General features: G+C 37.9%; 4 protein-coding genes and 1 pseudogene across 5 annotated transcripts in view; 1 reads left to right on the plus strand and 4 right to left on the minus strand.

Annotated features, from left to right (window-relative positions):
- Nucleotides 1–21,830: 21,830 nt before the first annotated feature.
- On the minus strand, nucleotides 21,831–36,382 carry DNASE2B (deoxyribonuclease 2 beta). The gene is made up of 6 exons (XM_035020145.1): nucleotides 35,804–36,382; nucleotides 32,561–32,738; nucleotides 29,167–29,251; nucleotides 26,705–26,866; nucleotides 25,181–25,378; nucleotides 21,831–22,295 (listed from the first exon to the last, which is right to left on the minus strand). The coding sequence occupies exons 1-6, from the start codon at nucleotides 35,914–35,916 to the stop codon at nucleotides 21,955–21,957; spliced, it is 1,077 nt and encodes a 358-aa protein (XP_034876036.1). The 5' UTR covers nucleotides 35,917–36,382; the 3' UTR covers nucleotides 21,831–21,954.
- Nucleotides 36,383–36,619: 237 nt separating this feature from the next.
- LOC118019225 (uricase) lies at nucleotides 36,620–67,765 on the plus strand. Its single transcript, XM_035018159.1, has 8 exons — nucleotides 36,620–36,733; nucleotides 46,656–46,874; nucleotides 50,045–50,161; nucleotides 50,261–50,339; nucleotides 60,400–60,586; nucleotides 62,366–62,489; nucleotides 64,514–64,597; nucleotides 66,855–67,765. The coding sequence occupies exons 1-8, from the start codon at nucleotides 36,704–36,706 to the stop codon at nucleotides 66,927–66,929; spliced, it is 915 nt and encodes a 304-aa protein (XP_034874050.1). The 5' UTR covers nucleotides 36,620–36,703; the 3' UTR covers nucleotides 66,930–67,765.
- A 15,223-nt stretch (nucleotides 67,766–82,988) lies between these two features.
- SAMD13 (sterile alpha motif domain containing 13) lies at nucleotides 82,989–122,444 on the minus strand. Its single transcript, XM_035018160.1, has 4 exons — nucleotides 122,369–122,444; nucleotides 117,508–117,592; nucleotides 99,370–99,481; nucleotides 82,989–83,420 (listed from the first exon to the last, which is right to left on the minus strand). The coding sequence occupies exons 2-4, from the start codon at nucleotides 117,558–117,560 to the stop codon at nucleotides 83,277–83,279; spliced, it is 309 nt and encodes a 102-aa protein (XP_034874051.1). The 5' UTR covers nucleotides 117,561–117,592; nucleotides 122,369–122,444; the 3' UTR covers nucleotides 82,989–83,276.
- A 24,864-nt stretch (nucleotides 122,445–147,308) lies between these two features.
- LOC118020191 lies at nucleotides 147,309–147,888 on the minus strand (annotated as a pseudogene).
- A 22,493-nt stretch (nucleotides 147,889–170,381) lies between these two features.
- Nucleotides 170,382–288,358, minus strand: part of PRKACB (protein kinase cAMP-activated catalytic subunit beta) — a 120,010-nt gene continuing 2,033 nt past the window's right edge. Inside the window, exons 1-10 of one of the 2 annotated variants that reach the window (XM_035018161.1) lie at nucleotides 237,245–237,590; nucleotides 207,323–207,384; nucleotides 204,838–204,966; nucleotides 198,341–198,439; nucleotides 197,244–197,326; nucleotides 193,486–193,612; nucleotides 192,477–192,572; nucleotides 189,359–189,481; nucleotides 178,790–178,954; nucleotides 170,382–173,674 (exon numbers count right to left, since the gene is read on the minus strand). In XM_035018161.1, coding sequence (XP_034874052.1) covers nucleotides 173,549–173,674; nucleotides 178,790–178,954; nucleotides 189,359–189,481; nucleotides 192,477–192,572; nucleotides 193,486–193,612; nucleotides 197,244–197,326; nucleotides 198,341–198,439; nucleotides 204,838–204,966; nucleotides 207,323–207,384; nucleotides 237,245–237,428 — 1,194 coding nt within the window. In that variant the 5' untranslated portion in view covers nucleotides 237,429–237,590 and the 3' untranslated portion in view covers nucleotides 170,382–173,548. Of the gene's footprint in view, nucleotides 173,675–178,789; nucleotides 178,955–189,358; nucleotides 189,482–192,476; nucleotides 192,573–193,485; nucleotides 193,613–197,243; nucleotides 197,327–198,340; nucleotides 198,440–204,837; nucleotides 204,967–207,322; nucleotides 207,385–237,244; nucleotides 237,591–288,358 lie in introns of those variants that run through there. The other variant, XM_035018162.1, reaches the window with a different exon arrangement.

The following is a 288,358-nucleotide window of genomic DNA, read 5'->3' on the forward strand; positions in this document are numbered from 1 at the left end:
AACATTTATTTCATCTTATCTAATTGGAGTTGCTGATTTCCTCTGATTAGCCAAGCTTGTTTGTTTGACACAAACCTAGTATTCAAAGCTTTGAGGAATTTTTGTGAATTTTAGGAGGGATTACCACCTGTGTCCCCTTAATTCTGTTTCCTTGGATACCAGAAAAAAATTCAAGCTTTTTGCCTAAACTGTGTATAGGGCCAGTCTTAGCTAAAGTATGGAATTTTCCTAGGTGCTCTTTGCCTTGTTCTAGGCCCTTCTCCTTTGCAGGCTCTCTGCGCCCCTGTGATGTCCCTAGGCAGTTTGTGCTTCCCCTCAGGCTCATTGATAGGTCCCTTTCCTCCCCAGAGCGATCTGAACCTCTCCTAGCTGCCGTTCCTCTTCAATCCTCCCTCTAGAATCTTACAGGATAGATTTTTGAAAAAACAAACCCTTGTGGATCTCCTTAAGCCACAGCAAATCACAGCATTCCACTTTGGGGGTGGCTGCTCTATAGATTTATAATCACAGCATATTTTTAAAACTAGAAAGAACCTCACAGCTTTTCTATTTTTTTCTTAATTAGCATGATCTTTGCTTAAAAGAAACCTTATTTAGAAATTTAGTACATGAAAGAAGTAAAAGTAGAGCTGTGCTAGACAGAAGGGCAATGGGTCCCCAGTCTCCTCCCGCTTCTCCTTCTCACCCTCCATGTCCCCAGAGCAGCCCAGAGCATAAATACCTCCTCCACTCTCCCATAAAGACCTCTGAAAACGGCCTGATTTGCTAGAAGGGACTTGTCCAAGAGCTTCATTTTGTACTTCTTCCTGCCTCTCAGAGGTCTGATCTCTGTGCTGATGATATTGAGGCTGATACTTACTTGCCCCCAACTTATGTGGGGGGTGAGGAGCCAGCTCCCTGGCAGTCCCAGGGTTAACAACACCTCACCAGCATGTCATGAGGCTCGGTTTGATGGACAAGAGCCTGCATTCAAGTGCTAAGTTTTTGCTCATTACAACATTGCACTCTTAAAAATATTGAGCAAAAAATAGAGACTTGTGAAAATGTCCTCCTTTCCAGTGACTCTGGGGGGGAAAGCACGTCCCTGGGAGTTTACAGAGACACGAAACATTCCTCATTCTCACTTTACCTTTTGACCAGCGGAATCCAGCTGCATCCCCTTTCGTATCAATTATCTCTGTCCTCGGAGGAATCTGAGCTCATTTTCATTACTTTAATGGAAGTGGAGGGAGGACAGGCTCGAAGCTGGTAGTGGTGATCCGTGTTCGGAAAGGTCTGTGTTAGAGAAGAACAAATTGCTTTTACTTACGTGGCCCACATGACAATTTAGGACGGATAGAAGATAATCAGGAAGGCTTGATGTTGGCAACTTCATTTAGTTTAGGCTCTGATTTACAAATAAAACCCTATGTTTAACGGTGAGGGAAGGGGAGGGGAGCAACGAAGGCTCCTTTGTTTTTCCTTGCTGGTAATTCGATTTTGCCCGCTTATTAGACCACACCCTTCCGGGGAGGCTACGGGGTAGAGGAGAAACACAGGAGCTTTCAAGTCCTTTATTCATTTCTTTTTTTTTTGTCATCACTTTATGTTCTCTCTTCCTTCCTTTACTCCTTTTCTTGACGATATTTTTAGGCTCCTAAAATGTGCTTGGTGTTGTTCGCTGCTGGGGACACAACACTAAATTGTACAATATTGTGCTCATGGCCTGGGGGAGATTCGAATTCCATCTTTGTACTCCTGAGCGATCTTTTTTAAAAATTTTATTTTATTATGTTATGTTAGTCACCATACATTACATCATTAGTTTTTGATAGTGTTCCATGATTCATTGTTTGCAAATAATCCTGAGCAAATCACTTAAACTCTTTGAGCTTCTGTTTCATCTTTTGTAAAATGTGAGTAACTCCTTAGGAGTAGCAACAATTAAATGGGAATGAAGTGGGATAATCTATACAAGTTACCTCCACAGAGTGCCTGGTACAGAGTAGGAGCTTAAAGGATGGGAGCCTATTACAGATTTCCCTCGTTATAATCATAACCTGATATTTAGGTTCAACTTGCCACATTCTATGAGGCATTCTCTCAGGGTTTTGGCTTCATTCTGCCTTTGAGAGTGTCATGAATGTTCCCCTCCAGCAAGTCATAGACCAGCAATTGCTCCGTCCCAGAGCTCCTGAGTTCTCAAAACCCGTTCCAGACTCCAGCTTCTGTCCTTCAACCTCTTTAAGTTTACATTCTCAGTGAATGGGCTTTTCAGTCTCTTTGGTGTCTCTGGATCTCATCTTAGTTTCCCAAACTGTCAGCCGAACCCCTCCACCCTCTCCCTTCTCTCCACACCAGCTTCGTTTCCTTTCATGTCCCTCCAGCACACCACAGCCAGACATTCACTGCCACAGTCTCACCAAGACAATACTCTCTTGTCCATTCCCTTGGCCTTGGCAATCTAGAACTCTGGAGCAGCCCCATTACTTAGAGTTACTTCTCATGCCTTTGGTTTACGTGTTGCTGCTGGAGAAAAAGCACTCCACTGTGTCGATGCTCATGTCCTTCAGTTTATGTTTGCAGTCTCACTGTCCCCTCAATATTGCCCAGGGAGTCTTTTACAAATCTTTAGTAGAAGATTTAGTAGGTTTGATTTTCCCTTTCTCTTATGGCAACTCCTCTGGCAGTAAAAACCTTTACCTGTCTTTTTTTTTTTTTTTAAAGATTTTATTTATTTATTTGAGCGAGAGAGAATGAGAGACAGAGAGCATGAGAGGGAAGAGGGCAGAGGGAGAAGCAGACCCCCCGCCGAGCAGGGAGCCCGATGCGGGACTCGATCCCGGGACTCCAGGATCATGACCTGAGCCGAAGGCAGCCGCTTAACCAACTGAGCCACCCAGGCGCCCTACCTGTCTTCTTAAACTCTCATCTCAGTGTGGTCCTCCAGAAATCACCACCTCCTGACCACCATTCAGAAGTCATCTGCACATCCTTTTCTGCTGTTCAGCTGTCCCAGAAGAAGATATATTCTACTCTTTTAAAGACTCAGCCTGTAGGACGCCTGGGTGGCTCAGTCGGTTAAGCATCTGTCTTCGGCTCAGATCATGATCCCAGGATCTTGGGATCAAGTCCTGCATCAGGCTCCTTGCTCAGGGGGAGCCTGCTTCTCCCTCTCCCTCTGACTCTCCCCCTGCTTGTGCTCCTCTTTCTCTGACAAATAAATAAAATCTTAAAAAAAAAATCATTAAAACTCAGCCTGTGTTCTTGATCCTTTCCCTTCCCAACTTCTCTTGAATCTGCCTGAACCACTCATTCTTATCTGTCTCTCCCGCTTCACGGGCTCTTCCTCATTACCCTATTCAAGTCAGCTGGTCTTAGGGAAGTTTCTCCTGCCCCACTCTCTCCTGTGGGCACCATCCTTTCTCTCTTCTACTTCCCTGCCAAATTTCTCCATAGTGTTGTTTGTCCTCATTACCTTTACTTTCTCATTTATCACTAAATCGGGCTTTTGTCTCCACCATTATACTCTTTTGGGGTCACCAGGAACCTCCTAAATAACAAAGCCAATGGTTTCTTCAAGTTCTTAGACTTGCTGGTTTCCCTTTGGCTTTTTACACCGTTGACTTCTTTCTTCTTGACATTTTCTCCTCCATCGGTCAATCTGTTAATTTCTCTTAGTTCCCCCCCGCCCAAAAAAACCCTGAGGATTCTGTCTCAGTTTCCACTAATGCTTCCTCTTCTGCCCATTCTTTAACGATTGGTGATGTTCTCCAAGTTTCCATGCTTAGCCCTCTTCTCTTCATTCTCTATATTTTCTCTTTGGATGACCTCACCCACACCCGTGACTTCAACTCTGACATATAGGCTGTTGATTTTTAAGTCTATAACTTCATTTCCCAATCCCTCTCTTGAACCCTACTCCGTCTGGTCATAGCTGACTGGATAGGTTGCAGGCCCTTCAAATTCAGTAGGGTGCACCCACCCCTCCATAATCTGACCACCAAATCCCTGCCTACTTTTCAGCTTTCACAATTTCCATGGTGAAAGAAATTAAAACTTTGTGGATTTCTCTTTCTTTCCCCCTCTCCTCTATTACAAGTAACTAGTGACAAGCAAAAATCACTAGTTAATATTATAAGCAATTTCCTGCCCTGGGCCTTTTCAGAAATTCAGATGGCACCCAAACTGCTTAAATTATCAAGGTGAGAAAAGTCTTACTCTCCAGGCTCACCCTGAATTAAAGACATAAAACAAAGAAATAGCCAAAGCAGAGAGAAACCTGGCACCTGGCCAGAATTTGCCTTTCATGTTGTCTTATATAACAGGAAAGAAACTGTCTAGTGCTGTTTCCAATGTTCTTGAAATAACAGTTTTACAGGTGAAGTCCTAAGCTATTTACTAAAGATAGTAAATAAAAACAAAAAACGTTTTGTTTTTGTGGTTTTGTTTAAAATTGAAAAAAAACAAAACAAAACAAAACAAAAACCCAACCTGGGTTCTCGGCCAGCAGGGGGAGCACTACTACTTTGCTCTGGGAAGATTTTCACCAAGGCAACAACTGTCTTTAATAGAGACCACATCCTAGCAACAAGGAGGAAGAAAACAACAACAACAACAACAATGATATGATCAATACATTTGCTCCCTCGTGGTTGAAATTGTTAAAAATAGCTTTTTTTCGCCTTTGTAATTCAATAGTGTTTGCTTAAGGAGATGTCATCTGCTGTGTTTTCATCCTGTCTTGCCTTTTGGTCACATTCCAATTAGAGAGAGAGGTGTTTGTTTAATCCAGGGGCCAGGGTTTAAAATGGGTCACGGAGGCTAGTGTTACAGCACCTGGTCAGTATTTAGGCAGTGTCTATGTGACACAGAAACAAAGACACTGATTTGCTCATTTTATTGAAACTGGTCAATGCAGTGAGAGAAATCAGTCAAAACCAGGTTTCTGTCTAAAACGACCTTTTGTTTGAGTAAATGGATTCAAGGAGATGGCAATGAGGACATGGTGTCCTTCCCACACTCAGCTGGAGTGAAGCCTATCAGACTGGGTGGCAGCCCCGTGAGAAGGAAGAGTCAGGAGACCAAGTCTCATCTGGATTCTGCTCGTGACCACGGACAAAATAGTTCACCTAACTGTGTACCATGATTTCTGCTTTTAATAACATCACACACTTTTGTGAAGAGGAAATGATATGGTAGATTTGAAAACACCTCAAAAGATCAGGAAATAGCTATATAATAATCTACACAGAAGATCTAGTTTGACACGTGTCTGTATGTATATAGGCTTAGATGCATGAATAGTGCCTGTGTACCCCATGTGGGTGTAAGTACATGCACATATATGTATATACGTGTGTGTATACATATGTATATGTATAGCTAAATAGATCTCGTTATAGCTCTGTGAGCCATATATAAAATCTATATCTGTCTCTCTGTACAAATGCAATCTATACACACAGGAGGTAAACAGATAAGGACAATTCTTTCTGAAAGTATTACACTGTTTATAATAATTATTCCACCCACTCACTGAGAATAATAATAGCTTACAGGCAGAAATAATAAAGAATCCAGGACTCTTGATAATCGTTTACTTCCTAAAATTTTTTTTAAGATTTTTAAAAAATTTATTTATTTGTCTGAGAAAGAGAGAGAGAGAGCACAAGCAGGGGAAGTGGCAGGCAGAGGGAGAAGCAGGCTCCCTCTCCCAATGCAGGACAGATCATGACCTGTGCTGAAGGCAGCCACTTAACCAACTGAGCCACCCAGGCGTCCCATACTTCCTAAAATTCTTTACTGGTGAGGAGAAGTTTGTATCTCCTATTTCCCATGCACGTTTTGTAAGGAAAGAATTAGAGGTGATGCTTTAACTAAAGCTTATAATACACGCCCATCCTTATCTAATAATATACCTGATTAAACACATTGCCAGTTCACTTTTCCTTCATCTTATCTGTACCCTGAATAGAAGCATGGCATCAAAATTTTTTGTAAGCATTTTGAGAGAAATAGATGAAAAATATACATGATTCTGAATAAAGAGAAATCTAGTTCATTATGATAAAAAGTGTGCATTTTATTCACTTAGTTTCTAAAATGGCTGGGTTTTTTTTTTTCAGTAAATCTTTCTTTTTCCAAATGACAACAAATAATTTAACATATAACATTAAGATTGTTATTTTTCTAAGTAGTGATTTTTAGGGAAACAAAGGGATGGCTTTCCTTTTTTTCCCTTAAAATCCAATTAGCCAACATACAGTACATCATTAGGATAGCTTTCATTTTTACCAATATATTCTTCCATCATAGAATGCAATTTGATCTCTTTGATCTATGGCTGGTTAACTCAGAGGTTAACCTAACCTGTGAGGTTTAGATTTACTCACTACTATGGCCACAGACCCATCTCTAATCCTAAATATTCATTCATCCTACCAATTATTATTGCTGTCCAGATATGAGACCAAAGAAATGTCATCTGAAGAAAGCAAAACCATTTGTATCAATAAGAGGACATCAACTCAAATTCCTTACCCTACCTCTAAGTATTTTCAGTATCATCTTGGGACAGCTCATTCATAATTAAATTTTATATTTATATAGTACTTAGGAAAGATTGTAGGTTGAAGAATTTTAGGTATTGTAGTTGAACCCTGTAGGAAACCTGATATCATACCAGACACAAAGCTGAAGTGCAGTGAAATATATCCAGGGCAGGGAATTAAATATGCAGTATTTGAATCCAACTCTTTTATCACCTTTCAGCACTTAGACATGTCACTTAACATTGTCCAGCCTCCATTTTTTTTTTAAGATTTTATTTTTATTTATTTGACAGAGAGAGAGCACAAGCAGGGGGAGCGGGGAGAAGCAGGCTCCCCACTGAGCAAGGAGCCCAATGTGGGGCTCGATCCCAGGACCCTGGGATCATGACCTGAGCCGAAGACAGTTGCTTAACCAACTGAGCCACCCAGGCGCCCCTCCAGCTTCCATTTCTTTATGGAATTGGGGAGAGAAATACCTATCTCCCAGTTTATTGTAGGGATTAAATAAGATAATATACGTAAACTACTTAGCATAGGGCTTGGCACAAAACAAGTACTCAGTAACTACTAGCTGCCTTTATCCTTTTTGTCATTATTATGAATCCTACTGAAGAGGTATTATAAGAATGAAATGAATATGGAATAAGGACCATATTCTTTCTTGAACTGAAAATACTTTGTATAGCATTAAGCATTACGTTTATGGAATATGTTACTACCTTACTAGGAGGAAATGATGCTAAGAAAAGTTAAATGATTTATTTTTTCATTAATTTAAAATTTGCTTGGCATGTTATTGTGTATTATGCACAAAACACTGAGATAGGTATCAAAAAAGTCTTATAAGGGACTTCCTTTTCTGGGTCAGATGTAGTAGACCATGGCAAACCAACACTCCTCCTTATACAATTAGAATAACCTATTATAAATGACAAAAATTGTACTTTAAAGGCATCAGGTTGCTATGAAATCACTGAGGATTACATGCACTAAAATTCCAGAGAGAGCAAGAATCCTTTCTGTAGTGAGATGACACCATCTGATAATTTTTTCCCTAGGGTGTTTGCTGTTTAGAGGGTTGGGTGAGGGGATTGCTTACACAGAGAATCTCTACTGGGGCAAGGAAAAACCAGTTAAGTTCTTAGCAGTTATAAAAGGATGATGTGACAATAGGGATGATGTGACAAATAAGAAGGAGGAGACTCAAATGCATGACTGATTTCCCCCTTAACATATTTGCTGAATTCCGGTACTACACAGGAGGCTACAGAGCTAGGGTAAAAGCTTCTAAAAGACAAACTTCACTCCAAATGCTTAGAAATCAAAGACCCTCTGGGGAGAACCTTGTTTCAAAATGCTTCTTGTCTCTCCTTAAGACATTTACCAGATATTGAAGTTGTGGGGGACAGGTAGGTAGGCTGAAGAGGTGGGCTGGAATTTCTGAAGGGCAGGGCTGGATCTCCTGCAATCTGTCAGGGCCAAGAAGACCCTTAGGCTCAGAAATATAAGCCCAGGAGAGCCATGCCCTAGGAACAAGGGGCAGGTCAGAGGTAGAGAAAATCTTAGTTAAATTGCAATTCAGACCCAACACATCTCAATTTCTCATGTAACTGAAGGAACCAGCCCTTACCCTCTCTAACAGAGAAAAATGGGGAACCTTCCCTGGTAGAAGGTAACACTCGGACTCTCTGTGATATTTTTATGTTTAATGTTTGGCAGATAATATAAAATTAATAGACATGTGATGAGCCAATAAAACATGGCTAATAGCCAAGGGACAAGGCAGATAATAGAACTAGGCCCACTGATGATCTAGATATTGAAAGGACTATAAAATAATTCAGAGCATAAAGTGGAAGACAACAAAGGAACCAACAATTCCAATACAGAATAATAAATTCCTTATGATTGGGCTATAATTTGCAAGGGAGTGTCCTCAGTCAAGAGAAATTATCCTGTTTCTCTCTTATCCTAATGGAGGGTGGTGGTTAAGAGTAGGGGAAGAATGGTCTTTGGCTTGCACAACAGAACCAGACCTCATGTCCTGGGTAGTGAGTGAGAATAAAACCAGATTACCAAATGAAAAATTCCAAAAAGAAGCCAGGCAGTACAACACAGAAGTTTCGGGATCAAGACCTGAAGTGTGAAGATGAGGACTGAGGCCCTATCCTGACCCAATGTGTAAGTAAAGTAGCACACAGTAGGCAGGCTGAGGGGATAGATAAGAGAGATATTGAGGAAGAAGAATCAAGAAGTGGTGTTTATTTGGATGAGTGGAGGATGGAAAGGGAAGAATCTATTATGTCTCTAAAGTTGGGTGACTGGATGAGTGGTTCCCAAACAGGAAAAAACAGAGGAGGAGCAGGTCTGATGAGCAGAAAGGAATCTTGAATACGGGACCTTTTAAGTGCCATTCCAATAGAGATGTTTACCGTGCTGTTTTAGACACTCAGATGCATGTAAACACATACATAAGTGAGAACTTTGTCAGAAACATAGATGTGGGTGTCATCAAAGCGATAGTGGATAAGACTGCCCAGGGAGAATGTTTCAAGGGAAAAGAGATCCAGAGATAGAACCCTGAGAAATATTGACATTGAGGGGAAAAGGAAACTTGAAAGGAGACCCTGGTAGGACAGAGGTAGGTAGAAAATAAAGCAGAGCAGTATCACAGGGATCTGGAGGAAAGCGCGGCTTAAGAAGGGGGCACGGTGAAATGTGCAAATGAAAGGCACAAAAGAGATGATTAAGACTTTATTCTTTATTATTTACTTATTTATTTGAGACAGAGAGAGCGAACACAAGTGGGGAGGAGAGTCAGAGGGAGAGGGAGAAGCAGACTCCTTGCTGAGCAGACAGCCCAATGCGGGGCTTGATCCCATCCTGGGATCACGACCTGAGCGGAAGGCAGACGCTTAACCAACTGAGACACCCAGGTGCCCCAAGATTAAAAGTTTAAATAGAGAGCACTGGACTTTAGCAAGAGAAGATTCCCCTTGGACAAGTGGCCATGAGATTCAGACCATTCTTAAAAGTTTGATTATGAAGGAAAGGAAAAGGTCAATTCTGGGAGGGGGTGGGGTGCTGTAGGTGTAGGTGCTGTAGGCAGGTTTTTTGTTTGTTTTGTTTTCAAGACAGGAGAAACTTGACCATGCTTATATGCTGAAGAGAAAGAGAGCACGTGGCTGAAAATGTGGGAGGAGATAGATAATGGTATCAGGTCCTGGAAGAGGAAGGAAGTTATGGAATTTGATTTAAAAATAGGTATATATATATGGGTGTGTGTGTATATATATATTTATATATCAGTAAGACTGTGTAAGATAAAAATCAATTCTCTCTGGATGGGACTTTTCATATAATAACATAGAATATACCTAATATTTTAAGTGGAGGTACTATTAATAGCCACATAGTATAACCCAAACTTAAATGATGACTTCAACATTTTATCTTGAAAAGGGATTTTTCCAAAATGCTTTACTTTGCCTTCTTAAACAAAATGTTCTGAACCTAATTTGACCTTTGCTTAATGATTCACTTTGAACATCAGTCATTGTCCAATGTTATAATACCGCCAGGCCCTCAGGAACATTTGAGGTCCTCGGGGCTGTTAGCCCAATACTAAATGGCTCCAGACAGCTGTGAATTTAGAGCTGTTCTGTCTTCCCACCCTGTCATTTGTCACTTCTCTGCAGTTGTCAGTGTGTCCTGACTCCCTGCTTTTCGTGTGTTGCCTTCTCTTTGTAGCCGAGATCAGCTCCAGCCATCCCCAAAGTGCAGACACAGACCTGGGCCAACTTGTTCAGCCTCTCAGGTGCCTTCATGCAGAGCCCTGGCCCGAAGGAACTGGGCCTTCCTGCCTCGGGGTCCCCACCCGTTCTTCAGGTGGGAGCTGAGGAAGCTGCCAATCTGACTTCTTGGGTATAGAGACACAATGGGCAAGCCCTACAGCTTGGTGGAGCCTCCCTGTGGTCGCCAGGCACTCTTCTTTCTCCTGGAGGTGTATAGACCTGAGTCCTCAGGAGGCTCTCATTAAACCCTCATCTGCATATGGTCCTGAGCTATTGGGCACTGCTGTAAATGAGTCATGAAACCTGACTAGTGTCTTACTTCTGTTTTTGTTTTCCTGTCAATGGGGCCAAATTATTTTGTCCCTGGTAAAAGTGGCTAGGTTTTTACAGCTTCCTTTCCTGCTCTCTAGGAACTAACCCCAGACAGATTAGCCCACAGTCAGAAGCTTTGTCTAACACCCCTGGTGGGAGGTATACGTCTTTCTTTGGCGTACCTGCACACACGTGCACACAGAGGCAGAGGTGGGGGATAACTGGGTCTGTACACTGACATCCATATTAACTGCAGGATGGTTTCCCTCTACTTTCTCTGGCTCCTTCCTTGTTCCCGAGGTCTCCCATAGACAAGAAGGAACTGGCACTGAGGAGTCCAGAATTATGAAGGAAACCACAATGTCACTCCAAAATATGCCATTTTGGCAGAGGATTATTTCGAGCTAAAGGCACTTGAAAAACAGCCAGCTCAAGAAGGGTGCTCTGACCTTCCCTTTTCTTCCTAAAAGCAGGAGATGAAACTCCCATGTGAAAGATGTCTTCTCTGTACCTGGAGGAAAAAAACATTCTTATCACCAGAATTGGGTAGTTGAAGCTGAGATAATTCTGTACAAACAGACCCTGTTAAAATGACTCTTTTCTTTCCTTTAGCTCCCCGGTATTTTTAGTAACTTTTCCACAGTTGTCTCTAATGACCAACCTAGTATAAAAGCATTTAGGTTTTGCCACCATTTTGGGTCTTCATTTCCTTACAAAGGCTCCCATGTCACATAAAACTTACATTAAATAAAACGTGTATGATTTTCTCCTGTTAATTAGTTTTATGTCACTTTAATTCTTAGACCCAGCTGGAGACTCTAGGAAGGTAGAGGTAAAGTTTTCCCTGTCTTCCAATTACCTCTGGAAAATGATAGCTTTGCCTCGGGAGGAAGGGGTCAGATTTTTCTGTTGTCCTCTCCTTTAAAATGTCTAGTAAACCTCTAGATGCAGAGGCTTGTATAACTGTCCATCAGGCACACACATACAGGTAGGGTCACATTTTCAGAGGCCCGTGTGATGTAGTCAAGGCTGTTGTCAGCAAGCCCAGTGGGTTTCTTAGCAGTTGGTTGCCATTAAATTATCAATGGCAAGTGTTGCCATCCAACATTTATATGGCGAGACCCTGCCTATTAAGTGTGCAATGATCATTGAGTCGCCAATAAGGAGATCCTGGAGGCTGTACAAGTGAAAATAGTTTTCTGTTTCTCTCTCCCTAAAGCAATTTTTTCCCTTGGGTGTTATGTAATGAGCTCTGTAGGAGCAGCTGGTTATGGTGGTAAAATCTACCTCCAAGTAGGAAAGTAAAAAATTTAAATCGATAAGAACCAGTTACATTTGATTAAAAAAATACCATTTTTTGTGTAAACAAATATGTGTATATATAGACACATAGAAAAATCATTTGAAAAAATGTACTTAGGAGTATTAACAGTAGTTTTGTATGGGTGATGATGGAAGTACTTTGAAAAGTATTCACTGGCTCTGTAAGGTATAATTTACATATACTCATTCAAGATACATACAATATACAGTTACTTTAAGCATACAACTTGAATTTTGACAATGTATACACATTTGTAATCGCCATCACAATCAAGACAAAACATGTGCATCTCCCCCCTGGAAGTTTCTTCATGCCTCTTCTAATCAGTGCCACCTCCCCCAGCCTCCAGCCCCAGGCAATCTCTGATCTGCTCTTTTGCAGTACTTTGTACTTTCTTCCTTTTGTTTATCTGTGTATTGTAATATTCTTCAATGAACATGTATCTTTTTTTAATAAGAAAAAAAGTTTTAAAACTAAAAAAAATTTAAAACTACGATAAAAATTAGGAAAGCAATGCAAAAAAATGTATCTATAAGATGAAGTAATTTCAAAATTAATTGATGTATTTCTCCCTGGGTGAATTTCCATTTCCTGCTTTGCTCTCTGACTCTAAAGGACCTCCCCCCATTCCCCCCACCTTCCCATACTCTCCCAAATCAGCAGCTCACCACCCCTTTATGAATCCATAGCCTCTAGGGGTTATGACAATCTTCTCATCCAAAATGGAAAATGGTGAGACAGCCCCCTTTTTTCAGAAGGTTGTACATATGTGACATTGAGAGCAATTTATTGTTTAGGATAATTCTTTAAATTACTCCTTTTCCTTCACTTCTGTTTGAAATATCTCCCAGTCGTAGAGTGATAATTAAACACAGTAGAAACTTCACACAGTCCAAACATATTAAAAAAGATTGCCTTCCTTGGATGTCTCTCCTGCCAAACCATTGGAAACATTCTGAGACTACAGGAAATGAAGAAAAACGGTGGTGAATGAACTAGACAGGATCTTGGGATTAGGTATGGTGCAGACCTAGGAAGCTGGTGGCTTCCCTGTCTACAAATGTGATGAAGGAGATCCTAGACTAGATATCGGGTACACAGAGTGCTTCCATGGAAGCCAAAACAGATGATCAAATATTGACTGAACACCTGCCTGCCTAATATCCAGATACAAAGTCTTCCTTTGTACGAAAGTACCATGTACACTTCAGATGATGTAGTCTAGAAACCCTGATGAGAACATACAGTTTTATTTAGCTAACATGGCCCTAAGGGAGTAGGGACGGATGCAATGTACATTGCTTGCTTACCTTGCATAAGAACGTCACATATGCTACCTTTCTTAATTTTCTCCAACTCACAGATGAGGAAATCGAGGCTTTGAGGGGTTAAGTAAATCACCTGAGGCTGCATGGAAAGTGGCAGAACTGGAATTTAAATCACCAAAGTCCTTGCTGTTTGCTCTGCAAATAATGGTGGCAGCACCCTTTAGTTGGCTTGTTAATGTTGCACTGAAAACAGTTGTGAAGAATTTTCCTGGGTGTTTGGAAGGTTGATGGCTTTACTTCCTCTTCTCCGAGAGCATTTCTTTCTTCCATTCATTTCTTCCTGATTCCTTAAGTGTGAGATAAAGTAAAAAAAAAAAAAAAAAAAAAAAAAGACTGGCTTTTATTTGTCTTTTTGTTACTGAGAAAACACTATCACCATGGAGAAAGGGAACAATTAAAATAAAGGGCATTCTGTGTTCCTTTATTTATGCGAACCTGTGAGACTGATTTCTTCATGGAATCGAGTAGTTGGTCGAATGCACTGCAGATGGAGCCTTTGCTTTTCCCTTGACCTCTCAATTAGTAAGACTGATTAATATCGTTAATATTTGTTGTTGTTCTGACAGTTTAAAATGGAAAATGGGGAAATTCTGTATGTGCTAGGTACTAAGTGTTTTACCTAGATTATCTTATTCCTCTCATTAACGTTCTTGTTCTCAGTTTGGAAAGTGGCTTAGAGAGGTTAAATAATTTGTTCAAGGTCACACTGCTGGGAATTGCTCAAGATCGGCAGAACCGGGTTTCAAACCCAGGCTGTGTGATTCCAGAGCTGTTACACTGTGCCATGCTCCTTTCCAAATTCAACTGGGCTCTCAAGGGGTAGCATACTGAATTCATTTAAATACTACTACTATAGTTAACATTTCCTTCAAAGAGCTTTGGAAAACATTGGGGGAAAAAAAAACAAAAATCAAGCAATATTAGAAATAAATGAGTCAAGTGCAAAGAGAAGAAAGAGAGGCCAGTTGACAAGGAAGAGGCATGAAATGGGGTTAGGGCCAGCAGAGATCTTGATCTCTAACCATCACTGCTTGAGGCAAGGAGTTGTGGTGATGCTTCAAAGGGGATTCAGCTGAGAGTGATGAGGCATTTTAATTGTTTGGCTGGTGTGTGGCTTCTGAAAGTCTTTTGTAAAGAGAAGAGTCACAAAGGGCGGGAAGAATGATATTAAGGGATGGGCTTTTAAAGTGATTATTTGGAAAGAAATACATTCGTTTGAATGTCTAAGTGCTGGCAAGATGGATAAGGAATCATTTTAATCCCTTTATGGTGCTGTCTCAGATGGGTCTGGTCACATAAGGTTATAACTGGTCTGGATGGAGCATGATTCTAATAAGGTCACAGCATATAGTCTTAGAGGCTGTCTGTTTGTAATAGAGGATATCTTTTCCACTTGACCATGATCAGCGAGCCACCTGCAGGGTACTGGTGAGAAAGGAATCTGCGCGAGAGAGTATGAGCAAATCCATGACCATCCTTACACAAAGGCTTGTATTTACTTTGCCAGTGTTCAGTGATGGGATCCTTTATGGTACATAAGCAAATATTTATTGAGTACGTAGTATATGTTGGGTTCTCATTTGGAAATACCTATAGTTATTATTAATTTAGAAGTGAAATCCTGACAGCTTTTTTTTTTTCTTTTTAAAATATCTCTCACATTCATCTTTTCCTGATTTCACTTGTTACTGTCTTAGGTCAGGACCTCTTACCTCCCATCAGGATTATTGTGAGAGCCACCTAAAATGGAATAGAATAGAAATAAATTGTTTTAGGGTGGAAGGGACATCATTTAGTCTAAATCAGTTTCAAGGTTCAGACCTTACCAGAGACTAACTTCCCTTAAATCACTGTCTTTATATGATGGTTACCTACCTTCTCAAGAATTCTCAGGTTTTTCCCCTTGAGTTCAACTCCTAGCCTGGCTCTAAGGTCCCACTTTGCATTGTGGCCCTACTGTATGTGTCCAGTCTCATTTTTTTGTCAAGTTCCTAAAGTACATCCTCTCCTTTAGTCAAGCCTAACTCCTTGTGGTTCTCTCCTCAGGTCTGCCTCTGAGACTTTGCTCATGCTATTCCTTTCTCCCAGAATATCTTTCTTTCCATTCCAACTGTCTAAATTTCACCTGTCCTTGAAGAGCCCTTGATGTCTACCTCTTCAGTGAAATCTTTTTGACTGTTCCAGTCTTCATTAATTACCCGTCTCTGAACCAATAGTGAAATTATCATGCATCCCACAATTTAGTGATTAATTATAAAATTTCAGGATTGAAAATGACTTTAAGATCATTCAGTTCTACCTCTCAATCTATGTGTGACTCCCCTCTACCACAGCCTTCCCAACAAGCTTTCGCCCTTCACTCAAACACATATCTGGCAGATCTTGCCATCTATACATTCATTCATTCAACTCATATTTCCTGAGCACTCAATATTCCAGGCAGGGAACAAGGGACTGGGGATTTGACAGTGAACAGGATGCAAAAATCTACTTTCCATCATGAAGATAATGTCATATAGTGAGAAATACTAAAATAAAATAAATAAAAGGGTGTTGCATTAGAGAGTGCCTAGAGATGCTAACTTAGGGTGACCAGAAGAGACCTTTTAGAAGAAATTACTTTAATGCTGATAGCCTTACTGATGAGAAGAGGCTAGCCATGTATACTTCTGAGAGAAAAGTTTTTTGGACAGCGGGAACAGCAAGTGCATGCCTTGGGAAGTGGGAGTGAGTTTGGAGAGTTTGAGGAGTAGGAAGAATGGCAGTAGGTGAAGTGTAGTGAGTGGGTGGGAGAAAGGTGAGAGAGTGGCTGGACAGTGAGCCCGGGTTATAGCCTGTAGAGCTCATAGGTCATAGCAAGAGGTTTGGGCAACACAGCTTGTATTTAAATTGAGCGGAATGTGGCTCACTCTATTTCCTATTCCTTTATCCTGGCTCTGCCTCTAGATGTTATATAGAACAAATGTAGACCAATCTCCACAGAATAGTCTTTTATATATTTGAAGATATTTATCCTGTCCCCAGTGAGCCCTTTTAGAGATAGACATTTCCATTTCTTTCCACTGTTCCTTCTACTGTCTCAGGATCCATACTTTTCTGGCTAATTTCTTCTACATGTCCTCCAATCTGTATTCCTCATAACAGTGATTATCTAGGTCACCAACACAGGATAGAGTATGTCTATTTCCTTACTCTTTCTAATATGTCCTATTCATACATCTCAAGATTGTATTAGCTTTTTCTTTTTCTTTTTTCAGCCATTTGCACTGTCTAGTCATGTTGACTTTTTGCCTAAATCCCTGGATCATTTTCTATATCATTCGCTACTAAATTGTACTTCCCCTCAACCCACACCTCTGTGATGGCCATTGTGCAGGGTTTTTTTTATTCAAGGGCAGAGTCTTACATTTATCATTAGTATATTTAGTATTACTTGATTTAACCCATTACACCAGCCTTTCAAATTCCCTTGGGATGAAATTTCATCGTCTGCTGGATCTGCTATTCCTCTTACCTGCTTGTCATATACCAATTCAATAAATGTGTTTTGTGAATACTCACGGAAGTCATCTAAAATGTTTATGGAACAGGGCTAAGGCCAGACTTAAGTATAAGATTTATAAGGGCAGAAACTGTCTGTTTTGTTCATTGTTGTTCCTTTTGCTCACCATAGAGTTGAGTACAGAGTATGTTTGATGGATTAAATTGGAAAAAGTACTTGGGTATGACCCCAAGAGCTTCCTTTCAAACTGACACAAACCCACTCTTTGAGTAATGCATAAATTCACTGGACTGTACTCAACATTCACCCAATGTTGTTGTCTTTTTTTTTTTTTTAAGATTTTATTTATTTATTTGAGACAGAGAGAATGACAGAGAGAGAGCACATGAGAGGGGGGAGGGTCAGAGGGAGAAGCAGGCTCCCTGCCGAGCAGGGAGCCCGATGCGGGACTCGATCCAGGGACTCGATCCAGGGACTCCAGGATCATGACCTGAGCCGAAAGCAGTCGCTTAACCAACTGAGCCACCCAGGCGCCCCCAATGTTGTTGTCTTGACCGTAAGGATATCAAGAGCAACATTTGTTTGTTGCTGCCTAAGGATACTATATCTCTTACAACCTCATGATCCACTGGTCTTATAACTCTTATCAAAAAGGGAAATGAGGTAGTCAGAGATGCCTGACTCATAGAGAGCCTAGTTCATTCTTGCACCTGCAGATTGTCTAGTTGATTGTTTGGTAAGTGCTTAAAAATCTGGCCCTTTTAAGAGCCACGCAGAAACATCCTGGTGATTACATTTAAGAACACACCTACCATTTGATTTTATAAATGAAAGTGACATTTACCTCTCTTCTGTGTTTATTTAGTGATCTCTGGTCTTTCAGTAGTTTTCACTGTCATTTATTGAGCCTGGAAACATGAATTCACGGTGGGGCGCTGCATGCTCTCTGAAGATTGCTTTGCAGAGGCCTTGATTTAGTTTTTTTTTCTGATCATTTTTTCCTACCTTTTTAGTTTAAATACCATTTATCTTTACTGAAAAGATGGAAGTAAAAGAGACAAAAGTTGCTTTGGTTTTTTATGGGTTTTTTTTTTTTGACATGCACAAACTCCTATTAATTCCAATGTAATCCTGATTGAATATAAGTATAAAATATTTTTTGTTAACCTGAGCATTTTTTGCAACAAGTTTCATGTTACAGTTTCACATAATTCTTTTTTTTTTTTAAAGATTTTATTTATTTATTTGAGAGAGAGAGAATGAGAGACAGAGAGCATGAGAGTGGGGAGGGTCAGAGGGAGAAGCAGACTCCCTGCCGAGCAGGGAGCCCGATGCGGGACTCGATCCCGGGACTCCAGGATCATGACCTGAGCCGAAGGCAGTCGCTTAACCAACTGAGCCACCCAGGCGCCCAGTTTCACATAATTCTGTACACAGATTGGTGACATTCTTATATTCTTTGTTCAATGGGCTTTTTCTCACATGCTTTGCAAGTTATAGAAGAGCCTGTGAGAAAGCAGGATGTGTATTTACATTGCTTTCTCCTTTTCTTCCTCATGGAGAAATCATATAGTCAGAATTTCTTTTTGATCTTAAACTCTTGAGCTGTATTCTCTTTAAGAATCTTCTGCTATGGAATCATATTGTTTTCTGTACCTCAATCTCAGACTTTCTAAACTTGAACTACATTCAACTTTTCTTTTTCTGATGATCATCCAGGGACACTTTTTTCCTGGGGCACCATTTCTTTCATTTCACCAATGAACTCCTTGTTTGCAAGTCTTAGGTTCAGAGTTGAAATTCCTCTGGTCATTTCATCAACTCTTTGGGAAATGCAGTAGTGTATTTAGCCACAAGTTAATCAAAAATTATTTTAGCTGAATGAGACACTTCGTAGATGTCCACATATTTGAAGCTATTTCATTACTCTTTTTTATTCTTTCCCACCAAATCCTTCCTATTTATTCCCTTGAAAGTACATTCACCATGCCATGCTACAATCTCTAGCATACTTCCTTTATGACCCATATTCTGTGTTAGTATGTAAAACATCTGAGATTGTGGGTCTGTGAGAATTGTGCATGACCCGTCTCTCAGTTATTTTTTTATTATTTAATTTATTTTTTTTAAAGATTTTATTTGTAAGTGATCTCTACACCCCACGTGGGGCTCAAACTTACAACTCCGAGATGAAGAGTTGCATGTTGACCAAGTGAGCCAGCCAGGGGTCCCCCTCAGTTATTATCTTAATTGAAATGATTTGGCACTACCCTTGTACTGTCATTCTTGCTTCTACATAACTTAAATGAGAATTGTTTGCCTACAAGAAATAGGTACCTACTCAAACCAACTGAAACTAAAAATGGGATACTTAATGAAAGACTATAGTGGTATGTCATAGAATATGTGACTAGGAAAAACAGCTGGGCTTCACAGGAACTCATCTGACAACTGGACATTTGGAATTGATATTTCTCTGTGCTCCTTTGAACTCAGGGTGCATCTGCATCATTCTCCAGCTTCTGCAGCCCACCATTCTCTGCTTCAGCAAGCACAAGGCAGGCGATGGTGATCTTATCTCCAGGGGACACAACCCTCCAGATCAAGTGCTCAAGCACCGAGACTCAGTTGTGGTACCCCTACCTCAAACTATTTTCTGAATGGTATTGCCTTGGAATGCCATATGGCTTATTTTCTTTTGTGTCACAAGCATTTGGAGTTGGAGAGGAAAGGGTCACATGATATAGACTGGGGAAAATAGCTTTTCTAAGAAGCTCACACCTAAGAAGGGTGAGGGCACAGTAGAAATGATTTGGAATTACCGTGTTAGAATTGCCATCTTCAACCATAATTATTGCCATAGGTTTATTTCTGATTTTAATTTCCTTCCTCTGCATTTACATTAAGTAGTTTCCAACCAAATACAATCTTACACTTCTTTGTAAAGTACACTTCCATCTTAGACATGAGTCTTTAATTCCAGTATTTTAAACCATTCATTGATATCTCCCATATCCTTCTCTTCCTCCCAAAAGGAATCAATGAAAACATCCCCTATAACCTCAAAAGTTTCAGTTTCCTTCCAATGATGTTATTATCCTAAAGATACTCCCCAGTGTCCCTATAGGAATCAGCTTGATTGGGTAATGGGTTTGGGTATATGCTTGAGAAAGATAGCAATACTAATTTCTTTGGTCTGCTGTGGCTACTCCTAAGCTCCATCACAGGGAACTACAATACCAAGGTATATTCCTTCCTCTCAAGATCAGTATTTGATATCCTTGAACTCCCAGGGCTGTTCAATTCCTTTCCAGCATTTTTTCCGTCCTGAAGGAGGGTCTAGGCACTGCCCTTCTCCCCTTCACTGGGAAGCACATCCTCAATGTGCATTGCCAGTAGGCCAACATCTTCTTTTTCTTCTCTCTGTCACATTCTTGTACTCTTTATTCTATGGATTCTGATTTTGATTCTACTCTTGTTCAGATTCTTCTGTTGAGCTTGAGATAAAACCATTTTTCTAGAAGGTCTGACTTTACCTTTGGGGGGAAGCTCATACCTACTGTGTGTATTTTTAGCCCAATAAAATTTCTTCTTCAATTGACCTTTGCTTTCTCTTTTTCCTTTTCATTCATTCCTATTTGTGCTATTGGATCAAGTTCTGACTCTCTTCACCTTTAAAGTCAGGATCTTGTACTTTTTAGTTTTTCTTTTAATCCTATTTTATTGGAATTATTTTTGCTCAGATGCTCTCTGTGAAGATCAAACCTCTTCATACATTCAAGCATGTAAGTTAGCTAGCTAGTATTCAATATCCCCTTAGCTTATCTTTGCTTCTGACAGGAAGACAAATTCAACTTTTTCTCTGCTTTTCATTGAACAGGTGCCATTATGTCCCATGAGTTTTGGTTGGCATTAAGACATCATATATATGTTATCCTATTTTGCATCATTTTCTTTTATTGTCTCTTGGAAAAGAAGTAAAGAACATAGCCTTGGAGGTCAGATAGACCTCTATAATATTGGGCAAGTTACTGAAGCTTTGTAAGCTTCAGTTTCCTTGTCAGTAAAATGGGGATATAATAACTCCCACTGCATAGTATTATTATGAAGATCAAATAAGAAAATATGGGTTGACTGTTAACTACATAGTAAATGCTCAGTAAGTGCTGGCTTTAGTTATTGTTGTGATTACTCTTGTTAGATTGTAATTTTCTTGAAATTGGGAACCATATTTCAAATTTTATTAAGCAACTAGTACTTAATGCAGATTTATTTATTATTTAATAATAAATTAATATTAATAAATAAATAATAAATTTATTATTATTTACTGTTTATTTATATCATAGTTATATTTAGTGATTAGAACTCCCAAAATGAAACACACTGGAATGAAGATTGTTAGATTTGATTATGGTTTCTTTATGTTACTCTTCTTTATTTACCCCCAAGTTGGTGGGTTGTTTTACTTCTTTCTCCTAATCTGACTTAAATTTCTTTTTGAAAAATATTACACATTTCTAAACTTTCTTCTGTCTTTTCTAACTTGGTAGGGGGATTCATATTCAAATTCCACCAGTATTTTTAAGTGTCAACTCTGGCAGGCTCTGCGCTAGGTGCTTAAACACATCTAGACATTATTTCCATTTCATAGATGAGAAAACCAAAGCTCAGAGAGTTCAAGTGAATGGCCTAAGATTGTAAGATTAGTATGGAGCAGCTGCAAGAATAACAAATAAGACTTAACCATAAACCAGTGAAAAGAACTCTAAGAAGAATATGACTAAATAGTATGAGATACAGAGAGAGATTTTTTTTTTCCTTAAACAAGGGATCAGGAGAAGAGTCAGGAAAATCTTTGTGAAGGAGATGCAATTCATCTAGGAGATATCCAGTCAATCTATGAACAATTGAGAATATTTTTTCTTCTACTCCGTCCATTCTCACTTTAGTTAGGTATAATAATTTATGTTTATGACATATAAAAGAAAAGTAGATAAATTGCCACTAAGTGGAAGATAAAATGGTAAACATGGTAGAAAAGCATTTTATTTGATGATATGTGGAGTATAACTACATTCATAGGCTTTTAATATATAAAGAATGGATCTGACGGAAGAAGACCCATTGTCAGCTTTGAAAATATGTCCTTTCACCAAGTTTAGTTACAGTGCTCGTAATATAAAACCAGGCCTTGAAATGCGTGGTAAATATGCTGATTCTGGGTACAAATGAATCCTCCACTTCTGAAGGCTTGGTATGGGGTCCGATTTAGGTCTCCAATACAGGTCCAGCGATTTTTGGTCCTCTTTTGGGAAACACACCATTTGGCATGATCCTGGTAAGAACTGAAATAAGACTGTCCAGATATCTTAATTGCTTTGACATTGTAGACATGGTAAGGAAGGGAGCAGTTTGAAGGAAGCTCTTGTCTCTTTCGCTGCCAGGTTTCTGTTAGCAAGTGTGTCTTCAAATGTTGAGCCATCCAGGCTGCAAAGATGTCTAGAGTTTACAGGGAGAAAGATAGCGAGGTTAGTATTTATACTTAGATAAGTCCCTGAAAATATCCTCAGCAATGGAAATCATCATTCACCCCTGATATGTGGATGTCACAAGCACAGTAATAACAACATAATTGAGATAGTGGATGGGAGAACATTTTGTAAGTGCTAAAGTGATATGTAAATAAAAGTTATTATCATTATTACTAAGATGACATTGGTGTTTAAAAATGTCTTCTGTTCCACGCAAGCAAGAGAGCAATATATGTTTTTGTCCTGAAAAGATCTTCGGAAAGAATAAAGCTAGAGAAGTAACCAGGGGCCAGCTTCTAGCGATCTTTGCAAATCATGCCAAAATGTTTGGATTTTCCTGAAATCAATGGGGCTATTTATTTATTTAGAGTGAATAGAGGGGAGGGTGAAAGGGCGAGAGCAAATCTTCAGCAGACTCTGCTCTGAGCACAGAGCCCAGTGCAGGGCTCCATCCCTTGACCCTGAGATCATGACCTAAGCTGAAATCAAGAGTCAGACACAACTGAGCCACCCAGGCGCCCCTCAATGGGGGAGTTGTTAAAGAAGTGTTAATGGAGAATTAATAGAAACTGGTTTATGATCATAAATATCCATCGAGAGGCAATGTGGAGGATGAACTGAGAAAGGTGCATTAGATTGGAGATAGAGAAAACATCAGGTTGTCACAATAACTGTGACAATAAACACAGGTGGGACTGTGGCAGTGGCAGAGAGTTTGGAGAAGAAAAGATAAATGTGAGTGTTACTAAGAACCTGGAACTGATTGAATTTGATGACTTGATAGAGGGATCTGGAGTCCCCAGTTGACTCTGCAGAATACAAGAAAAATAGTGGATTTGTGGGGGATAATGATGAGTTTGGCAGGTTGAATTTGGTGTGGCTGTGCCACCTCCAAGTAGAAATGTCCCACCCACTGTTGAATACATCTGCCAGTCCAGAGGTCTGGGGTGCAGATCTAGTCTTGGGAATCACCTGAAGCCTTGCTGGAATAACCTCGAATGAGTATGTAGAATGAGATAAGGAAGAGTAGAGGACCACATGGCAACTTAGTCACATAAGGAGTAGGCAGAAGAGACTTAAAAGAAGTGGGAAGAAGACCAAGAGACTATATACTCCCCAAAATCAGGGAGGGGGAGTGTTTCAGGAAGGAAAGGGTTTTAACAGTACCAAATTCTGTGGAGGCTATTTCTGTCCTGTTAATTTTTGGATCTCTATCTGGTGCCTAACACAGGGCTTGGCAAGTGGTAGGCATTCAGTAAATTTTATCTAATATAAAAGGAGGGAAGCAAGCAAGCAAGCAAGCAAGGAAGGAAGACAGTGAGGTCAACTAAGAGAGTCATTGGTGACTGGGGAGAGATTGGAGTGTCTACAGGCAGAGGCTCAAGCCTGCAGTGAAGGAACATCGAGCAAGCGAATGTTCTGAAGAGTTTTTTAAAAAGAAATTTGGAAGAAAAGAAACAGACAGAAGGGGATCTAGAACTGAGGGAAGGTTTTTAGGAATGATTGTGTGCTAAGGGGACAGAGCTTATAGAGTGGGTCTGTTGAAATAGAAGAGGGAGAACAGATCAAGTGGATGAATCAAGGTATTCTGAGGCTGGGATGGGTTCCAAGGCACAAGGGGTGCACTTCTTCTGTTGGGATGAGAGAAAACTCGTGAAAAGGAAAGGAAACAGATAAGATTGTTGAGAGTGCGTATGTTCTTTTTTTAGCTATTTTTAAAAATTGAAGTATAGCTGACACACAATGTTACATTAGTTTCAGGTATAAAACATAGTGATTCAATAACTCTGTACATCATGCTGTGCTGACCACAGTGGAGCTACCATCTGACACCATACGATGCTATTATAATACCATTGACTATATTCCCTAGGCTGCTCCTTTCATCCCTGTGACTTATTCATTCCATAACTGGAAGTCTGTACCTCCCACTCCCCTTCATCCATTTTGCCCATCCCTCCACTCACTCCCCTCTGGGAATCATCAGTTTGTTCTATGTATTTATGGATCCATTTCTGCCTTTTTTTGGGGGGGGGGTGTTTGTTCATTTGTTTTGTTTTTTTAATTCAACATATAAGTGAAATCATTGTCTTCCTCTGTCTGACTTATTTCACTTAGCATAATACCCTCTAGGTCCATCCATTTTGTCACAAATGGTAAGATCTCATTCTTTTTAATGGCTGAGTAATATCCCATTGTGTATATATACACCACATCTTCTTTATTCATTCATCTATTGATGAACACTTTGGTTGCTTCCATATCTTAGCTACTGTAAATAATGCTGCAATAAACATTGGGCTGCATATATCTTTCTGAATTAGTATTTTTGTTTTCTTTGTGTAAATACCCCGTAGTGGAATTATAGGATCATGTGATATTTCTATTTTTAATTTTTTGAGGAACCTCCTACTGTTTTGGGTGGGGTTTGTCCTTGAAGTGATTTCTCCTTGGTGATCTCTGTTCTCTCTATGAAGGAAAAAGTGAGGCTGAGAATGAGGTGTCAGGGTAATGTAAAGGACTTGAGAGTAAAGAAGGCTTAAAATAGCTGCTTAGGGAATGGAAAAAAAATAGACAGCTGTGGTCCTGTGCCCAACTGAGGCTGGAGACTGAGTTTTCACTGGCCCCTGGCTGGATGGTTGTGAGATACTTTGGCGGTTGGATTAGCAATTGTGCTATTCAAGCAGAGCAGGCAAATGTCTGAACTGATCCAACTTCCCTTTTCCCTTTCTTTCCTATTTCCTCCCTTCCCTTCTACTTCCCTACCCCTGAATAATCAGAATATTTCCTCTGTACAATCCAAAGTGAGTCCAACAGCAGAGTTACATATGGTTGGATCATGATCTTTCATACCATCAAGGAAAAAATCAGACTTTGCAAAATGGAGGAATTTTTGGCCCCGGGCTGACTGAAGTGCAGTGAGGTGCCGGCTAGGAATCTCTGATGAGCTGGACCCAGTGCACAGCTGCGGCATGTGAACGAGCTCCTGGTGAAAGATGGCTGGGATGGAACAGCTATAAATGTTTGGGTTATAGACCAAGAGCTGAGAATCTGGATCAAGAAACAGAAAGAAAAGTTGAGAATTAGGACACAGATGGAAATGCTTGTTGATATTATAGATCTTGTTGTGAATTAAAAAACAAAGCAAAACAAAAAACGAAAAACAAGAGTATTCCCTTCTTTAAACCAATAGCTTTCAAATTACTCTTGGTTAAAATAGTTGACACCTATTGAGTACTTCCTACTTTCCAGGCATTGTTCTATGGGTTTTACATGGGTGTACTAATTCAATCCTAACAATAATCATATTAGTAAGTTCTTTTATCATTTTCTTCATTCTACAAATGAATTAATGGAGAATTTATATCATATGGACAGGGTTATAAAGCCTGTAGCTGATGGAGTTGATATTCAAATCCAGGCAGTCTGGCATTGGAGGTCATATGTTCCTTTCTCAAATACGTACATATACAAAAGTAGAGAACTCCTGTGCACTGATCATCCAGCTCAACGAATGGTCAACTCATCAGCATGTACACCTAATCTCTACGCTACTTATCTCTATAATCATTATGGGAACTCAATTAGTTAAACTAGGGCTTAACTTGGGTGAGAGCCTCAGTAATCCTTGCCATAAGGTAGAAATTTAATGAAAAACATATTCTAAATCTCCTATACTTAAAGGTAAATCATTCTTTACTACAATTTAGCAGCATCCTCAGTAAAAAGAGATTGGTAAAACAGCGTTCCTACTTCTCCTTCTCCCCCACCATAGTTTTCCAAATCCAAGTATTTTTGGCTGCTTGAGCTTGGGATCTTAAAGGAAGATCACGTGCCTTGGAGCTGTCAAGTTGGTGGTCTGCAGGCAACATGTAATCTGCACAATTATTTTCTTAAATAAGATTGAGACCATACTTTCTTCCCGACTCTCTCCCACCCTCCCATCCCTAGATTCCTAGTTCCTCTTGAAAAATATGGAGATCTGATACCATTAGGTCTGCTTTTCTGCAGAGCCACATGGCAGAGCTGAGGCTTTTGAGGGGAGAGTCAACACCCCAGTTTGTCACTGTCCCCACTGCCCATGCGGCATTGTTTCTCTGTTTCACCCATTTTCATTACCTGCCTGGCCACTGCAGACATTTGAAAATACTACCCCTGATCAATTTCAAAGACTTCATTGGTGGATCAGGAAACAAAGGTCTAGTAAGTGAACCTGTTCAAGGTCTCACCATGGCAACGCCAATATTAGAATCTACTAGAATCTAGGTATCAGAGTGTTAATGAATAGAGAAATAGACGAAGTAATACATTTATTAATACATTTCCAAATGCTTTCTTTAACATTGCTATCTCTTTTTTAACACACTCTAGTGTTACCTATTGCTTCATACTGGTTATACTTAAAAGTTACACAGATGCCAGTTTGTCCATGTCTTCTTCCCGTGGGTGGATAATCATAGCCTTCTTCAGGAGTTGGAGGAAACCGGGGAATAGAATGAATCAGCCAGATTCCCTGGACTCTGTTCCACAGCAGTAAGCCTACCAAAAATACAGTTAATACAGATACATTAGAAAAACAAATCTCCATTCAACAATAGTGTTCAAAGATGCAACATTTAAGCCCATTTATATTTCAGGCCAATGTTTTATTCCATTAAAAATCACAAAGATTATGCTTGTTTTTCAAAGATTTCAAAACCAATTCGGGCACACATCACATTGCCCCATTACAGATAATAAGCCACCAAAAAGAGAGCCAGGGCAGCCACCCTGTGAAGAGTTAAGAGGAATTTCATGTTGTAATCATAAGAAGAATTTGTTTTGGCAGAATGCAAATTTGCTAAATTGGAATTTGACCTTGTTAAACTATATAGTCACCCGGCAAGCTTCAGATAATGAGTCTCTTTACTGCTAAGCAGCTAAGCTATTTTCAAAAGCTGGCTAAAAAAGCTGAAAGAGAAAAAATACCAAGTGGAGAAATGTACCTGTGGTAATTTGTTGTAAGAAACTGATGTTCGCTTATGTGTAGAAGACTAGTCAATTCCACAAGCCCAGAAACAGGCAAAGAGAATTAAAAGAGAAGCCATGCCAAAACAGCCCAGTTAATTGTGTTTAGTGAAGTTCCTAGAGCAAAATAACATGAAAACCGGAAAGGAAGGAAACAGAAAGATTTTCATCATCTTGTGACATGGCAAAATGAATCCTACCCAACAGGCATCTGTGACTATTTCTGTGTTCATAAATAAATTGGGATAGTTTTGGTATGCTGACTAGACTTTCCAGTTTGCATATAACTATGCAAATATAAAGTATTCATGTTTGTCTTATTGTTAGAGTGGAAACCAAATGCCTGCCAGTTATTTCTTTTGCAAAGAACACACTTTAAGAAAGAACACTATTGGTCTCTCAGTGGATATAGAATTATTCCCTGTGTCCAGGGGGAAAATGTCCAAAGTCCTGTTGCCTAAAAGAGCTGGATGACCTTCAGAGGCTCTCTTCTGCCCAGATGAGTGTGCTGTTTGCCTGAAATCCTAACCCCCTGGTACTAATGCCGCAGGATGTCAGGCACCTGTTGACAAAGAGAGCACCCCCTCTGGACATGGGGTCTTCCCTTTCCAGTCTTTTTCCCAAACCCTTTTAGCAACTAACAAGGTGGAGTGAGAATGGTGGTTGAGGGTTGTTGGAAGAGAGGTTGGAGAATGTGGTGTATTATAAAAATTGCTGCACTCTATGCTAATAAGACCATCAGGGAGGCAACTTGGCTAAATCAAAAGCTTTGAATGCTCATGACATTTGACAGCCATTACAAATTATATTCTTAATCAGAGGTTGCAAAGTGGCAGCCTACTGGTCAAATCTAGCCTGTAGATACACATTATTATGCTCACAGAGTAACTTTGAATTTATTGCCAACATTTAAACACTGGGGAAATTTTCCACAAATACTAATTTTCAACATCTCCTGAAAAATTGCATCCCTAAAAGGCAAGCTGAATACTATCTGCCCCTTTTGACAAAGTATGCACCCTCCAGTTCTTCAATGACCTGCTAGTTCAGCCCACCTGACTTGCTGACGTCCATTTGCCTGCTGCTGAAGGCATTTGTGTTTGGGACCTTCTGAAAAATACTTGTTGCCATGGGAAATTATTCATGATGTATTAAGTTGAAAAGCGGTTGAAAATAGTCATTACAATAGTTTTATAAAAATGTTTTAAAATACATACTATAGAAAAAGTAAGTAGAAAGGATTATTGTGATTATCTAGTGGGTCCTAGGATTACAGATTTTTTGTTGGCTGGCATTTTGAATTTTTAAATTATATATATATATAGTTTATAAATAGAAAAATAAAATTTCCTGTAATAAAAATTATAATATATGTAACAAAATTACCATAATATAAAAAAATCTATTTAAAATACTTTTCAAAAATATTTATTTCAAAAGGAACTGTACACTAAGAAGAATGAATTTTATTCTATGTAAATTATACCCCAAGGAATCTGACTGAAATGTGTGCATACACACACACAAACATACACACACACAACACACACATAGATAGATTGGTTGGTATTCCCAGTAGTCGGTACTTGGATTTCTCCTATAAAGCATGTATTTTTAAATGTTAAGAAATAAAAAGGAATTTGTGAAAAGGAGATTTCCAAGTCAAATGATATAATTATAACCTGTGATATAGAAATCATGCATTTTGATAACTCAAACCATTAAAAAGAAAAGCTATCTTTTTAGTGTGGAATATAAGAATATTCAAGATAGAACATTTAAGAGAATGTTGATTTCCAAGAGGAAAGAGAAACTAACAGCTTTTGTCATACCTTTAGTGTGTCCATATTTTCTGCTGTAATAATTCGCAGAGGTAGGGACCCCATCATTGTATAGTAGATAGGCTGTGTTATTATTCTGCAGGAACACATTAGGGTTATAATGGTGTAAATCTTACACTCGTAAATGCTCACCACATTTCTACCAGCCGCCCAGATTGCAGTACAGAGCTTTCATTAATACACATGAGAAGTCATCCATTCTCCTAATGGGCAGCTTCCCCATCAATATGAATTTTGAGCCATGCAAGACAGGGAATAGGAAGTCCATTCTCAACCATGTATGGCTTCGTCTCATGTGACAGGGACCCTATGCATCGTGATGTGCATGCGAGGGCAATATTCCTATTTCTCTTGGATGTTTTGGACCCACGTTTCTCATTTGGCAACCAGTGTGTAATAAAGGAGTACTTAAATATTTGTTCAGGAAATGAAGTAGGAACAACCAGCCAAGGATTACACCTGGGTTTTTTCCACTGATATTAGAGGCACAATGTGGAACTGGCTGTCAGGGTCTTTCTGGGTTCCTCTGCCTACATTGTGCTTCACCGCTTGGTCATAGTTTTGTGTTTAGTCAGGATTCCTCATTCTCTGCTCCCACTACTTCCCTATAGGGGAGGATTTTCCTTCAATCCATTTCTCAGTGTCACTTCACCTTTCTTGCTTGATATTTTCTGCTTAGAAAAAGTGGTGAAGTTGAATGTGTGATATTGGATTTCCTCTGGTAAGGCAAAATATGCGTAAATTTTCTGAACAGTTGGCCAAATCTCTGAGTAAAAATGAAGCTATTATTCTAGTGGTATCTCTTATGTCATGTTTTGGAAACGTGCTTATATTTGTTCTTTGTGGTTCCATTTCATTTGTGTCATGATGCAGCGATTCTTATCGAAGCCAATAATGTTGATATTTAAAAAAATCTGGGGACATAATTAAAAGCAAGAAAGGACAACCCAGCTCCTTTAAAAAAAAAATAAAGGTTCCTCCTTTTCTCTCAGAAAAAAAGTCAATAACTGAGTCGCTTACAGTTGCTTCATTATTTGATGTAATCTAAAAACTTTTTTTTTTAAATGCACCATATAGTCTGTGAAGCATTCCTGGCTACTCTATTTATGAATATCCAGGAAAAGAAGCTGTCTTCTTATCCTCATTTTCCACAATTGACCATAGCTACTGTTGGCGTTCATGTCCTCTGCCGGAGGACTCTGACGGTTAGTGATTCAATGAGCTGGCGTTGAATGTGGTCATGAGGCCATTGTGTGCCTTGGCATGCAATGTGAAGGGGCTCTGGGAAGATTCCGTGAGGAACTTAATTCTTATAACAGACGAAGTGTATTATTCTAACCAGGAGGGTAACAATAAGCTAAGGTTAAGTGGGATGGAGCTCTAGTGAAGAGAGGCTCTCTGATAAAGGGGACAGACCATGGACTTAAGAGTAGGTAGGCCTACACATGTGCCTCTGGACAGCTTTAGTTCTTCAACGCCTAGGCTGGGTATTATTTTGCCTACTGGATGTTGGACAAGACTAGTACAGTCTTGGCCCCTAGTCTAGCAGGGAATATAGACGGAAAAGTACAGGCAACTACAATATAGTTTGATAAGCGTTACTATGAAGGTGTATGGAAGGTTCTTATTGACAAGGGCAAAAGAAGGAAACAATTCCAAATATAACTGAGATATTGGCCGAGGTCATCTTGACAATTGAGATTTAAAACCAGTTGGTCTGATCTTGCATTCTGCTTTCTGTTAGAATTCCAGGTCGGGTTGGGGGAGTTATGTCTCACCATCACGCCTGGCACAGAACTCCAGCTTCCAAAGAACACCCCATCTCCCTTGGGTGTCACCCACTATTGTTGCTCTTCTTCTTTTGGCTCTATGCCAATCAGACAGGGAAATGAACCCCTTTACTGTCATTTTCTTTCCCGAATCCATCACTCAAGGCCTTGTGTAGGAGCAGGTTTTACTGAGGCTACAAAACCTTGAATGGTTTTACATCACTACACCGACTTGCTCCTGGTATCCCTCCGTGTTTCTTACGCTTTCTAATTCCTAGCTCTCATCTACTCTTTTCTATTTTGCAGAGCAGTTTAGCTCTCTTGCCCTCCTAGGCTCTGGGGCTAGTGTTGTGCCTCCAAAGATCAGTATTATACTCTGCCAAAGTAAGAACCATCTGCCCCAACTAAGGTAAATGACAGAAGCTCTACCATGTTGCTCTTTCCTTTCTCTCCCCAGTGGGGAAGGGAACAGTAGAAGCGTTGATTTTCTCACTGATGGGTTATGCTCCCGGCCTCCATCCCCAACCTTGGAAAGAAGGCAGTTTTGACTTTACATAATAATCTATTAATTTAAAACAAGGTTGCTGCTGGGATTCAATAATTTTAAAAAGCACCTAGAACAGTGCTTGGTGCACCTTACAAATAAATTCTTACTTTGTAATTTGGCTCTGAAGGCTGGTCTTAATGGCAGGTGAATAAAGTGAATATTAGCACACGTAGGGACAGCTGTCTGCATGTCTTAAGTAAATACTCACATATACATGTACCATAGTGCTAAGGTCTAACACAGTATTGTGGGGATTAGATTTATTGACTTGTGGAAAGGCCCAGTACACTGTAAGTGCTGAGTCATTTATACACATTGATTTCTCTGTAAGTGAGTGTTAGGAATGCAGCCGTGCGTGCAACCGAATATTATTGTTTGACTTTATTTGTCACCCCTGGTTGGAAAGCAGTATCTTGTCACCGAATAGGAGATGGTGCCTGGAACTTCGGGAGACTGCCCACAGTGAGCCAGCAGCCTACTTACCGGTGTCTTTTTGGCTGGTTAGCTCATTGCCTGATCGAGTCCAGATAGCAGGTTTAGTCTCCATTCAGGCAAGTTAGTTCTGGGCCTTGCACTAGATCCCTAGCTCTCAACCTACTATTTGGAAAATGATAAATTAAAAGGAAGACCAAGTGGAAACCTTTACGTGGGCCACCACCATTCGTCCCCACCATAGCATCAGCAATCCATCCCTCATGGCATATTGACTGCAGGTCTCGATTGCATTATAACAGGAGGGGGTTCCTTTCTATTTCTGTCAGAGGGATAAGATAGCAAGTACTGAGTGAATTGGCAGAGTCTGGCAGCCAGAAGGCTTCCATATGTAATTAGTTCCCACCTTACCCAGCGATACTATTGGATATAGTGCTGAATGTGCCAATAATTTGGCATTGCTGTAGAGTCTGATGACATATGCCTTAAGGTTTAGGTTGATTCAGATTCTGCACTGGCTTACTTCAAGTTGCTAGGATTGGGGGTTTGGTAGGTTAGCCATTAAAATCTTTTGGAAGCTTTAGATTCTGTTTCACGCATTTTATATGATTCAGATGAATGATGAACTACAGCTTACCTTGGAGGCGTGTGCTTCATATAGCTGTTGTAATGTCCTTCCCAGCACACTCTTGGTGGTGTTCATGAGCTGCTTACTCCTTCTCCAGCTTCTGGTTGTAGAGTCTAGGTATAGGGACTCTAACCCAGTCTGTCTGCTTTCCTTGTCTTGCTTTTTAGGTAACTTATAAAAGATAAACCTAACAAAGGAAATAATTACAAATTACTAACGTTTATTGACTGCTCCCCTGGTGTTAAGCACCTAACATATCATTTTACTTGTGTTTCCTAAGCCTAAGGAACTTGCTCCAGCTTTCTGCCTCTATTCTCACCTTTACTTTGCTCCTTCCCAGAGAAGGAATTGCGAATCTGACGGGACACGTCTCCAGAGAGTAACCAGCCCGGCAGGGAGGGTCCCTGTAGGGGAAGCCCATGTATGAATTGTACCCATTGACCGTGGCTCTCTTCTGTTTCCACAGTCCTTATGGCTGCATTAGGGAGAGGCCAAAGCCCAGGGCTGAACTGCAAAGGCCTTGGATGTGTTTTTCTCTTCTGCCCCAAGTGCTTGGCATGCTCATCTCTTTGTAGCTGGCAGGCTGGGTCTGAGATTGGGTCTGGCATGCAGAGTAGATGGCACCTCCCTTGAGCCTCTGGCCTAGGCCACAATCTTCAGCTGTTTATCAGACTGCCCTGCACTGAGGATTCAGGGCCAAGACCAGCCAATCAAGTAAGCACTTTGCCTTCTTTACTCTTATCTCCTGTTTGTATATCTTCTTCAGGTATTTCACAGGGAGGAGCGGTGGTTGGATCATGTAGCCCAGGGCTTCTCAATGTGCTGTGTTCACATTTCAGGCCAGATCATGCTTTGCCACGGGGGGCTGTACTGGGCATCACAGCCTCCCTGACTATTAGACGACAGTAGTACTCCTCAGCTCTGCCAATCAAAAATGTTTCCAGACAATGTTGAAAGTCTCCAGAGGGCAAAGTCACCCGGGTCTAGCCAAATACTCTCTAATAGCAAAAATCCCACAGTGAACTGTCAAATACAATGAAGCAAACATTCTAATGCATTCACTATCGCCACACGCCAGTGTCTCCCACTGCCCGTAAAAGCTTCACATTCCACGCTTGCTTCTATTTACATGAGCTCTTTCCCGCCCTGCGCATGCGTTCTTACTCTCAGCGCAGGGTCCTCACAGGTGGCAGGAAACCTGAGATTATGCTTTGCTGCGGGCCTGATGTTGCTCCGCCCCTTGACTCTCACAGTGAGTTGTAGCAGCTCAAGGCTGCCTCCCTGTCTGCTCAGTTCAGCATTCCCTCTGACGGGTGTTGCCAAGTGAGATGTCCATTCAGTTGTGGCAAAAATACATTTTATGTGTCAATCACACTGTGGTGGCCCACCACTGAAGGGCTGGAGAACTCTCAGTGTCACGACATACCAGATGAGAACTCATGCTTTTAAACATTTTTTTGGGGTAACCATTTCCAGTTATATTCTGAAGACTCCTGAATCTGTAGCCCAGACCTCTCTGCCGAGGTCCAGAGAAGCCTACATGCATACATGTCCCAGAGACCTCCAGCTCCATATTTTTGAAACCAAGTTTATAATATTTTGCTCCAACTCTGCTCTTCTCTGCAGCTAGGGAACACATCCGTATGGTCAGAGAAGCCAGCAATATAGAAGTCTTTCTTAACTTCTCCCTCTCTCCTATGACCCTCAGCCCACTTGCGGGCAAGTTTTCTCAGAGTGTTCCTTCCTCTCTCATTTGACTGCCATTTCTCGAACGAGGGTCCACACATTGCCTTGCCCATAATGTGAGTCCTATTGGTCTCCATGACTCTAGCTAGACTGGTCTCCATTCAGCTGGCCTTCAAAGTACCGCCAATGGGCTTTCTCAGATATGAACCTGACCACATCACATCCCTGCTTGAAGGTCTTTAGTAGCTCCCTTTGAGGGTCGAGTGTGGACTCTGCAGCCCAGCACATGAAGCCTTTCATGACCTGGCCATCGCCTCCCGCTGAGCTTCCCTCTCGCCATCACCAAGGTTCTCCTGAAGCACCAACAACACTGAACTGCTTCCATGCCCTCTTGGTGGCTTTTTGCCTTTTTGCCCCTGTACCTCCTCACTGCTCCCTCTTGGGCCTGAGATGCCCTTGCAGCTCCCTGGTTTTTCTGGGCAGCTCACCTTTGTTCTTAAAACTTAGCTCAAAACTACTTCCTCAGAGAAGTTTTTGGGCTCTATGCTCCCCAGTGGCCCCATCTATGCCCTCACCCCATAACTGAGCTCCTGGAGGGCAAGAACCATGTTTCGTTCATATCTGTATTTTCTTTTTTTTTTTTTTTAAGGTTTTATTTATTTGACTGAGAGATAGAGAGAGCACAAGTAGGCAGAGTGGCAGGCAGAGGGAGAGGGAGAAGCAGACTCCCCGCTGAGCAGGGAGCCTGATGTGGGACTCGATCCCAGGACCCTGGGATCATGACCTGAGCCGAAGGCAGATGCTTAACGACTGAGCCACCCAGGTGCCCCATATCTGTATTTTCAAAACTCAGCACAGGGCCTGGCATGTGCTCAGTAACTGTTTGCTGAGAGACTGAGTGAGCGTATCTGTGTTCTCTAGCCTGAAGTTTATGCAAAGCTTGATCCCGACCATAATGTCAAAACTAAACACCTTAATTGAAGAGTGAAAAGGAGATCAAAGCTTTAGAAGAATCCATGACCATGATGTGATGCTGTGCTTAGTCTCTCTGACACTGTGAAGGAGGCCAGTGACCTAGTACCCACTCCAACAGCTGCCTTGTTCTGCCTAATAAAAAGGTTACCCCAACAGTGCTGTGTTCGATCAAGCCCTCTTTCTCCTTCTCATAAGGGGAAGAGCAAGCTCCCATGTCAGACAAAAAGTAATCTGCCTTCTCTCCTTTGTCAGTCTCTAAAAGGATGTTGGAAGGGTTCTGTTAGGAAAGGCGCAATGCAATGAAAGGAAACTGCCAACCAAGAGAGGCTGTCAGTCCTCCCCCTCCTCTGTGGCCACCAGCAAATCAGGCTCACTAGGGGCTGCTGAGCTCTTTCTCAGGGGGGAAGCTCTCCCACCCAGGAGCCTGCCGCTATTTGGATATTTGGCCCATTTACACACTTCAATTTCCTCTCTTTTTAAAAGGGAGAGGCAGGGTGGAAGATTCCTTTGGACCTTTACAGTGAGCCGTTTTGCCTCAGATACTCTGGCTTTCTAGCTGCATGTACCGATCCGCACATTTCATTTACCTACCAATCCACAGCTTCGCCTTCTTCATTCCTGCACGATATTGTTGTTGCTTCCAGGACCCCAAAGAGGCCAAAGAAGAGCAAAGCAAGGGCTGTTCTCCGAAGTCTTGCTGTCATGTTTTATCTGCCACCTTCACGCCATGCCACAGTGGGAAACCTGCCCCCGAGACTGAGGACTCCGAGTCTCAGGTCTCTCTCAGTCCGTGCTGGCGCTGACGTTTGGATTCCATTTACCTCTGTTACCGCTGTTCGGGCATTTTCAGGACAGGGTGAACCTCATGTCATTGTGTGGTTCTGTCACAACATGCCAGCGTGACTCCGGAGGCTTTGGTGCTGAATTGTTGACTGTTTTGCAAAGTCATCAGAAGTTCTGGAGAGAAAAACGGGATATATAGTTAACTCTTCGGAGTGAACATCATGTAGTAGGAAGTTCAGTAGGCAGGGGAACTCCATGTTGATCAGTAGATGTTGAATTAAATATATTTCATGTTTTTCCCTCACGATGGCCCAGGAGTGAAAGCAAATGCTTGTCGGTGACGCACTGAGCAGAAATGACGAAACCTTATGTCTTAGTAATAGTTAGGATCTATCACTTCTAATACTCTCAGTCTTAAGTGAACATTCCCTAAAGTGTACTTCAAAGGGTTGCCTCAAAGTCAGAACAAATTTAATTGTATTTTACCAAAGATGTTTACACATTGTCTCCACCTCTGGTTTTAGCCACTCAACGTGGTCCTTTCGTTTCCCAAGAACCCTTGGTGTCCAATTGGTTTTAATGCAATCAGGTAAACATATTGACTGCTCACCCTTCAGGTCAGATAAAAAATGTTAGAAAACATCTGTTTTGCCCAAACTATTCTTTTTCACTCTTGAAACTGAATTTGAAGTTGAAGGCCAAGAGAAAATGGCCCATTACCACAATGACTATAAAAAGGTGAGACCATTCTCTTTTTGGAGGAGGGAAGGGAGTAGACAGGCAAATGAAAAGAATTTCTTAAATTGACTCAATTATTAAAGATGCTATCATAAAAAGTAGCACTTTACCCTCTGTCTGGAAATCATTATGGCTCTGATCTGTCCCTCTGAATATGGATCTAGATGAGTCACTTAGGAGCCCAGACCAAACTGGAATCTTGCAACTCTGGCTGAGTTGGAGTTTTTCAGGACTCAAGGTTCATGGGAAAGTGAGGGGTTAGGGATCTATTTCTCTAAAGACAGAGTTTTGTGAAGGATGTTTGGACCACCCACCCACATTTTCCTGTGGTGCTTGCAAAAGGGGCAGAATTCTGGGCTTCAGTGCAGACCTGCTAACTCAGAATTCTTCCACTTCGGCTTGGGAATCTGCATTTTTTTTTTAAAGATTTTATTTATTTATTTGAGAGAGAGAGAGAGAATGAGAGAGAGAGAGCACATGAGAGGGGGGAGGGTCAGAGGGAGAAGCAGACTCCTCGCTGAGCAGGGAGCCCGATGCGGGACTTGATCCCGGGACTCCAGGATCATGACCTGAGCCGAAGGCAGCCGCTTAACCGACTGAGCCACCCAGGCGCCCTGCACTTTTTTTTTTTAACAAGGTTTGTGGTGATGCTAGTACACCCTAAACTTTGAGGCTCGCTGCCCTGAGCCAAGGCTGTGCTGTATCTGATAGGTTTGCAACCTATCAACTTGGTAAATAATAAAAAAAAAAATTCGCATCATTTCTCTGTGGGTATCATTTTGTTTTATGTATGTTTTTATTGCATTAAAAAAAAGGATTTCAGCAACTGTAAACTTTTCATCGAGTTTTAAAAATTTCATAGCATGAAATTTATTTTTCTAAGTTAAAATAAAATAAAATTAATTTTATCTTATGATAGCTTTTGTATAAAGGTAATAGCTGAGTACCTTAGGCTTAAGATTCATTGATGCATTTAGAGAATATAAGCAACTTGTTTTCAGTTATGTAGGCTAAGGAACGTTTGTTGAATAGGATATAAAATAATTCCTGTTTTCTCCTCATTAGATGCTTAGCACAGGGCCTGGCCAAAAGTAAATGATCCACAAATGTTAGCTAAGATTATTTTTACTACAACCTGAGCCCTTCCTGCGGTTGGGCCGGGGGACATCTGTATTAGGATGCTATTTGCTAAATCCACTTTTGTTTCAAGGCCTGGAAAAATGCTGTTAGGTTACTTTCTTTCAGATATAACTTTCAGTTAAGCTTTCTTATCTCCAGTTGTTGCTGACTTGATCATGCTGATTGTCAGTCTGACTTTTCTTATGCAATCACTAGGTATCAAACCCTGTACTGGACATTGAGGGGCTCCAGAGATGTCAACATTACCCTAAAGACTAGATTCCAGTGTGTCCTGGTTTTTGCTAAAAACAGTGAAGTAATGTGAAAGGAAACTGAATTTGGTGGATGGAGAAAATGCAAACTGAATAGAATGGTTTTCACAATATCTACTTTTGAAGCCCAAGTAGTAGAAGGTGACAAAAATACCACAGATCCTTCACAGTACAATTACCTCTAAAAACAGTAGAAAACCCCTTCATTATAATTTAGCCGAGTATAGTGAACAAGGTAGAGTTCTTCACTTGGTCATGGGCTTCTTAGTTCATAGTTGGAAGTTTGCATTCATTCATCCAGTAATTCTGGAAGATCTCAGTCCTGATCTCCTTGAAATTGTGCCTCTTCCACTTTCGCTCTGTCATATCATCCTAGTGCATTTTATGTCTCTTGCATATACTCTGTCTCCTGTGTGTCTGTATTAATCCCGATTCTTTCTTTGGATCTATCTTCCAGTTCTCATATTCTCTCTTAGGCAACATTATTCTGTTACTTAATCTATCTCTTCCAAATAACTAATTATATTTCTTTAGTTGTGTTTAATCTGTTTCTTAATGCACCTAGTAATGCATTTCTAGAGGTTCTATTGTTTTTTTTTTTTCAAAATATTTTTCAAAATTTTCAGATTTACTTGGTCTTTTTTATGGTCTCTTGTTTTTTGCTCAAGAGAAGATACACTCTATCTCAAGAAAGAGATATGCTCAGTTCTTTTTTTATTTCTGTAAAAATATTAAATATGTTATTTTATATTTTGTGTTTGATAATTCCAATATCTGAAGTCTTTGCTGTTTGTTGTTTCTGCAACTCTCTCTCATGATACCTCGCTACCCTGTGTGCTTTTTTTATTTTCAGCTGTGAGTCCATATTCTTTGAAGCCTTATCTGTGAAAATTTCTTGAGATTGAGATAAACTTGGATTTCTCCAGACCCTGGCCTATGCTGGCTTCACTGAAATTTGGTCATCCTTTGAGGACTTCTGGAAGTCAGGCTGCTGGCTTTATTTTTTTTTATTTTCAGTAGCTTTTGAGGTATGATTTACATGCCAGAAAATTTATCTGTTTAGGTTTAATTTAGTGTTCAAACTTTTACAAGACTGTTGATGTCCTGAGTAAAATCTAGAATGTGACAGACTGAAGGAAAAAGTTGATATCCTTATTGTGGGAGGAAGAGGGGGACTGGAATTATTTTGATGAAAATTGATGAGACAAGCAACGTGATACAGGTATTTGTGAAACAAAGAATTATTTATGAAAAATGTTGTTAAAGGAAAACATAAGTAGAATTAATGGAAGAAGGCCAGAAAATGTTATTTTGTCAATTCCTATTCATCATTCATAGCTTTGTGGATGCCAGGCCCTCCTGGAAGCATCCTTGATCTCCCTCAATCTGGCTTAGGTATCCCAGGGTTCACTGTATTTTTTTCAGTGGGAGTAATTATCACAATGTGTTCTAATTACTTGGTTATGTTTCTGAGCCTTCTTCTCAAAAGCAGGGGTCCTCAAGCCAAATCTGGCCCACTGCCTGTTTTTGTAAATAAAGTTTTATTAGAACACAGCAACATCCATTCATTTATGTATTATGTATAACTATTTACACTGTGATGGCAGAGCTGAGTAGTTGCAACAGAGACTATATGGTCTGCAAAGCCTAAAATATGAACTTTTTGATTTTTTACTGAAAAGGTTTGTTCTAGTGTGAAGTGTATAAACTTCTAATGTATAATCTCTATCAGGGCAGAACAATGCCTGCCTGGTTTGCTATTGTATATCTAGCACTTACCCTGGTGCTTATCACCTAGAAGGAGCTAAAGAAATATAGATGAATGAATGGGTTGAATGAAAACGATTTCAGAGGTTTCTATTCTGGGGTTATGTGGAATTTATAATGAATTAAATCTAAACAGATAAATAAAAATGAGTATGCAGGCAAAATCCAATTTTAAAGAACTTATAATGTTATGTCAAAAAGGCAGCTGGGTATAGTGAAAACAATCAGGCAGGCCTGGGTTCCATGCCTGGCTCTGCCTCTCAAAAGTCTTGTGGTTTTTGGGGCACCTGGGTGGCTCAGTTGGTTGAGCATCTGCCTTCGGCTCAGGTTGTGATCCCAGGGTCCTGCATCAGGCTCCTTGCTCAGCGGGGAGCCTGCTTCTCCTTCTGCCCCTCCCCCTGCTTGTACTTTCTCTCCCCCTTTCTCCCCCTCTCTCTCTGTGTCAAATAAATAAAAAATCTTAAAAAAAAAAAAAAAAAGCCTTGTGGTTTTGGCTTTTTTTTTTTTTTTTTTAAGATTTTATGTTTAAGTAATCTCCATACCCAACATGGGGCTCGAACTCACAACCCCTAGATCAAGACTTGCGTGCTCCACCAACTGAGCCAGCCAAGCGCCCCCACAACAGCCATGTGGTTTTGACCAAACTATTTAACCTCAACACTGTCAGCTTCCTTCCCTCGAGGTGAGGCTCATGATCTGTGCTTTCAGAGAGTGCTCTCAGGATTCAGTGAGGGGCTGTGTGCACAGCATCTGGCACATGACGAATGCTTATTAAATGCTGGTTCCTTCCCTCCTTGTTTCCTGTTCTTCTGTGACACTGTTACATCTTTATCTTTGCTGATGGACTAAAAACAGTCTTTTGGTGATACGGGTTTAATGACCACAAATAAACCTACATCACTCATGTTTACAGTCGTCCTTGCCCAGATAAAAGTCAATGTTTGACTCAAATGGAGTGCCTGTTACTGAAGACTCGAAGCTGAATTTTCATCCTGCCCCCAAGGGCAATGAGCTTTTCATTCTCCCCTTACTTCACTATTTAAACATCCTAGCCATACACACAGAATCGATCAGAGCAGAGAATTCCCCTGCAATTTAAACCAATGACTTAAGTTCTAGAAAAAAGTGATGGCTTGGACTGGGGTCTCTCTGGGGGTTGATAAGTTCTGCTTGGTCCAGTGTAAGCAGAATACAGCTTTTCAGTCTTAGCAGGGCTCTGTCACGGCCTGGGTCTCCCTGGTAGCCCTATAGCTTTGGGCAGCTCACTTTACATCCCTGATGTAGTTTCTTTTAAAATAGGGATTTTTCCTCTTCAATTGCAGGGGTTTGGGGAGGAATAGATAAGATAATGTAGATTCCAATGAATGGAATTTAAAAAATGGTATAGAAACTCAAGTTTGCATGGCCGTTTCCCTCCGTCTATATCCTTTCTCTCCCTAAAGAGTGGGCTGGCCGTCCAGGGGGGATCAGGACTCTGCCTGTAGTGGGAAAGAGCCTGTTATTCAGGGGCAAATGGGCGGGGTTCTCCTCCTGCCTTCTGTCACCAAGTAATTTTGTGACCTTGGCAGGACACTGAACCCCTAGTATCTCCCTTGGTCAAACTTGGATTAAAAATACCTACTTCACAGGGTCCTGGTAAAGGATCAGAGGGAATAATACATGCCCAGTTCCTGACACAGATGAAACCCTCACTAAATGGTTACTACTGTTGTTTTTATTCTCAAGACTTACACATTTGGAAAGAGGTATCTTTCAGTGTACGCGTTTCAGTGACATTTTCTTCCCACCGAGTTCTTGGAGGTCTCCATCAATTCTTTGTTGTGGCGTTTCCAGCCCCCAATGCTAGAAAGCTGCTGAGGGCCTTGTTCCAGTCCCCAGCCCTAAGGCTACTGGCGCCATGGAGAGGTTGGCAAGAAAATTAGCATTTCCCCTGACATTTAGTGACTGAATTTTCTCTTCCTTAGTAATAGGCGGAAGTTTGAAAATCACTGAGCACCGGTAAATAGAATCTTCGTTAGCTGACAGGTCACCTTCCTTCTACCATATTTATGCATATGACTTGTTAGACTGTTTTTGAAGCATCTGCTTGAAAAATCCCTTTAGAGTCACACTTTGAACATAACTCAGGGCATAGCCCTCCTTGATAGCAAAAATAAGCCACTCTACAGCCTAAAGCAACATGACATTTTCTACTAGATATCAATATTTTCCCATCTGACATTTAGTAGATCCTAGGCAGCCAAAAAAAAAAAAAAAAAGAAAAGAAATGAAAAGAAATACCAGCTGCTTCTAAGGTTATGATTCACCATTATTGTTCTTATCCTTATGTATTGTTAAGATCTGCCAAAGTGATATTAAGATTGTTCAGATGAGTACTCCTTTTTCTCGTATTAGTTCAGCATCTTTCTCTGAAATCTTTTTGTTCATGAATACCCAAGAAAATAGGCAAAGGAAAAACCTGGGCACAGAATTGGAAGAACTTCTCCAGAACATTCCAAAGACAGAAAGAGAGGCCTGTCTCCATGAACAGTTCTTCCATCATGGTGCACTGCAACTGAGTTGATTTTTATACCTGTGTTGGGTCCTAAATAGCTAGCCTTTTTGTATTTGCCTCTGTTATGGAGGGAAGAGATGAGGCTTACAGAAGCTCTTCTAAGACTGAAGAGAAAATGTGAGTTATTTTTAAATTTAAAAAAGGTTTTTTTTTTAAAATCTTTCTTAATTTTTTTTTTAAGATTTTATTTATTTATTTGAGAGAGAGAGAATGAAAGACAGAGAGCATGAGAGGGAGGAGGGTCAGAGGGAGAAGCAGACTCCCCGCCGAGCAGGGAGCCCGATGCGGGACTCGATCCCGGGACTCCAGGATCGTGACCTGAGCCGAAGGCAGTCGCTTAACCAACTGAGCCACCCAGGCGCCCCCTTTCTTAATATTTTCTACCTCAAATCCAACCACTGGGCCTTCTAGGGTTAACAGACTCCAGGCTAAGGACCCCTAGACCTGTAGTGACGGCCTTCATCATTTTCAGTATGGTCTGCAAATAAGAGAATGCTCACTATCTCATTACAGAAGTGAAAAATAAGATTAATTTACAATCTCAGAGAGTTCTTTCCAACATTACTTGCAGGTAAGTAATGATTTCTATCCTCTTATCTTTCAAGACATGTCTAAGAAATGGGGATTTTCCTTGTGTAGAGCCAGGTAAAAATTTACTCGGTCTGATGTTTCATCCAGAGTATTACTCTAGGAAATTGAGTTTCCTTTTGTAACTTTGTTTCCTGAAGTCACACAAGCCTGAGGAAGCCACACAACCAAAGTATGAAGGCAGAAGTAGGCCTTGTCATAGCAGCAGTCTTTCTGGATTGGCATGTAATCTGGGTATTTATCTTTAACAGTAATTGGAACTCTTTGATATAAAATTTGACATGTAGTTATTATTTATCAATGATAATTATGGCTAACATTTATTGAACACTCACTATTTGCCAGGCCCTTTTCTGAGTGCTTTGTGGTTTTTCCCACAGAATCCTCACAGCAGTCCTGAGAGGTGGGCACTACCATTATTCCCATTCTATAGATGGGAGAAATTCGCCTCCACGTGCAGAGCTAATAGGTGGCAGAACAAAGGTTCACCCCCTATGCTGCCTGATTCCAGAGCCCAGAGCCCATCCTCTCAGCCACCTGCCCACCCTCCACATGACAGCCACCTTCCTATCTTCTTGTGCAGTTATCTTGGACACAGATCTCCGCACCACACTGTGCTTTCTACACCATAGGGTTCTGGCACCTATTTTTGATTTCTCTGCCTGCAGAACTGGGGGAAGTCTTACTGAGGAGAACAGCCTCATTTCTGGTCTGGACCCGTTATCCGTTCTGTCAGGTCCTGCCGAGAGACTCTCGGGCATCCCACACCTCTGTTGTTCCATTCTGCTCCGTCCTCAGATGGTTATGTCCTTTTTGTTCTCACTTATTACCCAGTAAATGTGATTACTCAAGCTTTGCTCTGGTGCCAAGGCCTGGTCGGGGGCTTGCTGAGGAAGGCTGACCTCTCCTGCACGTGTCATGCAGGAACTCCATGATGGCTGCGCTGTGTGGAGTGCTCGGTCTTATTAGCAACGTGAGCACTTTGTGCTGCGTCCCTGACTCTCTCTACACTCAGTTCTGCCCTTCCCAGGCCTTTTTTCTCCAGTCGGCTGTGCCTGTGATCTCTGGGCTGTGGCGATCAGAGAGCTGATGGTGCCTTCCCCACTTTCCCAGGAAGAGGAACTTCCTGCTCAGGGTTTGAGCTGACATGGCGATTCTGTATTGAAATCTTTGGGGTATTTTCATTAACTATTCCATGTCACCACACAAGAAGTGGAGGTGATGGTGCACCATTCATTCAGCCATGCCATATTTGTTAAGCACCTATTTATGTACTAGGCACTGCGCTGAGCACTGGGGTTGCCATGATGACTAAGATAGAATGGTTCCTGCTTCCATAGTCGCCCATTTTTTAACAAATCAGACATATGATGAGGCAATTGCAACATAATTTGATAAAGGCTCTGCTAAGGCAGTAACTCTTTCCAGAGCACATAGAAGAGGTACCTACTCCAGCCCTGAAAAAGTGGCATCTGAGACCTGAAGGGTGACTAGAAGAAGTTCGGCAGGTGAAGGGGTTGGTAGTTGGGCGGAAGGAAGAGAAAAGGTGCCCAAGGAAGAAGGAATAGCATATTCAAAGGCCTACAGGCAGAGAAAGCATGCAGAGCCTGGGCAAGCCCAATGAGCTCAGGAGAGCTGAAGCAGAGTTTAAATAGGCTGTGGCAAGACAGGCAGTTGGAGAGGTGAGTGGGGTTGGGGACCTAAAGGGTGGCTGTCATTGAATCTTTCTGTGTATCATGTAGGAACCACTTGCTTTCGCAGACTGAGCTACTGTAGCTTGGGTATTTAGTGGCAGGGCGTAGGACTGAGGGGTCACATTTGTTGAGTTCTGCTGTGTCTTGCAGCTGATGGACGATCTTGGAGACCTTTGGTTCTGGCCCCTCATCCATGCCATCCAGGGGCCCCAGGCCAGCCAAGTGCCTCCCTCCCCCTGGTGGAATCCCTGTGGCTCAAAAGTCACGTCAGAGTCTTCCTCCAACTGCCGCCGGCAGTGCTCTCTCCTCTAAAAACTGGTGTCTTCACTCAAAGTCCCTCTTGCCATCCCTGCCACTGCTGTGCCCGCAGCCGGGCCTGACGGGGCCACTGTAGTTGGGGTGGCCCTCACGGCTCCGCGAGGTACTAGGAACTGAGCCGGGATGTTCACACTCACCAGCAACTCCTACAAGTAGGGTGGTTATCTCCGTTTGTACAGCCGGGGAAACTGAGGGCTCAGAGCCAACAAATTATTTGTTGCAACCACAGAGCTATAAATGGCAAGACGGAATTTGGACCTGGTCTGATTCCAAAGCCCCTGCAACCACAAGCGGTGACTCTTTCCTTGTCCGTATTATCATTCTTATTAAGATCCTTTAAGTGCGCTCTTTGCGTTGTCTTATTGATCCTGTTCTTGAAGATGAGTCCCTCCAAAACTGGGTCAGAGGCTTTTGAGGGACCTCTCCAAGAGTCGTCCCTTGAATCAGCAGCATGTCCTAGCAGGCTCTGTCCCTGAGATTTAAGCCCGCCTCTCACACTTCACGATTCCTCCCCGGGGACCTGGTGATGCTTTACGTAAGCAGAGTTTGGGGCCGCTGTCAGCAGATTGCCTGTGTGCCATTAGCAGGGGAGGTTCCTTTGTGACCCTCCCCAGACTCCCACTGCATGTTGTTTCTGATTTACTTTTATTTTTGTCACTTTGCTTTCATTACCATTTTAATGTTCAATTTTGACGCTAACTAAAATAGGGTTTTCTGCCCCTCTGCTCCCTCCTGTTTCTTCTCTCAAACACCAGTAAAACCCAGGGACGACTCTTCTGAATCCTAGCAGTGGGGATGGATGCATTCGCTAGCGAGAGCTCCGGCTCCAGATAAGGCTACTAAACAATCAGTCACCAGGCTTTTATTAAGTGTCTCTTTGCTAAAAGCATAGCTGTCCCTGCAGCCAGATGGCCCTGGCTTTGCCCTCCTGAAGGTAATCTGGACCCTGTCACTAATTACTCTTCTTCCCAGCAGCAAGTAGAAGAAGCAATTTTCAAATTGTTTTTATTGATCACACGGCATTTTCTCCGGAATATCAGTCAGTATAAAAAAGAGGATATAATTATTTTCAGTTAACATAGTCAAAACATGTTAATAGAGGAAGGGCAGTCTACATAGTGGTTCAGAGGACAAAATCTGGAGTCAACAGATCTGAGTAGGAATCCTTGGCTCTATCCTTCACTAGCTATGTGGAGTACAGCAGGTCACTTAAACTCTTTGAACCTCAGTTTCTCCCTCTGTAAAATGGGAGTAATACGAGTTTATAGAGCAGTTACTAGGATTAAGTTAGCAGGAATTAAATAAAACAGAGTAAATAGTTCGGTCCAGGAGACACTGTTATTGTTATCATTAGTTATTGTGATCAAGAACGCCCTCTACCTGTCTGTCTTCAGGCTAGCTGGATATATTTTCAACTGTTTCTCGTAATTCTCTTTTCTCCGTTAAAGTTCCCATTTTTCTTCAAAGGTCGGATATAGTCTTGCTTTCATGAATACTCTTAACTCTCACCTTTTATAATTATGTGATTCAATCAAGGCTTGAAGAGCTTGGAGTTGACTTTTTGCTTTCGTTTAGGTTTCTTTAATAAGAGGACTGTGTTTTTGTTGTAGAATGATGAGGTGGAGTTCGTCCGAACTGGCTATGGGAAGGATATGGTAAGAGTTCTTCATATTCAGCGAGATGGAAAATACCACAACATTAAAGAAGTGGCAACTTCAGTGCAACTTACTCTGAGCTCCAAAAAAGATTACGTGCATGGAGATAATTCAGACATCATCCCCACAGACACCATCAAGAACACGGTTCATGTCTTGGCAAAGTTTAAAGGGGTAGGTGTCACTCTTCTTAGACGCTGCCTCTCTTGATGCAGAACTCATTGTACTATATAACTTGAGGGTATTATTTGCTTGCTGCAAGTTCCCTTTATTTTTTTAATCCTATTTTTACATTTAAGCCACTAATTTTTAAAATTTCTATTCTAAAATTCTCAGCCTTACAGAAAAGCTTTTTTTTTTCTTTTTTCTTTTTCTTCATCTTAACCTCACTTCTCTTTTTTGGTTCTCAACTTACTACATCTTTTAGGAAGAGAATCCTACCTGACAAATTTACATGTTCTCTCTTAATTAGGATCATTGGCAAATCAAGGTCCCGGAGAATTTCAGAAGAGGATTTTATACATTTTTGTCATACATTTCTTTGATTCCTCTAGCTAATTTAGAATGGTGTACATTTATAGAAAAAAGTACCATTTCTCTTCCTGGTGTTACTACAGAAGAGAATCTTGAGTATAAGATATATTTTGAAATATATCTGCCCAACTTTTAATGTCTTCCTAATTTTCCCAACTCCATGACCACTTAGTATCTGTATATTGTGGTAAGTGTACTCTTCAAAAGGGTCTTAGAGCTGATAGAATCTGCTATTTTAACACTTCATCTTCTACTTTCTTTAAGTGTGAGTGAAGCTGTGTTGGAGCACTAGCAGATTTCTGGGCAACTCAAGATAATTTCTCTCTCTCTCTCTCTTTTTTTTTTTGCACAGCATGCAGATGTTATTTATTTATTTATTTATTTATTTATTTATTTATTTATTTATATTTTATTATGTTATGTTAATCACCATACATTACATCATTAGTTTTTGATGTAGTGTTCCATGATTCATTGTTTGCATATAACACCCAGTGCTCCATGCAGAATGTGCCCTCCTCAATACCCACCACCAGGCTAACCCATCCCCCACCCCCCTCCCCTCTAGAACCCTCAGTTTGTTTCTTGGAGTCCATAGTCTCTCATGGTTCGTCTCCCCCTCTGATTTCCCCTCTTCATTTTTGCCTTCCTACTATCTTCTTTTTTTTTTTTTAACATATAATGTATTATTTGTTTCAGGGGTACAGGTCTGTGATTCATCAGTCTTGCACAATTCACAGTGCTCACCATAGCACATACCCTCCCATTGTCTATCACCCAGCCACCCCATCCCTCCAACCCCCCACCACTCCAGCAACACTCAGTTTGTTTCCTGAGATTAAGAATTCCTCATATCAGTGAGATCATATGATACATGTCTTTCTCTGATTGATTTATTTCGCTCAGCAAGATAATTTTCCTATTTGCTAAGAAGTCTAAAACTGGAAAACTGGAAAACTTCTGTTCTCATGCTTTTGCATGAATCCACACTCAGAATGCATGAAACGAGCAGATTAATTGAAATATAATTTCTGCAAGGCCTTCCTCCCTGCTGAACCTTTCTCTTGCTAATCAGAGTGGCCCAGCAAGCATAAACATGGCTATGGACACAAACAATGAATCACGGAGCACTACATCAAAAACTAATGATGTACTGCATGGTGACTAACATAACATAATAAAAAAAAAACAAACATGACTATGGACAAAGGCAGTGCTCTCTTGAAAAATTAAATTGAAAATAGGCTTTCTTCCTGAGCTATAGAAGAGGGCCAGGTAACACAGATGCCTGTATTTCCTGCACTGTGTGAGAGATGCAGAAAAGTGATGGAATGGACCTGGATATTAAAAACAGCTAGAATTTATTCATTCTATATAGAATGACCATATAATTTCTTATCCAAACCAAGACACTTTTCTCTTTTGATTTTTTTTTAAATTGAGGTATAATTGGCATAAAACTTTATATTAGTTTCAAGTGTACCACATAATGATTTGATAGTTGTATATATGGTGAAATAAATGTTTATTTCTTGAGATGAGAACTTTTAAGATTTATTCTCTTAGCTACTTTCAAATAGGCAATACAGTATTATTAACTGTATTTGCTGTGCTGTTCATTATATCCCCATGACTTACTTATTTTATAACTGGAAGGTTGTACTTTTTGACTCTCTTCACCCATTTTGCTCACCCCCTCTCCCCTGGCAAACAGGATTCTGTTATCTATATCTATGAGCTTGATTTTTTTCTGTTTGTTTTTGTTTTGTTTAGATTCCACATATAAGTGAGAACATATGGTATTTGTTTTTTCCTGACTTATTTCACTTAGCATAATGCCATCAAGGTTCATCTATGATCTATGTTATCACAAATACAAAGATTTCATTTTTTACAGCTGAATAATATTCTATTATATATATATAAAATATACACCATATATATACCATACAAATATGGTATAAATAATAAATATAAACCATAAATATAAATAAATAAATATATATGTATATACACACCACATTTTCTTTATCCATTTATCCACTGATGGACACTTAAATTGTTTCCATATTTTAGCTATTGGAAATAATGCTGCAATGAGCATACATCTTTTTGAGTTAGTATTTTTGTTTTCTAAACTAGGACACTCCTGAGAGTGAAATAAGATGCTAAAGAGGCATAAAACAGAACTATTCTGGGGAAACCTATACAAATAGTCCACCTTAGGCGCAGACATAAATCGTCTGTAGACTGTGCTAAGACCATAACCCATTGTCTAAAGATTATTACGAAGAATTTGTATGAAAGTAGGGAGCTGCTTTATGGGGTGGAGAGCTGGGGATGGTCCATAGAAGGCCTGTTTGCAAAGCAAAAAAGCAGAAGTGGTCCTACATTAATGTTTTTCCTTGGGAGACTGGGAGGCCCATTGGCCAATGTCATAAAGACACCAGAGCGTTTTGGAGTATACCGTGGTACTGTAGTTGGTGTGGGTGATGACTGAGCTCACCGTAAGGAGAATCTAAATGTTAAGTTTCATTTTGCTCATCCACTGACACATTTCTTCCTGCAAAACAGGTTTCTTTTAAAAACAGGATAGTCTCACCTGGTAATGGTGATCTATTAACTACATTTAGGAGACCTTGTGAAAAATCGAGATAAGGACCAATTCACCTCTCCAGAGTCTTTCAAAATCTATATTTCTCTGATTCTAAAAAACATTTGAACAGGGAAGAGAACTCCATGGGTATTTAAAAATTATTTTTAAATGAGGCAGTTGTTTCTGGTCACTAGCATTTTGTTTCCTTTTACAGATCAAAAGCATAGAAACTTTTGCAATGAACATCTGTGAGCATTTTCTTTCTTCTTTCAACCATGTCATCCGAGCTCAAGTCTATGTGGAAGAAGTCCCTTGGAAGCGTTTTGAAAAGGTTACCTCAGTTATTTGTGCTCTCAGCTTAATTAAAGAAATTGGCTTTATGACATATGCTGAAATTTTACTGGAAACAATTTTTTTTTCTAATTTTCAGAATGGAGTTAAGCATGTCCATGCATTTATTCACACTCCCACTGGAACGCACTTCTGTGAGGTTGAACAGATGAGGGCTGGTGAGAAAATATTTTTCATGTTTTGATTCTGCAATAGCAATTTCAGTATTTTATTCTTCTAAACAATTCTGTTTATTAGCATTGAGGAAAACTGTAGAGAATTTTGAAGGCATTTAAATCTGAGATGGAAATGAGCATTGTGACTCTGGAGTACATTTTAAAACTATCTACTTTTTATCCTAGTGTAAAAATGAAGTAATACATTTTGCAACAAATCTAGGGGTTGAATGAAGTAGATCATTTTTATCACCTGATTCTGAGGTGAGGGAAAAAAAAGGTCCAGACTGACAAAACCCCAAATCTCTGAATTTTCTGGCCAGTACTTTTTGTACCACACCATGCTATAATTATAACAATCTTTATAGGAAAGAGCCAGTAAATAACAATCGAGTTTCCCTGACATTTTATTTTCATAATGAGACCACTGATATTATCATAATTACTATAGAATGAACCGCATTTAAATAGCAATGACAATTATATCATTCTTTCTATTTACAAAGAAATTTAAAACTTAACTGAGGAACATAATTACAATATGGACCTTGTTAGTACTGATGATTGAACTTAGCAAATGTCAAAATTCCCAAAGCTTGTCTCCCACTGCTTGATTGAGATGGTCAGAGCAGAGTTTAATAATTGGCTATGAGTTAGAGTAGAGGACCTCCAAGAACCATGGAGCCAAACGTGGTAGATAGGTCTCTATCTTAATAAAAAATAAACTTTCGGGGCACCTGAGTGGCTCAGTCGTTAGGCGTCTGCCTTCGGCTCAGGTCATGATCCCGGGGTCCTGGGATCGAGCCCCGCATCGGGCTCCCTGCTCCGCGGGAAGCCTGCTTCTCCCTCTCCCACTCCCCCTGCCTGTGTTCCTGCTCTCACTATCTCTCTCTCTGTCAAATAAATAAATAAAATCTTAAAAAAAAAAAAACTTCATGATCATCATAAATTGAGAACATGAACTCTGAACTTTCTCCCTTTTCAATTATTCTTCGCTTTCGTCTCCTCTCCCTTTTCTCTCCTCTCCTCTCCTCTCCTTCCCTTCCTTTCCTTTGCTGTATCTCCTTCTCTTTCTTCTCTAGCTCTCTTCAGTAAGAATTGGAGGTAGCATCTCAGAAATGTCAGAAATATTATAAAGTTAATAAAATATAAGTCCCGTTGGAGTTCTATTGGATAACACCTTCCCTTAGAAAGTTCTATTGTATTAGCTGTGATTTAATAATTTTCGCTATCTGTATTAAATTCCAGGAACAGCCAGAGCCTTCTCAGTGTTTAATTAACAGTTGTGTAATTATTGTCCTATAAAGGAGACTGAATAACTAGTTGTTAAATTAAGTTGAAAAGATAATGATTTTTTAATCCCCCAAATGCTTAGCCATGTGACATATTGACTTGCTGACTGAGCTATGAGTTAGTTGAAATGTAACTTTCTTTCCTTCCTTCCTTCCTTTCTTCCTTCCTTCCTCCCTCCCTCCCTCCATTCCATTCTTCCTTCCTTCCTTCCTTCCTTCCTTCCTTCTTTCCTTTTGTATGTGATTTTGGGAGAGAAAGAGAAAGAAATGTTTCCTGCCTCCCCAAGCCAGTGTTTTCTTACCCAGACCACACTGACTAGCCTCATAAAATTATAAACTCTGAACTGGCATTGTCCAGCAGAAATATAATGCAAGCTACATACGTAATATTAAAATTTTCTAGTAGTCACATTAGAAAAGAAAAAAGAAATTAATTTTAATAATATATTTTATTTAATCCAATATATCCACAGTGCCCCTTATATATGTTATAAATATCAATTACTAATGAAATATTTCACATTCTTTTTAAAAACTTAAGTCTTTGAAATCCTGTGTGTATTTTATATTTACAGGCCATCGCAGTTCACACTTCCCATATTCCAAGTGCTTAAGAGCCACGTGGGGCTAGCAGCTACCATATTGATTAGCACAGCTCTAAACCAAATCATAAGTGATTTTGCAATATTTAGAATATCCCTCTTTTGACTTTCAAGTATGTAAAATAATAGTAGGGGCTAGAATTAGATTTGGGGAGAGCTAACTAAAAAATGAGAACATGACTGAAATATGCTTATGTCATTCATTGAAATACTATTCATTCAACAATTGGATTTTGAGGACTTTTTATGTATCCTAGGGCTGTAAATTCAGAGGTGAAAAAGACATTGCTTGGCTCTAGTGAGTTTATAGTAGATGAATAGCAGGAGATAGACTTATAGAAAGATTTATTGCAATATCAGGGGCTAAAAATCACAATGAAGGAATCAAAGTTATGCGAGGGAGGCAAAGAGGTGCAAAAACCTAACTCTTCCCAGGGTAGTCTGGAAGGCTTGACAGGGGAGGAGGAAATATTCCAATTGACTTTTGAAAAATGATTCAGGATGTGCTGGGCATAGAAGGGGAAAGAAAATCACAGGTGGGAGAAATAGAATGTACGTGGGTAGGACCTATGCAGGAGTGGAAGAGGAAAACTAAAATATCTTGGACATCTGCCTTCTGCTGACCACCATCCTGGGCAAGTAATTTTTGTTTAAAGGGCAAAGCATTTGAGGAATAGTAGCAAGTTTAAAGGGTCTAGTTCTTAGAATGTAAAGAGCTGAGATGAAAATCAAGAGATTGATTTGGGCTGGATTTGGAAGGGCCTCGTGTAGCATGCCAGCAAGACTGGTCAAATTGGAGGCAGTTGTGCATGGTGGTAAAGCCATAGCTGTTGGAATCCAACTACACTGTATTTGAATCTGAGCTCCACTACTTAATAGCTTTGTGACTATGAGAAAGTTACTCATGCTGCCTCATTGGTTTTCATTTGTGAGATGATGATAACAGTGTTCACCTGAATGGCCCAGAGAATTAAAGAAGATAAATATTAATATAAAGCATTTTAGCACAGTACCTGGCACATAGGAAACACTCCTTAAATGAAAGCTACTAGTATTATTATTTAGGATGGCCATAGAGACCCAGGAAAGGTCTTTGTGTGTGTGTGCATGTGTGTACCATTCAGTAATTCTGACCAAGGTTACTGTGCACTGCCTGGAGGAAACAGGCAGTAGTGAGAAATTTGGGACCTTGTTGCAGAGATGGAGAAATGATGGAGTCGGATCTCAGGCAGTGAGAAGTGGAGATGGAGAGGGCATTATGTGAGGCATTTCTGAAGGGTACTGAATGGGTGTGAGGGGTTGGGTAGGGGTGGAAGGTACAGAGAAGGAGAGGTTAAAGTTGCCCTAAAGCTGGGGGCTCGCAGGAACTGACTGAGGAGAACACATATGATTAAAAAGTGTTCAGGGGGAAGCTGGTGAATGAGACGAATAAGGGATCGAGGTAGATTTGGAGACCATCAACAGACTGACGGTGGGTGATGCTGTGGGCAAGAAGGAGCCATTTCAGGAAAACACTTGAAATGAGAGGAGGAAAGTGAGAGGACTGGGGGAAATTCCCCAATTTATGGGTTGGGCAGTCTGAAAAGTCAGACAGAAGAAAGGACAGAGAGAGAGAAGGAAGATTGGAGAGAGTGGTGTCATGGAATTTAAAGAAAAATACATTTCAAGAAATCAGGGACCATATTGGGATAACAGGATACACAACACACAGGTTCATATATAGTGGCTCCATACAAGAAGCTCACTGCTTTTTGTAAAAGTCCAGTTCAGTATGTGTGTGTGTTCGGGTGATGCTCTGCTCCAGGAAGTTATTCAGGAACCCAGGTTGATGCAACCTTACATTTTTTAATCCTTACTTTTTGGGGTCACCTTGAGAGCAGATCCCCTTACCAGACAACCAGGAGAAGAAAAGAGCTTGGAGGAGCAAAAGGAGGAGGCAAAACCCCTCAAGCATAACACCAGGCCTGAGACTAGCGCACAGCACTTCTACTGGAGAGAACCCAATCACACAGCCACACCCAACTGCAATGGAGGCTGGGAAATGTAGTCTGCCCAGGTACCCAGGAGGAAGAGGAAACAGATTTAGTAAACAGCAAGCAGTGTTTGCCATGGGAAAGTTCAGAAGTTTGGATTGAAAGAAGACTGAAGAATGTGCAGTTTGGCAAATGGGTCACTGGTGACTTCCAAAAGAATATTTTAGCAGGGCCTGGAGGTGCAAATGGAGTGGCCAAGTTTAGGGCTCTGCTGATCATAAGAAGAAAACCGTCTGCTCTTTACACCCTTGTTCTTTCCAGGAATTACCGGAAGCTATCATCAGCCTGAATTCTAGTCACCTGGTTGCTGCAGAATGGAAAAACTAGTCACCATAATAAGGCGAAAGCTTTTTCTTTCTGCGGAAAGCCGCAACACTTCAGGCTACTCCAGTCGTTATGGTGGTGTTCCCAGAAGCCCCAGCTTGACTCATCTAGAGTCCAGCGTCCCTCTGAATATCATGCAGGGCTGGCAGGGATCAGGGTAGGGGAAGAGGGATCTGTTGCCTTAAGTGTATGCAGTATGTGTGTGGACGCGTGTATGAGTATGTGTATTTGCCCGTGTTGTGTACATAAAAATGACATTTGTACTCTGTCCCTCTTTGGAAAATAAGGACCTATGATCTTAGGGTAGCAAAGTTTAATTCTTAATTTGCTTATTATCCAAGAGCTAAAACTGCAGGTATTTTGAGGTAAGTCAATGAACAAGCATTATCATAAGAAATGCCCTTGCATAGGCTTAACTGAAGAAAATAATCAGTATCTAGCCCCGCCCCTCCATACCCCAATTCACATGGCAAAGACTGTTGTTACAAACTTGTAAGTAAGGCTTTTGGTGAGGGGCTAGCTAGTTGGGGAGAATTCTGCCCACTCAAACACATGCACTTAATCACACATTCAGCCATGCAACTCCCAATAGGGACTCTTCCCAGCAGGATATGTAACTAATGGACTGGATTCTTTCTTATCAATTGAACACACACTTATAGAAAGCCTACTGAATCTCGAGCACTATTTTAGGCCCTAGAATTGCTGTAAAACTCCCATTACACTATTTTCCTAGTGGATCTTTGAAAGCTACATCATTAAGTGTGCTTTTACCTGTTTCAAAGTCTATTAGTTACAAGGGAGAATCTGGAAGAGAGAGAGAAATTTGTTCACCCAAAGGGATGACAACTGTTATGTTTGTGACTTGCCAAACTCTGAGAGAAGAGCTAGGCTCTGCACGTGTGATGCAAGTCATTGGTTCAGGCATTCTAAGGAACCTGGATCCTACAAACTCTTTCTCTTATGTGTCTCCCTGAACGACAAGCGTAGCCAAGTCTTGAAGTTGCTGAGATGGTTGAGTCACTAATTTGGACTAAATTGCCCCCCAGACCTCTGCAGTATTTGATTTATAACTCACAACTCTTTAAGAATCAAATTCCTCCCAATCTGACAGTAAGTATAAAAATTCAGCTAAAGCATAGCTAAGTAGAGGAATGGTAGATGGAGAAGACATGTCAACTAAGAGATACTGTCTTCTGGAAGTAAAAAAAAAAAATCTATTAACATGGAGACCAGTGAACCCTTGGAGGTGGTCTTAAGGAAGGGGGGTGATGAAACTGAAGTCCTAGAGGAGAGTAATTTCAGAGGCTCAGCAGGCAGAAGAAGTGAGAGGGAGGAAGTAGGAGACTCAGGACAGAGACGGCCCATTGCCAAGAAGGCTGTGTATGTCCTTTTTGATATCACGACAAACACTCTTCAGTTTCTCCAAAAGATGAGTTTTTAGTACACACAAGTTTTTTAAAATCATCTTGATCACAACCTCGTTGTACAAAAGCCCAGTTAACTTCCTTCCACCTGGCTGACGCCATCTTTCCCCATCCAGAGTTGCACGGAGGTACCTTGCACTCTCCCTGCGCGAGTGAAATGGACTCTCAAAGACAAATGATATTTAATCTTCACTTTCTCTAGCACTTCACAAGTTTGAGGTTTTTCTACTAGAATGATTTAATATAGTTTTAAAATATCCTCCTTTTAGCTATTTGTGTCCTTTTTGGAGGTGTTAAACATGGAAGCAATTATCCTCTTCATGACAGGATTTTTTTTTCTTGGCTCAATAAAGCTTTGTGCTTTGTGACACCTGATGCGTAGGTAAGGAATTGGGCTTATTTTCTATTAATTTGCAGTGAGTTTCTTTCCCTTAGAGAGCTAAGGGGTAGGATGTATGCTTCTTTGAGAGATAAACCACAATCTGTTAAGTGTGTAGGAGGACACTAAAAGCTAGCAAAGATTATGTTCTAGCAAAGTAAAATGTGAAAAATCTTCTTTTGCATTACTCTATAACCATGGCAAAAGAAAAAGAAAAAAAAAGCTGATTAAGTGGTTTCATGACAAGTAACCTAGAAAAGGACAGTCCTTTTGGTTGAATTAATTCTGTTAGTATAAATTGGAATTGTTTTTAGCCTGTGTGAGGCAACATATTTTTAGTTGATGGGTCCATGAATTTGAAAGGCTCAGGTTCGTACCAGTGTTCAGAAAACTGGGGCACCGCCAACAGAGAAGATAAAATAAGCTCTTTGATTTCATCCAGAGTGTCTACTGTGTGCCAAGGAAGAAAAATTTTTCACATTAAAAGAGAATAGGGTTTTTTTGTTGTTGTTGTTTCTTCATAGAATGATGAGTGCACCAGAGTAGATGGTTTGTGTTCTGCCAAAACTGTGGCAATGGTTAATTGTCTTTGGGAACATAAAACATTTTATTCTATGTGAAACTGAGGCCAGAACACATTAGAAAATTCAACTTTTTTCTTCCTTTTCAGATTCTAGCAAGAAAATAGATCATTTAAAATTTGCCTAGCAGAACTGACACTCCTCAGAGATCAATAAATCTCATCACAGGGTTGGAGGTAGATAGAGATGGCATGTCAGAAGTAGTTTTCAGAACCCAGTGAGCCTTTGTGAAACATGGGAAACATTCACAGGTAGTTAGAGTTGATAAGAAAAAGTCAATTATTGCAAAACCATGATAACTTTTAGAAAGCATTTTCTGTGGGGCAGCCATTCTAATAAGTACTTTACAGATATTATCTCAGACATCTATCAATTATAGGAAATAGCTATGGTGATCATCTCCATTTTCAAGATGAGAAACTCAAGTTAGAGACGGATTAAATATTTTCTGAGGGGAATAGTGTTCATAAATAGGGGAGGAGAGGCACAGAAAGCACCAAGATTTGAAGTCAGGAAATCTTGAGTCCCAAGGCCTCAACTCAACTACTATGCAACAACATTGCATCCGGGAATCCTTTTATGCCTAAGACCATTGGAGGAGCCAATGTCTTATTGTCTTACTTGGATGTTGGTGATAAAGGCCAGCTGTATAGGAAAAGATAAAATAGGTAAAATTTGCCTTTGGTTCTCATTGACTTTCTCTTTATCCCCACTCAAGGATTCCCACTGCTTGCTCTAACCTCATTCCTTATTGCAAACCTACATTTCATTTCTACAGGATTTTTTTTTTTTTTAGAAGGGATAACTGTTGGAAGTAGGTTATATTAGTTTATGGGCTTAGGAAGTCACTCCTTTATGGGGTCTTTGTATTTCAGTAGGAAATTTTAAGGAATAAAAAGTTTTCCAGACACAGGAGCCATTTCTAAAAGTGATGCTTCAGTTTCTGTTTCAGATCAATGGAGATGGTATTTTTCAGGCTGGGGATTCTGTCTGAGGCTCTTAAAGAACATTGTGGAAGTGAAGGTGGCAGCCTTCTTGTCTCCTGGAAAGGCCTCTTACTGTAAAAAAAATCAGGAGAGTTAAAGGAAGGGGAAAACATCGTGCGGATGGGGAAGGGGATCCACAAAGGAGGAAATAATGAAGTGCTGAGTTCAAATTCCACCCCTGCCAGTTTCTAGCCATGTGACTATGGGCAAATGACTGAAAGTCTCCGGTATAAAAATGCTTAATAGAATTGCGAGGATTAAGTAAAATAAAGACTGAAAAAGGCAGCAACTAAACGCTTGCCGATAGTCCGGATGTTCTCAGCTAATGGTGATGTCCTCCGCCTCCCCTGCCATGCTGTGTATTATAGTTTGGTGGGTGTGATCAGGAAGGGAAATGGTGAAGATTGATGGAAGAGAACTGTCTAGAAAAAAAAGAGACTAAGCTGTGAAATACTTATTCTTTGATGTGCATCAATCTTGTTGCATGCATTCACTCATTCATTCAATAGATACTTATTGATTGCTTCTACAATCCTCTTGGATTTTAAACTTAGACTCACTTGGATCAGCTCTACACAGCATTTAGAAATGCTGATTTTGCATAACTATGTCTTCATACCTCTAAAATCTGTTACATCAAGCCAACTTAAAGCATGCAGTCATTGCTAGTGCCTTTCTCTTGATCCTTCTTCAGATGTAGTTTCCAAAGAGAACTTCAGAATGTTAAACAAATATCATTTCAGTTTTGCCTCATTATCCTGGAACACTCCAACCAGAAGACCTTATATAATCAGCTGATCTACCACTAGCCACTGGCCATTGCTATCTTTGGTAGATGTACACGTGTGGCTGGGAAAATATCAAAATATAGTCATTTTTTACCTACTTTTAAACTCCACAGCTCCTGAGTTAACCACAGCAACTTGAGAAGATGTAAACTATTGGGTTATTAAGAGCTGCCCTGGATTTTAATTGAGGATAGAATTATATTCTTGTCCTTCAACTAAAACCATGTACAACATAGTGATGCCTGATGCCTCTGGCCCTTGAGTTATACACCAAACAAGCCAAGAAAGAGAGATATTAATCAGGCCTAACTTCAAGACTGAAAAGAGATGACCTTAGTCATCCTGTCATGGCACCATGCTACTTGGGGTTTGTACCCAAGTGCGCCCTGAACATCCAGCCTCACCAGCCTGCACAAATAAGTCTATGGTGATGTTAATTCCTGAATTTTTCTGGCCTTGTATTTCTCTCATTACAAAACTGCTGGATCTCTCCAGTCAAACTCTCCCATCTCCTGACAGTCTGGAGGTCTGTTTCACACGTGTTTAGGGAGAAGTTTGCACCCATTGGGTACCACTACTGCTTCACTGGCTCTGCTCAGCATTGGCTGTGCTCATTGTCCCTGCTCTTTAGGAAGAATGATGCTCTCTACAGAACACTGTACTGTCCCAGAATATGTCCCAGTATGTCACCTGGTGCCATATTCTATTCAGGCTTCACCAAACTGCTGGAGCTACAGTGTGTTCCACATAGAAAAAGAGAGAATCTTCCCCTCACTAACTCTGTGCCCCACCTGTCCTGGGCCCCAAGCTAGAACTGCCTGGTACACAAGTAAATAGCTTCTTCAGATTATACCTATCATCCCTCCACCTTCCCCATTCACCTCATGCTGTCAGAGACTGCAGGAGAGCCTTATCATCCCCTCCATTTTTGCCAACTCTGCCCTCTCTCCCCCAGGTCCCCATGAACCAACTTTGTCCCTTCTCCTTCAGCCCAAACCAAAAGCCATTATGAGTATTCATTTAGGCAGATCTATGCCCTATGGGTCAGTGCCTCATCGTCCCAGTCTCTGTTTAGGCTGAGCCAGGTCCACAATGCTACCCATTCATGAAGTTGTTTGGTTTCAGTGAGCTCATGACCACAAGAGAACTGAGGGTCTGATGATCACTGGAGCCATCAGCCAGTGTAGATGATCAAGATGAGGACTAACTCTCCCTTAACCCATAAAGGCAGTCAGAGTAGCAAACAAAAGAACTGTTCTGGAGGAGCTTACTAATCAGCATGATTATTTGTCGAGTAAAGGAGAGCTCAAAAAGTAGAAGGTATTTGGCCTAGAAGTCACCTACACGTGTAGCTGAGAGGAAGGTGTTCATTTCTGTGGGTTTCAACACAACAAGAAGGTTTAGTCTCCGACCTTCAGTTCCTAGGGCTGGAGAAAGGTGGGGAGTCATGGAATCCAGATAGAGAGAAAGGCACACCATCCTCATCACTTGGACTTCAGAGGAGACAGAGAGACAGAAAATATGGGCAGTGAGGTAGTTAGTTGTTCAAACAGTGCACCATGTTTTAATGGCCAGGATCCTTAGAGCTAGGTATCAGTAAGAAGACACTATTTTATTACCTTATTCCTTCTTGCGTTTTTACTTAAAACAGGACCTCCAGTCATTCATTCTGGAATCAAAGACCTCAAGGTCTTGAAAACGACCCAGTCTGGATTTGAAGGATTCATCAAGGACCAATTCACCACCCTCCCTGAGGTGAAGGACCGGTGTTTTGCCACCCAAGTATACTGCAAATGGCGCTATCACCAGTGCAGAGACATGCATTTTGATGCTATCTGGTATGAGCTTGTGTTAAGGCCTGGCACCACCTCTGCCCTCTTCCCAGGGGCCCCAAGGTCATAGACTCTTCTATCTGAAAGGGAAACTTAGAGGCCATCCAAGTCAACCTCCCCACTGTTCGGAGTCCCTTCTGTTGGATAGCAGAAAGACAATGCTCTTGATTTAAATTAGTAAATCTGCACTGAAATCCTAGATGCTATTAGCTAAAATGACCTTGAATGGATCACCTAATTTCCCTGACCCTCTGTTTTTCAATTGATTACATCAGTTCTCAAACATTATTGTGTATCAGAATCACCTGGAGGGCTTGTTAGAATGCAGATTACTGGGCCCACCTCCAGAGGCTCTGATTCTGTAGGTCTGGGGTGAGGCCTGAGAACTTACATTTCTAGTAAGCTCCCAGCTGATGCTGATGCTCCTGGCCCAGGAGCCACACTTTAAGAATCACTGTATCAAGCAAGGCTAATGATATTTGGCTTTACTACCTCATAGTAGATGCAGAGAGGGCTACATGAGGATGACCAGCTCACCCCAGTTTGCCAAGGACTTTTCTGATTTTGATACTTAAAAGTCCCATGTCCCAGGAAACCCCTTGGTCATAGGTAAACTGGGACAGTTGGTCACTGTAGGCTAAACTCAAAATGAGACGATATTCACAGAAGCAGTTTATAAATGATAAATGCCTTAACAACGTAAAGGTGTGATTATTATTATAATATCCTTGACAAGCAGTAATTAGGCCTCTGGACTCTGAGTTTGCTTTTTGACCAGGCATCTCATTCCTCTGCTGACGTTCTAATTGTTAGAAACGTTACTTTCTGATAAGCTGGAATCTGCCCCCTGGTAGCTTCCTCCTACTGGCGTAGTTTTGCTCTACTCCTTTTATTACATGATGGGTTTGAAAATGCTTACAGAGAACCTCACCTCAATCTTCTTTTTCCTTTTTTAAGTGTTCCCCATTGGCCGCAGGCTGATGTATTTCTGTTGGAAAGAGCACAAAATTGGACATGGCAGAATCAGGGTCTTAGTTGGGCCTCCCACTAAGGAGAGGGACTTAGTGTGGATCATTTACATTTTAAGATTGCTCATGTCTAGGATGCCTGGGTGGCTCAGTTGGTTAAGCAACTGCCTTCGGCTCAGGTCATGATCCTGGAGTCCCAGGATCGAGTCCCACATCGGGCTCCCTGCTCAGCAGGGAGTCTGCTTCTCCCTCTGACCTTCCCCCCTCTCATGTGCTCTCTCTCTCTCATTCTCTCTCTCTCTCAAATAAATAAATAAAATCTTAAAAAAAAAAAGATTGCTCATGTCTAAATTGGGAATAATGATAGTACCTGCCTCAGGTATATTGAGAGAATTCAATGAAGTAATCACATAAAATCCTTAACACGGAGCCTGGCACAGAATAAAACCCCTAAAAATATAATAATGCAGAGAAATGGCCAAGCTGAGCAGTAAGAGCACTAGCGTACTTAGAAGTCCTCTTCATGGGTTCTTCAAATGTGAGGAAGATTTACTCTGGAATGCCCAGTGGACCCTAGTTCCAGATGATGAAGATAGCCTAGTGACAATACTTTTGTTGAATAGGGTGTGTGTGTGTGTGTGTAGGGAAATCGGAAGTGAGGTGTTTTCAGGAGGAAGGCATTGCAGGATATTAATCTCTTCTAAAACCAGCAATAAAATTGTTTTCTGGGGGGACAGAAGGTCACCACTTCCCCGCTTTATAGTGTATTCCTAAAAGACCACTCTACGAGTCCTCAGGTCTCTTTTCTGTGTTTTAGGGATACTGTTCGGGACATTGTCCTGGAGAAATTTGCTGGACCCTATGACAAAGGAGAGTACTCACCCTCTGTCCAGAAGACCCTCTATGACATCCAGGTGCACTCTTTGAGCCGGGTTCCTGAGGTATGTTTTGTCACTTGCCATCTTGAAGACTAAGAGAACTTGTTGTGTCTCCCGTCAGCTCTGACAAAGAGTTGAGAGTTAAAATAAGACAGTGGAAGACACATGAAAAATGACATCTGTTGTTGTTCAAAAGCTTGTTATAGCAAGTGAGAAGAGAGCAAAAAATGGAAAAATCTGTCCAACCTGAAAACACAGGCCACTGCTATAGTTCTTTAGGCTTGTTGAAAATTCTGTGGGTCTTTTCAACCTGCCACAATTTAAGCCTCATATCAGGACACTGAAATGCCCTGATTGAGGAATAATTAGGCCAAGGGTCTATGTTTCAGGGTAGCCAGGGAATGAAAGATAGATGCAGACAGATTCCATCCATCCATCCATCCGAGGTTATTGGATGGTTATTATATCTCGGTTAACACATGAAGAATACAAAGACAAATTAGACAGGGTGCCTACCCTCAAAGAGTCCATCATTGAGTAAAAGAAAAAAAATAAGTAAATTAATGATGCAGTAGAGCATAGACTATTATGGAAATATAGGGAAAGGCATCTAACTCAGGTATGGGGCATAGGACCAGCCAGGCTTTCTGAGGGAGAGGTGTTTGGGTTGAGTCTTAAGGGACAAGTAGGGGTTTTCTGGGTTCACCCTCAAGGGTGAGGGAGCGTGGTAGGTATAGAGAGAAGGAGGCATCATAGAACGGTCATTTGCTGTTGAGGATTGCCATATGTGAAGCTCCATGAGTGAAAGTCTTTCCATGTGCCTAGGGATGAGGCAGGAACCAGATCAGGAGGATCTTTGTGGGCTTGTTTATAGTCTGTACTTTAACTTGAAAGCTCTTGGGAGTCACGGAGGGGTTTAAGCAAGGTGTGGCTCTACTGGATTTGCACTCTAGAAAGATCACTCTAAAAAAGGGTGATAAATTAAAAGAACAATAGATTACAGACAAGGAGACCTGTTGGAGGCTTTTGGGAAGCAGAAATCTCCCAAGAAGGGCCTGAACTTAGTTCCATGATGGGCTGGAGAGGAAGTGTACCACCCTTAGACCTGGGCAAGAGGGATACCTGCCATGGCTCAGCACTTTCCAAGGCTTTCTCTGGCTGTACCTCTCTTCACTGGATGAAGAGTCAATGGGGCCAAAGCAACAAAACCTTCAGGGACCCACACATCCCTTTCTAGATCATTCTCTGAATCCTTGCAGCCCAGAATTAACTGCCCAAATAACCCTGAGACTACTTTCAGAAACTGTGCAAACCTCTTCCTCAGATCCATCCTCTGGAGGCAGATTATGCCCTCAGTGTATACGCCCTTAGGCCTGAGAGTAGGTGAAGGGGCAGATGTTTGCAGGAGGTAAGGATGAGACTTGACATGTAAGCAAGGGTGTCCACCCATGTGAGTCTAAAAGAGAAGGTGGGATGGGCCAGGGGCTGGGGTCTGGCTCTTCACATACTACCACATTCTGGCATGGCATTGTAAGCAGTCAGAGAATTCTAAATGACATCCTGGCCTTCCAGGTTGTTATGAAGGTATATTTGTCAAGTTGGAAGGATAGAACATATTTCGCTTAAAAGTTTCTTGCTTGATTCATAACTTTATTTTTTAACTTTTTTATTCATATCTTTAAACATCTGGTATGTGGGCCTCCAATTATATCCTTACCCCAGGGCCTGCAAATGTTTGGGACAGGCCTAGAGAGGAGGAAATGGACTGAGGAAGAATTTAAGAGGTTGACTGGCCAGCACCAGGAGGCCAGTTGGATACCGAAGGTCTCACAGCTTTCTGACCCAAGGAACTCTTACTTTTCTGAGAACAGATTGTGTACTCGGAGGGGAAAAGGGTGGGTCCACCATCTAATAATAGGACTATCAGGAGACAACTGTGTCGAGGAGTAGAGGATCACCAGAGGGTGTCTCAGGGACAGAGGTAGAACTTGAGTAATGGGCTACTGGGCAGGTGGGTTGCAGGGGAGGAGTGATAGAGGGAGAGAGATTCAATTGCCCAATGTGATCCATATTACTTCGGATTCCAGATAGAAGACATGGAAATCAGCCTGCCCAACATGCACTACTTTAACATAGACATGTCCAAAATGGGACTGATCAACAAGGAAGAGGTAAGAGAACTTTAAAAATATTTAAAGCATATCCACCCTCCTGCCCCACACCCTTACTTGTCTTTATAAATTTGAGATGATAGTATCGCCAAGCAAAACTCTTCACAGTTGTTGCTTTTGAAGTATTTATAGTTGCCACTGATTAGAGTCCTCTTAGACTCTGGGCCTTTCGGTACCTGAGGCTGGAGTACGCTAGAAGTGGATGAGGGATTGTGGAGGAGGGTTGGAGGCTGCAGGGAGTAAAAGACAAGGCAAGCACAGAGTGTGCCAGAAGAGACAGCTCTGAGATCTACTTCTCTGAAAAGTGCCACCCAAGGTCACGGCTTCATTATTCTTCCATGATGAGGCAACGACAAGAAGAAAAAGATTCTATTTTCATTTTCCTTCATCGTCTTTAACTTTGGATTAAGTCGTCAATTTAAGTAGCATATAAACAGAAAATGTCAACAGAGAAATGAGAGTGTTCGTGTTTCCAATTGCAATTATAGAAAGTGAGATGAGGAAGTGTACTTTTTGAAAGGAAACCTTGTTTTGGAAAAAAACACTTACCTTGACTTGTTTTAAGCCATGACAGAAGGTTAAACAAAGTGGGAGTGTCTGACTCAATAGCCTGAAATAGTAGGGCCTTGGAGATTAGAACTGTCCTACCCCTCGCGAACCACTTTCAGAATGGTAGCATTTCTCTATTTGATCCATCCTTCCATAGGCTTCTAGAATTTGAAAAACATCATCTTGATAGCTTGTTTTAGTGTGTAGGGGGAGGGACCATCTATCAACGTGGCTCTGCGGCCATAGAATTCTAGGCCTGCTGATCCAGGAGCCTTCTTCTTAGCCACAGTCCTCTGGCCAGTCACCTTGTTTCTGTTGTGCAAATTGTGTTCCTGGGCTGTGTGGGGTTCTGCACCACCACAGCTGCAGGTGGAGGCTGGGGAACAGCACTGGGAAACGAAGGTCATGCTTAGGTGCCTGGGATAGCTGCTAGAGAACTCTGAGTGGCAGAGGAGAGCAACCTTGATCCCAGGTACTGTTCACTCAGCTGAGCAGAGAGGCAACAATGTTTACTGCGGTGGAAGGAAAAGAAAGCATGGTGATACCAGAATACCATTAATTAGAGTATAAAGTCTTTTTTTTTTAAAGTTTTATTTATTTATTTGACAGAGAGAGACACAGCGAGAGAGGGAACACAAACAGGGGGAGTGGGAGAGGGAGAAGCAGGCTTCCCGCTGAGCAGGGAGCCCGATGTGAGGCTTCCTGGGATCATGACCTGAGCTGGAAGGCAGACGCTTAATGACTGAGCCACTCATAAAGCCTTTTAAAGCAATTACCTTCTAAAGAGCAGGAGAGGGACCTGAAAGTAATCCTGGCCATGTCCACCAAAGGTAAAACAAAGGGGCCCCAAACAGAAAAGGGCCAAGTGTCATGACTCGGACAGTGCTTAGCCCAGGAAGATAGCAGAGAAAGGAGGTCTCCTCAGGGCCCCCAAACACCTCTGGCTTGCACCGATCCCAGCTCAAAAACTTGTTGCCGGCTTGTCAGTTGTGTCTCTATACCCAAGAAGTCAGATTGGCAGCTTCCTCAGCTCCCACCTGAAGAACGGGTGGGGACCCCGAGGCAGGAAGGCCCAGTTCCTTCGGGCCAGGGCTCTGCATGAAGGCACCTGAGAGGCTGAACAAGTTGGCCCAGGTCTGTGTCTGCACTTTGGGGATGGCTGGAGCTGATCTTGGCTACAAAGAGAAGGCAACACATGAAAAGCAGGGAGTCAGAACACACTGACAACTGCAGAGAAGTGACAAATGACAGGGTGGGAAGACAGAACCACTCTAAATTCACAGCTGTCTGGAGCCATTTAGTATTGGGCTAACAGCCCCGAGGACCTCACAGGTTCCTGAGGGCCTGGCGGTATTAGAACATTGGACAATGACTGATGTTCAAAGTGAATCATCAAGCAAAAGTCAAATTAGGTTCACCACATTCTATTGAGAAAGCAGGGGGATATATAATGCATTTGAGAAACATTCATATCCCAGTGATTAAAATTTTTCCAAAACTCTTTAATTTTTGGGACCATCAACTCATCTCTCAACTATTGCCAGAAAAATAAGGCATTCCCATACTTGAAATAACTGAATGACTGTAGGGCACATCCATTTTCCTGTTTAGTGAGTTGTTGTTTTTGTTGTTGACTTACTATTGATTCACAGAAAAAAGGAGAGGCCTATTTTAATGCCTCTGAAGTTGCCATGTGGTTTTTCTACAGGTCTTGCTACCATTGGACAATCCATATGGCAAAATTACTGGGACGGTCAAGAGGAAACTGGCTTCGAAGCTGTGACATTGTAGCCACCACCACTGGAAGTCTACTCTCAACTGAGGAATTCCTTCAGCCTCTTGTGATGCTGGAAATCATAGCATGTAGCCATGCAAATGTTCAAACTAGAGTGTTGATTTATAGCGTTAAGTTTCCTCCTGTAGGAAAGACTTCTTCTACTACTAGCTCAGCGAGGTGTTTTGTGATTAGTAATTATAACATGCGTGGCGGATACAGTTTACTTCACAAATGCTAAGCAGTATGAGAATAGTCATAAGTCAATATTGCCTTTTAGTTGTCTTGTGCCTTCCTATCTTAGAGAAGTTTTAGAATCAATGTATTAAGAAAATAATCATGAATTAATGGATATGCTCTATCAATTAATTTGTGCACAAATTTAAGAGTAAGCATTGTTTTCAACCTACTGATGTTAAAACTTTGCTCTGGGCAATTCAGGTAATGACGAAATCATATTCTGAAAGCTATCACCATTGTGACTTCAATTAGACTGAATATTTGAATTTCTAAGAATGCTCTAGTATATGAATCATTGGGAGCTTATTTCTATTCTAAATGTACTTTTGCAATCTTAATGTATTGGTTTTATGACTTTTACAACTCTTAGAGAATATTTAGTAGACACTGAAAAAAATATAACTTGTTTTTCTTTGAATAATGCATCACTTTGGCCAAAAGAGCACATTTAATAAATGCTAAGTCAATACACCAATCAATGAATATCCATAAAGAAAGAAGACGAGAGACTCTCTCTATAAAAATATCAGTGATGGGGCGCCTGGGTGTCTCAGTTGGTTGAGTTGCCAACTATTGGTTTCAGCTTGGGTCATGGTCTCAGGGTCCTGGGATCAAGTCCTGCATCGGGCTCCATGCTTGGGGAGTCTGCTTCAGTATTCTCTCTCTCCCTCTGCCCCTCCCCTTGTTTGCTTGTGCAAGAGGGCTCTCTCTCTCTCTCTCAAATAAATATATACATCTTTAAAAAAATATCAGTGATGATGATTTCTAGATGGTGGGATTAGGAGTGATTTTTTTTTTTTTTGGCCATGTGCTTTTCTGGATCTTCCAAATATGAAGAGTTACTACTTTTATAATCAGAGAAATAAATATAATTGATGATTTAAAGGTGTACACAGATTTGACTGATTATCTTTATATCAGTTGATTAATACTGCTATTGTATATAGATATATACCATAAAGCTTCATAAACTGTAATTTTAGAAGCCCATGATGAAAACCTGTCCACATGAACATTCTAGATAACCTTCCTCCATTTAAAAAATCTCCATTTATTAATTTTCTTAAATCTCCATTTTTTATAAATGGTTACATATGAGTGCTTAGTATTGTTTGATAACTCTGCTTCGTTCTCCCCCCTTTTTAGTACTATTCCTTAAGCTAGCATGCGTAGTGTTTAATTTCACAAACTCACTTCACTCCTGGATCCACCTCTCACTAGCTATATGACAAGTGTCCTCATCTGTAAAATAGAGGTGAGAATAGAATCTCAGAGGTTTTTTGAGGACTAAATGGGTTAATGTCTGTACAGTGCTGTGGTCATATTTATGCCCGACACATAGAAATTTCTATATGTGTTTGCTAAATGAAATAGCTTGCCTTCTTTTCACGTGTTATTAGACCCAAGTAGAAAATCGTCATTGGCCTTTGTGAGTGAGATGGGAGATGGGAGGTCTGAGCGCAGGGAGCCCTAGAAGATGCTGGAGGCCAGGCACAGGCTCGTGCCTGCTGGGAAAGAACATGAGATAAGAAGGAAGAAATAATTTGATAAGGAAAGTTTTGTGCCACATTGAATACTCAGGTTACAAAATGTGCTTACAGCATGTCACTTGCATGGCCAAATAGCTGGTACATTTTATTCCTCTGCTGATTTGATGATCCAGTTTGAAGAGCAATTTAGAGTTTAATGTGATTTTTTTTTCTAAAAACAAACAAACAACGAGAACAAAAACTTAATCAGGCCCTTCTTGCTAGATATTCTCTTGGTCATGTAAGTTTTAGAAACACTGTAGTTGCTCCTGAGAAGAAATCCATATTAGAGCAGAATCCTTAGAAATTGGGGCCCATTTTATACACACGTGCATCTTTGTTTCTCCTGAGCTCTTAAAACATTTATTGTAAGGGACTGCACATGAGCTATTAGATGCTATGTCCCAGTGGTGTGGCAGGAAAGCCTGTCGTCTGTGAAATTTTCAAGGACCAGATTCCTATTTTGGGAAGGATGTTTTCTTGTGGTTAAAATCGTAAACTATGTGCTGAAAACCAGGCTGGGGGTTTCACCTGGTTTTGCCAGTGCCCGCAGAGGAGCGGACCAGCCTGAACTGGAAACATCTGTGAGCTCATTTGTATCAAAACACTTTGTAATTTCGTTAAAGAAGCCTACCTGGACTCTGTGCCAGTTTTTCTGGGAAGCAGACTTGCTCTCCAGCGCTCTCCCCTGCCTTCCCCCCAGGGATCCCCCAACCTGCTCTCAAGTCAGGGGGGGAGTAATGCAGGTGACTCCAGTCCATTTGCTGCCTGGGAGGCAGTTTGCATGGCCTCAAGGGATCAGCTGTCATTTGGGGCTTGTGGTTTTGGCAGCCAGAATTCTAAGACTTGGTCTAAATTTCATCTCCCACTTTTCATAAACAGGCTCAGAAAATATGTTCCATTCTTTCTCCTTTTTAGAGTCCGACTTAAGTTCATACCTCTCTTCACTTTCAGTCACCTGTTTTTTCTCCCTTTGTTCCCGATATAATAGAAATCACTCTTTGGAAACAGTGTTTTTCTTGTTTGTTATTGAAACAGAATTTACCTTTTTCAACCACATGCAAGATTTAACTACAGAAATCTGAACTTCCCTCGAACCTCCTAGCCCTCTGTCCAGAAAGAGCATTTTTTTTTCCCCTTCAGACTTGGGACTGACCAGACTTTGCCTTTTGTACTCTCTTTTGCAAAACCTTTGTAACTTCTGCTTCCTCGCCTGCATTTCAAGAGGAAACCAAGGCTTCTTTCTAAAGACGTGGATTTCAAGCCTTCTGACTCACTGGGTTCTTCCTCCTTCCAAATATTGGAAACTTATTCTCTTTGTATTTCTCATAGTCTTTGTTCTCATTTCTCTCAGAGCTCAGCTGCCTTTCGTTTTTCCATTTGCTCAGACTCTTTCTCAGGAATTCTTGAAGTTTTTGGATTCTATGGATATCCTATTGAGAAAGAATAGCTATGGACCGTCCTCTCAGCAAAACGCTCATTCACACCTCTACAGGTGCCTCAACATCCATCATGGAAGTGGTTTACTCTCAATCCTTAAAGTGTGAAGGATTCCATTGGAAATCTGCCACATAAGGAATACATTCAACCAAACTTGGAAGAGAGGCATACTGATTCCTTTATATGAGAAAGGGAAATAAGTGTGTTCAAAAACTAATGATGTACTGTACCTTAGCTAATTGAATTTAAATTAAAAAATTAAAAAAAAAAAAACAACTTCAATTGGGTTTTGCAGGCATACCCTGGAGAAACTGAAGGTTCAGTTCTATACCACTTTAATAAAACAAATTTTGCCAAATAAATGAATAAATAAACAAACAAGAGAGAAGGACCCCAGGTATATTAGTTTCTTGGGCTGCCATAACAAAGTAACACAAACTTGATGGTACATAACAACAGAAATGTATTCTTTCATTGTTCTGGAGGCCAGAAGCCCAAAGTCATGGTAGTTGGTAGGTTTGTGTCTGCTTTAAAAGTTTAGAGGAGATTTTGTCCTTGGTCTTACAGCTTCTGGTACTTTCTTTGGTGTCTTGGCTTGTCCCCCATGGTCACATTACCTCTTCTGTCTGTCTCCTCTGTGTCATTCTTATAAGGACACTTGTCATTGGATTTAGGGCCCACCCAAATAACCCAAGGTGATCTCTTTATCTCAAGATCCTTAATGGTATCTACAAAGACCTTCTTCCCACATAAGGTCACAATTACAGGTTCCAAATTAAGGCATGAACATAGGATTGGTGGGGGGCACCACTCAACCGACTCCCGTGAGTCAGGGGACAGTGAGCTTCTTGAGAGCAGCTCTTCTAGTGCATATTGGATCTTCAGCTACACATAGGCTACTGTTTCCTTCATACCTGGGGGATAGTCACATCCCTCTTTCAGCTTCATCAGCTGTCACATCGATGTCTATAAAAGGGTGAAGAGCATGGACTTTGGCTCTAAATTGTGCTCAGTTTCAGATTGGGCTTCTCCAATTTCTAGCTGTGTGACCTTGGGCAAGTAACCCTAAACTTTAGTTCTGTAATTTTGAAGTGAGTCTCATAATAGTAACTACCTTACAGAGGAACTGAGGATTAACTGAGATAATGCATGCATGAGTTAAAATGTTTGGGGTTGCAAGTGACAAAATACCTCAGAGTGTCTTCAACTAGAAGGACATCTTGTTTACTTAAGAAGTTTAGAGGTAAGCTGTCTCAGGATTGATCTGGCCACTCAGGGATGGCTTCATGTTCTCAGGCTCGTTTCCATCCTTGGCTCTGCCATGCTCACAGGCATTAATGTTTCCCCTGGGGTCATAAAATGGGTAGTAAACTCCTGTTACAGATAGCGTGTATCACCCAAATCTCCCTTGGCACCAAAGCACTCAGATGCCAGAAGTGTTGGCCTCTGCTTGCTTATCATTGGGTCCCTCTGCAGGAATTGCCCTGGGCTAAAGGAAGCTGCCTCACCCCAGTTTATACCCACCACCTGGGAGCCGCTCACATCCAGTGCTGGTTAGTGTAGGAGATACAAAGTCCCGACCCTCCTGCCTCATTTGGGACAACTCTGCGGGGACACTCCAGCCCCAGAGCTCCTAACTGACTGAGGTCTTTGTTGCAACGGCATCATAATCCAACTTCTCTCTCTGCCCAATCCTGCTTCCTTCGCTGCTCACAGGCATTGTTCCAGGAAGTGATCCTTAATAAAGCTGCATGAAAATCTCGGGGTCTCACTGTACATTTCTTAGGGAAGCCAACCTGTGGATCTAAGAGTGTTTTAGGAAGGAAACTTTAAAATGGGGTTGTGGGAGCTGAACCACCCACTGTCCAGCTGGTGATGAGCTCCTGGAATGTTATAATTATGCGATGGTTAAAACTATCCCCTGAGGTGAATTGGGATGTGATACTGGAGGAAGGGAATATTCTGGCAGTGACAATATCCTGGATGCTTGAGAGATTTGGGATAATAATTATTATAAGGATGATGGAATTTGTTTGGGTATTGCTGAGAACCATTAATACATTAAGAAAGACAATAAAAAGATGAGGATGATTAATAACCAATATAATGCAAAGCATGAAAGCAAGAGGACCTCCTTGGTAGGCTATGAAGAAAATCTACAACCAGATGATAGAAAAAAATTAGGATCAGGCCTAGGACTTAATTATAAGAAGAGCAGAGCTCCAAGGAAGATTGAATTTTCAGTTCTGAGAGGTCCACACACCAAGGTCAGGCTCCTGATTGATGCACCTGAAACCTTGAATCTTCAGATTTCCCTGAATTCTCTGGGCCTGCAGAAGTAGACTACTCTTCCCTGTTAAAATCTAGCACTGCCACCCTTGCCTAAAGACAATGCAAAGCCTTCTGCATGTCCCCTTGGAGTCTATTTTCACCTCCCAATCAGGATACCAGACCTATAAATAGGGTCAAGTTACATCATATACCAGCCAGAGACATGCTTGGACTTATAAGGTAGGAAGGGGCTTACAGGCCAAAAGAGTGGCAAAGATTCAGTCAATGTGTACGAGAGCTGGAGGATTATACATGGGAATGGATCCTGAGGGTTTTGGACAAAACCTATCAGATTTTCATTTTTATTTTTTTAAAAAATATTTATTTGAGAGAGAGAGTGACAGTGAGAGAGAGGAGGGAGAGCACTAGATGGGGGAGGGGCAGAGGGAGAGGGAGAAGCAGAACCCCAGCTGAGCAGGGAGCCCAATGTGGGGCTTGATCCCAGGACCCTAGGATCGCTACCTGAGCCAAAGGCAGATGCTTAACCACTGAGCCACCCAGGTGCTCGCCCCCTCGTCAGATTTTTAAATCAAGAAGAAGAACAGAAGCACTTTCCATTCACATAGGATGGCCCACTGTATACATTTATGGTCTCGCTCTAGGACTACATTAATCTCTTACTTTTTCTATCCGGGACCTGGACCATCTGGACACTCCACAGAACATCACATTGGTTCATCGTACCCATGATATCATGTTAATGGAACTGGAAAAGCAAGAAGTGGTGCTTGTACTTTAGAGAATGGTGGAGAAACCTATCAGGAGCCCACCATGTTAGTGAAGTTTTTGGGAGTCCAGTGGTCTAGGACAGGAGTTGGAAAAATCTATCCTACCATCTGTTTTTGTAAATAAATTTTATTGGAACACAGCCATTTGCTTAGGTATTGTTTATGTATTGAGTAGTTGCAATAGAGACTATTTGGCCTACAAAGCCTAAAATATTTAATCTCTGGCCTAAATAGGGAGTTTCATGACCTCTGCTCTAGGGTGTTCCAGGATATCTCTTCCAAAAGGCACATTACTGCATCTCAAACTTTCTACCACTAAGAAGAATGCACAGTGCCTGGTAGTCTTTCCAAGTTTTGGAGGCATCATATTTCACTGGGATATTCCAATGGGAATACTGGTCCAACCCATTTACTGGATGACAAAGTCTTCTAGCTTTGTGTGGGGCCCAAAGCAGGTCCAGGCTGTGTGCAAACATTCCTGATGCTTCAGCCATATGAATTAGCAGACGCTACGCTATTAGAAATGTACCTGACTGAGGAAGTTATTGTATTGGGGTTTATAGAAAGCCCCAGTAGGAAAATTACAACATTGACTCCTACAGTTCTGGAGCATGCCATCTATAGCCGAGAATTATTCACTATTTGAAAAATAACTCCTGGGGCACCTGGGTGGCTCAGTCATTAAGCGTCTGCCTTCGGCTCAGGTCATGATCCCAGGGTCCTGAGATCAAGCCCCGCATCGGGCTCACTGCTCAGCGGGGAGCCTGCTTCTCCCTCTCTCACTCCCCCTGCTTGTGTTCCCTCTCTCGCTGTGTCTCTCTCTGTCAAAATAAATAAATAAAATCTTAAAAAAAAAAAAAAAACAGAAAAAGAAAAATAACTCCTGGTGTGTTATTGAGTCTTGGTAAAGACAAATGTCTGATTATGGGACATGGAGGGACTTTGTGTCCAGAGCTGTTCATCATGAGCTGGTTTCTACCAAACCCACCAAGTATTAGGGTTTGGTGAGCCCAGCAGCAATCCATTGTAAGATGGAAATGATAGATCTGGAATCAGGCACAAGTAGGGCTAGAGGACACAAGAAAGGTATGTGGGACCCGACCTTCATGTCATCTACTAGTGTTTCTCCAGCACCTCTCACCCTTACGGTCATAAGAGGAGGGGACTCTTATGACAGCATTGAAGGGAAATCCTCTCAATGAATAAAGTTTTAGGAAATGCACCAAAGGGTCATCTAAGAAAGAAAAGTGTGGAAAGAAAGTGGCCCTAGGTAAGAATATATATAAATTCATGGGCAAATGCTTGGTTGGTCAGGCTCCTGGAAAGAAAAAGATTGGCAGATTGGGAAGAAGGAAGAGATCTGTGAATGGAACTATATGTATTAATTATGCTTTTTACTCTCTGTATCTTATGTTTTGACATCTTGGTGGGCCTCACAGACCCAGTGAGAGATTGCCCCTCCCAAGGGGTAGCTAATTCCTAAAGATAGGAAAGTTACTTGGGAGCATTCTCTCATGTCTGATCCAACCACCTCCTTTATCTAACTCACATACCAAACCAATATTTCTTCTGTCCTAAGTCAACCCAGGGCCAGAAATCAGACAGCTAGAGAAGAGACAGCTCCTATGCCCCAAAGCCTGACAGAATTATTCAAACCAGCCAATCCTAAGCTCTTCCCTGGTTTGCCTTTCCATGGAAACCTCAATAAAGGTTCTGTTCTAGGCTTTCCCCTCACACCTGCTTTTGCTTTCTGACCAAAACCAGATGCTTCCCTTGTGGCCCTGCATGGTATGGCATGTCCCCTTTTCTCAGGAAATGTAAGTAATAAATTCTTTCTTCAATGTCATCGGCTTCTCCATTTTATCACTCAGTCGTCTTTATAAATTAAGACCTGGGCAAAAGTCACTGTGGGAGTGGACATTTAAATGTGAGGATCTTTGTATTGCATAATGTCTATCAAAGAGTACCAATCATGGAAGAGGCACTGACCAATTAAGTAGACAGAATGACTTGGCCAGTTCATGTCAGTCAGCCTTTGTCACTGGCAATCTCAATGTTGGCATAATGAGCTCATGAATAGAGAAGCCATGACAGCAGAGAATGAGGCCATAGATGGGCCCCAGTGGGATTCTGCTTTCCATTACTGATCATAACTGTTGCTCACAAGCATCCAACTTTCCAGCAGTAGAGACCAAAATCAAGTGAGAACTTGATATGGCACTGATCCTTGAGAACACTAAGCAGCTACTTGGCAGCAAGTTGAGTACATCGGACCCCTTTCACTCTGAAAGGGGCAGTGCCTTATCTTAACTAGAATTGCTACGTATTTTGAGTGTGGTTTTGCTTTTCCTGCCTACAGGGACTCACTTGGCAGCACTGTCTAAGGGCTTACACAATCCTGCACAAGATTATTCAGATCAAGGGACCATGAGACCTACTTTACAATAAAGGAGATAATGATAGTCTGTAAATGACCATATGATCCACTGGTCCTATCACATACTGTACCATCTGGAAGCTGCTGACCTGATAAAGTTGATGGAATGGCCTTTTGAAGGTACAGCTGGGGTGCCAGCTTGGAGATGATACTATGTGATGATGGAGTACCATCCCCCAGGGTGTGATATATCTCCTAAATACTTTACTCTTATGTGGTGCTATGTCCCCAGAAGGTAGAACACATGGATATGTTAACCAAATGGTAAAAATAAGAGTGGCCCCCTCACCATCATTCCCAGTGACCCAGTTGGGAAATTTGTGCTTTCTCATCGTCTCAACTCGGCTCTGATTGTGTAGAGGCCCTATTCCTAGAGGGAGGATACTTCCACCAGGGGACATGGCGAGAGCTGTTTAAACTTAAAGCTATAGGTTTGTACAATGCACAAACTTGGCAATTCTCAAGAAAAACAGCTGTTCCCAGCCCACTGCACAGTCAAGAGACAATCAATCAGACTGAAACCTTAGAACATTTATGAAGAGGGGAAGAAACTGTAGGACAGGACAGTGTTGTGAGTTTTCACTGAATGGTGGAGAGAGCAGTGACACATATAACTCATATTATTTGATTCTTAGAAAATCATAGAGATTGCTGAAATAAACTTCTAGTCAGACTTGTTTACTTTACATAGGCAATTCAACCAACAGAAGTTAAAAGACTTGTACAGGGTCTTACAGGTAAGTCAGTAGCAGATCTGGGATCAGAACCACAGTCCAGTGTTCTCTTCCTCCTCCAATGTGGATTCATAGCTTCAATGTTTTCCTTTTTAACTCTGTGTGGGTTAGGCTAATGTTAACTCACTCTGCATTCTGCATGCACACCATACAGAAGGCTGATGAATAACCTACAGACATTAGGGTAGCTGGGAGAAGTCACCTTAGCATTAAAAATTCATTATGAAATCTGCCCAAATAGATAATTAAACAGACTGATGTCAACCTAATTGGCTCAAACTAATGAATGCAGATCTACTTAGATTTTTAAATTAAAAAAATTTTTTTTGATGTTTGTTATTGACCCACATATGTCTTCATTAAAATCACAAAGGTATCAGAGGTCTCCCTTTCATTAGTCTCACAAAACCTTTTTGAATGTCATTGAATGTTCATTTTGAATTAGGGATGAGATGTATTTAGAATTCACCAAATGCCTCTAACTTCTCTAGGCCTTTGGGGGCCAATAGAAACTTATATGCATTTTGCTCAGCACATTTCCCTCAGCATAACAATTTTTCATGGAGCTTAAATAATGCAAATTTTTTTCTTTTATGGTCCTTATGAAGATAAAGTATCTAGAACCACCCAAAATCCAAGGACCTAAGAAAGTAATTGTTTTATCTTTTAGCAATATTAGAATGCATCAAACGAACAGTATTTGGGTTGAGCATATATTTGTTTGTTAATTCTGTGACTGGTCTGGGCTTGAAAAATGGAGTGAGACCATTGTAATAAAATCATACTTTAATGCATTTTTCCTGTTATACTAATGACTGTACTATGTACTCTCATTCAATTCTCCATCAATCTTGAGACTGGTATTATGGAAGTCTTCCTATCTTCCCACAGTATCCACCCTCCTGTCTTTGTTTAGCTGAATACGCAGCTGTCTGAAACAAACACTACAGCTCCCAATCTCCCCTGCAGCTAGGTATGGCCAAATGACTAAGTTCTTGCTCAAGAAATACAAGTAGAAGTGCTGTATGCAACTTCTGACAACAGGTACCCTTCTTTCCTTCTTGGCTAGAATACAGCTGTGATAAATGACACTTAAGCTGCCATCTTGGACCACACAGGAAGCTGTGTGTTGAAGATGGTGGAGGAACATACTAGGAAAACAGTGGGACCCAACGACTGTGGAGTGTCTATCCTGACCCTGATCTGCTTACCTTCAGACCTCATCTGTACAGTAGGGATAGCCTACTTGTCTAAGTCGTTGTTATTTAGGTTTTCAACCGAAACTACTCTTAACTGATACACTTGAGCTGTTCTATCCTAATTGAGATGTGCTCTAAGTGTCAAATACACAGTGGCTTTTGAAGACGTATCTTAAAAAAGATTGTAAGGTATATCAATAATTTTGATATTGATTATGTACAGAAATGGTAATATTTTGAATTTATTAGATTAAATAGATTATTTTTCTTTTTACTTTTCTGTTTCTTTTTACTTTTAAAAATGGGACTACTAGAAAATTTTAAATGCCACATGCGGCTCCCGTTATATATTTATTGGACAGCGCCAGGCAAGTGTTGTTCTGCTCTGTCTCTGTCTCTGCACTAGAGAATAGGTGAGGTCCCTGAGGCCAAGAGGAGCCATACAACTACCCGAGTTCCCATGTCTGGTAAATGATGGGGCTGGACTCAAGCTCAGATCTATGCGGAGCAGCCCCAATGCTCCCACCCACTATAGCACAGTGTATCTCAACTGGTGTCATTGGGTTCTGGTGCAGGAGAGAGAACACTGTCCCAAACACTATTTCTTATTTATTTATTTGTATGTATGTATTTATTTATTTGTATTTTAATTCCATTATAGTTGACATATAGTGCCAAACACTAGTTCTTAAAGGCAGGAACAGCTGGTTGCTGGAAGAGTTTTACTGAGTTTGCCTCAAAATATGTTCATAATCTGATGAGCTTTATAATTTTATTTTCAAATTGTGTATTTCCCAGCATGTAAAAATAGAGTGTAGCCCATTGAAAAAGGAAATGAAAGACACAATTTACTGAAAGATTCTGTTATCTTTAATTTAGAAAGAAGACATTTACTTGCAAACGTTGCCATAGATGTCTCTGCCCCATGGATGACAGGACTGGAGAAACTTGTGGAAGATATTTCCTTGGTTGCTTTACTTGACTCTTCTGGAAGCTTAAGGCCTCGAAGCTCTGTGATCTCAGATGCTTAGATGAGAGCACATTCTATCTTGTCCCCTTATTTTGTTGTTTGTAGGTCTCGCTTCCCCAGGCCATGGCCTGCCCTACAGGTAACACGTATGTTCAGTATTATTGACACCTATATTCACCGACCTCTTTTCCACCTCTGTTATGGTAAAGGTGGTAGCTCTGCCCAGTAACCTATTCCGTAGAAGTGGCGCACGTTTTCTATTTGGAGATTGCCTAGCATCCCCAGCATTCCTGATGTCTCCCTAAAGATAATGGTAGACAGGAACACTCTGCTTACCTGAGGTGAAGAGATATCAGCCTAGCCCCCTACTTGTGGGCAGCCAAAGACTCCTCTTGCTTTTACTCACAGGGCCCTCCATTATTCTGTCCCAGGGCTAGGCTGGACACGACTGTTTCCTTGAGGTTCGCAAAGATATAACACAGCCACAGTCACCAAATAACCTGAGATGTGATCATTTTAATCTTTTTCTCTCTTTGTGGAACTGCCACGACTGGCCAGAAATGGTACCCAGGCTACTTAATTACCTATGGAGCTACAGCATGAAACTAACAAGCTGCTCATTAGTGCACCCATTGCTTTCTCTTTCCTTCCTGTGGCTTCTGTTCCTGCTTTAGCAGCAGAATTATCAAGTTTTCTCCTAAGAAGCATATCTGTCCTACAGCAGTCAGCTCTTTGAACATTTAACTTCATCTTCCAAATCATTACAGAAAACACTTAATGGCTCTGTGCCCAGACATGACCCCTGCAGATCCCATTTGCAATGACCGTCAAAGGCAGATGGATCGCCACCAGTAAGTACTCTTTGCATTTGGCTTCCAAATATAGGAGTGGTTGGGCAACTGAGGGTCATTAGACTTTTCCAAATTAAATTCCTTCTATGATCTATTTCTCTAATGCAACGGAGGGACAGTATGTGCCCCGACACAGTGGATGCTAAGTTTAGAGGGACAGAATCATGCTCACATAGGGTATTTGTTGAGGAAAGAACAAGGAGACTGCCACCAACTGGTCTCTGAATATGAAGATCTTTCATATTCATCATGTCCATTAAGTATCAAAAATGATGCTCAAATCTGCTGTACATTCCAATGCACTATGCCACCTTCTCCTTTCAACTACATCTACTGATAAGTTCTAGTTCCTGAATTAACTCACACTAAGGAGGCTCTCTGTGTGGTCCTTGGCCTCCATCAGCGGTCTAAATTTCATATACCTTGTAATGAAAATGTAAAAGGGTGCAGTTGCTGGCTGCAAGGTATTAGGGAATTAAAAGGACTGTAATAAATTGAAGCTTTCAGCCTCACCTAGAAGAATGCAAATGTAGTCCTAAGAACACACACGTACTGTACTGGCTGAAGGAAAACATGTCAGCTTAGATTCCACTGAAAAGAGACAAGTTTGTGACCTCGCCTGCAAATCAATTCATTATAGGTCCTTCGTAGAGTCTGAATCCAAGGCTCAAATGTGGGGTGGGGCGGAGAGGTGGAGTGGCAGTTAATGTTTAAAATCCCTCACGATTCTGATATCCTGTCTGCCCCTCCGGTTGAGAATAATCAACTTCAACATTAAACAATTCTCACATAAAATATATTGGCACCAAGACATGTTCATTCCCACTTATGCTGATGAAGTGCTGGCCCATGTGTGCATTTGCTACTAGCTGCAGACCCAGATCACATTAACAGAAATCTGGTGGGATCGGAAAGGAATCAGACATTTCTGGTTTTAGGGCTGTTTGGAGGCAAAGTTTGCCTACCTGCTGAATTTCAAGTGTTACCAGCCCTCCGGATGGTCTTGTTTTGATAATATTTCCTTTTCCCTGAATTGGGGGTGGGGTGGGGTGGGGAGAAAGCACCCTCAGTTATTGCCAAGACATTATTCTGGGTGTAAGAAAGGCAGAGTATCTTTAATTTGCTAATTTTGCCTGAAAGCTGTCAACAGAGGGCTAAGAGATGATTTTTTTCAGTTTGCTTTTCAATTAAGATTATTTTCCTTTCCTTTCCTTTCCTTCCCCACCCCCCCCCCCGACAAGCATTTATGGAGCAGCCTGGGTCTAAAGCTTAGTTGTGTCAGGTTGGGCTTAGTGAGCAAGGCTTCCGGTAGTTGGGAAAGGTGGCTGGGATAAAATCATCTAGAGACTGAAGGGAGTATAAGCTCAAGTTCAAATCTGGAGAAAAATACAACTAAAGACATACTTTCAGTGACATTTGCTCCAAGTATTCAATGGCCAGCTGATGGTGGTGACAGGACATTGTCCTCTAATATCCCTTCTCCCTTATTTGTAAAATAATGGGACTTTTCTTTAGTTGGGCCCATGGGCTCTAAGGAAAAGAATATTTCAAGCCTCTCTTGTGCTTCAGTATGGCAATGTGACAGAATTCTGGACAGCAAGATATAAGAGGCAGTAGTATATATAATTTCTTGGAAGTGTCCTTAGAGAGAGGAAGTATGTTCTTTTCCCCTTTTTTCCTTCCTGCTGGTTGGAAGTCAAGTGGTGATGGGGAGAGCTGAAGCAGCCATCTTGGGCCATGAAAGGATTCTGGGAATAAACAGCATGCATGATGGAGCAAAAAGGTAGGAGGAATCCCTAACATCACGGAGAGCCATGCCATCCCTGGTCCCCCTGGATGTTTTCCATGAAGACACCCTTCTGTCTTGTTTATATTACCTGGCAGGGCGGGGTTGAAGGCAGGGAGGCAGTTTTAGATTACAGCCAAATCTTTTCCAGACTCATACATAAAGTATCAGGTGGATGTGCTGAAGTGGGGCTGGGACATTCTCATGCTATCCCTTTGAGGCCGAGAGGGGTCACATGTCATCACTATTACACCTGTGGGAAAGTCCTTCAGAGGGGTGAGTTCAGTTCTTCATCCCATTTTCCTTCTGTTGTATCCTGTGTCCCTTCTTTCCTGCCCGAGTCTCCGGCAGGTACACCTCTCACTTTTTATCACTACCACTCCCCACAGTACTTAACTATATTCTGCCTTTTAGTTTTGCATGTTCTGTAGACTGCGAGAACGTGGGGATGGAAAATGTCTCTTTTGTAACCCCTTCTCCCCCTTAGCATGCAAAACAAAGCATTACTTAAATTTCAGACACTCCACTCCATAATTGAATTAATTTGGAATGCATTTTTCAACCCCACTCATTACACCACTTCCTGTGTTTTTTCCACTCTCATCTTCAGATTTTCTGTTCTTTAGAGAAATTATCTTCACAGGAGACTGAATTATAACACTCTCTAAAATAGCAGCTCTTAACTTGAGGAAGGGGAAGATAGAAGAACTTCGGGGAGTCCACCAACTCTGCAAAGTTTTATATGTGGGAATATGAGCTTTTGCCTGGAGGGAAAGTACATAGCTTTCATCAGAATTTCCAGAAAATCATGACCCCCACTAGCCTAAAGAAAAAAAAGAAGAAGAAGAAAAATTCTTTGGCTAACATGACACCTAAAATTGGTTTTTGGATGGGGGCAAGAGAAGGAACAAGGCCTACTTGGACAATGCAGTTTATAAAGAAGATAAACCCACAAATAGATCAAAATGTTTTATGTATTGAAAGTTTGTTGTTGTTGTTGTTGTTGTTGTTTCGGCTTAACTTTCTTTCCCTGGTGTTGAGGAATAACCTTAATCCTTAATCCTAACTGAAGAGGCAACCAAACAGAAAAGATCAAACATACACTGGCAATAAACTGAAGCAATGCTTTATTGCGACCACAAAGCACCAATTCAACAAGGCATTGACACACAGAGATTTGAACAAATGTCTCTTTGAACAGAGATGTAGCAAGCTCGCTTTTTTTCAAGTTCTTAAAAACAAGTACTCAAACCAAGAATCAAACAAAGCATCAGAGCAATTAAAAAAATATTACACCATCATGAAGGAATATATATAAAAATATTCTGTACTAGTAACAAGGCTTTTTGATCTGTAACTCTTGGTAAATTCCTTCAGAAACAAATCAGTATAAATACAAACCATAAAGTGAAAAAATGCTTTCTTCTTTGGAAACAAAGAGCCAATCTGAAAGTAAATCTATGCAGAAAATACCATTACCCCTTGTGAAAGAAGCTGAATATGGATGGAGATCCCCAAGACACAACAGAGTTTCTCTTTTCAGAGGTTCTGCTCCTGTAGGGGCCATGATGCACATTCCTCTCAAACATTCCAGTATATCCCAGTGAAACCTTAATAAGGTCAAGTGGAGGACCCTCTATAAAAGAGGGTGTCGGCAATTCCATCCCAATAACGCAAACTCTAAGGAGCAGAGGGATTCAAGGGAGACAGCAAGCTCTCTCTCTTTTCTCCCCTTCCCCAAGTTTTCTTGTCTTTAATCTCCCTACATCTGTAACCAGAGGATCATGCCATTCAACACTTTTTCAAGGATTTTGGGAAAGCCATCTGAAGAAAACCCCTTTGGTGGGGAGGGGTGTCCAACCATGTCAAAGATAACTCTGTTTGACAAGCTCCACCAGGAAAACCATGCTGTCCACAAGTCATCCTTGCTCCTCCTGGCTGAGTTCAGGTCAGCCGATGGATTGCCTAGTCTATCCCATAGGATAACGTTTCATTTGACTGAAATTCTTTACATATACACATGTATGTATTCTGTTTACAAAGTTTCATCACATGAAACTAAATTATGTCATTATGTATTTTTTGAGGTCTAAGACCCCAATTTGACTATACTATGAAGAGTTGTTCTTTAGATGCTTTGTCTGCAGAGGTTTTACATGATACTCGTAGATTTTCAGAGCAGGCCCCAGTTTTAACTGAAGTCCTGTCAACACGTCATTTCTTGTCATCAATAGCAGGGATTTTCCATCAATTTCCTATAATGGAAGCAGAGGGTAAAACCAACATTAAGTCCAAAAGTGCAAGGATAAAGAAGAACAAAAGAAGTTCAAAGGAAAAAGACATACTGATTGTCCTCAAGCTAAAAACATTACTTCTTTTACTTGGGTCAAATGGAAAAAACGGACTCCTCTATTTTTATGTTCCATCTTCCACTTTTAGTTTTGGATTAAATACAATCCATAGCTGATCTCGTTTTCAAGATCACATCCCTTAAGTCTCATCTTAAAAAACTGACGGCAGGCTTGGCACATACACCTGTAAGGATTGGAGATATTGTTTCTGAAAGAAATAATGACACTTTCCATTTATAAAATGTATTGAAGTTTGTGCAAAATTTCTGTGTACTTAATTCCTAAAACAACTCTATAAATTAGGACAGGCAGGGATTATCAGCTTAATTTTACAGGCAAACCAAGGACCAAGGCAAGAAGTTAACGTGCCTAAGATCAAGAAGTTAGGCAAGGAAAACAGAGGATTTGAACTCATCTGCCTAAAGCCAAAGCCGATGTTCTTTCCATAACACCTGTTTCTCTTGACACTTGGAAGTAAATATGTGTAGTATAGGTGAACCAATGGGGTCATAGAATCCTAGGTTTTCTGGAATCTTGTCAATCACAACAATGGGCAGTGGAAAAATGATTCACTCGCTGTGAACTTCTTTCCTGTCCTTTAAAAGAACCATCCTGCCTCAACCCAAAAATCAACCTCTCATGTTGAGGGCCCTACCATGCTTCCTCTCAGTGGGTCCCCAAGATTCCAAATAAGGTAGTGAGGGGTAGAGCTCTCTCAGAGTCCACTTCCCACCCCCTTCAGATACCCAACCAGAGTGCCCTGGAGACCACAAAGCTTTGGGGATGAAATATAAACAGGCTTTCCACGAAAGGGATATGGATCCCAAATACAGAAAGTAGTTTGGAACTTTTGGAAAGGGATCACTGAGAAAGATGCCAAATACCACCTTATTTCTGTTATTTTTTTATTGTGGGGACAAGGGAGCTGGCTCTTAGGGGGCCTGGGCTCAAGAGATGGACCAGCTGTGCATGTTGGGTGAGCCTCGACATGTCTGTACAGATATATGCCTGCACCCTTCTCCCCCACTGATGGACAGACAAGGGGACTGGGAGTGTAACTGTAACTACATAAAACTGTGATTCTTTAGTACAATGACCCCAACAAGGCCATTCCTCCAAACTCCCTTGTGTTTTGCCCGGCTATGAAGAAAATGTGCTTTGTATGTGTCAGTGTGTGGAGAAGCAGCACTGGTCTAGTGGGCTGAAGAAACACCCACTTCCTGACCGTAGGTAAATTCCTTCCTCCTCTGTCTCCTTGGTTGGTAATGTGGGGATTTGGGGGTGTCTGACAGGATTCCGTCACATATTACTTTTGCAAATGCTTCCTGAGCTATGAGTTGTACGATTACTTGTCAGTATTCCTCAACAGGCCCATGGTCCTCATGTCATTTGCCAACCACCTACCATGAACCAGAACAGAAGGACAAGGAATTCCTTCTAACTGCTCTATGGTGTTTTTGAACTCTGGAAACCTTTATTTTGCTGACAACTAGAAAAAAAAAGGTCTCACATTAATTTGTGAGAGACAACTATTCAAAAACATGGCGCATAAAAAAGCAGTTAGTTGACAGGGCAAGAGTGGAAAATTATTTCAGGACAGAGGATTTGACTTTCCAACCCTAAAATATTTTCTCCTCCTTACGTGGCTAGTGAGCCCAGAGACTGCCCATCAGTAAAACCTGTAAGGATGAAAATTGGCAGAGGAACTTATGACATGCGGAAACCACAGTAGCAGTTCTGAAGGCACTCTGAGGTCACAGGAATCTGAATCATAGGTCCCTTCAAAGCTCACCATCTATCTTAGATGCACTGAGATGAAGATGGACTCACTTGGAACGCTTTAGAAAACAGCAAAGCCCTTCCTGCTCTCCATCTTTCCTTTGTTGTTGTTTGCTCATACTTAACTTCCTACATATTTTAAACGGGCATCAGGAAGAGATGACACTGCTTTCATTTCTACACAACAAGAAAACTTCCTTGACTAACTGAAAGTGAATTTTTTTTTTTTTATCTTCGCTGGCAAAAAAGTCCTTCTACAACTCAGCATTTCTGTCAAAAGCCAAGTATGTCTGTGAAAAATGCTGAAATTTGGATTTTATTTAAGACAAAATGGAAAATCAAGTTTCATGCTCCAATTTGATTTTCCCTTTGTTCAGTAGCCACACTGCAGTTCACCTCACACTAGGGCTGGTAAAAGAAAGCTCCATCTGGAAATCCTCATTTTAAAAGTTGGAAATGAATATAACTCATACATACAACAAAACTTTCCTCTTTGGTCATGACTATAGCAACTCAGATGAATGCCAGTGAAATACAACGTGATGGAAATGTGAGCTTCCAGGTCAAGCAAACTGCAGTCTGAACCCGTCTCCACAGCTTATTGTGTGACCCTGTGTAAAGGACCTGACTTTCCTGAGCCTCAGTTTCCTCACTTGCAAAATGAAAATAACCCCCTGAAGGATTCTAGAGATTAGAAATTATTCATTCACGTAAGGCACCTAGCACAGTGCCTGAGAGATAGGAGGTTCTCAATGACTACTAAGTGGCAAGAACAGGATGTGTTCCAATTCCAAATCCATCTACTGCTTCCTTTCTGGAAGTGTGTCCCTGCCTGAATGCCACCCTTTGCCAGAGGGATGTAGGCGTATTCCTGTTCAAGTTCAGAAGATTTGGTGAGATTAAAAAAGCTCAAAGACTACATCAAAAATTTGTCTCATAAAAATTGCAAACACAGAAAAGTTCCTTGATTAAGGAAGCGAATCATTTGTTACATAACTTCTATAAAAGACTGAGATGCAAATTAAATCCAAATTTTGCCAGTCAGCATGGTGTACTAGAATGAGCATGAGATTGGGAACCGGAAGACAGAGTTTCTGATGCAGACTCCATCAGTAATTTTCCACAAGCAGCCACTCCTCTGTACCCCAGTCTGTTTATTAGCATAAATGAAGGAGTTGGAGGGTGACCAGATCCAGTTAAATAAACATTAAAAAAATCCCATGATTTTGCATGTACATCATGATGAAAGCCAAAACAAAAAGATAGTTCACATCTTGGGATCCTGTTTACATCCCTGTGTTAAGGGATAATCATTTGTCAGTTTCAGTGAAACTTTGTACATGGCTTCTGTTTTCATGTAAGAGTAACCAAGTACTCGTTGAACAATAATATTTATGCAAAAAATCTTTGCCTACTTAATAAGTTCCAGCAAGTACTCATGCATGGAAGTAAGGTTTAGAGATGATAGGTGTAAATTTCCAATGAAGGCAAGACCCTAGATGTAAAAATAAATGAGTGGGATCCTTAGATGTCATAGCTCAGTAGATAAACATGTGTTTTAGAGTAAGACATTATTTTATTGCTTATTAGGTGGGGACTAGGCAAGTTACTTAATCTCTCTAAGCCTCATTTCCTTATCTATATGATGGAGGAAAAGTAGCTACTGTATTTCACTGCTGAAAGAATTATTGAGATAAACACAGGTGAAGTAGAATGCCTGATATCTACCAAGTACTCAATAAATGCTAGCTATTTAAAAAAAAGTATATATAAAAAAATCTTAACCCATTTACTTTTCACTCTTTCTCTCTACAAATGCTAATCTACACCTTGGTAGATCTTTCAACTGAGCCTAATTGTGATATGGTCCATTGGAAATGTATGGGAAGAAAGATGAGGTGGGAAGAGAAAAGAGAAAGAGGTTAGGAAGAGAAAAAGAGTGGCCATCAAGAAAGAGGAAACTGGTTAATAGCAAGGAAGGACAGGGAAAAAGTCAAAGAGAAGTCAATGGGCTTTCTGATGATAGGGCCCTGCAACTAACCCAGAAGGCCATATTTGTGGTGGTAGCCTCCACTGTCCCAAATATTGTGCAGAGGAGAAGAAGGCTCAGTTAGAACCAGAAGATGGGGTGGAAGCCATTATCTGGCCCATTATTTGTTTCCTCTGTGAAACGAGAGGTTTGGACTAAGCTGACTTCTGTCCATTCTAGTTCAACACACTCTCAGATTCCAATTCTGTCTTTGATATGCATCAGACTTACCAGCCTTATAGGAAAGTCTCCCCATGAAAGAACAAAGCACAGACTCCTTACCGAAGACGTGGACGAATTTGACGAAATAGGTTGTCTTTTTCCACTTCAGTCTTCCCTCTCACGTTTTCTAGAACTTTCTTTGTAACAACTCTCTTGCCATTCACTATCTGGCTACAAGTGGAGACCAGTCTGAAGTTTCCCATTCCACTGCTTACAAAGGGTACAAATGTTCCAGAGGAAGGGGGATTTGGTCTGGAGCCCAGGGATACAAATGTGGAAAATCCTGTGTCCAATATGGTGATCACATCAAAGAAGGAGGAGCGAAATCTCCTGGCCTTACCCACATGACCAATGGAAAAATAATCTCCTGAGAAGAAGTCTTTGTCTTCAAAGACATTTTGAAACCCACAGTGTGGCCTCTCAAACCGTGGTGCCTCTTTCAAGCAGTTTTTATCTCTGCAGTCACCTGTATTTTCCATTTTGATGTGGTTCTCTTTGGACTTGTCATAGTTGTTGCGTTTCTCGACATCAGACAAGACCTCATAGGCTTCTGCTACTTGTTTGAATTTCTCCTCAGCTGCCTCCTGTTTTCTGGGTTCTTGTCTGGATGTACCTGAAGAGCTAACTGGTGGTAAGCCTTCTTAATATCAGAGGGGGACATGTTTTGAGGCACCCTTAGTACTTTGTAGTAATTCACCATGTTTCTTTAAAGGACCTCTCCTTACCAAGACAAAGAGTTTGTTTTCAGAAGAACTTCCATGTACTTTTGGAAAGTAAGATCGTGAACTACTCCAGTCTACACCAAGACCCTTTGAATCTTATCATATAGTTGTTGGAACAAACTCTTCTGGAGAGGAAATTCCTCTTTGGTGTCCTCTACAATTCCCACCCCCTACCCTGCCCACCCCCAGCCCCCGACAGCTCAATGTTGGGGGGAGTGACTATGAGCTCAACATTATCAGCCAATGACTCTCAGCTGATGCTATGCTTGCCTTGCATTCCTATTGGTGGAAAATCAGAGGTGGACAATATACATATTAGGAAGACTTCACCTAGTTTAAAAAACCAACACTGAGCAGCTTGTTTACAGAAAAAAACCATCTGTGTGGCTCAAAAAGAAGTCTTTACCTCATTTGTTAAAGTAACAGTCAGAGCAAAATGGGTCTTGCCCTTTAATCTGACACAAAATCCATTTGGGCTCCTTGTGAGGGCTAATGCCTTCAGTGACTTAATGCATATTTCCCTGTTATTTAATATTTGCTGCTGGCATAAAGTGGGTGATAAAGGGGCTCTATTACCAAAAAAATCTTGTACACATTTCTGATGAAGGAAAAAGAATGAAACTTACTTCATCAAATGAGGAAACTGGGTTACAGAGATGTCTGCCTAGATTTAAAAAAAAAAAAAAAAAAACCCACCAGAATAAATACAAGGAACAGAATTAGAAGTGAAGGCTTCCCATGTATGGTCAGATTAGGCTTCTTCACTTCAGCTATCTTTATAAAGTTAGTCTTTCTGAAACTTATCTCGGGACTTAGGAACAAAACTAAGTAGCAGCATCACAACATCAGATGTTTTAAAAAAATGACTTTGAGGCTCAAGTGTAACCAGGGCTGCTGGCTGCTCTTTTTTCCAGGACCCACAGTTACACATTTCTCAGACTTCCTTGCAATTTGGCATGGGCGTGTGACCACGTTCTGGCCAATGTCATATGAAGAGATGATGTGTGCCTCCTCCTGTGTGCACCCGGCCCATAAGACCACCTACGTGTGCTCCTCCCTGCTCTTTATTTGTGCCAACTGGATGTCAATATCTGGATGATCTTGATCTGACTGAAGATGACAGAGCCTCCATCACTTTGGGTTCTTGAATTATAGTGAAGGAGAACACTCCCAAGACCACCATGGACTATTTACATGAATAAGAAATAAACTTCTACTATAATTAAGCCATTATACATCTTTTCATCTACTTGTGACAGCAGTTAGTCTACTCCAGTACACCATTTCCACAACTCCACCTTCAGTAATATCATCAACCAGCAGAGTCCTACCTCTGCAACACTTAAAGTCCAAAATCCTATCCTATCTCTTGCTCCTCATTCTCATTACACCCACTTTCACATTTCAATTTCACTTTCTCCAGGGCCAGACTCCTCATTTGTATCAAGTCTGCATCCCTTGGTTGGCCCTGGGAACCATTCTTTTATATGCCCTCTCAGATTGCCCTCTTAGGCCATTAGTCATCCGCTATGCCCACGCCACAAACACCCCATCCAGGAGCAGAATAGCAATCCACCTTCTCTGATTCCTATGCCTGGTGCAACTATGGAAAACAAACAAGCTGTGAAGATGAAACACTACCCAGGAGCCGTGTGCCAGTCTCAGCTGGGTCAGGAAAATTCCTTAGCAGTTCTATGTATCCTGGTCAGTTCCCTCTCCCATTCCCCTTGATGGCCACTCTTAACCTTCACTGCTCTCCTCTAGTTCCTTATTAAACCTCCCCCCATCCTGTCCACTCCAAGCACAGGAGCTTGCCTCTTGTTTAGCAAAGGAAATAGAGGCTGTCAGGAACTCCCTTAATGTCCCTGGGGACAAGGGCAATCTTAGCTAGGTCTGTACACATGCTCACCTATGCCCCCAAAGCACAGGAAGGATAGAGGAAGAATAGGAAGGATAGAGAAAGATATCCCTGTCTTGTTCGGAATTAATCCCTTCATATTTTTTTTTTTAAAACAAAAGAATGAAAGAGTTGAATATTTTATGGACCAAACTGAATGAACTGAATCATGTATATTATGGCCGACATTACATTTTATTATGGTAAAATATGTATAACATGAAGCAGGCCATTTTAGTTCACTATTTTTAAGTGTACAAGTTAGTGGCATTAATTGTATTCACAACATTGTGAAATCATTGCTACCATCTATTTTTTAAACTCTTCCATCACCCCAAACAGAAATTATTATCTATTATGCAGTAACTCCCTCTGCCCCCAGCCCTTGATAACCTCTAATCTACTTTGTGTCTCTATGAATTGCCTATCTTATATATCTCATATAAATGGATCATACAATATTTAAGTGGTTAACTTCACTTAGTATAGTGTTTTCAAGGTTTATCCACATAGCATGTGTCAGAACTTCATTCCTTTTTATGGCTGAGTAATATTCCATCATATGTATATACTATATTTTGTTTATCCATTCATCTGTTCATAGACACTTGGATTGTTTCCATCTTTTGGTAATTGTGAATAATGCTGCGATGAACATTTGGGTACAAGTATCTATTTGAGTCCCTCTTTTCAATTCTTTGTGGGGAATTGTTGAGCCATATGGTAATTCTATGCTTAACATTTTGAAGAACCACTAAACTTTCCTACAGTGGCTGTACCCTTTTATATTCCCAACCAGCAATGCATGAGGTTTCCAATTTCTCCATGTCCTTGCCCTTCCATACTCTTTGATCTCATCCTTTTCCTTATCCTCAAGGAGTTTGCTTTATTTAACTGTCCTCAATTTCATTCAATTTTAACCTAATTCTTTTGGCTACTTTCCTGCATGTAAATAAGTTTGAGTGTCTCCTCTCTTAGAAAAGAACCCTCATGCCTTCATGACCCTCCAGCTACTGGTTCTCCCTTCACTTGCCTGCCTCCCAACTCACTCCTCAACTTGGAGGAAAGGGTCCTCCACTTCCCAAACAGTCACCCACCTTCTCCCTTCCCCAACTCCACTGAAACTCCACCGTCATTCACAGACCCCACGGGGGCTTCACCTTTTTGAGGTATTTGACCTTGTCGATCATTGCATTTTTCTTAAAACTTGCTCCTTCATTGGTTTCTGTACAACCTCTCATTACTGGTTCTTTCCCCACCTCCCTGAGGGTTCTTTCTCAGTTGCTTTTGCTAGTTGCCTTTCTTCTCCAAACAATTAAAACCTTGGTATTCCCCAGGGTGCTGACCTTGGCCTTTTTCTCACCCCCTTCTAAATGCCTCTCATTGTCATCTCTCCTATGACTGTTGATGACCTCTAGGTCTCTAGGTCTCTAGGTCTCACTCTTCCCCCAAACTGTCTGCTAGATATATACACCTGAATGTACCATAGGCTTTCAAATTTAATGTACCCCAAACTGTGCTCATTATATCCCTTTTACAACTTACCTCCCACAAACATCCTAGTTAATGGCACTAATTTACAACCACCCAATCTGGAAACTTGGCAGTCATCCAAGCCCCTCCCTTTCCCACTTGTGGGCAGTGAACTTGGTCTTGGGTTATGGCGGAGAACAGAGATGGGACAAATCTTCAACCTCCACTGCCAGTGATCCACTAAATTCTTCTGGCCATCTTCCCCAGATTTTCTAATCCATCTTTTCCTTTGCCCAGTAGAATTATTGCAGCAGCGTTCCCACCTTCCATCTCCTTGTCCTCCAATCCACTCTCCACATTGCCACTAGATTGATCTTTCAAAACCACAAATCTCATCCTGGCACTCACTTCCCACTTACTATCCTTCCACAGTTTCCCAGGACCTTTCAGGTGAAGTCTCTCTTCTGCCAGGCAAACCAGACTATCTGTATTCTGGACCCCTGTTTATCTTTCAGTCTTATCCCTTGACGTTCCCTGCTCCACACCTCTTACTCCAAGGCGCTTGGAATTCTCAAGATAAACCATGTTTTCTCATGCCTTTGTACTTGATCTTCACCTGCCAGGAATTCTGTGCTTCCTTCAAATGGTTCCCAAACCTACAGTGGTTTCAGGTGGTTTTGTTAAAGTAAAACAATACTTGTAATAATGAGTATTATTTACTTCAATAGTTTTATATTTATTTTAACAAGTGTTAGAAAAAGCTACAACAACTATTGAAACACTTGAATGAGTGAATAAGCCAAAGAAGCACCATGTATGTATCTGGCTAGGTGATAATGTCTTACAACTGGTCTCATCTCAAATAAATGACTTAAACAACCATTTGGGATTTTTGGCTTATAAAAATCTACTCTGTTTCAATCAAAAACTCAAAAGGTCCTTTCCTTATCAGTTTTGCTTTCAATTCTCTTGGCTATTTTCTTATTGTTAGCATCATCCATCTATTTTTTTTTAAGATTTTATTTATTTATTTGAGAGAGAGAGAGAGAGCACATGAGAGGGGGGAGGGTCAGAGGGAGAAGCAGACTCCCTGCTGAGCAGGGAGCCCAATGCGGGACTCAATCCTGGGACTCCAGGATCATGACCTGAGCCGAAGGCAGTTGCTTAACCAACTGAGCCACCCAGGCACCCTCATCCATCTATTTTTTAACTACTTCCTAAATATTTATAGACTGGAAGGATGCATCAGCAGAGTTTGAGTTTCCACTTCCCCTATTGATTATGTTATAAAATATTTTAAGCATTTCAGAAGCCTTCAACTGTTAAGAAATATCATGTGTCAAAGCACCTTAAATATTTACAGTAGTTGGTACTTTAAAATGCTGATAAAGTAATAAGAGTTACTTCCAATTTGTGGGTTTTTTAAAAAAGATTTTATTTATTTATTTGACAGAGAGAGACACAGTGAGAGAGGGAACACAAGCAGGGGAGTGGGAGGGGAGAAGCAGGCTTCCCACTGAGCAGGGAGCCTGATGAGGGTCCTGGGATCATGACCTGAGCTGAAGGCAGATGCTTAACAACTGAGCCACCCAGGTGCCCCCCAGTTTGTGGGGTTTTAACTGGTCTCATTCTGAGCTGAATTTACCATGAAGCTAATGAAGCTTAACTTTTGCCTCAGTAATTCTGTATTCATATTTTTGAATTTCTTTCCCCAAGAAGGGCTCTTAAAATTGTAAAAGGTTTAGACCTCCCAAAACCTGGATTTGTACTGGGTCTAAGTAGAAATATCCACCACAGGGGTGCCTGGGTGGCTCAGTCGGTTATGATCTCAGGGTCCTGGGACTGAGCCCCATATGGGGCTCCCTGCTCAGTGGGGAGTCTGCTTCTCCTTCTCCCACTGTCCCTCTCCCAGCTCATGTTCGCTCTCTCTCAAATAAATAAATAAAATCTTAAAAAAAAAAAAGAAAATATCTACCAAAATCACTACAGTTGAAATCTCTGGCGATGACTTGGGCCACTAGGCTCAGAGTTGCCCTGATTGGCCTTCCCACTTTACTACTCCTTTTGGAAGTAGTGTTATTGGCAATTTGTAGCAGTGAGAATTTTTACTCACATTTGTTTAGTCAGTAGCTTCAGAAAGTTAGCAAATAGTCATCTGAAAAAAATGTCAATCTTTGCATTTTAAATGAATGGCTTAAACAACCAGTTGGGTATTTCAGAGTAAAATACTGCTCTTATACATGTGGTTTGGGAAAGTGAGGAGATAATAGAGTAAAATTAATTTGTCACCATGAATTGTATACTATGTTGTCATATTACTCCGAGAAAAAAATTACCTCAGTGATACAAATTGTTCCAGAAACAGAATCACTGATGTTACTTACTTGTAAGTTTGAGGAATCCGAACAATATGAATTATATGACACTGACTGAATGGCAGATCGCTGCCTTCCATCTTCGTCATGTACAATCTGAGTACGCGAGTCAGACAGATGAAGACATGGAAGTGAAGTGACTACATTATGAGGGGCAGAGCTATCTGGGACCTGCATTAGGGTCCAGTCTGAGTGGTGATGGTGCTGTCCTGGACCGCCAGCATTCCTTAACTGGCAACTAAAAGCACTGTCAATAGAAATGGCTTTCCACCAGAGAATGGTGCTCATTTAGCCTTCAGAGGCTGACACAGTAAACCTTGTCCTAAATGTTCTGTGAAGAAGGTGGAGATGCTTTGGAATGAAGTTAGTCAAAAGGTTCTCTTAAAAACTAATGCTCTTAGGAAAGTAAAATTCCTGAAGTACCTTTGACTCTTGAAAACCAGGCAACCCATATGTATGGGCAAGTGTCAATTTTTTATCATCTAGTCACCAAAATTCAACTGTGTATATACAACATCTCAGGTAGTTTTGTGCTCTGTGCTGTGCATTGAAAGCATACTTCATGAAGGCCAGGTTTAAGCTAACACTTGACTATTAAAGCAACAGCCTGAGCAATATTCTGTCTGTTTAAATCAACATTCATGTTATAGAAATCTGAGTTCTAGAAAGGCAAACTCTTCAGGATCCTCCAGTGACCAGTGTCAATCAGGAGAAAAGAAACTAGGACTCACCACAGCATGAGAGATCTGCCTGCCAGAAGACACTTGGGAAAACAGCCATCACCCTACAGTGTCCATGGGAAAGAGTACTGACAGAGTCATCATTACTGCCTCCTCTAGGAAGGACTCCCACTGGCTCCTGCTCCTACTGGCCAGTGAACCCTCTGGAGCACTATGTTAATGAGGTCAGTGAACCAAGGAAGAGGGATAGCATTGGTCTTAAAGGCAACTGGCCAGAACAGTAAAACAACTTGAAATACACATACTACTGACACTGGGTCATGGGGGCTGGCGCAAGGGTCCGGGCAGGGGCTTAGTTAGAACCTCCCTTTTGACAATTCTTTTGGCTTACAGTTGTGGCTCGCACAGTAGGCTCAAAAGAGGTTTTCCAGAAGAAAACTTGATAGAGATCATTACACCAGAAGGAAATTTAATAGAAATCATTGTCATGTGGCAGTGTGCCTGCTCAGAGAAAAGGAGGTAATGCAAAGATCACCAGCTTCACCAGATGCTTCATACCAAAGAAACATGGGATGCCGTTCTGGCCCTTTGGACAAACCTCACTCAATGGCCGGATATCTTCCAGGGAGGTATACTAGAAAGCCACCTCTGTGTCTGGTTGCTACAGCAACAGAATATCCAGGATCGTACTGTGAGACCATACCATGAAGGCGGATATTCTCCTCAAAGTCAGCCCAGCTGAGGGTAGACATGTCCAGCATCAACGCCACTGTTTTAGTCAGCTCTAAGTTCTGATCACAGTTCTGGAGGCTGGAAGTCCAAGCTCACAGTGCGAGCATGGTCAGGTTCTTGGTAAAGCCCTCTTCCTGGCTGGCAGGTGGCTATCCTCTCGCTGCATCCTCACACGACAGAGAAAGACAGAGCAAGCTCTCTGGTCTCTTCTCTTCAGGATATTACTCCCATCACGAGGGCTCCACATTCATGACCTCATCTAAATCTGATTATCTCCCAAGGCCCACCACATAATGTCATCATATCGGGAGTTAGGGTTTCAGCATACGAATTTGGGAATTTGGAGGGGCACAAACATTCAGTCCACCACTGTTGGCCATGACACTAAGCTCCCCACATCACTGGCAATGGTACTGTCCTTTCTGGACCTGCCCTTTTCCAAGGTCGTGGGAGGGTAGTTTCCAGCTCTGTGCTGTTTCTGTCCAATGGCAGGGCAAAGCTTTCCCCAAGGAGATTTCAACACGTAGTCCTTATTGTTTCTCCGCTGTCGTGACCTAGAAGATGTGCCTGGAAGGGTCATGTTCCAAAGGGTCAGTTTGGGCTGGGGGTGGCGGTCTTCCCATCTAGGGTGAACTTGAGGTTCACTGACAGGAAGACCCTTGAAGGTGAAACATAAAGCTTTCTGAGGCATGATGACAGAAGAGGCAGGGTAACCTGGTAAAGGATCCTGATTCTCAGTCCTCATGGAAATCACAGCAGCTACTTATCTTACCAGGCTAAGCCTGACTAGTGGTTCCCTCCTTGCCCTCCCTCTACCTCCTTTAAAGAGAAGAGGAAAGATGATGAGAATTACATGGCAGAAGAAGATTTGGATCACTTCCAGGGAATAATTTAAGGCAGACTCTTTCTTCCACCTAACTGCCCTTCCATGAGAATGAAGGAGCTTGAGCTTCTAGACCATGCTTGCAAAACTCCAGTGCCCTGGGAATTCATTTCTCAGGCTCCTGAGTTGGGCTCAGCACAGTAGCAAGATGATGCCCTTTGCCTGCTTGAAGGACTTCTGAATGAATTGCTTTGGGAGAGTCTGTTCCTTTTGCTTCCCACTAATGCCTTGCCAGAGTGATGTCATCCCTGGGAGAAAGGGCCTGCTCCTGGGCCAAGCTCAGAGCTGGCCAGCTCCATTCTCAGGTCCTGCACAGAATCTGGAAGGCCCAAAGGACAACCCCTCCCCCCGAGTCTGGGACATCGGCCTCAGAGGAGTCTGAGTAAAAGTCCAATCTGAAAAACGCTTTTGGGCAGCTGGGAATTGGGCCAAGAGACCTTTTAGCTGAGTCCTTTCTTTGGTTAACCTTTTACAATATTATTTAAATTTAATTTTAGAAGAGAGTTATTCAACTGTAATGACACAAATGGATATTACTCTATTAAAAACTAAAATAAAATATGTTCCAGCTGGTAGGCCTTCACCTTTCAACCTGAGCGATTCCCCCCCCCGATTTTATTATAAAAATTTTCAAACATGAAGTTTTAAGAACATATAGTGAACACCCACATGACCACCACCCTAGACTCTACAATTAACATTTTCTATACTGCTTTATCACATGTTTATCCCTCTACTCCTTCCTCTATCCAATTGTCAATCCATATTTTGATGCATTTCAAAGTAAGTTATATAAATCAGTGTATTCCCCTAAACACTTCAGTTTGCATACTACTAATTGCTTAATGTTTTTTTATAATTCCTTTTCTTTTGAGGTAAAATGTAGAGGCTATGTAGCACACAGACCTGTAACATCTGTATATGCCTGTGCATCTCAGTGCATCTACTGGAAGCAGATACATGTAGCCCAAACCCTCATCAAGACACACAATGTTCCTTCATGCCACTTTCCAGCCATTCTCCACTCCCACCTATCCAGAGGCAACCACTGTTTTACTTCTTGCTACCAATGATGCATTTTCCTGTTCTCAACCTTCATCTAGATGAAATTGCTATGGTCTGAATGTTTGTGTCTCCCCAAAATTCGTATGTTGAAACGTAATCTCCAGGGGGTATTAGAGGTAATTGGTAATGGTGTTAGGAGGTAGGGCCCTTAGGAGGTGATTATACGGATTAGTGCCCTTACAAAAGGAGCCCCAGCTCTCTCATCCCTTCCTCCATGTGAGGACACAGCAAAAATACAGCTGTCTAGGAGGCAGGCCCTCACCAAACACCCAGTCTGCAGCCTTGTTAGTCTTGGAATCCGCAGCCTCTGAAACTGTGAGAAATAAATGTTTGTTGCTCATAAGCCACCCAGTTTATAGTATTTTTGTTATAGCAGCCTGAACAGACCAAGATAGGAACAGTTCAATAAGAACTCCTGTGTAAGGGTTCTCTTACTCAATATGATACTTTGAGATTCATCCAAACTTCTTTACACATTACTAGTTTGTTCCTTTGTATTACTGGGTATATTCCACTGTGTGACTATACCACATTTTCCCAGTGGTGGACACTTAGGCTTCCAGTTTTAGACTATTATGAATAAAGCCACTAAGAATAATTTTGAACAGATCTTTTACGGACATATGTTTCCATTTCCCTTGGGTAAATACTCAGGAATGAAACTGCTGGATCATGGGGTAGATGTATGAGTATTTTACATCCCCACTAACAATACAGGAGAATGTGTTTGTTCTACATCTTCATGAACATTTAAATTTATCAATCTTTCTAATTTTAGCTATTCTGGTGGGTGTGAAGTGATTTAAGCTGCTATTTCAGCAAATTTTCCAAATTAACAACAGCAACAACTATATATGTGTGTATATATATATTGGGGGGGAGGAGAGAGAGAGAGAGATATCAGGTTTGAAGAAAATATTGGAGGAGATTTATATATATATATATATATATATATAAAGTTTCCCTAGCCAAACCCAGCTTAAGAGCATAAGAGCTAAATGGATATGGAAGAAGCAGCCAGACACATTCTTCAATTTATAATTCTATCAATTATATGACAATACTGGAAAAGTAAATGTAATGCTTAGAAAACTGCAGCCTTCACTGATAGGGAGATAGGATCTCTGTTTCCCTACAGAGCTGGTCTGGTGTGGACCACAACATGCCTCCTCAATGTGCTTCCTCATGGTTAAAGCCCCTTGGGCACCATCCTTACAGAGCTGGCCCAGCCTAAAAAATGGAAGTCAGGAATCACCCCAACAATGGAGAGGGACCCCCTACTCCCTCCTTTCAATACCAACCCTGGACCTGAGGGAAGGGAATTAACACTTTGAGGGGCATCAACACTGTGCCAAGACCTACCCTAGGCACTGTACAGACAAAGTTCCTTAATCCTCACACCACCACCCTATTGAGTTGGGCATTGATAGCCTCATGTTGTGGATGTGAAAGCAAGACTCAGAGAGAGACAGTAACTTGCCCAGGGTCACACAGAGTTAGAAGAACCAGGATTTGACTCTAAATCTGTATTCTTTCCACTCTACGTTTCTAAGCACCTGGAACGCAAATTGGAGGGGGCTTCCTAGCTCGGTTGGTGCTGGGCCAGTAGTGGATGGTGCTGCATGTCTCTAGTCAGATCTGCCCCTCACTTCCCTTTCTTCTTGGTTTCTGCTTTCCAGTGTGTCTGTGGTGAGGGTAGGGCTGTCCCATCTTTCAGAAGACGCAGGTGTAACTGAGCGTTAGCCCTCCTTCCTGCAGCTGTCACTGTGTCTCAGGGCATGGGTTCCCCTCTCTCAGGAAGGAGTCATTAGCTCGTCACTTTTCTTCTCTCCTTTCCCACCCTCTTCAGTGCTCTGGTATGATCGGTGTTTGATGTGGAGGACATGCAGAGCCTCACAGATCCCTCCCTGCTCTCCAGTCCTCTTCCTCCTCACTCCCTCTGCCCACTGTGAGGAAGAGGTAACTGTTCATCATGGGTTTCTCTAGACAGACTTACCTGCTCCTGAAAAGCACTAGCTTGCTCCTCGAATCCTGCTGTTCGAAAATAGTTGACAACATCCATCACGGCCCAGTCTGCAGGATCCGGCGGCCTCCCATTCTCCATGGAACTGCAAAACACAAACCCAGACACTTGGCATGGCAGAGCAGGCAAGAGTGTGTGGCCTGGCTCACTACTCAGTCTCCTAGGTGCAGGCCCTGGTAAGCTTGCTAGAACCATGTCCCTCTCTTCCTTCAAAGGCCCAGATCCCAGTTTACCTCTCAGGAACATAATCATTCTTATGTTTCTTGGGTTCAGGACATAATTACTCTTACTGGCTCAGGCACTGTTTTCCTAATAAACCATTAGACCCTTCATATGAAGTGCTTCCTCATGAATTGGTTTTTATTTATTTATTTATTTATTTATTTATTTATTTGTTTATTTATTTATTTTTAAGATTTTATTTATTTATTTGACAGAGAGAGACACAGCGAGAGAGGGAACACAAGCAGGGGGAGTGGGAGAGGGAGAAGCAGGCTCCCCGCAGAGCAGGGAGCCCGATACGGGACTCGATCCCAGGACCCTGGGATCATGACCTGAGCTGAAGGCAGTCGCTTAACCAACTGAGCCACCCAGGCGCCCATGAATTGATTTTTAATCCAGAGATTTTAGGAGTGGTTCCATGATTTCTGGCAACTCACAGGATGATACTCATACTCCTGAATTAAGGCCCTGTACAATATGGCCCCCATGTACCTGTCTTTTGCCATCTCCTACCACCTTGCCCATCCCCATCCCCACACATTCTCTCTACAGCTGTGAAATTGCAGAGCTAAAGCCATTCCCCCAAATGCTGTGCCCTTTCACAGTTCTGGGCGTTTGCACGTGCTCTTCCAGCCACTTACAATGCCCCCTCGTTTGTCTCTACTTGACACAATCCACCATTCCTACCTACTTCATTCTAGTTCCCATGCCATCTCCTCTGTGAGGCATTTTCTGGCCCCAGGGAACTGTTTTAGTTATAAACTCCTCTGCATTCGAGAACTCCATTCAAACTCCCATTGCAGCATTTTCCACACTGGATTATACTCTCTACTTATTGGACAGTCTTTCCCATCAGAATGGGAGATGTGGGTTAGGGATACACATCTGGGCCAGAACCATTTTATTATTCTTAGTGTCAAGCATATACTGAGGAACTCAACCAATATTCACATGACTAGATGATGATCAAGCATCTGAGAAGTTCTATGGGTAATGTGCCTCACTGGATTTAGAAAGGAGGGATAGGAAAATAGAGAAAGAATGGCAAGGACCCGCCATTTCTGTGACTGCCTCATTTCTCTTTCAGCAGTATTTGTCTGGATTTCTCTACACTTCATCCAAAGTGTACATCTAATCACATTGCTCCCCTGCTTAAAATCCATCAGAAGCTTTCCATTGTCTTTAAGATGAGTTCCAAATAGCTTAACTTGGCTTGGGAAATCCTTCAGAACAAAGCTCCTGCCAGCTCTCCTGCTAGGAATACACTAATGAGCAAACAGACATGGTCCTTACTCTTGTGGACCTACAGTCCTGTGGGGATAGACAATGATCAGTAATCATACAACTAAATGCACAGCTGCACATTGTGGTAAGTGCTATGAAGGAGAGGTACACTGTACTACGGCAGTTTAAGGGGCTAAGGGATGCATTCCTGTGGAAGTTTATCTTGGGGTAAGGTCTAGAAAGCAGCCAGAAGTTAACCGTATGAAATCAGGTGAAGATTATTCCAGGCTCTTCGGCAGGAATATATACAGTCAAGGGAGGCATGCAGGTCTTGGAGGCCATGCTGAAGATTCTGGATTTTTGTCTATGAGCAATGAAGCTTGCTAAATGGTCTTATGTAAAGGGGGTGACCTGATCAGATTTGCATTTTGAAAAAGAGAACTGGAGATGAGCCAGAGGGGAAGAAGGGGCACCAGGGAGAGGTGGCCTACTCCAGTCACCCACACAAGAGATCATGGTGATCAAGACTAGAGTGGTGGCTATGGACAAGGGGAGGAAGTGTGTGGATTTAAAGGATTTTTAACCAAGAAAATCAGCATGACTTAGTGGTGGACTAGACATAGAGAATGAAGGAGATGGAAGTATCATGGAACTGGACGGATGCTGGTAACTTCATTCAGATGGCACTGCCAGGTTTAGTTAAATACACTGAATTTTGGGTACCATCTACATCCAAGCAGAGATTTAATGTGGGACTGAGTCTGATACTCAAAGCAGATGAATGGGCTGGAGGTACACATTTGGGAGATAGAATTTTTAGTTAGTAACTGAAATCTTGGGAGAGGGTGAGAAGAAAATTTGGCCTAGAACTAAGCATGGGTGGGAGGTTCAACATGCTAGTGAAAGTTGAAAGGATTCATGTTACTTTTAATGGAAATGAAATTGCCCAGACTCCGAGGATTCCTGAAAACCTTCAAACATCCAAAAGTCAAGGGACTAGCTGTATCTCTGCCTCACCGCCAGCATAACGTTTTGCTTGTAGTAGGAACTTAAAATATTTGATTAAAAAACAAAACTTCTATCCTAACTCAAGACAAGAGAACCTTTAATCAATGGCACACGGGATCAATGATTTATCAACACAACATTTAATTGAAAGGCAATGCTGACTAGCTAATAGTGTTTTCCCTTTGGAGCTTAGAGACTGTGAATCTATAAACACTGCATGCCCATGCACACATGCACTCATATATATGCAGGCTTACTATACACACACACACAACTTCTTACCATTTAACAGGTAATATACAGCGGGGAAAAACTACTTTCACCCTAACATTGCCAAATATTAACTATGTATTTTAAAGTCAAAGTTAAATGAGTTTTTAAAAATTATCCACATGCTGGGATTTTTTCCATCATCCCATTAACATAGGCGATCATGAGCTGACACTGGGCAGTTCCTTTAAGATACCATTTTCCTTCTCTCCCTTGCTTAAGGTGGGTTTGAATAATGTTTAGAAAGGAGTTCATTGTTCTAACAAGTCTTTTAAGTTTCCTAATCAGCTCACTTCTAGCAGTGAGCAGAGAGTCTCATCGGATATACTTTTAAGTGCCCCAGAAAACATCTGAATTCACTCTCCTTGTGGCTGACTTCAATTAACTGCCTTTCCTCATAAAGAATAGCTATCTAATTGTAATAACAAAGTATGTACCTTGTAATTTTAGGATAGGAGGTTTTCCTGATTCTTATTCTGCTGGGATATGACATCATCACTTCCACAATTGTGAACTGTTCTTGAGAATTAGCAATGTGGCAGAGAACAAAGATGTTACAATACTGCTGACAGTGTAGCATGAGGAAGAGGAGCAATGGAAAACCAGGCACGCTCTCATATTTAGGGTAAGGAGACCCATGCAGAAGAAACAAGGAGCATGAAACCAATCAGTGCATTTAGTGATTGATCCACCCTAAGTTTAGGCTTGAGAGCAAAAAAACGCCAAATAATGTAGAAGACAAATCACAGTGTTAGACTACTCACAACCCGAGAGGAGAAACCTGCCTATCTTCATCTCTTAAGCTCTCCGGCACCTAGCGCGGGGCTCAGGTGCACTGTTGATGAACAGCAAAGCTCTGTTATGTCAGTGGACTAAGAACCAGAGAGTATGTAGAGTCTACAATATGCTTTTCATACATTTCCTATTATCAGCCTCCTAACTCCTTGTCAACTGCCTACTGTAACCTGTATTTAGGAAAACTAAGGCTCAGAAAGGTTAAGAAACTCACCCCAAACCACACAGTAGATAAAGCCAGGATTGGATTCCATATATGCTTGCTTCCAAATCTATGCTTTTCCACTCAACTCCTTGATACAACAAATATTTACTTCAAGCCTACCAACTTCTCAGTCCAGGGCTAGATGCAGGGTTACGAGGATAGGAATGCATAGTCCTTGCCCTCAAAGAGCTAGCAATCTGGTGAGGGAAGCAGACATGTAAACAGCTACCTCTAAGTAATACTCGAACTGAGGGCTGCACAAGTGTTACTGAGGATGCACCCGCTGGAGGGCGCAGAAGGTTCTGCCTGATAGGACACCTCAGGATCTTCAACAGCGATTTTGAAAGGCATCTATTGCTTCAAGCACATCCTAAGTTAGGCCTTGAGGGGGGATGCCTTGCAGAGGCAGGGACATGCAGGCACATGTCACTTCAAGGTTGTTTATGATAAAGTATGATGAATAATTTCACTGGGGTTCCAGTGGTTTTGGTAACAGTTTTAAGGAGACAACTGACGATGATCAAGGGCAACATGAAAGTGGGAGCTGGGGGTAGGGGTGGAGTGCCGAGGCCACATGAAATTATGAGTACATTTCAGAGGATGGATTTAAGTGTCACCCTTCCCCACTGGGAAAGCCATACGTCTCCAAAAGGACTACTATTTGTAACCAAACTGAGACACTTTGTTGCCTTTTATTCTTTATTTTTTTTTAATTTTTTTAAAGATTTTATTTATTTATTTGAGAGAGAGAGAATGAGAGAGAGAGCACATGAGAGGGGGGAGGGTCAGAGGGAGAAGCAGACTCCCTGCCGATCAGGGAGCCGGATGCGGGACTCGATCCAGGGACTCCAGGATCATGACCTGAGCCGAAGGCAGTCGCCTAACCAACTGAGCCACCCAGGCGCCCACTTTGTTGCCTTTTAAATGGACCATTCTCTCCAAATCTTTTCTTATAACTTGTGCATGTCAAATTCCAGAAGGAATTTAAATGGCACTGTTCAAAACACCTCCCAGATGGTGGTTCCCATTGTGGCTGCTAATTTTGCACCAATGAAATGAGATGGCAGATATAAAATGATAATCTATTATCATTTGATACTTGTTACTCACTATCATCATAGCAAAAATGTTTCTTAAAATATGCTATATAAAGATGATAAATTCATGAATATTTTTCCAGGTATGGGATCTATATATATATATAGTATTTTAACTTATTACAAAAAATTAGCAAGAAATGAAGGGCAGAATTTATCTATGATCCCGTCACTTAATCAAACCAATGTTTCCATTTAACCCAGTCACCATTTAGTCCCTGTGCATATGGGTTAAGTACATCGTATTATTGATAAAAATTATATCATGCATGGATAATTCACACTGGGAGACAATTATCCCTTAATTAAACAATCACCTCATTTCTAAAGAGAGCTAGAGACATAATAATTGGGACAGAAATGCAATAAATAACAAATTTGGCAGGTACATGCAGATGGAGACCTTATTGTGAGTGTTTTTCATGTTGACATACTGTAATTTTAAGCACTGGCAGCAGAAGTCTCCATTTCCTCTTTACACATTAGTGAAGGCAGGTGGAACATAGTTGAAACCCTTTCTCAGAACCTAGCACGTGTATAGTTTTTAGTACTCATGATATTCTAGATTCTGAGGGTTGATCAGACCAAAAGGAAACTGTGGATAAATATAATCCACATGAGATTTCAAAAACCCCATTATACTCATTAATTGCATTTCTGCTTTAAAGTTCACAGCAAAAGTTATTTTAGACACTAGTTAATATATTATAGTGATATATTTATTACATTACTCTTTTTATTAAGGTAATTCTCAATGTTACTTATGTTTCCACTCAGAAATGCATTCTAATTTTGTAGTGCCTTGATCTTTATAACTTATTTTCAAAATTAAATTAAACTACTCTTTGCCCATCTTAGAACAGCCTTTGGTTAAAAGCAATATAATTCTGATTGTAATAAATTGATATTGATTTTTTTTTTTTTTGCCTATGCCATATCTAACAATGAAGCAATTAAATGAGCTTTAGTTTTATCTCTATTCCTTTCTTCCTCTCCCTTCAACCAAACTAGCAGGATTCTGGCTAAAAGGCAGGCCTAAAAAGAGAAAAGATGATTCAAGGTTTCTTGACAGTACATTTTTCATTTTTTAATACTCTGATAAATAAGAGTTGACTGCATTTAGCTGCAGCATACTCAAGCAATGAAAGCACTGAAAAAGCAAATAATTCTTCAAGCCTTCTGTATATTTCAAATTCTTTAGCTTGGCATTCACAAATTTGATTCAAACATAACTTTCCAGGCTTATTTCCCATTCTAAGTTTGTACTGAAATCCAACTGGGCAACATCCTGGATTTTCCCATATCCACAGCTTGGTTATGCTGTTCAGAGCTCTGTTGGTTAAGCTTCCAAAGATCAAACCCTACTCATTTTTAAAAGGTACTGGTTAAAAGTCCTGTTCCTGATATGCCCAATCTTTTGTTCCAAACATTAATTAATTTTAATCTGCTTACTATAAGCCAGGCACCTGATGAGCCATGGGAACTCATCGTCTAGCGAAGGGGAAAATCTCAACTCAGCTAAATGATGAAAAAGGTTATGGTTATGTGTCTCCCCTGCCTTATTCCAAAAAGTGGTTAAGGAGCAGGAGGAGTTGAGAGATGGAGGAAGGAGAGCAGAGAAGAGTCACTATGGCAAAGTGAGTCAGGCTGTGCTAGGTACTTAGAGAGGCTTCGGAGCTCTGAATCAGAAGAAACACCAGGAGCAGGTCCCAGGGACAGACAGGACATCTTCCTGTATTTCTTTCCTCTGTAATAGATACCTTCCTTCAGGCTGATGGCTCTCCTCTGAAATCATATGGCACTCTGTCTTTGACATATCTCTGCTGATAATGTCTCCCCAGCACTCCAGCCCATCTTTCTGAAAACAAGGGATGTCTCTAACTGCCTCTTTCCCTACCTGTTCTCAACTTTGTAGTACAAAAAAAGACCTCTGAACAAGTGTAAATAAGGACACTCCTCTCAAGAGGATTCAACGAATTAATTTTTTATTCACTATGAGATCCAAGTCATGCCAAAATTCAGGCTAAACACAAACATGCGTGTATTTCATATCCCAATCAAAACTAAAGACAACTGTGCAAACACCATCTGGAGAGCTTTCCCTCCCTGCTCTGAGCCACAGCACAATGGTCACTATTCCAAAGGACTTAGGTGTGGCTTTATTGCTTAGACAAACTCGGTTTTCCTTCTGTAGGGATATCAGTAGCGTGCCAGAAACTACGTAGAAAACAGCAACCATTCAGGGCTGCTAATGTATAAAACATATATAATGCATGTTTACGAATTTTGCTGGATTTGATGAAACTCCTGTTGTTTTCATGTTTTGAATGATATGCTTGGCTGACTCTATGGTCTTATGCATTTTACTCTTTCAAAATGTACACTTCTTTAAGGTAGTCATTTGCAATGGACATAACGGTACAAATCAAAACAATAAACAGACTTAATTCTTAAGTTATCATTTAAGGGAATAATGAAATATTTATCATAAGGCCATATGACAAAAGTGAATTGTGCCCCCACCCCAACCAATTTGTCTGGTGAAATCCTACCCCTTGATGTGATTGCATTTAGAGACAGGGCTTTTAGGAAATAGGACAATTAAGGTTAAATGAGGTCGTAAGGGTGTGATCCTAATCCAATATGATTGGTGGTCTTATAAGAGCCAGCATGCACATACCACAGGAAGTCCGTGTAAAGACCTAGTGAGAATGTGACCATCTACAAGCCAGAAAGACAGCTCTTATGAGGAACCGAATCTGCTGGTACCTTGATCTTGGACTTCCCCGTTTCCAAAATTGTGAGTAATAAATTTCTGTTGTTTAAACCACCCAGTCTATGGTATTTTGTTATGGCTGCCTGAGCCAATACAGTATATATCAGAGCGAACAGATTACTATAAAATATTAAGGAATAAATTTTACCTCCACTAAGAAAAAGAAAACTGTACCAGTTACAAGTATCACCTTTAACTCCTATATATCTTCTGCATTCAAGAAACCATATAGCACCCTAACTTATCCTACCAAACATATCTGCAGAAGAGTTATAACATCAGATTCTGATTAGAAAGGTTATTTTTCAAGTTTGAATTATGGACTCAGTTTACCTCCCCTCCCCTCCTATTCTTTTCTTCTTCTTCTTCCCTCCCTTCCCTCCCTCCCTCCCTCCCTCCCTCCCTCCCTCCCTCCCTTCCTTCCTTCCTTCCTTCCTTCCTTCCTTCCTTCCTTCATCCCTTCCTTCCTTCATCCCTTCCTCCCTCCCTCCCTTCTTTCTTTCCTAACAAACCACTAAGAGGCATTTGGTATTTAGCCACTTAAAATGTTTTGGGAGTTTTATTTCCCTTGCTTTTAGTATAGAGATTTACCATCATGATCACCTGCCTGTTCCAGATTGTTGTTCCCTGAAAAGAACAGCATGGTGGGAACCATCATTCATTGCATTCAGGTAGAGTCAAGCAGTGTGGTTGTGGGTCTGGGAAAGGTGGACAGAACAGATGAGAGGGGCCTGATGGGGAGAGAGTACCTGGGAACTACCTAGCAGCTGGATACAATTCCCTCACTGCTTTCAAATAACATCTGTCTAAGGACTGCTGATTATTTATACAGTACCACAAAAGGACAGGAGTAGGAGTAAATGAGCAAAAGCTGAAACCCAGTGATCAGACACACAATTATTTCTATCAGTTTCCTCTTCTTCCTTCGCTAAGGAGCTAGGCAAGGGTTCCAGGCAAATAACCAAGTACCCTATATCCCATGAAGTTCTTTATTTAACCCTAGATGTGACTGCTTCCCTTAGAGATGGAGACCTGAATGGTGGATTGTTGTACCCATAAGCATTGTTAGATTTTTTTTTAATGAGGTTAAATAATAATAGCCATTGTTATTGCTGTTATATGAAAAGTCTCTTTGATAATTCTATAATAAGGTCAGCATTTTGAAATTCTAACAATGCTAATAATAATTTCTAATTCTACCTTAATATTTTACTTCTACCATTCACCTGCTAACCCTCTAAAATACACATGGGCAAAAACTTAATGCTTAGCTTAATAGTTACTACAGTTAAAAAAAATAGTTACTACAGTTAACAGTCTCTCAAAAGTTAGTTTTACACTATTAAAGCAAGTTAAAAATTTTATAGCACCTGTTACAAAGAAAAGTATCATATTACGTAGTTCCAAAATTTTAAAAAAAAGTCTTTCTTCAAATGAAACCATACACTGAGTGCAAAGGCAGAGGATATGGTGAGCTATGGATGCAAAAAAAAAGACATGACATTAATAAGAAACAGCTTCTTTTGAAAGTCCTGGGGCACCTGGGTGGCTCAGTCAGTTAAGCATCTGCCTTCAGCTCAGGTCATGATCCCGGGGTCCTGGGATCGAGCCATGCATCGGGCTCCCTGCTCAGCGGGGAGTCTGCTTCTCCCTCTGCTCCTCCCCGCATTAGTGCTCTCCCTTTCTCTCTCTCTCAAATAAATAAATAAAATCTTAAAAAAAGAAAGAAAGAACAAAAGTCCTTACTAAACATTGCTACTGTGAATTTTCTATTGCAGTAGAACTTCCCCACTGAGGGGTGAGGGGCATGGTGGTAGTAGAGAAATAAACTGCTTCCTGTTGAAAAGCTGCTAACTTATTATAAGCATCTATTGTGTGGGAGCATTGGTTCCTCCTCTATCCTAGAAGAAAATGAAAGAAGGAAAAAAAAGTCCCACTGTTGAAAAAGGGAGGAAGACTAAGTGAATAGCAAATAAATAAATAAATAAATAAATAAATAAATAAATAAATAAATAAAATATACATATATCTGACATTGAATACTTGTGATTTGTACAGATAGGCACATACATATAAAATACCTAGAATTTTTTTTTAGAATTTAGTAAAAATTCTAACATTGATCTAACATATCCAAACATAGATCAATGATAAGAGTGTCATGTAACAAGGTTTATGATTAATCCAAAATCTGTGCATCTACAATCCACAAAAACAGAATACTATAATCCCACTTGTTCAATAAAAGCTTATTTTATGTGTCCTTTGAATATATGTGTACATTCTTGTGTGTGTATGTATGTGTATATTCTTGAATACATGGGTACATTCTTGTATGACTACGTGTATACCTATGGATACAGAAAGTATTTGTATACAAACTGTCTACAGGGATATAGTCCAAACTATTAAAATGGCTCCCTCTTATTTTATTTAGTTAGTTATTTTTGAACTTAATAAACACCCATGAACCCATGAGGCAAAATAAAAGTTAGGATCTTGACAATAACTACATCTCTTCCCCCTCATTCCCCTGACCTGAGGTAATCATCATCCTGTTTCATATTCATGTAACCTTTCTCCTGGTACAGGTGTGAGAGATCTTCACCTGGTTATATACCTATGCAATATGGTAACCACTAGTCCCAGGAGGCTATCAGGCATTTTATATTTGATTGAGGAACTGAATTATTAATTGTATTCAATTTTTATTAGTTTAAATGTAAAAATTTGAACAGGTATAAAATACATTTCTGTTAAACACACCCCACTGTTTTGGTGTGAGAACATTTCACTTTTACTGCTGCATCACCTAGGCTAATTTGTTGAAGTTTTTCTATGAGATGCATGTGTCCTCTCTAGTATTACACATAAACACATGGCCAATCTAGTTGGTATCAACTGATTGATTCAGTTCAAATTATGTTTTCCTACATACCCATGTAACACGGTAATGGGTTTGAAGTAGACAGCTCAAGTTATAGGAATCTCTTTGTATGTCATAAGTGGTTATTAAGTTGACATTCTTAACTATTTTTTTTAAAGATTTTATTTATTTATTTGAGAGAGAGAGAATGAGAGAGAGAGAACACCTGAGAGGGGATAGGGTCAGAGGACAAAGCAGACTCCCTGCCGAGCAGGAAGTCCGATGTGGGACTCGATCCCGGGATTCCAGGATCATGACCTGAGCTGAAGGCAGTCGCTTAACCAACTGAGCCACCCAGGCACCCAATTCTTAACTATTTTAATAAATATTTTTTTAGTTAAAATAAGTATGGATAAATTTTAAAGTTTAAAAAGGTAGCATACTACTGATGCAGAATTGAGAGGAGTTGCAGAAACTAGCACTAGAACCAGAACAGTAAAGAAAAAAGGAGGCTGGAAAAAAAAAAGAAAAAAGGAGGCTGGCTGAAAGTATATTGGAAATTTCATGATGAATAGCAATTGCAATTTGCTGGAGCAGAGCAAAAGGAAAAAAGCTGTTTGTTGTGTAAAAAAATGGTAAATATAATAAAATGGACAGTATTAAGAAACATTTTCAGTGAACATATAGTAAATTTGGTAACTTTCTTCTCAACAATCAAAAAAGAATTAATGACATTAGCCACTTGAATTCATAATTAGATGTCCAACAAAACGTTTTGAAGTGATTTCAAACAGAATCTGAGCTTATAAATTTGTATAGCTATAAATGGCTTGGATTCTTGCACAAAAAAGAAAACAATTTTTCCATAGACATCTGGTTATATTCAGTTTTCTTAGGATATTATGAGAAAAGACTAAAAAGGTACTTCACAAAAAGTGAAAGATTTTTCAGTTAAGCCACCCAACAACTGCCTGAAGAAGACAAAATCTTTTAACAATATCTAAGATCAACTGGTTCAAAATTTGAAAAGCACAATTACTTTTCTTTAGCTTTAGATGAATAATGCAACATAAAAGACATTGCTCAATTAATACTTGAAGTATGCTTTGTCTCAAAAAACTTCCAAATTTATGAAGACATTGTCAATTTATGGCCCTAAAAAATTGAACTCAGACTTTAAATATTTTTAAATCTTTTACACCTGTCAAAGAAGAATTTTAGCTAGATACGAAAAAATTAAATTCTATTCTGATGGATGGTGTTTCAGCCACATTAGCTAAAATAATCTGGATTTAATTTAATTCTAAAACAACTGACTGTTTCCTTTATTGCTTTACTCCACTGTATGATATTCATGTTCAGTTTTTTAAAGCAGACTCTTGAAATGTCATGGATACCATTGTTAAATCATTCATTATATATTTAAAATGCTATGGATCAATGCCAGATAATGGAATTGTGAAAAAAAAAAATAGAACACAAGGAGTATAATGATGTGTATTCTTTGCCAATGCTTGTTGGATAAGTCCTAAAGAATTTTACAAAGAGCTACTGTATTGTTCCAATTCAAGATTTTATTAAAGCAAATGATTGCTTGCCAAATTTTCAATGAAGATCAAGAAATGGCACAGTATATTATATCTTTTCATTGATATCACACTACATGTGAATGAACTAAATTTATACCTCCAAAAAAAAAAAAAGAAAAGCTAATTTGTGACCCAGCCAAATAGGCATAAAATTTGAAATTGAAACTTGTCAGAGTATGCAATAGAACAATAGTAGTATACAATGAAATTTTACATTTTTCTTACATAAATCAACTTTAAGAAAAATTTGAAAAATGATATATTGACATTGATAACCTTATAGTTGCTTATAAATTTATACACCACCACTTTGAATTCAATGTTAATTATACTGAGTTGGTATAAGTTTTAGTAAATTTATTTAACTTGGGCAGACATTTTGAAACTGATATGCATTTGTTTCAAAGTCAAATCAAATCTTCTAAAAAAGAAGAACCAGTTGTGTCAATGTATTGGCATATAATATAAAAATAATTTTTGGTACTTGATTCATTTATTAGAACTTTTAACTTTGGAATTACTTGGGTATGTGATTCTACCATTTTTTCAACTGTAAATCTTATGAAATCTAATACAGATCAAATATTTCCAGTGAAAATTTTATATCCAAATTGAGATATAAAGCACAAAATACACACTGGATTTAGAAAATTTAGTACAAAACATGTAAAATACCTCTTTAATAAATATGGTTTTTACCTCCCAGAGCTTTAGTTTTCTCACCTGTAAAATGAGAATAATAACAAATACCTCAAAATATGGTTGTGAGGATTGACAAGTCTCACACAAAAGTACTAAACATATGAAGGGACTTCATAAACAGTAGCCTTGCAAAACTAAAGCTCTGATCAGAAGTATGTGGCCAGTGAATAAGAGTTATTATCCTAGACTTCTTTGGAAATGACCCTTTGTGACAGTACTTTCCCTAGTAAAGCAACTATATTTTCCATGCCTGGAAATAAAATGAAAGCAAAACAAGCCCCAGTTTTGGCAGATCTCAGAAACAGCCATAAGAGCCTATGTTTTGTGCCTTTTGAGATTCTATTATAATCTAACTCTGCACTGTCTGTTAGGTTAGCCACTAGTCATTTGTGGCTGTATTAATTAACTGGAACTTCTGTTTATGGTCAAGATGGAGTAACGAGGCCCAGATTTATCCTTCTGCCTAAATAATTAAAAAAGTAGAAAAAAATATATGAAAGAATGGCACTCAAGACATTGGACATTTCCATTCAAGGGATGGAAAACAAGCAAAATAAGCTCTATTCACTTACTGCCTGAAGAAAGAGTTTAGAGTCCTGAAGACTAGAGAGGAGAGAGCTCGCAGCACAAAAACTCTGGAGATCTGCAGAGGCCTCCCTCAAGTCCTCAGCAGAGCACTGATTATCACATACATGTGAGGAAACTGAGTCTGGGGAAAGAACCACCCCAAATATTTAGAAAGCAAAATTCTCAGGGATCATGCAGGGATGGGAAAAGTGCTTGTTTCCAACTGCCAGAGAGGAAAGCCTCATAATTCATGAGAATTGGCTAGAGTATGGAGAGGGGTCTTGCCTCGGTAAGAGGGGAAAAATACCCTTAGACTAAATGCAGCCCTAGTCCTGCCTAACAAAACTTAAAAGCAAGACGTAATAGGATCAAATTGTTTCCAAGTAACCTAATTGCATCCAGCACACAGATCAGGGATACTTATAATTCCTATAAAATATCCAGCACCTGACAAGGTAAAATTCACAATATCTGACACTCAATTAAAAATTACCAGGTATGAAAAGTAGTAAAAAATACAACTCATTCTCACTGAGAAATCAGTCAACTGAAGTGGACTGAGAAATGATAGAATTAGTAGACAGGGACACTGAAACAGTTACAATGACTGTACTTCACATGTTCAGAAGCAAGAGGAAATACTGAATATTTTAAATAGAGATATCAAGGTATAAAAATAAACCCAAGTTGAACTTCTATAGATGAAAACTACATTGTCTGAAATGGAAAACATACTGAGTGGGATTAACAATAGATTATACATTTCAGAAGGAAAGATTAGTGACCTTGAAGGCAAAATAATAGAAACTATCTAAAATGAAACACAGAGAAAAAAGAATGAAAAAAAACCTAGGGCATTAATGAATTCTGGCACAATATCAAGTGATCAAATACAACATAATTGGAGTCACCAAACGAGGAGTGAGGGAAACAAAAAACAAAAACTAAGTCCATTGAGCCAAAAAACAAAACAAAACTCCAAGCACAAGAAAGATAAAGAAAACTATACCAAGTCTCATAATCAAATTGCTTTAAAATCAATGATAAAGAAAAACATCTTAAAAGCAGACAAAAAAGAGACACATTATATATAGAAAACCAAAGATAGGAAAAAGATTAAATGTTTTCCCTTACAGAAACAAAACTAGTTTGCCTAACCTCACCATTTCTATGCAACTTGTTAGTGGAGGTCCTATTCTGTGCAATAAGGCTGGTAAAAGAAGTAAAATATATTCATATTGGGAAGGACAAAGTAAGATTGTCTTTACTCACAAGACACATTTATGGTTTTTTAAAAAAGATTTTATTTATTTATTTATTTATTTGACAGAGAGATAACAGGAGAGCACAAGTAGGGGTAGTGGCAGAAGGAGAGGGATAAGCAGGCTTTCTGCTAAGCAGGGAATTTGATGCAGGGGTCCATCCTAGGAGCCTAAGAAGATTACCTGAGCCAAAGGCAGATGCTTAACCAACTGAGCCACCCAGGCGCCCCCATGATTATCTATGTTAAATATCTAATGAAATCTACCAAAAATCTACTAGAATAAATGAGTTTATCAAATTTGTAGAATATGAGGTAAATATGCAAAAATCAATTGTATTTCTATATACTATCAACAAACAATTGGATATTAAAATTTAAAAAGCAATACAATTTATAATAACATGAAATTATAAAATTATGTCGGGATATATTTGAAAAGATGTGCAGGATCTACAGATGGAAAACTACAAAATATCACTGAGAAAAATTACAGAAGACCTAAGTAAATGGAGAAAAATACTGTGTTAATGGGTTGGAAGACACAATATTGTTAAGAGATCAATTCTCCCTAAGTTGATCTATAATTCAGCACAATGCCATCAAAGCACCAGCAGGTGTTTTTTTGTAGAAATTGACAAACTGATTCTAAAAATCATTTGGAAATGCAAAGAACCTAGGAGAGACAAAACAAGTCTGAAAAAGAACAAAGTTAAATAGATAACCCTACTTGATTTCAAGATTTGCTATACAGCTATAGTTATAAAAACTATGTCATATTCACATAAATACAAACAAAATTATGAATGGAATAAAAAAGTCCAGAAATAGATCCATACATATATAATCAATTATTTTTCAACCAAGTTGCAGGAACATTTCAACAAATGGGGCTGGAACAAATGGATATTCATAGGCAACCCCCCCCCCCAGCCAACAACAGAAACTAATTTAATTCTTATCTCACAGCATACACAAAAATTAACTCAAAAATCACAGTCCCAAATCTAAGAAAATGTAAATCTTTGTGAACTTAAGTTAGGCAAATATTTCTTAGACATGACAATAAAAGCACTATTCGTGGTGCACCTGGGTGGCTTAGTCGGTTAAGCATCTGACTCTTGATTTTGGCTCAGGTCATGATCTCAGGGTCATGAGATCAAGCCCCATGTTGGGTGATTGTGGGCTTGGAGCCGGCTTAAGATTCTCTCTCCTTCTCATTCTGCCCCTCCCCCACCCTGCTGTGCATGCTCTTGTATAAATAAATAAATCTTAAAAAAAAAAACATTATTCATAAAATAAAAAATTAATAAACTAGAGATCATTGAAATTAAAAATTCCTACATTTTGAGAGACACTGTAGAGAGAATGAAAAGAAAAGTCACATACTACTAGAAAATATTTTCAAATCATGTATATAAGGGACTTGTATCCAGAATATATGAAAATTGTCTACAAAATAATATATAAATAACTAGCCCAAGAAAAAGATGGGCAAAAGATTTGGACCATATTTTACTTAAGAAAGATGTATGGATGGCAAATAAGCACATGAAAAGATGCTCAACATCTTCAGTCATCAGGGAAATGAAAATGCAAACTATAGCTAATATAATATCAAATATGAAAAAGACTGATCATACCGAGTTCATGAGGATATAGAACAACTGGAATGTTTACACATTGCTGGTGGGAATGTAAAATGACAACCAGTTGAGAAAACAGTTTGTAAGTTTCTTAAAAGTTAAATATACACCTTCCAGATAGCCCAGCCATTCCATTCCTATATATCCAAGAAAAATGAAAGCATATGTCCACACATAGACCTGTACACAAATGGTAAAAGCAGCTTTATTTGTAATACCTAAAAAATGGAAACAACCCAAATGTCTATCAGCAAGTAGATGGATAAACAGTGAACAAACCGTTGTATATCCACACAATGAAATATTACCCAGTAATAAAAAGTAATGAACTATTGATAGACACTATAACATGGGTGAATCCTAAATTAATTATGCTGGGTAAAATAAACCACACCCCCACACTTCCCTCAAAAGAGTACATTCTTAATAATTCCATTTATATAAAATTGTAGAAAAAGTAAACTACTCTATAGTGACAGATAGCATATCAGTGGTTGCCTGGGGATATGATGGCAGGGAAGGACAGGAGGGAGAGATTATAAAGGGTTATGAGGAAATTTGGGGGGTTATCTTAATTGTGGTAATGGTTCCACGGGTGTGTACAAATATCAAAACTTACAAATTTTATACTTTAAACACATGCAGTTTATTATATGTCAATTATATTTCAACAAAGCTGTTAACTTTTAAAATTGCTTAAAATTAAAAGTTCAATTAATCAGTTTACACTAGTCACATTTCAAATTTTAAACAGCCAGTGGCTACCATTTTGGATAGCGCAAGTGAAGAACATATCCATCACCGTTCAAAGTACTACTTACTGGAAAGCACTGATCTAATTCATACGGGGGCGGGGGGGGGGGGAAGTGCATCTGTTTCTTTTATTTCTCCTACATTCACCTACCATAAACTTCAAGAACGGGATAAGCATGCCAGCATGGCACTGATATATATACATTACAGGAGAATCTTTAAAAGCAGTTTTATTAAGTTTACCTTAATGTAACTTTTCTGTGAAACAAAATATACCCTCTACTCACAAACATGTAGCACACTGTTTCCTCATTTAGATATCATAACTTTTATGGATTATATTTAATTAGTTTTCTCCAAAGCTCAAATTGAGGGCAGTTTTAAACTAAATGACATGGAAAAATGGAAGATAACACTCTCTTGGAACTTACTTTCTCCTGGTAGTCACAGTAGTTATAGCTTCAAAATAACATCTAAATAGGGATATACATATTTTTTATATACTCACAGATATCTTATGAGTTACCCTGAAATATGTAGCATGTTTCAGAATATGCTATATAATGCAACTAAATATTCCTTTTTAAAAGAATCAAGCATATAACTCACAACAAAGTTTCAAATGTGAGAACAGACATGAAAACAGAACACTATGTTATGTACTGAAATGTTTCACATTCAAGGATCAGTTCATAAAATTAGTAGGACAGAGTTGTTCAACTTCATATTCTAACTAAAGCTTTTTTCTTTCCTTTACTACAGGTCTCAGTTTTGATAGAGGTGGTTTTATTTAAAAGGACTGGAATTCTGTTCTGCCCCCACCCTTGTAGCCTATGGACTTGGAAGGCAGAGTCTGTTTGCTCAGTGTTTTGTTTCAATATACAGAATGCGGGGCTGAGATCCTCCACCGTCCCTGTTCCAAAGCCTGACACCCTAACCCTTTATGCACAGTTTGATGCCTGAGTCATCTCTGTCTTAGAAATGGAATAAAGAAAAAGGCAACTGGGGTTGGGGGGATGCAAAATCACCCCTCAACAGTGTATTGTAGTAGATAAGCAAGAAGTATAAAAATAGAAACCAAGTCCCTCTGTTGTTTGCAGAAGCAGAACTCACAAGCCAGTTTCACTTACTTTTTTACACCGACAGAGCCATTTTCCTTGTTTTCCATGTCAACAGATAGCATGGGAAGGCTGCAGGGTTCCTTTACTTCAGCAACTAATCAATAAGGGAGAAAAGCTTGTGTTTAATTCTTAGAAAGTGAGAGAAGAATATATATTCTGAATCGGAAACCCCGTAATGGTCCCTTTTAGAGCTTCACACCAGTTCACGTATGTTTGTTTAAACATCCAGTTCCCTCGGCGATTGGAGAGATGTGATTAAACCTAAAGGACTGGAGGAGATGGATTGGGGTGTTTTCATCTGTACTGGCACTCCCTGCCTTGACAATAAGCATTTGCAAATGAAATTGAATCCTCGTTCAAAACAAGTGCTGTGTGAACTGGCACAGCTTCCTCTGGGTGCCAAGCTCTCACTTAAGACACTGCAACTCATAAATGAGTCAAAGTCGAGAAAAACAATCCCCCTTTTCCTGCCCCTTCAGACCACGGGCTATGATTTCTTTTTCTTTTTTTTAATTGCATTTTTTTTTTTTGTCCACTCACAAACCTTCTATTTTTTCATTGCAATGCAAAAGAGCACTGAAAGCTTTTGTCAGCAAGTATTCCCCTACCTCACATATTCTCAACGAAAGCCTTAAAGCCTCTCTGTGAGATGGCCATGCTGTGGTAAAGCTGGAAGCTCACAAAAATGTCAGATAGCCCTTAGCACAGAAAGGTGGTGCTGGTGTGTGTGTGTGTGTGTGTGTGTGTATGTGTGTAAGAGAGGGGAGGCAGCTCATTAGATTTAGGTAAAAATCACCAAAACATCCAAGGAGATATAGTAGCATCCATCACTTTGTCTTTTTGTTTAGTAGGATGAGAACAGTAAAAAAAATTAAAACCCTCCACAATTAATATGCAATTAGCAAGATGAAAAAGCTATGAACAAAACTGCTTTAAAAAAACTAGTTCTGAAATGTGCTTGTTCTACAGCCGAAGCCATAAATTAAATACATTTCCTCTCAGATTATACTTCGGCACTCTTTCTCTAGGGATTACTCTGACATGACAAGTGCATCATTTAGTATAGTCACAAGATTTTATCACTGTTCGAGAAGTAGATGATTAACAAATAATACTGTTAAGTGTGGGATAATCTTCACTCCTGATACGTACACATACATACACACGTGCACGCACACACACACACACACACACAAACTTCCAGTTGCTAAACCACTTAGATCATTCATAGAGAAATCCAACATTTAATTTACATATAGATATTAACATACATTCACACACCGTTACAGAGTAGACAGAAGATAGTGCTGCAGCTCCATGCCAAAAGAATGATTTCACTTCAGTTGGAAACTGTTACACATTCACCATTTTCTAAGCATCTCAGAAAAAAAACAAAACACAATGATACTCTGTAACACCATCCTACATTGCTTATTATTATTATTATTATTATTTTCTTTTTTGTGGAAGAGTAAAAAGAAAACCTACCTAGAAGCAACTAATACATGTCATTTTTTATAGGCTTATCAAGAACAGCCAAAGAAACCCCAATGTTTTCTTTCACAAAGTAGGCTGGCAAAGGAATTCAATAAGGAGGTACAATTTGACACAGTGAAATAAAACCAGGCTGGCTCTCAGCCAACATGACGTTAGGAATCACACACAAGCTGCACCAACTGCCTTCTGGTTCATGGCTGACTTTTTAAAGCTACAGTGTGCCTGTTCACTTTTGCTAACTACCTTCAGCACAATTAGTGGAAGTGAATGAATCAGGAGTCCAAGAACCGCAGAATTCTCCCTGCACCTGTCTTGTAAAGAAAAACAAGCGGTATCAATAGCCTCTTATTTTCTCCCTCCCCTGCGTTGTTGCTGCATGATAGATCCTTGCTGTTGTTCTGAAGAGGAATGTCATGTTTTGAAAACTATTTTTCTCCCCCATGGGAGAAAAAAACAAGAGAAAATAAAAGAACCCAGCACTATTGGCTATAACCAGTGAATACTCAGAAGCTGCAGTCCTGTGTTACTCTTTCTTCCTAACAGAGACTCATGGACAAAGTTCCCAGGGCTGGTTTTTTGTTTTTTGTTTTTTGTTTTTAAGTAATCTCTTTAAGAATAAGGAAAGCACTGCCCAGCAGAAAATCCTTTTCTTCATTATGCAGGAAGTAACATATTTCAGAGGATGCAAAGTGGATGACCAGATCTTTTGAGAACACCTACATTCTTTTCTTTTGGCATTCAACCTACCAGATGAAGTCAGCCAAAATTCAAAATGAAACAAATCTCATTCTACAAAAACAATTAGTTCTGGGAGTTTTAATCTTAACTGTTTATCCCAGTTGCACACAAAGCATTATTCAACAAATTTACCTAACACTATCTATGAGCACCAGGTTCTATATTAGTTACATATGAAAAAGAAGATACTATGCCAACCCCCAAACATAGTTTCTCCTACCATTCAGGAAATGGGAAGGTGGCATAGAGAGTACTAGGCATGATCTTTTAAGTTACCCTGGTCAATGTCACAGTTCCCTTGCTTGGCTGGGAACCACGGCTGAAGGGAAACATTCCCATTCCACAAATAGGCCATAGATACACAGGAAGCATGCATAGCTGTCATCGAAATAAACAACAATCAATATTTGGACACTTTTAGGGTCAAGATGTCAACTAAACCAAGATAGGGCAGAGAATACAGGTTCCCAAGAAGGATCCTAGAAAAAAAAAAAACCACCTTTGCTATATGACTGCGTAGAGTTCAGGAAGAATTGAGGAGAAAGCGGCAGGTCTCCCTTTTCTTTAGTAATTTTTAAGGGCCCTAGAAGAAGATCAGAAACTATAATCTAAATTTGCAACCTGAATTTCAAAGTCAAAATTTCTTTCCCTTATTCATTCCAAGAATATTAGAAATGTTCAACTTCATGAAAGATCATCATTGATAAAGATTTCAAATGCTCTCTCTACCCAACTTCACCATTGCTCCTTTGAAAAAGCAAACAATAATTTAGGGACAAATTCTAAAAATAATAATAACAACACCAACAATAATTTGGGGACAAATCCTAAGTGTTAATTTATTTTTGAGGACCATTTTTTGAGTCTGGTCAAACAGGTAAGTCTTATCACCATGGATGAAAATGATGAACTCTTCTGGAGATAGAGAGCCCTTTCACCAACAGATTTCATAATGTTTTGGGACTTGATCTGAAATTCCTGAAATGTGCTCCAACTAAATTCAAATGGGTTGGGCTGTGAGTCCTGGGGGGGAAAGGGGGGTTTGGGAAAGGTGTCTCAACAGCACTGTCATGCCATTGCTCAGAACAAAATCAGTTCAGCTCTGAATCTTGGAAGGAGAGGCAAAGAAAATGTAGTTACACCTGACTTTTCCTTAGACACCCCTACAGTAGGAAGGTTTCTGTGAAGTTTCTCCAAGATTTTCTTCCTACGCATAGAGGACATCTTCTCTCTCCCCTGCTGTGATCAAAAGTTTGCTTGTTAGATAATGGTAAGGGTTTCAGAAGGTGATGTAGGAAATCAATCCCATTTTATGGAAGAAAAACAAAAAGGAGTCAAGAAAGCATTCTGAATTCTAACAACAGCAGGTTTCACTTATCTAGTTTCTAACTGTGGAATAAATTGACATTTGTGGGTATAAGTATATATACTAGTACTCACCCACTTCCTCCTCACTCTCTCCAACAAACTGATTTAACCCTCTGCTAATAAAAATAGTGTGTATGCATGTATGTTGTATATGGTATGTGTATGTAGCCTTGTAGCATAAACGAAGTGTGTGTATGTATGTTTATGTGATGAATGTAATGTGCATGCTGTGTGTAATGTGTATGCTCTGTGTTTGTGGCTGGTGTAGAGTGTGTAGTGTGCAGAGTGTGTTTTTATGGGCGCGTGTGTGTAGTGTGTTAAGTGTAGGGTGAGAGAGAGGCAGACAAACAAGATCTTCTGATCCAGGATATTATGGAATGTGTTAGAATAACTTGGAAGATCCTCGTGTTGGGATTCTGAAGCAGAACTTTCAGGCACACTTGGGAATGGGCTCAAGAGGGGAGATGAGTCAGCAAGGGTGGGAAACCGGTGCCTCCGATCGGGCTTCTTTTATTGATCAGCACTCATTCCCCCCACCCCAGCCCCCACCCCGGGACCCAGCGCTGTCCCAAAGGAACCACTCGCCCTGCCTCCCGTCAAGGAATCGGCCCGCAGGAGTGTCCAGCCCACATCGCAGAGTGCAGACCTGGGTCCACGTGGCTGCAGAAGAAATCTCGACAAGTCGCCGGAGGGCAGGGCCAAGCTCACCGCGTCCCTAAGGGCGTCTCGGGGGAGAGGGAGGAGCGGCCTGGAGAGCGAGCGGTGGGACAAGACTGAGGGCAGGAGAGGGGACGCCAGGAAGCCTCTTGGCAGAGCGGCGCCGTCCGAGAGACAAACGACTCGCTGGTGGCACTGGCGACAAGAGGGGAAAGTTTCTGACTAAGACTTTCAAGAAGAAACCGTTCGTCTTTGAGTTTGGGGGCTCCCCGGGGAGCCCGTCTGTGGAAAGGGAGTGTGGGGGTGTGGCGCTCGCTGGGCGCCCAGCCGAGCCGTGCCACCACCCGGTCCCATCCTGCGAGCTCTGCCCCGCGGCCCCGGCGGGCCGCGGCTCTCCGCGGAGCCAGGCACGCTTCTGCCGCCGGTTCCACTCCAGAGTGACAGATTCCACGCTCGCGGGTGCAACAAGCTGCAGGAGCACCGGACACACAGCAGAGACGAGGGAGGGCAGGGCGGTTTTTATTGTGGTTTTCTTCGTTTCCTTTCATCCTGGAGAGGGGAGAGGGTGGCCGCGTTCCCAGTGCCCTCGCAGCACGAGCGTATCACTTACCTCCCCGCACGGCCGGCGCCGGGAGGCTTTCCCCCGCGCAGAGCTCGGCGGCCGCCACGCGCCCAGCCCCGGTGCAGCCGGCCGGGCGGGCGCGCGGCACGCCGGGACTTGTAGTCCTCCGCCGGCGGGCGGGGCGGGGGTCCGAGGGCTGGGGCCACCAGGAAGCGGAGAGGTCAGGAAGGGAGCGCACAGGGCGGGGGCCCTGTGAAAGTCGGGGAAGACGTTTGCAAGAACTTAAAACCTCCAGGGAGCTGGGGGGAGGGGAACATTCCGAGAGAGAGTTTTAAATTGGGGGGTTTCAGGCCAGTACCATTATCGCCCTCACGTCCTGATGAAGTTTTAAGCTGAGTTTGGGCAATAACGACAAAGTAGACCTTTCCCGAGCCAAATTCATATTATTTGGGGCCTTACTCTTCCTTAACTCCGAACGCAAACGTGGCGTTCTCCACTTGGAACACCTTTGCCGTCGTTCACAGAGTAACTCAGTTGAAGCCCGGGGCATGCAAAGGTAGGGTGAATATATAGCACTTTACATTTGTAGAGCACTCTGCAGTTTACAGAACACCTTTTATTTCGTTCATTACGTTGGAACCATAAAACAACACTGAGTTAGGCAGAGAAAAACTTAAGATGCAGGGAGTTTTTTAGTATCTGCTTTATTCATTCCCTTTTCTAACCCTGCTCTCAGCAGCTGGGAAGAGAGTGGGGAGAAGGAGGGCAGATGTGGTGGGTGCCGTGAAAGAAGAGGAACCTGCTGTGAAGGACTCTCTTGAAATAGCTGATGAATAAATCCTTACAAAGTAAGGAGATAAGTAAAACCAAAGAACCTGTGGATTGGAAGAATGGACTGGGAAGGATAGAGACAGAATGCAAGGTTGTGATCAGTCTAGAAGCAATATGGAAAAGTGGTAGATGGATAAGGAAGGAAATGGCAGGTGGGAAAAATGTAGAGACTGAATAGAAGGTTGTGATGAGACTAGAGGCAATATGAAAAAGTTGTATCAAAAAAAAAAAAAGGCAAAAACAACAGGGATTTTAGAAGCCAGATAGAGCTGGGATCCTGGTGTCACTTTGGAGCTAGCTCTATGACCTTGGGTAAGTTACTTAACTTCCCCAAACCTCTTTTTCCTATCTTTAAAATTTCAATAATAATAACTCCTACTTTATGATGTGGTTGTGCAGATTAAAAGAGATGGGAAGCATTTAGTATAGTGGCTGGCATATAATGAGCACTCGATCACCACTATACTAAATATAAATATTATTTATAAATACTAATAAATACTATTATTACCTCCTTTTGTGGAAATATCAAAAGATAAATTGGAGTAGAAGTACTAGTTAGGAGGCTGTGACAGTATTCTAAGTCATAGGTAATGAGAGCTTGAACTACAGTAAAAGAAAGGAAACAGGTATGAGACACTTCCAAGGCAAAATCGACAGAGAGCAGTGCAGTCAACTGGATGTGGCAGTGAGGACTAGGGAACAAAGATGATTGTCATTTCTAGATTGCCTAAGTGGATGATAGGTACAACGGATGGAATAATAGGTTTTAGGGGAAGGTGACTAGTTTGATTTGGGACATGTATAACTTCAGGCTTTCTGACAGAGTGTCAGTTGGAAGTGTGAATTTGGGTATCCTGTGTAGAAACAGAACTTTGAGAGTCAATTCCTTAGGCGAGGGAGTTGAAGATCATGTGGAGTGGAAAAAGGAAGGGCAGGGGCATCTGGGTGGCTTAGTCGGTTGGTTAGGCATCGGACTCTTGCTTTTGGCTCAGGTCATGATCTCAGGGTTGTGAGGTAAGCCCTGCCTGGCACTCCGCCCTCAGCAGGGAGTCTGCTTGAGATTCTCTCTCCCTTTCACTCTGCCCCTCCCCCTGCTCTCTCTTTCTCTCAAATAAATAAATCTTTTTTTTTTTTTTTTTTTAAGGAAGGGCAGCGGAGATGGGCAAGGGGAGGTAAAGAGTCAATGACACCTGGCAGGAACTGCGGAAGTGAAATTGGGAAAGCTGCAGGAGGGCCGTGACTCGGAAGTCAAGGAAGGAAGAAGTGAAGAGGATCTCATTAACAGGTCAAATGCTATAGAGAGGTAGCCAATGACAATAGAAAAGCATCCTGCTGGATTTACAGAACCAGTCTGTTGGGATGGATCTACCTCCGGGAGTTGTTTTGGAAATTTACCAGAGTGATTTTCCTTGTCCCAGGGACTGGGGAGAACTACTGGAATGTAGTTGGTGGAGCCAAAAGATGCTAGATATCTTGCAGTGCCCAGGCTAGGACTGCATAGCAAAGAATTTCCTACATTCTGTGTGACGACTATTCTACTGTCCATTCATGTAGATGAAAAACCTATTTATATTTACTCGAGCCTAGAATCTCTTTTATATATAAACATAAAGTGTTTTTCACACAGTTTTAAGATGTATTGGCTTTTCCTGGAATGCAGTACATTGAATGGCAATACAGTGTTTGGAATTTGAATCACCAATACAGATCATTTTATGGCTGTCCATTTCACGGTGATTCTACAGGTGAATCAAACATCTGATTGCTTCATTGTGTCTTTTAGTTTAGGGATGCCTGAGCAGTTCCATAATGAATCACATATTTACTTTTTCCTTTATATTACAGTTAAGGCATCATTTTGAATTTTTTAAAAAATTATATGTGTAGGTAGTTTACGACTTTCCTTTCACAATGTTAAAGAGCGGATTGCCCCGTATTTGTTATGAAAAGAGGCATTAGGTTTGACAAGGCTGAGAATCATGTATTCAGTCAGTCAACAAATATCTTTTGAGTGCCCATTATGTACTAGGCACCTTTCTAGATACTTGAGCTACATAAATAAATGAAACAGGAGAAGTTTCTGCCCTTATGGAGCTTATACTCTAATGTGAATGGGGGAAGAGGCAGACAATAAATAATAAACATAAACTAAATAAGTAAATTCTATGGCATATTAGAAAGTGTTTTGAAAAAATAAAGTAGGATAAAGGAGATTGGGAAGACAGGAGAGTGTAGGTTGAAAGGTTAAATATAGTGATCAGGATAAATTTTATTGAGAAGGTGACATTCAAGAAAAGTTTTGGAGTTGGTAAGGGAATTGCCGTGTGGATTTCTGAGAGAAGAACATTCTAGAGAGAGAAAACAGTTAGGCATAGGCCACAAGGTGAGTGTGTGGCTGGAGTTTTCAAGAAACAGCCAGGATGTCAGTGTGGCTGGACTGGAGAGAGGAGGACTGAGGGTGACCACTGGGTTGGGACAGGCGATGTAAGGCTTGTAGGGTGTTGTAGGGACTTCGGCTTACACACTGAATGAAATGGGCAGCTGCCAGAGAGTTTAGAGCAGAGGAGTGACATGGTCAGGCATATTTTGGAAGGGTTATCCTGGCTGCTCTATCTAGAAGAGATCATAGAGAGCAATGGCAGAAGCTGAATAGGCAAGGAGCTATTGCGGTAACCCAGGCAAGAAATAATAATGGCTTGAACCAGAGTGGTAACAATGAAAACTGATGTGGGAGAGGAATCACAAATTCCAGAGGACTCAGTGGAAGAATTTCAGGGGTTGGGGAGGGCTGGAACATGGAGACAGATTAGGGGATGTTTGGAGCCTTGCGGGAAGGAGATTTTGGAAGAAGTCTCCTAACATTTCTTTTATTTATTTTTTTATTTCTTGACGTTTTCCTTTATGTGTTTTAATGCTCTATTATTTGATATATGAAGATTCATACTAGCAATAATAACTTCATTGTGAGTTGTATATCCTTTGCCATTATAAAGTGTCTCTGTCCCATTTAATCATTTTTTAAAAACGGTTTATTCTAATAAGGAAATAGGCAATCTTGTAAAAAAATGAGCAAATGGCATGAACATAGATGGGAGGGTTGTAGTCTGAAAGGAGATGGGAGGGTTGTAGTCTGAAAGGAGACAGCAAAGGTCTTCTTGAGAAGGCAGCCCTGTGATTTTAATGAGGCAGGCTTCTATGAATGGAGAGAAAGTGGAGCTGAGGGGAGTTGTAGAAGCCCACTCACTGAGCAGAAGCCAGCTATGTTCTTCAACAACGACCTCTTTACCAGTAATAAACATGATACTTGGATCTCAAAAAGCAAAACAAAACAAAACAAAAAAACCGGTTTATTCTATCCTACTTGAAATTATTTTAATTAGATACGTTTAACTTGATCTGTTATGTCTGTTTATTTTTTGAATGCTTATTGTTTCTTTGTTTTCTCTTCTGCTTTATGCTCTGCTTCCTTTTTTTAATTTTGTTTTGTTTTTGTTTTTATCTTCCTCTGTGTATTAGTTATCTTTTGCTGTGTAACAAACTACCCCCAACCATAGCAGCTTAAAGCAGCACACATGTTTACCTTGTACTTTCGGTGTGTCAGGAATCCTGGCATGGCTTAGCTGAGTCCTCTGCTTCAGGGATTTTTACTGTTCGGTTTTCACAGGTGTTGTACTGGACACCATTCTCAGCTGAGGGCTCCAGTTGGGGAGGATCCACTTTCAAGCTTCCCTACATGGTTGTTGACAGGATTTAGTTCCTCATGGGCCCTAGAGAGCCTCAGTTTCCTGTCACGTGGGCCTCTCCATAGGACAACTCACAACATGGCAGCCGGCTTAATCAAAGCAAGTGTGGGAGAAGAGGCAGAGAAAGGGTGTAAGCAAGACAGAAATCACAGTCTTTAAAAGCTCAACTTCAGAAGTGAAATCCATCAGTTTGCCACATTCTCTTTGTTAGAGACAAGTCATTATGTCTAGCCTACACATAAAGGCATGATACCAGGAGTTGGAGAGCATTGGGAGCCACTTTAGAAGGTCACCGACCGCACTGTAGCAATTTGGAAGTTGTAAAGTGTATTAAATAATATGTTTACATTTATATTTCTCAGTTTACCTTAAAATGAAATGATGGCAAACGATGATGAACTTAATCTACTTTGACTATTTTCTTCTCCCTGCCCTCCCCCTTTATGTTAGTTTGGAGAGCAAATATGATTCTTGTCCCTATTATCATCAAAATATTATCTTTATATTATGTAATTTTTCTTTTAAGCATTATAGCAATTATATTTCATTTTATGACTTAGAATGCTAGTTACTTAAATATAATTTTATGTACAAAGAGATTCAAAGCTCATCACCAAACATTTTCTACCTCATGACTTTCTCATTTGTGAATTCATTATTGTTACTCATCTGTTCATTGTCTTGGTTTTTTTTTCCCTGACAGATTCTTCAGAAGTTCATAAATGTTATGTTCTTGAGCTCTTATGTATTTCAGAATTTCTTTTTCTTACCATTACATATGAAAGGTTAGACCAGGTATAGAAAATTTTTTTCCTTTAATATTCATTAACCACTCTTCCATTTTCTTCTGGTATCTAATATTGTCTGATTTCTTCATTTTTGAGGATGACATTTTTCCTTCAGCCTTTGTGACCATAGGATTTTTTTTTTATGGTCCTTGAAGTTCCAGATAAAAGCTTTTATTAAATTTTCTTGGAATGTGGTGAGCCCTTTCAAAATGTAATTTTAAGATCCTTTTTATTTCAGAAAATTCTTCTATTATGTAAATTTTTTGGTTCCATGTATTCATTCACAGCTTCAAAGATTGCAGTCATTCCTGTCAGTTTTCTCTTATTTGTTTTCTGCCTCTTTCATCTTCCCCCTCATCACTTTCATTCTGTGTCATTTTCCACTAAATTCTACGTGATTTTTTTTTCAATAGCTTGCCCTCCATGTCCCAATTTTCTTCAGTTTAAATTCTACTCCTTGATGCTTTCAGTGTGATTTTCAGGGATTTAATTTTTTCCACTTATTTCCTCTGCTTTTCCAGATTTCTTTTATTTTTACTGTTGCATGGGTCCTGTGCTATTTTTTTTCTTAATCTTTGAAGGAAGTCAGTGAGATCTAGTTGATTTGCTCAAGAATAAAGTGAGCGTCTTGCCTCCCCTTCCCTGTTTACCTGTGTACTGTTTGAATCATCCATCTAAAATGTAAACCAGAGTACTGACTGTTGATGGTTCATAGTCTTTGAACAGTCATTGAGTGATGGATAAGCTGGGACAGGAGGAAAATCTGCTGTAAATAGAAGAGACAGGAAGAAAGAAAGAGGGGGAGGGGGAGAAGGAGAGAGAGAGAGAGATTTACTTATTTCTTTTTTTCCCCTTACTTATTACTAACATTTTTAAACAAAGTATTCAAGTGACTCATAATAATATAAGAAGCAATTTTAAAAACTACTCAATCCCCAAATGAAAATAAAATATCAATACCAGAGGAGAAATAAAAATGAAGATATGAAGCTGGAGCATCCTACAAAGTTGTTAAAATTAAATTATGGCTGAATTTTTAAGCTTCCTGGCAACCAAAGCAAGAAAAAACACATAATTAAAAAAAGAAAAAAACCCCCACGTAATTCAATATATGGTTTTCATTGACTCTAAATGAAAGTGTTTGAATTATTCAGGGGGAAAATTTCTGTAACGTTTGGTTCTGAAAAAAAAAAATAAAAGGGGGCAGGGTTATTAATGAATTTGATTAGTAAATACAATAGTGGCATTCATTAAGCTATTTCTTATAACATTACTTAGTGAAAGGTGGAAACCTGGCATCTACATGTAGTCCAGAGAAGACAAATTCCTGTGGTTCAAATATAGTGGGATCCAAGCCTATTTGGAAGATAATATCTTCTCTTTGGAGGAATAAATAATGTTACTGGGTTGAAATGTACCTTCCAAAAAGATATGTTGAAGTCCTAATCCCCAGTACCTTATTTGGAAATAGAATCATTATGAATATAATTAGTTAGGATGCGGTTGTACTGGAGTAAGAGGTATTCTTGTAAGAAGAAGTGGGACATAGAGAGGAAGGTGCTATGTGAAGACAGAATCATAGAGGGAAGATGAAGGGAAAGACTGGAGTTGTGCTGCCTCAAGCTAAGGGACACCTGGGGCTCCAAGAAGCTGGAAGAGGCAAGGAAGGACCCTTCCGTGGATGTGTCAGAGGGAGGTTGGTTCTGCCAAAACCTTGAATCATACTCTGGCTTCCAGACTATGAGAGCATACATTTCTGTTGTTTTAAGGCACCCAGTTTGTGGTACTTTATTACGGCAGTCTTAGGACACTAATACAGATGGACTGCATTTCATTCAACAGTGTTTTATAAACATTAGTTTTCCCAACCAAGATTTGATATTGGCCACTTTGATATTGGCTATTGACATTTGGTGTTGGACAGTAGAAAGTTTATTAAGGGACTAAAGGAGGTCTTGTGTGCTGATATTGAAGATGAATCCATATGCTTTGAATGATAAACCTGTAAATATTGGTAAAGTAAATGTCCCTGGTGAACATTGTTATACCTAAAATTCACACCTGGAACACTGGTCATTATACCTACATGTATGAAGAGTCAAGTGTACACTTGAAAACAAATCCAGGTTTTTGTTTTTGTGGGGTTTTTTTTTGTATTTTTTTTAACAATGTGGGATCTGTTTTATCACATGAAATAAACATTGCTGAGACGATTTAGTCCAGAAAGTTTACAAAACACATAATACCTGTCCCTTACTGCAAGAATTGGACTGACACAGGATCACAAGCCATAGATCAGTTAGAAAATGCAGGATAATTTTAGTATACTTGATAAGCCAGGATTTGTAACAATGAGTAAATAGTAGATCAAATTGTTGTTGAAACTACCTCTAATTATTGAAAACTCATCACTGGAATACAGGATACCTGCCCTCATGTTCTCCATAGTGGGAAGGATGTATGTATAGACTTCCCAAAAATTGTCTTCCTTCCTTTCTTATTTCTTCCTGTCCAGAGATTTTTATTCCCAGGCAGATGGTACTAAGAAGCAAAAGTTTGTACAGCCTCATCCCCTTATCCAAAGGTCAAATTTTTGGACATTCTCCAAAACACAGCAGCAGTCTAGAGATATGGAAAGGAGGGGGTAGATCTTGAGATTTAGAAATAATCATAAACTCCTGAATTAAAATCATGAAGTTTGCAGTAGAGACATGGCCAATTGGAGGCTGACTCGGTGACAGAAGAAAGACACACTTATCAGCAGTTGTAGGGTGATCGGTTTACCTAGAGTAATGGATGTTATATAGTGAGATGTGTGCCCATAGTGACAGCTGGACACAGAATTAGATATCTAGAAACAGGGAAGGATCTAGTGTTAAGATTCTTATATCCTAAAGTATAAGCAATTTGAAGTAATAAAAATATTAAATAAAAATAGATGAAGCACTTCTCTTACTCTGAAGCACTTAATGTAAGTGATAAAATATATAAATCATTTGTCAAATGCATGGATAGGTTTAAAAGTAAAATGAATGTTTAACATGGTAAAATAAATTATAAGGGAAATAAAAATGTGAGGAAGGAGAAAGAGAATATAAAAATATCCATCACATTTGAAAAAGAACAAAATAGAACTTCTAGAAATGAAAGATGAAAAGATTGAAATTAAAAACCCAGTGGAAGAATTAAGAGTATGGAGGAAACCATAGCTGACAGAGAATTAGGGAGTGAGAAGCATAGATTAGAAAACCTTACACAGGGGCGCCTGGGTGGCTCAGTCGGTTAGGCGACTGCCTTTGGCTCAGGTCATGATCCTGGAGTCCCGGATCGAGTCCCGCATCGGGCTCCTTGCTCAGCGAGGAGTCTGCTTCTCCCTCTGACCCTCCCCCCTCATGCTCTCTCTCTCTCTCAAATAAATAAATAAAATCTTAAAAAAAAAAAAGAAAGAAAACCTTACACAGAATAGGCACAGAAAGACAATTGCTGGAAAATGTGACAGAGAGGTTGAGTCATGGAGAGAATGAGAAGGCTTACTATGCCTCTAATCAGAATTTCAAGAGGAGATAAAATAGGAAAGGACAAAGCAATATTTGAGGACCCAATGAATGAGGCATTTTTAGAACTGATGAAAGATAGTAACCTCAGATTCTAAAACCCAAAGAACCCTCAGTGAGATAAATTTAAACAGACACAGACACATAACCACCTAAACACATTGTTGTAAAACTTCAGAATACCAAAGACAGAAGATATTAAAATTATCCATAAACCAAAAATACAGTTTACTAATAAAGGAATGACATTGAGAAAGGTGAATTCTGAGCAGCAAAAATGGAAGACAAAAGATTGTGGGAAAATATTTTAAATGTGCTGAGAGATAGTAACTGAAATAACTATTTACCCATTAAAACTGCTCGTCGGAATAAGTTAAATTATGCTGTGATAACAAATTAACTCTGAAACCTCTGTGGCTTAACAAAAGTTTATCTCTTGCATTATGCATTAAGGATAGGTCAGAGTGTGCCCTGCTCCACACGGTCACTCAGGGACCCAGGCTGACTGAAGCTCTGCTCTTTCTAGCTTCATCACCAGAGTTACATGAGCGATGAGGTCATTTCAGGAGGGAAAGAGGAACACAGAAGAACACAGATTCCAACTACCTTTTTCTGGAAGGGAAACATGTTACTTCTAGTTACGGTCCTTGGACCAGAATGCGTCAAAAGTCCCACACCATCTACAAGAGAGAGTGAGAAATGAAGAGAATTACACAGATATTTAGTAAATACTTTCTCTACCACAACTATTTTTTTCAAAATGGGGATAAAATAGAGGTAGTTTAGATAAACAAACAAAGAAAATTTAACATCAATAAACTCTTTTTTTTTTTTTAAAGATTTTATTTATTTATTTGACAGATGGAGACATAGTGAGAGAGGAAACACAAGCAAGGGGAGTGGGGAAGGGAGAAGCAGGCTTCCTGCTGAACAGGGAGCCCGATGCAGGGCTCGATCCCAGGACCCTGGGATCATGACCTGAGCCAAAGGCAGACGCTTAACGACTGAGCCACCCAGGTGCCCCAACATCAATACACTCTTAATAAAAGAATTAAGGATGTCTTCAAGAAGAAGGTAAATGAGGAGTGCCTGGATGTCTCAGTCAGTGGAGCATGTGACTACTGATCTTGGGGTTGTAAGTTTGGGCCCCATGTTGGGTGTAGAGATTACTTAAAAATAAAAAAAAAAATTTTAAACATTTTAAAGAACAAGAAGAAGGAAAATGATCCAGAAGGACGTTTGAGTGACAAAATCTAATGTCGAGTAAAGGAAAAGACAAATGGTTGAGTAAACCTGAACAATACAGAAAATACAAATAATAAATAATAAAGTACAATGTGTGGTATTAAAAAATAATACCTTTTAAGGTAGAGTGATGATAGGAGTTACATCCTTACATAATTGGGAAGGTTATAAAAATAATAAGTACAGACTCTGTTAGGTTAAGTATACATATTCTGATTTCAAAGGAACTACTTAACGAACAAAAATAAAGCTTATAATTCCAAAACTAGAGGAGGGAAAATTTTGGAATTAAGAAATTGAATCAATTAAAACAAGGCAAGAAGGGAAAAACAAACAACAGAAAAGTCAGAACAGATAGAAAGTTTAAAAATTGGGGCACCTGGGTGGCTCAGTCGGTTAAGCATCTGCCTTCAGCTCAGGTCATGATCCCAGGGTTCTGGGATCGAGTCCTGTATTGGGTTCCCTGCTCAGCAGGGAGCCTGCCTCTCTCTCTCTGTCTCTCTCTCTGTCTCTCTGTGTCTCATGAATGAATAAATAAAATCTTTAAAAAAAATAAAAATTGATGATAGAGATAAATTAAAATGTATCAATAAAAGTAAATGGACTAAACATCTGGTTGAAAGTGATATTGTGAGATTGGATTAAAAAATCAAAATCTATGTCTGTGCTGGTTAACAGAGACATGCCTAAAATATAAATAAAGAAGAGTTGAAAGTAAAAAGATAGAAAAATATATTTTCAGCAAATATTTTAAAAAAGAGTTGGAATATATATTATATAAAATACATCTTAGGGCAAAAAACTTGATAGACAAAGGAGATCCTTCAGTAATGATAACAAAGTTAATTCACTGGGAGAATAAAATGATTCAATTTTTACATACCTGATAACATAGCTTCAATATCATAAAAGGAAATGTGACATAATTACAAAGAGAAATTGTCAAATTCTCCACTATAGGGAATCATTTAAATGTATCTCTCAATAATTGATAGATAAAATATCCCCCAAAGCATAAAAGATATGATTAGGCAATACAGAAATTGAGTTTATCCTTAGAACACAGAATAGTTTAACCTTTGAAAAATCGATTAATGTAATTCACCAAATTATAAGTTAATGAAGAATAAACACATGCTCATCTCAAGAGTTGCAGACAAATTGTTGTATAAAATTTAATATTCATCTTAAGACAAACAAGCAAACAAACAAGCAAACAAAAACTCTTAGCCAACTAGGAATAGAAATTATGTTCTTTGAGTTGATAAAAAATATTTGCCAAAGACTCACAACAATTTTACTCACTGGTGAAAGGTTAGAAGCATTCCTTTAGAAATCAGTAAGACGACAAGAATGCCTGTTAATGCTATGTCTAGCCAACACAAAATGGAAGTCCTAGCCACAGTTAGAAAAGAAAAGGAATAACAAGTTTTGTTTTTTTTTAATTACCATTACTTAATAGATGATGTAATTAGCCACATAGAAAAATAAAGAACCTATGGAAAATTATTAATTAATAATACAATTTGATAGATATGGGATTAATATCAATTACCATCAAAAAGAGTAAGAAAACACACTTTGAAAAATATATCATTTTCAAGTACAACAAAAATCCAATATACCTGGGAATAACTCTCATCAAATATGCGCAAGATTTTTATGAAAACATCACATAACTTTATTGAAAGACATTAGAGAATGTTTAAATAAACAGAGATATATCATGTTCATGAATAGGGGTATTCATTATTGTAAAGATTTCAACTCGACCACAAATAATGTATAGTCACAGTGAAGTTGTAATAAAAATCTCAACAGGGTGTTTTGAAGAAATTGAGCTGGGTCTAAAATATATGGGAACACAGAGGATAAAGAATATCTAAGGCACTCTCAAAAAGGAACGAGGGTAGTAGAGATTTGTCTTATCAAATGTAGAGATATATTATAGAGGTAATGCATGAAGAAACTGTGATATTGGCAGAAGAAGAAATAAATTGACTAATAGAATATAAGAGAAAGCCCCCAAATGGACATGGTATATGAGGAACTTGATATGATGTAAATGGCACACAGATAAGTGTATTTGGCCTTGGACAATTGGTTATCCAGGTGATGGAAGATATAATGCAATTAGATCTTTGCCTCACATCATACCAAAAACATCAATTTCAGGTGGATTAAGAACATAAATATGAAAGGAAAAACTTCAAAAGTTTTGGAAGCAAATATAGGAGACCTCCCTTATGCCAACAGGATAAGAAAGAATTTTCTAAAGACACGAAAATATAATTTGTAAAGAAAAATATTGAAGAAATTCAAGCACAATCAGAGTAGAAACTTTGGTTCATCAGAACATAAATGGGGAGAAAATATTTGTAGTACATTTAACTGACAAAATACTAATATCCAGATGAATAAAGAATTGCTATAAATTTTAAGAAAAAAGCTAGCAACCAAATGAAAAAGCATGCGTTTCACAGAAGAGGAAACCCATGTGACCAATCAACATATTAAAATATTCAGTCTCAATATTAGCAAAATAGAAATCCAAACTCTGAGATACAATTTTACACCCCCCAGATGGGCAAAATTTTAGAAGTCTGAGCAGGCTGTGTGAATGAGGTGTGGAGCAAGCAGAGCTCTTACTTTGCTGGAGTGAGTGTAAATTAGTGTGATTAATTTGGAAAATAATTTGGCATTATGAAGCAAAATTGAAAATCCATATACCTTATTATTCAGCAATTCCACACCTAGGCTTATAGCTGTGGTACACAGAATAATTCATACCCTCCCATGCCCACATCCTAATCCCCAGAACCTGTGGATGTGTTGGGTACATGGCAAAGGAGCATGAAGGTTGCAGATAGAACTAAGATTGCTAATCAGTTGATATGAAAATAAGGAGAGCATCCTAGATTATGTAGGTGGCACTACCTTGTAACCTGTAGTGTATTCAGTTGTCTCCTCCACCAATAGTCTGTAATGATAATAATAACTGTTACGTAGGGAGCAGTTCTAGGCAGGTGACATCCCTCAGTTCGAATTGCCGGTACAACTCCAAAAGGTACTGATCTTTAGCTGCATTTTAAGGTTGAAGAAACTGAAGTTTCGAGAGTGAGGTAGTAAGCACGGTCATGCCATTATAATGGCAGCATCATACTCACATCTGGTTCCATTAATGTCTTATTTGCTTCCATCTGTCTAGCACCTGTCATTAGTGCTGACACTTTCCTGGTTAGATGGATGTGGATGGATGGATGGCCTGGGTTGCCATAAATCCAGGTTGCAAAGAAAGAAAAACAAAGCCAAACTTGAAATCGGGCTGAGAATACTTGTGCTTGGGTTCGGCTTCTGCCTCTATCTAGCTGCTCAAATAGGAGAGCTCTCCAATGGTAAGTGTGTCCAGAGGCGATTAGTATGGCAAGTGGGCTTCTGGGTGGAGAAAGAACTTGGAAATACAGGCTGTGGATCAGCGGGGAGGCCAGGAAGAGTCTTAACTCAAAGGTGGGGTGACCACAGTTGCAAATTTTCTTTGCAGAAGAACTATGTTGTCGTGCAATCTTTATCTTAGTTCCCCAGATAGGGAGATAGCGCTTTGCTATCTCTGTGTGCAGCTGTGACCAGAGATTGATGCGGACTCGGTCTCAGTGCAAGTGCATACACACCGCCTGCCTTTTTGGTTTGTGTCCAAGGGGGCTGTTTTCTGAAAATAGAAGCTGATACTGCCTCTGACTCAATCCCTTCCACCTCATGTTCTTTCTGGTACATGTGCCCTAAAGTATCAACCCATCTCAGATTCCTTGCTACATGCCAGATTCGCAAAATCTGTGGAATTTGTGAGTAATTACTGAGAGATTTAAACTTTCTTTTATTAATCCCTAGAAGTTGATGTACTGTGAATCAGAGGAAATATATATATATATATTTATATATTATATATATGTGTATATTATATATTATATATGTGTGTGTGTGGTTGCTTCCTTAATGATATACAAGGTTATGGGGGTCTCCTTTACTCTGAGTCCTTTGGATGAGGTAACAATTCATTAAATCCACCCCCTTGGGGTCCATCCCACCTCAGTTGGCAGGGAGAGTTTCTGCTTCTGGATTAACCTTTTTAATTCCTGTGACTTGCTGACTCCTCTTAATCCTTCCGCAAGAGCCCTCTCCACCCCTTCTCCTCTCATGTCTTCCCTTTAAGTGACTGTTTCAACGAGGGCTTCTCGGCAGCCCATGTAACCGGAAGTGGTAACACTGCAAGTTCTCAGCACCTGCAGAGGGTCCCTCTGTCTTCTAGTCAGTGGGTTCCAGTCTCCAACTGGCACCTCTACAGAGAAACCCGGAGGAGGATACTGCTTTGCCCTCCCACACCCACCTGCCCCACCCTCAAACTGTGAGACTTAAATAGTAATGGTCACTTTTCAGCTCTTCTTGTATTTTCTTCGACCGGTTAGGCTCTGAGCATTTCATTTCCTATGACGCAAACTCTCTTAGTCGTATGTAACTAAGTCTGTCTGTTTCTCCCTGCCTTACTATCTCAGTCAATATAGTATTGATTGGGTAAGAGCAGAACTGATTCTATTTTCTGCCTCTAATTCTCTTTTCTCTCCACCAAGAAAATCAAGGATTTGGGGGGCAGGCAAGTATCTGGTCCATTCAGTGACGAACTAACTTTCTTCCCTTTTCCTTTCACATTTAGTATTTTTATTATGAAGGTAATGCATGCCCATTATCAGTAACCCATCTAGGACTGTAAGAATTCCCCAATCTTATCTCTTGCTAATGGTGTAGTATCTTTCCGGTTATTCCTAGGCATTTACAAAAATAAAATAAAATGAAATGAAATAAGGTAAAATAATATAAAATTCACACACAAAACACACTTTACATACACAAATAGAATGCTACCAAAGATATGGTTCTGTAAATTGACTTTTTTCATTTAATAATCACTGTGATCATCTTTTATATTTGTCTATTATTCTGTTAATGTTTATAGAATACTTCTATTAGTTAGAACACTCTGACTGCAAGTTACAGAAACCCAACTCAAACTATCTCAAGCAAAGAAAAGAGAATTTACTGGTACATAAAAGTGAGAGGAAGAAAGGCAGGGCTGGCCTCAAAAAGGGATATGTCCAGAGACCCAACAGCATCGTCAGAATTCCTTCTCTTTCAATTTCTCAGCACTCACGCTCTGTCTTGGCCTCATTCTTTCTTAGAGCAAAACAAAAGTTTTCCCCCATGCAATAGGGACAGGGAGAGTTGCCCCTGCTGACACCTTCAGGCTTATGCCATCCCAGATCTGCCAGCCTAGGGGTTGGGTAACCCTGAGCTCATTTTTCTGCCTCTCCTAACTGCAGCTCCGTCACGTAAGCAAATGTCCTTGGGCTCACTCTCCTGAGGCTCTCCTTGTGGTCCAGCCAGTGCCAAGCCAGGTGTGGAGACTGGAAATCCGAGAAGCAAACTTTCCTATTGCTGCTCTGCAGGTCCCTGGAGGTGCAGAAGGCCCCTCCTGGGAGAGAAACACGACCACATCCTAGAGGCCACCTGCGGGCCGCATCTTGAGTTCATCCCTTCTCACATGTGCCTGGTCTCAGATAGCCGACGTTGGCCCTTCATTTTATTGGGTGCACCTTCGAGGGTAGAGGAAGAGCCGCCCAAACTATGAATCTGTCATTGATTGTCTCTCTAAGTAATGAACAGCCTGGAAACTCTCCCACCCAGTTTTGGGGACTGAGACTGTCCGTCCTCCCAGGAATTCCCAGAGTTACACCTTATTATTTCAAAATTATGTTTCAGAAGCCCTAACACACTGGTGCCCATGGGTGGAGCTTTCTTACAGTAAAGATTCCTGGGCTCTGCCCCCTGAGATGGAATCAGTGGATCTCAGGTAAGGCCCAGGAATCTACTTTTTTAAAGCAACACACCTGATTTTATGATCAAACAGACTTAGGAAAGACAAACACAAATCTTCCTACAAATTCCCTTGTTTAACTGTACCTTTCCAAAGGGCAGAATCGGGGGAGTTGTTAACTCCTTTCCTGGGGTATAATGACTGGTCCTGGCCAGGTGTGCTTAACAGGTGTGTCCTCCCTGCTTTTACCCAAGTCAGTTATTTTTATTCCCAAGAGATGTCTAAGATGGAATGTTTTTCCTAAGTAGGAGAAGATCTAGGTTTTGTTGATCCTGAAGTGTCACACTTTTTTTTTTTCTTTAAGGAAAAAAAGTATGAATACAAAATCGAGTCTTGAGTGTTAGAAGAGGCTTCATAATTAAGCTTCATCACCTTCATGGGAATTCTGCCTCTGAACAGCTTTCTCATTCTGGAGCAAATCAAAAGAACTCTGTTGTTCATATTGTCTACACCTTCTATATATATTAGATGAACTGAATTTGTGGAAAAGAAAAGAAAAAGACCATAAAAATAGATCGTTTTGGCCTAGGTAAGTCTGAAGCTGAGTTTTTAACCATAACATGATGGCCTAAGTTTTGTTTTTTGGTGAGTTTACTTGTTATACTCTATAGTCCCTGAAATTGAAGGTAAAGCAACATGGTTCCTGTATTACCCACATCCCATTACCTTTCTGACCGCATTCCTGCTACTTTCCTCCTTGTTGGCACCTCTTCAACCACACTGGCATTCCCTGAGCTAACCTGGTACACTTTTGCCCTACAGCCTCTGATCTTGGGATTCCTCATCCTAGAATGGTGCTGTCACCTTGTTACAGAGAAACACACGTGGGCTCAGAAGAGTTAAGTGCTTTGATCAAGTGATTAAAACCCACGAAAAGTTTTTTTACTGGTCTCCTTCCTGACTCCCCTTTTTCTCTCATACTTCAGTCAGTCAAGAAACCCTGTTGGCTCTATCTGCAAAATATGTTCCAATTCAACCATTTCTTCCATCTCCGCCCTTATCCCTTGGGTAGGACCACCACCATCTCTTGTCTGCATTACCACCACAGCCTCCCATTTTGTCTCCCTGATTCTCCCCTCACCCCTTATAGGCTATCTCAACATGACAACCAAAGTGATCCTTTAAAATATAAGTTAGATCATGTCACTTCTCTGCTCAAAACTCTGTCATAGCTCTAGTGAGTCAAAGCCAATGCCCTTACAAAGGCCTATAAAGCTCTATCACTTTGCTGTCCAAAGAGGTGACCACTGGTGGCATGTGGCTATAGATCACTTGAGATGTGGTCAGCCTGAATTGAGATGTAAGACACGCGTTAGATTTTGAAGAATTAGTTTGAGAAAAAAAAAAAAAGAATGTGAAGATTAGTGGTTGCCAAAGGCAGGGGCTGGTGAGGGGTGGTGGGTAGGGTATTGGGGGAATAGGTGAAGGGGTCAGAAGGTACAAACCTGTAGTTATATGATATGTAAGTCATGGGGATGTAATGTACAGCGTGGTAACTATAGTTAACAATACTGTACTGTATATTTGAAAGTTGCTAAGAGAGTAGATCTTAAAAGTTCTCATCATAAGAAAAATTATAACTATGTGAGGTGATATAAGTTAACTAAACTTACTGTGCTAATCACTTTGCATTATATACATACATCAAATCATTATGTTGTACATCTTAAACTAATACAGTATTACATGTCAATTATATCTCAATAAAACTGGAAAAATAAAAAATAATGTAAAATATTCAATCATATTTATACTGATTATATATTGAAATTATAATATTTTGAATATATTGGATAAAATATATTGTTAAAATTAATTTCACCCATTTCTTTTTGCTCTTTTAGAGTGGCTAGTAGAAAATTTTAAATTACACATGTGGCTCACATTTCTGGCTTGAATTATATTTCTATTGGTCAGCACTGGTCTACAGTATCTGGTCCTTCCCAAAACCTTTCTGGATCTTGTTTCCTGCTCTCTCCTGTTCTTACTCACTCCAATACAGCTATGCCGACCTCCTTGCTAGTGTTTGAACATAGGAGCATCCCAGGCATTCTCCCGTTTCAGGGCCTTTGCACCTGCTGTTTTCACTCCTTCCTTTCCTTCCAATTACCTGAATGATTTGTTCCTTAACCTCCACTGGACTTTATTCAAGCCTCACCTTCTCAATGAAGCTTTCTCTTTCTTCATCGACCTCTACTCCTGTATTCACTGAGGTCCTTTCCTAACTTATTTTTCTCCACAGTATTTGTTATACTATATATTTTTTGTATTTATTTTTATTGTCTAACTCACCCTCTAGAATCCGTGAGGGTAGGATATATTGTTTAAAGCTATGCTCCCAGTGTTTGGAACTATGCTTGGAACATAGTAGATTCTCAACAGATATTCGTTGAATAAATACTGAATGAAGTTTAATCAACCACTTAATTATACAGGTGAAGTAACTGGGAATAAGTGGGGTTTTCAGGGTTTCACAGTGAGTTAGGGGCAGAGTATATGTACCGTCAGTAAGATCAGATGCTATCGATCAGAAATGCAGGTGCCACTACCTAGAATCCTGGCCCTTTACTTATATTTGTGTTTCTTCACTGGATTTGTGTTTCTTCTTATATTTGTGTTTCTTCACTGTGTGTACTTCACTGGTCCACATTTTCATGTCTCTTCTAAGTCTTATGCTTAAAGAAAGATCTACTCCAGAAATATATTTCACCTCAGTCATCACACCTAGGAGATGACCTCTGACATTCCTTTTTGCTCCAAAGATAAACCTTTGAGATTTTTTTTGTAGACAGGAATTCTAGATCTGCCTGGAAACTAATGACACTTCACCAGGAAAGATTTCTTGGAGGAAGTCATTACATTTGATTATACAATGGAATATTTAATTTATAGCCTAAAGAATTTAAACTAGTTTATGTATTTGACTACCCAAAACATTTTATTGAGCACTAATATATGCCAGGCATTGTTTTAGGTTCTGGAAACAAACACGATTTTCAAGGAGCTAAGAGTCTAGTGTGTATATATGGGGTGGGGGGTGTGGTTAACAAACACACACAGGATGTATGAGTTTCCTATTGCTGCTGTAACAAATGATCACAAGTTTAGTGGCTTAAAATACCACATTTGTTCTCTTAATGGTTCTGGGGATCAGAAATCTAAACTGGATCTTATTTGACTAAAATCAAGGTGCCAGGAAGCTGTGTCCCTTTGGAAGCTCTAGAGGAGGACTCATTTTCTTGCCTTTTTCAGCTTTTAGTGGCTGCCTGTATTCCCTGCTTGTGGCTCCCTGTTCCTTCTTCAGAGCACATCACTCCAGTCTCTCCTTCCACCATCTCTGGCCGTCTCTCTCACTCTGAATCCTCCTGGGTCCCTCTTACATGGATCTTTGTGATGATATCCATCCACCCACATAATCCAGGCTAATCTCCCTATCTCAGGATCCTTAACTAAATCACATCTGCAAAGTCCCTGTTGCTATAGAAAGTAAAATTTGTAGGTTCTGGGGATTAAGACATGGATATCTTGGGGGACCAATATTCAGTCTACCATACAGGACAATGTGACAGGTGCCACAGTGGAGGTAAATGCCAGATGCTATGTAAGCACAAATGACAGGCCAGAGAGGATGTTGGAGGAGGAGTGGGACAGCTTTATGGAGTAAGTGCTTTTTGCGCTGAGGCTTACGTGATGGGAATGGACGGTAGGTATCATGTATAAAGAAATGTGCAAGGGAAATGAGGTATAAATGAAGAGGACTTTTGCATGAATTATCTGTTGCTACATAACAAATTACTCCCAAATTTAGAAGCTTACAACAATAACTGAGATCTCATACAGTTGCTGAGAGTCATGAATCTGGGCGAGTCTTGACTGGATGGTCTTGCCTTATGGTCTCTCACGAAGTTGCTCTCAGGCATTGGCTGGGGCCACAATCATCTGAAGGGGCTGGAAAAGCAGTACCTGAGCTCAGTCATGTGACTGTCAGCAGGAAGTTTCAGTTCCTTACCATGTGAGCCTTTCATAAGGTTACTTATACATGTGGGTTCCCTGAGGGCAAGTAATCTGAAAGAGAGACAGAATTCAAGATAGGAGCCTCAGTCACTTATAACCTCATCTCGCAAGTGACACACCACCTCTGCCATTCTATTGGTCACCCAGAGCAACTCTGGGACAGTGTGGGAGAAGACTTAATAAGAGCATGAATACCAGGAGGTGGGGATCATTGGGGACCATCTTGGAGTGTGACTACCACAATACTCTTGGAATCAGAAGAGTTTCCCATTGCTGGACTGTGGGGCAATCATGAGAGATTGGCAGGAATGAGGTTGGCATAGGAAGGGAGAGCCAGAGCATGGAGGGCTAAATGTTTGGTCAAGGAGTCTGGAGATAATCCTTTTATTAATAGGGAGTTCTTGTAGGGGTTTCATTAGAGAAGTGACATGACCAAACTGCTTTTTAGAATGACCACTGTATGTGTGGTAAGGGTGTAAGAGGGGAAAGCAGAGGGCAACGAGATTAGGGAGAAAAAGTGGCTAAGAGGCCATTGCAGTAGTGCAGCAAAGAGAGGACGAGACTTGGTAAAGGGCACTGGTGGTCAAGGAGTGCCAAGGGTGATGGGTTCAGGGTATTTGCAGGAGGTGGAATGGTTAGGGAGGCAGAGGGTGAGAGACGGAGGCCTCAGAGTGAGTCCTGCTTTGCAGGAGGGATAGGTAACAATCAACGAATCCAGAACGATGGACATGGTTGACATGAGAGTCATTTTCTAGCTGCCATCTTTATAATAGCATCATCTTTAGATCTACCATTTTTGAATGCCTGCTGAATACCGTACTCTGTGCTATGAACCGTGCATTCATTTACTTCATTTTGTCTTCACACTAACCCAGTGAGATCTGTCATGTTGTTATTTCCTTTGTATAGATGAGGAAACTGAAGTAGGTACAACTAGTGTCCTATTCTACAGGGGAGGACACGGGCTTAGTGTAAACAGCAGTGCTCAAAGTTATATAGCAAGTACATGACAGACACACGTCTCAAATCCAGATCTTTTGACTGCAGACCCCGTGCCCTTAATTGGAGAGACATTTTCCAGTAGGGTTGGGGTGAGGTGCAGTGATGATTTATAACCTCACATGTGAGAGACAGCAAATAAATAAAGCCGGAACAAGGTCAGGAATCCACATACGCGGTGGTGTGGAGAAAGGATCAAGTGCCCTCTTCCTGTTAAATATGTAGAGACTTCAGCATATTGGCAATGCTTGCTAGCTTTTCCCTGGGACTCTCTGCCAGTTTTTTGTTATTTCTGAAAAAATGGGCAGAATTGTTTTCATTCACTTAAAAAGACCCAAATTGCTTATTTTCTTGTTATGGGAAAGTCCAGTGTCTTGTGTTCGCCAGATGGCCTTTCAAGCCTAAGACTGATGCAAAGGTAGCTTTACCACAGCACATTTTTCATTAGAAAAGAGAAAGTGGAGTGGGTGGATGAAGGATGTCAGACAGATCATGTCTTTTTCTTAGAGAGGGTTCCCATAACAGCAGATAAATTGGTCTGAAAATAGCTAGCAGCCATTTCTTTATGTAAAACTCAGGTTAAAAAAACAGGTTCCCCTATCTAAGGTTATACTGTGGAATTTAAGAGGGGATAAAGGGAATGGCAGTCATGCCCTGCTTTGTAAATGGCTCCTAGACTCTTGGTGTCCTAGAGAAGATGGACCTCTGGACGTCAGGCTTCCTGCACATCAGAGTGTGAGAGCACAGGGTCCCACTGACAGGCGAGGAAAACTTCACAGCTTCTCTGCAGTTGTCTGGAATTTCCCAGAGAAAGCAAAAGACAAGGCTAAATATAGTCTTTCACCTTGAAATGCCATAAAGGTAATAAAAACAGGGTTATGATAGGTTGGTTTGCAACGCTCCCACTTCATATTTTATGTGAGTTTCCAAGCAACAGAGCTTCACTGAAACCAGAGGAGTAGGCAAGTGAGTGATGAGCCCAGAACATTCAGCCATGGAGGTGCCTAGTCAGCTCTGGACATCAGAGAGCTGCCTGTCCCATCTCCCTAACCTAACCCCCTCCCCACCATTCCACCTCTCCCCTGCTCTACCCTCAGAACCTGCAGAACCCAGCACAAAGTAGCTGTTGAATCAGTACTCTCGTCCTCGCCTCCTTGTTACCTGACCATACACCGTATGTTTCCACCCTGATTTAGCTAGGAACCATCCAATGTTAGAAGGAAAATAGGTTCCATCTTAATTTTCTTCAGTATTTGTTAGGGAGGTATATAAAGCAGCTTATTATTTTGGGGAGTCCTAAGTCATCATCATTCAACTTTTGGGACACAGCTCTCCCTGTGCCTATAGCTCGTAGGTCTTGACAAAATTTCTGGTTCTAGTTTTGGGTTTCAAGACATTTGCATTTGATTAAAATTAATTTAATGAAAGCTCATCAACTGAATTTTCTTAACTAATCTCAACACATAATGCTTACTACTTATAACTTTTATTTTTCTATTGAAAGAAATGTCTATTAAATAAGAGAAAATTGTGAAACTTTTCCAGTCTGGGTTAACAATTAATACAGCGCTTAGGTGCCTATCAGTGTACTTGTTTGTCCTAACATCATAAAAACCACAAGTTCCCACAAATGGGCTAAGGACAGAAAAAAACCATGTAAAGACTGCCTGACAGGGAAGTAATCCACATTTCCAGGAGGCCCACTGTAATAAAGTCAAATGCTGAATAGATGAAGATTTATGACATGTTAGCATGATATTACCACACATTATATGGCTAAGTCAGTCATGGGAAATCAATTCAGGGCCAGAAGGAAGTCAGTCCATGGACACACTTAGCCTGTTTGAAACTGTCTTACCTGCCACAGTCACAGGAATCTTTGAGTGCTGGAAGGTCAGCGTCTCCTGGATGTTAACATTAGGACATTAGCAAATGTTGGCTGAGTAAGATTTTAATAACAAGTGTCTGCACAACTTGTCCAAGTTTTCTCTAATTGTCTTTATAATCCTACTATTATGAATTTTTCCAGTTGAAGAAATCATCTGATGACATTACTGAAATGAACATTGTCTGGCAGGTTTTCAGAGAATGAGATAAAATTCCAAAATTGTATGTCAGGGTAGAATTTGATGTGTTTGGTGTTCTCCTCCCTTCTCAGGGACACATCTAGCCATCTCTAGGGAGAGTTGGCACCAGGAGCCACATGGGACAGGAATACTCAGGCTGGTGCTCTATACTTCTGAGGTCCTGATGGAACCAGACCGACAAGTCCCAGCACCTTACTCTGACCCCATGATAACTCTTAGCTTCTCTCCCCGGTTTGTCATCTTGTTAGTTCTTCCAGTTTAGACACTCTATTCCAACTGATGGGCTTTCTTCTTCTTTCTTCTTCCATATCCTCTGTGTTTCATCCCCTCTTCTTTGGTCCGGTGCCTGTTTCAAGCCCTGGTCTTGGGAACAGTCCTCTCCTGCTCAGTCCAGGATCACTCCTGCCACAGGGCTGCGCCGTATCCAGGAGACCTCAGCCAGCTCCTGAGTTTCTTTCAAGACTTTACTTTCTTAGAGTAATTTTAGGTTCACAGAAAAATTTAGAGAAAGGTACAGAGATTTTCTATATTCTTTCCTGCCCCCTCCCATGCATAGCCTCTCCCAGTATCAACATCCCCATCATTATCAACATCCCCATCAGAGTTCTATATTTGTTACAATCAATGAAATGCATTGACACGTCAAAATCATTCGAAGTCTATAGTTCACACTAGGGCTCACTTTTTTTTGAACATTTGACACACGATATTAAATTACTTTCAGGTGTACAATGTAGTGATTCAACTTCTCTGTATGTTATGCTATGCTCGTCACAAGCGTAGCTACCATCTGTTACCATACGACCCTATTACAATACCATTGTCTATATTCCCTAGGCTGTACCTTTCATCCCCATGATTTATTCATTCCATAACTGGAAGCAAATCTGTATCTCCTGCTCCTCTTCACCCATTTGTCCATCCTTCCACCCTCATCCCCTCTGGTGATCATCCATTAGGGTTCACTCTTGGCATTGTACATTCTGTGGGTTTGAATGAATGCATCATGACATGTATCATCAGAGTGTTTTCATTGCCCTAAAAATCCTCTGTGATCCACCTATTCATCCCTTTCTCCACACTAACCCCTGGAAATGACCATATCCATAGTTTTGCTATTCCTGAATGTCATATATTTGGAATCCTAGTATGTAGCCTTTCAGATTGGCTCCTTTCACTTAAGTAGTAGGTATTTAAGCTTCCTCTGTGTCTTTTTATGGCTTGATAACTCATTTTCTCTTAGCGCTGGATAATACTCCATTGTCTGAGTGGACCTCAGTTTATTTATCCATTCCCTTACAGAAGGACATCTTGGTTGCGTCTAAGTTTTTACAATTCTGAGAATAGATGTCATAAACATTCTCGTGCAGGTTTTTGTGTGGACATAAGTTTTCAATTCTTTTGGGCAAATGTCAAGGAGCACAATTTGCTGGATCATGTGGTAAGAATATGTTTAGCTTTGTAGGAAACTGCCAAACTGTGTTCCAAAGTGACTATACATTTTGCATTCTCACAAGCAGTCTATGACAGTTCCTGTTGCTCCACACCCCACCAACATTTAGTGTTGTCAGTGTTGTGGATTTTGGCCATTCTAGAAAGGTGTGTAGTAGTAACTCATTGTGCTTTTAATGTGCATTCCCCTGATGACAGATGATGTGGAGCAACTTTCCATATGCTTTCTTAAAAAATACAGAGCATTTGTTGTATCTTTAAAATATCACAAGATATTTTATCAAGAGTCATCTTGATAAAATATGAAGAACATCTATCATTTTGTTTCTGTTCCTGAACAACTTAGAAGTTATTCATCAGCCTGAGGAGCTATTCCTTTTTCAGAGACATAGATCCATCCCCAAATTTTCTGATATCCTTGTTTTCAACTGTTGTGGCTTGCTGAATCAAAGCAGCTGGATTTGATATAAGTTCAATGTTGTTTCCTTCCAGAATTAGCTCATCTTTCTGGGCACGAGACACTGAACAAAAGTAATGCCTGGCCTCATCCAAACCCTGCAGATGTATTTTTCACCCGAGAAATTTTGGACTTCAATAAGAGACCTGTTCTCCTGAATAATGACGTTGATGGGGAAGTGAGTATACATAGACCTCATCTTGTAATGAAAGCCCAGTGTAACACCCTTGATCACGTTCTGTACATGACTATAGAAAGTGTGAACAGTAGCCAATTCTTTTCTATTTCCCCACCATTTGTCAACCCAGAGCCCCTTCTTTTTCTTTCCAAGAAGACTGAGTTTTATATTGATGTGCTTGAAGTCCTTTTGCAGGGTTCTTCTGGGGCTCTTCACAATAACTGTGCATCCTGTCAGAGTGATGTCGACATTTTCTGGAATGTCAGTCATCTGATTGCTGAGAGTGGTCTTCATTCTCACAGCTGATGTGGCAAAGAGCTCATATGCTTTTTTGTCATCTCCAGGTCTTCTTTGGTGAGGTGTCTGTTAAGGTGTTTGGCCCATTTTTAACTAGGTTGTTCATTTTCATATTGTCAGGTTTTAAGAGGTCTTTGTGTATTTTGGGTAACAGTGCTTTATCAGATGTGTCTGTTACAAGGTATGCTTCCAGTCTCTGGGTTGTCTTCTCATTTTCTTAACATTGTCTTTCACAGAGCAGAAGTTTTGGGGCACCTGGCTGGCTCAGTCAGTGGATCATGCAACTCTTAATCTTGGGGTAGTGACTTCGAGCCCCACATTGGGTATAGAGATTACTTTAAAAAATAAGGATAAAAAAAGCAAAATAGTCACCCTTCTTGAAAATTTTCACAGAGCAGTAGTTGTTTGTTTGTTTGTTTGTGGGGGGGGGGGGAGGGAGGAGGGGCAGAGGGAGAGGGAGAGAGAGAATCTTAAGCAAGCTACATGCCCAGTGTAGAGCCCAACACGGGGCTTGATGCGGGGCTTGATCTCACAACCCTGAGATCATGACCTGAGCCAAGATTAAGAGTCTGATGCTTACCAACTGAGCCACCCTGGAGCCCTGAGAAGTTTTTAATTTTAACAAAGTACATTTTACCAATTATTTCTTTCATGGATTGTGCCTTTGGTTTGTAGTTAAGTCATTTCCATGTCCAAGGTCATCTAGGACCTCTCCAATTTGATCTTCCAGGAGTTTTATAGTTTTGTGCTTTATATTTAGGTCTGTGATCCATTTTAAGTTAGTTTTTGTGAGGGCGCCTGGGTGGCTCAGTTGGTTAAGCAACTACCTTCGGCTCAGGTCATGATCCTGGAGTTCCAGGGTCGAGTCCTGCATCGGGCTCCCTGCTCAGCAGGGAGTCTGCTTCTCCCTTTGACCCTCACCCTCTCATGCTCTCTCTCTCTCATTTTCTTTCTCAAATAAATAAAATCTTTAAAAAAAAAGTTAATTTTTGTGAAGGTGTAAGGTCTATGTCTAGATTAATTCCTGGGTAGTGAACAAACTGTTATCTGGCGAGATCAATTAAGAATAAGAAAAATAGAAGTTTTTATTTTATCTTCACTATTTCTTCTCTGATGCTCTTCCTTTCTTTATGTAGATCCAAACTTCTGATCTGTATTATTCTCCTCTCTAAAGAACTTCTTTTAACATTTCTTGTAAGGCAGGTCTACTGGTAACATATTCCTTCTTGTTTGAGGGAATTTTTATTTCTCCCTTGGTTTTAAATGTTAATTTTGTAGGGTTCAGAATTCTAGGATGTTTGGTCTACGTGGATGGACTAGGATGATTTCTGAGAAAAAGCCATATATAATTCTTATCTTTGTTCCTCTATAGGTAAGATTGCCCCCCACCCCTTCTGGCTTTTTTCAGGACTTCTTCTTCACTTTTGATTTTCTGTCATTTGAAAATGATATGCATCCATGTAGGTTGTTGGTGTTTGTTTGTTTGTTGCATGTATCCTGCTTGGGGTTTCTGAGTTTCCTGGGTATATGGTTCGGTATCTGACATGAACTTGGGAAATTCTCATTAATTATTGTTTCAAATATTTCTTCTGTTCCTTTCTCAATTTCTTCTCTTTCTGGCATTCTCATTACACGTATATTACATCTTTTGCAGTTATCCTCAAGCTCAGAGATTCTTTCCTCAGCTGTTCCCAGTCTACTAATGAGAGCCCATCAGAGGTATTCTTCATTTCCTTTATAGTGTGTTTTTTTAATCTCTAGCTTCTCTTTTTGGTTCTTTCTTAGGATTTCCATCTCTCTGCTTACATTGCCCATCCATTCTTTCATGCTGTCTGCTTATCCCTTAGAACCAATCCTAGTTGTTTTAAAGTCCCAGTCTGATAATTCCAACGTCCCTGCCACGTCTGGTTTGGCGATTTGCTCTGTCTCTTCCAAAAAAATTTTTTTTTGCTTTTTATTATGCCTTGTAATTTTTTCTTGATAACTGGACATGATGTACCAAGTAAAAGGAACTTCTATAAATAGGTCTTTAGTAATGTGGTGTGAGGTGTGGAGAGAGGGAGAGTTCCACAGTCCTATGATTAGGTCTCCATCTCTTAGTGAGTGGATGCCTCTGGACTTTGAACTTCACAAGTATTTCTCAGGGTTTGTTTCCCCGCACCCCCCCTCCCACTTTAGGTGAGACAGGATGGGCTATTTGGAGTTGGGCATTTCTCTTCTCCCAGTTAGGCTCTTATAATACCTCAGCAGGTTAGCTTCTGGTTAATTCGTTTCCCCTGTGGGCAGGCCTTGTTGAGAATGGAGAGCTCTGGCGTATTTCAAAATGGTTCCTTTTCCCCTCTCCCTGCTGGAAGCCCATGGGGATTTTTCTTGGCTATTTACTGTGAGAACCTGGTCAGGTTCTTGGGGATAAAAGTCACAAAAGTTTGGGGCCATGTCTAAAACTACGTTCTCCTGTAGTTTTTAACTCTCAGACCTGCCCACATTGAGCCTTTTATAATTCATTAATTGCAAGTCCGTTTTTCTTACCCTGGTGCTGGTTCCCATAGTGGTTTCTGCTCAAGAGTCTGCTCAGGTAAGCTGTGACTTCCCGTATTTGCCTGTCTATCCAATATTAGGGGTAGTGGTTTGCCTTGTCCTCCCCTCTCTTATATGTTCAAGAAGCATTGTTTATTTTTCAGTTTGTTCAGCTTTTTACTTGTTGTGGGGACAGAATTGTGATTTCCAAGCTCCTTACATACAAAACTGGAGACTTTGATCCTGGGTTTCTTGCCCTGGCTGGAGGAATTTATGAAATCTCCAGGCTACCTGGGTCCCAGGTGAGAAGAGCATGTGGTATGAGTGGCCTTTCACCTGACCAGCCAGGCTCAGGAAAAACACTTACATGCAGGAGAATGTTCCCTGCTCAGAAAATATGATGGGGCTCTGCCTGAGATGACTTTCTGTCTCTATGAATTTACTACTCCAGGTACCTCAGATAGGTGGAATCATATTTGTTGTTTTGTGACTGGTGTATTTCACTTAGCATAATGTCTTTAAGGTTTATCCATGTTGTATCATGTGTCAGAATTTCCTTTTTAAGGCTGAACACTCTTCCATGTATGCATATACCACATTTTGTTTATCCATTTATCCCTCATTGGACTTTTGGGTTGCTTCCATCTTTTGGCTATTATGAATAATGCTCTATGAACAGGCGAGTACACATATCTGATCGAGTTCTTGCTTTTAGTTATATTGGGTATATACCCAGAATTAGAATTGCTGGATTGCGTGGTAATTCTATTTTCAATATTTGTGAGGAGTTGCCGTGCTGTTTTCCTCAGTGGCTACCCCATTTTACATTCCCTCTAGTGGTACGCAGAGTTCCAATTTTTCCACATCCTAACCAACTCTTGTCATTTCCTTTTCTCCTCCTCCTTCTTCTTCTATAGTTAGCTATCCTGATGAGTATGAAGTGGTATCTCATTGTGGTTTTGATTTTTATTTCCCTGTGATTCATGATGTGCATCTTTTCATGTGCTTGTTGGCCACTTACGTATCTTCTTTGGAGCGATGTCTGTTCAAGTCTTTGCCCATTTTCTAATCATGTTGTTTGCTTTTGAGTTGGGTCAGATCTGATTTTTTTAAATTGTCAAACAAATTTTAAATATTGGTTACCAAGTAACCATTTAAAAAACATGGGAAAAAAAAAAAAACCCAACAACTGTGGAGGTCAAACAAATCCTATCAGCCCATGGCGCTGGCCCCAGTGCTGTCCGCTCACTGCCTCGGCCCTCGATGGGTATGGATGGCTCCACTGGGGATTGTCCAGAAAACAAAATCTGGTAGGAAGGACCAAAGAAAGGGCATTCCCTGTTTAACAAATGCGGTGGTTTCCAAAATCCGGTTTTGTTTCCTTCTGTTTCCGAAGCCTTACCTGCGCTCACCACAGCAATGAAAGCAAATTACATATTTGGCTTTATTTAAGGGAGGGCCTCACCTGCTGAGGAGTCAGAGAAAATTTCCCATCAACCAGATGTGGAGCACTAAAGACCTTTGTTCCATCATACAGAATATTCCATTCTAAAACATCTGTTAACTTGCTATTTGCAGGAGGAGAAAATAGCACATTGATCTGGAAGTATGTATATATATATATATATATATATATATATATATATATATATATATATAGAAAGTATATTAACTAGATAACTCAAGGAGATGGCAATTGACCTCCACGCTGCTGTCTTCCAGTACTGCTGGGAAAGGTACTTCGAGTGGGCTCAGCGGAAGCGACCTGCCGTGGAAGGTCCCGCGATTGATTCTGCCCCTGCTACTGTCTTGTTGTTACCTTCCATTCTGAGCTCTATTTCATCCCCTATAAGATGGGCTTAATAATACCTTACTGGAGGAGCTTTTGGAAGGAGTAAAAGATTTTTTCTTTTGAAAAGTAGAGGTGCTTTTAAAATGTAATGTTCTATGTAGCCCTAACCTTTGAATCTCATTTTTTCCAGTGGTCCTGGGAACAAGCGTGGGAGGGGTGACACTTGCGATGGTGTTAGGTTTGAGCCTGTTACAAGCAAAGCTCCAAGCCACCTGGACTTTGCCTCTTGAAGGCCAACGAGGTTTTTTTTCCCGGCTCTAATTATTATTGTCCTTGATGTTTTCCACTTGGCAACTTGCATGTCTCCTCCTGGCTTCCTCGGAAACCACCGCCATCCTCCTCTGACACATCCCTGGCAAAGGCACTGCTATGGTTAGCCAGGGGGTCCGTGTCCTTTGCAACTCACACAAAGACAAGCTCAGGACTTGCTCCTGAAATTCTCGTCCACACCCGCTCAGGGCACAGAGGCAGCTCCCTGCAAGTGAGCTCCAGGCCAAAGTCTCTGAGACTCAAGCAAAGTAAAGGTGCTCTAAAGGGAGAAAGCATTCTCACAGACCCTGAGAATACATTTGAGGACCTCCAGAAATCCTTGGCTCCTGGTGTAGCAAACAGTATTCTAGGAAACCCAATGATGGAAAATAGGAGAGCACATAACAGACAAAAGCATGGCCTTTCCATACCCCAGGCCCTCTCCTTGCTAGCTGGGTCACCTTGGGCAAGTTTCCCAGCAGCTTGAGTTTTAACATCCTCTTCTGTAATACTAGGGTAGTAATATGATGAAAGAGCTAAATGAGACCATCTTATCAACATGATGAAAGGGCTGAATGAGACCTCAAGCTTAAAGTGCCTGGTGTTTGGGGGGATCATAATAAAAGTTAATTCCTTAACAGTTTGGAGGTGGAGAACCTACCAGTGCCAGGGCCATGAAGCATTTGCCAGGTACCAGCAAGAAGTGCAGCCTGCACATTTTTCATTTTCAAGTCGCTGGGCTCCAGGAGGGATCTAAGCTCTGGGCATCCTCATGCCATCCAGTGAGTTTCCTGTTTTTAATGGGTGGTTTCCTGAGACGTGGGAGGTTGCATTACCTAAAGTCAGTGTCGTATAAGCCCACCCTCTGTCCTTCTTTCCTACTTCCCCTGAGAGACTTAGGAGCCCTTGTACAAATATAGCTCCTGGGCTCCTGGGGTTCTGCCTGATAGCCAAGTTGTCCCAGCATGGGTAGGAAGATTGGGCTCCTCACTGTGCCTTTCTACACAAATGGCCACAGCTATCATTATTCAGGACTGTGCCTGCAGAGAAAATTGTATAACTGTGCAGATTAGGGCCATGACAAATTCATGGTTTTCAAAATCGGTTAACCCTTAATGATCCTTTTGTCAAGGGTCTGCTCCTTTTCCTATTTTCCTCAGCTACTCTGCCAAGCATTAGCCCCTTTCCACAAACCTCCTAACCTACCTCTGCCCCACCTTCTCTGCATATGCACTGGCTTCCAATTTTCTGAGAAAACCAGTTTTCTAGGCATCACCTTTCCCATTCTCACATCTCTGCATCTTCAAAGTTGTCCACTCTGGCACCTTGCCTCCTCAGAATCAATCCACAGGCTCTTGGCAGAGCCACTGGGATGTGGTCTATTTATTTTACTGAGACTCTAGGCCTCATAGGCCAAATAATGATGGAGATGGCAGGGACCATCTTTGCTACCACGTGGGTACAGGCTGCTTGAGAGAAATGAAACAAAGTGGTGGGGGCGGGGAGTGGAGAGAATCCTATAATATTTTGATCTCTCTTTAGAGGCAGTCATGCCTGGTTTTTTTTTTTCAGTTGCATGAGTTAACTCTCTTTTTCTCTTAAGCTGGTTGGCTTCTGTCACTCACAACTAAAGGGGACTGAAAGAAAGTACACTCTTATAGACTATAAATCTCAGCAGGGAGAGACTAAGTCTATGTCTATGTTGTTTATTTCCGACACATAGGGCAGTGCCTGGCACATAGTAAGTTCTCAATAAATATTTATTGACTGACCCTACCTGTGCCTAGTATTGATGGTCCCATTTCTTCACCTCAGCTCCATCTTTGTTCCTTTCTCATTTTCTTTCCTGTGTTTTAAGCCTCTCCCTTCCTCCGATGGTATATATATATATTCAGGTCCCCCTTAATCCTAAAAATAGAACCAAGCACATAACAACAAAATAAAAATCTTCCTTTATTATGGCATTTCTTTCTAGCACCCTGACCTACTTTCCCATCTGAGCTTTTCAAAAGCATAAGCTTAACTCACTGCAACCTGGCTTCCATTCCAACTATTTCAGTGCTGTCATACTCATTCCTGACATCTCTGACATGAATGCACATAGCACTCTCTGTCAGCCACTCTTCCTACAATCCACACAACAGATACCCCTCCTTCCTAGAAGGCAGGATGTCCCTCGGAATCTTCTAGACGCCACTTTCTCAATCTCAGCTCATGGCTCTTCCTTCTGCCTGAAAGCTCTGCTTCAATCCTAGCCTTCTGTTAACAGAATTTGGAATGCTTTTCCCACATTGGAACTATAGCAGCACAACACTCTCCTTGGCCTTGGTAATTTACCCCCGGTGGCAAAATAGATCAGGCCTCTGTCATCCGGTGTGTCCAGGGCCCACACTGATGTCATATTTTGACCTCCAGAGTTATACTAAGTGGAGGATGGCCGTTGTGGCTGTGAGGCTGATGCTCTTAGCTCAATAATTTTCAGAGGCCTGTCTCCTAGGTCCACACTTTAGGTATTGAACTGGAATTTCCTCTGCAACCTCCAGGATTAGGTGAGAGAGAGATTTCATTTTCTGGAGGATAGTGTACTATTACCTAAGGCCATTTCAGGTATGAGACTATGAAAGGAGGTAGCTTGTCACACTGTTTCAGGGGCCCTCTGGGAATTAATCCTGGCTGGTTCTGATGACCTGACAAGTAGTGGAGGATTCTAGGCATCTAAGGAGAAAATTACAACTTCACCCATATAACAAGTGAACGTGCATAAATAACCTGAATTGTTTAATTTATAGAGGCTTAAGAGATAAATGATCTCTGCTCTTCCTGCTAGCTGTAGAAAACAACAGAGTCCTCCAGTGGCTACATCCATTTCATTTATGCACTCAGCAAATATTTGGCAAGCACCTACCGCCTGCAAGTAGTTTATTATCCACCTAGGGACAAAAATCATGCAGTTAAATAGCTTTAATAAAATGTGGCATTAAATTTCAAATGGGTTTTCTTCTGTTAAAAGGCTACAAGGAGCCTTAAGAGTAAGAGCTAAGTCAACAAACACGAAGGACTCATTTAATCTGGTACAACGCCAGTTCATCTCATTCAGTGATGGCTGAACATGGCTCCATATCAGGCGAGAGCAGTGGCCTGGGGTCGATGCTGGGAACTGATATTTCTAACAGCGTTCCAGAGTGAATCTGATGTGCCCCTAGGTTTGGACATCATTGGTACATTTCACCCTTTGCCTCAGAAATGGACTTGCCTCTGTAGTGTTATTCGATGGCATCTTCTTGAAAATGGGTCCTCTCTTGATTATCTAACTATACTGTCTGGTTCTTGCCTTTTCTTTCCTCAGTCTCTTTCCCTGGCTACTAATTTTCTATCAGCCGTGTGTTGGTTTTCTATGGCTGTCAGAACCTCAAACTTAGTGTTTGAAATAACACAGAGTTATTATTTTGCAGTTTTGTAGGTCAGAAGTCCAACACAGGTGTCACTGGGCTAAAATCAAGGTGTCAGCGGGGCTGTGTTTCCTTCTGGAGGCTCTAGTGGGGGAATCTATTTCCTTGCCTTTCCCAGTTTCTAGAAGCTCATGGCCCCCATCCATCTTCAAACCAGCAACATGGGGCTGAGTCCTCCTCATGCTGTATCACTCCGACTTCCTCTTTTGTCATCCCCTTCCACTTTTGAAGACTTTGTGATTAGGTTGGGCCCACTGGGGTAATCCACACTACTCTGAGCAACTTTGATTCCATCTGCTGCCCCCTTTGCCATGTATTCTAACCTCTGAAGAGGTTCCAGGGATTTGGATGTGGATGTCTTTGGGTGGGGGGCGGGGGGCATCACTCTGCTGCTGCCAGCCCCTTGCTGTGGTTGTTCTATAGCCCTTTCTTTGCAAACCAGGCCTTCAGAGCCAAACAGGTGGTGTGAGTGAGTGAAGCTGGACAAGGGTGTAAAGGGGTACTGGCTGATCAACTGGCCAGTTGTTACTATGTGAGAATGGGCACCCATTGTTGCCAGATCTTTCTGCTTTTTCAGAAAAGTCAGAACTTTCGATTTTGTTTCTTTCTTATATTCCCCAGCTTTTAAATATTGGCACTAAATTTTAATATTTAAAAGCATTATGCGAGCCAAACCAAACACTTCTATTGCTATATTTGACCTTGAGCTGTCCATTTATAACCTCTGCTCCATATATTCCCCCTGGAAATGACCTCATTATGCCTGAGGATTCAACTACCCCCTGTACCGTGCATGCTGACTCCCAAACCTCTATGTTTATTTACACTTCTCGGATGTGCTGAGAACAGCCTCGCCAACTACATTTTCAACAGCCACATTGACTCATGCTCCCCCTGCACAAATCTGCTTCTTGAGCCTGAGACCTGAGAGCCCCTCACTCTCTAGCCCAGTGGTCACCAAGTCCTGCAGTCTGTCCCCTCCTTTGCTCTTGCGTCCATGATTGCCTCCTTACTGGATTATTATAACGCTTTTTTTGCTCATCTCTCAGGATCCATTCTTCCTGATTCCAGTCTACACTCTAAAATGCAACTTAGACCACATCATCTTTCACTTCTACTGAATATTCTTCAGTGGATTCCAATAACTTCACAGGGTGAAGTCCAAGGTCCATAATACAGCATTCCATGCCTCTCACGTATCTCTCCAACCTCATTTCTTACCACTTTTCCATTGGTATCTGGTATTTCCCTATTACAGAACATTAATGGCAGTTCCCTGTATCTGGGCTGTGACTTAACACTCACTGGTCCCTCTGACTGGGATGCCCTTCCCCATGGAAACACCTGGAGACCTGCTCCTCCTTACCCTGAAGGTCAGGGCTGACTTAAGCTGTGAAATGTTCCCCAACTCCTTCCCCTGAGCCTTTCTGCAGCCCCTCCTCCCAGCAATCGTTGTGCTCTGCTTATGCATTCTTTGTTGCATCTCTCACGTGGCTTTAATTATTTGTTCACGTATGTGTCTCCTATCTTTGTGTCTTATCATCTTTGTGTCAGGAGTACTTAGCAGAGGGCCCTCACAACAGACACGCCTAATAATATTTCTGAATGAACAAATGAATGAATGAAGGAGCCATGCTACGCAGATGGCAGCTGTCCTATTTATGATCAAAATTACCCCAAGGAGTTGTAATTCTTTGATGAGCTTCTCATTCCTCTCTTCAAATAAGTTTCTATCTTCCGCCAGCTGCAGAAGCTCTCTGAATGATTTAAAATGCAGAATTCAAAATTGGCTGCCAAGAGATGCCACTTCATTTCCTTTCTAAAACAACGTGACTTTCCCCATGACCCAGACAAAAGAGCAACCCTTAGATAATGTTTCATTAAAAAAAGGATTTTTCAGGGAAAAAGAGGTGAACTTGAGTGGATTTTAGCTTTCTCCCTTTCCTTGGTGATCCCTAGGTATTTCTTTCCAGGTGTGAATACTCTTCCCTGTGTAGATGCTACAGGGGAAGGCCACTCCAGGTCCTGCTTTTAATCCCATGGTGACGCCATCTCAGGAAGTGCCAGGATCCTGTGAACCTTACAGGTTCCTGCAACTTAGTCATAGAACAGGGCAAGGACCACAATTTACAAGGCACTTCTCTCAGACAGAGAGCAGATTAGTCATCTTTCTAAAAATGGAACGAACAGGCACAAAGGGGCACTTGTCTTCACAGGGAGCTTGGCCAGCAGAGCCCCCAGCAAAGCCTGTAGACTGACTGGAAGACCTGGGGGGGAAGATCAGCTCAAGGGCAGTCCCACGGTCACTCCCAATCTGCCTGACCGTATGAGGGCAGACCCAGGGGCAAAAAAGAAACCCAGTTCCTGGACCCACATAGTTACCAGTCATCACTTGTTTTTTTTTTTAAGATGGATTTTGTTTATTTATTTGAGAGAGGGAGGGGGGCGCAGGGGGAGGGAGAGGGAGAGAATCTCAAGCAGACCCTGCACTGAGCACAGAGCCCACTGTGGAGCTCTATAGCACGACCTGAGCTGAAACCAAGAGTCAGACGCTCAACCTGCTGAGCCACCCAGGCGCCCCCAAACATCATTTTTTTTTTGATGCCTGAGGTTTTCTCTTCTCCTGTGTCTCTGAGTATATTATCCCCCCCACCCCCCGCCCAGCTTGAGGGAAAGAGAGAGGGGGAAAGGAATTGACATTCCCTGTATATTCACTGTATACCTATTGTGAGCCAGGAAATGTGTTAGATGTTTTAATGTTTGTCTTTTTTTAACTTGTTTCAATTTTATTTGCCTTCTTAAATCTCCATTGTACGAGTGAGGAGACTGAGCATTGGGGAGGCCAAGCGCCTTGCTCATTTCTGAACCACCAGTGAACGGTGGGGCCGAGATATAATTCAGTAGATGTTATTTTAAAGCCCACGCTTGTTCTACTGAGGACGTGGCTGATACAGGAGAAGAGCTGTACAATCTAGTTTTTGTGACTGTGCGCCAGAACGGACAGCTCCTGTGAGCCTATTCAAGCTCTAATCTTGCTGGCTAGCGTGTCCAGAGTATTCTCAGGCCAACATTCGGGCAACAACTCAACACCCATTAGGTGAAGGGCAGGGCCTGCCAGGTTGACCCCAAGGGGCATAAGGACCAGCCCCTGCCTGCCCGGGCTTGGAGACTTCTCTGCTGAGCTCTAACACTGGAGCGCATGAGAGCCCAGGACCTGCGGCAAATAAGCATTCGGCAGTTCTGGACATTTCTGCCATGACACGTGCTCTGCTGATGTTCTCATGGGAGACACGCTCCCCTGGGGGCTTGTGGGGCCAGAGCTGCCCTAGCGTCTCCTTTGCTCACTCAAGAGCATGCGTTAGACTGCAGGTAATTGAGGGCTTGCCGTTACAGGGACTCCTTGAATCAAGGCGGCTGTTTGGTATTTTCATCGTTAGTAGCGGTGTGCCTGGGGCGGCTTCCCGACCGATGGCGGTACGCCCATAGGGCCGGAGCTACCGTGTCTGACCATCACTGCAGAGGGCAGCCACACGTCTAATATGGACAGAACATGCTGTGACCTGAGATGGGGGGGCTCGGTGGGGCTGGAGCAGGTGGGGGTGTCTTGCCTGGAGGAGCAGGTGACATAGATTCAGGCGCTTAACAGATGAATCAAATAGAAAAATGCAGGGCACACCCAAGGTCCAGCATGAGGCAGGACCCCCTTTGCCCAGTGCAGTGAGGACATGCAGTGAACTACAGCCCCCACCCCCTCCTGCAGACACCTTATCTCAGGTAGGGGATCAGGGGGAGGGGAAGCTCTCAGGAGAGACTGAATATTTTCTGAAGGAGTTGCCCGATGTATTCGTCTGGAGTGTGCTTTTATTTTATTTTAATTAATTAATTTTTTTAAAGATTTTATCTATTTGACACAGAGAGACATAGCAAGAGAGGGAACACAAGCAGGGGGAGTGGGAGAGGGAGAAGCAGGCTTCCCGCTGAGCAGGGAGCCCGATGGGGGCTCGATCCCAGGACCCCGGGATCATGACCTGAGCTGAAGGCAGACGCTTACGGACTGAGCCACCAGGCGCCCCTGGAGTGTGCTTTTAGTCAAACAGCATAAAAACCATTTCTTCCCTTGGCCAGAGGGTGTGGGGGGAGGACTGGAATGATAAGGAGCAAAGGAGTTACATATTCTCTGCTTTAAGCGGCATGTGCAGCAAATTTTGTGACTCTACCACATTGATATTGTTATTTGCTGTTTTTTCCATTTTAGATATTATACCACCTTGTGTCACTTTCTCCCTTTTCATCCCAATTTTTGATAGTTAACACTATCTTTAGTTCTTCTGTCGGTACCTTTGTGTGACTTCACATTTTGTACTAAGTCTTTCTTATTTCACCAACTTTCGGTGAGGTCTCTGGGTTCCTATTTTGTATATGGTAAGGACATTTCCATCTACTACTCTTTCTACCTTCTAATTTCTGTAATTTGGATAATTCATGTTTACCTTCTATTCTGTAACCAACTTCAAATCTATTTTACATTATATGCAGGTTGAGTCTAAAAAGTTGGGTATCAAAAATAGATTTGTGCTACTTTGACTATGAAATCCTTTTCTGTGTGGGGTCACCTCTCAGTGTCATGACTCCTGCCCTTTGCAGAGGGCATTAGCCCCTAGCAGCTGCTGTCCCAAGTTGCTATAGACTAATCCTACCAAACACCACCGTTGCTTAGTGACTGACTAAAGCAACACAAATCTAAGGTTTTGGGAGTCAGAAGTCCTCCAGGGGTCTCACTGGGCTAAAATCAAGGTGTCAGCACGGCTGTACTTTTGGGGGTTCTAGGGGTGAACTTATTTCCTTGCCTTTTCCAGCTATTATAGGTCACCTGCATAGGCTTGTGCCATTTCCAAAGCCAGTGATTGGATTTCTCCAATCCTTCTTCCATCATCATGGTTTTCTCTGATCATAGCCTGGAGATGTTCTCTGCTGTGAAGCACTCATGTGATTAGATGGGGCCTAACTGTCAATCCAGGGTAATTTCCCCATCTCAAATTTCATAATCTTCATCACATCTGCAAGATTCCTTTTGCCATAGAAGGGTGACATAGTCACAGGTTCCAAAGAGTGGGGCATGAACATCTTTGTGAGGAGTCCTTATTCTGCCCACCACAAAAGATAAAATGTTCCTGATGTTTAAAAAAAAAAAAAAAAGAATGGATCCTACTTCTTACACTCCATCACTGCTCAAAAGCCACACCGTATTTTAATGTGCTTCATTTTATTAGACTTTGGTTTTCTTGTTTACATTGTTTTAAGTGGAGTCCTTGTTAGTTTTTTGTTAGAAGTATGTTTTCTGTTCACCAAATCCTTATATCTTCCTGCCTTTTACCTTTATCTAATGTATTATTGAGATCCATTTTAGCCTTTTTATTTATTTGTTTGTTTGTTTATTTTATTTTTAAAGATTTTATTTATTTGAGAGAGAGAGAGAGAGAGAGAGATAGTGAGAGAGAGCATGAGCGGGGAGGAGGGGGAGAAGCAGGCTCCCTGTCAGCAGGGAGCAAGACGTGGGGCTCGATCCCAGGACCCTCGGATCATGACCTGAGCTGAAGGCTGACGCTTAACCAACTGAGCCACCCAGGCACCCCACCTTTTTGTTTTTTTTAAAGCCATTTTTTGGGGGGAGTTCACCAAATTCTTATTCTAGTGTGGACCAATCGCTTTCTAGGCCCAATGTGCTTGCATTTCTTGTTCTTGAACTTTTGGTTTGGTCTCACCATTTCTTATATTCCACATCTTTATGTTTGTTGTGTTTTACCCCAGTCTCTAAACAACTTGCCATGAACAATGCACGGAAGATAACCTCTCTCAATTCTTACACAAGAAAAATATTCCCCCGCCCCCAAATCTTTTACATTGTTTTGCCATCTTATGTTCACTTCATGCGATTCCTAATATGCCTGGGCTTTCTAAAAAAAATTTGCCATTTATATTTTTAATGGATTAATGATATTCTTTTTTCTTACTTTTAGTTGGGTTATCTTTTGCTAGGACTCTTTTTATGTACAGTGGATATTAATCTTTTGTAATATAAATTGCAAAATTTTTCTTCAGAATTTATTTTAAAATTTTGTTTGTGGATGCATTTATATTCTGTGTTCTTCTATAAACATTATTGTCTTCAATCAAAGCTTACTCCTTTTTCATTATATTTAGTCTTTGGTATAATATAGTTTTGTTGATATTATGAGTGGGGTTTTAAAAATTACATTTCCAGTTATTATTTATTTAAATCATAAGAAAAAATGACTTTTGTAGGTTGATGCTATGGTTAGCCATCTTACTCTATTCTCTTATTAAGTCCAATAATTTTTCAATTTATTGTCTTAGATTTTAAATGTAGACACATTTTGCCTGCTTAGTGCCAAAATTTAAACCTTTGCTGATTTTTTGGATGTTATCTAACGATATCTCACTATAAAGTAAATATTTTTGATAGGTTTCTTGTATGTTACCACTACCACCATGTTACTAAAGCTTCCTTCTTTTCATAGCTTACTAAAATATTTTTTAAATTTTAAAATCAGCAGTGGATGCTAATGTTGTGAATTCCAAGAACAGAATAATTGATTTCCTAAAGTTGAACCACATTTGAATTGAAAGGATTTTGTAGGATTTATCAGTCATTTACCCCTCACCCATGATGTTGTTTATTAGGATAATTTTTTTTTTAAGATTTTATTTATTTATTTGACAGAGAGAGACACAGCGAGAGAGGGAACACAAGCAGGGGGAGAGGGAGAAGCAGGCTTCCCGCTGAGCAGGGAGCCCGATGTGGGGCTCGATCCCAGGACCCTGGGACCATGACCTGAGCCGAAGGCAGACGCTTAACGACTAAGCCATCCAGGCGCCCCTGGATAATTTCTTAAGAAGTGGCATGGTACAGTGAAATTTTTACACCCCTCACTCTGGTAAACCCAAGAAGTTTTTCCAGAACACAAAATAATTCTTTTCCATACAAAATTGTTGGTTTTTGTTGTGGAAAATGTAGAAGATTTTGGTGAAGGTCAACTTTTCCCTGTCTGACCAGCACATCTTTCTTTGGGGAAAACTACCTCTCCCCAGTCCTCAGAATTCTGGTGAGGCTGTCAATCATGTCTGTCTCCTCACCTAGGCCCAGATGTAGGCTCTGACCCAGGCTGTACCGTGCGTGAGTCCCCTTGTGGAATTTACATAGTACAGGAGAAACTTCTGAAACCTCCGTCCCTTCATCTGGGACCATGGGCACTTTCACAAGTGCAAGCCTGGAGGGGCTGGTGGTTTTATTTTCTGTTCCATGGAGAGTGTCTATTGAGGATGAAGTGAATTCTGAGGACAGGGCCAAGAGGTTGAGAGAGAGGCAGAATTTTGATGATACAGTCTGGTCTTTTAGACTTGATTGTTACAGAAGTCCACCCTCAGACTTCCTGGTTATGTGAGTTCACTGCTTCTCTCTCCTTTTTTTTTGCTAAAAGTGCTTTGCATTGTGTGGTCTGTTACTTGGTAGGGAGAGAGTCTAGGATTACTATCAGTTACCAATGTACAAAAGCAAATTTTGTGACTCTACCACATTGATATTGTTATTTGCTGGTTCCTAGATTCCTAGTCTTCCTCTTTATAGAAAGAATTGGTACCAATCACATTATATTCAGAAGGGTACAAAGCCAGCCCCCATAAAGAACAAGTATGTATGGAGAGAAAGCTAAATGAGGGGAAAAAAATCACTGGCATGCTATCTAGAACAGTGTAGGTGAGACCACCAATGAGAAGAGCCTACACTCGGTTTTAGGTGTTGAGTATCTGTGAAGTGCTCAGCAGATTTTTGTTTGTTTATCATATGGAAGAAAACTTGTGTTTGGTTTGTGATTATTTTCTGAGCCATGGTATAGACAGGAATGAAGTTATCCACAGAGCAGTAAGCAACAAAGAAGGACATTGCTACTTGAATGAAAGAGGCTTTTTTTGGATGCCAGTAACCACATGATTTATTCAGAGAGAACAGGCTGCACTTAACTTAGCTGTGTGCTTCCTGACTTTGACTTAATATAAGGAAAATAGTAAAATTTTAGTAACAGGTTGGTTGTGCTCGTTGAGTATGAGTTTTTAGTGTACTCTGAAGAAATGGGCAGTGAAGACAAAGGTCTTTTTTTCCATACAGCAGTGGTCTGGTTGTTAAAGGGAAGGGTGCTCATGAGCTTGGGAAATGAGGAACGAGATGAAAACATTTCTTCGTGGTAGTGATAATGCTCATGAGGCCATTTCAGTGACATCTGGTGGTTTTCTCAAATGCATTATCAGTGATATACTATCTCATTTTCAATCTTGAAAGAAAGACTTTGGAATTTCTTTAGAAGATAGCACTCTGGTGAAAATGGCTTAATTGCTAAGAGTAAGTCTCATAATATTGGATGATTTTTAAAAAATAGATAAAAATTTCAATGCTCTGTTATTGGGCATATTGATTTTTGATTAATTACTTTATCATTATAAAGAATGCAAGCAATTCAGCAAAGTACAAAGGAGAAATTATGAGATAACCCCAAATCCCATATCAGGAGTAACGTCCCAGACTTCTTCCTATGCACATACAGAGTCAGAAGGCCAGAGAGACGGAGAGGTACATCACTAGATAGCACTCGTTTTATAAAAATTACATCATACTTTTTAACAGAAAGTCTTCAATTTCATTTTACTTATATTATAAAATCCAATTTACCATGAGAAACTGAAATGAAAATAAATGTAATTGAATTTAACACAAGAAAAAGAAGTTGAAAACTGCTGATAAATGGTCCTTCCTTACAAAATAGTTACACAATTATAAAAAATCATTCAGAAGTTAGAGTCATTATCTTATTTAACCACACATACTAATTTTAGATTCTATTAGTTGACTTCCTGCAATAAAGGGTAAGGAATTACCAATCTCACTTCCTTTCTCCACCTTCCAATTTTGCTAGTTATCTGATTCCAATTTTGCCAAAGTTTAAAGCACTTACATTTAGTTCTATAGTTCTAATTACCATAGTTGCTTATAATTAGTATGACATTTAGACAGATTCAGTGTTCACCATGGGCTTTTTCTCACGGCTTCTTTATTACTAAGTTCTTTATTTTGATTCATATATCCAGTTGGATGGCTCATAGGTATCCAGTTTCTTTCTTTTGGTTGTTAACAGGGACCTGTCTCGTGTGTTTATTATGTATTTTTTTTTTTTTGGAAGAACAAATATTTTTATTTTTATTTTATTTATTTATTTTTTATTATGTCCAGTGCTTTTAAATTAAAAGTAACTTGGCTAGGTATAATACTCTTGGCTCGTACTTTCTTTCCTCTAGAACTTTATAGTCATTATTTAATTATCTTTTGGCACCAAGTATTATTGTGAAGACACCTGAGGCCAATCTATGTCTGCCCCCACCTTAAGGTGACTTCATTCTTATGCATAACATTTTAATCTTTGGAGTTCAAAATCCTCACCATGGTCTGGCTTGATGTTGAAAACTCTGTGTCTCTTTCCCCTGAAAAACAGTGTAGTCTTTCAATATATAAATTCAGTTTTTGCTTCATTTTAGCAAAAAGTTTCTATGTGATATATTTGAATATTTTTTCTGTTTCATTCATTAGTTTCAAAATTCAGGATGCCAACAGTGGATCATCTTTGTTCTCAGTATCTATTACCATTTCTGAATTTTCTTTAATCTCTTCACCTTTTGATTCTCTGCTCTGTAATTATCTCATTGTAATAAAAATCTTCTCTGTATGTTAGGTAAGTCTCTGGATTCATCTCCACTGTGTATTTTCCATTGTGTTTCTGGTCTGTGGAGATCTTTATTTTGTCTTGAGTGGAATCTATGCCCTTAAAGATATTTTAAAATATATTCCATCATTTCTATATGTTTGGGGATGGAGGGCAAAAGCAAAAAAGGAGGGCTTGTGTGTCTTTTAAATTCTAGCATGACCAGAATTTTTAAAGCTCTTCTGTGTCTATCTCATTTTTATTCCTAATGATGGTTTTTTTTTTTGGGGGGGGGGTTCCTCTTCAAGCTTTCCAGAAGCTATTTCTTCCTTGTGGGATCATTTTCCTTCACAAGTTTCTTATTGAGTCCCTGTTGGTAAAACACAATTACAATGTATTTTATTTGGAGTGGCCTTAATTTTACCCCTGTTGTTTCTTCTCTTACTGTGATGGCTAGAATCACCTTTGTTCTTTCTTCTTTTACTATGATGGCTAGGGTCCTTCAGCACAATGTAGAATAGGAGTGATGATAATGGGAACATCAATCAGAGTCCAGCTGGGAAAACAGCAACCATTCTAGGTATTTCAACAGAGGAGATTTAATAGAAGAAATTGGTTATACAGGTGATGGGAGAATAGGGAGTCCAACAGCTGCACTTAATATAGCAAGAAAAAGTATCGGTCACATTACTACAGAGTTTATAAAACCAGCCAAAGATAAAGACAAATATTAAAATGGTGAATTCACCCAAAGATGAGCAGCAGCAGGGCAATTTATCACCCTGGCCTGGAGGAAAAAAGGAGGAGTGGGGTTCACAGAGCTCAGGAGCAAGGACTACCCAGTGGAGAACCATAACAGTGACCAGGCTGGGACAATAGAGAAGACTCCAGAGATGGTACAGAACACAGAGGGAGAGAAGAAGGGAAACACTCTGGTTATACCTTTCTGCTCCCTCCTATGTGTTACCATCACTTCTCACTGGTCAGACCTAGCTGGGTGCTAGAGGGCTAAGGTGCCTTGGAACGTATGTGCCACACCTTGCGATGAAACAGCCGTTTGCTTGTGGGGGTGGGGATATAATTTTAAATTAAAATTACTCAGAACTTTGGAGACATTTTCCATTTTTATGTCTCCTTTTATTTTAAACTTTAGACAATTATGTCTCAAGGCTGACTTCCCATGTTTCTTAACTTTTCTCTCATATTTTTCTATCTCTACCATTTGAGTATAAATTCTGAGAGATTTCCTAAACTCTATCTTCCAGATCACTAACCTTCTATTTTAATCATAATCTACTCTAAAATTTGTTTCCTTTGCACAATTGTTTTTTTTTTAAATCATCTTTACAAAGGTATAATGTACTCATTTTAAGTACATAGTTCAATGAGTTCTGGCAAGTGTGGACAATCAAAATGCTTTTAGATGCCACTCATGTTGCTGCTTCTATCAGTAGCTTGTTCCTTTTTACTGGTGAGTAGTATTTAATTGCGTGGTTATAGCCATTTGCTGATCTGTTCATCTGCTGCTGTTTGTTTGAATTGTTCTCATTTTGGGACTGTTACAAAGTTGCTGAACATTTATGTCTTTGTATAAACAAATGTTTTCATTATCTTGGGTAAATACCTAGAAGTAGAATGGGCAATCATATAAGTGAATGGTTAACTATATACAGACTGCCAAATGGTGCCATTTTACATTCCCACTGGCAATGCATGACCGTTCCATCCAGTTGCTCTCCAGCCTCACCAACACTTGGCATTATCAGTGTTATTAATTTTAGTCTTTCTGTGGGTGTGTAGTGATGTCCAATTGTGGTTTTAGTTTGCAACGTGCCAGTGAATAGTGTAGTGATATTGAGTATCTTTCAAGGTATTCAGAGCTGATTTGCTACTCAAGTTCCCCGACAATGTCCTTGAAAATGCACTGCCTGCTAGTCACTCCACTTCAGGAAAATCGGGTTAAGTCTAGCTTCTGTCTGAGTTGTGAAAAGATTGTGTCTACTTCTGCCTTTCAGATAATCATATTTTCCACCTAAAATGACATTAGTAAGTGTGGTAGGCAGAATAATTTCTCCCTTTTCTCCCTCTGCCCCAGATATGTTCATGCCCAAATCCCCAGAACCTGTGAATGTGATAAGTTATATGGCAAAGGGCAATTAAGGTTGCTTATTAGCTGATCTTATAATAGTGTGAATAGCCTGGACATCCAAGTGGCTCAGTATAGTCACAAGGGCCTTTAAAAGTGAAAGAGGGAGGTGGAAGAGGAGGTTAGACGGATGCAACATAAAGACTCAGCCCAATATTGCTGGCTTTGAAGATGGAGGAATGGGGTCACAAGTCAAGGAAAGTGAGCAGCTTCTAGAAGCTAGAAAAGAAACAGATTTTCCCCTAGAGCCTCTAGAAAGAATACAGTCTTGCTGATACATTGATTTTAACCCAATGAGACTCATTTTTTTTTTTTAAACAAAGTGAATTTTTTTTTTTTTAAAGATTTTATTTATTTGACAGAGAGAGAAGCGAGGGAGGGAACACAAGCAGGGGGAGTGGGAGAGGGAGAAGCAGGCTTCCCGCGGAGCAGGGAGCCCAATGTGGGGCTTGATCCCAGCACCCTGGGATCATGACCCGAGCTGAAGGCAGACGCGTAACGACTGAGCCACCCAGGCACCCCCCAATGAGACTCATTTTTGATGCCAGACTTCCAGACCTGTAAGATAATACATTTATGTTGTTTTAAGCCACTAAGTTTATGGCAATTTGTTATAGTAGCAATAGAAAATTAACACATTGAGGTAATAATTTACGGTGACAATTACTACCACTGAATAATCAGAGGACGAACCAACTACGGTTTATTCACCAACACTTTATCCCCATTCCAACTTTCCTTTTGGCCATTTCATTAAAATCACCATTAAGAGATGGCAGAGACTCTAATGATTTGCTCAGTTTTAGGTTGTATTAGCACAGCTTCAAGAAGATAGCTTGATAGCAAGAGTAAGTCTGACCAGGAGTTAGAAGTGGTTTCAGCTACCCATGCTTTCCCCTATGCTCAGTAGCTACTATTTTCTGTTTCCTGCTTATATTCCAGAAAAAAATAGAAGGCAACAGGTGCACTGAGGTTTGTGACCACACTGACAGTTTTTTTGTTTTTGTTTTTTGCTTGTTTTTTGCCTATGGTACGTTATTTCAATTTGGGCCAAATATAAAGCATTTGAAGTGAGATCAGTGCAAGCCCTTCACCAGGGGAATACAGTGTACACACAGGAGTACCCTTGGTGGGTGTACTAGTTTTTTTTTTTTAACCACAGAGCGGGCAGATTAAACAACACGAACTTATTTTCTCAGTTATAGGGGCTAGAAGTCCAGGGTCAAATTGCTAGCAGGGTTGGCTTCTTTTGAATCCTCCCTCCTTGGCTTGTAGATGGCCATCTCCCTCTTATGTCTCCACATGGTCTTTTCTGGGCCTGCATTCTTTATGTCCCAGTCTCTTCTTAAAAATTCACCAGTTATCAGATTAGGGCCCATCCATAGGATTTTACCCTAATTAAAGGTCCTACCTTCAGGGGCACCTGGTGGCTCGGTCGGTTTAGCATCTGCCTTCAGCACAGGTCATGATCCCGGGGTCCTGGGATCGAGCCCGGTGTTGGCGTCAGGCTCCCTGCTCAGCGGAGAGTCTGCTTCTCCCTCTCCCTCTGCGCCTCCCCTGCAACTGCTCATGCTCGCTCTCTCTCAAATAAATAAATATCTAAAAAAAAAAAAAGAAAAATAAAGGCCCTCCCTTCAAATATAGTCATATTCTGAGCTACAGCAGGGAGAGTTAGGATTTCAACATACGAATTCTGAAGAAACACAAGTCAGCCCTCATCAGAGAGCCCTTATCAAAGGCTATGAAATAAGGCATATAGAAAATGTTCAAGAAAACTAAAATGAAAGTATTTAACTTCACATCCAATATTTATGCATAAGAGAAAATTTAAATGGATTTCAAATGATGATTTGGAGTGAAGATATGCCTAGATTTTTGTAATTAGTTGTATAAGGAAATGAGAAAACTGGCATTTTGTGTTAAGCCCTGATAGTGATAAAATAAAGCGAGCACCGGTATAAAAATAGTAAACACGGTGTTATACAGTACATCAATATTTATAAATATTTACAGTAACAATCCTAATGATGAAAAATGGTAAGCTGTTAAAATAATTACCTAAAACATTATTTCTTGAGTTCAAGGACAACTGTAGAAACACACACTAATCAACCTGGCTGGAATCATAAGACGTAATGTGAACTCAACACTTCTGAAAGAAGAAAGTAAAAATTCATAGTTTATTGTTCCAATACAAGGATGAGGAAGTCTCTTGCAGTGTCAATCATTTAAATATGAATATTTTCAATATTCTGTTAAGAGTAATTTGGACTAATAGCTTGAGGAAGAAGTAGAAACACTTTTTAGAAACTATGGAATGAATCTAGTAGTTTCTTAATATACACTGAGTTGGACCTGATTGGTGGACGTTTCTCCCCTATTACTCTGTTCCCACTACCACAGACCAACCCAATACATAAAAACTGGAATCTATAAGCATCTGTAGTACCTGCAGAAAAGAAATCAGGAGATAAGGGCACCAAATAGAACACAAGACTTAATATACTGTTTTATCCTTTGAAGATACTTTAATTTTGCTGTTATGATTAATTAAAAAACACAGTTGTTTTCAGCATTTCCTAGCTACAGTAGTGCATAGGAAATTCCATTCTAAACAAAGAATTAATTAATGAAATAACAACACACCTTAACATTTTACATTGATAAGTTACAGTTTACAAGGTGCTTTCACATACATTATTTCATTTGAGTCTTACAACAAGCAGATAAAACAGTCAGTGGGAAAGAAAAAAAATTTTTTTTTTGTTTTTGTTTTTTTAGGCTTACGATGAGTATTTTCAGGCCAATGGGCAGTCAGTACAAGAACATATCAAAAACAAGACAGCAATACCCACAAGCCACAATATCTTTTTTTGGTAGGTTGACAGTTTGATATCAATTGGATATTTAGCATCAGTGAAGGAGGAAGGAATCAAAACAGACATGAGGTCCTCATGATATTCAAAAAACTGTAAGAACCCTGTAAGAGATAAGGAGAAGAAAGAGAAGAAAGGCCCTAAAATATCGCCTTGCCAAGACTTACTTCAAAGCACATTATCCCTTCAAACTGTCAAATAAAAAGAATCCTGTCATGACATGTGAAAATTAGAAAAGGCCTTAGAAACTGCCTAATGGAACTCATTTTGAAGAGCTAAGGCCAAGGTCATGCTGCCTGTGACAGACCAGCCTGAGACCCATGTCTTTGACTTCGAATCAGGGGGTCCTTCCTCTGCAATGCCATCTCCTTATTATTTACTGAGGAAAAATGTAATTTCTTCTGTTTCAAATAATGTAATCTGAGGTTAAATACTGATTCATTCCACTTATTTCTTATTCAAGTTTTTATCTTGTTCTTGGCTAAATTGTGGCTAAAACTGTGAGTTTTATATAACTTTAAGATATTCTAATTCAGTGTACTTGATTGGCTGGAAATAGACTCCCTTGACATATCTGAAAGCTTGCTCATGTCCTTTAAATGGAGAGTAAAATGGGCATGGCGAAATAGCCCTCAAAACCAATGTACGCCTAGGGGTCATCTACCTAGGCAGAGTTTACAGCAAGTTGTGCAGGGCAATAGTAATTTTATTTAAAACATTTTTTTTTAGAACTTACAGAAATCTTTTTAATTGCTGAAAACTAAAATGTAATAATCAAATTGTCATCCCCATGATTTATTAAAATAATTTTACAATAATATACAATAAAGCTACCATAGAATTTGTAGCATACACATAGAATACAATGATCAGCATGTTCTTGGGCCAAAAACTAATTAAAATATTTTATACAAGTGATGTTTTAAATTTATTAACATGATGATATATTTTTGTCACATAAAACTTGATACAGCGAAGTATTTCATATTTTTGTTGCACATTTTAAATATAGGTGGACCAACTGAAATCAGTATCAGCTTTTAAATGACATAACCATGCAAAAACACTTGACAACCAAAAGATGTACAGATTGATGCAGAGAATATTCCAGACAGGCTTTTTTAAATGTCTTCAAAGGTTTTACAAGGGTACAGAGGAAAAGAAGTAGAGTCAGTGACCTGCACCAATAATGAAGCAAATAGAATGCTTATATACACTAAGATCGGTTTGATTAAAAACAACTTATATGCATGTAAATTGATCATAAAAAATGAACACAGTTTATTTTCGACTCTTTCGGTGTGTTGTTTTAAGATAGGTCACTGACACACGGAGATAAAATCAGATGGCAAAATTTAAAAGCAAGGAAAAAAATATTTAAAAAACGGAGGTAAGCCATGGATTCTCAACAAACATTGAACTAAATGTGCAAAAGTGCTTGAAATTTCCATGTGACAGCAATTTTGTTGGCAAGGAAGTATAAAAAAATTAAACTCAAATACTAAAATTGTATCTGCATGATCATACATTCTGTTTCCTGAAAGAAAAGAGGCTTGAAATTCTGACATGTCTAAAAATATCACACCTCAAAATTAAAATACAACTGTGGCAGTTTTAAAAACTTTGTCCCTTTTCCTCATTGATGAGGCATAGGATGAAAGCCGAAGCTTCAACAGCGCCTCTACCTCAGATTGACATACAGATTATACCGGAATAACCTGGCAATAATTCCTTTTGTTCTTAACTGTGACAAAACAAAGCAAAGCAAAACAAACAAACAAAAACCTCATATAAATAAGAACATCTCTATACCGTTTACAAGTATCAAGCCATTTGTTTGACTCAGCGAAGTATTTGTCCGCATTGTTTTTAGCTCATTTCTTTTCCTTTAAAAAGCTTACCATGAGGACTATTTGAGAAACTAAAAAAATTGTCACTTACTTCATCAGTCACGTTCTGTTAAAATACTGGCTAAAACCCTTATGGAGGAGTGAAGGTTTAGAAATCTTAGAGTTAGCTCTAATACCTACATAAAGGCTGGTACCAAGCGATGATCCATAGCATTAGTTTTTCCTGTGAATGAGACACATTTGTCACACTGCACAGCTGGTCACTTAATTACTCGAGGGGAAGATGATACAAAAGGTAGTGAAGGGAAATAGAGCCTCTGATCTCTAGGAATCCAAATTGCTGGGTCTAGCTACTCTATGTTAGTCTGCCCAAGTGTCTTGCCAGAACAGTGAATTCTAGGAAAGTTATTGTTTTGTTTTGTATAAACTGCCTTGTTGATAAGACATTGTCTTCAAAAATTGTCAAAAGTTTTGGCAAAACAGTCTGAGCTACTCAAAGTAAAAACAGTTATTGAAAGTATATCCTCAAGCCACTGACCAACAAAAATAATGGCAAGAACTACCGAAGGCAACACTCATCCTTCCTGTCAAATATCACAGAGCCATAACACTGCCCATCTGAAACACCAACAAAATAAAATGGAGCACTGTTTGGAGAAAAACTGATGAAAATGAAAAAAGGAAGAAATGGATGTAGGGGAGGAGAAAGACAAACCAAAGGGAAGCAGGAAAGTGTCTAGTTGTGTGTTATGGCACAGATAATGCTTTGCTTAGCGGTGCCTTGTTACATAGGTGGATGCAGAGCGCACACACGATGGCAATAAAGACCTCACTCAGTCGCTGGAATGACGAAACTAGGTAACTGCTTCAACAAGGACGGTCTCAGCTCCACCGTATCTCTCAACAGAGTGCAAAGACTGAGTGTAAGCTCTGATGTTATCTTGTTGCTCAGCTTTAAAATTCACAAAATTCTTTTGCACATTTTTCTGTTATAGAGACGCGGATATCTTCTTCTTCATAGTCATCAAAATTGCTGGTATCTCCAGAGCCTCTGAACTTTGGTATGAATGGTGCTTCAACCTGTAATTGAGAAGGAAACATAAGTGTGATATGATATGATTATAATAAATTTGGTCTTCGTCCTAGTCCCCAGCGCAGAACTCTTTAAACTCTTGGATTCCATAAATGTTATGTTAATGAGGTGACTTTTGGAAAGCCCCTAGCCAACCTAAGGATGGGCGCTGGTTAGACACTCAGAACTTTCAGTCTTACCCCCTGACCTCCAGGAAACAAGAGGGGCTAGAGGCTAAGCTCAGTCGCCAATGGCCAATGATTTAAAGAATCATGCCTACGTAATGAAGGCATAAAACTTCAAAAGGATGGGGTTTAGAGAGCTTCCAGGTTGATGAACAAATGGGAATTTGGGGAGAGTGGTGTGCCTGAAGACACAGCAGGAAGCTCTGAGCCCCTTCCACATACATGTCCTATGCATCTCTTCCATCTGGCTGTTGCTGAGTTACATTCTTTTATAATAAACTGGTAATAGTAAGTAAAGTTTCTGAGTTGTGAGCCGCTCTATCAAAGTAATTGAAACCCAGGAGGGGTTTGTGGGAACCTCTGATCTATAGCTTCTTAGCAAAAGCACAGGTGACTAGACTTGTGATGAATGTCTGAAGTGAAGGTGGGTGGGGGGCACTCTTAGAGGACTGAGCCCTCAACCTATGGAGTCTGATGCTATCTCCAGGTAGACAGTGTGAAGACTTGAGTTAACTGTGTGGTGGTGGTGTGTGGGAGGGGAACACATGTATTGGAATAATAAAGAGGAAAAACGAATGCCTGGGAGTTTCTAAACACTAAGGAAAATAAATTCCCACTATTACTATATGGTAGCATCTATTTAAATTTTTTTGGAGATTTTATTTGACAGAGAGAGACAGGGACAGAGAAGGACCACAAGCAGGGAGAATGGGAGAGGGAGAAGCAGGCTTCCTGCTGAGCAGGGAGCCTAATGTGGGGCTCGATCCCAGGATCCTGGGATCATGACCTGAGCCAAAGGCAGACGCTTAATGACTGAGCCACCCAGGTGCCCTTGGTAGCATCTTTAAATGCCTTTAAGTCCCTAAATAATAACAGAATTACAAAAAGCAGCAAACAATAGGTTTGCTATTAATCTCAACATTTTCATTCAAGGAATGGTATAATACTTAAGAGATTTCTAGGATAATTAACTATTGGCATCAAAATGTTGGCACTTCAGGTTACAGAATTCTAGATTTTCCTTTATCAGTTCCTTCCTTTTTAAAAAAATTATTTGAAAGAGAGAGAGAGAGTGAGAGCAAGCAGGGGGAGAGAGAGAGAATCTCAAGCAGATTCCACGCTGAGCGCAGAGCCCGATGTGGGACTTGATCTCACAACCCTCAGATCACGACCTGAGCCGAAACCAAGAGTCGGCTGTTGTTCACCCAGGTGGCTCATGATTCCCCACTTCTGATACAGAGCTCTTTCTAATATCTAAACCAGTGGTCTCTGAAGTTTTTTGATTTATATGCCTTTTAGTAAAACATTTTTGAGTATATATCACCAACATATGTGGAATTATTTATAAATTATTTACTTACACATCTATGTTAGTATAAGATATATACACAAACAAGACATTTAAAAAGAACAAGGTAAAAAGTATGTAGGACTGGGAAGTCTAATATCATCTTTTAGTTTGCCAGCTGGTTGCCTCATGTGCATGCTCTGGGGACTGCTGTTTAGGATCACACCTGTTGGGATCATCTCTACATGTACAATGATTGCACAGTTTGAGTTGTCCAGGCCTCTTCTTCCGTTTGGTGTCTCTCTGCTAGACGGCTTGGACTATATCATTGCTTGTGAGCACTTGGTCAGAGAATAACAAAGACTATGAAAACTATTCAGATTATCATTTTTGTATTGCTGTGCATAGTTATAATTGAGATGATGTTAAAACAAATGGCTATACTGAAGTACTGAATTATTTCTATTTGTAAATTACCCAGGGATCTCCAAGTCCATTTGATAGTCAAGATTTGCGGTTGACCCATCTGTCCAATACTACAACCTGTTTGCTATAGGGTGCTACTTGGCAGATAAGCTGTTCACTACCTAAGGTAAGTCAAGCCCTCTGGAAAGCACACAAACTAAATGAGCAGTAGTAGTTCAGTTTTATCCCACTTTAAGAATAATTGTAGGGGCGCCTGGGTGGCTCAGTCGGTTAAGTGTCTGCCTTTGGCTCAGGTCATGATCCTGGGGTCCTGGGTTCCAGCCCCGCATCGGGCTCCCTGCTCAGCGGAGAGCCTGCTTCTCCCTCTCCCCTTCACCCTCCTTGTGCTCCTTCTCTCTCGCTCACTCTCTCTCAAATAAATAAAAGCTTTTTTTAAAAAAAAAATTTGTAAAACTATAATACACAATATGGGTAGATTAGTAAATGCTAACAGCAGAAATTTTTCTTTTTAAATATAAATATGAAAAGATTAAAAATATTATCATTTTAAAATACTAATAAAATGGGTAAACCTCAAGCAAATCTAATAAATATATCTAAATATAGCATTAATTAACACAAATATGACAATAAAGATCATATAAACAGTGATAATAATAGGGGGTATGGATGATTTTATAAGAAAATATAAATTTCTGAAATTGACTGAAGAAGAGGCAAAAACTTAGAGACCAATATCCAAAGAAAAATTAATTTGTTAAAATTTCCAAGTTAATTCTTATTTCCTCAAGTTTCCCAAAGAATAAAAAGACATGGAATCAACTCCAGAAAAACAAAAACTGCAGGTAAGTAAAACTTATGACTATAGAAGCAAAGATCCTAAATAAAATTTTAGCAAATTGATTTTGCATATTTTAAATAATATTTTGCAGGTATTATAATAATAATACCTCATGATTAAATGGTGTTCAGGAATGTGAGGATATCTCATTGATATAATTCATCATGCTAATATGTCAAAGAAGATAAAGCACAATAAACTAGGAATCAAGGATATTCTTTTTTTGGTATGTTTTTTGTTGTCTTTTTTTGATATTTTCTTAACCTGATCAAGGATATTTATCCAAGACAAACAGCTAACTTCATATTTGAAGCTAAAACATGAAAGCCATTCCCATTCAAAACAGGAATAAGACAATACAGCTCAACAGTCCTACTCTTTAAAAATATTATTTTAGACATTCTAGCATATACAATAGAGCAAAATGGAAATAAAAGATATAAATATTGAAAAAGTAGAGGCAAATGATATCTCTGCCCACTGTAATTATTTATCAATAAAATGCAAGGGAATCACTGAAAAACCTACGGAAATCAACAACAGAATTTAGTAAGTTGGCCAGTTACAACACAGACATATAAATTATGTTTCCCCCTATATTCTGCTATAATGGGAAAGCAAATGCATTTGCAATAGCAATCAGTGTATAAATTTAAGGAATAACTTTATTTTTTTGAGGAATTTATTATTATTATTTTAAATTAGGTTCCATAAAGGTTCCATTCATAGTGAAGTAGAGATTTTGGTTCTTTAAGAAAGAAATTGGACCTATATGGGGCAGGGCTCTCTAAGACTTTACCGAATGACAGAAAATATTTGAATAAATGTAGAAATAGAACATGTTCATTATGAGGAATTTTCAAGATTTTGATTCTCTTCTAATTAATATACTGTTATCCCAGTTAAGAGCCCCAAATGCAATATAAGTATTTGGAAAGACGAATAAAACAGGGAGTTATTGTTTAATGGGTACAGAGTTCTAATTTTGCAAGACGAAAGAATTCTGGAGAGGGATGGTGGTGATGGCGACAGAACAGTGTGAATGTGCTTAATGCCACTGAACTGTACACTTACAAATGGCCAGGATAGCAAATTTTGTTTTGTGTATTTTCATACAATAGAACTATAAAAAATCTGAGTTATGTATTCTTTTCCATGAATATTTATAGGAATTCCACAGATCAAATATATATTTTGAAAATTAAAAAAACACCATAAAGCTATATAAAACAGTAAAGTGTACACTATAAGAAGAGACAAAAGGAACTCATAAAAATAAAGTTCAGGAACAGACTGAAATATATAAATATATAATAAATTAGCATTAGTAAAGGTGGAATTTCAAATAAGGGGCCAAATAAGGATTATTCATTCAACAAATGCTGAGAGAATAATTAGCTAATTATGAAGCATCAACAAAAAAGAAGTCAGATAAAAAAGCACTGAAAGAAAATACAGATTCACTAAGTCACCCAAATAGAATTGCTCTTGGCTATACAACACATCCAGCTGAGGTAATGATGCTAAGGGCTGTTTCATGATTTAATGGCTAGGGAGTTTCTGAACCTATCTTATGAGATGCAGAGACTACTGCACTCACATTGTTTTGGTCTTTGCTGCATTATTAAATTCTTTTAATCTTTGTTTTTATAATTTTTTCTAAAAGATATAAACTCGGAAAACTGTGCTATTAATATTCAATTACAGCATTTACATTTTTTTCCTAAGGAAATTCACTCATGCTGCAGAGCAATATGGCAAGTCTCTGAAACATTAGGAGTTATGGTTTTATGAAAAAAAAAAAGATAAAAAATATATTCAAGATGTAAACACTTTATAAATACAAATTATCTTTAACTGGGCATTTAAGAAGCAAAGGAGAGAGAAAGGTAATTCAGCACAGCAAAATCTTTACTTAAATGTCTCAATTTGATAGAAAGGTGAAGTGACAAAGACTGAAAAATATCTGATGAATCTAGCTATTAAACGTTATTAAATCTAGCTTGTGCCAATTCCGGGTGGGAGACTATATTTGTTTATATGTTGTCTTTCTAATGTGGCTTCATACCAGTGTTGAAATGCAAACCTTTGGGACACTGTCTACTGTATAATTACCACGATATTGTAAAGAATAAGAGGCATGGGTAGGAAAAATTTGACACTGAAAACATTTCAGGTTGATGGTCAAAATAGACTATGCTTTCTCTTTTATCAGGGAGAAAACTCATTTTTAAGTTGTGGGCTGGAAAGGTCCCTTAAGTCCTGCATAGGAATAATTCAAAGGTAAAAAAAATTAAAATCATGTGTTAAGCTGAAAATATCTCTGTTATATATAATTTAAATACCAACTTGTAAAAGCTTTTAAATTAAAGAAACGGCTCACCTTCCTCTGGTAAATAGCAATCCAATCTGTGGTGGCAAACCACTTGTGAGTTTTTATATCACTCACGCCATTCTTCAGGTTTCCAAACCGCTTTGTCAAATCCACCTGTAGCAGGTTCCTTAGAAGGTCCTTGAGATCTGAACTGAAGTGCGATGGGAATCGGACCTGTACCAACACACCATGTGGTCAAACATACATTAGCATGGCCTCAACTTCCAACAGGGCAGAGACCTCTGAAGAAAATGCTTTAAAGGGTTAACAGATCCCTTTCAGAACTCTTTGCATTCTTACCGTGGTTCTCTCCAAGTGCCACCATCACCTTCTGACTCCTATTGCGCGTCATGACATTGCCTCAGTTGATCTTCATTTAGGTATGCTGCAATATCTGTGTATGTCTCTTTCCCCCAGACCATGACCTTCTGGAGGGAGGGTACTGTGCCACTTTTGTTTGTTATTCCCAGAATTTATTACATCATTTCAAATAATGTTGTTTGTCCAGTTAACAGTTATTGAGACCTACGATGTACTACACTGCTCTCACACTGGATATATAGCAATGAGCTATGACATACTTGGTGAATATGGTATTAATTCTATTCTAAAGATGGAGAAACTAGGATCCACAGACATTGTATAACTTACCCAATCATTAGACTACAAGGTGACAGAGTTGGGACTAAACATCTAGTCATGATTCCTAGGCTCATGAATTTTGTTCTTTATTACACGGTCTTCAAATATATAGCACTCCTTAATTTATATTCTGACTTTCAAAAAGCTCAACATGATGCGCATTCTCATATTGTCAAAGTATAAGTTAAATCATTAGCAGGCAAAGCTAGACTCTGTGGCAAAGCCAGATTCATAACTATAGTCTTCTAACTGCTACTTATGCTATTTTGTACATAAATGCTTCTCAAAGTGTGTTCCTAGGACCCACTTTCATCAGAATCAACTGGGAGAGTGGAGGGATAAAAATGCTGATTCCTGGGGCTTACTTCAAATGATGGGGGCATTGGGTCTGAAATTCTAAGGTTTTTATCTCCAAGTGATTCTTTCATATGTGCATGAAAACTTGAGAAACACTATTTGCAACTCTATTCACTGCTTTGTGCAGAAGTTTTATTTTTTCTGTTAGTGACAGATGAAAAAAATTTTAATGTAAATAAACTAAAATCATCATACTAGAGGAAAACTAATATTTGTGTCCAACAACCAAAGACTAATTGAAGGTCGAATAGCTAATAACTGAACAGGATTTGGGGTCAACTCATATAAATTAGCAACTAAAAGCCTCATTTTTGCAAAGCCTGTATTATCACAGATTATAAGAGGGGTTATGTTCTAAAAAAAAAAAAAAACATGTGAATTGCCACTATCTTTAGTTTTTAATTCTAAAGGTAAAGTTTTATTTATACAATGGCTTATTAGAAGTTCATCACTGTGCTAAACTTCATGCGCACTGGCTCATAAAACCCAAAATTAACATTAAGGTAAACATGATTTGATCTCCATTTTACAGGTGATGCAATTGAAACACAGATTAAGTTATTTGCCTGAGATTATAGAGCTAATAAGTGGTAGCAGAGCTATAATTCCAAACCAGGTACTCTGACTTCAGAGTATACACTCTTAATTATTCTATACTGTTCTCATGATTCAATAACCTGAAAATAGTTATTGTCAGGACACTTCCAAAAGACTGAAATTTTCATCTTAAAAATATTTGCTGCACACTTCCTCATTTATCCTAGTTGGAGTAGAAACTACAGAATATGCTGTACTCAAAAGGCATACTGTCTAAAAATAACATGATTTATTTATACAGTGGTTATATTCCAACTTTGCTTAGATTCCAAAGAAGTAACTTATTTGAAGTAGAGCTATCTTTGTTTGGAATAGAGTCTGCATGAACTGTTCAATGTAATGTGCCAGTTATTTTCCCCTTCATGATGTTCAGAACAGTAGACAATAATGTACCACATATAAATTATCTTTTGAATTCAGGTAATGTGCAATAGAATGCTTAAAGAATATACACACCTAAATAGAGTAGTTCTTTATTTTGGAATGCAGATAAAGTGTTAGTATTGGATTAGTTAAGGTGTGTGTATATCTTTGTAATCTTAAGAAGAGTGATTCTCAAATGAGGAGTTGTGGTTGGGGGGTTGTGATGGTAGATATCAGAGTCATTTGGAAACCTTATCATATGATAGGCATATCCTCTTCACCTCCACATCACACCCTCTCTTCTTCCCCAGAGATTCTGTTAGGTAGCCCACACTCACATAGTAAGCATGTTAATGAGACTATGTCAGATCCTTTAAGTATACTGAAGGAGAAATAATGGGAATCATTATGAAAGTATTTTTTCTGTTTGTTCTGAAATGTAATCAGAAATGTAGTTTCTTTGTTGATTTGACTTTCCAAAGAGCCATGTTGATTCATCAAACTGAAACTAGCAAAAACCAGAAAATGACTTAAACACAATTATGTTTTAGATGCAAGACTTTTCTTTATGGTACATTAACTTGGAAACACCAAAGATTCTATAATGGGAAGAATGACTAATTTTTCCTTCAAAATTATATTAAGAAGAGTATTATTTCTATTACTATTATTAATTATAACTGCTGTAGAAATTGAAATCAGAATCCTAAAATATTGGAGCAAAGGGAGTTTTAGTTTAATTTAGTCCAAACCTTCATTTTAAGATAAGGAACCCAAGCTCCAGTGAGACTACCAACTCAGTTTCATTGTTGGGAAAATAACTTAATCCTCCTGACTTCTACGTCTTTCTGCCAGTCCATTATTGGGCAAACAATGTGAAAGTAGCTGAAAAAGAGCCAGATAGGGAAAAGAAAAAGTCTAGATCCATTAAACCATTAGATCTGAGAGATAAGATCGCTGGAAACTGGCATTAACATGAAAGAGGTATTTGCACAATATACACTTCCTAGAGTGTTTATTTGGTCTTCTCCCCCTAATTATTTCCTGGTTAGGATTATTTAAAACCTTTAGGGACTAAGTTACTGCTGAATTTCCTTATGATATATTCTTGAGAATAAATCTATTTCTACAGGTATGAGGTATAGACATACAGAACAAGCTTTTGACATACATTGTGTTTCAAAATAGTCTGTGATAATTTAAAAAATACAGATGTTTGGAATACACAGAAGACCAACTGAGTCAGTATCTCTGAGAGTGAGTGTCCACTTCTTGAAAGCTTCATGAAGGCAGAGACCATAACTAATCGCTGTATCCAGCACTGTCCTGACATATAATATGAACTCAATGAATATTAAATGAATGCAATAATTCAAATTTGACAAATAATGGATGCTAGGCACATAGTGCTTGGGACATAGTAGTAAACAAAATAAGACAGAGTCCTACCTTCACAGAGTTTACATTCTAGTGAGGAAGAGAAATGATAGGCAGTAATTTAGCAAAATGTTGTCATCCTCACAAACTCTTGCACTGCAAGGTCTTTGATTTTTACTTTGAAGAAAATGGGGAATCATTGCAAGGTTCTGGAAGGAGTAACAGGATCTAATTTAACATTTTTAAAGAACCAGTCTAGTGATTCAGAAGACATCAATAAGTGGTGGTAAGAAGTGGTTGAATTCTGTGTATATTCTAAAGATAGATAGAGCCAAAATGGTTTTCCTGTGCATTATATACAGAGTGAAGACTCCAGGGTGTCTTGGCCTGAGTAACTGAAAGGATGGTGATGCCATCAACTGAGATGGAAAGAGCAGTGGGAAGAACAGATTTGCTAGGGAAAACAAAAGTCTGTTAGTTTTGGATGGATTTAGTTTAAGATATTTATTAGATACCTGAATGGAGATCTCAGGTAGGAAGTTGGCTACAAGGGTCTGCAACCCAAGAGTCAGGTATGGACTGAAAAAGTGAATTTGGAAATCGTCAGTTGGCATTTAAAGTCATGAAACTGGATGAAGACCACCAATGGAGAAAGTGCAGAGAAGAGAAGAGGACCAAGGCAAGGAGGTTGATAAGGAAAGATTAGTAATGCAGGAATAAAACTAAGATTGTGAAGAGTCACTGAAGCCAAGGGTACAGATAATAAATGAACCACTGAATTAGATTCTGTTTCTGGCTTTGCCACAAACTACCTTTCATCTTTGGGCAATTCTGAATCTTGATTTACCTACATATAGGATAACAGAGTTAAACTAAATAAAACTGAACATTCTTAACCATCTCAAAAATTCTACCAGCCTTTCATTTTCATAGAAAGAATACCTGGGTTTCAGTCCCAACTCCAGTCACATACATGCTCTATGCTTTCAGGCAAACTCTTCCATCTTTCTGAGTCTCAGTTACCTCATCTTTAAAATGATGAAAGTATACTTCATCCCCCCAGGTACAAAAAGAAATTAGGTAATTTTTATGAAACTGACACAAGGCACTAATTCAATACATTTTTAATTTTTTTCAACCTTTCTGTTAGAATATTTTAATGATAAGGTGAATTTTGAATCAAAGAAGGAACTTGGAAGACAGCAATATCTATCACTAGATATCTAGACGACTCAAGACAGTCTGTGCTAGAAAAGTCATTTGGAGAATGCAAGAAGTTCCTTCTTATGCTCTACCTGTTAATTTACAGAAAAGCACTTTCTTCTTTTCTAATGGTACTTAAATTTGGTAGAGTGAAGGAGAAAAAGGAAAACTATGACCTTATTTTAGAATATACCTGATATTTTAAACAACTTCATCAAATTACATTATGTAATATGTTAAACCAATTACAAAATTCACTCTGAATTATGCAAACTTGATAGAATATTGGTTCTGCTTATAAAGTCTTATACATTTGGTTTTAGGAAAGATTAATATTTTCTAAAAATTAAGAGGAAGTTACATCCACAAAGCAAATCAGATCATGTTGTTACCATATCCATACTGGGTGATTTAAATTCACTAACCACTTTACCTTTTTTTTTTAGTTTTAGAAATAAAATAAGACCAAAATCAAATTTGTCTACATTCAATTTAATCACAAAATTACAAAGTTGATCTCTGACTGAAGAAGGGAAAATTTTTACTGCTATTCTTCTGCAAGTGACAGGGAGATGGCTTAACTAGTAACAGTACTTTTTATGCGTTGGGATAAAATTTACTGTCTTAAATGACTCAAAAGAGTTTGCACACAGCCAACAAGCAATAATCTGTTAACTTCTGTCCACAAGCATGTTGGAATAAATTTTTAAAAATTACCTTTCTGCATCTGAAACTAATGATGTACCATATGTTGGCTAATTGAATTTAAATTTAAAAAAAAAAGAAAAAAAATTTACCTTTCTAAATTAGGTACAGTTCTAAGAAATCTATATCCCAGTAACAAATTTATCTAGCAAAAATGAGCATATTTATTAGTAAATTTTTCAAAAGGCATAACAACTTTCATACATTAGGCTTTCTATAGATATGGTGCCAACCTCCACACTGCTTCATAGGACCTGAAGCAACTTTAATCAGCCTGGATCCTATATATAAAAAGAACTAGTACATTTAAAAAATACTTATTAAATATTAGTACTACAACTGTGGGCTCTCTGGTCTGTTCTCTTACCTATGCAGAAAGAGTGGTAGTTACAGAGGACCATTACCCACCCGATCCTCATTCCCTCCACTGCAAAACAAGTTGCCATCATTTGCCCAAAAGACCACTAGAGTAAGGACTGTCTCAAAGAAAGTATTAAGAAGAATTTTGAATGACCACAGCAAAGTGTTAAGAAATGGCCTGGGTTTTAGGCATTGGTAAAGCTGCTTTTGAATTTTATGGAAATGACTACCAAGTTCTCTAAGTTTCTTTAACTATAGCCATAGACAAATAGTAAATGGCATTTAAATTTCCCCAAAAGCATTAACAATGGCATCTTAGAAAAAGTGTAGTGGTATTTCTGCATATGTGTATATTATTTAGGAAATAGAATCTGTGCAGAAAAGAGATAATGTAGCAGGTTTGGGACTGTTACCCTTAAGGAAGGCCTGCTTGCAAGTTTAGCCCTGGACAGGTTATCTGGGAAGTGGCATGGTAACAGTTCCTCACACTGATATGAAACTTTCCCTAAATAATATGAGTGGTTCACTGTACCTAGATTGTTTGTACAAACAATATGGCTTATGCTGAATATCTATTTTGCTCTGTGAGTTTGGGATGCAGGTATGCACTAAGTAGAAGGTGTATATGTGATCCCAATAAAACCCTTGGGCTCTGAGTCTCTAATGAGCTTCCCTGGTAGATAACAATTTGTTGCTGAAAGAATTAAGTTCATCCCTTGTAACTCAACTGGGAGAAGACTCTTGAAAACTTTGCCTAGTTTCCTCAAGAGACTGCCCCATGAGCCTTTCCCTTTGCTGATTTTACTTTATATCTTTTTGTTATAAGGTACCTTATAATGAAGGTACTTATTACAATAGAAGATATTAATTTCTTGAGTATTACTATATGCTGAAGTTTGTGAGTCTTCCTAGTGAATCACCTAACCTGGGATTGGTTCTAGGGACCCATGACAAAAAAAGGAATAGCCAGTTAACCGCTAATCAATTACCCTTCATGTGAATGTGAATTTCCCTTGAGGAATAAATGAACTGCCTCTTTGATCATTCTATATATATGTATGTTTACAACTTTATATTTTGTATAGTGTCTCCTTGTACATTTTTGGTGCTCACTAAAAATGGAATGATATTTACTTTATATCTATAATGAAGCTCAGAATTTTTTTAATTATATAAGTCAAGGACTATAAAGTTATGGTTTCCACAACAGCTGTTACTTGACTGCCTTATTTGCAAGTATCATTTTTGAACACAATATCAACTTTTATAATTCCAAGAGTAATGCAACCAGATAGAGTTGCTGTAGAAACCATAACTGATACTTGTCATGGAGTATATGGCACTGAAGTATGAAATTTAGACTATATACAGAAACTCAGCATATATATTGCTAGGATATGGCAAATATAATGCGAAAATTGTAAGACTTTTCTGTCAACTATGCATTTCTAAACCTGAACCTTGATATTGCATGAATAATTTGACATTTAAAATACCACCTCCTCCTTTTTTAAAGGCAAAATATGTGTAGGAGAGAATCTAACAAGCTGATTGATCATCTTTCTGTGCATTTAAAAATACCAACCTCAGTTAAAATATTGTAATAGAGAAAGTACTTAATCTAATTTTCAAATGTATGTATTTCAGTGAATTAATCACTTCATTAAATACATTTTATTTTAACTTTGATGTTACTGACACCTATAATCTTTGTAACATGGTTTCAGAATGGAAAAATGTAATCAATATAAAATGTTGCATAAAATAACACACTTTTAAAAAATCAGAAAAAATAATTCTCATTGAAACATTGGTATTTAAATGATGTATCATTCAAACCATTAAAGATTTTAAATAGAAATACAGGATTTGTAAGACCATAATTTGATTTTTAATGACTCGAGTAATTAAAAAATTTAAATATTAGTCTCCAATTTGACTTTTATTTACTAGCTAGAGAGATAATAATACTTTTGTAAGGTAGACAGAGATACATCCTAGTTTGGATTTGAGTGTTGAAACAGATGGTTTTATTGGGAATGGTGCATATGACTTTATGTTCACATAAAACAGATCTTAGAGATCACTTAATGGCAATATTCTGCTTTCATGAGTTCTACTTTAGCAGCAAAAGGGAAAAGGGATGAAAATAACTTTATATCCAATATGGGAAGAGATAATCTGGCACCCTTAGTTAAAAACAATAGTACACCAAACATCCGCTCCTATTTTTAAATAAGTGAAGAAAAATATCTGTGATAAGATAAAATTTTATGTTGCTAAGGTGTTGTTAAGGTGACTCAGATTTAAACAGTTATGATTTTAGACTATATGCAGATTTAAATATTAAGTTAATATTGTATCCTATTAAAGTTTGATGTGAAATGAAAACATATTCATAAGCAGTTAAAAAATTTTTTAGACAATGTAATGATTGGCCAATGAAGGCCAATTCATACAAATGAAGATACATTCATTTTAAATAAAGCAATTTTTCTAAGTGAAATTTAGTTATGATGGCATCCTTGTCAGACAGTTTTATTCCTTTTGTAAAGTTAAGGATAAATAAAAGCAATGTAGTAAAGATTCAGGAACTTTGTAATGATCTATAATTAAATTATTTGGAACTATTAGTGTAATTTCTGCATTCTTAATTTTGGCTGTCTTTTCCCAAGTAAATCTACTTCTGATAATGCGTAATTTATGAATTAGGCACAGTAAGAGACTAACAACAATGAACCACTGTAACACTATGCTGCTGTAATAAAAGTTACATGGGTCTGTCCCTCTATCAAACGATCTTATTGTATGTCTCTCACCCTCTTGTGATGACGTGACATGATACCAGGCCTACGTGAGGACAGGAAGTGAGGTGAATGACGTTGGTGTGTGACGTAGTGGGAGGCTAATACTGACCTTCTGATGATACCTCAGAAGGACGATCACCTGCTCTGGACCGTAGTTGACTGCAGGCCACTGGAACTGCAGATAAGGGTGGACTACTGTATGCTTCTCTCATTCAGTGATTTTAAAGTATTTTAGTTCTCTCAACATTCTTCATATCATCTTTGGTTCTTATTCTTTCTTGGGATTTTACATAATTACTTTTCAAATTCTTAAAAAATAAATACCTGGCTTGTCTACTAATTTTTCTTGATATTTATCTCAAAAGTTCTTTTACAGGGACTTTAATATTCTCCTGGGTGAAAACAATTAACAAGGGTAAGAAACCTGAGGCCTAGAGATCTACAAATGTAACAAGGACAGCAGTGATACCTTTTTTTTTTTTTACTAAATTTATTTATTTTTATTTATTTTTAATTTCATTATGTTAATCACCATACATTACATCATTAGTTTTTGATGTAGTGTTCCATGATTCATTGTTTGCGTATAACACCCAGTGCTCCATTCAGTACATGCCCTCTTTAATACCCATCACCAGGCTAACCCATCCCCCTACCCCCTTCCCCTCTAGAACCCTCAGTTTGTTCCTCAGAATCCATAGTCTCTCATGGTTCGTCTCCCACACCGATTTATCCCCCTTCATTTCTCCCTTCCTACTATCTTCTTTTTTTTTTTTTTAACATATAATGTATTATTTGTTTCAGAGATACAGGTCTGTGATTCATCAGTCTTACACAATTCACAGCACTCACCATAGCACATACCCTCCCCAATATCTATCACCCAGCCACCCCATCCCTCCCACCCCCACCACTCCAGCAACCTTCAGTTTGTTTCCTGAGATTAAGAATTCCTCATATCAGTGAGATCATATGATACATGTCTTTCTCTGATTGACTTATTTCGCTCAGCATAATACCTTCCAGTTCCATCCATGTCGTTGCAAATGGCAAGAGTTCATTCCTTTTGATGGCTGCATAATATTCCATTGTGTATATATACCACATCTTTTTTATCCGTTCATCTGTTGATGGGCATCTTGGCTCTTTCCATAGTTTCGCTATTGTGGACATTGCTGCTATAAACATCGGGGTGCACGTACCCCTTCGGATCACTACATTTGTATCTTTGGGGTAAATACCCAGTAGTGCAATTGCTGGGTCATAGGGCAGCTCTATTTTCAACTTTTTGAGGAACCTCCATACTGTTTTCCAGAGTGGCCGCACCAGCTTGCATTCCCACCAACAGTGTAGGAGGGCTCCCCTTTCTCCGCATCCCTGCCAACATCTGTCGTTTCCTGACCTGTTAATTTTAGCCATTCTGACTGGTGTGAGGTGGTATCTCATTGAGGTTTTGATTTGGATTTCCCTGACAGCAGTGATACTTAATTACTTAACTATTCTATTCTGCCTTTCTGTATTACCTTAGTGTAAATCTTTCAACAGCTTGCTTAGTTATCTGTAAGAAGTATTTATTTTTTATTTTTGACATTGCTGAAGTATAAGTTCTTTAGTTAGTCCCCTAATTTGTGAATACTGCCATAAAATAAAACTTTCCCCATAAAATGAAGTAAAGGATAACTGAAAATCTTGTGATCCCTGTAGACTACATCTGCACTGTGAGATATGGAACAATACTGTGTTGATATGTGGATTCTAGGTGGCTGGATAGGACTCATTCTATTGGTGTCTTGTTCTTATAGTCCAGCTATGCAGCATCCATGATTTAAATTTGGATCTCGGTAAAAAAGATAAATTACTACATTAGGAACATTCAGGGAACCTTCTGAATAGGTGATATTATAAATTTTAAGTTCACGGATCAGAAGGTCAGCTTTCACACGAGTGTGAATCTGGCTGAGATACAAAGAAATAAGAAACTTCAATGATTTAATATTTATTTTGTTATCTTAAATGAACACTAGATACAAAGGTAGCAACTATGGATATTTTTGTATTTTTCCCAACTTAGGGTAATATTCTCATGACATTAAATGGTGTCAATCTACAAAGCTTACTCATTATAGAAATTATGAATGACAGAGGAATAATAAAATGTATTACTTACCTTTCCAGAAACAATCTTTTCATAAATCTGAATTGGTTGGTCTGCAAAGAATGGGGGGTAGCCCGCTGCCATTTCATAGATTAACACGCCTAATGCCCACCAATCCACTGCCTTATTGTAGCCCTAAGATAAACAGCAGAAAATATCATTTATTACTTAATCTACTCAGAAGAGAATGAAGTCACAGATGATTTCAAAATGATCTACAAGCATATGAAATTTGTTAAAGAGCAGTTGCTGAGCAGCTAGGTATTCAGGATAGAATAAAAAATGAACAAAATATATCAGGTCACATTTTATCAAATAAAAGGAAATGACGTACATGAAAGTACACTACAACCCAAATGTACAATCCTAAGGTTATTTTTAATTGTTTTTTACTCTCATACTAAACTTGCCAAAATTAAGAACTAGCAGTGTTTATAAGAAAATAAAATATTAACATGTTTATATAAAGTTTGTTATCAATTATGATCAATGTCAGTTGGCACAAAAGATGATGGGGAAAAAAACCCAACTCAATCATGGAGAGAAGAATTGAGTTCTTGCCACATCTTTTGTTCTGCCCTCAAATTACCCTCACCACTCCCCATACTCCAAATTTCTTTTTTAATTTTAGCTTTACAAACTATTTAATTTTCAAATTATTAGGTAAAATATACTATAATATAGAGATTTTTTTTCTTTATGTGTTTTTAAAGGGAGACTAGCATAAAAAGAATAGCACTTTGTTTCACTAATAGAAATGGGCATCAACTTTGCTTTAACTCTTTTAATTCAACTCACGATTAATGTCATTCATTACAGTATTTTTACTATAATGAAGGCATGTGATGTTGAGCCAGAACCTTTTATTAAACTTTGATTTCTATTTTTGAGATTGTTGTGTTAATGTTTATAAAAACTATACCAGATTTTAATACCCTAGGTATAGAGAATTAAATCAGTAAGAAAAACTAAATTACAACAGATAAATGGGCAAAGGACATGAACTAATAATTCAGATACACACATACCTAAAACCCACCAAATGTCTATAAAGCATTAAAAAAATCTAATAACCAAAGATGAGACTTAAAATTATAAAATATCACTTACTGCCTATTAGTAATGATTTTAAAAATAAGAATATCTAATGCTAGACAGTGTGACTAAACAGTCACTCTCACACTGCTAGAAAGAGTGTAAAATGTTACAATCTTTTTGAAAAGCACTCTGGCAATATTTATGGAGAAACTTAAAAATGTTCATACCCTTCGTCCCAGTAATTCTACTTCTGGGAATCTGCCCTGGAAAAATAATTTGAAATGCAGAAAAAGCTTTACGCACAAAATGTTTATGTTTATTACAGTTATTTATAATAGCAAAAAAAGAAAAAGAAAAAGGAATGTCCTGAACATTTGGCAATAGAAGAATGGCAAAATACTTTTTGATATATTTGCAAACAAGCCATTAGAATGATGTTTGCATGCTTGTTATCATTCAAGTGTAAAAAGCTGAGTACAAACTATACATTCACTATATCTCAACTATGATAACATGCACGGAAAAATATATTGAAATATTTTTTTTTTTAAAAAGGCTGTCTCTGGATGGTGAGATGATAGGTTTTTTGGTTGTTTCTTTTTATTTCTCTGCCTTTTCCAAATTTTGTGCAATGAACATCTATTACTTTTACAATATATACACATTTTTTAAAGTTTTGGTGCTTATTCTGTCATCACATTGTTAAGTGTTCTCACAGAAAAAAATGTGTTAACAGCAATGATACTTAGATTACAAAAGACTGAAAAGTTATAGATGATTTAAATTATAGATAACGAGAGGAAAGTTGAATGAGGTAATTTATTTTATTCTTATATTTCTATAGGTTAGCCAAATTTCAATTATTCAAGGGGTGGTTTTCCAGTTTGTAAATATCAAGGCATGTGTGCTATCCATTTTTCTTTCCTTGTCACTATTTGTGTTCAGTCATTGTTAATTTCTCCTTTCTAGCTTTCCCCACATAGGGATGGCAGTGGGAAGGAAAACAACTGAAAACATCCTTTTAGATATGATACAAATTTCTCTCACCACATTTTCACTGCTTTGAAAACTTATCTTCAAAAAGACTATATTCAATTGCTATAATATTCCTGTTTTAAACTAAAAAGAAATTTGCATACATTTCTTTCATTTAATTGGTAAAGTTGGAACAGAAGAATTGAGAACTAGTACATATCATTTTTACATTTGCCTTGTGGGATAACACACACAAAGGTTTCCCGCCTTCCTGTTACTGGGAATAATTATGAAAAGGCTATGATTTTGCTTTTAAAACATGGACTTTCTCCTTTTCTTTTTACTACATCTATATGAGATGATGTATGTTAATTAAACATATGGTGGTAATCTATTCCACAATCTATGTAAATCAAACCATCATGCGGTATTGTATGCCTTAAACTTATACAGTGATATATGGCAGTTATTCTCAGTAAAACTGGAAGAAAAAAATATGGATCTGGAGGTTAGATTTATTCACATTATTTTTTTGAAGTATAGTTGACATACAATATTACTTGCAGGTGGACAATAGAGTGATTCAACATTTTATTTTATTTATTTATTTTTCTTAAAGATTTTATTTATTTATTTGACAGAGAGAGACACAGCAAGAGAGGGAACACAAGCAGGGGGGAGTGGGAGAGGGAAAAGCAGGCTCCCCGCCAAACAGGGAGCCCGATGTGGGGCTCGATCCCGGAACCTGAGACGAAGGCAGATGCTTAACGACTGAGCCACCCAGGCGCCCCTGATTCAACATTTTATATGTATTATGAAATGGTCACCACGATAAATCTAGTTATCATGTGCCACAATACAAAGGTATCACAATATTATTGACTATATTTCCTATGTTCTACCATACTATTTCTCTTAGATCCAGAGTTAAAATTGAGAGGTTACTGGATTAGTGGTAGACTGTAAGTAATTATTATTTTAGTAATCAAACAGACATAAATTCGTAATTTAGATTAGGTAAAAGTGTAATATTAGATCAGTAAACTATTTTTGTAAAAGTCCACAGTGATGCATGCCTTATATTTTTACTTCTTACATAATGGCATTATAAATATACCTTGCTGAGGATTATCTCTGGAGCCAAATATTCTGGAGTACCACATAATGTCCAAGTTCTGCCTTTAACTCTTTTGGCAAACCCAAAGTCTGTAACCTATAAAAAACAAACAAACAAACTTGTGAACATTCATTAGTTCACAATAAACGTATTTATCATACCTAAATTGAAAGTTAAAAATCAGGGTTAAATTAAAACCGTGAAAAAAAATTAAGTCAATATAATTGAGATTAATCCATGCCGGCCACTATTAGTGAATGAAGGTTCACTCTGGAGAACTTTCCCTGACTCAAAGAAATAAACATCAAAAAAGGTAACAGTAAATAGTTTTAAGAAAAATGAAGCAGTGCCAGAAGTAGTCCTTGAGTCTAGCATATGCTCTGCCATGAATTATGTCATCAGAAGTGCAAAAGTATCAACAGGAGAACCTACTGATAACTGTAAATAGGTATGCTCTCACTCTACTGATAAAAGCAGCAGAAAGAAAACACCTCCACTCGTTGAGTACTGGTAGCCAGGGCGCTTTGGCAGCTGCACTGTGGTGTTAAGGGGTAATAGGCTCTAGAGACAGAATGGGTTCAAATTCTGACTCTACTGCCTGTGTGACCTGCTTGCCTTAATGTCGTCAGCCTTAAAATGAGGATAACAGCAGGACTTACACGTTATAAGGTTATCAGGGCTAAAAAAGATGATACATGTAAAACACTTGGAATAATGCCTGGCACCAAATGAGAGCTCACAAATTTAGCTATTCTATATATTTCTGTATGTAGGATCCTGTGTTCCGTCCACAACTATAGACCATGGGAGGTATAAACAGGTTCTATTCTTGATGGGATTTTAGGTCTCTGTAATAGTGGCAGAACTATGAGCTCAATTTAAGCTATTAGGAAGAAGTAATTGTCTCGCTCAAAGAAAAAAAATCCAGTATTGATAGTTGAGGTTAAAGACATACAACTTTTACCTAGTATTTTCTCAAATACATTATATAAATGTGTTCAAGTCATACCTGGATATACCCTTGATGGTCAATTAAGAGATTTTCAGGTTTTAGATCTCTGTAGATGAGGTCTAGTGAATGGAGGTACTCGAATGTTAGCACTATCTGAGCTGCATAGAACCGTGCATGGGGTTCACTACAAAGAAAAAAACATGGATTTTTCTATAAAATGGGTTCACACATGGTAATTAATAGATTATGTAAAAAACTTAATATGGGGTAGAGATATTTTGGAAGCAAAAAATTTTCTTTTGAACATATATAAAGAATCTTGTTAGTTTCCGAGTATCTACTAAACCTCTGAATTATCTTCAAATAATACTGTTTGGTATACTTAGGAAGCAGCACATACTGAAGAAAAACATAACTCTAAAATAGTCATCTTATTTTAAATTATTATTTGCCATATTAGAAGATACTGATGTCTTTATAATTATGTCTGACCTTGAGAATGACTGAAGAGCAAATGTGTCAATTACATTGTCTATCAGGCCACTGTTACTTTTGATACGCTCTGTCTGCCTTTCTCACAAATTTAAGTGCTTAAAGAATTTCACTACACAGAAGTTGTTTAACTGCATTAATCTGAAGACTAATGTCATTTCACCCAGACTATTCCTATTATAAAAATGATATAGTCTCATTAAAAAATTAATCATAAAATATTGATGAAGAGTAAAGAGCACCCATAATCCTATCCAGAAACCGTAGATACAATCCCAGTGTCTGAATTTCCAAATCTTCTATGCATGTTTACACAGATATATAAACATAGATGTAAACAGTATGTGTAAACATGTCCAGTTCTTGTATGCACAAATCAGATCAATTGATAGATCAGTGTAATGTTGATGCCACATTCTGAGTATTACTCCAAAGGATGTACTGATTTTCTAATTTGAGTTTCTATTTCATCTTCTAGCATACACAATGAATTCTGCTAATTGGCCTGATAAACTGCAATGACTTTCAGATTTATGTCCTCAGTGAATAACATGAACTATGAATAGAATTTCCCTCAAGATGGCTGGCATTAATTTGATCTCATAGCACCAGAAATAGAATTTCCAAAAAAGATTATATATGCTGCTCCTTTTACTTGTCACTGTATTTCCTAGGTTCTAGCCTGATACATATCAGATGCTAAGAAAATATTTGTTGAGTAAATGAGTATGTAAAGAAAAATACTTTTAGGGGAAAATATTTTATAATACCTTTAGAGTTTTAGCCCCACCTCAAGACTGTAAAATCTGTATCATACATTGTATGACAGGAATGGGGGAGGGACATTTTAAAGGGAAATTGGAAGAATCATCCTTGTCATTGAAATATCCCTAACTTTGGAAGTATTTGACTTGGAACGTCCCCTCCAATTTTCCATGCATCTGTAAATACAAGAGGCACATAGCATCTTATACTTATAAATAAATACAAATTTATCAGAACAAATATAAGATGCATTAAGCATTTTATATTTATTTCCACACACTGACATGTGAGTGGAGGAATATGAACATTACATAGATCTGTAATCAAATTGTTGAAAGAGGAAAGCAAAATATTCTGTAGGAAGACTTAATGCTGAAACAGCTTTAAATCTAGACAGTTGCTGTTTAAGTAGAGACTCATAGTGACTGCCCTGATTCTGGTTAAAGCCATGCTCAACAATAACTCAGTATTCTTGTTTCCTCAAAGTTTCTAAAATAGGAGTTAGCAACCTCTCAAGTGTACATGTAGTACGAGTGAAAGATTAGAAAAGACAGTGTCTCAGTGTGAATTATTGCAATCAACTTGCTTTTCCTCCTAGTACCAAGTCAAGTATTAAAGAAATACCAGTGTGGGGAGTTGCAAAGGAAAGGAATTAGTTATTACAGAAAATGGACAAAATAGTTTTTGAAGCCAGGTTTAGGTGTAGTGTTTCAGTGTAAAACTGAATTATCATAGGGCAATCTGAGGATTCTGGGCCTGTGTGGATAAGAGTAGTAGGAAAGAGGACAACAGGAGGTGAAAGGAATCATTAAAAATAAACAGAAGTTGCTCTGCATTAGCACAGTGCCTGATACATATTAGGTGCCTTATCATATTAGGTCAATAAATGAATTTTGGCTTAGGCCTCAGGTAACTAAAATAACTCTAATGTTGGCCCATAATTGAATATGATCTTGTGATAATCTGAGTCTATCATCATCTTTTTTCCGAGTCGGATTACGATCATCAGCCCAGTTTGAACTCTGACACGTGCTTTCATCATGCCAACACATAATGTGCTAAATGAAGCTGGACCTGCTCTGGGTTTCAGCTTCATTCTATTAGTGATTACTAATAAACAGTAGTAGCTTACAAACTATTACACACAGGTAAGGTTAACAGAATCTATTTTTAAAACTGTGTAGCCTTGTAAGTAATAACCTAATGTAAGGTAGAAACTCTTTATTTATTTTAAAGATTTTATTTCTTTATTTGAGAGAGAGACAGCAAAAGCAGGGGGAAGCAGCAGGCAGAGGGAGAGGGAGAAGGAGATTCCCCGCTGAGCAGGGAGCCTGATGTGGGGCTCGATCTCAGGACTCTGAGATCATGACCTTAGCTGAAGGCAGATGCTTAACCGATTGAGCCACCCAGGCGCCCCAAACTCTTTAAATTACATATATATTTTTAAAACTCAACATAGCAACAACTTTAAGGAGAATTAAATTTGTTTGAAACAAACTTTCATAATCTCATCACTATGGTACTGTTATTATCTTTTCTTTTTTTTTTTTTTTAAGATTTTATTTATTTATTCGAGAGAGAGAGAATGAGAGATAGAGAGCATGAGAGGGAGGAGGGTCAGAGGGAGAAGCAGACCCCCTGCCAAGCAGGGAGCCCGATGCGGGACTCGATCCCGGGACTCCAGGATCATGACCTGAGCCGAAGGCAGTCGCCTAACCAACTGAGCCACCCAGGCGCCCCTGTTATTATCTTTTCTATGTACTCCCTTTCTTATCTTCTCATCTTTACACAAACCTCTTCCCCAGAGTTGTATTATTAATACTTGTTCAATTAATATTAGTATGTTTAAATTAAATTTTTGCATCTTCTGAAAATTCTTTAAATAATGGACCTTCATAATACCTACCAATGGTAGAATATTTACAATGGTAATTGGTGCTTTCATTTTATTTTTATTTATTTTTAAGATTTTTAAAATTTATTTGACAGAAAGTACGCATGAGCGGGGGGTGGGGGAGCAGAAAGAAGGAGAGGGAGAAGCAGACTCCCTGCTGAGCAGGGAGCCCGATACAGGGCTTGATCCCAGGACCCTGAGATCATGACCTGAGCCGAAGGCAGTTGCTTAACCAACTGAGCCACCCAGGCACCCCTTTCATTTGATTTTTAAAACTTAGTATGGTGTGGGGGCGCCTGGGTGGCTCAGTCGTTAAGCGTCTGCCTTCGGCTCAGGTCATGATCCCAGAGTCCTGGGATGGAGCCCCGCATCGGGCTCCCTGCTCGGGGGGAAACCTGCTTCTCCCTCTCCCACTCCCCCTGCTTGTGTTCCCTCTCTTGCTGTCTCTCTCTGTCAAATAAATAAATAAAATCTTTAAAAAAAAAAACAAAAAAAACTTAGTATGGTGTGGCCTCTTATTAATGTTTCTACATAATTTCTTCATATAGCTAACATATTACTAAATTAAATGAAATAAATTTTTAGCATTGACAATAACTTAAAAATTTGGTTTTAAACAAACACACAGCATATAAAGATTTGAGGAGGATAAAATATTAGTTACCTGAACCTTCCAATTCTTCTTAGATGTGAAAACATTTCACCCCCAGGGACATATTCCATAACCATGTATAAATTAGAATTATCCTATGAATAAAGAAGAATAAATCAAAATTATGAAACCTAGCTTATTTCAAGAAAATATTTTAAGATAACACCATGTTAAATTAGAAAAAGACAAATTTAAAAATCCACCCGAGAGATTACTAACATTGGGAAAGAGAGAATAAATGGAAGAGGCTCTAATTTTTCTACAATGAGGAATTCATTTTTTTTTCCTCCTAGTTTTCTTGCCACAAATTAGTCTGGGATTTTTGCTGTTCCTGTCCTTGCAGGGAACACTAACTTTTGAACAATTAGACACTGAGGCAATGACTTAATGCTATAGTGTATGCAAAGGAGTAACAGTTAAAATAACAATTTGAAAAAGTAAGAATGTTAACATTTTATGTATTAAATTAGGTCAGAGAGATTAATGATTTTTAACATCATCCTAAATACACAGATGTTCATCTGATTTAAAGAATAAAGGAAGAAAAGGAAAAAGGTTAAAATGGTTCATATGAATCAATATTGCAGAGACGCCAAGAATCATTCTAAAGAGCTGAGACGCTGCCAACTTCAAGAATAAATCTTGTGTAATTTTATGAGACACTTGAATGGAAGGCCAAAGACTGTTCTGCCTTATATAAATGGAAAGACTAGAACAAATTAACATGGAAAAGAAGATGGTAAGATTGTATCAGAAAAGGTTTAAAAGGGAGGGTATGTGGGCACATTCATTTGCATGAGTTTAAGAACTGCTTAATAAGATATTTCTATGGATTTTGATAAATTGAAAATATTTGAATTTGTAATACCATCTCATGAAAAATTACACATTACCTTTAAAAATTTCCCTATGGAGAACCAAAACCTTGTCAAATGTTAACCTAAGTTTGTAAGCACAGTAAGATTTAATTACATAACATCTAAATATATTACTTTTTTGTTTATTCATATTCTCCAGGTTTATCATCTGGCTTAGAATTCTATCATAGTTTCATATTTTTAAAAATATATGAGGGTAAAAATATTTTATTTGAATTCTGTAAATTCTACCTTAAAAGAGTACTCCAGTCGAACAAGAAAAGGAAAATTCACCGCCTGTAATATTCTTTTCTCATTCAAGGTGTGCTCTATTTGCTTCAGTTTAACAACCTGTGATTAAGAGATAAATATATTTAATGTACTTGAACAGAATTTAAAATTTACTATAATTTTAAAAGAAAAAACTTAAAATGCTTCTCATGTAATAATGAGCTTGGATAAGCAAAATCACTAAGTTGGATAAGGTGATATTAACTACCAACTAGGTTTATCAGATTCAAATGAAAAACCTAACAACAGATTAAAATTTGGTCTAAAGAAGGTCAACTATGATTTTCAGTCAAGAAGCAAAAGCTAAGAAGAAATAGACTCCTAATACATTACTTAAAAAATTAGTATGTGAAAATGCTTAGCTCCTAATGACCTATAGTCAGTACACTAAAGTAGTTGGTACAAATCACTGCAATAAGTAGGTATTGATTTTAAGTCTTCAGAAGATCAGCAAGGAAATTAAGGACTGAAGAAAAGCCAATAATTGAAAAACAGTGGGTAAAAATGAACAATCTGTTCATTTCCTAATACCTGAATAAATACAAGATTAAATTCTAAAAATTCAATTTGTGCAGCTACAAGAGAGGACACACAAAATACTGGCAAAAAACCAACTATGTCTTTTTTTTTAAATTTTTTAAAATTTTATTTTATTATGTTATGTTAGTCAACATACATTACATCATTAGTTTTTTTTTTTTTTTTTTAAAGATTTTATTTATTTATTTGAGACAGAGAGAATGAGAGAGAGAGAGCACATGAGAGGGGGGAGGGTCAGAGGCAGAAGCAGGCTCCCTGTCGAGCAGGGAGCCCGATGCGGGACTCGATCCAGGGACTCCAGGATCATGACCTGAGCCGAAGGCAGTCGCTTAACCAACTGAGCCACCCAGGCGCCCCTACATCATTAGTTTTTGATGTAGTGTTCCATGATTCATTGTTTGTGTATAACACCCAGTGCTCCATTCAATACTTGCCCTCCTTAATACCCATCACCAGGCTAACCCATCCCCCCACCCCACTCCCCTCTAAAACCCTCAGCTTGTTTCTCAGTCTATAGTCTCTCATGGTTCGTCTCCCCCTCTAATTTCCCCCCCTTCATTTTCCCTTTCTCCAATCTTTTTTTTTTTTTAACATATAATGTATTATTTGTTTCAGGGGTACAGGTCTGTGATTTATCAGTCTTACACAATTTGCAGCACTCACCATAGCACATACCCTCCCCAATGTCTATCACCCAGCCACCCCATCCCTCTCACAACCCCACCACTCCAGCAACCCTCAGTTTGTCAACTACGTCTTTATAACAAATAGGTCATTTAGGATTAATCAAGCTTCCTCTGGATTATCTACTCAATTAATACATAGCAGGGGAAAGCAACTTATCTTCATGAAGACTATGTTTCTATCCCACATGTGATTCCATTTTTAATTTAAGAAAAGGTGACCTTAGGGAGATATAAATAACCATCCAGTATATGTGTAAGTCATTAGAATGTGGCATTCTTTCTTGCTAGAGGCTTACTGTCAGTGTGGGATAGTCACAGAGTTGAAGAAGTTGAACATAAATAAGAAAGGTAAAGATACCATCCAGTTATTAGTATATACAGTTATAGTATAAAAATAATACTGAGCAAAGATTACTTGACTGAGAGTCAGAAGATCTGTATTCTAATCTAGGCCTTCTAATCAAGAAGTTTCGTGATTTTGGAGATATTATTTCAACTCTTAGGATTTCAGGGTTTTTTTTATCTGTAATATGAAGTGGCTGCACCACTTCCATCCAAATTCTAACTAGTTACAGAACTAACTAGTCCATACTTACCACAATAAATTATGTAACATTAGCTGGAAAATTACTATTGCTTTGTATTTACTTTTAAAAATATATAGGCTTAAAAAAATTTTTTTTTAATTTTAGCTGTTTCAGGTTCACAGAATTGAGCAGAAGATACAGAGATTTTCCATGAGACTCCCTTCCCCACACAGGCATAGCCTCCCCCACTATCAAAATCCCCCCCATCAGAGTGGTACATTTGTTACAAGTGATGAACCTACATTGACACATCTTTATCATCCAGAGTCCATAGTTTATGCTAGGGTTTACTCTTGGTGTTGTACATTCTGTGGGTTTGGACAAATGTATAATGACATGTGTGCACCATTATAATACCACACTGAGTACTTTTCACTGCCCTTAAATTTCTCTGTGCTCCACTTAATCATCCATTCCTTCCTACTAACCCCAGGCAATCACTGATCTTTTTACTGTCTTTACAGTTTTGCCTTTTCCAGAATGTCATATAGTTGGAATCATAGAGTATGTAGCCTTTTCAAATTGGCTTCTTTCACTTAGTAATATGCATTTCAAGTTCTTACATGTCTTTTCATGGCTTGATAGCTCATTTCTTTTGAGGGCTGAATAATATTTCATTGTCTAGATGTAACACATTGTTTATTTCTGTATATTATCATATAGTAGCCTTTTAGTTAGGCATTGACAATGTGTTTCCTTTGAAGAAGTAATAAAAACTGCAATAGATAGGCTTTCTGCATTATAGCTCTAAGGCAACTATGTGTATGTAGGGCATAACAATTAAAAATAGAAATAAATGATATACGATATATATATGATAAAAGAACTGGCAAAGCATAAATGCCTAGTTAATTTTTAAGTTAATTTAAAAAGTTAACTAATTAAAATCTAATTTACTTTTAAATGTGCATACTACTACATACAAGGCATAATAATACAATTGAGATAAAGACAATGAAGTGTCTGCCTTAATGCTGCATAAAATCTCTTTGGAAGTACGGTATATGAATATGTGAATATTAATATGCAAATAGTTGCCAAATGAGAGTTATCATGTTGTAAGTGTTCAGACAAGAAAACGTTTATGTTAGGCCCAGTACATAATCTTTCTAATTCCAGATTCTTCATCTATAAAACACTGATAATAATACCTACTTTAAAAGTGACTGTGTTGCATAATGCATGTGAAGTGATTAACACAATGCCTGGCACAAAATAAAAGCTCAAAAAAATATCAACTGTTATTATAATCTACTAAAAAGGGTGAGAGTTCAGCTGGGCCTTACAGATGAATAGATAACAAAGATTAGGAAAAGAGAGAGGAGATACTGTAGTCAGGGTTAATATCCAGAACAATTACCTGAAGGGGGAAATACACAAAGGTAAGTCTGAGTGCTAGTTTCATCTGACAATAGCTTAGGACAATGCTTCTCAAGATTTGGTAATGAAATATCCCTAAATGGCAGAGAAAAAAATAACAAGTAACCCTGGGAGTTTAGTCCATGTTTTATTTTCAACATTCATATAAAATTTATATTTACTTCTTAATATTTCTGTTGGTTTATGTATATTTAAAAGCATTTACAAATGATTACTTATTGGCTAATTTTTTTTTAGCCAAATACTTGGAGAGTTTTTGATAAGGAAGATGGGCTATATATCATCACATACTCCCCCCAGCCCACAGAGATGGCACTGTATTCTCCTGGGGGTCAAGTTTCAATCAGAGAAGTAGAGAATAGAGGATTTGTAGGGGAACAGTGTGAAATAAGACTATGGTAAAGTATGGAAGAAAGTTATGAAGAGTTTGGAAGTAGGATGCAGAGTTCTGCTTTTATTGAATAAATATTAGGAAACTTTTTGAGTGAGTAAAAATCATATGATATGGTAAGAAAAACTTTTTGGCAGTGAGGAAGGGAATTAATAGAAGGTGAAAAGTCTGGGGTTGTGGAAATTAAGATGTTACTGGGAAAGCCCAGTTAATGTTAATGAGGGACCAAACTAGGTGGTGGTAGAAAGGATCTTAGGGGTAACAAATACATTTTAAAGGAAAAATTAATAAGAAGTATAGGCACAGAAATCAGAGCAACCTAGTCAAATTCTTGGTTTATCTTACTAGCCTGTTTGATTTTGGAAAAACTACTTAAATAGAAAGGTCATTGGCTTAAAAGGGAGATTAATGTCACACAAAATTGTGAAGATTCACTGATACAGTAAATATAAAATTCCTAGCAATGCCTGACACATTGTATGTAATGAAGAAATGCGATTTCCTTAATTTCTGTACTGATTCCTTCCCGTTAACCCATACACCCTAAGATAGGAGAAGCCAAAATTGAAAGGTGTGTGACTTCACTAACAGAAAAGAAGGTGATTATGGAGTGTTATTTTATTACTTATCTTTGTCAAATTCAAATAAATAACCTTGAAAAAATTCAAAATATAAAGTCTTTGTAATAGATTCAGAACACTGCCATAGCAGAAATGACTTAGGGTGGCAAATACTCTCTTGCCATGATTTATCTATGAGGTAACCTTCTCAGTAATTTACTTAACAAGTCACTGTCTTGTCAAGAAAAAAAAAAGGAATTAAAAACTTCTTCCCTAAATACTTCAAACATAAAAATGGCATGTTGTATAACCCTTTTAATATTTTATGACTAAAGCATATATTAATTCCTTAAGAAAGATAACAAAATATTAGGGGCTATCCAGACAATAACATTGTAATGACAGGTTTAATAAAGAATATTTTTTCAAATCAAACTTTTGAAGTATTCTGTGTGCTACCAACACAAGTGTACAAGTCACTTACTCTCTCTGAGACCCAATGACTTCATCTAGAAAATCAGAGCAAGGACTAGTCGGTCTCTAAGAGCTCTGTGCTCAGATTGTACAAATTAGGGGTGTAGGCTCAAGGATGAATTGAAGCTTGGACAGAATCCAGAGGGAGAATATGAAAATGAGACAAGGGGACAGTCCAGAGATTGAAATTAACGGTCTTTAAAGAGTAGACAGGAAAAAATAATAGGAAAAGATACCTAAAAAAGAAGAGCCCAGAAAGGCGAGCATAATTAGAAGAACAAGGGGTTACAGAATTCCAGGGACAAGAGAGTTTCAAGGGAGTGGTCAGCACAATCAGAGGCTCTAAAATGTCATATAAGATGAGCAAAAAGAGCCCACTGCTTTTGTTGATGAGGCCACTGGACTGGTGATAGAGCCATTTCAGTGGAGTAGCAGGAGGTAGGAGATAAACAAGGAGACAGTTAAATTATTGTGGGTTAAAGAATTAAGAGGAAGTGACTTAGTGGACAGAGTGATTAAACTATTTTTTCAGGAAGCATGTTAAAAAAGTTACATGAAAAAGGGCAGTATTAATTAATTAAATGTGTGTATGGGTGTATTTAATTTTAGAGAGATTTAAGTCATTATTCTTTTCATGTTGGAGGTTAAATTTGTTTTTTATTTTAAAGCATTTTGGACTGGAACTGCAGACCAGTCTAATGCTGTGCTGTCCAACATAGTAGCTACTAGCTACATGTGGTTATTTAACACTTGAAATGTGGCTGACCTGAATGGAGATATACTATAAGTGTCATATATACATCAGATATTGAAGATTTAGTATGAAGGAAGTAAGATATCTCTGTTTTTTGTTAATTACATGTTGCAATGATAATATTTTAGATACACTGGGCTAAATAAAATCTATTAAGATTGACTTCAACTATTATTTACTTTTTAAATGTGGCTACTAAAAAATTTAAAATTACTTACGTGGCACATTCTATTTCTATTGGACAGCATCAGTCTAGCCATCTGTACCCCTGACTACTAGCTCAGTACCGTTTACTCCACATCCAGCTCAGTATTGTTTACCCCACATTTTCCTACATTCCAGTAAGCCAAAATGTTATTCTTGGGAACCTAATATCTAATATCAAGATTTACCCTTTTTCTTTCACATTCCCTTAATTGTACATGATTACCAGGAAAATGGAAGTTTAACAATTAAACCATGAATAATTCAGACATCCTGATTCATCAGATATACCAATATGTGATAAAAACTTATAAATTTTTTTTTCAAAATGATTTAGTCTTTTTACTGAGATACAACTGACATCTAACATTATATTTATAAGTTTCAGGCATACAATATCATCATTTGATATTTTTTATAATATTATTATTCCAACTTTTTTCTGGTTTAACTGACATTTTAAATTCAGCAAACTCAATCACATTAAACAAAGGGCTTCTACTGTCAATCAAAACAAGTCATAAAATAAAATCACCAAGTTTTTGTTACCTCAATCTAAAGATCAAGTACAACGGATCTCTACATTTTCCACAAGGCAGAATGTAGTAGAAATGCCTGTTCTTTACATGTTGAATTCAGTATTTTGTTAGTAAACATACACATACCTATTACATAAATATAATTATTGAAATAATAATGTATCCCCATATACTTAACTATTAACTACGTATCATATAGTCACAATAAATAAGGATGAAATTAAGTGCAACAATAAAATTATCTGAAGGTATCAATGGAAAGTCATTATATTGCATCTGTTTAATAATCTAGCTGATAAAACTGAAGTTCACCCTTCAGGTAAATAAAGACAAATACACTAACCTTCTGCTTATCTAAGATCTTCATGGCATAATACTGTTCAGTGGCTTTATGTTTCACCAACATGACTCTTCCAAATGAACCTGTTCCAAGGGTTTTTTTCCTTTCAAAATCTTCCAGCCCGGCATTATTCTACACATACATGAAAAATAAAATAAAACTTAAAATTAGAAATTCTCATAAGACTATGGTAACTATAATAGATTTAGTTATATATAATCAGAAGAGATCACTTAAAACTATCCATTTAAAAACAATACAAAAAGACTACTGAGATTCCAGGTTATTGGTTCTATTTTTCCCTTTGAATAAGAAATGAACTAATATTTGAAAAGAGAATTATATTGCAAAACAAAGCATAACAGTAATGGGAAGAAATAAGAGCCTAACCTGAAGTATTAAAAGTCATAATGAATTCCAATATGAATTCCTAGTATTAGACTTTTAATAAATAAGTTTCATATTTTAAGATTTACAAACTGACCAGCAGTATACTGACACAATCATGGAAGCCATACAGTCTCAGTGTACTCACAAATAATTCTTTTTTTTTTTTTTTTTTAGAGTCCTTTCACTAGGGATACCTCTGAAGAAAGCGCTATCTTACTTCATTTCTATCTTTATACAAGCTTATAGGCCTAGATAATAACAGCATGAAAGATCCTAATGGCTCTTTCTCTGATGTTATAATAACCTGGTATTACCTAAAACAGTAATAATAAGGAAAGAAGAGTTCCTCATTCCCACAAAGATAACCGAAAGTCAGAGTCTCAGAACAATAATCAGTCTCTTTCTCTCCCTCAATAGATGCTTTGTTATGAGCAAACATCTTTGTTTGGCTTTGACTATAGCATAGAAGCAAAGAATTGGAGGCATCAATCTATTGAATTTGTTGCTGCCACAACAAAATGAAAATTACTGGGAAGAAATTATGTGCTAAATAGCCACAAGTAGTAATTGCTGACCCATTTGTTTAATAGGTTTCATTACAAAGATCTTCATGAAAATCTTGGAAAAAAATATTTGCAAGGGTCAGTCTGTACAGTGTTATAGCTTGAGAAAAATGTGATGTAATGTGATTCTTGTATAAGTAAAAAATCTGGACAGTTACTGCAGTTCACTGTCATTGGATTTAATCTCAATTACAAATCAAAGCTTGCCTCTGGAGACAGCCTAATTTCTTGCTGAATCATTACAGAGAGAGCAAGCAGCTCTAAGTTATAAAACTTGTTTCATCAAATTTAGTTTCAAATTTCTAATGATTTTAAATTGCTATGAAATTCTATATCAATGTAGAAAGGAAAAGCTCTTATAATTCTGATGGAATTATTTAATTTTATGGATTAATGCTTAATTTTTTGGTTTTAACAACACCAATTGAAATGTTTAATATAATTCCCAAGTACATAATGGAAACAGACTTACTAGACAACAAACAGAACATCTCTTTTTGCTAGTTATTGCTTTTCATACAATTGTACCATCTTCCTCACCTTCCTCAATGTTTCATGTAAGACAATGTCTTAAAGTACAGGTCATGCTTTTAATTTTAGTATCTTTATAAAAAATGGTGGTATGATGGTATCTTTATAAAAAATAATACTTAAAATTAAATATTTTTTAATGAAAAAGATACTTGAAATAAAAATTTTTGTGGTAGGAAAATAGATGTTCAAAATTGAATCTAGTATTAAAGTTCATTAATTATTTATAACTTCAAAAAGAGATTTTTTGGCAAACATAAATGGCCCTTTTTATACACAGTTTTTAGGTCTCAGTTACAATTTAAAGTACTTAAGTTATGTAGAATTTACCTCATCCAATGTTTATGGAAAAGGATCCCTGTGTACTTGGTATGTTGCCAATAGCCAAGTATTTGTGATTAAGAATTTGAAACTGCACAATAGTATCCCTATTGTTGTAATTAATAAAAATAACAAATATGCTATCAAAGGCACAAATAAAAATTACTATACATTAAAAATATCAAGAGTTTGTAGCAGCTTATAATTAGTATCAAAATTTACATAATCATATATTGTAATGGAAATTAGGTTCTTCTCCAATTTAGGTATACATAAAATTATTTGTTTTTTGTTTTTTTAAATATTTTATTTATTTATTTGAGAGAGAGAATGAGAGACAGAGAGCACGAGAGGGAAGTGGGTCAGAGGGAGGAGCAGACCCCCTGCTGAGCAGGGAGCCCGATGTGGGACTCGATCCTGGGACTCCAGGATCATGACCTGAGCCGAAGGCAGTCGCTTAACCAACTGAGCCACCCAGGCGCCCCATAAAATTATTTGTTAGCAAATCAAAACATAATGTTATAATATTATGGCAAAATTCCTATGTTAAGCTTACTTTTTAAAATGCGACTTGAAAGTTTAATGCTATTTTACGGTTTTTAAAGTAGTAAATTACCTGGGCAAGAATCATGATTTTATATAATAGAACTTTTAAATTATAGAAAATTTTAAATATTCCTTACCGGAGCAGGATTTTCCCATTTTTTAAGAAAGTCTTCTTTGGCTTTGGCTAGAAACTCTTTCACTGAAAATATAATCGAAACAAAAACAAAAACAAATTTTGTCTTGTAAGAATATTTACATTACATTACATGTAAATATACTTTAAAAACACAGACTTATGTCAACTATTGTTACCATGAAACGTGTATTCATAACCATGATAAACTACAGGACTATTTACTTCCTCTAAACAAGAAGCAAATATTTTTTTTAAATTTCTAAGACTCTCCTCTAATACTCTTCTATATGGAGATCACTTTCATGATTTCAAATCTAATAATAAAAATGCCATTCCTGAAAACATACTTGAAAGTAATGTAAAAAAGTTAGAAATCAATCTAGAAGAAAATATTGATTATAAATAAGCCAGCTGTGGTATTAACAGAGCTATTAAATATAAGAACTGAAGATATCTGGAGAATGTGAACTTGTTGATTTGTGGAATTTCAAATATAACTGATTTTGATAAAAGGCTGTTTTCAGGTATAAGGATTTATGTTATTAGATTTGTGTTTTCTCTACTGATGGTAGAGAGAAAAGGAAAAAATACAGGCTATACTTAGAGGATACCCACAAAGACTTAAAAACAAAACAGAACAAAACACCAAAAACAAAACACCCAAACAGCTTAAAAATCTTATTCTAAATTTGGAGCAAAGCTAAATGACTAAATGCCTGAATGCCTAGTTTAAAATGTGCATGAAAGTAAAGCATTCAAAACCAAATGTTTATCTAGTGATCAATAACAGCTACATTATCAAACTGTGGTTTGAAGTTTTAAGATTTGTTAAATGATGAATCATTTAAAAGGTTTCCTCTTTTTCATTTTCTTTCCACAAAGTTGCCATAATGACTTCTGTTTACAGAATGACTTCAGGAGTTTAAAAACAAATAGGAAAAAGATTACAGAGATAAGACAGTATTAACAAATGCATTCTTCTTCCTATAGTCAGGTATGAGAGCAAAACCTGGCAATTCAAGAAGCATTTATTTTAGTATTTCTTTTTGTTTGGAAGTTCCCGCTATTTCTCTGATACCTAAATCTATAAATAAAGAAGACAACAGAATTTAAATAGTGTTGAAATAGTAAAAAGCTAGGCAAAATGAACTTAGAGTGGGACACTGGCATTTATTTCAGAAATACTAAGAGTGATGATAATGAAGAAGAAGAAAAGACAAAGCTAATAGTGGAAGTGAGGGGCTCACAAATTCTTTGATAAGATCATCTAATGATGTGGTGGTATTAAAGTGAGGCATTTTAAGATATACATGATTATTTCCTCCTTTACCTTTGTAAAGTACCTTTGCCAAAACACTGTTGCTAACCAAAAAAGGCTGTTGGCATTCTAAATGTTTTGAGATTTCAAAATGGTGATGATAAGCACCAGGAGCAGACATTAGTTTTTAAGTAACACTAGAGTGTTCATTTCTGAAGACATTATTTTACTACTTCATATAAACTGTCACTTGTATTTTGCTGTAAAACACTCTCAAAATACCTATTTTAGAAAATTTGAGAAAAATAATTTTTAAAATTAGAATCTTCCCATTGTATGAAAATCTCAACCACCAAAACAATGAATCAAATAATTGCACCTAATTATGCAAATATGATCTAATTCTTCCTGGGGGTGGATTTGGGGGCGGAAAAGTCTTACATTTTGAGTTTAGGATGGTTCAAGTCATCCTACTTCTAAAATTTAATGTACTAGTTACAACTGAAGAAGAGTGGTTTTAGAAGATTGTATTATATTTTATTTATTCTTCTCGTGGAGCAGACATATTTGCAATGGCATTGACTTAGAGATGACAGCTAAAATAAATTAAAAACATAATTCCCTGTTAAATGCAACTGTGGCTTTTAAGAAACAACAACTTGTGATTCTCAAAATATACATCTCATTTCTTTTCAAAAATATTTTTGGTTATCTTCTATTTATAGAACTTGCACATCAAGTTGCGTTATAAACTTTCCAGATGCCTGCATGAGTATAGATAATTTGGAGACAAGGAAGAGAATCAGGCAAAGAAAAACAAAAAAACAAAAAACATTCCTAACATCCTGTTTCACCTTATCCTGTCATTTCCTGCTAAGTGGATCTGGAGTTAAGAAAAAAGTAACTGGTCAAAGGAAGGACTAGTAGCATTTGCCAAGGATGGTACACTGAAAGAAAATTTCCTTCTTCCTGCTTGGTGTTTGAGCTAGAGGAAAAATTTCAGGTACTACTTAATTCACTAATAGGATATTCAGGAAATTCTCTGTACTCATCAATATTCCAAGTTCACTGCTAAGTAACATTATAGACAGTAACAGTTCTCAAAAAGGTCTTACAGGAAAATTATCAGAAAAGGATAGGAATCAAAGATATTAAATTTTGTGAATTATTTCAACAAATAAAGAGATTCCCTTCTAGAGTAAGGATCAGTATTAATTATAATGTCATTAAATAGTTCCATGAATTAAACTCTACTCCTGAAACACTTTGTCATCTAAGTATATATACATATATAAAATCTCTAGTTCATATGTGCACTGTTTAGATGCAAAGATGAACACAGTTAACTCTATAAAAATACAAGTTAACCAAAATATATATCTTACAAATATAAACACCAGAAATAAAATATTTCACAATATGCTGGGTTATGAATAACTAAAACATTAGCAAGCAATCTAGAACCCCATGTATTCACTTTGGTTTTTACTATTTTTAGACAGTGGTGAATTTCACTTTCTAAATGTTTTTCTCTGGTTTTTAAAAAAATTTATATCCACTGACATAAGGTGTCAACCTAATTAACAAAATAACTGGTAGGAGAGATAGCCAAATTCAAATACTGCAGCACATTCAATCCAGAGTTCCCTATAAAGCATATATTTGAAGTTCTCAAATTTTTTGGTTTTCTTGTTGTATCCTAAAATGTATGCAATATCTATATTTAACCATTTTAAACCACTGTGATATCCTGAAACAGTCCTAAGTTTTAGAGGTTGGCATATCTGAGTTAGAAAATATTGGCTCTAATACTTCTTAGCTACATGATTATGGGTAACTAAGTACCTAATGGTGATTAGTAACTCTCCTTATGAAAAGATCTCAGTGAAGAATTTTTCTGCAAATATATTTTGTTCTGTACTGGTCAAAAATGTACTACAAAAAATGAAAAGGACATACCAAAAATTAAATCAATTTCTTTCTAGGAGTATAGATTTCAATTATATATTGTTTCCAAATAAATTTATTTTCTTTTCCATCTGTATCATTTAAAGATATCACATTGCATTCAAAAGAAATGAGCATACCAAAGAAATCTATTCCTACAAATAGGACTGAATGTTTACCCAAATTCATGAGATAAAGAAGAAACAAAGTGACAATTTTTATGTGTTTCCAAAACTCCTAAACTTAATTCTTTTTAAAAATTTTTTAAATTTTTTTTATTTTTAAAGATTTTATTTATTTATTTGAGAGAGAGAGAATGAGAGACAGAGAGCATGAGAGGGGGGAGGGTCAGAGGGAGAAGCAGACTCCCTGCCGAGCAGGGAGCCCGATGCGGGACTCGATCCCGGGACTCCAGGATCATGACCTGAGCCGAAGGCAGTCGCCCAACCAACTGAGCCACCCAGGCGCCCTAAACTTAATTCTTATCTCCCTCAAAATATTTTTGAATATATTTATACACAGGACACAGCTTAAAAATTAGATTACAAAGTTCATTTTAAACATTAGGAAAATTAATTAAAAAGTCAAGTATGGCATATCTTTATTCCATCTTATGCAAATAATCCTACAATGAATAAGAATGCTTCACTAATTACATTTAGTAAATGTATTTATTTGGCACTTTTGGATTCTGTGTTAAATATACTTACATTACTGCATATTATAAAAAGAGCATATTATTATAGGATGCCATTATCCAATGCTTAAAAGACGTTGTCATTGATGGTTTGTAAGAAGAATTTAGAAATCCATTCCTATACAGATTACAACTACTCTGATGTTAAGTTCTCCAGTTTCTTTGTAATGAGATAAATGTCACCTTCCTTTTTAACACATCTTTTACAATAAAAACACAACTTTATTAAACTTTTATTTAATGGATGTCAGAAAAAGTAAAGAGAAACAATCAGAAAATAGAACAAAACAGACTATAAACTTTCTAGGGTAAATACCCAGTTAAAATATTAGCTGTTTTGTTCCAAATTTACACTATATTTTCTTTAAAAAACCATCATTAACCTGGGTTATCTAATTTAAGTGGTGTGCATTAATCTGTCTTCTGCTACCCTGTACAATTCCCACTACTTTACAGTGTTATATTTGTTGTTTCTAAAATATCACATAAGAAACTGCAATATAGGGGCGCCTGGGTGGCTCAGTTGGTTGGGCAACTGCCTTCGGCTCAGGTAATGATCCTGGAGTCCTGGGATCGAGTCCCACGTCAGGCTCCCTGATCAGCAGGGAGTCTGCTTCTCTCTCTGACCCTTCCCCCTCTCATGCTATCTCATTCTCTCTCTCAAATAGATGGATAAAATCTTTAAAAAAAAAAAATTAAAAAAAAAAACTGCAATATAAATCATTTCTATAGATCAACTCAACATAAAACTAAACCACTTCCCTCTATCAACTAAAATATTTTATTAACTCTGTATATTTTATAAAATATAACTTATGAGGAGCATAACAACTTGCAAACAACCAAATAAAAAGTTTAAAGGTAACATTTGTTTTATTAAAAGTAGTTGCCTACCAGATACTTCTGAAGAGGAGCAAGCTTGTATCCAAAAAAAATAAATTAAACAGTGATTAAAAAACACTCACACAAAAAAACCCCAACATATTAGCATGATGTCACCTATACACATTTTCTCAGAATATTATGTACACAAATAAAACATTAATATGGAAACTCAATTTTTTGACATATTCAAAGAGGGCTTTTTAAAATTAAATGGTTAAGAAATAAAATCAGTAATTTTTGTTTGGTGTCAAAATCAATACCATTCTAATTCTCCTTAACTAACAAAAACTTAACTCTTGTAGCAATAGTGCTAATAATTCTCAAATTTTTTGGTTTTCTTGTTGTATCCTAGTTAAGTAGTATATCCTGAAATACACATCCTGTAACTACTGCAATGCCATCACTGGCTTTATTATTTATTCAAAACTCCACTGTAGGAACAACACTATTAATTGTAACACTTTGTAACTCCCTTTTGAAAGACATTAGTGTCTCTCTGGCATTTACTTCCTTAGTGCTAATTTAACAATCTTTCAACAACATTTATTGAGCACTGTTTAGTGGTGCCAGAAACTGAGCTAGAAGTGTATAGGTAAGAAGGTGCCCAATCATGAGAGTAACTATTTGCCATGGTGATGCTTTTCAATGTGTAGGAAGGAATGGGAGTAAACGGAGTTATTCACAACTGCTAGCCTCTATTTCTTCTGGGAAACAGGAAGCAAGATCATTTGCTAAGGAAGAGGGGGGCCAGATAGAGTAAGGAGAATTTAACGGTTGGGGTTTGAGGCCTGGGGGTTTAAACCTTGATGGCTATCTATGTAGGGAATAAGGAAGAGGGCTATTCTTCTAAAAATTTCCCATTAGGAAAAGAGAAAGTATTAAGTACTATAAACGATGGCATGTTTCTTAATATTTTTTGTAATAATAGTTTAAAAATTTTCTTACTGAACAGATTGTAATTCATGGGCTTCCTGATCTCTCTGCAATTAAATTATTTTTATCTTCCTTAATGAAAGGATTAGTCTATTTAAGAGTTATTTCGTGTGTCAGAAAGTACAAAACAGGATGGAAACTGAGATTAATTACCTGTGAAAACACCAAGTTCTATTGACAAATAACAGAATAGTACAATCCCTTCCAAAACTTCTGGAAAGTGTAAATCTAGTTGAGTGTAATAGTCTGTCTTCTGCCACCCCTATTTCAAACACCCACCTCTTTGGAGCTCTTCAATTGTTATTTCTAAGAATAACCCCCCCACACATACACTGTACTACACATATTTTCAGTAAACTAAATATAAAACATTCTAGTTGCCACAAAATACCTAATAAAAATCCAATTTATAGCAACAAAGCAACAGAATTATTCTGTAAAAAATGGTTTCCTACCAGATGCTTCTGATGATTTGCGTGCTTGGTCAAAAAGAATAAATAAGTTAAACAGATTAAATAACACATAAAATAACATACCCACAAGAAGAAACCCATTCGTATATGTTCATTAGTATATTTACACATAGAAAAAGAATGAAAAATACTTGGGCATACATATTCAAAAGTGTTTTATCTAAGGATTACAACACATTCTCTGGACATACATTTTTTTTAACCAACTAAACCCTATTCTAGAAATCTGTTAATCAAATATATTCTATCTCTTTAATGAAAAGACCAGTTGTGTTCAATTTACTGAAGGGACACTTTATTTGCTTCACCATATTCAAGCATGTTCACTCAGAGCAAGTTCACTGGAATCTTAAAAATGATAGTGAGTATAAAAAACAACTTTAATTACTGCAATTATATTTGTGCATTTCAGTGGGTGGGACCATGCCTACTTTTGTTTACTAAGATATCATTTAGTCATGCATAAAGTCACACATGAATGGGTGTTTAGAAATTTAATAGGCAATGAAAACTTTCCAATTGCAATATCTATTTTACTCTTCTTTCTTTTTCTTATGTTTTTTAATTGGTTAATCTTTATCGAGTCTTGGTTACAAGTGAACAGTATAATTGACTAACTTTCACTAAACTGTTAAAAAAAAAATTTTTTTTGTGAAACATATACATTTAAATGATCAAATTATAGAAACACATTAATTTATTTAACTAGCATCTACATGGAGAAATGGATACACCATGAATACATATAGTACACCCATTTACACCTAATGACATGTCCATGCTTTCTCTCCCAACTTCCTCTTGATTTAGGGATGTTGTGGATTTTCTAGGCCATCCAAGTCATGTTTGTTTGGAGATGTTCCCTGTAGGATTTTGTAAAACTTTAAATTTACAGCAATAAATGACCCAATCTTTGAAGTACTCTTTGAAATGTACTTGACTTCCTTAATTGTTCAGAGACTTTTTCTTAGAGAAATATTATATCATCACAATCATATGTTAAAGATTTTCCATTCAGTTCTGAATTCAAATATTCTGTCTTGCTACCAGACAGCATAGAGCTAGGAGTGGATTCCTAGATGATAGAGTATGCACATTTTCAACTTTACTAGGTAGTAATAAGTGCCTCAATAAATGTTGTGCCAGTTTATTTTGGCACATCTTTGATTATCCATATCCTCAATAAAATGTGATACTAACATAATGGGTATGAAATCATATTTTATTGTTAAAGATTAGGTAAATATCTCTCAGTAAAATTTTATAACTTTTTCCCTTACAAGTCTTATTATACTTTTATTAAATATAGTCCTAGGTTCTTTAGGGTTTGGGTTGCTATTGTAAAAGGGAGAATTTGTTTATTGCTCATGTATGGTTAATGTTTATATACTGATCTTATTGTATCTGGCAAACTCTCTTATTAATTCTAAAATAACACTGGTAGAGTCTCTTGAATTCTCTATGCAGAGAATCACCTATCATCTGTGAATAATGACAATTTTGTTCCCTCCATTTTTTTATTGTCTTATTGTGCAGGTTATGACTAATAATTCAATACTTTACAGAAACAGACAATGAGCATCCTTTTCCTGTTCCTAAATTCAGAGTAAATGTTTCTAATTATTTTCTTTTCCCATACTTAACTTGTAAAGCTATACTTGACTCAATAAATAAAAAAGTTTCTCCTCTTTTTTAATTCTTTGAAAGATTTTGTACAAGACTGAAATTTTTGTTCTTTGACTACGTCCTAGAACTTGATTATAAAACTGCCCAGTCCTAATTTTGTCAAGTTTTGAATAAAGATTTTAATTATGATTAGTTCTCATCGTTCTTTTAAAAGTCTTTTCCATGAACTAACCTTTGGTGCTGATGGATTTTAATTTTCTATTTTACTGAGTTTTGCTCATGTCTTCATTAGTTTTTTTGTTTTTTGGATTAACCACGCTGTGCTTTCTCTAACTTATTTACTTGAATAATTACATCATTATCATTTAATGTCTTTCTCCTTTTCTGATGTAAGCATTTAAAACTTTGTTTCTAAATCCACTTTAGCTGCACCCTGTAAGTTTTCATACATAGCGGAATTTTATGAGTTTATTCTTGACCTGTGAGTTACTTGAATTTTTTAAATCTCTAAATGTAATATTTGTGTGTTTGTTAATTGTTTAATAAGTCCTTTTTACTGATTAAACTTAATTGCTTTGTAGTCAGAGATCATGGCCTACATCTCAATTCTTTAAAATATTTTGAATATGTTTAGTTGTATAATCAGTTTTGTAAGTGTTCTATATATATCTGTGTATCCTCCAATTACTAGGTGAGAATTCTTTATAAATATCCATAAACATTATATATTTACAATTTCTTCTTCTAAATGGGTCAATTTTGTTTTCTATGTTTTGAGGTTCTGTTAGAGATGCATAGTCTTTTTTCTCTTATTTTATATTTCTTTTTTATGTGAATATTAATTTTAAATGGTAGTCTGTGACAATTCTACTCTCTGACATTCTTGGAAGGGTGTAATCCTGTGGTATCTGGTGAATACTGTTTGTAGTGGAGTGTGTGTGTACCTATTTTGATTTTGGATTGTGAATGTAAAGTTCAGTTGGGCTTTATCTGTGATAAACCTGCAGGGCTTGACTTGAGGATATATTTTGTATTAGCTTCTGTCTGGCATCCAGTGGATGTTGCTAGCCTGGGACTGTTACAATAATGTATTTTATTTTATTGGTGATTCTTAGACTACATAATTAATACAGATTAAAACATGAAATTTACTGGAGAAGCAGCTGATTACAAACTCTCACGAGAGGCATCCCACACACATGCACATATACTCCTCCCATGTCCCCAGGAATCTAAGCCAAGAAATACAAGCTTCCTTATTTTCTCCCTGTGTCAGTGGAGAGGCTTTATTTTCTAATCTATGCTTTTGCTGAGGTTATAATCCTTTGAGGATCCTGGTTTTATGTAGGAGTCTAGGAAATCCCAAGATGCATGGATCAAATAAGTTGTCTTCTGGCTCTGTGAGGCCATTTAAAATGAGAGCCCTTTGGCTCTTTCCACTTTTTCATGTGTCTGTTGGCCATTGAGACACAAACTGAGGGTTCTAGAGGGGAGGGGGGGTTGGGGGATGGGTTAGCCTGGTGATGGGTATTAAAGAGGGCACGTTCTGCATGGAGCACTGGGTATTATACACAAACAATGAATCATGGAACACTACATCAAGAACTGATGATCTAATGTATGGTGATTAACATGACAATAAAAAATTAAAAAATATATATATATATAAATTAAATGGAAAAAAAAATGAAAGCCCTTTGGTTAGACAAGATAGGAGAATCTCAAGGTAGTCAAAGTATGCTCCCCCTTACAACTATGGTTTCCATTTACCACTTCACTTTTTGTACACTGAGGATTTCTGTTATATTCTTGTGAGTTCAGGTATTCATTTAAAGGGATGCTTGTTATATTTTATTTAGCATTTCTAGATGCTGTTGGATCATCATTAATTTTTGCTCTAGAAAGCTTTTCAAATTAATCTAAAATGTTTGGATTTTTTTCTTTGTAAGACAAGCTTTGAGTTAAATTATAAGATGCAAAGATAGCTTGACGTTTGTATAATTTTTTATCTTTGAAATTAAAAACTTCTATCAAGATATATTTAGGTGTTGGTGTTTGTATTAATCTTTGTCAAAACACAATGAGCTCATTGAATCCATAGACTCAGCTTTTTTTTCAACTAAGAAGTTTCCCTGAATCATATTTTTTATTATTGTTCCTATTTTATTGGTCATTATCTGTTCTGAAGGAATGCTATTCATTCAATTTGTACAGTTTCCTATTCTAATATACTTTTTACCTCATAATTTTTATCCTGTCCATTCCCCCTAGATTCTGGTAGGTTTTATCAAGCTAGTTCTCCACATCATTAATTCACTTTCCTGGAGTGATTATTTTGCTCTTTATTGCTTCTAATGCAGCTTTATGTTCTGCAAATGCCAGGTTCATGTTCTTATAACCATCCCTTATCACAATTTCTTTTCTATTACTGCCTGTCAGCCAGCTCTCTTCTCATCCTACTCTCCTGTTTTTTTGTTTTTTTAATCTTATCTTTCAAGTGAACACAGATTCATGTTCACTTGGAATTTTTAAGAATTCAACAGATACTATTTATAATTTCTTATTTTTAAACTCTCCCCAACATATTTTCTAAATATAAGTTCACTCTTTTCCTCGTAAAGTCTGTGATTTATCCTTTAATGATGCATAATCTCATTCCTAGGATCCATGTTGTTGCTTTTCTTGTTTATCCATTTATAAACAATGAGAAGCCTTTCAAAACTTTACAAACGCCCCAAATAAGGTGGATCTCAGATCTTTTAATTGGCACATATTTATATTATCACTTAAATAATTCAGGGACTTTCAGAAATGGGAATGGAGGCAGAACCATAGGGTTTCTTGCTGATGGTGATACCCACCACATCAGGGAAGAGCCCTGTTATATGTGGAAGTAGAAAAGCCACATTTTCAACTTGGAATAGCTTAGCAAATTCTTGGCTGTCCCATAAGTGTTTTAAAATGAAAGTAATCATCAGTGTTGGATCTTCCACTCATCTCCCCCAAAGCCTTTCTTATAAGCTTCATCCATCCCTCCAAATTAGTGAGGATGAAACTATTGTTTATTAATTTTCCATAAAGGCAAGCTACTCAGAGTAAAACTGTTAGTTAGACTTTGGTGTATGATCTTCAATCTAATACTGTATATTTCTGGGCAAGTACAGTTTCTTAATTCCAAAACTGAGAATTGATAAACTGTTTTTCCAGTTTTGTGTTCTTATATTTTTAATCTAGAAAATAAAGATCTAGAAAGGGGAGTTAAGTAAATGCTTGTGCTCAAGTCTGTAACTTTCCTGTCATTCATAGCAGGTTAAGCTTCTTCTTCAGAGATTTGCCCTCCACTGCAGCTAGGCCAATAAGAGTTCTCTTCTGGGATTTTGAAATAAGGGTGCTAGTTTTGTTCTGATAAGCATAGGAATCAAAAACTAAAACACATGACTGATAGTTTCCATTGATAATGTAAGAAAAGCACTCAAATATGGGTAATTTTTAGTCGTTCCTTTATTCTACAAGAATTTATGAATTCATTACTACATTTGGTGCACTGGGATAGCTACTGGAAACACAAAGATTAACTCAGCACTATCCTTGATTTAAGGATTTCAAAGTTTGGAGACTGGAAACTGACATGCTAGTATATAATCTCAGTATAATATAAACAATTTAACAAGTTTATAAGTTTATAGTTTATAAGTTTATAAGTCTGTTTTGGGAGTATAGGGGAATCACCTAACTCTATGAAGTCAATGATGAAGGCACTGAAGAGAGCTGGTTTTCATAATTTTTATGATATAAGATATAAATATGAAAAGGTAGCAAGGAATAATATGTAGTATAGTATGGCCAGAACAGAATTTTATGAGAGAGATGCAGATAAATAAAGCCAAAAAGGTAGGTCATTGATCTTACATACTTTACTTTAAGGAATTTAACCTTTACCTTAGAGACAATAAGGAATAACTGAAAGTTTTCTTGTTTGGTTATGAAATGGGCATATTGGCACTTAAAAAATGGCAGCATGTTAAATGAATGGTCTAGAGGGATATAAAACTGGAAGCTTAGAGGCTGATGAAGCAATTACTAGAATAGGACTGAGAATATATGGAATGCCTAATCTTTAGCATCCCCAGTGTTAATATGACTAGAGAAAATTGAGTGATTTCTGAGGCATTTCTGATATAGAATCAATAAAAATTAATGACTGAGTGCCTGCCTGGGGTGGGGTTAAAAACAAGTTAGGAATTACTATAAGGTTTCTGTTTTAAATTCCTACATGGGCACTGGGATCATCAACAGATATCAGAATCAATGAAAAAGGAGTAGATTTGGGATGGAAAGAGAAAATTCACATTTGAGCTGAATGTTCAGGTAACAACTGAAGATGTGGGCATGGATGAGATCATTCGGAGAGAATATAGCATTAAGAGAGGGCCAAAGATAGATTCTCAGAGAAACCTAACACTTAATAGGCAGGAAGGAGAAAAAGAGTAGCTTTTTAATTAGAAAAATACCACATGCATATAAATACCACATGTACAGCTATAAACTCAGATAAAAAGGACTAGCATTTGTTTATTTTAATAAATAAAATGACATTTCATCTGTGATTTCCCACATTTCGAAATGGCTAAGGCTTGTAACCACTCTGACAGGAGTAAAATTAGTTGAAATTGGACAATACTGAAAAAGTCAGAATGTCTAATTGTGACTACTAAGATTCCTGTGGTAGAAAGGGCTATAAGGACAAGCCAATATGATCAAGTATATCAAATATTATCTGAATAATCCATACATTCTTCAAAGAGAAATAAAGCAATAGAAAAGCAGCAACAATTTTCTCAGCTAAAACCAATACATCCAACTGTAAAACCTCTAGAACACCACAGTGGTTACCTAAAAATTCTGTTTTAAACCAAACTTTCAAGGAGAAAACACTCATTGGCCAGAGTCAAAGAAATCTAATATTTTAAGTATGATAACCAGGTATATTCAATTTTGATATCCATAGAAATCCTAAGGAATGTTAACATGTTGATTTTGTAGTATTAGCCCAAATTTAAAACACTAGATCAGAAGGATCTATCTACTAACAGGAAAATAACAATAACAATTCTTAGTATCTTCCATATAAAAATGTCCTTTAATGTCTAATATCATTTTATAAACAAAACCTAACAGTGTTGAAGAGGCTTATGGTATATGGCAACAGGATAAAAAAAATATTTATTGGCAGTAATGAGGTGATCTCCAATTATGGAAGAAAAGGTACATCTATTTTGAATTCTATCATTATATAGCAAAAATACAACTCTCTCAGGTTCTGAATTCCAATTCCAAATCCTTTAAGTGTAAATTATAGACTGTTACACATTATAAGAAAAACAATATAACATTTCTCTTAAAAATGTATCAGATTCAAAGGTTAACTTACAAACATCCTCCTTTTTAGTTAAGCAAAAAGATGCTAATGAATTATGCTCTAAGCAAGTATTTCTCACTCTAACAACAGGATATCTATTTTTAGCTACAGGTTTGGCTTAAAGTGAACAGCTTTTACCCCATGATAAACTGCAGTATATACTGTAGTATATTTTCTCAAAAAACATTTTTGGAAATGTTTCAAAAAAAAAAGCCATATGATAAAAACAAAAAAGGAAACTAATCACAAAAGTACGTATTCTAACAAATTATTTCCCCCAAAACAGTATCTCTGAAAAATTTTAACAAAGCTTCCAAAACCAAAATGTACATATTTATTTCATCATTAAATCTTTATTTCTCAATGAAGTGTAGTTAAAAGCAACCAATACAATTAATCGACAAAATTCTGGCAGCATCTTATTTAAGATTAATATTTTGAAAATATTATCAAAAAGAAGCTAACAAAAATTAATATTAGAATGACAAGCCAATAAATGGGAAGTTTAATTATCTTCAGGATCAGATACTAAAAAGAAATTCCTCTCTTATCATGGTGGGTCTTTAAAATACTAATTTGTAACACAATATCAACAGTATTTAATGAATACAATAAATCAAACCATAAAGAGAATTAGAAACTGATTACTGATATTGACTATTAATACTGGTTTTACTTGTTCACGGTTCTCAATGGATTTTAAAAGCAAATTACTATAATGCCAAAATGCAAAAGCATCAACAGAAAATGTAATTCACTATAGCTCTGGCTTTACAATTTCCCCTTTAGAAAATATTTTTTCCTCTTATAGTTAAATATTTTTTAAAAACATATAGCTGCAGAGGCTCAGAGAGCATACTTACCACTCATGATGAAAACCAACCTTTCCAAAACATATTGCTCAAAACAACAATCCAACAGCAAAGGGAGTTATGCTAATCTCTAGAGGTAGACGAACCGATGGTGTAAACACATACACTGGAACATGCAGCACACAGAAAATGAAAATAGCTTTCTTTTGTTTAAAAAAGAAAAACCCCTAGAAGCAAAGCATAACTGCCCAGCATGAGATATCACTAGTAAACATGAGATTAATGACAAAGATGTGTATAACTAGATTTAATTTCTTTCAAGCTGGTTATTGTAGCCTCCTTCATATACCACTAGAACAACTCAAAATGGCAGGGAGAAAATGTTCAAACCAGGATGTATAAGATGTTCTCAATTATATCAGCATGAGTTGTTACCACGGCAACATTAGACCAGAATTATCGGTTCACTTGTAACCAAGGAGTAGCTTTTCTAAAGCTTTAATCAAGCAAGACAAATAAAATATCTTTTTATTTTAGAGCCACATGATTTAAAAATTACCACGTTTCTTAAATTTAAGCACTTATCTACCCTTTTTACATCTTTCAAAGATACAAAAAAATTGCTGTTTTCTTCAAATACTCACACAATCCCATGTTGAACCTGGCAAGGAACAGACAGCAGAATGATTGCACCTAAACGTCTTTCAATTACACCAGCTCTTACTGCTAGCTGTGGACCTCACTGATATTAAAATGCTCTGTGCTGTTGCTAGTGACTATTGGCGATGAATCTTATTGCCCAGATCGCTGATAGCTTTCATTTTTCATGAGCCAGAAAGCTATACTGCAGCACAAATGTTAACCATTTAAACATTCTGTATTATGGAAGAAACAAAATACAACACTATATATTTCTTCATTTATAAAGCAGAATCATAAAATAATTTATTTATAAACTTCCATTAAATTCAGCATTACAAAGAGCGTCAGATGCCACTTATGTGGTTTTCAAAAGAGAATAATATACAAAAAGTTACTGGAGATTGTTGTTGAAATGTATAATTCCTTACATCAAAAAGGATGAAGATGACAGATTGTGTAGCAAGGTAGGCAGACTGGATAACATGGGGAACAGACTATTTTGATTCCCAGACACCAAATTTTGTACCAAAATGGTACAAAGGATTGATAGAATAGTACCTAGTTAAGTTTGGAACTTCAGCAAGTGAACTTGCTATTTTGAAAGTTGCCAGGTGAGATAGGACTTCTGGTGATGGGGGAATGAGTTGAGTCAGCAAATCTTTTCTCTGAGAAACAACTATGAAGCTGAACAAAATTGTCAAAAACAACAATTTGATGGTTCTGGAAATCTAGCAATCACAAACAATAAATTGCAAAGCCCATATTCATGAAATACTGCTAAACTTTGTGTAAGAACAGTGGGAGTCTGTGGTGGTCTTGCTTGGTGCTGCTCCTGTTCCCTTAACAGCTCAGTCAGTGAAGTATTTCTATCAGGTGGGGCTGGCCATGACAACCAGCAGCGTTGCTGCCAGAGGGGGCTGATGTGATATACAGAGGAGGCCAAAAAAATAAAAAAATGAAATAAATGAAAAATAGCCCACACATGATGTTGTCAATAAAAAAAGCAGACTATAGGAAATGAATAGGGCAAGTGTCCAGCTTTGCTAGACTAAAGTTGTGGCCCTTGGTAGGGGTAAGCAGCAGCCTGGTAGTCTAGCAAGAAATTTAACACAGAAAATGGAAATGAGAGAGTCAAAGTGGACCTAAATAAGCTCTTCACATATCCCTGGCTAACTACAAAGCTATTCCCATAAGGGAGACCCAAGAGGGCCCTACAGAGAGTTAAAGCTGGTACAGACTTGAAAACTGCCTGAACACTGAAATGTACCCTTCAACCACAAACAGCTTCATCAGCACAGACTTGCTCAAAGTGTTTGAGCACAACCTCTGATCAATCACTGAATAACAACTAAGTGACATAGACACAGGGTAATCCCTAGCAGAGAAATCAGCAGCCAGACACCATGGGGGACAGACCATACATTAAGGCCAAAAAAGCTATTAAAAATAAATAAAAACAACCAGGGAAGAAAAAATAATCAGAATCCAGAACTGCTACAAAAATACCATTTAAAAAATAGATTTTTTTGACAAAAATATTATATAATCCAATAATGAAAGGCAGTCAATAGAAAATGTCTCTGAATAGGCCAAGATATAGGATTTAGCAGACAAAAGACTTTAAAACAGCTATTATAAATATATCAATGAATAAAAGGAAATGTTTAAAGAATTAAAGGAAAATGTAATGGCAATGATATAATAATAAGTTTCAATACAGAAAGAGAAACTATTTTTTTAATTTTATTTTATTACATTATGTTAATCATCATACATTACATCATTAGTTTTTGATGTAATGTTCCATGATTCATTGTTGGCGTATAACACCCAGTGCTCCATTCAATATGTGCCCTCATTAATACCCATCACCAGGCTAACCCATCCCCCTCCCCCCCTCCCCTCTAGAACCCTCAGTTTGTTTCTCAGAGTCCTAGTCTCTCATGGTTCGAAGAGAAACTATTTATAACATAAAAATTATAGACTTCGGAAGTACAATAACCAAAATTTACAAACTGACTACAAAGGCCCAAACAGAAGCTCTGAGGGCAAAGACTGAATCAGTGAAGGTGAAGATAGATCAATACAAATATCCAGACTGAAAAATACAGAGAACAAAAGACGGAGAAAAATGAACAGAACCTCACAAACCTGTGGGATATCAAGGGTAGCAACATACATGTATAGGAATCCTAGAAAGAGAGGAGAAAGACAAAGGGCAAAGAAAAAATATTTGAAGAAATACTGGTTGAAAATCCAATTGGATGGAAAACACTACCCCACAGATCCAGAAGTTCAAATAATACTAACTAGAATAAACACAAAGAGATCTATACCCAGGCACATTGTACTCAAATTTTTGAAAGCAAAAGACAAAGAGAAAATCTTAAAAGCAGCAAGAGAAAAATGACTAATCATGTACAAGGAAAAAGGAATAGGATTGATTACCAGAAATAGGGAGCTTAGAAGACAGTGGAAAGATATATTCAGAGTGCTAAGAGAAAAAAGAAACCTGTTCACAAAAATTTTCTATCCAAAACATTATTCTCCAAAAACAAAGGAAGACATTCCCAAATAAATAACAGCTGAGAATGTTTGTTGCAAGCAGAAATACTTAAGAATGTCCTTCAGGCTGAAAGGAAATGACACTAGACAATACTCAAATTGACAGGAAGAAATGAAGAATACTGGAAATAGTGAAAATATATGTAAAAGACTTTAAAAATACATACTTTTCTGTCTTCTCTTAATTTCTTTAAAGGACTTAAAGTGTATGAAATTGCAATGCTGGGTTTACAAAAATATACATGTAATATATGTGAAAATACCCCAGAAGAAATGGAGCTATATTGGATCAAAACAGCTATATTTTACCAGAATTAAGTCGGTATCATCCTGAAGTAGATTGTGATAAGATAAAATGGACATTATAACCCCTAAATCAAACATAAAGAAAATATATTTTAAAAATTTAGTTAAAAAACAAAGAATAATTAAAATGGCACCTAATAAATACTTGTTTAACACTAAAGATGTAAAAGACAAAAATAACAACAAAAACTATAAGACATAGAAAACAATTAGCATAATGGAAGGTGGAAATCCAACCATATCAATGTGAATGGAATAAAGACAGATGAAAAGGCAGAAATTATCAGACTGGATTAAAAAAAAAGCAAGGTCCAACTATATACTATCTACAAAAGCCAGATTTAAAGATATAAATAGGTTGAAAGGAAAAGGAAAAGAAAAAGATATACCATGCAAAAAGTAACCATAAGACAGCTGGAGTACCTAAATCAGTATCAGACAAAATGAACTTTAAGAGAAAAAATAGTACTTCAGACAAAAAAGGACATTTCATAATGATAAAAGGGCCAATACATCTGAGAAATTTAACAATTAGAAATGTATATGCACTGAACAAAACAGCCCCCAAAATACTAAAACAAAAATGGCAGAATTGAAAGAACTAGATTATTCAGCAATTAGAGCTGAAGATTTCAATATTCCCTGCTCAATAATTCATGGAAAAACTAGACAGATAGTCAGCAAAGATACAGGAAACTTGAATAATACCATAAAAATTTGACATTTATAAAACACAGTACCTAACATCATCAAAATACATAGTGTTTTCAAGCACAAATGGGAATTTCTACATTAAGCATTAGCTAAATGTTATATTAATCTGAAAGGACAAAAATCGTTCAAAATATGTTCTCTGATTACAGCAAAATTAAATTAGAAATCAACAACAGAAAATTTGGAAATCCCCAAATATTTGGATTTAAATCACAAAGAAATCTAAAGGACAATTAGAAAATGTTTGCACTGAATATAAAAACACCTACAAGAAATCAACATTTTATGAAATGCAGACAAAGCAGAGCTTAGAGGGAAATCTGTAGATTTAAACACCAAATTAGAAAAGAAGAAAAGTCTCAAGTAATCTAAGCTTTTTCCACCTTAAGAGACTCAAGAAAGAAGATCAAATTAAACCAAAACCAAACAGCAGATCAGAGCAAAATTCAATGAAATAGAAAATAGAAAAACAACAGAGAAAATGAGTAAGACCAAAAGCCTTACTGATAAACCTCAAGCTAGACTGATGAAACATTAAAATTCATAAAACATAATAAAACCAGACAAAATAGAGATGATACTAATTACCCAAATGAAAAATGAAAAAACAACATCATCACTGACACTAGAGAAATTTAAAAAATTATAAGGGAATACTATAAACAACTTTATCTTGATTATATAACTTAGATGAACTGGACAAATTCATAGAAAGACACAAGTTACTGAAACTAACTCAAGAAGAAATAGAAAATCTGAAAAGACCTATGAACAAATTAAAATGTTGAATTAGTAATTAAAATTTTTCCCACAAAGAAAAGCTCATGTCCATACGGTTTCACTGGGGGATTCTATGAAACATCCAAAGATATAATATCAATTCTACATAAACTTTTTCAGAATATAGAGGAGGATGTGACACTTCCCAATTTATTCTATGTCTGATACCAAAGCTAGACAAAGCTAGACAAAGATCGAAAGAAAATTACAGACTAATATCCATCAAAATGCAAATATCTTTATCAAAATATTAACAAACCTAATCCAACAGTATATAAAAAGGATTATATACCATAACCATGTAGGATTTATACCAGGAATGCAAGGTTGGTTCAAACTGAAAATCAATTAATGAAATATGCTGTATTAATAAAATAAAAGATAAAACCACATAATCATCTGAATACATGAGGAAGAAGCATTCCATAAAATTCAACACCTGTGATAAAAGCTTTCAACAAACTAGGACTAGGAGGGAACTTCATCTAGCTGATAAAGGGCGTGTGTGTGTATGGGGGGAGAGGGTACTCTGTAGCTTACATCATATATAATGGTGAAAGATGGAATGTTTTCCCCCTAAGACTGGGAATAAGACAAGGATGTCAGCACTCACCACTTCTATGCAATTTTGTATTAGAAGTTCTAGCCAGTGCAATGAGGTAAGAAAAAAGGCAGATAGACTGATAATTTTTATTTGCAGATGACTTGACTATATGTAGAAAATTCTAAGGAATCTACAAAGAAACTACCAGAACTAATAAATGAGTTTATTAACATCATAGGATGTAAGATTAATAGACAAAAATCAATAACATTTTAATATACTAGGAACAAACAACCCAAACATAAAAAAGAAACCACTCCATTCACAACAGTATTAATAGAAATAAAATATTTAAAAATCAATTTTAACAAGACTTCTTCACTAAAAAATAGGAAACACTATAGAAATTAAAGAACATCTACAAATTGGAGAAATATTTCATCTTCATGGATTACAACACTCAATATTGTTAAAATAGCAATTCTTTACAAATTAATCTACAGATTCAGTACAATCTCTATGAAAATCCCAGCAGATTTTTTTTTAAGAAACGATAGCTGATGCTAAAATTTGGATTAAGAAAGTGCAGTAAAAATTGGATAGCCATATGAAGGGGGGGAGAAAAGGACTTCACTCCATACCTCACATCATATACAAAAACCACTAAAAAAATGGATTTCTAGATGAAAGCAGAGAATAAAAGTCTTCATTGTCTTGGGTTAGATAATGATTTGATTTGGCACCAAAAGCACAATCTATAAAGGAAAAAAAATGATAAATTGTACTTCATTAAAAATCACAAACTTTTACTCTTCAAAGACATCATTTAAGAAAATAAGCCACAGACTGAGAGAAAATATTTGCAAATAATGTATTTGGTAAAGTACTTGTGTTCAGAATATATAAAGAACTCTTAAGACTTGATGATAAGTGGGGCGCCTGGGTGGCTCAGTCGTTAAGCGTCTGCCTTTGGCTCAGGTCATGATCCCAGGGTCCTGGGATCGAGCCCTACATCGGGCTTCCTGCTCTGCGGGAAGCCTGCTTCTCCCTCTCCCACTCCCCCTGCTTGTGTTCCCTCTCTCGCTGTGTCTCTCTCTGTCAAATAAATAAATAAAATCTTAAAAAAAAAAAAAAAAGACTTGATGATAAGAAGGCAAAAATCCGGGCGCCTGGGTGGCTCAGTTGGTTAAGCGACTGCCTTTGGCTCAGGTCATGATCCTGGAGTCCTGGCATCGAGTCCCGCATTGGGCTCCCTGCTCGGCAGGGAGCCTGCTTCTCCCTCTGACCCTCCCCCCTCTCATGCGCTCTCTCTCTCTCTCTCTCTCATTCTGTCTCAAATAAATAAATAAAATCTTTAAAAAAAAAAAAAGAAGGCAAAAATCCTCAATTTTGGAGGTGGGCAAAATATTTGAAAATATGTTTCTCCAAAGAAGATACACAAATGGCTTATAAGAACTTGTGAAAATATGCTCAACATCATCAATCATTAGGGAAATACAAACTGAAACCATAATGAAATACCAATTCACATATAACAGAATGGTTATAATCAAAAAGACTGATGATATTAAGTATTAAAAAGAATGTGAAGAAACTAACCCTCATACATTGCTGCTGGCAATGTAAAGGGATAAAGCCACTTAAAACAATTTGGAAGTTTCAAAAGAATAAACATAAACTTAGCATATGACCCAGCAATTCTACTCCTAGACATCTACTTAAGAGAACTGGAAGCATTTGTCCACTCAGTCTTGTATGCAAATGTTTATAGCAACATTATCCAAATAACCCAAAACAGGAAACAATCTTAATGTTCATCAATTGCTGAATGGATAAACTAAATGTATTATATCCATACAGCATGCTATAATTCAGCAATAAAATTATTGATCTATAACATGAATAAACATCAAAAACATTATTTTAAGTGCAAGAAGCCAGAATAGATTACATGTTGTATAATTCTATTTATATAAAACATCCAGAAAAGGAAATCTGTAGGTCCAGAAAACAGGTCAGGGTCTGTCTGTGGTTGAGGTGAAAGTGGAGACTGATTGCCAAAGGATACAAAAGAACTTTCTCAAGTGATGGAAATATTCTAAAAATTAATTGTGGAGATGGCTGCACAATTCTATAAATTTATTAATAAACACTGAACTCTACACTTATAATGACTAGGTTTTATGGTACATAAGTCATACTTCATTTTTTAAAAAGTTGTCAGAGCTCCTGGGTGGCTCAGTTAAGTGCCCAACTCTCGATTTTGGCTCAGGTCACAGTCTCAGGGTTGTGATATTGAGCCCCATGTCCTATCAGGCTCCACGCTCAGTGGGGAGTCTGCTTAAGATTCTTTCCCTCTTTCTCCTTCTGCCCCTCCCCATGCTCGCAAGGGTGCATGTGTGTACTCTTTCTCTCTCTCTCTACAAATAAATCTAAAAAAAAAAAAAAAGTTGTCAAGTGCTCTTCTATGTAAGTAGAGACAGTTGACTGAAGCAGATCTTCTTTGCTCTAGGAAGAATCACTTCAGTGGACAACTTAATTACGTAAATATAAGGCTGGTAGGCATCCATTAGTTTGGGGGAATGATCTAACAAAAACCCTTTGGAGCTAGTAAAAGCTGTTCCTTCCCAATACCTAATGGTAAACAAAACTAATTAAAGGGAAGGAGGTAAGTAGATTTGTATTAAAAATAAAACAGGGATCCTGAAAGGGAGGGATTAAAACTAGACCCCATTCTTTTTTTTTTTTTGACCCCATTCTTTCTAAGGTTCAGAATTACCAGAATTTCTTCCATGAATTTTAGTGATAGTATCTGTGGCCCATGAGTAGGCACACTAAAGAAGCTTTATCAAAGAGTAAAGGAGAATCTGAGTTGGTGATTTAGGGTCCACATTAGAGGCACTATAGGCCAAATTTAAGTGCCTACAGGGGCCATATAGGCAAAGCAACAGAGTAAAGGCCAGAGTAAATCACACAGTATAAACCCCGATTAAAGAGGATATTCATTCAGTGCCCATTTATTCGTAAGTGGGAATAAGAGACCACTGAAATCAACTTTTCTAATGGTTCAAGGATATGAAAGTCCAATATTAGTATGAAATCTTTTGTTTTAAAATCATTATTTTATATTTTTATATAAAATAATGGTATCAAATTCAATTATTTAAAAAATACTATGAGGACCAAACAAAACTTACCTGTGAGCTACATTTGAGTTACAGACAACCAGTTTGCTATCCCTGGACAAGATGTTCAAGAGAGGAAGGCTGATTTTGATACAGTGGGGGAAGGGCTAAAAGATAACCTTGTCATAATTCAACCTGGCATGGAAGTCAGGATCATGAAGCATGTAAGTATAAATTAAGGAAACTAAATCCTGTGATATATCCCTTGGATAAGCACAACACTGGAAAGGGTGGTCACCCTCCTGTTAAGAACCACTAAGGTCTCCACAAGGATCAGTGTCATCACATCAAGAGCAAGGATACATCAAATTCCTTGGGACCAGTTTTAAACCATGAAACTATGGAGCAGTAGCAAAATCAAATGAAGCTAAAAATGAGACCACTAGCTTATATACTAATCAAAATACTCATCTCTTTTTTCATCTATGCTTTGAAAAGAAGATTAGCCTCTCTGTAATGAGTGAACTGTCAAAAGTTTAGCAATATGTGAAGGGGGCTGGAAGGAGACACCAAGAAAAGAGCTACTTAGCAGTCCTGCTAACATGAACAGATGAGTGCAAGTGATTAATCTAAATATTTAAAAGATGAAACCTTATTTGTATCCTAAGTGGGCCATACTAGTTATACAACTAGTTAAAAGCTGAGTTAAAAACAGCCATTATTTTAGGACTTTGCAAGTAATAGTCAATCCTTCAGAGAATATATCACTCCAGTTTCGATTTATTAGCTCTTTTTTGGATGGCATCTTATTTTCAAAGTTCTCTTTCTAGCCTGTTGGTCTTCTTGGTCCTTATAATATGCATGCTGTCTCTGCATTAACAGGAAACCTCAGACACAAATCTTTGCTATAGGAGCCAGAGAGACCTGTTTTTCTTATACACATATAGAAAGATTTCACAGAATAGGTACTAAAAGCATGGGCTTTGGAGCCAGACTGCCTTTGTTCAAATTTCTTCCTTTGGATATGTTATCTTGAAGAAATTACTGTCCCTCAATGTGCTTTAGTCTCTTCATCTGTAAGATGTGAATGATAATAATACTTACCCTACTGGGTTTTTTAAAGGATTACATAAATGAATATATGCAATGTCCTTAGAACAATGTCTGACAGATAGTAAATAAATGTTTCATGTGATAATGTATATGACAGTATTCCACGCAGGGAATGTGGGAATGAAGGGGTAAGAGTCACTGCTATATTGCACAAGCAGAATTATGTGATATACTTTATAATATGACTGAATCTCCAACCCAACTAGATTATAGTCTGTTGATTACCAAGGGACATCTAATGATAATGGTCTATATTCAGCAACTAAAACATGTCTCTCAGACCATTTGCTACTAATAATTGATCAATTTTGAAAAGTGGATAATTCTGATAAACACTAATAATAAAGGAGAAAATAAAGCATGTTTGATGTATCAGAAAATTATATGAGGGAATTTAAACATCTTCTCTGAATACTGAAACAAATTTAACTCCAAAAGGATATATTACTTATATACCCGGGGTGCAAATTAATTTAATGCAAAAGCCTTAAAATAGTCATAACAGTTCTCTAAATTTGTCCTATAAAATATAAAAATAATATGTACAATGATTTACCTACAAGGATATTTGTCACAGCATTTTTTTATATAATAGCAAAAATTAAAAACAATCTAGATGGCCAGTGATCAGTTAAATAAATTGTGGTACATCTTTAAAATATAATACAAAACAGCCATCTTAAAAGATATTGTGGAACAACTCTTTATGATGAGCAAAAATGTAATGAGACACTGTGTACTAAAAGATCCAAATTTAGGGGCTGGTGGAAATTCGTTTATCTATGCAAAAAGTAGTCTATATAAACAAAAGATATCTATAAGACTATATATATAAAGGTTGTTGGCAGTGGTTATCTTTTGGTGGAATTGTGTGATTTTTTACATTTTTCTTTGTTCTTTTCTAAGGTTTGCAAATTTTCTCCAATGAAGACATATTATTTGGTAATCAGATTAAAATATTAGTAGGGAAAAAGTGCTTCTCTAACTTTAATGTGCATATGAATCAGCTGGGTAATTCTGTTAAAATGAAAATACTGACTCAGGTTTGATAGTGCCTGAGAGTCTTTCTTTCTTTTTTTTTAAAGACTTTATTTATTTATTTGTCAGAGAGAGAGAGAGAGCAAGAGCAGGGGGAGCAGTAGGGAGAGGGAGAAGCAGATTCCCTCCTGAGCAGGGAGCCCGATGTGGGACTCAATCCAGGACCCTGGGATCATGACCTGAGCCAAAGGCAGACACTTAACTGAGTGAGCCACCCAAGCATCCTGAGTCTTCCTTTGTTAACAGGCTCCCAGATGATGCTAATGCTGTTGGACTGGGAACACACTTTGAGTAGCAAGACACTACCTAGAATATATACTTAATCTTTTTTCTCTAACCATGTAGTATGGCTATTCTTGCAAAACACAAGCAAATAGAAGCTACTCTTTATGTTATTACACTTGATATACTACTTGGCATTGCTAAGTAGCCCAAGGAAACATTTTCTAATTTTAAATTATTTAATTTTCCAATTAGTTTAGTATAAGTTCTGCTGATTATTCAAATTCTTATAAGCAATCATGATAAAAATACACAGATAACACTGAAGAGTTTAGTGCCTCTGGAATGTGGTATTCTCCATGCTCAGGTCAGCATTTTACTGCTTTTGGTTAATGACCATAAGCCTTTGAAATAAATTGCAAAGATCATAATAGAACAAATTAGAGAATGCTTGTTAGTATAAGACCATAGTGATATTTAACAGCAATCTAACAAACAACTCAGTGTTTATTGAGAACTATGCTGGCAATGCCAAAAATAAATTGACAAATTTATGTCCTCTAGGAGTTCAAAGTCAAATAGGGGAGATATGTAACTTAAGGACTAATGTAATATAACTTTAAATCTATAAAATAAGCCATAACTGAAGTGAGCATAAAATGATAGGAGAACATAGGAAGAGATTATGAACTCTAATGGAATGAAAAACAGGAAAAGAATGCTTTGGTGATTTTGTTAGAGATAATATTTGAGCAGAGTCTGAAAGTACGAGCATATCTCACCACTGGTAGAAGAAAGGAAAAGGAATTCCAGGTAGAAGAAACATCTTAAATGAGCACTGTTATTGTAAAGGGAATCCAGTGTCTGACTATTCATTTGCCATGGTCATGCAGTGACCAAAAGTCTTAGTTGTAATTACCTGCCCAGCTCAAATAAAAAATCTTTAGTATCCAAATACATTTCCTTGCAGAATAAGAAAGTTAACTTTTCCTTTATTATGCTAGTTAAAATTCTTTAGGCCCTTTTAACAAAGACTGCATATATATTATTTTCCGCTTTAAAAAACTGGATTAGCTCCCCATTGTCTTTTAGAATGTAGTTCAAAATTCTGAATATATAATAGATTTCAAAGATCAGATCTACAGACTACCTTTCTAGACAATATCTTACTATGTCTTTTAAGTAAATCCTAAATTTTCATATATTTGTGTATGTTATTTTCTTATAATAAAATAACCTTTTCTTCCTTTCCTGAGTCTCAAAATTCAATTCATTCTTTATATTCTTGAAGGTCCCATCTCCCCTTAATGTTAATTTCTTCTTACACTAAGCTCCCACAGTAAACATATTTTTAAGTAACCATTTCACTATATCTTAAATATTATGTTGTTCGTTATGTTTGCTCTTCCTATTCCTGTTTTTGAGGGTAAGAACTAGATCTTACTTTTCCCAGAGACCATTTATAGATTATGATACGTAAATTCTCAAAAAATTTGCCAAATGACTAAAAATGGATTACTACCAAGAAGCTTATGGAATAGCTGCTGATGGAAAAAGCAGATAAAAGGATAATGTGGGTGGTCTTCTAGGATAGAAGTTACAATGAAAAAAAAAAAGGAAGTTAAAATCACACAGATTCAGTGGTCTAAGAAATATACATGAAGGGGTACCTGGGTGGCTCAGTTGGTTAAGTGTCTGACTCCTGATTTCGATTCATGACATGATCTCAGGGTCGTGAGATCCAGCCCCACATTGGGTTCCACACTCAGTACGGAGTCTGCGTGAGATTTCTCTCTCTCTCTCCCTCTCCCTCTCCCTAGCCCTCTCTAAAATAAATAAATAAATCTTTAAGAAAAAAAAAAAGAAACATGAATTGTCTTAAAGACTGTATGAGCTTTGGAAAGGTAAAACTGACTAGATAAAGAGGTCTGATAACCCACGTTAGCTATCTAATTCTACCTGAAGAAATCCATATACAAAATTGCTTATTTGTTTAATATGGTATTTAAATCTAAAATTCACTCATATGGATTTGTATCTACCAGAAAAATAGCCTGTCAATTCATGGGAAAGGAGAATAAGAAAAGTGTTTGATGGTATTCACCTATTCAGTCCTTAAAATGTTATTAGACATTCATTAAGTGTATAAAGTCCAAGATTTAAAATGTGAAAACTTCAATCAAGTTCAGCACTGTATAATTTGATACACCATTTATGATCAAAGGAAGATTTAAAAGCTAACCATAATACACTTGCTACAAAGAGAATTCAATGAATGTCAATACTCCTGTTCATTCTAAGTCAGAACAAAAAGCAGAATTCCTCCATGTTTTTCTTTTGAACTTCTTGTACTTACATGTAGATGGAATCAGCTGTTAAATATTTATGTTATCAAACAGGAACTCCTGTTACTTAATTTAATAATAAAAGATGAAACACAGTTAAGGTACCTGGAAATTACTATGTGGCTTTTATTCTGTATTTCTTCCTATATTTACTACCACTAGAGAAGAAACTTGGATTAAAACTTGTTACATTTTATAAATGCCTAAATTGGTAATTAATCTTTACTCAATAGTTCACAAATCTAATTTTTAAAAAATTACATGTATTTTCTGTGCTTACTTGATTTCTTAAAATAGCACTTTTGGATCAAGCATATTCAGAGTGTTTATTATCAGGAGATAGCACATTCCTTTTTCTTGTCAAACAAGTCATGCAAGTAGAATGCTTTAAAGTAGCTTTGAAGAATGTGATTTTCATAAAAAATTCATATAGTCAAAATTCCTTCTATAACTCACTCTATAAATGATAATCTGTGTTTTCATCACAAAAATAAACCTTGAAATTTTGAAATGACAGGATTCCTCTGCTTAACTGACTGAGCCACCCAAGCTCCCCTGGGATTCCTCTGTTTCTGTTGTATCAGTGTTTTCTCCGCTACAGCAACACATTCCATACTATAGTAGAAAAACTAGAGCTTGTATTTACTATACTCATTATTATGTATAGAAAATTATTGTGTCTTTTGATATTTTTGGGGTGTGAAAGAGAAAAGAGAGTAGAATACTTGATTAATGAACATTCAGCTACTCTAAGTATTTCTTGTATCATGTCCATTATTTGCAGGGCTATAAGTTCTGCACCTAATTTTACTTGTGTTACAAGTGTACTATTTATTTTATTTATCACAATAAAGAAAAATGTTAACAGTATTTTATCAGCCTCTTTTTTCTAAAAGAAATCATGCTCATGATGTTATCTTCAATTTCTAGGTTTTAAAATGTGTTTCAGAAAACATCACAGGCCCCATATATTTTTTAAAATGGTTTAAAAATGACAGTATAGTTCAAACATAACTTTTAATTATTACAGGCCTGTGATAAATTCATTCATTTGAGATACACTTACTAAACAAATACTATTTGGAGGAGTAGGTACTAGTGAAACAGAAACTAATTCAGTACTGTCCTCATTCTTCATTGAATGCTTAATTAAAAGGTCTTCAAAATGCATGAAAAACATTCCAAAGGGACCTAGGAGAATGCAATTTAACAGAACAGGACAAGTGGAATGAATAACAAACTTCTGTTGTATGGCTAATTTTAGTAATGTAGTATTATTTCCAATATTTAATAGTTCATTAACTTGAAGATATTTGAGATTCCTCATCTATCAATCTGCTTTACAGTAAGGATTAATTATAAACAATCAAAACCTTTTAGTAAGAAAAATTTTAACAATATATGTGTTCTTTACTTTCTCCTTAAAACAGCTCGAAGAAGGTAAAAAAAATTCTGATGCAGTAAATAAATAATTCAAATAAACTTCTATAGAACCATGAAGGTACTGTAAAAACCAAGGAATAAATTTTGTAAACCATTCTTGGTTTGTTTTGTTTTTTAAACTGAGTTTTAAACTGCTATGGAATATATAAACAGAAAAAGGCAAAACCTAGTGCTATTTGATTATCAAACACATCAAAAAGGGCAAAGGTACCAAGGGTAATTCTATTGTTCTTTAGTCACAATGACAAAAATACCTTGGGGAGGGTCCAAGGTGAGATGTGGAATGGAGGCACTGGTATTGTTTATATGTGAAATTTATCTTTTAAAGTGCACGTCACCAAAAATGGTTACATGTCACCATTTTAGCAAAGCAGCAAGTCCAAACATTTTAACATGCCTGGAAAGAATGTGATGTATGCATAAACAACTTTTTCCTCCTTTACCGTAACTATAAATAACAAAAAATATAATTATAAAAGCTTTTGATATTTATAATGTTATAAAAATAAGATTTCACATAGAGTAATTACACTATGCCTTCATGTTAGAAATCCTGCTTGTAAAAAAACTGAAGTAACTTTCACACAGGTGTTTAAAAATAAAAAATGGTAAACATAATAGAACTTTAATTATAAATTCAAGAGTCTTCTGCCCTTTTAAATTTTAAGGCTTATAAATCCAAAAATTTTTTAAAAAAATAAAATGAAATTTGTTTCTAAAATTTAGACTTTTCACTTTTATATAAGAACAAAAAATAAAAACAAACAGTAATATACACTAGAAATGATGTAAGAATTCTGTAGAAAATTTCCTACTGATATGTGACTTAATGGTCACGTAAAACAAAACAATGAACTACATGATTCAGTTCAACTTATAATCAAGTTTTTGTGGAATTTTGCAACTTCATCCTGCAAAATGTCCTTGTATAAATCATAAAAAGACAAGCAAAACATTGTTCTTTATGCTTGATTCTAAAATTCCAATTAGTATTTTAGCTTCTAGTTAAAATGTATCATTAAAAAAAAAAACTTACTTGATCTGTCCCATAAAGCAGTATGTTCAGAGAAATGAAGGCTGTCATTTTCCAGAGCAGTTTTCTGGTCATGTGCAGTACTTTTAGAATGTCTATGAAATAATCGGCTAGCAAAACCTTCCAATTTCTGAAGAGCAGTTGTACCTGTATACTGGTTACAGGGTAGTTCTTTATAAGCTGCCATTCATATGCATTTACACTTTACTTAAAGTAACTGAAAATATTTCCAGAAGGAGCTCAACAAGTTCTTACACAGAAGCTAAGAGCTATGCATGTGTCAAACTTCCTGTTTGCAGGGTATTCAAACCACTACTGCTGTTCTGTTTCCTGTTAATATAAAACAGTACATTACTGAGCCTTTCTTAGCAAACCCTTCATCTCAACTAGAGAGGGAGATTTTAAAGACTTGCAATATCAGCCTAAAAGGTTTTATGCTTAAGAGTGTTTAATATTAATGAGAACATTAAAGATAAGACTTTATATATAGATAAACTGAAAAAAACTTTTAAAAAAAGAAAACTAGTTGAACATGTATTACAACCGTATGCAAACAACTAAGGCCAAACCACTCTCCAAATAGTATGTTAAAAAGGCTGTGTTTTTTTCCAGGAAATCAGCTAATGTACAGATTTTATGAATCCTTATAAGCAGTTAACTTTTCACTGAAAACTTGTATAAAATGAATATTAAAAGCTCTTGCAAAACAACTTTATAACATTTTTTAACTAAGAAAAATCTGAACTAGCACTTAAAAAAAAGAACCGAATGTTGCTAACTCACTGACTTAAGTCTAAAATATACAGGAACTACAAAAACGTAGTATGTGAGTATTGCTTATCAAACTTACAATCTGCTGACAAGTGTCTATCAGCAGTACATAAAACACTCTGCCTACTTGTGCTCTCTGTCAAATAAATAAATAAAAAATCTTTTAAAAAATTTCTAAAATATGTAAAAAAGGAACAAAATATAAGATTTAAAGTTATATAAAATCAGCCACAGCAAAACATTTCAACTGAGAAAAAACTTCCTTCTAGTTTACTGAAACATGTTAATTTGTAAAACTTAACACTGAGCACTACTGCTTCCCTGATCCCTAACTTTAGGTCTGACTTGAAACAACTGTTTTGATTAAAAGTAAGTAAAATTGCCATTATCCATTTGAAGGAAAAAAGTAACCTATGACATTTAATGATGATTTTGAGTACTTGCCTTCTGACACTAATTAAAGGATGAGAAATCTATATGCTTTTCTCCTTGGGAGAAAGAGGATCTACCTAAAAATATCTTAGTCCAGATTTCCTGCCAACTGCTTGACAAATAGAATAGGAACAATAATAATAAACAGAATAAATTGGAACAATAATATAATCAGTTTAGGACAACACACACACACACACACACACAAAATGGACTTATGAATTTTTCCAAGTAACAGCTCTGTTATATACATTTTCTTTTGTGTAACAAAATTAGTATCAATGTAACCAAACAGGGAACAGTATCTATAATACTAAACTTTTAAAATTTGTAGCTTTCTGTGTAAATGTGTGTGTATAAGAATAGATAATTTTTTATTAACATCTGACAGTGCTTTACACAAAACAGACACTGAAAAAGTGTCTGCAGTCTTTAATAAACCTCTACAGAGCATGGAAGGACTATAGGGGCAGAAGTAGATGAAATTCCTTAATTCTCTGTCTTGCTTTCTTGACAGATATTCTATTAATTCTTGAGGCTCACTCCAAGTGTCACCTCTTCACTGAATTTTCCCACATATTTCCTGGAAAATAAATTGCTCTCTCCTTTCTCCACTGATTTAAACTTTTGTGTTAAAACTTGCTGTTTATAAATTTATGTCTCAAATTACATTACTTGCATTCATAAATGTAATGCATGTATTACATACTCAATAAATATGTCGAAGAAAGCATTCATTTTTAATAGATTAAAAGTCTAAGTAAAATAATCAAATATTTGAAAATGTTTTTAATTATGCAATGTCATTGAACTCTTTTTCTCTATATTCAGTTACTTAATTTTGTTCATTCTTTGGGTTTCATTTTTATAATGTGCAAATGTGGATTTCTAAAATTACTTGTTTTCCCTGCTTCCAGTCATTTTTTTCAATCACTCATCTCTGACACATTAACTTTCCCAAAATATTGCACTCATGGTATTCCCTTACCAAATGCATGAACTAATCCTAACATTTCAGCCCTACCATATTGATTTTTAACATGTTTAGCCAGGCATATTCAACGTTGCTTAAGCTTAGCACATATATTCCAGATTCCTAACTAGAACACTAAGATATTTAAAACAATGCATAAGGCTATTACAGAAAGTAAGTAGAAGAAAAAGGAGGAGGAGGAAGTAAGCCTCACTAGATGAGTGAAAACCCTACATTTGAAACCTGGACTTTTTTTTCCCCCCCAGTAAAACTGTTTCCATTTGTTACAAAGTTCTTATAGAAAGTAGAATCTTTAGTCTGCAGAGCAATGTTTCTATATATGGTAATGTGACCAGGAAGTTGTTGCTATGGAAGTACTTAAGCAACTTGATTTTTATTAAAAAGAACTCTACTGGCATCTACTGCTAGAAGGAAACAACTACAGCTTTTACTAAAACTATGAATTCTTTCCTTCATAATTGAAATTAATCTTAAGAAGTATATTGCTTGTTATTCATCCTGATGGTATTTAGAGAACTTTAATTTGTACTAAGATGTCTAGTCCTGTACTCCAAATTTGGTGTAATAGCATATTTTATACTCTATTAATAATTTAATTAAATAATCTATGATAATAAAACCAGAGTAATCAACTTTGAGATTATGAAGTCCTTATTATTCATTTTGCATTAATTTTTGAGATTGTAACAATTTTCAGAGTTGAATCTCCTGTGATTACCATAAGATACCACACAATACTGTTTTTTTTTTTTTCTTATATTTAGTAATGGTAGTGAAACCTTACATTTATTTACCAATGACTTTACAACATACAAAATGGGAGTTTCCACTGGCTCATCAGATCTTTACAAATGAAATAGGCAGGACAGGTGTTATTATCTCTACTTTAAGATGGGAAAATAAACTTAGAAACATTAAGTGACTTGCCCAAAGTCACTTAAGTCTTTTGGCTCCTAGATCAAAGCTCCTTTGTACTGCACAACAGTGATTAACAAAGGAAGTAAAGATTTTTTCAAATGCACTATTTTTCGAATAAGGATGGGGAGCAGTATTTTCCAAATAAGGATGGGGAAGTGGGGGGCACCTGGGTGGCTCAGTCGGTTAAGTGTCTGCCTTCGGCTTGTCAGTCATGATCTCAGGGTCCTGGGATCCAGCCCCACATCAGGCTCCCTGCCCACCAGATAGTCTGCTTCTCCCTCTCACTCTGTGCTCCCTCTCTCTGTCTCAAATAAACAAATAAAATTAAAAAAAAAAAAAAAAAGGATGGGGAAGTGGGAATAAAAGAATAGCAGAAGGGTGGAATTAGTTCTTGGAAATACTGTTCAGAGTCTAAGAATCTGCTATTACAATGTTTCCATTCAGATGGTCGGTCACCTTATAGCCATGTGACTTCATTGTCTACCTTTAGATTCACAATCATGCCGAGGCCAAGAGTAACTATGTACTTTAGAGTTTCAAGGTTAAAGAAAAGAAAAACATGGAAGCATATTTGATACATAAATAATGTATTTGTTCCATGTAGAGGGCAAATAATATGACCATGACCCCTGCCTGCTATTCAAATAAAGTTTTTAGGGTAATGGTTTTGCCTTTCAAAAAATGTTTTAAATGGATTCATATCTTTTATAAATGGATTCAACCTTTTAAGACTTGCTTCTTTCATTTAGCACAGTGTTAACAACTGAGGCTCATCCACATTGTGTTTCAATAGTTCACTCATTTTTTATTGCTGAATAGTATTCCATTGTATGGATTTACCACAATTTATATATCCATTCACAACTGAATTGCCTTTGTACCTTTGTCAAAAATCAATTAACAATATTTGTCTGGGTCTATTCTGGACTCTATCATATTCCACTGATCTGTGTGTGTGTCAATTCTTTCACCAATACTGTACACTGTTGGTTACTATAGCTCTCTAGTAAGTCTTAAATCTTACAGTGTAAATATTCCAATATTTTTTTCTTTTTCTTAACTGTTTTGACTATTAGAGTTCCTTAACCTTTCCATATGTATTTTAAGATTATCTATGTCTACAAAAATAATCTTGCTGGGACTTTATTAAGATTGTTTTTATTGAGAGAAATGACATCTAAATATACTGAGTCTTTTAATCCATGATCATAGTGTATCTCTTCATTTACTTGGGTCTTTGATTTCTTTCATCAGTGTTTAATAGTCTTGAGCATAGGGTGCCTGGGTGGCTCAGTCGTTAAGCGTCTGCCTTCGGCTCAGGTCATGATCCCAGGGTCCTGGGATCGAGTCCCACATCGGGCTCCCTGCTCAGCAGGAAGCCTGCTTCTCGCCCTCCTACTCTCCCTGCTGTGTTCCTGCTCTCGCTGTCTCTGTCTCTGTTGAATAAATAAATAAAATCTTTAAAAAAAAAAAAAAGTCTTGAGCATAAAGATCCTGAAAATATTAAGAGTTATACCTACATATTATTTTTTAAATTGGAGTTATTGTAAATGGTACTTTAAAAATGTTTACAATTGTTCATTGCTAGTATACAGAAATATGTCTGTATATTTTAACCTTGTATATTGCAACCTTGCTAAGCACACTTACTAGTTTTAGGGGTCTTTTTGTAGATTTCTTAGGATTTTCTATGTAGGCAATCATGTCATCTTTGAACAGATGTAGTCTGTTTTATCTCTAGGGCTTTCAGTAATAATGTTGAACAAGAGTATCAAGATGGATCCTTGCCCTATTCCCAATCTTAGAAAGCTTTTAGTTTTTCATCATTTATTATGATGTCAGCTGTGGACATTTTTTGTAATTGCCCCTGATCGAGATAAGGAATTTCCTTTGTATTACTAGTTAACTGGGTATTTTTTATCTTAGAGGGATGTTGAATTTTACCTAATGCTTTTTCAGCAGGTATTGGTATGATCATATGGTTTTACTTCTTTAGTCAGCTAATATGATAGATTACAGTTAATGATTAATTTTCAAATATTGAACCAGTCTTGAATCCCCAGGATAACCACCTCTTGGTCTTGGTGTACTATTCTTTTTATATATTGCTGGATTCACTTTACTAATACTTTGTGTGTATGTTTACAAGAAATATTATTTTCAAATTTTCTTTTCATTACTATTTTTGAATGATTTTGATACCAGGTTAAGGATGACCTCATAAAGTATGTTGAGAGGTATTCTGTCTTCTATTTTCTAGAAGAGACTTCAGAAAAGTGATATATATTTGGTAGAATTTGTCAGGAAAACTATCTGGACCAGGAGTTCTTTTTTGAAAGGTTACAAATACCAATTAAATTTCTTCAGTGATATGGTACTATTCAGTTGTCTATTTCATCTCCAGGGAATACTGGTAGTTTGTTTTTCACAAAATGGTCTATTTCAACTAAGTTGTCAAATTAATGTGAATAGAGTTATTTCTAATCTCCCCTTATTACACTTTTAATGTCTGTAGCATCTGTAGTTATAGCCCCTCCTTTGTTTCTGATAGTGGTAATTTGCCTACTTTCCTTTTTTTGGTAAATCTGGCTAAAGGATTCAAAAAAACCACCTCTTATTTTCATTGATTTTCTCTGTTCTCAATTTTATTGATTCCTGCTATTTTTTCTTTCCTTCTATTTTTTGGGGGTTTATTTTGCTCTTTTTCTAATTTCATAATGTGAAAACTTAGATAATTTTATTAAGACTTTTCTCCTTCTCTAATATATAAACGCAACTCTATACATTTCCCTCTGAACAATGATTTAAGTGTATCTCACAAATTTTAACATATTGTATTTTCATTCTCATTCAGTTCAAAATATTTTCTAATTTCCCTTAAGACTTTATCTTTGACCAAGATTATTTAGAAGTATGTCATTTAAATTTCCCAGTATCTGAGAATTTTCCCTGGTACCTTTCTGTTATTGATTTCTTAAAAAAAAAAAAAAGATTTTATTTATTTCTTTATTTTAGAGAGAGCAAGTGCACAAGTGGGGACAGAGGGGGAGGGAGAGGGAGAGAATCTCAAGCAGACTCCATGCTGAGAGCAGAGCCTGACATATGGCTGGATCCCATGAACCAGAGATCATGACCTGAGCTGAAACCAAGAGTCGGAGGCTTAACTGACTGAGCCACCCAGGTACCCCTCTGTTATTGATTTCTAATTAATTCCATTATGGTCAGAGAACTTGATTTTTAATTCTTTTAAACTTTTTAAGTGTTGTCTTATGACCAAGAATATGGTCTTTGATGGTGAATGTTCCATGAACATTTGAAAAAAGTGTCTTCTATAGTTGTTAAGTGTATCATAAATATCAATTAAGTCAATTTGACTGATGGTGTTGTTCCAATCTTCTATATTCTTTCAAATTTTTGGTTTAATTGTTCTATAGATTACTGAGAGATTATAGAAGTCTTCAACTTTGTAGATTTTTCTATTTCTGTCTTTTCAGTTATATTAATTTTGCTTCATGTGTTTGGAAGCTCTGTTTTTAGGTATATATATATTTAGGATTGTTTTGTCTTCTTACCGAATAGACACTTTTAGCATTATAAATGTCCCCTCTTAATCCTTGCTAATTTTCTTGAAGTAGACTGTGTATGATATTAATACAGCCAACACAAATTTTGCTGAGCTGTGTTTGTATTGCATATCTTTCCCCCTATTCTTTTGCTTTTAAACACTGTATCAGTATATTTAAAGTTGACTTCTTGTTACAACACGTAGCTGAGTCTTGTTTAAATCATTTACATTTGCTGTAATTATTGATATAATTGGTTCTAGGTCTATTTTTTTTTTTTAAAGATTTTATTTATTTATTTGACAGAGAGAGACACAGCAAGAGAGGGAACACAAGCAGGGGGAGTGGGAGAGGGAGAAGCAGGCTTCCTGTGGAGCAGAGAGCCTGATGCAGGGCTCGATCCCAGGACCCTGGGATCATGACCTGAGCCAAAGGCAGATGCTTAATGACTGAGCCACCCAGGCGCCCCTCTAGGTCTATTGTTTTATTTCTTTCCTGTTTGTTCCCTATTTGTTAAAAAAGCTTTCATGAATATAACTGACATACAATAAACTGCAAATATTCAAAGTGTAGAATTTGATGTTTTGACATATAAATACAACTGTGAAACCATAACCACAATCAAGATAATGAACTTTTCTCATGCCTCTTCATAATCTTTCCTTCTTTCCATTCCAAATCCCCAGCAACTTGATACTTCCTGACAAAATAGATAATTTGAATTTTAAGACCTATATAAAATGGAACTTTTGGTAAAATAAACTTTTAATTTTAGAAGTTTTAGATTTACAGAAAAATTGCGAAGATACTATAGGGTTGCCATATATCCAACACCCAGTTTCAACTATTATTAACATCTCACATTAGTATGGTAAATTTGTACAATTAATGAGCCAATGTTGATACATTATTGTTAACCAAGGTCCATAGTTTCCTTAGTTTTAATCTAATGTTCTTTTCCTGTTCCAGGATCCCATCTAGGATACTACATTACATTTAGTAGTTATGTCTCCTTTGGCTCCTCTTGGCTGTCATGACTCATGTTTCCTTAGACTCTTTCTCAGATTTTCCTTGTTTTGATGACCTTGACAATTTTGAGTATTGGTCAGGTATGTGGTAGAGTGTTCCTCAATTAGTGTTTTTGTTTTTCATGATTAGCTGGGGTTATGGGCTACTGAGGAAATACAAGTAAAGTGCCATTTATATCACACCATATTCAGGATATATATTATCAACATGACTTATCACTGTGGATGCTATCCTTGTCACCTGGTTTAGGTAGTATTTTTCAAGTGCCTCCACTGTAGTTACTCCCATCCCCCTCATCCATACTGTACTTGTTGGAATGAAGTCACTTAAACAATGAGGAGTTATACTCTAATTTCTTGAAGACAAAGTGGAATTCCTTCGCCTGGACAATGTGTCTCTTCTCCCCGATTTATTCATTCAATCATTTATTTACATTCAGTATGGACTCATGGATATTTACTTTATATTTTGAGCTATAATCCAATACTATGTTATTCATTTTTTTGCCCAAATTATTCAAGCTTTGACCATTGTAAACTCTTTCAATTGCCTCCTATGTCCCATTTATATACAATCGTATGTTTGCATGAGCACATGCACACATGCATGTATGTTTGAACCCTTACTTTCTAACACTACAAAATGGCCCATGCTCATTTTGTATACTTCCTGCTCCAATCCTAGAATCAGCCATTTCTCCAAGGAGCCCTAGTTCCTTTCACTGGACAATGGTATTAGAAACCAAGATCTGGGAACTAGGTGAGCTTGTTGCTACTGGAGTGTTGTTGCCCCTAGGCCTTCTCAGCTGATGGAGCAAAGAAATATATGTGTATACAAATGTGTATATACCCATATCTGTAAGTATTTCTACATGTAATCACCTGTGTCTATGAGGTAAAGATGAGTTCTTCCTAGTATCTCCAAATCTAATTCATTATTGCATGATTCATTTTACTCCCCTTTGCTTACTTGAAAACTCCCACTCCAACAGTGAGAAACCTGGCTTCCTCAATCCACCATTCATTTACTTACTAGTTCAATTTCAGTATACACATGTGGCAATATCCGAATTGTTAACCTGGTATAGTTAATAACTTTATCCCCATGGGAAACAACTTTATCAACCAGAGTACACTACTACACAGTTTCTTTTGCCTCTACTCTTACAGATTTCACTTATGTCCAAATTTACTTAGGTCAGCACCTTTTGCCTCATCTTCAGTAAGGTGGTTTCATAAGTTTGTAATACAGTTAGATTGTTTTGTCAGTCTGAATTTCATTCTGGGATTCCTCAATTTTCTAAATGATGTTTTTAAAAATTACCTATATTAAAAAATTACATATATTAAGATTTACTCTGTACTAAGGCACTATGGGTTTGGACAAGTGCATTATGTCATGTAGCCACGATTATATTATCATACAGAATAGTTTACCACCTTTGTAAATATCCCGTGCTTCCCGGATCATTGGTACCTACTGAATTTTTTATCATTGCTAGAGTTTTGCCTTTTCCATGGTGTCAAAATTGGAGTCATACTCCGTGCAGACTTTTCAGACTGCTTCTACCACTTAGCAATATGCATTTAAAATTCATGCATGTCTTTCTGTGGCTTTATGGCTTATTTCTTTTTATCATTGAATAATAAACTATCATATGGATATACCACAGTCTGTTTATCGATTCATCTACTGAAGGGACCATGGTTGCTTCCAGTTTTTGGCAATAATGAATAGAAGCTGTAAATTTTCATGTGTAGGTTTTTGTGTGGACATAGTTTTAAAATCAGTGTAGTAAATTAAATTCCTAGCAGTGTGATTGCTGGAATGTACGGTAAGACTATGTTCAGCTTTGCAAGAAATTGCCAAAATGTTTTCCAAAGTGGCTGTACCATTTTTTATTACCACCAATGAAAAGAGTTCCTGCTGTTCTGCATCCTTATTGGAAACTGGCAGTTTTGTGTATGTCTTAACTTTAGTCATTCTAAAAGATGTATAGTAGTATCTTATTGTTACTTTAATTTGCAATTCCCTAGTGACAATGATGTTGAGCATCTTCTCATATACTTATTTACCATCATTATCTTCAGTGAAATGTCTGTTCAGATCTTTTGCCCACTTTTTAATTGGATTTTTTTTTCTTTTTTTTAAGAGAAAAAGAGACAGAGAGAGTCTGAGTGGCAGGGAGGAAGGGCAGAGGGAAAGAGAGAATCTTAAGCAGACTCCATGCCCAGCATGGAGCTTGATGCGGGGCTTGATCTCACAACCTGAGATCATGATCTGAGCTGAAATCAAGAATTAGATGCTTAGCCAACTGAGCCATCCAGGCACCCCTGTTTGTTATCTTATAATTGAGTTTTACCTGATAGAATTCACTAGTGAATCCATCTGTCCTGTGCTTTTTCAGAAATTATTTCTTAATTATTAATTTTCAAGTTATTGATTCAATTTTAATAGATATAGATCTTTTAAGATTACCTATTTCTCCTTTTGTCAGTTTTGATAATCTATGTCCTTCAAGAAACTGGCCCATTTCATCAGAGCTATCAATTTGTGGGCCTAGAATTTTTCATAGTATTCTTTTATTACCTTTTAATGCCCATAGGGGCTATAGTGATCATCAAGGTTTCATTTCTGATATTGGTAATTTGGGCTCTTCATCTTTTTTTTTTTTTTATTAGGCTCACTAGGTACTTATCAATTTTATTGATTTTTCCCTAAAACAAACTTTTAAATAAAACAATTTTTCTTGCACTGGGCTTAAATTGTTTTTCTTTTTCTACTTTCCTAAGGTAGAAACTCATGTTACTGATTTTAGATATTTCTCCTCTTCCTGCATATGCATTTAAGGTTATAAGCTGCTTGAAAAGCACTGCTTTTGCTAAATCCCGCAAATTGTGATAAATTGTATTTTCATTATCATTTAAATTATTTTAAAATTTCTCAAGACTTCTTCTTTGACCCATATGTTATTTAAAATTACATTCTTTAATTAACTTCTATATTTGGGATTTTTCCAGCTTAATTTCTGTTATCAGTTTCTAGTTTAATTCCACTGTGATCTGAGAATATATACTTTGCATGAGTACTATTTTTTCAAACATGGTAAGGTGAGGTTTATGGCCCAGAATGTGACCTATCTTGGTGAATGCTTCACACAAGCTGGAGAAGAATGTATATTCTGATGTGGTTGAATGGAACTGTTTATAATGTTAATTAAATCAAGTTGACTGACAGTGTTGTTCAATTATCTACATACTTACTGATTTTCTGCTTAAGAGGGGTGTTAAAGGGGGCACCTGGGTGGCTCAGTCGTTAAGCGTCTGCCTTCGGCTCAGGTCATGATCCCAGGGTCCTCGGATCGAGCCCCGCATCGGGCTCTCTGCTCGGCCGGGAGCCTGCTTCTCCCTCTCTCACTCCCCCTGCTTGTGTTCCCTCTCCAGCTGTCTCTCTCTCTCTGTCAAATACATAAAATAAAATCTTAAAAAAAAAAAAGGGGGGGGGTGTTAAAATCTCCAACTATAGTGGCTTTTTCTATATTTCTTTTCAATTCTATCAGTTTTTGCCTCATGTATTTTGACACTCTTGTTCAGTGCAATATTTAGGATTGTTAAGTATTCTTACAGAATTGACCACCAAATCATTATGTAATGTCCCTTTTTATCCCTTATAATTTTCCTTGTTCTGAAACCTACTTTGTCTGAAATTAATACAGTTACTCCAGCTTCCTTTTGGTTAGTGATAGCATGGTGTATTTTTCTCCACCCCTTTTTTATCTAATTTTTTATATTTAAAGTGAGTTTCTTACAGATAATACATAGCTAGGTCTTTCTTTTATATAAGGCTCTTATTTTTTTATCCACTCAGACAAAATCTGTATTTTAATTGGTGTATTTAAACCATTCACATTAAAGTGCCTATTATCATAATTATATTAATATCTGCCATATTTGTAACTGTTTTCTACCCATTGCATATGTTTTCCCCCTACTTTTCTGTCTCTTCTGATTTTGATGAACATTTTATATTATTATATTTAATCTACTCTTTTAACATATCAATTATTCTTCTTTTCAGAAAAATTTTAGTGGTTGTTCCAGTGTTTGCAGTATACATTTTTTTAAATAAGCTCTACACCCAATGTGGGGCTTGAACTTACAACCCTGAGATCAAGAGTTTCATGTTCTACTAACTGGGCCAGCCAGGTGCCCTGAAATATACATTTTTAACTAATCTCAGTCCACCCTTAAATAGCAGTATACTGCTTCACTTGTAGTGTGGATACCTTATAACAGAGTATTCCCAAACCCTTTCTCCTATTCCGTATAGACACTGCTGTCCTTCATCTCATTTATCCATATTCCATAATCACTCAGTACCTTGTTGCTATTACTTTAAATAGTTATGTTTTAGATCAATGAAGAATAAAAAATATTTTACCTTCCTTTTTTTTTTTTTACCTTATGCTTTTCCTTTCTTTATGTACATCCAAATTTCTAACCTAAGTAATTTTCCTTCTCTCTAAAGAACTTCTTTTATCTTTTCTTATAGGACAAGTATGCTGACAATAAATACTCTTAGTTTTTGTTTGTTTCAAAGAGAATTTCTCTTTCACTTTTTAAGAATAATTTCAATGGGGGCGCCTGGGTGGCTCAGTTGGTTAAGCGACTGCCTTCGGCTCAGGTCATGATCCTGGAGTCCCGGGATCGAGTCCCGCGTCGGGCTCCCTGCTCGGCGGGGAGTCTGCTTCTCCCTCTGACCCTCCTCCCTCTCATGCTCTCTGTCTTTCATTCTCTCTCTCTCAAAAAAATAAAAATAAAAATCTTAAAAAAAAAAAAAAGATTTAATAAAAAAAAAAGAATAATTTCAATGGATACAGAATTATAGGTTAGTGGCTTTTTTTCTTTCAACTCTTAAATATTTTACTCCACACTCTTCTCATTTGCTGGGTGATGAGAAGGCTGTCATAATTCTGTCACAATTCCTCTAATTGGTAAGGTTTTTACCATCCTCTTATGGCTTCTTTCAAGATTTTCATAGTTTCTGGTTTTGTGCAGTTTGAGTATGATGTGCCTAGGTGTAGTTATTTTGATATTTATTTTGCTTGGTATTTTCTAAGCTTCCTGGGCCTCTGTTTTGGTGTCTGTCATTAATTTTGTAACATTCTCTGCCATTATTACTTCAAATATTTCTTCTTTTCCTTCTCCTTCTGGTATTCCAATTATGCATATGTTACACTTTAAAAAACTGTCCCATAGTTATTGATGTTCAGTTCTGGGTTTCTTCCCCAATTCTTTTTTCTCTTTGCATTTCAGTTTAGGCAATTCCTATTAATCTATCTTCAACCTCACTGATTCTTTTCTCAGCTGTGTCCATTCTGTTGATGATCTCATCAAAGGCATTTATTTGTTAGTGGTTTTTTTTACTTCTAGAACTTGCTTTTGATACTTCCTTAGATTTTCTCCCTGCTTACAATACTCATTTTTTTTTTTGCATATTGTCTATTTCCATTACAGTTCTTAACATATTAATCAGTTATTTTAAATTCCCTACCTGATAATTCCAACATTTGAGTCTATTTCTGGTGCTTTGTCTTTCACATTGTTTTTTCTTGTCTTTAGGCATGTCTTCTAATTTTTGTTGAAAGTTCACCATTTGGCATTGGGAAATAGGAAGAGAGGTAAATAAGCATTTACTATGTGGATCTGTTAATCTGGCCAGGAGGTGAGATGTGTTTGATGTTTGTTATAGGTGTCAGAAGCTTCAAGTTCCTCCATTATCTTTGTTTTGTGTCCCTTATTGACTCTGGGCTTCCCTTAGTACTTCTCTTTCAGAGTCCATGCCTCTTTCAACTGTATTTCACTGTTATTATATTGGATTCCTGTTTTATATCTGCATATTTGCATAGTTGTTTTTTTCTTTTTTTGTTTTGGTTATGAGGCTAAGGTGTGGGGGAGGAAAAGCATTCTATAATTTTAGAATTAAATCTCAATTTCTTATTTGGCCTGTTTCTCTGGGCTGTGACCTTCACAGGTGTTTCTCCATGATATAGCTTTTCTCCCTCTTGAGAAAGGAAGCCTAGAAGGGGTTGGAAAAGGAGGGATGCCCTCCCCAAACTGAGATAAGGCTCTGGTAATATCTTTTCCCTCAGAGTAGACCATTATTGAAGAATGCTTTGGGCATATTTCACAAGGATTACCCTTCCCTCCTCCTGCAAGATTATTACTAATAACAAAGATGGTGCCATCATTAATATGGAATAACTGTTTCACACTTGGCAAAATGATATATTTTCAAATATATAAATAAATTTTCATAATCATACTCCATATTTTTCATCCCTACACTCTCCATAATGCCTAAATTATCACATAGTAAAAAATCTCAAAGTATAACAACCTAAAAAAGTCTATCATCTTGTTTATTAAGGAATAAGATAAATTGATATAATATACAAAGATAGTATTTTATTATTCCACATCAAAAGAGCAATAGAAGTTTATTCTACATCAAGGCAATATTACCCTTAAAATATGAAAGGTGTCAGTTTTCTGTGTCCCATACTGTATGTCAAAACACCCTGGTTAAAATTGTGTTTTTTAGCAGATGGGGTACCTACATTATAGAAATAATTTTAATGAAAAATAGATTAGATTATGAAGAATCCTGGGCAAAACCTTTCTTTTTTCTTCCTTTTTTTTTTTTTGCATAATTAAAAATTTCACAAATCAGTTTTCTTTAAATAAAAAATTCATTGAACATATATTCATCTTTAATATAATTTTATGATATAAGAATAGGAAATAATAAATTTAATTCAAAGCATAAAATATATTCACTGAAGTATTATCAAAACAGACCTGTAAATCCCCAAACAGGAAAATAGTTAATATAGATAATTCAATGTATTATTAAAATAACTTTTCAAAAGTCAGAGTCCAGCAAGGAATAAGAACTAAGTTTGCTGTGTACAGCTATCAATATAAGAAAAACAAAAAGAAAAAAACTCACAAAATGCTCATTTATATCATAGTCAGGGACAGTAAACTAGTTCAGTAATGAATCAAGAATAAACAGTTATGGCAAATGATTAATTGTTCTGAATTCATGCTGTTTACCTAATTAAACGCAACGACTAGTAATACTAGCAGGTAAGTTAACTTCATTCTTTCCTGGGAAGAGATTTTTTAAAATACTGATACAGTTGAGTATACCTCCTGAGGAGTTCTACAGTACAACATTTTTGTTATCAGTTTTTATATTTTCAACAAATAAAGGCTTTAGAATACCTAACTCAATGTCTGACAGGAATTTTTAAGGGACATAGGGAAATTATCATGCTTACTAATGATATGTTTAAACCCCTGATGCACCTGTTTGGCAGATTTTGATGAATCACTATTTTCTAATTTTTCAACTTAGGCAGCTTATTCTACTCTTTGGTTTTCCTCCCTTATTTATCTTCATCTGATATGCAAAAGTACACATTTTATAATGTATCTTGGGTAACATACACAGTGGATTTTTTTCCATTTCCCTACCTTCACTAAACTAGGACATATTGGTCATGTCTTGAATCAGTAAAATTTTTTTTAAACATTTTATTTATTCATTTGACAGAGAGAGACACAGCGAGAGAGTGAACACAAGCAGAGGGAGGGGGAGAGGGAGAAGCAGGCTTCCCGCTGAGCAGGGAGCCCGATGCGGGGCTTGATCCCAAGACCCTGGGAACATGACCTGAGCCGAAGGCAGACGCTTAACGACTGAGCCACCCAGGTGCCCCAATCAGTAAAATTCTACTAGTGAATATTTTATTCCTTGGAAACATGGCATGTATTTCCACCAATGAATTAGTTTTATTAACTTCTCAGAAAATATTTTTGATATTGGTGTAACACACTCATTTAGTTAGCTTAAGTAAGTTACATTCCCGTGAACTTATGAACATATTCCAATGGACCTGGATTTCTTTTTTTACCTAATCAACAAAGAAACAGAGAATATATAACCACCCACAAATATGTACTGAGTATCCATAATGTCCAAGTGTTGAATTACAGAGAATATAAAATAATTATGTAAGAGTAACTACCCAAGAAATTTAAAAGTCAAGGAAAACTAGTAATATTTGCTATAGGTAATAACTGAAGATTTATATGACATATAACTAAATATACAGCTGTAGAATAGAGGCAAAATTTTCTATATAGTTAATCTTTTATGGCTTGAGATAATTTTTTAACAAAGTAAACTTACTGATAAACTAACTCAAACATGTCAAAGAACTCACATATGAAGGAACTCCAGCCACTTGTTCTATATGGAAGACACCACAGAAAATATAAAAATAAAGATTGACCATTTTAGAATTCTAACATCTCTGACTATTAGTATTATCTACTTAAGAGGCTTTAAAGGACTAAAGGGACTTTCAAGCACCAAAAGACCATAAAGAATAGAAAGGGGAGTTCAGTGTATATGAGGTACGAGGAAAATGGAATGGAATATGTAAAACTTGAGAAGGGTCTTGGAGGAAAAGCAGGATTTATATACACCAGAAAAAGTGAAAAGAGCAATTCAAGATCAATCTATATAAATGAAGGCTATACGTAAGAATAAATATGACATGCTCTACCCTCCCCAGCCACTCCCCTTTTCAGATCAAGAAATGTGAAGAAGGAAATAAGAGAAGATATGATAGAGTATAATTTGCAGGGAGATGATTATTTTATATAGGGTGATCAAAGATGTCTGAGGAACATGACTTTACTTTGACTTGTCAAGACCTGAAGTATAAAGAAAAGGAGCAAATCAAAGGCAAATAGAAAAAGAGTAATCCAGGAAGAAGACAGTAAATGGACAGAAGAATGGACAGAAACAACAGGACTACTAGGCAGAGAATGGATTGGGAAATGGACTGTGTAAGTTGAGAGTAAGAGTGGAAACAGGGAAAACAACTGAGACTACTACAAAGTCCAGGCAAGAGATAGTGGCCACTTACACTGAGATTGTGGTGAGAGAGAAAAATGGACATATTTCATTTATATATTTTGGAGAAACAGGGAAATCTGCTGACAGATTGAACCTGGAGAATGAATAAATGGAAGTTATAAAAAATAATACCAATGTTTTTCGCTTGAGCATCTGGGTAAATAGTCATGCCAATTACTAAGATGGGGGACGGGTGAGGAAGAGGTTGGAAGCATGTTATAATAAAGGTTTTGTCAGACATATTAGACATCAAATTGGAAATTTCAAAAAGAGTGGGATTGGAGTCTAGAACACATTATTGCATTCTAAATTTTATTTTAAAATTCTTATCGGGGTGCCTGGGTGGCTCAGTCATTAAGCGTCTGCCTTCGGCTCAGGTCATGATCCCAGGGTCCTGGGATCGAGCCCTGCATCGGGCTCCCTGCTCAGTGGGAAGCCTGCTTCTCCCTCTCCCACTACCCCTGCTTGTGTTCCTTCTCTCACTGTGTCTCTCTCTGTCAAAAAAAATAAATAAAATATTAAAAAATAAATAAACAAAATTATCTTATCAAGTGTTTTAGATTTCTGGTTACCCAGGGGAAAAAAGAATGGCTTGAATTTACTTAAAATATTAAATAAATCTCCTTCTCGGTGGTGACTGTGAAACTGTGATATACATACCAGAGGTTTGGAGAAAAGGTACTCTTTTCTCTATGCTCCCAGTGTCTTAGTTCTGACTCATATTTGCCATCTTACTAAAACACAATCCTATGTCATTCCAAAGAAAAACAAACTCAAGTGATTTCCCATGGCCTACAAAATCTAAACCCTTAGCACAGTAATCAAGGACCTTTGTCAACCTCAAGCAGGCCTCCGTTTATTTCCATTTTACCAATTTATTTTATTTTATTTTATTTTATTTTAAAGATTTTATTTATTTATTTGACAGAGAGAGACACAGTGAGAGAGGGAACACAAGCAGGGGAAGTGGGAGAGGGAGAAGCAGGCTCCCCGCAGAGCAGGGAGCCCGATGAGGGACTCAATCCCAGGACCCTGAGATCATGACCTGAGCCGAAGGCAGTCGCTTAACCAACTGAGCCACCCAGGTGCCCTCCATTTTACCAATTTATATCTCAAACAATAATAATGCTAACTTAACTGTCATTTCTTTAGTACTACATGCCCTTTCTTAACTCTATTGCCTTTGCATATACAATCTTCCACTTTGGTTCAAAACCATACTTGAAAGTGAAACAATGGATCCTGTAAATATGTTATAATGCATGGCTAAAGAGACTTTGCAGATGTAATTAAGGTTACTAATTAATGACCTTAAAATAGATTCTTACGGATTATCTAGGTGGGACTGATCTAATCATATTAGCTCTTAAAAGCAGAGACTTTCTCTAGTTGAAGCAGAAGAGAGCCAGGGCAAGAAGTTTTCAGATTCTAAGCATGAAAAGGATTCAACACACCGATTACTGGCTCTGAGACATTAGAGTCCATGTGCAAGGACCAGAGAAAGGCCTCTAGGAGCTATGGGTGGCCCCCAGATGACAGCCATCAAGGAAGCAGAGACCTCAGTTGTGTAACCAAAAGGAAATGAATTCTGCCAAAAATATTAATGACCCTGGAAATAGATTCTTCCCCAGAAACACCAGATAAGAGCCTAACAGAACCGTAACCTAAAAAATTGTGAGATAATAAATGGATGTTGTTTTAAACCACTAAATTTATGGTAATTTGTTATGGTACCAAGAAAAAACTGAGACAAGAGTTAAATGTAATAAGGTGATGGGGGTTGGGAAAGTGGCATTCTATTTCCAGAATACTAAATATATGAAATTGAAAATATGAAGCTTCTAATCATAGTTGATGCATGCACTCTCTCCCTCTACCCCTTATAGTCTTCTATGTTGATGAGAATCTCCCATTGACTTGTTACTGACTCACTAGCCAAGATAATGGCCAGGTAGCCCAACATCTAAATCTCCATGGAGGGACTTTCTAAATCCTTGATACAGAAGTGAAGAATATAAAAGTTATCCCTTCAACTCCCACTACTGCTATATAAATGTATTCATTCCTTTCACTCAAATGAGAGTCCTCATCAATATAGATAAGGGCAAACTCAGGCCTCAGGACTGCCAGTGTGATAGGCCTGCCTCCACAGAATGGGGAAGTGAATGTAGGGGGCTATAGGCTCAGATAACAACATTGCAAATGTCCACCCAGAAAAATACAGTTTGCCTTTACCCAGAATTACCACAATGGAAGCCAGGCCTTCCCTACTAAAATACAAACACTTGAAAATCTCATTCTTTAGGTGATGTGTGACAAAGCATTCTGGATATGAAAGAAAGTATAATATTACTAATATGAAATGTGGGGATGTACAGATAAACCAGTAGTCAAATATTAAGCATAAAAGTTCTATTTAGGTAAGATGAGTTTCTCCCAGCAAATTCCTACTTGTTACCCAAAGTTTATTTCAATGTTACTTCCTCAGTTCTAACTCCTAAAATACACTAACACCCACATTATTGTACTGCCCACAGTGTACAGTAATTACATGCTTATACTTCTTGTGAGCTTCTCCCATAATTTTCTTCTTGTGAGCTTCTTGTGAGCTTCTCCCATAATTTTCTATCTCTAGAATCTAAAACAATGGTGACACATAGTAAGCATTTAATAAATGTTTTTGAACTGATTCATTTTTTAAGAGACACCATAGCTCTTTTATGAGACAATTTTAGATTTCTCAACTCAAATATAAGTCACACAAAGATAGGCCCCAGTATATCACATATATTTCTACAGTACTTTAGCAGGCTATGCGTTTCCACTATCTTCAATTTCTCTATTCTAATTTAACATTGGATATAAAACTGTAAGAAAATATAAAACATTGTCCAGGATATCTTGGAATCTATTTACTTATAAAATATATAAGAATATGAAATATATTCTGAATGTTGTAAGACTGATGATAATGCTTACTTATTACATGTCAGACACTGTTGTAAGCATTTGCATTAAGTAAATAATGCATATACTTCTCACAACAACATACCTTTAAGATGAATAATTATCTCATTTTCCAGATGAACAGAGAGATAAAGCATGTTGTAAAAGGTCACAAAATTGCAATATCCTATGTTCTAATTCCTTCTTCCTAAAAAGTATATCATATTTACATTTCAAATATATTATATTTTCAAGTTTTAAACCTTTACCAAAATCTTTTTTGAATAAATGAAAATACACTGAAGAATCACAAAACGAAGGAAGTACTAAGATTTCATTAACATGCACATGGTTTCTCCTTTTATTTCAAGCTCTGATAAATGATTATTGAACCTAACATTAGTTTCTAAGAACTTAGCACTGATTTTAGTAACTTCCATTTCTATATCACTCTCCAAACAGTTTTCTTATTGTGACTGTGATAAATATCTAACAAACTTGATATGTCTTAATTTCAAGTAATATCTATTAATATTGAGGAAAAGCCAAAAGTAGTTATAACTACATACTGTTAAAGGTAACAACACCTCACATCATCACGTGGTATCACATTCCAATAAATTCTGACACATTTTAGAACTGAGAAATAAATGTGAGCCTAGGGCACCAGAACTATGTTACAGCTTAAACTGACTCAATTTGAAATCTCCCAGGCCCTAAAATAAATGGTGCCAACCATGGTGCCAACCATGGCAGAACAGTTAGGTGAGTCTTAGTTCATACCACTAGAAGATACGAAGTCAGCCAGAAGGTGGCAGAACGGGGCCATTTAGGTTTCACATACAAATCCAGAGAAATCTTTTATTTTCATCACCTAAGGTTTTAGCAGTACACAAAAAACCCCCCACAATTTTAGATCCTAACACAAAAATATTACATACTAGAGACATAAAAGAACATCATTTCAAGTATACAAGATCAAACTATAAAATTCCCACATAAACCACATTAGAAACTGATCCCCCATTTACCCTCTCTGATAAATCTTCCCGATTTACAAAACTCAATGAAAAAATGAAGTCCTTCAAAGTCCGCTGCAGCATTCCAGTATCACATTTGAATTCGCTAATAATTTAATGAAAAATTACTAGTAAATGTATTATGTAATATATTTAATTTCATAAGTTCAATCATAGTTGCTATGGCAAAGCAAAATCTCTTGTAAAATCTCATATAACTTCAAAGAAAACAGTTGTTCTTATATTGGGTTTTTCAAATGGGGTTTAGAAACTATGGCTTATGGGGCACCTGGGTGGCTCAGTCAGTTAAATGACTCTGGATTTCAGCTCAGGTCATGATCTCAGGGTCTAGCCCTGCATCAGTCTCCCTGCTCAGCAGGGAGTCTGCTTGAGGATTTTTTTCTCCTTCTCCCTCTGCCTCTCCACCTACTCATGCTCTCTCTCTCTAAAATAAATAAATAAATCTTGAAAAAAAAAAAACAACTACCGCTTAATATATGGCAGATTAACTGTATTAGTCTTCATATTACATTTGAATGTTCACAATGGTTCTGTTTATTTTTGCTTCCCTGTACCTGTCAAAGAACCTAGAATACATAAGCCCTCAAAAACTTTTGCTCAGTTCAGTACAGGATTTCCAGGAGAAAACGTAGGGCCAAAAGCAATTCAGTATATACCTAAGACACCAATTGGTATTAAAACAGTTCTCTTTAGTTTTCCATCAGGTGACCAGCCTCTCCAAACTGAACACAAAGGAAGAGGTGCTAATTACTCTCAAACAGGGACTAAGCCACCTATACACAGTCAAACTAAGAGATCATAAAACCAGATCTGCCAATATTAACCAATTTACAACAGAGGCAGAAGTAGAGGAGTCCTGGAAAGAACTGTTATGTATTGAGTTGTGAGGTAGGCAACACCATGTAGCAAAGGTGGTGTTTCACCCTTACCTCAAATCAAATAAGGGGCTCCTGGGGAACCACTCAGAGATCTGACCTATCTCCTATCCTCTAGAGTCCACAGGAGTTAGGGACTATTTCAGGGGACTTACCAAATGTACCAAATGTAATTACCATGGTAGATGAAGCTACTTAGGCCTACTGGCAGAGTAAAATAGCACAGAGAGGGAGCTTCCCTTGCAATGGCCAGAAAAAAATGTGTTTATGTCTCAGGGACGTGAGGGAAAGATGTGTAGACAAGGGAGTTGTAAGTGGCCAGTCAAAAGAGAGGCATTCCGTCATAAGGAGAGCTGAAATCCAAGATCCACAGCAGATTACCTGCCAAGCTAAAGAACCTTAAATTTCAGGAAACCTCGGGTGCAGGGGAAAATTCTAATGCCCTGGAGAGACTCTAGCATTGTGTTCCCAAAAATATATGCTTTTGTAAGATTTGCAAAAGTGAGGTATTTTAAACTACAATTGGTTAAAACTCCTGTCTCCTTTCATTCCAACTTTCCCTCTTCATATTTCCCATTATGTCAGGTGTTAAGGAGGTGGCTGCAGGCAATTTAGAGAATTTGCTAAGAGGAAACTGATATAGGAATATGCCATTTTAGCTGCAACAGGGAAAAAGTTTGGGGATTTTTCAATAAAGAAGAAATTATAGACCTATGACTTGAACATACATGAAGAGTACCTCCTTTTTCATCTTTAAATTTATGTATTAAAGGACCAACACAATATTTAGCTAGAAACATAATGGAATATGAAACAGATGAAAAAGAGCCACAAAAGCAATAAATATTATTCTTATTTAGAAAAGTGACACAACAAAAATTTTCTAGGTCACACGAAAACACTAAATTATTAAAAAGAAAATGAATACTACTTTGTTTCATAATTAAATTAATGAAGAGAAATATGAACATGTTAGAAAAAGGTTTTTAAATTTCTTGCTGTTAATATCTTATCAGATAAAGGACTAGTATCCAAAATCTATAAAGAACTTACCAAACTTAACACCCAAAGAACAAATAATCCAATCAAGAAATGGGCAGAAGACATGAACAAACATTTCTCCAAAGACATCCAAATGGCCAAAAGATACATGAAAAATGCTCAACATCACTCGGCATCAGGGAAATACAAATCAAAACCACAATGAGATACCACCTCACACCAGTCAGAATGGCTAAAATTAACAAGTCAGGAAACAACAGATGTTGGCAAGGATATGAAGAAAGGGGAACCCTCTTACACTGTTGGTGGGAATGCAAGCTGGTGCAGCCACTCTAGAAAATAGTATGGAGGTTCCTCAAGAAATCGAAAATAGAGCTACTCTATGACCCAGCAATTGCACTACTGTATATTTACCCAAAAGATACAAATATAGTGATCTGAAGGGGCACCTATATCCCAATGTTTATAGCAGCAATGTCCACAAGAGCCAAACTATGGAAAGAGCCCAGATGTCCATCGACAGATGAAAAGATAAAGAAGATACGGTGTATATACATAATAGACTACTACTCAGCCATCAAAAAAATGAAATCTTGCCATTTGCAGTGATGTGGATGGAACTAGAGAGTATTATGCTAAGCGAAGTAAGTCAATCAGAGAAAGAATTACTATATGATCTCACTCATATGTGGAATTTAAGAAACAAAACAGAGGATCATAGGGGAAGAGAGGAAAAAATATAACAAGACGAAATCAGAGGGAGACAAACCATAAGAGACTCTTAATCTTAGGAAACAAACTGAGGGTTGCTGGAGGGGAGGGGGTTGGGGAGACGGGGTAAGTGGGTGATGGGCATTAAGGAGGGCAAGTGATGTAATGAGCACTGGGTATTATATATAAGACTGACTTCTACCTCTGAAACCAATAATACATTATATGTTAATTGAATTTAAATAAAATTTCTTGCTGTTTAACACAAAATATGAACACTGACAGAAATATATAAAACTCATAATAGCCAGTACAATGAGGCTGTTGAAGACAAACTGATTAATATTAACTCAAAACTTATTTAAGATTAATTATTGCCAGAAAACATGAAATGTCCTGAAATCTTATATATGAAAGAAATCTGTCATAGTGGTATTTCTTCAACCATAAAAAACATAGATGTGAGAACCAGAGGATAGAGGTAGAAGTGGCAGACCTCACTATTTCACTGAATCTAAGCCTATCCAGTTGTAAGAATCGTTATTATTTTATTTACCACTAAGAAAGAAAAAAGGAAAAAAGTGCAATTAAACTATGATGAGATAATGCTTTATTAGTTACAATTTTTGTTTTTCTTTAGAACTACTTTAGACCTATTTTGTCATAACTTTCTATCTTACATCACTTGTGCATACATAAAATGAAAAAACATACAAACAAAAAAATTGGTTAAGGAGTTCCTAAAACTCCTTCACATTTATATTTGAACCGTAGAATCATTTTTTGACTCACAGTCATTATTGTGTGTTTTTATACAATTATTGTCCTTTATGACATCAAGAATATTGCTCATGCAGTATTTCTTGAAGTGCTCTACTACCACCTCTTAGATTTTCTTCCAATATATCTATTCTGATGTTGTGCATGCATAGACAATGACAACTATGTCACAAGTACTGCCTGACAGATAGTAACTATAGGATACCACCAAGTGTAGGAAGCATCCTAATTTCAGACACAGTAATGTATGAGAAAAGTATGTATCCTAGAATTAATGAAATATAGTATCATATTTAATTATCCATTTGAAGAATGTTTGCTTCCCATCCCTGTGACTTTGGATGATTTAGAAATCTTAGTACCCATGAAAGGGATACTTCTACCAAGAAGACATAACAATGAAACCCTTGAACTAGAAGTTAAGAGTGCCACCTGGGTATTCTGGTCTCCTCACTGCACTACAATAACAGGCAAAAAGGGGAGTTACTATTTTTGTTTGGGTGATTAATCCTGGTTATCACTGACACATACATTCTTGCTACAAAATGCAGGCAGAAAAGAATAGGACTGGATCCTAGGAGATCTTGTGGGTTGTCTTCTTGTAATTTCCATATTGAGTGGTGAAAAACACATGGGTTACCTCAGCGTTCCACTATGGGAAACACTATCAAGTTCTCAGTAACTCAAGAATGATGATCTAAACTACTACCCTTCTAACTTATATGCTGGCAGACAGGACATGGGATGAACAGTGGAGAGGTTATATATATAATACCAACCTCCAGACAAAACAAGGACTGTAGCAGCTATCCATAAATACTACTTGGCTCTGTATGCATGTGCATATGAATGTGAGTGTATATATAAACACATTAATTTCCTTCTGCCCTCCCCCCAATAATTTCATATAAGGTGTGATAGTGGTGATTAACTTTGTAATTTAACACCAAGGCAGCAGAAAATCACTGTGATATTAAGAACTGAGATGAGTATCATCCACAGACTGATACAGGAGCTGATGGTATTTTTTTTTGTGTGTGTTTTTTTTAAAGATTTTTAATTTATTTATTTGACAGCGAGAGAGAGACAGCGAGAGCAGGAACACAAGTAGGGGGAGTGGGAGAGGGAGAAGCAGGCCTCCTGTGGAGCAGGGAGCCCGATGTGGGGCTCGATCCCAGGACCCTGGGATCATGACCTGAGCCGAAAGCAGACGCTTAACGACTGAGCCACCCAGGTGCTGATGGTATTTTGAGTCTCTCCCTTTGGGTAGATGTTTGAGTGTGTTTTCATTTTTATGAAGGATAACAGCATTAAATTAGATGTAGTATATTGTGGTTGCCATTGTTGTATGGAACCATCAGTAAAAGGGTGCATATAGGTGATAAGCAGCCAAAGGAGTGAATTGTGTTGGATGTTGCAAATTGGCTCATTCAACATCCTTTCCATTCTGTAATAGTAGGAGAGCCTGGAAAGCTATAAAATATATTTCCTGGACTTCCTAAAGTTTGGATGCAAATAAAGTTCTCTCTGTTAAATGCACTTCTATGATACTTGGAAGATAAAAATGGGAGGGTAAAGTTTCTGATGGCAAGCACAGGTCATGGAAATAAGTTTTCCCAGAGTCAGTATTTCAGTGACTTCCAGCTCCAGGTTCTGACCATTAAAAAAAAAAAAAAAGTATCAATAGTGTAAGAAAGAAAAAGAAAGAGAGACAGATAAATCTAATAACATCATTTAAGGTTGTGGATACCACAATTCCTAAAGCCAGTTTCATCACTTGAACTTTCAAATTATTTTAGAAAATTGATTCTCTTTGCATTTCAATCAGTTTCAATTGGGTTTCTACTTCTTTAATACATATTCTGAAAACAAGCATAATTTTTTGGATTATTCCACTTTTTATAAAAAGCAACTATTTTCTACAAGTAAATGAATTTTAAGAGCTGTTAGGTAGTGAGAGAAGTGAGTTCCCACTTTTCCTCAATTGAAGAAATGAATACAGTAAATGGTTCGAAAAATATCAAATTTTATAAGCAAGATTAATTGCTGTTTAATAAGAAATAGAGGATGGTAAGTGTGACACATGGCTATACGACATTCAAAATATTATCATCTGGAAAGTTCACTAATAATATTATGGCCCCTGCCAATAAAATACCACGATCCCTAAGTTCCTTCTGTTTCTAGGCAGAATCCTAGGTTTTCCTGTTGTAGTCACTGATGCGCTGTTCCAAAGGTCAGTGACCTTAATGCTAAGCTGTTGTTCTGGTGGTGTTGCTGCCAGGTCTGCTTTGGGCTCACAGGGTTATCACTGACATTTTTCAAACTTTTTTTTTTCACTTTTACATTATTTTTTTAAAAACACCTTTATATTAGGTAACCAAAAAGAAAGATGACTCTTATATATTTGTTCTTAGATTTTGGTTTCTTTTCTCATTCTTATTCCCATCACCCAGAAATACTATGCTTGATAATTTGGAATATTTGCTTCAAGTCCATTTTTCTATTTATACTTTAAAAAAATTAAGTAATTTTTAATTTTGAATAAATTTTAATTACAAAAAGGCCCTCCTGATTTCTATCCTCAACCTGACTTCTCTGCTTGGCTCCCTAGAGGGAACCACTATTCTAAATTTGTGCGTAGCCTTCAAATCTCTTTTTTATATTTTACATATACATAGTTCCACAGAAAACATATATACTGCTATTTTTTTTTAATATACCCGAATGGTGTCATGTTCTAAATATCTTTTTGCAAGTTACTTTTTTCAAATACACCTTATTTTACTTAGCTGTTTCTCTATTGATGGGCCTTTAGGTTATTTCTGTTTCCATTATTACAAAGAATGTGATGAGCATCTATATCTCTCCCCCACCCCCCATCTCTCTTTCTATCTCTCTGTGTGTGTTTTCCATTTTGTTTATTTCTCCTAAAAGTCATGATATGTCTCTGGTCATAATTTCTTCCAGCTACCCTTCATACAAGAGTTGATCTACCACCTCAGGCTATAATTTTATGAAATCCCCAGCTATTAATCACTTTGAACAGTTTTACTAAGATACAATTTACATACCATGAAATTAAGCAGTTTTAAGTGTACAATTCAGTAGGATTTTTAAGGTAAATTTATAGTTATGCAATTACCACTACTTCACTTTAGAACATTTCTCATCACCCCCCAAAAAACCTCATGCCCATCTGCAGTCATTCTCCATTCCCACCACTAGCCTTGGGCAACTACTAATCTACTTTCTGCTTCTAAAGATTTTGTCTTTTTCACAGAAATGAAATTATACAATATGTGGTCTTTTATCTCATTTCTTCCATTTAGCATAATGTTTTTGAGGTTCACCCATGTTGTCACATGTATCAATACTTTGTTACTTTTTACTGCTTAATAGTATTTCATTGTATAGATACACCATCTTCTCTTTGCCAGTTTAGTTGTTTCCACTTTATGGTTATTATGAATAACATTGCTATGAACATTCATGTACAAGTTGTTGTGTGAACATTTGTTTTTATTTCTCCTGAATAGATTTCTAGGAGTAAAACTTCTGGGTATGGTAATTTGGTGGTTAACATTTTGAGAAACTGCCAAACTGTTTCCAAAGTGGCTGCACCATTTACATTTCCACCAATGATGTATGAGGGTTCCAATTTCTTCACATCCTTGCCAATTCTTCTCTTTTCTTTCTTTCTTTCTTTTTTTTAATACCTAATTGGTTTTGTACATATGTGTTTCTATTCAGGAGATACCAAAAAAGGGAAATTCCCTAGTCTAGTTTATACCCATTTTCAGTTTTAATAAATACAACCAAACCATCCTAGGAGTACGCTATTCCAATTTATACTCAACATGCTTGCCATACATGTGACTTGTTCATCTTTGCTAAATCTCACAAATGAAAAAAGGCATCTCATTTTAAATCACATTTGACTGATAATTGTGAGGTAAAATTTTCATATGTCAACTGATCATCTGAATTTCATCTTCAGTAATTTACCTATTCATATACTTTATTTTTCTTTCCTTTTTCATTTATTATCTTTTTGTTGACTTGTAAAATATTTTCATTCTAGATATTAATACTATCAGTTTTATGCATTGAAAATATTTCCTGCCAATCTCTTTTCTTAAGGAGTATGAAACACTGTCAGAGTTCTACACAAAAATATTTTTCTGAACTAGTATTTACAGTCTTACGCTCCTTGATCCCTGTGCCAAAGAGCTTAATTATGCATCCTAAGAACACTTTTCATTGGTTTACTGGGAGCCCTATGAAACATACATACAAAGAAGATCCCACGTTGCCTTTCCTGGGTGGACATTAATTAATTCACTAATGTGAATTAAGTTCCCCTTTAGGACATATAGTAGGTTGTTGGTTGTAAAAAACAAAACAATAAAAAACATACTAGTTTAAGCAGAAAAAGAATTTATTCAATGGGTACTTTACAGAATTGTTAGGAAGACTGGAAAACTAGGTAAAGACATGAATCAAAGGAGGTAAGACACAGTTGAGAAGCAATCTGTTGTGAAATGAACAATCATCTCCAATGCTGATGGCAATGCCACCAGTGAATAGTCATTGCTATCCAACTCTGCAAAATAATCTGTTTGATCTTGTGTCTTTGAGTCAAGTTCACAAGACTCATTTGCAATATTAATTTCTTACTAAGACACTTTGTCTAATCTAACAAGTCAACCCTGGCCTGAAGTTGAAATACATAGTTATAATTATCACTAGACACATAATTATTAGTCTTCTCTACTGCTAAGCATACTACTAAGTATTTTGATGGCTATCTTCCCAATCTTTTATTAGATATAAATACAAAATAAAAATTGTTAGCACATCATTCTATAGGGACAATAGATATTTTTTACAGTAATTTTTAGATAGATACATGGCTATACTTAAAACAAGCACCTCTCTGAAAAATATCTCAGATCTATCCTCTTCTGCCTAGCAAGAAACTATTCATTTATTCATCAACTATTTCGTGAGTGCCTACTAGGTGCACACACACAGTATTCTGTGGTAGATTTCAATCTGAGCAAAAACAGACATTATAGTTCAGTGGGAAGATTGTATTATTAAAAAAAAACAAAAACAGTGCCATGACTCCATAAAAAGATAACAGGAGACCTTAATCTAGTGTGGGAAGATCAGAGAACACCTTCTTAAAAGCATAATGACTGAAATGAAATGTTAAGGATGTGACAAAGGGTTCATCAGGAACTGGGAGATAAGATAAAAAGAACTCCAGACAGGAAATAGATTGGGTAAAGGCCTTATGGAAGAAAAAAAAAGTAGGAGGGTGAATATCAGAAACTATAGCTTTAAAAAAAGCATACTTACCGAGTAAAATATCATCAAGAAATTAGTAATCATGTATTTATAATATTATAACATACTACTTATATCTTTGGTTAATTCTTTTGAGATATTTCCATAAAATCAAATAATGGAAGGAGAGTTAAGGTACAGTAAATCTTCAATAATCCATACTAATGAAAGATATTAATATAGATAATCCCAAGCAGGAAACAGCAGGCAAAATAATTTTTTTAAAAGATTTTATTTATTTATTTGACAGAGAGAGACACAGTGAGAGAGGGAACACAAGCAGGGGGAGTAGGAGAGGGAGAAGCAGGCTTTCCGCAGAGCGGGGAGCCCGATGCGGGGCTCGATCCCAGGACCCTGGGATCATGACCTGAGCCGAAAGCAGACGCTTAACAACTGAGCCACCCAGGCACCCCAGGAAAAATAATTTTGATTTAGTTTTGAATTAAGCCAACATATTTTCCTAGTATACTGATTTGTTTTGCTCAAAAAAAGTTGACTTGTAATATCTTAATAAATATTAGCTAGCAGTACAGAAAGAATTGTTTTGTATTTGAGACACATTTCTGAATACTACAACTTTGGGTGTTAAAGTCCAGAGCAATGTCAATGCACTCATAATAATAATGTCTGATTGTGTCTTAAAAGCACTATGTGGTACAACAGAAAGGAAATCATGCCCAATCATGACAGGCCTTACATACCACACTAAGAACAGATTCTATCCTATAGGCAATGAAGCACAATAAAAATAATCTTAGGCAGGGAGTAATCAGATCAGATTTGAGAGATGGCTAAGAAAAATAAAGGTAGGGGGTTGATTAAGCAACTATTTTATATATCATGGAAAGGGATGATAAAGACCTGAAATAAGCTAGGCACAGTGAAACTGGAAATGAGGGGACAAATCATTGATAAGATCCAGTCACCAATGAGAAGTAGGGAATAAGAAAAATGAAAGACTCTAGGCTCCTAGATTTCTGGCTTACATTACTAGGGAAGTTCCCCATTTTCACCAAAATAGGGGATGGAAGTTTAGGGAAAAGAAAATTTCATCAATTTGACTTTCTAGGAAACACATCCAGTAAAAATTAGATGTGCCTGGAGAATAGAACAGAGATACGTGTTGGTCAAAAAGATAAGAAATAAAAGCAAGTGGTGGTACTTGAAGTGAATGACTCTTTGAGTGAATGACTCTTTTAGGGGACCACTACAGAGTAGGGAAACTATTACAGAGTAAAGAAAAAAGTTCACAGAGTAACCCTAAGATTATTGATGATGCTTGCCAGACACATGTATATGTATGCGTGTATGCTTGTGTGCATACACCTACATATACACATACAAAAGGAAAGAAGAGAATAGAATGGAAGAGTTGAAAATATGAGTAGGCCCTTTAAAGCATACCAAAGATAAAAACTGTAAAATACATATTTGATTACAAACAACTTATTTTATAAAGTTGAAGAATAAACAGGAAAAGTTTATAATATATAAAACCAGAAAGGGTTAATAATGGTGTTAAATAGACATTTATAAATACTTCAAGAGAAATAGGAACACAGAATGAGAAAGACTGTTTAAAAATATAAAAATTGCCAATAAACATAATGTTCAACTTCTGCTGGAAATTAAAATAAAAATATGAGATGCTATCTTTTACTGAGTAAAGTTGTAAGAGTTATAATAACTCATTCTTATAATGTTTCAGTGAAACACTTATATTATTTGTATAATTATGTGCATAGGAAACATGTATCAGAAGTCTTAAAAAATAGACAAGACCATTAGTGTCAACATGTCATATTTTTTTTTTAAAAAAAGAATAGAAACAACTTAAATGTTCAACCATAGGAAGTACCTTTAAAAAAAAAGTACATATCCATACAATGGAACACTACATAGTCATATAAATGTTACTGTAACACCCACCAGAGTGGTTGAGCAAAAAAGAAAGAAACAACCAAAAGTTGGTAAGAATGTAGAACAATGAGAACTCTCATACAGTGCTGGTACTAATGCAAGTTGGTACAACCACTTTAGAAAATTATTTAACTGTATCTATTAAAGCTAACTATCCACAGCTAGCGACATACTGTATAGAAATGCATACATATGTTCACCAAAATTCATGGAATGTTTATTGCACCACCATATACGACAGCCCCAAAATGGAAACTTACCACATTCAAACAGAATGGATAAACTATAATATATTCAAAAAATGGAGTATTATGAAGCAAAGAGAATGGACAATTTCCAACTATACTCAACCATAGGGATGAATCCTACAAACTGTCAGGCAAAAGAAACTAGACAGAAAAGAGCACATACTATATGATTACATTTATAAAACAGAAAAACTAATCAATGCTATTACAAGTAGAGAGAATGGTCACTGAAGTGGAGAGTTAAAAAATTTGTTCTATAAATGTTATTATTTTAATAAATGTAACATACTGAATGTAAAAAAATTCCCTACAAAATAATCTGGTTAGCATGGAAAAATTCATGACATAAAAAAACAAACAAAAAAACAAACTGTAAGTCAGTATGTTTAATATGGATGGCAGGTTAGAATAATGGTTAAAAGTGCAAGCTGTAAGGTAAAGATGGCCTGGATTTGAATCTCAGTTATGTGATCTTGGGCAAATTACTTAACTACTGCAGTTTCTTCACCTGCAACTGGGGTTAATAAAAGTACAGACCTCACTGGGTTGTGAGGTGGATTAAATAAAATAAACCAGATTAAAGCACTTATAACAGTGCCTGGCACATAATAAGCACTATGCTATTATTATTATAATCTCATTTTTTCTTATGCACCCATTACTTAAAAACATATATATATTGAACAAAAAATGTTAACAGTGTTTATCTGTGACTAAAAGGATTATGGTTGAGATTTGTCTTCTTTTTTTTTCTTATATGTAAGTAATGCTGAGTGGAAATTTTCACCTTAATAGTTATGAAAATCCCTTTGTTGAAAAAAATAGTTTGATAAGTTCACTCTGAGAAAAACAAAAAAGCAAGTGTCAGTGCCTCAATGTTAGATTGAGTATTCTGTGAAAGAGAGAAGTTTCTCTGCAAATGAGGAAGTAGGGAGGAATTGAATGTTCCAGATGAAAACATCCAGAAGGAAGAAAATGACCAGGATAGAATTTTGTTCTAGAGAATGGTCAAGAGAGAAGACCTCTAATGCAATCAGAAGGACATTTGAGAAAAACTTTAATGCTTTATGAGAATTAAGTTGCTTACCTTTTGGTAAATTATATAAACTATCCTGAATTTCCTTTAAGAAATTTTCAGTCAGTAGCACTTTGCTAACTAAATGTTTTTGTGTGCAAAAAAAAATCCTGAGATTTTTTTCAAACTAAGGAACAGTATACAACTGTACCCTCAGATTATATCATTACCGTAGAATTTAAGTCAAGGGATATGCTAACCATAACTGTCCAACTATTAGATGAAAAGTGGTAGGAATAAACGCATTATATGGAAAACCTGTAGGTGTAGATAGGTTCATTTATGATCGAAAAGGGGCCCCACAGTCTCCTCTGTAAAGAAGAGGCACATAGTTTAAAATGTGTCTGTCAAATAAATAAATAAAATCTTTAAAAAAAAAATAAAATGTGATTGAAGGCAATGGTTCTTATTACCTCTTTGAAGTTAGGCAAGTGACAGAATTTTTCTGTATTTCAGTTCCTTCATTTGTATTTCAGTTCCTTCATTTGTATTTCAGTTGTCTATTGCTATGTAATAAACACCAAAACTTAGCATTAAAACAATAACCATATGTTTGCTCACAATTCTGTGATTTAAGCATTTGGATAAGGTACAGTAGGAATTGTTCATCTCTGTTCTACAAGGTCAGGTGTCAGAGCTGGTTGCTCAAACAGCTGGGTGATGGCTGGAATAGCACAACTGAGGTCATACATCTGGCATCTCACTTCTCACTGTTGGCTGAGTCACTCACTCATCTGGTGTCAGCTGAAGCCCGGGCTCATCGAAAGGTCTAAGAAAGCTTCATTCATTTAATACCTAGGAGCTACTCCACATGGCCAATCTTTCACACTCTCACTCACCTTTGTTCCTCTCTTTCTCCAAGTGGCTAGTTGGGCTTCTAACAGTATGCTGGTCTCAGAAGAGCCAGACTTCTCACACAGCAGCTGGCTTCTATGACAGAAGAGGCTGTCATTCCTCTCAAAGGCATAAGCCTGGAACTGACCAGCATCACATCCAACATATTTTATTGGTTAAATGATCACAAGTCCAGCCCAGATTCAATGGGCTAAAGAAATCAACTATGCCTCTGGATGGAAAAGGTGATTAAAAATTTGCACCCGTCTTTACTGTCACAGTCTACCCTCTAGCCACATATTATTTACACTCCTTCATTTTCTTTTCTTCTTTTTTTAATTAACATATAATGTATTATTTGTTTCAGGGGTACAGGTCTGTGATTCATCAGTCTTACACAATTCACAGCGCTCACCATAGCACATACCCTCCACAATGTCCATCACCCAGTCACCCCATCCCTCCCACCCCCTTCCATTCCAGCAACCTTCAGTTTGTTTCCTGAGATTAACAGTCTCTTACGGTTTGTCTCCCTCTCTGGTTTCTTCTTGTTTCATTTTTTCCTCCCTTCCCCTATGGCCCTCTGTCTTGTTTCTCAAATTCCTCATATCATTGAGATCATATGATACTTGTCTTCCTCTGATTGACTTATTTCGCTTAGCATAATACTCTCTAGTTCCAACCACGTCGTTGCAAATGGCAAAATTTCGGGTGTTTCTGATGGCTGCCTAATATTCCATTGTGTGTGTGTGTGTGTGTGTGTGTGTATACACATACCACATCTTTACCCATTCATCTGTTGATGGATATCTAGGCTCTTTTTATAGTCTGGCTATTGTGGACATTGCTGCTATAAACACTGGGGTGCACATGCCCCTCCAGATCACTACATTTGTTATATTTGGGGTAAATACCCAGTAGTGCAATTGCTGGGTCGTAGGGTAGCTCTATTTTCAACTTTTTGAGGAACCTCCATACTGTCTTCAAGAGTGGCCGCACCAGCTTGCATTCCCACCAACAGTGTATGAGGATTCTCCTTTCTATGCATCCTCGCCAACATCTGTTGTTTCCTGACTTGTTAATTTTAGCCATTCTGACTGGTGTGAGGTGGTAACTCATTGAGGTTTTGATTTGGATTTCCCTGATGCCGTATACTCCTTCATTTTCAAAATGTATTCAAACCCTCCCAAGGCCCAAAAGTCTCATCACATTACAACATCAGCTCAAAGTCCAGGACCTAAACTAAATCAGGTATAGATGAGGCTTCTCAGATCCAGTTTCTTGGTTGCAGCTTCACAAGTACAATTCCTCCAATCTGAAGACGAATAAACTAAAGATACAAGTTAACTGCCCAACACACACCTAATATACAATGGTCAGGAAAGAATATGAAAATTGCAGTGGTTTTTTTCCCCATTCAAAAAGGGAGAAAACCAGAGAACATAACAGTCATTGGTCAATAATAATTCTGAAATCCAGTGGGGCACATGTCACCAGTTCCTTGATTAGCCCTGCAGTGGTTCTCCATGTCTCTTAGCTCTACTCTCTGGCTTCTTGGCTGCATCCTCTGAGTCATCTTTCATTTTCCTAAGAAATGGCCAGTGTTTAGAGCTGAATAGCTTCTGAGCCTGCATCCTTTTCACAGGAGGTTGAGAGCTCACAAGCTTCTTTTCATTATAACTCTCTCTGCCCCTTTTAATCAATGAGATAAAACTCCTGTTAAAACTCTGTGGGTTAGGGGGTGGGACCAAGAGGGCAGAGTAGGATGAGCTGCCTCCTCCCAGGGACACACCAAAATCTATAACTACATATACAACAAATATCTCTAGGAATGAACTGAACGCTAGCAGAACTAATCATACACAACTAAGGATATAAAGAAAAAGCCACATTGAGAGGGTTAGGAGGGGTGGAGATGTGGTTCAGTTAGGAACCATACCCTCAGTATGAGGACCTACAAGCAGGAGGGATATCACAATCAAACAAGTCCTCCCTGAGGAATGAGGGGAATGAGCCCCTCATTAGGCTTCAAAGCCCAGGGTACCTGCACCAGTAAGACAAGCCCCCACAACTCCTGGCTTTGAAAATTTCCCCGGCTTATGTCCAGGGGAGCTGGGGGATAGTAGGAAATCAAGAGTTTGCTCTTAAAGGGCATGTGCACAATCTCACTCACTCCAAGTAGCAGGGCAGAGGCAGCAGTTTAAAAAGCCCCTGGGTAACACATGAAGGAGATCAAGTTATTGACTAATTTTAGGGCATGTGCCAGAGAAGCACCATTTTTTTTCTTTTGGCACTTCCCTTCTTCCTAGCTAGCCCAGTGTTGGTGGGTGCCATTTCTGACACTCTCCATCTACTGCACTAGCACTACTCACCCCATTCCCACATTCCCCTGCAGAATCACTTCAGTCAATTACCCACCTGGTCCAGAGTGCCTCCTGGTGGGTGGCCTGGGCCAGCACCAAAGCCTCTCCAAAGCACTCCTGCCCTAGGGGGCCAGTCTGGCACACTAGAACACCTACAACAATCGTAGCTCAACCTTGAAGTGAACCATGCCAAAGGACTGCCCCAACCACTTAGGCACCTAAAGATATGGCAGCTGGGCCTTGAGGCCAGCCTTGCTAGGGGCTAACCCCACATACTAGTTCACCTGCAATAGTTACTTACAGCCAAGCTTCTCAGCCAGATGGACATGGGGCCAGACACACACACTAGCTGCCTGAAGCAGTCATGGCTAGACCTTGCAGACAGCTGTGCTGGGGGAAAGTTCCATGTACCATGAGTGTACCAATCACAACCCAGTCACAACAGGAGGGTCCACAAAGCCCACACAGGTCACTCTTGGGGCACCTGGTTATGGTGACCAGGAATGTTTACACTACTGTGCTCCATAAGACATCTTCTGTATAAAGCCACTCCTTCAAAAGGGAGACATAACTGATCTACTTAATACATAGAAAAAACAGACTTAGGCAAAATGAGAAGACAGACGTATATGTTCCAAATTAAAAAACAAGACAAAACCTCAGAAAAAGAATGAAATGAAATGGAGATAACAAATCTACTAGAGAAAGAATTTAAGTAATGGTCATGAAGATACCAAAGTGAGAAAAAGAAGGTACACAGTGAGAACTTCAATAAAGAGATAGAAAATATAAAAAAGAACCAATTGGAACTGAAGAATACAACAACCAAAATGAAAAATACACTAGAGGGAATCAATAGCAGATTAGATGATGCAGATGAACAGATCAGCAATCTGGAAGACAGGGGAGTGGAAATCAATCAATCTGAACAACAGTAAGAAAAAAGAATTTAAAAAATGAGGATAGTTTAAGGAAATTCTGTCATAACACCACACATACTAACATTCGCATTACAGGAGCCCCTGGAGGAAAAGAGAGAAAGAAACAGAAAACCTATTTGAAAGGATATTGGCTGAAAACTTCTCTAACCTGGCGAAGGAGACAGATATCCAAATCCAGGAGGCAAGAGAGTTCCAGATAAGACGAACCTAAAGAGATCCACACCAAGACACATAATCAAAGTGTCAATAGTTGAAGAGAGAATTTTAAAAGCAGCAAGAGAAAAACTAATCACATACAAGGGAACCCACATGAGGCTATCAGTTGATATTTCAGCTGAAACTTTACAAGCCAGAAGTGACTAGCATAATATATTCAAAATGCTGAAAGGAAAAAACTTATAACCAAGATTACTCTACCCAGCAAGATTATAGCTCAGAATTGAAGGAGAAATAGGAGGATTCCCAAGCAAGTAAAAGCTAAAGGAGTTCATCAATACCAAAGTGGCCTTACAAGAAATGTTAAAGATCTTTGGTAAATGAAAAAAAAAAAGGCCATAACTAGAAAGAAGAAAATTATGAATGAAAAATTCTTGCTAGTGAAGGTAAACATACAGTAAAGGTAGTGGACCAACTGCCTGCATAGCTAGTATGAAGATTAAAAGACAAAAGTAGTAAAATCATCTGGAAAAAAACACAGAAACACATAGAGGCTAAACAACATGTTACTAAACAACCAGTGAGTCCACAAAGAAATCAAAGAGAAACTTTAAAAAAAATACCTGGAGACAAATGAAAAGGAAACACAAAATACAAAATCTATGGGATGCGACAAAAGCAGTTCTAAAAGGGAAGTTACGGTGATACAGGCCCACTTCACGAAACAAGAAAAATCTCAAATAAACAATCTAACCCTACACCTAAAAGAACTAGATAAAGAAGAACAAACAAAGCTCAAAGTTAACAGAAGGAAAGAAATAATAAAGATCAGAGGGGAAATAAATGAAATAGAGACTAACAAAACAATAGAAAAGATCAATGAAACTAATGGCTGGTTCTTTGAAAAGGTCAATGAAACTGATAAACCTTTAGCCAGACTCTCAAGAAAAAGGAGAAGGACCAAATAAACAAAATAACAAATGAAAGAGAAGTTACAACTGGTACCACAGATACAAAGGGTCCAAGGAGACAACTATGAACAAGTATATGCCAAAGATGGGACAACCTAGAAGACATGGATAAATTCCTAGACACATATAATCTTCCAAAACTGAATCAAGAAGAAATAGAAAATCTGAACAGACTGATTACTAGTAATGAATTTGAATCAGTAATGAAAAAACTCCCAATCAATAAAAGTCCAGGACCAGATGGCTTCACAGGTGAATTCTACCAAACATTTAAAGAAGACTTTAATACCTATCCTTCTCAAACTATTGCAAAAAATTGAAAAGGACAACACAACAAAGAAAATTGCAGGCCAATATCCCTGATGAATATTGATGCAAAAATCCTCAACAAAATATTAACAAACCAAATTCAACAATACATTAAAAGGATCATCACCCTTATCAAGTGGGATTTATTCCAGGGATGCAAGGATGGTTCAACATCCACAAATCAATCAATATGATAAACTACAAACAAAGGGAAGGAGTAAAACTCACATGATCATCTCAACAGATGCAGAATAGCATTTGATAAAATTCAACATCCATTATGATAAAAACTCAACATAGTGGTTATAGAGAGAACATGCCTCAACAAATTAATAAATATAATGGATATTACTCAGCCATAAAAAAGAATGAATCTTACCATTGTGACAACTTGGATGGGCCCCAAAAGTTTTATGTTAAGTGAAATAAGTCAGATAAAGACAAATACCATATGATTACACTTATATGTGAAAAACAAAAAATAAAATAAATTAATAGCAACAACAAAAAAATCCCAAAGAGAAACGGGCTCATAGATACAAACAATTGTGGTTGCCAGAGGGGAAGTGGGTGTGGGGATGGGCAAATAGGGGAGAGGGGTTAAAAGCTATAAACTTCCAGTTTTAAAATAAATAAGACAAGGGATACGATGTATAGCTGAACGAATATAGCTAATAATCTGTAACAACTTTGTATGATGACAGATGGTAGCTAGATTTATCGTGGTGATAATTTTGTAATACATATAAATATTGAATCACTATGTTGTATATACCTGAAACTAATAGAATGTTGTAAGTCAACTACACTTTGATAATAATAATAATAGACTAAGTTTCTTATTATCAAATTATAATCAACTTCAATAGACAAAAGCTGCATTCATGTTTCTTTCTGAGACAGCCTTCTCTACCTTGTGCCTCACATTAGACTGGTATAAGACAATGAATGTCCTTATTTCTGTAAATCCTAACTGTCTTAGGTCAGAGGGTTCCCATGAGACACACACTTAAGGTAAGATGTTTAGTCAGGTTAAAGGTCTTGAGGCATCACTTTAAATGTGTGTTTTAGTAAAGGACCTTATAGCATTTTAAATTTTATTTATCAAAAGAGGATAAAAAAAGGTCAAAATATAAATAAGAATTACCAAAATAACAGCAACAATAATAACTGTATCCATCTCTCTGAAACCCTCCTTCTTGTACCTAGAATTCTAGAGAGAATTCTCTCTTTTATTAAGTAATAATTATCTTGTTAATTATGTAGGCCAATGCTCCTTGTATTTATATAGATTAATTTCCTTTTAGAATTTGATGCTAAATTCTTATTAGAATATCTGTGAATTTGGGAAAGAGATATCTATACTATGTAACTCCCTTGCCATGTAAAGAGTGCTAATTTTATGCTCAACTATAGTAACTAGCTTCAGCATAGGGTTTTCAGTTCAATCACTGCTCTACCTTTTATTTTGAGGCTCTTATTTATTTTTAAAATTTTGTTTTAAAGGTAATATGTTTTATGTAGATGCCTTCAAATGCAAAACACACAAAATCCTTTTGGGTGTGGTAATGGGGTGGGGTAGAGTTGAAGAGGGGGCAGGAGCGATCAGTAAATACATGAATATTGAAAAGAAAACAGAAGTTCCATTCGTAGCTTGGGAAAATGAAAGCCGCTGACCACCCCAAACCACCCCAGGGTTTAAAAAAAAAAAAAAATGCCAGTGATGATCACTTTTGTGTCAACTTGGCTAGGGTAGTCTCTAAATAATTATTCAGTCAAACACTAATCTAGGTGTTGCTGTAGAGGTATTTTTTAGATGTGATTAAAGCCTATAATCAGTTTACTTTAAGTAAAAAAGATTATCCTAGATAATCTGGGTGGGTCTGATTCAATCAGTTGAAAGCCATAGCAGAACTAAAGCTTCCCTGAAGAAATTCAGCCTGTGGACTGCAGCGTCAGCCCACCCAAGAGTTCCAGCTTGCCCTTCCTAAATGCCTATGGATTTTAGACCTGCCCTTTGGACTTGCCTAGCCAGCTCCCACAATAAGTCAACTGCTTGCAATATATCTCTTAATGCATATCCTATTGATTCTGTTTCTCTGGTGTAGCCCTGACTGATAAATTGCCTTACAGAGTAATGAGTTTTCTATCACTGGAAATATTATTACAAAAGAGGTAAATGAAAAAAAAATTACAAATTTTTAGAAAAGTGGCCAATATGGTGGGGTGGTTAGGAACAGACTCTAGAGTCAGACTTTCTGGGTTCAAATACTAGCTTCACTGTTTACTAACAATATAACTTTGGACAAGTTACCTAACCTCTCTGTGCCTAAATTTCTTCTTGTATAAAATAAGAGCAATCATAGTTCCTATCTCAAAGGGTTGCGAAGATTAAATGAGTTATTATACATGCAGCGCTAACAGTGTCTGGCACGTAGGAAAAGTTAAGTAATATTCTAAAAAGGTGATAGGTAGGTAGAGCTTCTAGAGGCCCTCGGATTCTAGGACAGTTTCAAATGCACAATTTTTAAAAGAAAATATCATCATCATGTTAGGGGAGCAGTATAACATAGTGATTATGAGGGCCTTGCATTAGACCAAGTAAGTCTGTGTCACACTCAGCTCTGCCATTTAACTAGATGTGTGTTTAACTTCTGCATTAAATATGTTATGCTCTCTGCACGGTAATTGTAAATATCTATACTATAGCAAGAGAAAAAAAAAACTCTTTTTTTTTTTTGTAAATCCTGTTCTTAGGTTTTATCCAACACACATTTAAATTACCTGCCTGGCCACCAAAGGCAACGGAAGTGGTCACATTACTCTATAAATCATAGGCCAGTTCACTTTACTAGGTAAGAGATGAAAAAGGGAAACAATGTAGAGTCAAAAAGCAAAACAGAAAGGTAAAGAAAACGGGGTCTAATTTAGAAACAAATGAAAAGAAAGCAGGTTGACTATAAAAGAGAAGAATATGTAATAGCATAAGGTCCCTGGGAAAGCAGTAAGGGATGGGATCCAAAGTAATGGTGGAGGGATTGGCCTTGTAAAGGAAGATGTATCATCATACAGTGGCTTTTAAAACAGGTCAAAAAAGTTATTTAAACTCCTCCCATCAAAGGCTGGAATTTAATTCACCTTCCTTCAAATATGGACTCATCTAAGTGACTTACAATAGAAGGCAGCAGAAATGACACTGCTTGACTTCACAGGCTAGGTCATAAAAGGTGATACAGCTTCCACCTGGGTCTCTCCCGTTCCCTTAGAACTCAGTCCCCATAACAAAGCCCACGCCACACGTAGAGGCCATGTGTAGATGTGCCAGCTGAAAGTCCCAGCTAATGTTCCAACTACCTACAGCTAGCACAACAAGAAAACGTGAGTGAGCAAGTCTTTTGGTGATTCTAGGCCCTAGCCTTTGAGCTGAGCTAGCTGCTATCAAATAAAGCAGAGATGAGGTGTCCTTGTAGAGCTCTGCCCAAACTGTACTTTCCTAAGTAAAATAAATGTTATCATTGCTTTAAGCCACTAAATGAAGGAGTGGTATGTGATGTAACAACAGATAAATAGAACAGACAATTCTTCTATTAAAACAAAATAACAAGATAAAGTTAAAATCTAGGAGGTGTGCATGTTTGATAGAAAGAAGGTGAAGGGGTTCTTGTCTGATATATTTGATTTTCTTTGTGAGATCTGAGGCAAGATCATCTCTTAGAATGAGAGAGATAATGGGGATTCAGAAGTGTGAAGAGAATAAAATAGAAATTATAAAGAATGGGACAGTGTTGATCAGGGAAATATGGTACAATTGTCAAATCATGTTGATCCTATTTAGGCTGAGTTTATACTGCCCTTTTACGTGGTTTTCTCTGGTGGTTTTTTAGCTCTTAACGGAAAGCACTGAGAAAGCAGATAAAGTTGAGTTTATCAGTTAGATTTCTGTCAGAAAGATGTGATAAAAAGACAAAAATGCAACAGATCTTGGGGACCATGTAATCAAACTGGTTAAGAAGGAAAATGAAGAGATGAGAGACACGATGGATGAATGGATGAAAGATTCTGATGAAGAATAATAGTGAGAATACTTAAAGAGCAAAGAGAAAGGAGAGGACGTTATGATCAGAAAATGGCATGCGGACATTAGTGATTCTTGAGCAGTTAATAAATATGACAAGATTCCTGGTGAGACTGGCTATTTGAAATGAAGTGAACAGAAGGGGATAGGAGATAATGTGGTCAAGGAACTGGGATGCATGGTAAGGAACGGGTCAACCACATAGACTCTGAAGCCACCTAGGATAAGTGCAGGGCTTAGAGTATAGAGAAAGATTGTGCGCCAGGTGCCAAAGTTTCTGATGAACAAAGAGAAGTGAACAAGAGATTGGTAAATGAAAACAACAAGGACGGGAACATTGTAGTACAGCTTGATAGTATAGGCCTTGTCTTGGTCCTGTTTGGGCTGCTCTAACAAAGTATCATAGACGGGGTGGCTTATAAACAAAAGAAATGTATTTCTCACAGGTCTGAAGCCTGAAAGTTCAAGATTATGGTGCTGGCAGATTGTCTGGTAAGAGCCCACTTCTCCCCTGATGGCCGTCTGCTCACAGTGGCCTCCTCCGGCAGAGGGGCAAGGGGGCTCCCCTGGGCCTCTCTTGTAGGGGCACTGATCTCTTTCATGAGAATCACCTCCAAAAGGTTGCACCTTCTAATAGTATCACCTTGGGGGGTAGGATTTCAACATATGAACTTTGGGGAGACATAAACATTCAGACTATATATAGCAGGCCTCAAATGAGCAGGGATTTTTCAAGAAGTTGGGAGCCTAGGAGTTTTTCCTAATCTAATGTCTTTCTACCTGAAGTCTGAGACCAATCTCTCTGTACCAATTAAAAGTGACATAACTTTGACATATAAATGTGAAATTACTATATGCTAAGAAGAGAGAAAGAGGTATCCTCTTATCAAGAAAATCAACTAACAGGCCCAAATAGTCAATATATTGCAGAGAAAGTACCTGCAAACTGAGAGGAGAGATGGGGAGTAAACACTTCTACAAGAGGCTTGAATTTTTTATCCATTTAACTATCCATGATTTTAGTTGCCACTATGAGCTCGGAAATGTGCCAAATTTTAGGGATTAAAACACTAAAAAGACAGGTAGTATCTCTGCCCTTACAGATCACAATGCATAGTTGGAGAAACAGCTGCTACAATCACAAACATAAACATCTCCAAAATGGACTCAAAGCCAGTTTCTATTTCAGTTACAGTCTATCTCCCAAGATGATCTCAGAAATTCTACATTTTTTCTTATATAAAATCCTATGTCGTATTTTCACCCTGGTATCAATCTTACGATAAAGGTATCACTGTACATTTTATCATAAATATTTGTATGTATCTGTCTCCCAGCTTAAAATAGGAACCAATTCTTATTTTTACTCACAAATTGTATTTGTGGACTAGCACAGAGTCTGGTACACAGCAGGCACACTGAGAATGACTAAAGGATTGAATGAATGACAAATAAATGACTGTTCTGTCTCTGTCATTCTACCAGATGAACTATACCTTATTTAGTAACTTCAAGACTATAGCCCAAAGAGGGATTCACATTCTTCCCCAGTTTAACCTTTCATGGGTCCTACTCAGCTAGGAAGCTCCTCCTTGGATTACAGGGGCTAAATTATTAGCAGAACTAGCTCCTACAAATGAAGCGAAGTAACACCTGTACAAATATGTTCTCCTGTGGCTCACAGACAATGGTCTGCTGATGCTATATGGTCATCTACTTAAGAATAATATAGAAACTGAACACTCATTTTATTAAGTAGGACTCTAAAGTGAGATCTCAAGACAATATCTTTAATTTTTTGAGGACAAACCCCAGATGGAGAATACAGATTTGCCAAGGACTTAAAGTTTAGATTCAACAGTTATTTTACAAGAAAACAAAAATTTCGGGGCACCTGGGTGGCTCAGTTGGTTAAGAAAACAAAAATTTCAAAAGCCATTGAAAAGTTAATGTTATATGAATAGTAGGCAGCAGGGAATACAACCTTAAATCATGGCCATAAAACCTGGGACTTTTTACCTTGTAAATAGCAAGTCGGATAAGATATAACATCTACACCGGATTTTCTAATGCAGCTTTAATGTCGAATGTGCTAGTATATCATTCAACATTGTGAACTGTCAGTTAGTGCATTTCTCTCTTCAAAAGATTCCCAAATTTGATTCAGAAAATCATCCGCACAGATACAGAACATTACTGAATCTAATTTACATGACAACCAAAAAGTTAAAAACCAAATTATTACTACAGGAAACATCCTATACTATGCTTCCTACAAAATTATGCTTTTACTTAAGTCGTCCAAATGACTATGAGCTACATAAAGGCAACTCTTTATCTCCCATCCCCAAGAAATTTTTTAAAAATTAAATAACTGGATGAATTATAAGATTAAAGTAAAAGTTTAAGCTATACCTCCATATCAGGGGAAACAATTTATTATTTGCTTTACAGTAATAAACCTCAATAGTAAGAAAAAGGTTTATCTGTTAATACTGATGACTTTTTCAGAAGTTGGTAAGGAACTGAAGGGGTTATTAAACCTATAAGAAGAGTAAAAAAGCATTAAAACTTTCTAGCAATTTTTAAGTTGCTAAAAATACTAGCTGAATTTATAAGCATAAATGTTTTTACCTTTAAACATAAGTGATTAAAAAGCAGTTAAATATATTTATTCTCTAAGCCTAGTTTACCAAGGTATTTGGTATTTTATTTGCTCTACAACTAGCTTTTATAAGTTTTGAGGAAAATCCCATGAGTTCTAGTATTTCAAATTTAGGTGAACAATCCCAGATTTTCTGTCAATGCTACTTGACCTATACATTTCAATCATGTAGCCATAACCGTTCTAGTTTGAAAAGTTCTGTTTTGTTTTTGTTTAGTTTACTCTCATACAATAGACCTTCCATTCTTTTCCCCTATTAGCTGCCTCTGATCTTAACTTTCCCTGGTTCTGCTACATATAAAACATCACAACTGGGGTGCTTGTGTGGTTCATTTGGTTAAACGTCTGACTTCAGCTCAGGTCATGATCTCGGGGTCCTGGGATTGAGCCCTGAGTTGGGCTCTGTGCTCAGCAGGGAGTGTGCCTCTCCCTCTCTGTCTGCCCCTTCCTCCTCTCGCTTTCTCTCTCTCCCTTCCAAATAAATAAATAAAATCTTTAAAGAAATTTTAAAAATCATAAAAAAAATCCAACTACACATAGTATGCTAAGGGTTTTACATTAATAGCAGAATGCTTTATGTTTTATTTCCAACATTTAAATGATCCCTTTACCTGTAGTAGAACATGAGAATATCTTCAAAGATTAATACGGTGATTCATAAATTTGTTTCCTAGGTCAAAAATTCAGAGGCTATCATTCTTTAAGTACAGGTAAAAAAAAATTTCCCTAAATACAGTCAGTATCTTATATGGGCTCACATTTAGGCTCATTTGCCACTTCTCTACCTACATAATTTTGTGAGAACCTTCTATAATTTATCCCCAAGTCTTGGTACTTTTTAAATGTACATTCATTCTCTTAATAAATATACTGGAATCATTGGATTATAAAACTGGAAAAGACCACAGCCTTATTATCAAATCCATCCTTCTCAATTTTACAGTATAGCTTGGAGACATTAAAACAAACACTTGTTCAAAGTGAAGTAATAGAAAGTATTAGAAAACAGAATCTAGATTTTTCTTATTCTAAGTTCATGTTCTTACTATTAAATTATATCCCAACTTTTTAATATCTATTTGAAAGCACTCTGGGGGAAGAAAACTGATATTTACTTAGTAAAATATACTGGTTCTGTATTTTACATTTTCTTTCCATTATTACACATGGCTCTACAAAACTCAATAGCTTACAGGATGCATACTTTTATTACGAAAGCAGTATTTTATCTGATTTTAAATTATTGTGTTACTTCAAAAGTTACACCATTTTTATCAGCGCTTTAGCTTTTACTCTTTTCAAAACAAAAAAGCTAAGCTTTTAGTAGCCATTGGAATTATGTCAGATGTTGTAGTTCTATAGTTTCTAAACAGCTGGCCTTAAAAAAGGGAGCAAAATGAGGATGTTATATGGAACAGATCCTCTGACCATCCAAGGTCATTTTCCTCCCACGGCTGGGAGAATTAAAGACAATACACATACAAAACAACCAATCAGATATCATTTTTCTCAGAAATGCCATAGGCATCCTGAATTCAATATGCCCCCCAAGTCTGCTCCTCGCCTTGGATTCATTTCCTGACTCTATTACTGGCATCACAACCCATCCACTAAGGCACAGAAACTAAAAACTTGGGTGTTATTCCCAAATCCTCTTTTTCCTCATTCTCCAAGTACAGTTCGCTCATTTTTGTTTTCCAAAGGTATCAAATTTCAGATTTTTTCCTGCATCCCTACCTCTACCACCTTGATTCAGAACCTCAAATTCCCTTACTTGCATGAGAGTCTTCTAATTGATCATCCTGCCTCTACTCCACTTGTTCCACAGTGACTCATCTTCACATTACCACCAAAGTGAGCTCCCTAAAACCCAAATTTGATCATGTCTCTCCCTTATTACAAAGTCTACAAAAGCTCCTTAATATCTATGGGACAGAATTCAAAATCCTTCCATTACATGGCCTCTGTCCATTTCTTCAGTCTTATCTTTCATTATACAATTTTCCCTCTTCCCTACCACCAATTCCATCCTCTATCAGTTGTAATGGACAACTTACTTTCCTTTTCCTGTATATCCCATTTTGTTTCACTCCTGGGCATTTTTGCTCACTGTGTTCCTCCTACTCAGAACACACTTCCCCCTGTAATCCCGCTGTTGAACATTTACCATTTTCAATATTCAACTCAGAGCTCACCTCCTCTTTGAAGTTCTTTTTTGAATCTCACCCTCCCCATGCCAGTGGAAATGACCATACTTTCTATTGGTTTCCCCACTGAGCTTTTATGAAAGTATTTGTAACAGTTTTTTCCCCCCACTAATTTGTTGACAGGTATGTCTCCCCTGTTGGAATGCAGGCACTCTGGAGCAGGTACTGTGTCATATTCAATCTTTACTCCCATAGATTTGCATAGAGTCCATCACATATTAAGAACTCAATGATGTGGAATGAATGAATGAGCCAACAAAGAAAATAACCATATAGGATATTCTTGAAGGAATATTTTTAAATTAAAATACTCAAAATAATTTGGTACTGACTATGGTATATTTACTCCCATAAATTCCACATTTTTCTATTTAACATACTTTTTTTCATTAAAAACTTAAGATTTATTCCTCTGAAAAAATCTGGGCACATATGTGTAGTAACATTAATATTACCTAGATAAACAGACAATTTTGTAAATAATACTAATTGTTTTACTTTATTAATTTAATGGAATATCAAAATGATTTATGGTCAACTCCTGATTATCTGAAGGATTTTAATAACTATCCTGGCTTACCTAGGATCTTTTCATGTGCTGCTTCTGCACATGTTAAATAAGCTATGGCTTACTTTTCTAAGCTGGCTTTCATGTCTTTATCCTGCTACAGGCAATGAAAGGCAACAATCTGTCTACATCCTAAGTGAAGGACACTGACCAGGAGAATGGAAAAAATGGTTCCTGAACATGAGATGATTTTATGCATTAGGTGATCTGCACAAAATGAATTACAAAATCACGTAACTGGATGAGATAATATGTATTTATTAAATAATGTTGCTGTTTGTTATGAACTTTTTTCTTTTTCAAAAATTTTTAACTCGAAAACTATTCCCAAGTACTTCTGCCAATCCAGTAAATTGGAACAAATATCTACTACTGATTTTCCCTTAAAAATATCTGATAATTAAAAGCTTTAAAGACATGAGTAACATATGAGATCACTAAATTTTTCCTAATCAACATTTATTTCTACAAAAATTTTCAATAAAAATATTTTCACTGAGATTCAGTATTAAAAACTAAAAAAAAAAAAATTCTAGTAGAACCCAATAGAGAAACTCACTTTGTAGTTAACTTTACAGATTATACACAAATTACTATAGTAATCTGTTCACTAAAGTTATAAAGGCTTACTCAGAGGAAATGCTTTAGAAATAAGTTAATTCCTAGTATGTGAAAAGATAAGTCCAGCATTCCGTTCATCAACACATACTTGTGAGGATCCAAATTCCAAAGATGATGAAAAGATGGGTTGGCATTTTTATTACATATAAAGACAGCTATGTTCTAAACCCGTGCTGTCCATTATACCAAACATTAACAGCCACATTTAAGTTAAAAATTCAGTTTCTAAGCTGCCCTGGTCACATTTCAACTGCTCAATAGCCACATACAGCTAGTGACTACTACATTAGACAATACAGAAACATTTCCACCACACAGAAAGTCTGACTGGATAGTACTACTCTAAACCAAAATGCAAATTTCTAAATACTTTTTAAAATGGCAATACAAGTTTAAATAGTAATGTTTTGATTGGCTATTTATCAGGAAGGGAAAGTATATATTTACAAATGAGAAAGATAATTAAATACAAATACAAATAGCAGTGAAGGGTTTAGGCATATAAATTAACTTATATGGCTTAATTTGAAATTACACCATATCAAATCTGAAAAGATTTTCAAGACGATTTAATCCTTCATCCTCATTTTACAGATGAGGAAACTGAATCTGGAGAACAGTACAAGAAAAATAATTCTCTCATTTAAGATACTTAATATATACAAATGAAGTCACTATTAAAAGCAACCAAAATTTCCTATAATTGATAACAAACTGAAACAAAGTGAAGTCTAAGCTATTCTGTGTGTCTTAGAATCAGTTTTCCCATTGGATACACATAGGCTGTTTGCACAGTGGTGAAGATTTCGGGTCCCGGGTTAAGCTGCCTAGGTTCAAATGCTGCTCCTGGACTTCCTCGCTGTAGGAATTTAGGCAAGTCATTTAGGCTCTCTGAGCCTCCATTTCCTCATTTATAAAATGGAAAAATAATTAAACTATTTCATAGTAGTCTGGAAAGATTAAGTGAAATTATACATGCAAAGTACACAGAGAACCTGGTTCATAGTAAGCCCTCCAAAAATGCAAGTTGTTATGAAACTTGTGTTTTGGTTGAACCTAATCTCCTGGCTACTTTCTTTGATTAATTTCTATTCACCTTCAAGCTCTTAAGACAGAGAGATACTCTGGAAAACATTCAAAATCATTATGTAAACACTAGGTTACATGGTGGCTCTACCACTTACAGTCACAGAAGAATCTGCATCCAAATCTCTACCAGGACTTCACGAACCATTGGCCTCAACACCTTTGCCATGAAAGTGTAATACAAAGCCCCACAGGCAACCTGTGGGGTCTAATGTTTTTCTTAAAAAAATGAAATAAACCACAAAAAAATCCTTCCCATGTTAAAATGGTGGCATTTGTGTTTTTTTTGTTGGTGACTGTGGGTAAAGTAAGAAGTGGGAGACTGGATAAGTAAAACAATTTTGAATGACAAGAGTTTATAACTTCTTAGAGAATTATATACTCATATATTTAAAATTTATGCTTCTGTGTATTAGTGGAAGTTTAAGTAACTACACTCAAATTTTGAAACACATATTTTTGAGAATAACTTTTTATAAATACACAGAATAGTTGGTATGTAATAGTAAGAGATGTTCTTTCAGTAAGTTTTAAGATATATCAATACAATTTCCTAGTTCACTAAAGTAGAAAAATAGGTACCCAACTTAATGTTATCTCCAGAAAGTATGGAGATGAGAATGGCATCTCCAAGTCCTACCCTGGAAAATGTTTCATTCTAAGAGTAGAGAGATTTCAATAGAATACAACAGAGGTGCCAAATGGTCAAAGCTTCATTCTTCTGGAATATTTTTATAATGAAGCTCCAGAGTCACCCATATGAGGCATGGTCCTAACCAAACCTTAAATCTTAATCAACCTTATACATTTTAATCATTTGAAATCAAACATTTTCCTATTGGTAGTTTTCAGAGTTCTAACTTCACTTTCCATAGTTTTAGCACTTACCATATTTTGCTCTTTGGTTAACTTCTATAAGTACATTTTCTCACTTACACTAGGTAGATTTCTTGAGCTTTCACTTAGAGTCTCCAAATGAAACTAATACACTTTGCAGGCATTTTGAAAATATATGTATTTTTTTTAAAGATTTTATTTATTTATTTGAGCAAGAAAATGAGAGAGAGAGAGAGAGAGAGCACATGAGAGGGGGGAGGGTCAGAGGGAGAAGCAGACTCCCTGCTGAGCAGGGAGCCCGATGCGAGACTTGATCCTGGGACTCCAGGATCATGACCTGAGCCGAAGGCAGTCACTTAACCAACTGAGCCACCTAGGCGCCCCGAAAATATATGTATTAACTGATTATTTCATGAGGCAGAATGGAGTCAGAGCACCAGATTCTATTCCTTACTCTGGTATCACTAATAATCTGATCCCAACTTCAGTTTCTTCAAAGGTCAGGCTCTTTGGCTTTGAAATGGAATCATTATACAGGCTGATCTGTAAGATTACTTATATTTCTAAAAGTTTATGCTGTTATGTATCAACTGAAGTTTAAATAACTACATTCAAATTTTGAAAGGCATGTATTTTCAAGTAAAAATACATAGAAAGTTAGGTTTGTAATGGTAAAAGCTGTCCTTTCATTAAGTTTTAAGAGATATCAATAAACTTTCTTGATTCACTATAGAACAGCAGCAACACACACCTGATAACATCGCTCCAGATGAAATTACAAAGTGATCAACACATGGCATTTCTAATAACTGTCCCTATGAGATCTCACTTGCT

This window comes from Mirounga leonina, unplaced genomic scaffold, assembly GCF_011800145.1.
Source record: "Mirounga leonina isolate KUSES-001 unplaced genomic scaffold, KU_Mleo_1.0 Mir_173, whole genome shotgun sequence".
Classification (NCBI taxonomy): Eukaryota; Metazoa; Chordata; class Mammalia; order Carnivora; family Phocidae; genus Mirounga; species Mirounga leonina.

Excerpts from the sequence above, each read along its gene's own strand:
- DNASE2B (XM_035020145.1), bottom strand. The coding sequence starts at position 35,916 with ATGACAGCAAGACTTCGGAGAACAGCCCTTGCTTTGCTCTTCTTTGGC. Across the intron at positions 32,739-35,803 it reads GAAGGCGAAGCTGTGGATTG|GTTTATCTTTTATAAGTTAC; the intron begins GTAGGTAAATGA and ends TTCCTTTGTTAG. Across the intron at positions 29,252-32,560 it reads ATGAAGCACACGCCTCCAAG|AATAATAACACAGCCTATCT; the intron begins GTAAGCTGTAGT and ends GTGTTCCTGCAG.
- LOC118019225 (XM_035018159.1), top strand. The coding sequence starts at position 36,704 with ATGGCCCATTACCACAATGACTATAAAAAG. Across the intron at positions 60,587-62,365 it reads ATGCATTTTGATGCTATCTG|GGATACTGTTCGGGACATTG; the intron begins GTATGAGCTTGT and ends TCTGTGTTTTAG. Across the intron at positions 62,490-64,513 it reads CTTTGAGCCGGGTTCCTGAG|ATAGAAGACATGGAAATCAG; the intron begins GTATGTTTTGTC and ends TTCGGATTCCAG.
- SAMD13 (XM_035018160.1), bottom strand. The coding sequence starts at position 117,560 with ATGCTATCTGTTGACATGGAAAACAAGGAAAATGGCTCTGTCGGTGTA. Across the intron at positions 99,482-117,507 it reads GGCTCTGTCGGTGTAAAAAA|TTCCATGGAGAATGGGAGGC; the intron begins GTAAGTGAAACT and ends TGTGTTTTGCAG. Across the intron at positions 83,421-99,369 it reads CTAGTGCTTTTCAGGAGCAG|GAAATTGATGGAAAATCCCT; the intron begins GTAAGTCTGTCT and ends CTTCCATTATAG.